Genomic DNA, 288,358 nt, shown 5'->3' with positions numbered 1-288,358 from the left:
TTGTGTGCCCAGCCTGCTCTGGTGTCTGGTTCCCAGGTTGACCCTTCCCCCTCATTTAATGTCCAGACATCCTTTCTCCTCCCTCCCCACAATGCCTAGCCCTCTGGATATTAAGCAATTCCAGCTAGAGATTAACTGGATGCCTAAGGGTTAAGGTACATGTACTTATGCAGTACAGAATTGCCAGAATTACTACACTATCAGCCTGTATCAATAACAGCTATATTTTATGCTGTATAATGTATTGAAAACAGATATTTAATTTGGTTTAAATTAACATTAGGTTATACTTGTTTGTTTCTGAGACAAATAAGTTATATTATACTGCTAAAAAATTATATCCTTATTGCCTTTGCCTGTAAAGGAATAATAAACTCAAATCCCACACGAACTTTGTGTCTATTAATTGTGCTGCCTCTGATGCTTGCAATTCACGTTACAGAGAAATTATTTTAGGTTATTTAACTGAAGGAATAATGATCACATCTGTAGAGATTGTATAAAGAGAGCTCTGAGAGAAATCATTAGCAGATTTGAGTGAAGTTAAGCCGATGTTTTTTGTTTCTTTAGAATCTACATTATAGTGTATGATAAAAATGAATACAATGAATAGATGTATGCTGTCGGGATTCTCTTACCCGTTGCAGATTGTAGTACCCTTTCTATGTTCAGTTACATGCAATGCTGAGAAGAAAGAATAACCATTTACTATCCTTAGGAAAAAGAAGACAGAGTAGAAAGGATTTATATGAATTTATATCAATTTCAGTAAAATTGGGGTATCTGAAATTTAAATGAAATGTTTCATGCTAAATTAAGTTATTTTACAGTAGCATTTTAGCAGAGCTCCCCAGGGAAGAGTGCAATTTTCTGTATTTTATATTACTTGAAAGATGAATGATCTAAAAAGCCTTGGGCCTGATTCTCATTTACTCTACATCCCCTTTGCGCTTGTCTCCCTTTATTAAAAAAAAAAGGGGGGTGGCCTTAATTTACTTTCTCTTGAAGGCCGCTTTAGGCTGTCTCAGTAGCCCAAAAGGGGCTTAGTGTACATGATGATTGGTCCAAAATGGGATTTTCGTGTGGGTGATTTCCCTTTTGTGCACAGAGACTTAGCATGGGAGTGTAAATCTACAGCACACTAGCCTGCTGCACACTAAATTGCCATGTCAGCCCTGCTACTGCTTCAAAAGGCAGTAGGTCAAAGCGCACTATGGAATTTTTAGTGTGTGGTAGCAGGGTTCACGCTGTGACTTAGTGCATAACAAGCTAGCAAGCGGTCCAGCCACACCATGGCTTGCTGCACTAGGTCACTGTGTGGACAAGCTCTGAAATATTGAGATTGGTTTAGTTTGGGATCCTTTCATAAAACACTAAAGCCTTATTTTCATTAACACTGCCTATTGTGTACATACTGTAGCTGTGATAATGTTAATTTAAAACACCAGAGGTGTGGGAGAAACTTTCCACCTCCATTTCTTGAACATTCATGTTAGTTACTTGCTTGCTTTTATTATTGGAAATTAGTGCAACTATTAATAATGCAAGTTCTTGGTTTAATGGGAATTAGAGTCCCTCTGACTTTTTTTTTCACCTGCATTATACTGATTGACTAGCAGCATACTAAGATGATAATAAACCATAAATACTGTATCAGAGATCAAATAAATACACATTACATGAAAGGGAGAAATGCAAACCTACCTGTATAGAATTTAGGGGAAACCTGCAGGTAGTTGAGGAATGTGTTGGCTGGGTGGTAGATGAGAAGAACTTTTACATCTGCCCTGACCTCTACCAATATTTGACAGGGAAATTTATTTGCCATTTTAGTGTTAGACTATAGAGTTAGACTGTACTGGCTGGAGCTTTAGTGCCAGCTCTGTATTTTTATTTAATGGTTTTATGTATTTAGCCTCTCAGGATAGTTTTAGCTTAATATGTTGGATTAAATATATGTCTTGCTGAAATGAAAGGTATTAAAGTAAGAGGACTGATTCTGCTGTCACTGAAACCAGAACAAAACATCAAACATTCACATCAAAATGGGAAGTCTATGGATGGGATTGTCAAAAGTATTTAAGTAAGGTAGTCCTATTGGTTTTCAATGAGACTTGCACTTCTAAGTTACATAAGTGATTTGAAAATTGAACCGTATGGTCATCACAGAATGAAGTAAAATTTTTAACTAGCCTTCCCAAAAGCTTTGTAAATAATTCCCATTAAGGGGACTCTTTGTTCCATTTAAATGTTGTTTTGTTAGTGGCATTCTGGTAGCAGCAGGGAGCGAATACATTTTGTCTGGACTTGGAGAACTAGATAGAATGGCAGTTATTTTGTGATCGTTTCTTTGCAACTGGATTGTCCATTGTAATCTGCCCTTGCATTGATAACCTGCTACCACTATATAACACTTCATAAAAAGAGGTTTTTTAAAAAATCTGGGCCTGAGCAGAGGTGCTGGAACAATTTGTGTAGCGGGGTGCGGAGAGCCATTGAACCAAACTGTAAATCCTGTATATAATGGAAGCCACTTCAAGCCAGGGGGTGCAGCAGCACCCCTAGTTCCAGCAGCTGTGGGCATGAGACTTGATAACTCAAGCACTTCAGACGACAAAATACATAAGATGGCTCTAAAAACAAAAGACTGCTATAAAATACAGTTGCTACATCTTTGTGGACCATCATCCTGGAATGTCTGCTTTTGGCTGCTCTCTCGCTGTCTTACACATGGATGTTACGCTATTCTAGCTTTTGCAGTAAAGCAGATATCCTAATGGTGACTATGATGCGATTTATCCTGTGCTTTAGGAGGGAATGAAGATGAATTGATGCGGAACTCATCTGAAGAGTAATAGTAGCCTCAAACTTGTACTGTACCAACACTGCTGCCGCAATGAGATGATGCCACTACGCTTAACAAATTCCTTGTTAAGCAGATCCTGACACCCTTTTTTCCCTTCCATTGAGTAATTTCCAAGCTCCAATCCTCCTGGTATTGGCTGCTGGACTGAGAGACATTAAAAGGCAGTTGGTCTCTCAGTAGCAACCCTATTCTCCCGCCAGTGTAGAGCTATTCAATCTTGATGGCAACTTGATGTCCCTGCTTCAGTTTCCCAGATTTAGTCTGTTCCTGCTACTAAATGGAGGTTCTAATCCACAATGGTTAGGATCAACCATAAATTGTATGGTTACTCCTGGCTGGTCCCAGGGATGAATGAGCAAGTGGCCCTCATGGCTGGTCCCTGTACCCAGAATGTCCTAGTGGATGCAAATACTGACTGTTTCTTTCTTCTTTGTGGGATGGAGTAAGCAGCTTGTTCTAGGAAAGTCCCTGGAGAAAGGGATATGTGGTTCACATAGTTGGTCCTTGCTTCCCCTAATGTTCTGGCACCTGTTGCTCCTGACCTCTTCTCTTCCCACATTCCTCCCTGAACTGGTACAGAAAGCCACTGCCCTCTCCTCACTTAAATACCTCTTGAAGACCCGCTTCTTCCATGGCACCTATAGAAAACTAGCTAACTCAGAAGCCGATTGAACTCCCATTGAAGTCAACAGAAATAAACTCACTGGTTTCAATGGAAGTTGGATTGGATCTTTAGTCATCTACTTATCTATTTCATTTATCTCATGAGTGAACTGCTCTTGTGTGTTGAAGGAGGGGACCATGGGCACTGGAATTGAAGCTGCAAATTGTTTACTGCATCCTGTATGATGCATAGCCATCTGAGAATTGGTTTTAGGCAATCAGCAAGAACAGAAAGAAGCAGAGCCAGAGACAGCATTGTCCCTTAAGAACAGGGCTGAAAATCACAATAACATAATTTCAGTTATAATAATCTCATTATGAAAAAGTATTGATGATGAATTGATATTCCTTTTAAATAAAAAATTGCCATTATTGCTCATCCCAATTTGTTTAACCCAGAAATAATTTCATTCTTTAAGAAATTGGATGTTTTCTGAAAAATTGGTCCCTAAATCCAAATATATCCTACCCTGTTTGCTCCTAAATGTATGTTCATATGGTGAGTTTTCACATACTCCATTCTAAAACTACTAATGGAAAAACTGAGACATTGTAACAAGTCTTTTAATTTCATTAAGAAAAGATAGGCAGGTAGGCCATCTTTGTGCCACTTCAGCTGGGAGCGCTTATTTTGCACTTGGGAAAACAGTGGGGTATTCAGGATATTCATTCTGAATCTGATCTATGATATAACCATTTACCATTGAGAATTTGCACTGAATGCTCTTTGGAAAGGATATGGAAGGTGGAGAGAAATAATATATCTAAAACAATATCTCACCAGTGATCCTATTTGACTCACTGCATTGCCAGACTTTGTGTCCACACGTTTAGATGTTTTATCAGTGCAAACACTAAAGAAAACAAACAATCATTGAATGTCTACATAGGAATAAAAGTCCTGGTGCATGGCTGTGGCTGGTCTCTGTAAGCTGACTTGGGCTCATGGGGCTCCAGCTGCAGGGCTAAAAATCACTGTGAAGACTTCTGGGTTTGGGCTGGAGCCTGAGCTCAAGGAGCCTCCCTCCACCATTGCTATTCATAAGCTTGAAATCTTGTTACCCTCACCAACAAACATTACCTCACCCATTACCTTTGTCTCTCTAATATTCAGGGACTAACACAGCTACAACAACACTACACAAAAGATGAAAGATTTTAGTCACAATCAACTTGGCTGTCATGGTATTTGTTTGGAACAAGGGAGAAAGTGGGGGCAAGGCCAGCAAACTGCATAGACTAGACATGAATTAGCAGAGTGCCAACTTTGTCGTGTTATACACAAATAAAGGAAAAAACAATGTGTTGCTTTATGGCTTTAGAAATTGTTTTGTGAGACCGGATATAAATAAGAGCCTAAATGAATAGATCATTTTTCCAGTAGGGCTTTTGAAAAGGGGGTCTGCAAATTAGTAAGTTTCCATTTAGAAAAATAAATTTTAAAATAGGCAAAATGGTTGTTTGCAAAGAATCAGGCTTGATTATTAAGGAGAGGACAAGCAACCACAAAGAATTTCCAAATCCTTTTTGAGTTCTAAAGAACTTTCTTTTTACTTCATTTGAGCCTAAGATCTCAGATGAAGAGGGTTGCCATGATACCACTTGGGGGAGCATTTTACCTAAAAAGATTAACTAGCATTGCTTACCCATAAAGTATGTGGTAGTCTAAAGAGCTGGATTTAGTTCCACTTGGCTCATTTTGCTGTGTTATAAAACCACTACACTGTGAAATCAAAGTAAAAAATTGACAGCATTCCAAAATTTGCCCCAAAATTAATCCTGTCTAGAAGTAAACAAGTTTGATCATGTATTTAACCGAGCTTAAAATATCCATGATTATAGTTGTGTAATGAACCATCATATACACTTACTTTAGAAGTACCTTTTTTAACAATAGAGATTTCAGTTTCACAAATTTTGTTTTGTTGCTGCATACAAATTGTGAAACACTTGATTGCACACATTTAATCACAGTATTGTATTATGTGTGGATGCATTTTCCTAGAGAATTTTTTGAGCTTGGTTTCAGGCTTGAAAATTGCAGCCTGAAGCTAGTCAGATATTCGTTATCTATCAAGTTTATTAATATCTAAGTGACAACATAGAATTAGAGATTTAAAATAGAAACACTCAGAGGTTGTAATGATATTGTCTTACATTTCTCGTATCCAGAGTACTTTGTGAGATATAGCTAAGCAAAATAACTATGATAAAATGTGGCTCTTTTGACTTAAAATCTTCCTGCTGGAAAATCATGATCATAACTAAATTTCAGAGAATAAAGAAAATTCTTGTGTATTCCTCCATACATGACAAATGCATCTTGAATTGTCCATCTCTACAACATCAAATAATATGATTCCGTCGCGATTTTCACCAATACAGATACCTTCAATTTTGCATGTTATAATGGATTAAGCTTGTAGGATGTTTTTAAGATGGTCTTTTGGCTATTTGCATGAAGGATAAAGCAGGGAAGATATGGTACTTTAAAGATACAGAACAATGCTTTGCGAGTGATTAGAATTGGTGCTAGTACTACTGGAAAAGAAGAAAAGGGAGAATTGGATTATCCAAAAATAAAAGGTTTCAGAGTAGCAGCCATGTTAGTCTGTATTCGCAAAAAGAAAAGGAGTACTTGTGGCACCTTAGAGACTAACCAATTTATTTGAGCATAAGCTTCCGTGAGCTGGCTGTAGCTCACGAAAGCTTATGTTCAAATAAATTGGTTAGTCTCTCTAAGGTGCCACTAGTACTCCTTTTCTTTTTTCCAAAAATAAAACTGGGCCTTAATTTAAAAAATAAAACAAAACAATAGGCAATCTTAAAGAGAGTCACTGTATTGTATTTTTATAGAGTCAAGGTTTTGAAATTTGCCTGACATCCACTAACTGGAGAACTAAACCTGCTGCTCAGGGGCACGTTGCGCAGAGGCAGGTACTGTAAATTGTCCAATGTAACAAAAGCCCAACTCAGCCAGTTACATAGGATTCTGTGTGAAAGTCAGCAAAAGTTGGAGAGAAATAGATGATTGGTACAAACTAGGTTGTGATAAGGGGTCTTCAGAGCTTCTGGTAAAGTCATGGGTTGGCATGACAATGAGCTGAAAGAGTCTAGAAATGGAAGGAAATGTTCATAGCTGTAATCACCAAACTGATGTAAAAAACTGTTTTGACTGGTTAACTTTAAAAGGATGAGGTTTCCACCACTTTTTTGGACATTGCTATCTGGGAGTCACTAAAAGGAACGAGGAGGATACATAGACTGGAAGAAGCTTTACCATCATGGCTACCACCCGCACTGTCTCCTGAGTATGGAGAAGAAATTCATGTTATTTGTCTAAAGATGAATGAAATCGTTTTTTGAAAAACCATGGGGGAATTGATTGTTGAGGCTAAGTAGAAACTACTTATCTGTGTTTCTGTGGGTGTTGCTAATGAATGTGTATTGGGAGTTAGACTTGATTTGGAAGGAGGAGGTGAGGAGAATTGATTTTGCCTACTGGTAAAAACTGATTGCATGTGGGTGGAGGTTTGATAATTGATTGTATGGGAAGAAAGGGGAAATGATTTCAAATGTGATCAGGAGGAGGAGAACTGATGGAGAGAGGTGGGGGAATATTTTGTGAGCAGAATAATTTTGAGCAGAAGAGATGAGAGAAAATTGTGCAGCATGTGCTGAAAAAGAGGAAAGGGAACAACAGATGGGAAGACAAAGTGAGATGAAAACTGTAACACAGAATAGACGTAATTTCATTTAACATTAATTGCAGTTGTGCATGTCTTAGATCAGAGGCTCTCAAAGTGCGGGAGAGGGTGCGGAATGTATTCTGGTGGGGAGGGCTGAGAAGCTTTGTGGGGGGGCGAAGCGTACTGCTCACATTTTATCCACAGCAATGAATAGCTAGCAAAGCTGATTCCTCCAGATGTATCAGATCCTCAGAAGGCGCTGTGCATTTGCCTTTAGCTGGCATTGTGCATTTTGATTGCTTTGATAAGCTTGCATAGTATTATACAAAATCATTGCCAGCTGTACGTTAATCCTTTTGCTACAATGCGGTGTGCACATTTAATTGTAAGCACTGACCACAATCTCAGTTTTGCTTTTGCTCTTATTACAATGGATCATTGGCTTTATTTGAAACAGTGCCTTACTGTTTTTAATATTTAGGGAGAGTTGCATGGTTGTTTTTTTAATTGGTATGTGTACTTGTGTGGTAGGGGTGAGGGATGTAAACTACTACAGACACAAAGAAGGGGGGTATAATCAAATATGTTTGAAAATCATAGTTTTAGATGATATATCTTTAATTTCCCAGGTATTTTAACCAAACATATACATAACAAAAGAGCTTTTGGAAAAATACTTAAAAAAAACAAACAAACTATTCAGAAGCCACTGACTATTTTTAGTTCAGCTTCCTATAACCAATACAAAAAGAGGAGAAATCAGTTACTATTTTAAGTCCATCTCTTTGAGGACTCCACTTTGCTACAACTCATTTGTGATTGGCTTCTATGTCCTGACATCAGAAACAAATCTGTTGACTATCCAAAGGTCTTTCTTTTTTTAATGACGAGTACTAGTGATAACTGTTTGGTTTTTTTATTTGTTAAGAAAATATGTGGTTTACAAATATTGAACTGTGCTATTGCTACCTGTAACTTGACTTAATTTGTATTCTACAGTAAAATTGGTACAACTAACAGAGGCATTGTCAGATGCAACTGAAAAGCAGGGCTGCTTGAAACTTTTCTGTCAAACCCTTTTTTGGACAGAAAACTGGGTTTTTGACTAAACAAAACCATTTTGTGGAAATTTTCTGTTTTCTTTGAACACTTGATTTTTCATTAGAAAACTGAATTTTTTACTGAAAATTTCATGATTTTCAACAAATTGTTTTCATAGAATCATAGAATATCAGGGTTGGAAGGGACCTCAGGAAGTCATCTAGTCCAACCCCCTGCTCAAAGCAGGACCAATCTACAACTAAATCATCCCAGCCAGGGCTTTGTCAAGCCTGACCTTAAAAACTTCAAAGGAAGGAGATTCCACCACCTCCCTAGGTAACCCATTCCAGTGCTTCATCACCCTCCTAGTGAAAAAGTTTTTCCTAATATCCAACCTAAACCTACCCCACTGCAACTTGAGACCATTACTCCTCGTTCTGTCATCTGCTACCACTGAGAACAGTCTAGATTCATCCTCTTTGGAACCCCCTTTCAGGTAGTTGAAAGCAGCTATCAAATCCCACCTCATTCTTCTTTTCTGCAGACTAAACAGTCCCAGTTCCCTCAGCCTCTCCTCATAAGTCATGTGTTCCAGTCCCCTAATCATTCTTGTTGCCCTCTGCTGGATGCTTTCCAATTTTTTCACATCCTTCTCGTAGTATGCTGGCCAAAACTGGACACAGTACTCCAGATGAGGCCTCACCAATGTCGTATAGAGGGGAATGATCATGTCTCTCGATCTTCTGGCAATGCCCCTACTTATACAGCCCAAAATGCCGTTAGCCTTCTTGGCAACAAGGGCACACTGTTGACTCATATCCAGCTTCTCATCCACTGTAACCCCCTAGGTCCTTTTCTGCAGAACTGCTGCCTAGCCACTCGGTCCCTAGTCTGTAGCGGTGCATGGGATTCTTCCGTCCTAAGTGCAGGACTCTGGACTTGTCTTTGTTGAACCTCATCAGATTTCTTTTGGCCCAATCCTCTAATTTGTCTAGGGCCCTCTATATCCTATCCCTACCCTCCAGCGTATCTACCTCTCCTCCCAGTTTAGTGTCATCTGTAAACTTGCTGAGGGTGCAATCCTCACCATCCTATAGATCATTAATGAAGATATTGAACAAAACTGACCTCAGGACCGACCTTGGGGCACTCCGCTTGATATCGGCTGCCAACTAGACATGGAGCCATTGATCACTACCTGTTGAGCCCGACAATCTAGCCAACTTTCTATCCACCTTATAGTCCATTCATCCAGCCCATACTTCTTTAACTTGCTGTGGGAGACCGTGTCAAAAGCTTTGCTAAAGTCAAGGAATAACACGTCCACTGTTTTCCCCTCATCCACAGAGCCAGTTATCTAGTCATAGAAGGCAATTAGATTAGTCAGGCATGACTTGCCCTTGGTGAATCCATGCTGACTGTTCCTGATCATTTTCCTCTTCTCTAAGTGCTTCAGAAATGATTCCTTGAGGACCTGCTCCATGATTTTTCCAGGGACTGAGGTGAGGCTGACTGGCCTGTAGTTCCCAGGATCCTCCTTCTTCCCTTTTTTAAAGATGGGCACTACAGTAGCCTTTTTCCAGTCATCTGGGACCTCCCCCGATCGCCATGAGTTTTCAAAGATAATGGCCAATGGCTCTGCAATCACATCCGCCAGCTCCTTTAGCGCTCTCGGATGCAGTGCATCCAGCCCCATGGACTTGTGCTTGTCCAGCTTTTCTAAATATTTCATTTTTTATTTATCAAAAAATAATTATGTATTAATTTGGGGAGAGGGTTGATGAAAAGTTGAAATTTTCCACAGGGGGAGGGAGCAGGGGAAAGAAAGAAACACAACAATCAACTCTACTGAAAAGCTTTCATAATGCTAATTGAATATGTTCTTTCTATGTACAGAAAAATAGATAATATATTTAAGAACTGGAAAAACACAGTATTAGAGTCTAGAGAATTATCACATATCTTCTATCTCCCAGGAACATGAAAAATATAATGTATTCAATAACTCCATTTATATTGATTTAAAAAATTCCAGGAAAAATATTTATATAAAGAAACTAAGAAAATCTTAATTTTCCACAGAAATATTTTCCAAAGATTGAGGCAGTGTCCTGTGAGGGAGAAGAGAGAGGGAAGTATTTTTAGTGCTAGCTTTGTCATCTTTCTTTTGTTTGTAATGGAACATGTTGGCAGAGATATCTAAAGGGAAGATTGATCTTGGACTTTTTCAAGTGTACAGGAGAGCTCAATGCTTGTAAAACACTTCCTTTTCCCCTTCATAGCTGCCATATGGTGAGTTTACCACTTGCCGCTAGAAGAGAGAGCCACAGACTGAAATGACAGCTTCTTTAGCATGGCAGTCTCTCTCTGTAGCTTCATTAATTTCCATCCGCTTCGCTGTTGAAACCGGGACATAGTGCAATGTGTTAGTGGTTTCACTGTCTTGATCCTCTTTCCCCCCAACTTGCTGATGTTGGGTATATGTTCCCTGCCCAGGGTGTCAGATAACACTAGTAATTGTCCTGGACAATATCTGATTTCTGTTGGGTCAGCACATGCTGCAATCTCTTTGGAGCACTAAAAAACGGCTTTGCCATGATTATATCTAGGGGTCCGTGGTCTGATTGAACTATTCAGTGTACCATAAGTGTACTGATGGAATCGCCGCACTCCAAATACCATAGCCAGAAACTTTTTTTTCTATTTGGTGTACCCATGTTCAGTCTCTGACAGGGCTCTACTGGCATAAGTGACCAGCTGCTCCTGCAAAAGAGCTATTCCCAATCCTTTCTCTGATGCATCATGCTGGAATGTCAGTGGCTGTCCTGGCTGGCAGTACTTCAGGACATGGGCATCTATTGTCCTTTGTCTGAGTGTGTCAAATGCTTGCTGTTGGGGACCTACCCAATACCACTCAACATCCTGTCTTGTGAGCTGATCTATGGGTTCCATTACAGCAGCTAGGTGCAGACAGAACTTGGACAGAAAATTTATCATTCCTATGAAGATCTGTACCCCTTTCATATCCACTGGAGCTGGCATGTCTCTGACTGCCTTCATCTTGTTGGAAACTGCTTTCAGTCCCTCTGTTAGGAGCAGATGTCCACCATATGTCACCTCATGCTGTTTGCATTGTTTCTAGGTTGAGTTTTATGCTCTTGTCCCTACATTACTGTAGAAAATCTTGTAGTTCTTGTTCAGCTTCTGTATCAATAGTCCCTTTACCTATCATGAGGACAGCATGTGCAGTTATTTTCATCCCAGGCAGCCCTTCCAGCACTTGGCTGAGTCTTCTCTGGAGCACCTCTGGTGCTGGGTTTATGCCCATTGGCCTGTGCAGCCACCTACAGTGACCAAATGGTGTTTCAAAGGCTGTCAGCATGCTGGGTGCTTAATCCAGGTTTATGTGCAAAAACCCATTCCTCACAGCACAGTAAAGAGTCTGGCTTTGGAGAGTCCTGGCAAGATGCCATCAATTTGAGCAGTGGATAGTGGCAATTTTCCAATGCCTGGTTCAGTGGCTTTAGGTCTGTGTGGATGCGTAATTTGCCTGGTGGCTTCTTTACCACCAGAATGCTGCTTAGTGGTCTCTGTACTGGTCTCTACAGGTGCTCTGCTGACTTTCAAACTCCTTGCATACTGGATTATGTAGTGCCACTGGAATTTCCCCACATGGGAAGCGCACAGATTCCACTGTGGCACCTACTTCCAGCCGCAGCTTTCTTTTGAGGCACCTGTCACCTTTTGAAAACATCCCCATATGCTTTTAAAATTCTCTCTCTTGTCCAGGAGACTCCTCCTTTTGCTTCTTGCACTACAGCTATAAAATTCTGATGCTTACACCCTGATCAGACCCATGCCTTGTGTGGCTGTATTCCCCAGGAGATGTCTGTGGTACCTACCACCCACCACCCCCACAAACTTTAGTTGGTACTGTCTATTATTTTTTGGGTTAGTTACTATGAGGTCACATTTCTCATGCCTGGCAATCAATAGGTTTGTGAAAAGAGGATTATATTCTCATTGAGAATGAAGTAATGCTGGGAATAGCTAGTGTCTGACCATATCTTTGTCCACTGTGGAAAGTTTCCCTGTGTTCAGGATACAAAAATGGAAAACATACAGCTAATTAATAGGAAAGTGATTTAGGCAACTAAGAACAAAGTGAAAAATGCATTACCTCTGTAAACACAATTTGTTAGCATTCTTATTGATCTGGACTTTTGTTTTCAAATGTTTTCTCTGTTTATATGAATATACCACTTTTATGAGACATAGGTAAGAAAATTGCAATGAAAAATGTGGGTTGGAAATTAATATAATCTCTACCACTGTGTCTGAATCAATAATAGGACTTGTACTTTTATAATATACTTCAGCATCTCAAAATACTTAGACATTCATTAATTAAACAGCACAAATCCCCTCTAGAAGCCTCATCCAGCTCCTACTGAAGTTAATGGAGAACTCCATTGATTTCAGTGGGAACAAAGTTGGGATTTCTGCTAAACGATAAAACATATGGTCTTGAAAAACTCACTCATCAGTGAAAGTAGCTAACAATCTCTGGCACAGGAGGGAGCAGTTAAGCCACCACCTTCTACAAAACAAAAAAAGTCATCAAAAAATAAAAAGCCCATTTGGTTGCAAAGGCCAATATTGTAGCCCTAGAATATGAAAACAAATGTAGTGCTGTCATCTTGAATCTGAAGATAATTTCTGAGCTTCTGCTCTCTCAGGGTACAGCAAGGAAATTGACAACAGTGGGAACTTTAGCTGCTGCTATTAAAAGCTATGTGGACAGCTGTGAAACCCACAAGAGACATAGCAACTTTCCGCTGCTTTGACTTGATCTAACTACAAGCAACATCAGAGGCAGATGGTGGTTGTTGCTCATTGTAATGGGGTGGCTGCCCCACTCCCATGCCAGATTGGGCTACAGCAGGCCAAAGCGGCTGCACAAGGCAGCAGCCAATAAAGGAGGGCCTGTTAGAGAGCCCATCAAGGCTGAGCAGGAGGCAGCCAATCAGGGCTGGGCTCAGCCCTATATAAAGGCTGCCCAGGCGAGAGGCAGTCAGTCTCTCCCAGACCTTCAAAGGGGAAGGTCTGTCTCCTGAGCGAGAAGCGCAGCGCAGCCTCGCCTCATGGGAGCAGAAGGGAACTCCAGCCCAGTACCTGCCAGGCTGCAGGCCCTGATAGAAGGGTCCACAGGGTGCAAAGGGGCCAAAGGGGAAGCGGCCCAGGGTGGAGAGGCGGACAAGGGGAGTGAAGGAGGGCAGGGAGGCTGCCGCCAGAGGGTCCCTGGGCCAGGACCCAGAGTAGAGGGAGGGCCTGGGTCCCCCCTTTGTATTACACCCGGCTGTTAAAAGTGGCCATAGCGGACTGCACCCGACTCCTGACAGAAGAGGTTAGACTTTAGGGGTGTGGTTGGCCACTGCGGCTGTGGTGAAGCAGAAAGACTGCTGTTAACCGCCCCCCCTCTCCCCCCCCGGAAGGGGGTGAGTGTGGACTAGGGGGCTCTGCCAGAGGGCAGTGTCCTGAAGAGGAAGCCGCGAGAAGGGAGCAACGTGGGTCCAGACGCCAACGGAGGGCGAGAGATGGACGGGACACCATCAGTGGAGGGTGCTCCACATGGACTGAGTTAATTCCCGGAGGTACCAACAGGAGGCACTGCGGTGGTGAATCCAAATCCCGTCACACTCACTATGAAGGAGGAGGAGTCAATTAAATAAAAAAGAGGAATTGTGGATGTGATGGGTTGTCCCCCACTCAGGGGTGCCACCTGATATACCAGGATCCCATTGAGCCCACCTGTTCCACCAGCCGGGGCTCCCTCACCCTGTCCTGCTGAGCCAGGCCCTCAAGCCTCCTCCAGCATTTACACACACACACGTACACACATGTTTGTACACATGTTTGCAACCCAGCTGCAGAAAGACACAGGCACTGAGATCAGCTCTGTGTGGGAAGACTCAGCTCGGTGATTGCCCAGCTGCAAATGCACACCCCCCTCTAGAGTGTAAACCTAAAATTTGTGTTGTCTTGCACTGCACAGAGATCTGTACAGCATAAGTGCATGAAATTCACTCCCTCCCTCAATGTGGAGGAAGATACGCACAGCTTTTTGTCCTGCCCCTCCACCCCCGTTATGAATTGTACAAACTGGGTTTTAGAAAAAAACAAGTTTATTAACTACAACCAATAGATTTTAAGTGATTCTAAGGGATAGCAAATGGATCAAAGTAGATTACTGAGCAAATAAATCAAACATGCAAACTAAGCTTAATACACTTAAAGAAACTGGCTACTAGTAGTAATTTCTCACCCTAAATGTTGTTTTAAGCAGGTTGCAGAGTTTCTTGAAGACAAACTTCTTTTGCTTGCAGTTCAGAATTCCAGATATTCCCTTCACAGGCCAGACACCTTCTAGCCTGGGTCCAGCTCTTCCCCAGTTCAGCCTTAAGGGTTTTTAGCAGTCATCTCGGGCAGGGATTCATTGAAAAACTGACCCTGATTAACTCACTTCCTAGCCTTAAATGGGATTTACATATGGTGGGAATCCTTTGTTTCCCAGCTTGATCCCCACCCCCTGCCAGTGGAAAAATACCAGCAGTCCAAGATGGTGTCCAGTACTAGGTTACACGATCACATGACCCTGCAGTGTCAAAGCTGCATCCCAAAAAGCTTCTCAGGAAAGTGGGAGATTAGCATCTTCAAAGTCCTATTGTCCTTCCTAATTGCCCTTCCAAGCTGATTGCCTACTGTCTGGTGGGCATTCCTGAGGTGTAAACCCTTTAGTAATTGATACATAGTCAATATTCCTAACTTTAGATACATAAATGATACATGCATACAAATAGGATAATCACATTCAGTAAATGATAACCTTTCCAATGATACCTCACGTGACCCGTCTTGCATAAAATGTATCTTAGTTATGCCATATTCACATCATAACAATATCTCTATGAAGAATATGGGGCATAGTGCCACAGCAGAGACTAGCTTCTGCATTAGCATTATTATACTCATTTCATAGAGAGGGAAACGGGATCAGAGAACATGCTATGGTCACACAGCAAATCAGCGACAGAGCTGGAAAGAAAACTCAATGATCCAGAAGCCCTGTTGCCTCCTCTAATTGCTAGACAACATTGTGCCTATCTACTATACAAAAGACCTGATTAGAAGTCCACAGGAGTCATTGGCTTTGCATCAGGTCCAATATTGTCATGTTGTAATTGGACCACATTTATCCCTGGTGTAATTTTATCATATTAAAATACTGATCAGTAATTTTAATAATTTGGTTTATTGATTTTATAATGTCCATAGATAGGAAAAATGTATACAAACCCCACATACATACTCCAAAAATGGGTAAATGCACAAGCCAAATATTACCTGCACATTTACTTGCTTTGTGAGCTCAAATGGCTACATCCACCAAATGTAATGGCACATCTTTATGGTCTACTGAAAATCTGGCCCCCCAACTTCAAGATCAGAGTATATTATTTGGGATATGTGGATTATAAATTTTCAGATGTACTGCCTATTGCTATTTTAAACTGAACATTTACATTATTTGCAACAGCAAGTAATCACAGTAATACAATAGAAAAATAGGGACAAAAGGAATGGCCATTGTAATATTTAAATAGTGTATAGCCTTTGGATCAGGAACTATCTTCATTTGTGTTTGGAAAGTGTCTGGCACACAGTAGTTGCTATTGCAATCTAAACAATTAATAATAATTAAAATGAATACAACATCCTCCTTTGATATACATGCACCTCGTCACTACATTTAACACTGATTCACAGAAGATTGATCTCCCTTTAGGTTTTAAATTTCTTCTATGAAAAAGTACAAGTCTGAAACTGATTTAAACTTGATTCTTTTACAGGAGACATTAAATCTAAAAGCAATTGCTCTTGTTATGGGAGGAAAGAAAGGAATGGAAAAGAGGATTAGAAAGGCAGGGGAAATTGTAAACACTTTGCTAAAAATGCCAATAGTATGTTAGCAAAAAAAAAACAAGGAGTCCTTGTGGCACCTTAGAGCCTAACAAATTTATTTGGGCATAAGCTTTCGTGAGCTAAAACCCACTTCATTGGATGCATGCAGTGGAAAATACAGTAGGAAGATAAATATACACAGAGAACATGAAAAAATGGGTGTTGCCATACCAACTGTAACAAGACCAATTAATTAAGGTGGGCTATTATCAGCAGGAGATGGGTCTCTAATAAAAATCAGTTAGCCCATTCAAGCCACACAGCTAATTGTACCCTTCAATTCCTTCTCCTATTTTCTGCTCCCACTTATACCCAGATGCCTGAATTAAACTTTTGACCTTCCAGAGATGTTGCAAGTGTTTGTATTAGAAATGAGCAGATTAAGAACACATTACAGAGCAAAACACTTCTGTTAACATGCATCAATTTTCTATTAATATTTTTATCTACCTTTTATAAATAGTGTATAGTATATGAAAATATTTTGCACTTGTAGGCCCCTATTCATCAAAGCACTTAAACGTGCAACATTTTAAGCATGTGTGTAGTCTCATTTAAGTCAATGGGAATACTCATGATTCAAGTTAAGCATGTGCTTTGCTGAATCAGAACCAAAGGGACTGATCCAAGGCCTATCAAAATAGTTGAAATACTTGCATTGACTTCAGTGGGCTTTGGATCAGACCCAATCGTTACATCCAAGAAACAAAGGGTTACATCCACAAGGGGATTTAAATGCTTAACTACCACTTTAGGTGACTAAGTCCAAAATTTAGATCCTCAAGATGCTCATCTTCTGCCTAGCCCTGTAGTGGTCTAAGCTGCTGCTGGCAAACTCTCCTAAATTTTCATGCAAAGCTGCCTAAGTCCTGATGCTGCCAAGCTGCTCATGCCTAACCCCTTGCAGGATTCTCAAACTAGGCATTCCCCTGCTTACCTTGCCTGCAGGGCCCGATCTGGTAGGCATTTATAGAGACCACTAAGAGCATACTTACCAGATCGAGCCCCGTGCAAAACACCACCCCAGGGCATCTACACCCAATGCCCACTGGTTTGAGCACTCACCCAGGATGCAGAAGCCCTGAGTTGAAGTGCCAACTTGGCCTGATTTAGAGCAGGAAGTTGAACCCAGCTCTCCCTCCTCCCAGGTGAGTGCCCTAACCACTGAGCTTTAGGGTATTGTGCATTGGGTCTGTCAAGGTTCCTTCCCCACTCTGAACTCTAGGGTACAGATGTGGGGACCCATGAAAGACCCCCTAAGCTTATTCTTACCAATTTAGGTTAAAAGCTGCCACCACCAAAGTGTTACACAAAAAACAGGGGAAGTGCCCACTTGGAAACGTCTCCCCCCACCCCCAAAATATCCCCCCAAGCCCTACACCCCCTTTCCTGGGGAAGGCTTGATAAAAAATCCTCACTAATTTGCATAGGTGAACACAGACCCAAACCCTTGGATCTTAAGAATAATGAAAAAAACCAATCAGGTTCTTAAAAGAAGAATTTTAATAAAAGAAAAAGTAAAAGAATTACCTCTGTAAAATCAGGACGATAAATACCTTACAGGGTAATCAGATTCAAAACATAGAGAATCCCTCTAGGCAAAACCTTAAGTTACAAAAAGACACAAAAACAGGAATATACATTCCATTCAGCACAACTTATTTTCTCAGCCATTTAAATAAAACAAAATCTAACGCATATCTAACTAGATTGCTTACCGAAGATATGTCTACACTACGAAATTAGGTCAAATTTATAGAAGTCGGTTTTGTAGAAACCATTTTTATACAGTTGATTGTGTGTGTCCCCACACAAATGCTCTAAGTGCATGTAGTCAGCAGAGTGTGTTCACAGTACTGAGGCAACCCTCGACTTCCGGAGCGTTGCACTGTGGGTGGCTATCCTGCAGTCTCCACCGCCCATTTGAATTCTGGGTAGAAATCCCAGTGCCTGATGGGGCTAAAACATTGTCACAGGTGGTTCTGGGTACATATCGTCAGGCCCGTCTTCCCTCCCTCCCTCCCTCCGTGAAAGCAAGGGCAGACAATCGTTTTGCGCCTTTTTTCTTGAGTTACCTGTGCAGATGCCATACCACGGCAAGCATGGAGCCCGCTCAGCTAACCGTCACCGTATGTCTCCTGGGTGCTGGCAGACGTGGTACTGCATTGCTACACAGCAGCAGTTTATTGCCTTTTGGCAGCAGACAGTGCAGTATGACTGGTAGCCGTCATTGACATAGTCCTGGGTGCTCTTTTAACCGGGTGCCTGGGCAAACATGGGAGTGACTCAGCCAGTCATTTCCCTTATTTCATCTTGTGGTGATTGAGTCCTACCGGCAGTGCGCTGTCTTTTAATCTGCAGCTATCAGAAGATGATGGCTAGTCGTCATACTGCACCGTCTTCTGCCGAGTACCCAGGTGTTGACGATGGCTAGCGGTCGTACTGCGCAGTCTGCTGCCGGCAAGATGTATAAAGACAGATGAAGTGGCTCAGAACAAGATATAGACCAGATTTGTTTTGTATTAATTTTCTCCTCCCTCCCTCTGTGAAATCAATGGCCTGCTAAACCCAGTTTTGAGCTCTATCCTTGAGGTTTTGAGTTCTATCCTTGAGGGGGCCATTCAGTTTCTCGCAAAGCCACCCCCTTTGTTGATTTTAATTCCCTGTAAGCCAACCCTGTAAGCCATGTCGTCAGTCGTCCCTCCCTCCATCAGGGCAATGGCAGACAATCGTTCTGCGCCTTTTTTCTGTGCAGACAACATACCACGGCAAGCATGGAGCCCACTCAGATCACTTTGGCAATTAGGAGCACATTAAACACCACACGCATTATCCAGCAGTATATGCAGGACCAGAAACTGGCAAAGCGATACCGGGCGAGTAGGCGACATCAGCGCGGTGACGTGAGTGATGAGGACATGGACACAGAGTTCTCTCAAAGCACAGGCCCTGGCAATGTGGGCATCATGGTGTTAATGGGGCAGGTTCATGCGGTGGAATGCCTATTCTGGGCTCGGGAAACAAGCACAGACTGGTGGGACGGCATAGTATTGCAGGTCTGGAACGATTCCCAGTGGCTGCGAAACTTTCGCATGCGTAAGGGCACTTTCATGGAACTTTGTGACTTTCTTTCCCCTGCCCTGAGGAGCAATAATACCAAGATGAGAGCAGCTCTCACAGTTGAGAAGTGAGTGGCAATAGCCCTGTGGAAGCTTGCAATGCCAGACAGCTACCGGTCAGTCGGGAATCAATTTGGAGTGGGGGCTGTGTGATGCAAGTAGCCAACACAATCAAAGATCAGCTGATATCAAGAGTAGTGACCCTGGGAAATGTGCAGGTCATAGTGGATGGCTTTGCTGCAGTGGGATTCCCTAACTGTGGTGGGGCCATAGACAGAACCTATATCCCTATCTTGGCACCGGAGCACCAAGCCGGCGAGTACATAAACCACAAGGGGTACTTTTCAATAGTGCTGCAAGCTCTGGTGGATCACAAGGGAGGTTTCACCAACATCAACGTGGGATGGCCAGGAAAGGTACATGATGCTCTCAACTTCAGGAACTCTGGTCTGTTTCAAAAGCTGCAGGAAGGGACTTTATTCCCAGACCAGAAAATAACCGTTGGGGATGTTGAAATGCCTATAGTTATCCTTGGGGACCCAGCCTACCTCTTAATGCCATGGTTTATGAAGCCATACACAGGCAGCCTGGACAGTAGTCAGGAGCTGTTCAACTACAGGCTAAGCAAGTGCAGAATGGTGGTAGAATGTGCATTTGGACATTTAAAAGCGCACTGGCACAGTTTACTGACTCGGTTAGACTTCAGCGAAACCAATATTCCCACTGTTATTACTGCTTGCTTTGCGCTCCACAATATCTGTGAGAGTAAGGGGGAGACGTTTATGGTGGGGTGGGAGGTTGAGGCAAATTGCTTGGCCGCTGGTTAGGCGCAGCCCGACACCAGGGTGGTTAGAAGAGCACAGGAGGGCGCGGTGCGCATCAGAGACCCTTTGAAAACCAGTTTCATGACTGGCCAGGCTACGGTGTGAAAGTTCTGTTTGTTTCTCCTTGATGAACCCCCCCGTCCCTTGGTTCACTCTACTTCCCTGTAAGCTAACCACCCTCCCCTCCTCCCTTCGATCACCACTTGCAGAGGCAATAAAGTCATTGTTGCTTCACATTCATGCATTCTTTATTAATTCATCACACAAATAGGGGGATAACTACCAAGGTAGCCCAGGAGGGGTGGTGGAGGAGAGAAGCACCAGGAGGGGTGGTGGAGGAGGGAAGGACAAGAAGCACTTTAAAAGTTTAAAACTTTTAAACTTATTGAATGCCAGCCTTCTGTTGCTTGGGCAATCCTCTGGGGTGGAGTGGCTGGGTGGCCGGAGGCCCCACCACCGAGTTCTTGGGCGTCTGGGTGAAGAGGCTATGGAACTTGGGGAGGAGGGTGGTTGGTTACACAGGGGCTGTAGCAGCGGTCTGTGCTCCTGCTGCCTTTCCTGTAGCTGAACCATACTCTGGAGCATACTGGTTTGATCCTCCAGCAGCCTCAGCATTGAATCCTTCCTCCTCTCATCATGCTGCCACCACCTTTCAGCTTCAGCCCTCTCTTCAGCCCGCCACTTACTCTCTTCAGCCCGCCACCTCTCCTCCCGGTCATTTTGTGCTTTCCTGCACTCTGACATTGTCTGCCTCAACGCATTCGTCTGTGCTCTGTCAGTGTGGGAGGACAGCTCAGAGCTCAGAGAACATTTCATCATGAGTGCGTTTTTTTCGACTTCTAATCTTTGCTAGCCTCTGGAAAGGAGAAGATCCTGTGATCCTTGAAACACATGCAGCTGGTGGAGAGAAAAAAAGGGACAGTGGTATTTAAAAAGACACATTTTATAGAACAATGGGTACGCTCTTTCACGGTAAACCTTACTGTTAACATTACATACATAGCACATGTGCTTTCGTTACAATGTCGCATTTTGCCTCCCCCACCACGTGGCTAGCCCCTCTCCCCTCCCTGTGGCTAACAGAGGGGAACATTTCTGTTCAGCCACAGGCAAACAGCCCAGCAGGAATGGGCACCTCTGAATGTCCCCTTAAGAAAAGCACCCTATTTCAACCAGGTGACCATGAATGATATCACTCTCCTGAGAATAACACAGAGAGATAAAGAACGGATGTTGTTTGAACGCCAGCAAACATACACTGCAATGCTTTGTTCTACAATGATTCCCGAGTACATGCTACTGGCCTGGAGTGGTAAAGTGTCCTACCACGGTGGATGGAATAAGGCTGCCCTCCCCAGAAACCTTTTGCAAAGGCTTTGGGAGTATATCCAGGAGAACCACGAATGCCAGGGCAAATTAATCATTAAACATGCTTGCTTTTAAACCATGTATAGTATTTTAAAAGGTATACTCACCAGAGGTCCCTTCTCCGCCTGGCAGGTCCAGGAGGCAGCCTTGGGTGGGTTCGAGGGGTACTGGCTCCAGGTCCAGGGTGAGAAACAGTTCCTGGCTGTCAGGAAAAATGGTTTCTCCGCTTGCTTGCTGTGAGTTATCTACAACCTCATCATCATCATCATCTTCCTCGTCCCCAAAACCTGCTTCCGTGTTGCCTTCATCTCCATTGAAGGAATCAAACAACATGGCTGGGGTAGTGGTGGCTGAACCCCCTAAAATGGCATGCAGCTCATCATAGAAGCGGCATGTTTGGGGCTCGGACCCGGAGCGGCCATTGGCCTCTCTGGTTTTCTGGTAGGCTTGCCTCAGCTCCTTAAGTTTCACTTGGCACTACTTCGGGTCCCTGTTATGGCCTCTGTCCTTCATGCCCTGGGAGATTTTGACAAATGTTTTGGCATTTCGAAAACTGGAACAGAGTTCTGATAGCACGGATTCCTCTCCCCATACAGCGATCAGATCCTGGACCTCCTGTTCAGTCCATGCTGGAGCTCTTTTGCGATTCTGGGACTCCATCATGGTCACCTCTGCTGATGAGCTCTGCATGGTCACCTGCAGCTTGCCATGGCTTGAAATTCAAAAGTTTGCTTGCCTTTTCCTGTCTACCTTGCCAGTGCATCTGAGTTGAGAGTCCTGTCCAGAGAGGTCACAATGGAGCACTGTGGAATAGCTCCCAGAGGCCAATACTGTCTAATTGCGTCCACAGTACCGCAAATTCGACCCAGCAAGGCCAATTTCAGCGCTAATCCCCTTGTTGGGGGTGGAGTAAGGAAATCGATTTTAAGAGCCCTTTAAGTCGAAAAAAGGGCTTCGTCGTGTGGACCGGTGCAGGGTTAAATCAATTCAGCACTGCTAAATTCGACCTCATCTTCTAGTGTAGACCAGGGCTAACTCTTTTTACAGGAGTTCTGACCTGCATTCCTGCTTTGGTCCCGGCAAAAGCATCACACAGACAGAGAGGACCCTTTGTCCCCCCCCCCCCAGCTTTGAAAGTATCTTGTCTTCTCATTGGTCATTTTGGTCAGGTGCCAGCGAAGTTATCTTAACTTCTTAACCCTTTATAGGTGAAAGGGTTTTTCCTCTGGCCAGGAGGGATTTAAAGGTGTTTACCCTTCCCTTTATATTTATGACAGGGTCTCTCTCAATCTTTTCAGCTGAAGCTGTTCTTCTTTATATGAAATACAATATTCACTGGAACTTCGGTCTCCCAGAAGAGTGCACTAAACACTAGGTTATAGGGACAGTCTCACTCTCTCTGACTCAATGTTTATTAAAATATTTTTCAGATGAGTAAACTCCATGCAGATGGATGGCCCTAGCATCTGTGGATCTTGGGAGATCTGTTGATTATGGAGCCTGAATCCCTTGTTTCTACATGAGGTAGGGGGAACCCGACACCTCTGCCCCAGGGGCAACTGCTGAATTTCTAATCTCCCACATGAGTAGTCTTTGGGACAGGGCCTGTGCCTTCCTACGTGTGCAGATAGTGTTTATGGGTGCTAATGGACACACATAAATAAGAGTAATGGTAACTCCTACTTAGGAAATGATTTCACTCTATAGGTCACCCATCAGCCATAATATAAGAATAGCCATACTGGGTCAGACCAAAGGTCCATCCAGCCGATTATCCTGTCTACCGACAGTGGCCAATGCCAGGTGCCCCAGAGGAAGTGAACCTAACCTATAATGATCTAGTGATCTCTCTCCTGCCATCCATCTCCACCATCTGACAAGCAGAGGCTAGGGACACCATTCCTTGCCCATCCTGGCTAATAGCCATTAATGGATGAATTTATCCAGTTCTCTTTTAAACCCTGTTATAGTCCTAGCCTTCACAACCTCCTCAGGCAAGGAGTTCCACAGGTTGACTGTGCGTTGAGTGAAGAAGAACTTCCTTTTATTTGTTTTAAAGCTGCTGCCCATTAATTTCATTTGGTGGCCCCACGTTCTTATATCATGGGAACAAGTAAATAACTTTTCCTTATTCACTTTCTACACACCAGTCATGATTTTATATACCTCTATCTCATCCCCCCTTAGTCTCCTCTTTTCCAAGCTGAAAAGACCTAGCCTCTTTAATCTCTCCTCATATGGGACCCATTCCAAACTCCTAATCCTTTTAGTTGCCCTTTTCTGAACCTTTTCCAATGCTAGTATATCTTTTCTGAGATGAGGGAGACCACATCTGTATGTAGTATTCAAGATGTGGGTGTACCATGGATTTATCTAAGGGCAATAAGATATTCTCCATCTTATTCTCTATCCCTTTTTAAATGATTCCTAACATCCCGTTTGCTTTTTTGACTGCTGCTGCACACTGCATGGACATCTTCAGAGAGCTATCCACAATGATCTTTCTCCTGATTAGTTGTAGTTAAATTAACCCCCATCATATTGTATGTATAGTTGGGGTTATTTTTCCAATGTGTATTACTTTACATTTATCCACATTAAATTTCATTTGCCATTTTGTTGCCCAATCACTTAATTTTGTGAGATCTTTTTGAAGTTCTTCACAGTCTGCTTTGGTCTTAACTATCTTGAGCAGTTTAGTATCATCTGCAAACTTTGACACCTCACTGTTTACCCCTTTCTCCAGATCATTTATGAATAAATTGAATAGGATTGGTCCTCGGACTGACCCTTGGGGAACACCACTAGTTACCTCTCTCCATTTTGAAAATTTACCATTTATTCCTACCCTTTGTTCCCTGTCTTTTAACCAGTTCTCAATCCATGAAAGGATCTTCCCTCTTATCCCATGACAACGTATGAGCCTTTGGTGAGGGACCTTGTCAAAGGCTTTCTGGAAATCTAAGTACACTATGTCCACTGGATCCCCCTTGTTCACATGTTTGTTGACTCCCTCAAAGAACTCTAATAGATTAGTAAGACATGATCTCCCTTTACAGAAACCATGTTGACTTTTGCGCAACAATTTATGTTCTTCTATGTGTCTGACAATTTTGTTCTTTACTATTGTTTCAACTAATTTGCCTGGTACTGATGTTAGACTTACTGGTCTGTAATTGCCAGTTTCACCTCTAGAGCCCTTTTTAAATATTGGCGTTACATTACATAACATAGCCATAACAACAGGAGTCAAATTGTGTTTATTAATCCTGAGATTAATATTCTAACAGGAGATTAACTGCCTGGAAGTACTATTTATTCCAGATTTTTCTTTTGAAACCAGCACATAATGAATAGAATACTTCTGCTAAGGTTTTTTTAGTACAATTCCAAAGAATGACTGCTTGCAGAAGGGTCTGAAACAAAGAGCTGACTGTTATTCATTAACTTTAATGATGCTGTCTTAAAGAGCTAGAACTATGCCAATGTGGTCAGCGAAGTGACCAGCATCTTTTCCCTTAACATAGCTGCTCCTTGTAGGTCCGTTATGTTTGATATTTTACTACTGTTACTGATGAAAAGGAAAGTTAGCACAGCAGTGCCAGGAAGATTGTGCTGGATTCTATCATGTCTAGCTTACTGTCAGCAAAACTGTCAACTAATTTCTGATGGCAAAATCTTTAAGTGTTACAAGGGATGATGTATGTGTCAGAAAACAGTCTGATGTTCAGATCACAGGGCGGGTTTGCGTGGCTGAAAGTTGGGAAAATCCTCTTTTGATTAGGGTATTTTGAGTAAATGTGGCATGGCTTTCACTGAGTGAAAATAAACATGGAACTCAACAATGCCCTTCTTACAGTCAGGTCTCTATCTGGAACTCCAGTTTTAAATCCAGACACTTGGTCCTTGTCTGTACTAGGATTCCCATGGCTGTTTCCGTACAAACCTCTAGTGCAGACACCGTCTGCCGCACAACATGCATTAGAATAACTTACTCTGGTTTGAAATTATGTCAACATTAAAGTTGTATACGGGTGTAGGTGCAGCCGAGGCTAAGATCTCCACGTAGATAAGGCTTATATTATTTATTTATTTATGGTAAGGTTTAGGTTATTTTAGACATTGATTACGAGGAAACAATATACAAAATATATTATTCAGTGGGGATGAAATTCACCCGTGGGCTGAGGGTCCACATTTAAATCCTGTTTTCTACTCCATTCATAATAGAATCGGAAATGTCACTGACTCCTCTTGAAAATCTCAAGCCTTGTTTTGTGTATTTTACATAAGTAGAGGACACTCCATCTGGTAGCTCTTCAATGAGGAGAGGCAACTCTTATATAAATTTCCATGACCTGATAGTAACAAATGAAGGTTTCACTTACTTGGGTGTACTTTTTTTTAAAAAAATCAATATTCTACTGAAAGGAAAAAAGGAGATGGGAAAGGGGGGTGAAGGAGAGAAGAACAGTGAGCCCCTCTCAGAAGATATTGAAAAAACAGGGCATTGGACTGTCTGGGTTCTGGGACCAGCGTTGAGATTCGTACAGGCAAATGCCTGTTTCACGCGGGAAAGGCGGTGCAGTTTGTGAAGTCCCAGCCCTGGGACTGCACTGGAGCACGGCACCACCCTGTGGAGGATCACTCTTTGTTGTCTTGAGTGCACTGCCCGGTGTTTCACAGACTTTAACCGCGGGGCTGTGCAGCGGTAATACAAACTTTGCCAACTCCCAGACGATGCTTTGAAGATCACTGTTAACCGACAACGAGGCAAAGAGTGAAGGCAGAAAACCAGCCCGGCTAACCCCAGGGGAGACTTCGCCGCCCCCTCCCCGCCAGGGTCTTGCCAAAGGAGCGAGCCGCTCGGCCCCGGGGCGGCCCCCCTCCCGGGAAGGCCGCAGACGCCGGCGACCCCAGCTGCTCTCGGGGGCTAGAAACTGCTGGGGGCTTAGGGGGGCGTTCAAGGGGAAGATTGCGCTGATTGGCTGATAGCCCAGATAAAGCCCCAGCCGGCGCCGCTCCCACTCCTCAGCTTGGCTGTAAACTTGCAGCCTTGAGCTGGTTTTTCTCCGCGCTCCCGGCCCGTTAACGGGGAACGGGTCCAGGTTGCCCCCCAGCCTGGGCTACGTTCAAACCAATGACCAGGCGCTAGCTTGTCAATTTCACTCCTCCGGTCTTTCCCCTCGTTCCTTCTTTCCCAGCAAATAGCAACCCAGCCCCCGACTAGTCTCCATTGTTCTCGGCCCTCTAAGGGGCATTTCCCCCGTGCCCCCGTGGCTGAGCGGCAAAGGCAGCCGCCCGAGCCTGCAGGCGCGCTGGCCATGCGGAGCCCTGCAGGTCAACAGCCCTAGTGCGCGCCCGCCCCGGCCCGGGCAGCTCCGCGCTCTGCCCCGCGGCCGGACTCTCGGCTGAGACGCCGGCCAGGGGGAGCGGCGCCCCGGAGGCCCCCGCCATGCGGTCGCTGAACATCACCCCGGAGCAGTTCGCCCGGCTGCTGCGGGAGAACAACGTGACGCGGGAGCAGTTCATCGCGCTCTACGGGCTGCAGCCGCTGGTCTACATCCCGGAGCTGCCCGGCCGCGCCAAGCTGGCCTTCGTGCTGGTCTGCGGGCTCATCTTCGCCCTGGCGCTCTTTGGCAACGGCCTGGTGCTCTACGTGGTGACCCGCAGGAAAGCCATGAGGACCGTCACCAACATCTTCATCTGCTCCCTGGCGCTCAGCGACCTGCTCATCGCCTTCTTCTGCGTCCCTTTCACCATGCTCCAGAACGTTTCCTCTAACTGGCTGGCGGGTGAGTAAGCCCCCCGCTCCCGCCTCTCGCCGGCCGGGGATGGCTGGAGGGACCCAGCCTCTCCTGCACCGGGAGCCCTGCCTCTGCCCCTCTCCCCCCGTCCCGTTCTTGCAGGGGGCGCCCGGGAGTTCGCATCTCTCTTTCCCCCCACTCCCTGCCGCCATCAAACACACCTGCCTGCAACAGATCTCTGCTGGAGGAACAGAGCGGGAGATGCGGGGGGGCAATGGCAGGTAGATCGCTTTGGTCCCACAGGACTAAGAAATGGGCTGTGTGTCCCCCGGGGAGATGAAGTGAGCTGTAGCTCAGGAAAGCTCATGCTCAAATAAATTGGTTAGTCTCTAAGGTGCCACAAGTACTCCTTTTCTTTTTGCGAACACAGACTAACACGGCTGCTACTCTGAAACCTGTTATTTCGCACTTCTCATCTTCAAAGCAACCTGCAAATGCCTTTTGTGTGTGGGATCCAGTCAAAAGGTGATGTGCGGTGTATTTGTAGAGGTTCGTCCGTCCCAGGGTATTGGAGAGACAAGGTGGGTGAGGTCATAACTTGTATTGGACCAGAGGGAGAGACAAGCTTTCCAGCGTACACAGAGCTCTTCTTCAGGTCTTTTTCTAAAGATAGGCTTTATCTCTCTCACCAAAAGGAAATTGGTCCAATAAAAGATACTACCTCATCCAGCTGTAGCTCACAAAAGCTTATGCTCAAATAAATTTGTTAGTCTCTAAGGTGCCACAAGTCCTCCTTTTCTTTTTACCTCATCCACCTTGTCTCTCCAAAGGAGGCAAGCATTTATTTAGCTGCCCCTCTACCTAGCTGCTGACAAAACACCTGGTTTTTAGGGTTTATATTTTCTTGGGAAATTGTTTTCCTCTTAGGACACATGGATTGTTTTGACTAGACAAGGCAGAGCGTAGCGATCTTCTTGTGAAAAGGCAGCCATTTTCTTTTCCTGAAACTCTTTTGTACTGGGGGGATCTGGCAACATTACTTCATAATGCTCCATTGGTAGGTATCACTACAAGGGTGAAAGCTCTCATACTTTCATATCTCAGAACTGATGCTTCAAACCTTTGAAAGTCTCTGTTCACAACAGGTAACTTTCCTGGTTCACTCTAGAGCTGTTGCTTTTGCCTACTCATTTGTAGTCTGTTATTGCATTTTAGGATTAGGGCTCTGAATCTACAAATCTGACCCATTAATCTAAATTTACAGTGTACTCCTTATTCTGCAGAGTTTCAAGAATGGCTAGATCACATCACCATTGGACTAAATTAACAGATTGTATTCAACTTGAAACAGCTGTGTCCTGAGTCCGGTGAAAGTTGCAATAAACAGAATTTTGGATGTAGTATGGTGGTGACCTAACACATGTATCCTATAGTTTTTTGTTCCAAGGATACATTCTTGCTGACAAGTGCAAAAGAAGGTCTGAGCCAAAACTTGTTGAAGTCAATTCCATTGATGTGAATACGCTTCAACTCAGGTCGTTTTTGCCTTTGTTAGCAAAAATGGGTCCTTTGGTTGATTGCATTACAGGGGGTCCCATTCATTTGGGGCTGGCCAAAGTCACTGACCAGACAGAATGAGGAGAGGAAAAGCCCCTCTTCAAAGTCAGCTCATTTATAGTTTAGGACAAAGTGTCTTTAGTTTTTAAAGGTGTTTCACAGACTAAATTTCTTTAATAAGTGGCTTTCCTTTTGTTTTATAGTGCATAGATAATATGATGAATGGATGAAATAGATAAATGTTCACGAACTGCAGGGCTTTGGAAGTTTTCATGTTATGATCTGAATGTGAAAGTTAAGAGCAGTGTATAAAGGCACTGTCTTTAGCATTTACTTGCCTCTTGTGGGTGATGGACCACTGGCCAGACTCCCATTGAATTCAGTGGAAGTTTAGAGTGTATATTGTCACAACATAGAGCTGCAGAGACGTGAAGTTAAAGAAAAGGACAGGCAGATGCAGTAGTGCTACTAAACAACAATTCTGAAGAGAGTGGCTCAACTCTGTCTCTGTTCTTTTGATCTTTGCACTCAATATGACAATTGCAAGTGAAGAAATAAAAGGGATGATTCCGCCATGCATAGCAGCCAGGAATGCTGATTATAGTGGAAATGCATGTTGGATTTCAGAGCCTATGCTCCAACCTGAGCGGGAATGTCTACACTGCTTTTTTAGCCCTATGGCACAAGCCCTTTAAGCCTGAGTCAATTGATCCAGGCTCTGAGACTCACAGTTGTGGTGTTTTTTTGTTTGTTTGTTGTTTTTTTGCAGTGTAGATACACCTTTAGACTTACTGTTGCAACAGCTAACTTTTAGGCCCCCTAATGCCTAGAGGAACCCACAGACCTGAGTTAGGCCCCTAGGCTCCTTATACAATGCATGTGAAGAAGTCCCTTAGAATGGGACTTACAAAAGCCAGCACAATGAATAGGGAGTTACCCAAGATAGCCAGTAGGAATTGCTGAGGAGAGGGGTGGGACTTATGCCCAGACCCTCAAATGGTACCTAGGATAGATAGGGTGACCAGATAGTAACTGTGAAAAATCGGGACACATTTTTCGCCGGGAAGGAGTATAGTGTGTCTTATATAGGAAAGCTCCTAATATTGGGATGGTCCCAATAATATCAGGACATCTGGTCACCCTCACTTAAGTGCCTAATGGGAGGTCACTCCTGCTGCTTGGGATTCATGGCTGTGAACCCTTTCTTGGAGGTAGAGGCCTAAGTTAGGTCAGTCCTTTCTCATGAAAAATGGTATTGGTGTTCCTTAAATGGCAGCAGAGGCAATGTGTGTGTGTGTGTGTTTGGGGGGGGCATTTAGGGTCACATGCACCCCCAGATTTCTGCTAGGGGTCACACTAAAATGTCAGAACCATCTGGTGAGGGCTGCTGCCCTCGTTCCCTTTGCCTTGCCCAGGAGCTGCCCTTGGCCCATGTCTTTGCGGAGCTCATCCTTTCTTTCTCCCCACCACCCCCCGCAGCTGGAAAGAGACATCCCTTCCTCTTTGCGCAGCACCAAAATGCAGCTAACACCTCCAGGCTGCTGCTGGCCACTGGCATAACCCCGCTGCCTCCTGTCCCCTGGCTGCAGCATGGGCAGGAAGGGGTGAAGGATGGATTGTGTCCTAGGGTCCCTGGGAACCTGAAGGGGTGGTTGGGCTCTCTCAGAGAGGAAGTGACACTGAATCCCAGCCCGCGGAGAGTGTGGTGAGGGGTCCGACCAGTGCAGCCTGGCTCCTTCCCTTCCCTGCCAGTGGCACCGATGCCATCCTGGGCTGGAGGTGCTTCCTGTCATGGCCTGTCCTTCCACACAGCCAGTAGCAGCTGCCAGATAGGGTGGCCTCCTGCATGTGCCCCTGACTGTGGGGGCTGAGGGTTACAGACAGGGCACAGGGGCACAGCATGCTCCAGACAGCCCAAGCTACCTGCTGAAGGTGGGGGAAGGATGGAGGGGCACTGCCCAATGAGCAAAGAGCATTCAGAGATACCCCAGGCTGGCAGAAATCTGGGAGTCTCAGTGCAGCGTGGATGGTCTCTGAGGCTGGCTGACCAGGCTTGTCTCCCTAGAGCAGCAATCGGATTGCCCTGCTCCAGCAGCATGTCTCTGGAGGTCTCAAAGTGCTTTACAAGCTGCAGTGTACCGCTGGGAGTGGGGTGGGGTTTGCCCATTATAGCAAGGGGGAGGCCTTGCATTTAACTTCACGCAGCTATGCGGGCGGTGTGTGTTCAGGGGCTGCACCTGCAACTCTGAGAACTTGGCTCAGCTGCCTTGTTCAGAGTCCATCACGGAACCAGGAATAGAGCTGGGGTGGGTGGAGGGAGGGCTCAGATCCTGTGGCCAAAGGCTGGCGGGACCGGGATCTTGTGGACAAAGGTGGGACAGGCCAGGAGCTGGCTCTGAGCTGGGAGGTGCTGGGAAGCTGCTCTGCATTGCACTGAAGAAAACTCAGCAAGTGACTGTGAGGCCAGGCTGCAGCCCATGGGGCAGTATGGCATACTTTACCCAGGCATCGCCTCTGCTGCCAGGTTCCCACCAGAACCTTTAAATTGTGCCCCACACTATCAACAGTTGTGCTTCGCCTCTGAGTGGAAGTTAGGTGCCTAAATCCCTTTGTGAATCTTGTCCAAGGTCAAGAAGAGGGGACATGAGCAGGTTAATCGGGTACCTCTATTTACGCGCTCTCACAGTACAAGAATAAGGAGATTGTTCAATGAAATCAAAAGGTTATTGTTTAAAACTGATAAGAGGAAATACTTTTTTCTCATTGCACAATTATTCTGTGGAGTTCATTGCCAAATGACATCACTGAAGTCAAGGCCTTAGCAAGATTCAAAAAAAGAGTTAAATGCTTAATTTTTTTGGTGTGGTTTTACAATGTTTTTTCTCTCCCCTGTTGTGAGTGAGTTTTCACATGTCAAACAAAAGGTGGTGACTTGGGCCCCTATCCAACAACTGGATCCACATGGGTGGATACCTGCATCCATGTGGAGCCCTATTGACTTTGACAGTGGTCTGCCTGGTTAGGTAGAATCAGTTATAGCATGGATCAGCGTTCATGTCACACTCCCTGTCAGCACCCGGACGCTAATGATCCAACCCCGGACCAAATTTGGTGATGAGTCCTGGCCATGTGCCATGTGACCCCCACGGGGGAACAGAACACTGGTGCAAATAGGCCAAAATCTCAACAAGATGCATGCCAGAGAGTTTGAACACTAGCTGACACCTATGCAGACTCAAAAGAGCCTTTGAAATGATCTGAGTTACATGAGAAGAGAATGAAAAATGAGATGATGGGGTCTGTCGATAAGAGAGGTTCCAAATATAAAGGGCATTGAAAGAGTCAGCAGAAACTGTGATAAGCTTATTCACAGATGCTGGATACTAGCAAATATCTTTGTCCATTGGCTAATATAAAACACAACTTCCTAGCTAAAATACTAACACATGCAGTACACACTTTCACATCCAAGTAACCAGAAGGTAAACCTGACTATTGGCCACCAGAAAACAGGCTGTGTGTAGGGGGTGGGAGGTCTTGACATAAGGGTGGGTGTCTGAGGCCTTGTCCACACTAGGAATGTGTACCCACCAGCAATAGTGAAGGAGTGTTTACCACCATATTATCTAATCCTGTTGGAAAAACGAAAGGAAGTTCCAAGTGCGGAGGCATACTGTGATGCAGTACTATGAACAGGGGTCTAAACATGCAGACTGTATTCCTTGACCTAACTGAACTGTTACCATAAGATTTTGATGTGCTGTGTTAGGCAATGCTGGGTGCAATCTTAGTCAAAGGGATGTCTTCTAACAATTAGCCTTGGTTAGCTTTAATTTTTCTTATGATTTTGTATTTATTTCTTTTAAAAAGCAGTGAGGGTGGGTGGCAGCAGTATCTGAGACTTTGTACATCCTTGATATAAGCACAAGAACAGACTTCACCCTTTCTTCCCTCCCCTGATATAAAACAGGTTACCTTGCTTTATCTGAGCTACTGTAGGTTTTATTTAGACCATTGTTGTAGCCTGTTCTCAAACAGAGAGAGAACTAACTTTGGTTTAACTTCTGACCTGTTTCATTCAGTCCAAAAGGCTCCCTCCCCAAAACATGCTGTTGCATACATTATGGTAAGGACCAAAGTGAGTGATGGGAATAGAGGACTGAACTGAAGATCAGTTTAACAGGAATTTAAATCGCCAAGTGTCTGCTTTCTCTACAACGCCTGACATGTTTTTTACATTCTACTATGTGCCTAAGAAGCTGTGGAAGAATTCTCACTTTAGCCCATTATCAGAGTGCAATTTAATCCTGGCAGAGATTGGAAGGATTCTGCCATTGTCACCTTACATTGCAGCTTCTTCAGCTTATTTGACATAGTGTAGGATTTCAGTTTCACATGCACTAGTTGTGGTCTGCAGGAAGCTGAATATTTGCCACCTTTTGTCATTGTGATGTGAAGTGGTCACAGAAAGCTATTAACTCCATGGAGTCAGTGACTGGGAACACCTCCATCTCTACCACAGGTAGGTGAGTCACAGTCACTTCTGAGCCTCTCGATGAACTTCTGCTGCTTCAGGAGTCTTGTAAAGCTGTGCAGGTCTGATAATGGGAGAGTAGATGCTGCAGTGAGTTTGATTTATACTTTGGAACTGCAAATTCAATTGCTCTGAGAAAACCTTTGCTCTTTAAACTAAAAGTACTTTATCAAAGGTAAATTTATCAAATTACCTTTACTCGCAAAACATTGTGGGCGATAGATTACAGTTGTGGCGTTGGTGTAAATGAGGGGTGTCCAACCTGTGGCCCCGGAGCCACATGCGGCTCTTCAGACGTTAATATACGGCTCCTTGTATAGGCACCGACTCCAGGGCTGGACCTATAGGCACCAACTTTCCAGTGTGCCGGGGGGTGCTCACTGCTCAACCCCTGGCTCTGCCACAGGCCCTGCCCCCACTCCACCCCTTCCCTCCCCTGAGCCTGCCATGTCCTTGCTCCTCCCTCTTCCCCCCCCCCCCCAACCCCAAGCCTCCTGCACACCACAAAACAGCTGATCAGGAGGTGTGGGGAGGGAGGGGGAGGCACTGATCAGCAGGGCTGCCGGTGGACAGGGGGTGGGGGGGAGCTCATGGGGGGCTGCTGATGTATTGCTGTGGCTCTTTGGCAATGTACATTGGTAAATTCTGGCTCCATAGGTGCCGACTCCGACAGGGGTGCTCTGGGGCTGGAACACCCACGGGGAAAAATTAGCAGGTGCGCCGCACCCACCAGCAGCCAAGCTGCCCCCTTCTTGCCTCCTTCTCCCCCCCATCCTGAGCGCACCGCGTCCCTGCTCCTCCCCCTCCCTCCCAGCACTTCCCACCCCCCCGCCGCCTAACAGCAGTTTGGTGGTGCTTAGGACTTTCCAGGAGGGAGGGGGTGGAGCAGGGATGGGGCATGCTCAGGGGAGGAGGTGGAGAAAAGGCGGGGCAGGGGTGAGGACTTGTGGGAAGGGGGTAGAATGGGGGCGGGAAGGGGGTGGGGACTTTGGGGAAGGGGTGGAATGGGGGTGGGGTGAGGGCAGTGCCGGGGCGGGAAGAGGTGGGCAGGACAGGAGCGGGGCCAGGGGTGTGAGGGGGTCGAGCCCCTCTGCCCGGTGGGTAAAGTCAGCACCTATGTCTGGCTCCTTCTCAGGCTCAGGTTGGCCACCCCGGTGTAAATGATTTCCTGGATTCAATTTAAATTAATGTCTGGTGCCTCCACCTTGTTTATTTCCTGGAAATTTCCAGATCTGCTTATTCCAGAGGTGACTACAGAACAACTAACATGCCACAGACTATTGGGCTGAGTTTCACAAACTCTCTGGCGGGATCACACAGGGTGGCATGTTTATTGGGGGAAGAAAAGGAAGTCAGAGAAGAGGTTAAGTGATATGTTTTGTTTTGCTTTGTCATTTACTGTACGTATCTCAGCATAAACTACAATAACTCAATACATTGCCTCCTCCCACATATCTAGTCAAAGTCCTCTGCACACTCAGCAAAGTAGAAGGAAAGGGGTGATTTACATTGTTCTTGATTGTGATGCTGTTTTATATCTGAATAAAAACAAAGATGAGTTCAGGTTCAACTCTATTATAAATGGGGATCCTCCTTTTTCCCCCCCAGTAGGGGCAAAGTCCACAAGACTTGCTCCTGTCTCAAATTGCTTAGGAACCCTCAGCAGTATCTTTGTGCTACTGCCTGGGGGAGCTGGTGGATGGAAAATTGCTTTAGATACTGTGGCTTGGTGGCACTGGCAAGGGGCCAGGGTGAAAGAGGCCCGGTTGTGCTGGAGTTGGTAGCCTGCAGGACTTCTCTCAGCATTTTCCCTCTCCCAGTCAAGATAGTCTCCTCAGGACAGATGCCAGGGACTCAGGGAGTGACACTGCTCCTCTGCCATGGACCTTCTCTTAGGGCTTGTTTACATGAGAAGCTGGTATTCCTAATCACCACCTTGTGTGGATGCTCTTATTCCAGAATAAGATGACCATACAGGGCATTAATCAGGAGTAACTACTCAGCTTTAAATTTGGATTAAGATTGGATGTGAATTTACTTTATAGACAAGACTTTAGAGAGAAGCAAGTTATCTGAGAGAGGCTCCCTAGGAGTTTCCACTGTCCTGATAGCATCAAAATGCTGGAATGACGCCAGGGTTATACATAGTAGCCAGGTCTGTGTTTAGGTTGGCTATAGGATGCTTTCTGCTCTTTAGTTTAACCGTTTGTATTAGACAACATGCCGTCCCACTTGCAGAGAGCTTTTGAAAATCTCACCTTTAGAATTTTATGGTTACTTTATGATGCCTTTTATTTAAAAGAAAAACTCTTTTGCCTTTTTCCCTAATTACCTTGCATCGTACAAATGAGTGCTTTCTTTTAAGCTTTGTAAATTACTCTTTTTCTTGTGAGCATTTGGAAATGAAACATTCACAGTTCTTTCACACTGCTTGGATATAAACAATGACATACATTGCTACAAACGAGAACAAAAAATTAGTACAATTGTTTAATATTTTCCAAAGTGTTGTGCATTTAAAATTAAATTTCAGTGGGGCCTCATGAGATATGCTTATGAAATTCACTTCTTGAATTTAAAGGCACAAAAGTCCTGAAGGACTTCTAAACAAGACACATTTTATGACTGTTTTAATATAAACTTTCTAAAGTTTTATGTTTATATTCATTTGAAAGAGCTCCGCGTGTTTTCTTAATCTTTTGTACAACTGAACAATTTCAGAGAATGGACTGAATAATAAAACAGGTTGTTAAGAAGAAACTTCAGACACTTTTTCAGAACAGTCTGTGCCAGGACTTTGATAACTAAGTTTGATCAGAATTTCCAACTTTTGCACATGTGCAAACTGCAGACTAATACCAGTTAAATTTATTTAAAAAGAAAAGTCAGGATTCACTCATTTTATAATTAACATTGCTCTCATAAACTCTCTGAATTATTTGTGTCTAGATATGCAGTTATTATTTCTGTTCCAGCTTACCTATAGAAGAGTGACCTCTGCACATGACAGGTGTCATTCCTAGGAAGTATAAGCTCTGGTCTACAATAGGAGTTGAGGTCAAATTTAGCAGCGTTAAATTGATTTAACCCTGCACCCGTCCACACAACGAAGCCCTTTTTTCCGACCGAAAGGGCTCTTAAAATCGATTTCCTTACTCCACCCTGACAAGGGGATTAGCGCTGAAATCGGCCTTGCTGGGTTGAATTTGGGGTACTGTGGACACAATTAGACGGTGTTGGCCTCTGTGAGCTATCCCAGAGTGCTCCATTGTGACCGCTCTGGACAGCACTCTCAACTCAGATGCACTGGCCAGGTAGACAGGAAAAGGCACGCAAACTTTTGAATTTCAAGTTCCTGTTTGCCCACCGTGGCAAGAGCTCATCAGCAGAGGTGACCATGATGGAGTCCCAGAATCGCAAAAGAGCTCCAGCATGGACCGAACGGGAGGTATGGGATCTGATCGCTGTATGGGGAGAGGAATCCGTGCTATCAGAACTACATTCCAGTTTTCGAAATGCCAAAACATTTGTCAAAATCTCCCAAGGCATGAAGGACAGAGGCCATAACAGGGACCTGAACCAGTGCTGCATGAAACTTAAGGAGCTGAGGCAAGCCTACCAGAAAACCAGCGAGGCGAACGGCCGCTCTGGGTCCGAGCCCCAAACATGCTGCTTCTATGATGAGCTGCATGCCATTTTAGGGGGTTCAGCCACCACTACCCCAGCCGTGTTGTTTGAGTCCTTCAATGGATGAGGAAGATGATGATGATGATGATGATGATGGGGTTGTAGATAGCTCACAGCAAGCAACCAGAGAAACCGGTTTTCCCGACAGTCAGGAACTGTTTCTGGACCTGGAGCCAGTACCCCCCGAACCCACCCAAGGCTGCCTCCCGGACCTGCCAGGTGGAGAAGGGACCTCTGGTGAGTGTACCTTTTAAAATACTATACATGGTTTAAAAGTAAGCATGTTTAATGATTAATTTGCCCTGGCATTCGTGGCTCTCCTGGATATATTCCCAAAGCCTTTGCAAAAGGTTTCTGGGGAGGGCAGCCTTATTCCATCCACCATGGTAGGACACTTTACCACTCCAGGCCAGTAGCACGTACTCGGGAATCATTGTAGAACAAAGCATTGCAGTATATGTCTGCTGGTGTTCAAACAACATCTGTTCTTTATCTCTCTGTATGGGGAGAGGAATCCGTGCTATCAGAACTACATTCCAGTTTTCGAAATGCCAAAACATTTGTCAAAATCTCCCAGGGCAATGCTTTGTTATCCTCAGGAGAGTGATATCATTCATGGTCACCTGGTTGAAATAGGGTGCTTTTCTTAAGGGGACATTCAGAGGTGCCCGTTCCTGCTGGGCTGTTTGCCTGTGGCTGAACAGAAATGTTCCCCGCTGTTAGCCACGGGGAGGGGGGAGAGGGGAGGGGCTAGCCACGTGGTGCGGGGAGGCAAAATGCGACCTTGGAATGAAAGCACATGTGCTATGTATGTAATGTTAACAGCAAGGTTTACCGTGAAAGAGTGTACCCATTGTTCTATAAAATGTGTCTTTTTAAATACCACTGTCCCTTTTTTTTCTCTCCACCAGCTGCATGTGTTTCAAGGATCACAGGATCTTCTCCTTCCCAGAAGCTAGCGAAGATCAGAAGGCGAAAAAAACACACTCGTGATGAAATGTTCTCTGAGCTCATGCTGTCCTCCCACACTGACAGAGCACAGACGAATGCATTGAGGCAGACAATGTCAGAGTGCAGGAAAGCACAAAATGATCGGGAGGAGAGGTGGCGAGCTGAAGAGAGTAAGTGGCGGGCTGAAGAGAGGGCTGAAGCTGAAAGGTGGTGGCAGCGTGAAGAGAGGAGGAAGGATTCAATGCTGAGGCTGCTGGAGGATCAAACTAATATGCTCCAGCATATGGTTGAGCTGCAGGAAAGGCAGCAGGAGCATAGACTGCCACTACAGCCCCTGTGTAACCAACTGCCCTCCTCCCCAAGTTCCGTAGGCTCCTCACCGAGATGCCCGAGAACGCGGTGGGGGGGCCTCCGGCTACCCAGCCACTCTACCCCAAAGGATTGCCCAAGCAACAGAAGGCTGGCATTCAATAAGTTTTAAAGTTTTAAACTTTTAAAGTGCTGCTTGTCCTTCCCTCCTCCACCACCCCTCCTGGTGCTTCTCTCCTCCACCACCCCTCCTGGGCTACCTTGGTAGTTATCCCCCTATTTGTGTGATGAATTAATAAAGAATGCATGAATGTGAAGCAACAATAACTTTATTGCCTCTGCAAGCAGTGATCAAAGGGAGGAGGGGAGGGTGGTTAGCTTACAGGGAAGTAGAGTGAACCAAGGGGCGGGGGGTTTCATCAAGGAGGAACAAACAGAACTTTCACACCGTAGCCTGGCCAGTCATGAAACTGGTTTTCAAAGCTTCTCTGATGCGTACCGCGCCCTCCTGTGCTCTTCTAACCGCCCTGGTGTCTGGCTGTGCATAACCAGCAGCCAGGCGATTTGCCTCAACCTCCCACCCCACCATAAACGTCTCCCCCTTGCTCTCACAGATATTGTGGAGCGCACAGCAAGCAGTAATTACAGTGGGAATATTGGTTTCGCTGAGGTCTAACCGAGTCAGTAAACTGCGCCAGTGCGCTTTTAAACATCTAAATGCACATTCTACCACCATTCTGCACTTGCTTAGCCTGTAGTTGAACAGCTCCTGACTACTGTCCAGGCTGCCTGTGTACGGCTTCATAAGCCATGGCATTAAGGGGTAGGCTGGGTCCCCAAGGACGACTATAGGCATTTCAACGTCCCAATGGTTATTTTCTGGTCTGGGAATAAAGTCCCTTCCTGCAGCTTTTGAAACAGACCAGAGTTCCTGAAGATGAGAGCATCATGTACCTTTCCTGGCCATCCCATGTTGATGTTGGTGAAACGTCCCTTGTGATCCACTAGTGCTTGCAGCACTATTGAAAAGTACCCCTTGCGGTTTACGTACTCGCCGGCTTGGTGCTCCGGTGCCAAGATAGGGATATGGGTTCCGTCTATGGCTCCACCACAGTTAGGGAATTCCATTGCAGCAAAGCCATCTACTATGACCTGCACATTTCCCAGGGTCACTACCCCTGATATCAGCAGATCTTTGATTGTGTTGGCTACTTGCATCACAGCAGCCCCCACAGTAGATTTGCCCACTCCAAATTGATTCCCGACTGACCTGTAGCTGTCTGGCCTTGCAAGCTTCCACAGGGCTATTGCCACTCACTTCTCAACTGTGAAGGTTGCTCTCATCTTGTTATTATTGCTCCTCAGGGCAGGGGAAAGCAAGTGACAAAGTTCCATGAAAGTGCCCTTACGCATGCGAAAGTTTGGCAGCCACTGGGAATCGTCCCAGACCTGCAATACTATGCCGTCCCACCAGTCTGTGCTTGTTTCCCGAGCCCAGAATCAGCATTCCACCGCATGAACCTGCCCCATTAGCACCATGATGCCCACATTGCCAGAGCCCGTGCTTTGAGAGAATTCTGTGTCCTTGTCCTCATCACTCTCGTCACCGCGCTGATGTCGCCTACTCGCCCGGGTTCGCTTTGCCAGGTTCTGGTGCTGCATATACTGCTGGATAATGCGTGTGGTGTTTAATGTGCTCCTAATTGCCAAAGTGATCTGAGCGGGCTCCATGCTTGCCGTGGTATGGCGTCTGCACAGAAAGAAGACGTGGAACGATTGTCTGCCGTTTCCCTGACAGAGGGAGGGGCGACTGACGACATGGCTTACAGGGTTGGCTTACAGGGAATTAAAATCAACAAAGGGGGTGGCTTTGCGAGAAACTGAATGGCCCCCTCAAGGATAGAACTCAAAACCTCAAGGATAGAATTAAAAACTGGGTTTAGCAGGCCATTGATTTCACAGAGGGAGGGAGGGAGGAGAAAATGAATACAAAACAAATCTGGTCTATTTCTTGTTTTGAGCCGCTTCATCTATCTTTATACATCTTGCTGGCAGCAGACTGTGCAGTACGACCGCTAGCCATCGTCATCTCCTGAGTGCTTGGCAGAAGACAGTGCAGTGTGACTACTGGCCATCATCTTCTGCTAGCTGCAGATTAAAAGACAGCGCACTGCCGGTAGGACTCAATCGCCATGAGACGAAACAAGGGAAATGACTGGCTGAGTCACTCCCATGTTTGCCCAGGTGCCCCGACCTCATCGAGGTCGGTTAAAAGAGCACCCAGGACTACGTCGATGACGGCTACCAGTCATACTGCACTGTCTGCTGCCAAAAGGCAATAAACTGCTGCTGTGCAGCAATGCAGTACCACGTCTGCCAGCACCCAGGAGACATACGGTGATGGTTAGCTGAGCAGCTTTCATGCTTGCCGTGGTATGGCGTCTGCACAGGTAACTCAAGAAAAAAGACGCAAAACGCTTGTCTGCCCTTGCTTTCACGGAAGGAGGGAGGGAAAGGGGGCCTGACGATATGTACCCAGAACCACCCACAACAATGTTTTAGCCCCATCAGGCACTGGGATTTCTACCCAGAATTCAAATGGGTGGTGGAGACTGCGGAAACTGTGGGATAGCTACCCACAGTCCAACGCTCCGGAAGTCGACGGTTGCCTCGGTACTGTGGACACACTCCGCCGACTACATGCACTTACAGCATTTGTGTGGGGGTACACACAATTGACTGTATAAAAATACTTTCTAGAAAACCGACTTCTATAAATTCGACCTCATTTCGTAGTGTATACATACCCTAATGTTTGCCTTGCTCCGACAAGGAAGATCTGGAAGCAAGAGAGTTCATAGCCCACTGCTAATCCCCCTCTGTCATCTTGTCCATTGCAAAAACATTGGCTGAACTGTGTTTCAACTATTAATCCCTAGACGCTACTGATTAATTTGTGTTTTTTTCTCAACTCTAACAAATAGGCAATCTTTAGACTTTGGTATATTTTGCTCGGTTGTAATTATTATCCCAAACAGTAAGCAATCCCAATCTATCTAATTATATTGGGACTATTCAGTGTTACGTAAAAGACGTGACAATTTTACAGTTCAGGAAAAGGTGTAATAATTATGAATCACACTAAATATTAAGATTTGGGGATCTCTCTGTTTCCAAACTTAAAGCATCTTATAGTTTTACTTTTAAGGCAACTATTATGGAGTATACTATACATAGCTCAGGGACTTAGTGATATAATGCTTTATAGTCTCTTCTTTGTATTCTCAAGATTGCTTAGCAGATCTTGGTCACTCAACCCCTCTTGATTCAAGTGGGCTAAAGCATAAACCACAACTGAACACTTTATTTTTGAGAAAATTAAAGAGCCTAACTCTTGTGTCTATCAAAATATACCAGAAAAAAAAAGAGAAAGACTCTGTTTCATTCCATCTTGTATGAGAAGCCTTTAAGGAAGCCGTCTACTGTGGGGATATCAGTGTGTCTTCTGCCCTAAAGTCAGATAGAAAAAGCATACTCTGTTTACACTTAATGAGTCAGAAAGAGCTCATCAATTACTATTAATTAATAATGAAAAGATCTTCTTTCACCAGGATAATGTCATAATTTCTAATATGCAAGAGTTCTAGTAATCTCTGTGTTGAGATTTCCAAAGTCCTAGCCTTTTGGAGTCTTCTGAATGTCAACATGAAGATTTTCAGAATCATTACAGGATTAATTTGAAAAGATTAAACTTTTTTCAAAAGGTAGTTTTGTTGAAATCCTATTCCTACATCGTGTAACAAATCAGCCCAATAATACACTTTGCCAAGAAACCCTTCCCCCCCCAACTTAAAACAGTTTAAATAAACTCAGGCCATCAAATTACAAAGCAGAGATGCTAAGAAATTAAATGATAAAATAAAAAGCACATCCCATATCACAATAAGTAGAACTGCATTGTGCATTATGAAACAAATCATACCGCTAAAAAGAATTCACCACTCTACGCCAGTGACACTTGAGGCTCAGAAGTCCCTTTGCTCTTTTCCAAATTTTAAAGTATTTTCCAGTGTGTGAAATCTCCAGTCTCAAACATGTTTCTATGATAGGTTAGATTACTTGCTATTTAGGCCACTTTTCCAATTATTTTATTTTAAGTTAGCTGGAGAAAAAATGTGTGTGTTCAGTAATCAGAGTAATTCGACTTTTTTCTCATTTTCTCTAAAAATTAAAATCTATTATCTTACTGTCATAATTACAGGAAGTTGTTTACGTGTTTCTACCTTACTTTTAGCTCATGGAAGAGCAGAAAAAGATTTTAAATTGGACAATCTGAATTCAGTGGGAAACCTTTTCCCTTCTTTACTAAGCCACAGTCATTCTGAAGGAAACTTCCCAATAAGATTGCTTGGGTCTCCCAGTCTCAGGGTATGTCTACACTACGGAATAAGGTCGAATTTATAGAAGTCGGTTTTTTAGAAATCGGTTTTATATATTCGAGTGTGTGTGTCCCCACAGAAGTGCATTAAGTGCATTAACTCGGCGGAGTGCTTCCACAGTACCGAGGCTAGAGTCGACTTCCGGAGCGTTGCACTGTGGGTAGCTATCCCACAGTTCCCGCAGTCTCCGCTGCCCATTGGAATTCTGGGTTGAGATCCCAATGCCTGATGGGGCTGAAACATTGTCGCGGGTGGTTCTGGGTACATATCGTCAGTCCCCCCTTCCCTCCCTCCCTCCGTGAAAGCAAGGGCAGACAATCGTTTCGCGCCTTTTTTCCTGAGTTACCTGTGCGGACGCCATACCACCGCAAGCATGGAGCCCGCTCAGGTAACCGTCACCGTATGTCTCCTGGGTGCTGGCAGACGCGGTATGGCATTGCTACACAGTAGCAGCAACCCCTTGCCTTCTGGCAGCAGACGGTACAGTACGACTGGTAGCCGTTCTCGTCATGTCTGAGGTGCTCCTGGCCACGTCGGCTGGGAGCGCCTGGGCAGACATGGGCTCAGGGACTAAATTTTTGGTGACTTGACCAGGTCATTCTCTTAAGTCCGGCAGTCAGTCCTATTGAACCATCTTATGGTGAGCAGGTAGGCAATATGTCCTTCTGCACTGTCTGCTGCCAGCCAAAGATGTAAAAGATAGATGGAGTGGATCAAAACAAGAAATAAACCGGATATGTTTTGTACTCATTTGCCTCTTCCCCTGTCTATGGGACTCATTCCTCTAGGTCACACTGCAGTCACTCACAGAGAAGGTGCAGCGAGGTAAATCTAGCCATGTATCAATCAGAGGCCAGGCTAACCTCCTTGTTCCAATAAGAACAATAACTTAGGTGCACCATTTCTTATTGGAACCCTCCGTGAAGTCAACCCTGTAACCCCTCCCTGCGTCAGAGCAACGGCAAACAATCGTGCATCTGAGTTGAGAGTGCTGTCCAGAGCAGTCACAATGGAGCACTCTGATTGGGCTAAAACATTGTCGCGGGTGGTTCTGGGTACATATTGTCCGGCCCCCGTTCCCTCCCTCCCTCCGTGAAGGCAAGGGCAGACAATCGTTTCGCGCCTTTTTTCCTGAGTTACCTGTGCGGACGCCATACCACCGCAAGCATGGAGCCCGCTCAGGTAACCGTCACCGTATGTCTCCTGGGTGCTGGAAGACGCGGTACGGCATTGCTACACAGTAGCAGCAACCCATTGCCTTCTGGCAGCAGACGGTGCAGTATGACTGTTACCCGTCCTCGTCGTGTCCGAGGTGCTCCTGGCCACGTCGGCTGGGAGCGCCTGGGCAGACATGGGCGCAGGGACTAAATTTTTGGTGACTTGACCAGGTCATTCTCTTTAGTCCTGCAGTCAGTCCTATTGAACCGTCTTATGGTGATCAGGCAGGCAATACGGATTGCTAGCAGTCGTATTGTACCGTCTTCTGCCGGGCAGGCAAGAGATGACGATGGCTAGCAATCGTACTGTACCATCTTCTGCCGGGCAGGCAAGAGATGACGATGGCTAGCAATCGTACTGTACCATCTTCTGCCGAGCAGCCATGAGATGTGGATGGCATGCAGTCCTTCTGCACCGTCTGCTGCCAGCCAAAGATGTAAAAGATAGATAGAGTGGATCAAAACAAGAAATAGACCAGATTTGTTTTGTACTCATTTGCCTCTTCCCCTGTCTAGGGGACTCATTCCTCTAGGTCACACTGCAGTCACTCACAGAGAAGGTGCAGCGAGGTAAATCTAGCCATGTATCAATCAGAGGCCAGGCTAACCTCCTTGTTCCAATAAGAACAGTAACTTAGGTGCACCATTTCTTATTGGAACCCTCCATGAACTCCTGCCTGAACTACTCCTTGATTTAAAGCCACCCCCTTTGTGGATTTTAGCTCCCTGAAGCCAACCCTGTAAGCCGTGTCGTCAGTCGCCCCTCCCTCCGTCAGAGCAACGGCAGACAATCATTCCGCGCCTTTTTTCTGTGCGGACGCCATACCAAGGCAAGCATGGAGTCCGCTCAGATCACTTTGGCAATTAGGAGCACATTAAACACCACACGCATTATCCAGCAGTATATGCAGCACCAGAACCTGGCAAAGCGCTACCGGGTGAGGAGGCGACGTCAGCGCGGTCACGTGAGTGATCAGGACATGGACACAGATTTCTCTGAAAGCATGGGCCCTGACAATGCATGCATCATGGTGCTAATGGGGCAGGTTCATGCTGTGGAACGCCGATTCTGGGCTCGGGAAACAAGCACAGACTGGTGGGACCGCATAGTGTTGCAGGTCTGGGACGATTCCCAGTGGCTGCGAAACTTTCGCATGCGTAAGGGCACTTTCATGGAACTCTGTGACTTGCTTTCCCCTGCCCTGAAGCGCATGAATACCAAGATTAGAGCAGCCCTCACAGTTGAGAAGCGAGTGGCGATAGCCCTGTGGAAGCTTGCAACGCCAGACAGCTACCGGTCAGTTGGGAATCAATTTGGAGTGGGCAAATCTACTGTTGGGGCTGCTGTGATGCAAGTAGCCCACGCAATCAAAGATCTGCTGATATCAAGGGTAGTGACCCTGGGAAATGTGCAGGTCATAGTGGATGGCTTTGCTGCAATGGGATTCCCTAACTGTGGTGGGGCCATAGACGGAACCCATATCCCTATCTTGGCACCGGAGCACCAAGCCGGCGAGTACATAAACCGCAAGGGGTACTTTTCAATAGTGCTGCAAGCTCTGATGGATCACAAGGGACGTTTCACCAACATCAACGTGGGATGGCCGGGAAAGGTACATGACGCTCGCATCTTCAGGAACTCTGGTCTGTTTCAAAAGCTGCAAGAAGGGACTTTATTCCCAGACCAGAAAATAACTGTTGGGGATGTTGAAATGCCTATATGTATCCTTGGGGACCTAGCCTACCCCTTAATGCCATGGCTCATGAAGCCATACACAGGCAGCCTGGACAGTAGTCAGGAGCTGTTCAACTACAGGCTGAGCAAGTGCAGAATGGTGGTAGAATGTGCATTTGGACGTTTAAAGGCGTGCTGGCGCAGTTTACTGACTCGCTTAGACCTCAGCGAAACCAATATTCCCACTGTTATTACTGCTTGCTGTGTGCTCCACAATATCTGTGAGAGTAAGGGGGAGACGTTTATGGCGGGGTGGGAGGTTGAGGCAAATCACCTGGCTGCTGGTTACGCGCAGCCAGACACCAGGGTGGTTAGAAGAGCACAGGAGGGCGCGGTACGCATCAGAGAGGCTTTGAAAACCAGTTTCGTGACTGGCCAGGCTACGGTGTGAAAGTTCTGTTTGTTTCTCCTTGATGAAACCCCCTGCCCCTTGGTTCACTCTACTTCCCTGTAAGCTAACCACCCTCCCCTCCTCCCTTCGATCACCGCTTGCAGAGGCAATAAAGTCATTGTTGCTTCACATTCATGCATTCTTCATTCATTCATCACACAAACAGGGGGATGACTACCAAGGTAGCCCAGGAGGGGTGGTGGAGGAGGGAAAGAAAATGCCACACAGCACTTTAAAAGTTTACAACTTTAAAATTTATTGAATGACAGCCTTCTTTTTTTTGGGCAATCCTCTGTGGTGGAGTGGCTGGTTGGCCGGAGGCCCCCCCACCGCGTTCTTGGGCGTCTGGGTGTGGAGGCTATGGAACTTGGGGAGGAGGGCGGTTGGTTACACAGGGGCTGTAGTGGCAGTCTGTTCTCCAGCTGCCTTTGCTGCAGCTCAACCATACACTGGAGCATACTGGTTTGGTCCTCCAGCAGCCTCAGCATTGAATCCTGCCTCCTCTCATCACACTGCCGCCACATTCGAGCTTCAGCCCTGTCTTCAGCCTGCCACTTACTCTCTTCAGCCCGCCACCTCTCCTCCCGGTCATTCTGTGCTTTCCTGCAGTCTGACATTATTTGCCTCCACGCATTCGTCTGTGCTCTGTCAGTGTGGGAGGACAGCATCAGCTCGGAGAACATTTCATCTCGAGTGCGTTTTTTTTTCTTTCTAATCTTCACTAGCCTCTGGGAAGGAGAAGATCCTGTGATCGTTGAAGCACATGCAGCTGGTGGAGAAAAAAAAAGGGACAGCGGTATTTAAAAAGACACATTTTATAAAACACTGGCTACACTCTTTCAGGGTAAACCTTGCTGTTAACATTACATACATAGCACATGTGCTTTCGTTACAAGGTCGCATTTTGCCTCCCCCCACCGCGTGGCTACCCCCTCCACCCTCCCCCCTCCCTGTGGCTAACAGCGGGGAACATTTCTGTTCAGCCGCAGGCAAACAGCCCAGCAGGAATGGGCTCCTCTGAGTGTCCCCTGAAGAAAAGCACCCTATTTCAACCAGGTGACCATGGATTATATCTCACTCTCCTGAGGATAACACAGAGAGATAAAGAACGGATGTTGCTTGAACGCCAGCAAACATACACTGCAATGCTTTGTTGTACAATGATTCCCGAGTACATGTTACTGGCCTGGAGTGGTAAAGTGTCCTACCATGAAGGACGCAATAAGGCTGCCCTCCCCAGAAACCTTTTGCAAAGGCTTTGGGAGTATATCCAGGAGAGCCGCGAATGCCAGGGCAAAGTAATCCTTTCACATGCTTGCTTTTACACTATGTATAGTATTTTAAAAGGTACACTCACCGGAGGTCCCTTCTCCGCCTGCTGGGTCCAGGAGGCAGCCTTGGGTGGGTTCGGGGGGTACTGGCTCCAGGTGCAGGGTGAGAAACAGTTCCTGGCTGTCGGGAAAACCGGTTTCTCCGCTTGCTTGCTGTGAGCTATCTACAACCTCCTCCTCCTCATCATCTTCTTCGTCCCCAAAACCTGCTTCCGTATTGCCTCCATCTCCATTGAAGGAGTCAAACAACACGGCTGGGGTAGTGGTGGCTGAACCCCCTAAAATGGCATGCAGCTCATCATAGAAGCGGCATGTTTGGGGCTCTGACCCGGAGCGGCCGTTCGCCTCTCTGGTTTTCTGGTAGGCTTGCCTCAGCTCCTTCAGTTTCATGCGGCACTGCTTCGGGTCCCTGTTATGGCCTCTGTCCTTCATGCCCTGGGAGATTTTGACAAAGGTTTTGGCATTTCGAAAACTGGAACGGAGTTCTGATAGCACAGATTCCTCTCCCCATACAGCGATCAGATCCCGTACCTCCCGTTCGGTCCATGCTGGAGCTCTTTTGCGATTCTGAGACTCCATCATGGTCACCTCTGCTGATGAGCTCTGCATGGTCACCTGCAGCTTGCCACACTGGCCAAACAGGAAATGAGATTCAAAAGTTCGCGGTTCTTTTCCTGTCTACCTTTCCAGTGCATCTGAGTTGAGAGTGCTGTCCAGAGCGGTCAAAATGGAGCACTCTGGGATAGCTCCCGGAGGCCAATACCGTCGAATTGTGTCCACAGTACCCCAAATTCGACCCGGCAAGGCCGATTTAAGCGCTAATCCACTTGTCAGGGGTGGAGTAAGGAAATCGATTTTAAGAGCCCTTTAAGTCGAAATAAATGGCTTCATCGTGTGGACAGGTACGGGCTTACATCGATTTAACGCTGCTAAATTCGACCTAAAGTCCTAGTGTAGACCAGGGCTCAGTCTCCTTGAGGCGAATGAGAATTTTGTTTTTTAACTCAATGGGTTTTAAATGCCAACAGAAAGCCAGTAGAAGTTTTTCTAATTTGTCAAAGAAAATCTTGGGTATTAAATTTACTCTGTGATGCATCTTTATGTCTATTTGAAACTAGAATTCTTCTGTCAATTTAGGGCAATACATAAGCAGGCTGTGTAGTCCTTGTAAATTGGTGCCTTGTGAGAATGGTTGCCATGGATAGTGATGACAGGAACACTAGGCTGCTAGGTAAGTTAGACATTTGAGTGCCCACTCCTCCTCAAATCAAAAGGCCTATTTTGCCTGCTGGAAACATGGTAGCAAAAGAAAAATAAAATCTGTCTCTGCCTTGTTCTCATCAAGAGCAAGAGGGAAGTAAAACACTAACCCTAAGGCTATGACTACACTAGAGAGTTTACAGCAGTGCAGCTGCAATGATGCAGCTGTGCCACTGTAAGTTCTCTCGTGTAACTGCTCTAATCCGACGGGAGAGAGCTCTTCCATTGGCTTAATTAATCCACCGTGAATGACTGATGGTAGCTATGTCGGCGGGAGATGCTCTCCCACCGACATAGCGCTGTCCACACCGGCGTTTAGGTCAGGGTAACTTACATCACTTGAGGGTGGGGGTGGCTTATTCACATCTTGATCGTCATAAATTATGCCGGCATAAATGGTAGTGTAGACATAGTCTAATTGTCCCCCACGGCTCTGGAGGCTATAAGGGGTCCGCCTGGGAAAACAAGTGTCAAGAAAAGCAGAATGCTCTGCCTTGAAGTTCAGCTGATTATGACACAGGTTTTCTTAAATGATTTCCCTTGAGACCAATACCCCTGCCCCACTTCATTTCCAAATGGAAAAGAGGAGAGAAGAGGAGGAAGAGGAGAAGTTCCTAAGGACCAACATGCTGCATGTTGCCAATCTGGGCTGAAGCAAAACCCAGGCTCAAGCCTATACCCACAGTCATGCCTACTAATCTGAGTTGAAAACAGCATTAATCTTGGGTTCCTTGTTTCTCTGTGTGGATGGAATGAGTGGAATTAGGGGAAACTCAGGCTATAACATGGGCTGACTCTCCAGTGAAGATGTACCTTCAGTGACTAATGCAGGGGTAGGCAAACTTTTTGGCCTGAGGGCCACATCGGCATTGCAAGACTGTATGGAGGGTCGGGTAGGGAAGGCTGTGCCTCCCCAAACAGACTGGCCCCCGCCCCCTATCTGCCCCCTCCCACCTCTTGCCCCCTGACTGACCCCCTTCAAAACCCCCATCCAACCCCACCCCTCCAACCCCACCTACTCCTTGTCTCCTGACCACCCCCTTCCGGGACCCCTGCCCCTAACTGCCCCCTGGGACCCCACCTCCTATCCAACCCCCCCTGTACCCTGACTGCCCTGATCCCATCCACACCCCCGCCCCATGACAGCCCCCCAGGGATCCCCACACCTATCCAATGCCCCCTGTTTCCCGTCCCCTGACTTCCCCCCACGCCCCAGAACCTCTGCCCCATCCAATCATGCCCTGGGACTCCTACACCTATCCAACCGCCCCCTGAGTGCCCCCCGGGACCCCCTGCCCCTTATCCAAAACCCCCTGCCCCACCCTCTTACTATGCTGCTCAGAGCAGCAGGAGCTCGCAGCCCCGCTTCCCGGCAGGAGCGGCGGGCCAGAACGCTGGTAGCGCAGCACGCTGAGGCTGCGGGAGAGGGGGGACAGAGGGGGAGGGGCTGGGGGCTAGCCTCCCTAGCCAGGAGCTCAGGATCCGGGCAGGATGGTCCTGTGGGCTGGACATGGCCTGCGGGCCGTAGTTTGCCCACCTCTGGACTAACAGCTATTCACCCCTCTAGAATGGTCAGTGTGGCAATCTTAGTTTAAAAGCACTGGACTGTAGTAAAACAAGATTTATCTGGAACATGACGAGATAATTAAAACAAAGAAATAGTATGTGTCAAATCTTTTGTGTCGTTAGAGGAAACCAAGAAACCTCTGACATTTCTCAAGTGTGCCTCCTTTCCCCTCAGCCTGTCTCTCTCTGTCTCTGTATCTCTCGCTGACCTTTTCATTTTGCTGGCAGTACATCAGAAGGGCCATCTCTGGTAAAGGTGTCTTGTTTCACTGTTCTCTTTCCTCCTTCCCTGATTCATAGACTGTTGTAGTTTCTCAGGTTTCTTTAGAACATCTGGCTTGGTGTACCAGATTCCCACCACATTATGGTGGACGCTGGTGCTGCCCAAAAGAACATCTATCCCTCATGGCATGTCTACTCAATGGTTTTCTTAAAATCATTCACAGTTGTAATCAGTGCTTGGGATAACAGGTTTAGTTCTTGCTTATCCTGTACCACTTTTAAAATGTAGGCCTCATCTACACTGAGGATTTGGGCCAGCTGTATAGTTGCACAGATGCAAACCCCTGTAAACAGGCAAAGCCACTATAAACCACAACTTGCATCAGTCCAGCTCTCCCCGGCTTAAAACCGGTGCAAATCACAGCTTATAGTAGTTTTGCCTGTCTATGCTAGGGATTTGCACTAGTGCAGCTATACCACTGGCTGACCAGTTCTAGCTTTTGCTGCGGCAAAGCTGCAGCATAGGAAGAGTCTTTTTGAAGGTGTATACAAAGGATAGTTGTTTCCTTTGCATTCTCTCCCATTCCACAGGTCATCTGCCCTTTGTTCTAGCCTGACTGCCATGCTTTAGCATGTTTGCAGTATTGTTGTAGTGAGGTAATATCTTTTGCTGGACCAACTTCTGTTGGTGAAAGAGGCAAGCTTTCAAGCTCGGACAGAAGTTGGTCCAGTAAAGATATTACCTCACCCACCTTGTCTCTCTCATGCTTTGATATGTTAACTTTGTCCTACCTGGAGTTGTCAGGCTGAGACTGACTATGTTAAGGGCAGCCTACAAAGAAGATTAAAAAAAAAAAAAAAAGTGGCGGGGGGAGGGGTGTCTTAAGCCCTTTTTGTTTCTGTATGGTATGTAAATAAGGCCAGAAAATAATTCTTTATTTTCCTGCTTGCTTCTTGCCTTACAAAAAACAAGGGAAATCTGTTGTTTCTCAGAGAAAGACATCCTTTATACAAAAGGTTAACTAGCTAAATGAAGTTAAAATGATACAAAGAAAAAGTTTAAAGCAATCTAATTAAAAATCTTCCCCGTTTAGTAGCTCTATTTTCACTCTCTTGGGCCTTGTGATGTCACTATTTTACTAGTTCTTCAGTTTTCCAGGGATGTAAAATGTAGATGTAAAAAACAAGCAGATTTTAAAAAACAAACACACACCATTCAGGTTGCCTTTATCTATCATAAGGAGACACAAAACAAACCATCACACAAAAGAAGATACAACCCCTTTTCCCCCTCTCCTCTTTCAGATCACCTTTAACTTCATTCTGTCCTAGACCAAATACAAACTGACAAATTAACATTTATGTCATTGTAACATTGATAGTATAAGTGTATCAGAATTGGATGCAAAAGAACTGCAATGTACACCAAAGCCACAACCATCTCCAGAAAGCTGGCTGAGCTATTCATGCTGTATGAACTCTGTATCCCTGCTGGTATTATGGGTTTCTAAGCGATCACTATTGGAAAAATATCTGTGGTAGATACAGTAATCTGGGAAAAACAAAATATCTGTGCTTCTGCAATAACATTGCAAAATAAGGAGGAACTCAGCAAGTGGTTTTAGTTAAAAAAACAATGAATATGTTGATGTAAATAAGCAAAGTTTTTAATGCATTGGATTTGCATCAATATCTGCCCCAAGAAGTATGCTAAATGGCTGGTATCGTGCTGGGAAACACAAACAGATAAAGCTGTCAGTTGATGAACTCAGAAAAAGACCTGAATGACATTAGTCTTAACTCCCATAAACATCAACATGTAATCATCACATCTGAGGAAAGAAGATACTCTGTGCTGTGCATAAGCATCAGCAACAGCAGGATGCTTTCCTTTAAGATTCTTCTGCTAGCTTTCCATAACCTGAATACAAACACATGAAAAGCACAGCCTGACAAATCTGACACAGCAATACTGTTTTTTTCCTGTCTGTCTTACTTTAATCACACTCAAATTATGACTTTTTTTAAAAAAATGTGATCTACTTATTTACAACTTCATAGGCCTTTTGATAACCCTGAAACTGGAATTCACCAGGGGGACTTAGGTGGTACAGCTCTTTGAAAGGTCTACCTTTTAGGCATCCTACTGTCTAGTGGAATTCACAACCCTGAGTTAGGCCCCCAGGCTCCCTATAGAACAGATGGGGAGAGTTAGTTACTGAGGAACAGGATTCACAAAAGCGAGCATGCTGAGCCGTCTAAATTAGCCTTTTAAAATTAGCCAGTAAGAAATGCTGAGGAGAAGGATGTGGTCTAAGCTGTGCCCCACAAAAGGATTTAGGGCCTAACTCCTGGCAGAATACGGACCCTGGACTTCAGAAAAGCAGACTTTGACTCCCTCAGGGAACTGATGGGCAGGATCCCCTGGGAGAATAACATGAGGGGGAAGGGAGTCCAGGAGAACTGGCTGTATTTTAAAGAATCCTTATTGAGGTTACAGGGACAAACCATCCCGATGTGTAGACAGAATAGTAAATATGGCAGGCGACCAGCTTGGCTTAACAGTGAAATCCTTGCTGATCTTAAACACAAAAAAGAAGCTTACAAGAAGTGGAAGATTGGACAAATGACCAGGGAAGAGTATAAAAATATTGCTCGGGCATGCAGGAGTGAAATCAGGAAGGCCAAATCATACCTGGAGTTGCAGCTAGCAAGAGATGTTAAGAGTAACAAGAAAAGTTTCTTCAGGTATGTTAGCAACAAGAAGAAAGTCAAGGAAAGTGTGGGCCCCTTACTGAATGAGGGAGGCAACCTAGTGACAGAGGATGTGGAAAAAGCTAATGTACTCAATGATTTTTTTGCCTCTGTTTTCACGAACAAGGTCAGCTCCCAGACTACTGCACTGGGCAGCACAGCATGGGGAGGAGGTGACCAGCCCTCTGTGGAGAAAGAAGTGGTTTGGGACTATTTAGAAAATCTGGACGAGCACAAGTCCATGGGGCCAGATGCACGGCATCCGAGAGTGCTAAAGGAGTTGGCAGATGTGATTGCAGAGCCATTGGCCATTATCTTTGAAAACTCATGGCGATCGGGGGAAGTCCCAGATGATTGGAAAAAGGCTAATGTAGTGCCCATCTTTAAAAAAGGGAAGAAGGAAGATCTGGGAAACTACAGGCCAGTCAGCCTCACCTGGAAAAAATCATGGAGCAGGTCCTCAAGGAATCAATTCTGAAGCACTCAGAGGAGAAGAAAGTGATCAGGAACAGTCAGCATGGATTCACCAAGCGCAAGTCATGCCTGACTAATCTTATTGCCTTCTATGACGAGATAACTGGCTCTGTGGATGAGGGGAAAGCAGTGGACGTGTTGTTCCTTGGCTTTAGCAAAGCTTTTAACACTGTCTCCCACAGTATTCTTGCCAGCAAGTTAAAGAAGTATGGGTTGGATGAATGGACTATAAGGTGGATAGAAAGTTGGCTAGATTGTCGGGCTCAACAGGTAGTGATCAATGGCTCCTTGTCTAGTTGGCAGCCGATATCAAGTGGAGTGCCCCAAGGGTTGGTCCTCGGGCCGGTTTTGTTCAATATCTTCATAAATGATCTGGAGGATGGTGTGGATTGCACCCTCAGCAAGTTTACAGATGACACTAAACTGGGAGGAGAGGTAGATACGCTGGAGGGTAGGGATAGGATACAGAGGGCCCTAGACAAATTAGAGGATTGGGCCAAAAGAAATCTGATGAGGTTCAACAAGGACAAGTGCAGAGTCCTGCACTTAGGACGGAAGACTCCCATGCACCGCTATCGACTAGGGACCGAATGGCTCGGCAGCAGTTCTGCAGAAAAGGACCTAGGGGGTTACAGTGGATGAGAAGCTGGATATGAGTCAACAGTGTGCCCTCGTTGCCAAGAAGGCCAATGGCATTTTGGGATGTATATGTAGGGGCATTGCCAGCAGATCGAGGGACGTGATCGTTCCCCTCTGTTCAACATTGATGAGGCCTCATCTGGAGTTCTGTGTCCAGTTTTGGGCCCCACGCAAGAAGGATGTGGAAAAATTGGAAAGAGTCCAGCGGAGGGCAACAAAAATGATTAGGGGACTGGAACACATGACTTATGAGGAGAGGCTGAGGGAACTGGGATTGTTTAGTCTGCGGAAGAGAAGAATGAGGGGGGATTTGATAGCTGCTTTCAACTACCTGAAAGGGGGTTCCAAAGAGGATGGATCTAGACTGTTCTCAGTGGTAGCTGATGACAGAACAAGGAGTAATGGTCTCAAGTTGCAGTGGGGGAGGTTTAGGTTGGATATTAGGAAAAACTTTTTCACTAGGAGGGTGGTGAAACACTGGAATGCGTTATATAGGGAGGTGGCGGAATCTCCTTCCTTTGAAGTTTTTAAGGTCAGGCTTGACAAAGCCCTGGCTGGGATGATTTAGTTGTAGATTGATCCTGCTTTGAGCAGGGGGTTGGACTAGATGACCTCCCTTCTAACCCTGATATTCTATGATTCTAAGTTAGGAGCCTAAATACCTTTGAGGTGCTGGGCCTAAGTGCAAACTCCCAGTTGGAAGAAGATACCTATCTGCACTCAGGATTCACAGCCATGAACTCTCTCCTGGAGTTATCCATCTAAGCCAAGACTGTCCTTAAAATAATGGAGGTCCTCCTCCTTTTGCCTTTAACCAAAGTTGTTCGAGTACTCACCTAGGAAGCGAGTGAATCAAGGTTGGTTCCCCCTCTCCCCCATGCAAAGCAAGGATTTGACCTTGGGTCTCTCGCTTCTTTGGAGAGTACCTGACCACAGGGTGTAGAATTATTCTCACACTCTCATTGGCCCAATGACTATTTATTTATTGTTAACAAATACACCCTACATGCTATTGTAGTAATCTTTGTGAAAAATATGCACCGGTCAAAAAAATATGCAAAATAACTCACCGGTCAAAAATATCATAGCAAAATGTGTGTAGCAACATTACATATAAAGTTATGAACATAAGCTGAAATTACGACTGAAATGTATTTACCACACAAGTCTGGGGAGGGGGGTAAACTTGTTTCTCAAAGACAAAGGGCAAGATGATGCCTCTAACCAGGTGTCTTCAAAGCTGATTGACAATCATCGGTCAAGTGGCAATTCTTGGGCAAAGGAGGGGGACAGAAACAGATTGACCTGCATTTTAACAAACAACAACATGGAACCGCTTTCACCATGAGACTCCATGTCTCTGTTCTCACACTGGGAAGGAACTTGAGCTAGAGGTAACCCTCAGGAAAATGCATTTCAAAGGGTGATTGGACTATAAAAGAGAGGGGGGGAAACAAACCAGTATTCTCTCTTTCTCTCCCTATCTCCTTCTCTCTCTCTCTCTTTCACCTAAGACAAAGGAACCAGCTTTTGGACCTTGTGTGAGATTTTGATATGAAAATTTGGTCAGCCCTGTTGCTGGGATCATGTGGTAAGGGTCTTACTTGAACCAAGTCTGGTTTCTTAAGTTTTAGCTACTAGAAAGCGTTTAATCTTTAAAAAGAAAAGGAGTACTTGTGGCACCTTAGAGACTAACCAATTTATTTGAGCATAAGCTTTCGTGAGCTACAGCTCACTTCATCGGATGCATTAAGTGGAAAATACAGTGAGGCATCCGATGAAGTGAGCTGTAGCTCACGAAAGCTTATGCTCAAATAAATTGGTTAATCTTTATTTCTCTTGTAGCCATTTCTGACTTTAATGCCTTATACTTGTACTCACTTAAAATCTATCTCTTTAGTAGTTAAATAAACTTGTTTTATTTTTTTAAATCAAAATTAATCCAGTGTTTGTGTTTCAACTGAGCTGTTTGGTAGCTCCATTTCAAGTAGCAAACTGATGGATATTGACCCCTTACAGGGGCAATGGACCTCTCATATCTGATCTGCTCAGGAGAGGGCTGGACAGTGCAGACCACGTTTCTGTGGAAAATTTGGGACTGGGAGTGTGTTGGGGTCACCCTGCAGGTAGTACCCAAGGCTGCTGGAAGCCAGAGTGTGGCTGGTATGTTGCTGACAGGCTGCTGGGGTCAGAGCTGCTGGATCAGGGCTGCAGCTATACTCAGATATTCAGAGTGTGACTTACACGTTGACAGGCTGTTTGTGAGTGGCCCAGCTTGGAGCTACAACAGCAAAGCATTGTGAGGCACCCCAGGTTGTAGGGCAGGCGGTGACACAGCCCCCATTGGTCTGGATTGCACCCTGGAATGTAACATTTATGTATACACAGAGGAAAAGCTTCAACAAGAGACACCCAGCCCAGAATACTCCAGTGGCTAGGACACTCTATTGGGAAGTGTGAGATCCAAGTTCATATCACTGCTTCATATTATTCAGAGGTTTGAATTGAACCTGGGTTTCCCACATCCTTGAACCTGGGTTAAAAGTTATAAGAGGGACGTCTCCAGTTTCTTTGTGTGGGGTTAGTGGATCATGTTTACCAAATTGGGTTCTGACGGCAACATATGTGGTGGAATGCCTTGTTTGTGAATCCTGCTGGGGCTTAGGTCTAGCTTCTGGTTCAAGTACGGTTACTCAGTGTTTAAGCCTTTCTTTTTATTCTGACTGCTGAACTGCAAGCAGAATGAATCTTCTTCTGCATTTGTAATAGCCACTGCCACAAAGAAGTGTTTTGCCAAGTGCACAGCTAGGTGGTCATCAGAACACAGTCAGATTTTGGTTAATTTCTGGTGTGAGGTGATCAAACAGTTCGACTTCAATAAGAGTTACAGGGATGACCACATATACAAAGAAATAGTGAAGAAGCTGGCAGAGTTGGGGATTCATTGGGCTGGTGGCCAGTACAGGGAGTGGATTAAGTTGCTCAAGAGTGGTTACTGGAAAGCCAGGGATGAGAACTGCACCTCTGGGAACCCCCCATCACCCTCTCTATTTTATGAGGAGTTTGATCAGGGGCTGGGTACTGAGCTAAGCACTGAGCCACCAGTGAATCACGACAGCCTGGTCAGCTGGGACAGTAACCTTCTGATCCTAGAATCCAGGATAGCACTGGAGGGGAACCGGGCTGGGAAATGCTGGATCAGGCTGTTGAAATGACACTGGTGCTTATGTGGGTCCCCAAAGAGGCTTTGCAGACGGAGCAGCTGCAGCACATCCTGGGTCCCTATTCGGAGAATCTTTTTCATGACTCCACAGAGGAGTAGCCTGCTATGGAACTGGCAGCAGAAACACAAGAAGCAAAAATAGCCCCTCAGCCTGGTAAGTTTCTGGCTCCATGTTTGTTTTTGTTATATGGGTGGGAGGGATTTCCAGTTTATGACAGGCCCAGTGCAACATTTATTACAAGCCATGGGCAGCAGTGTGTAATCACTAAAGGCAGACTGCATACTAGCACCTTGGTGTACCCTCCCTCTTCCCCCTCCCCCGCTCCTTCCCCCCAGATGTGGAATTCAAATGGAAACTGGGAAGAACAAACAACAGTCAAACAAGCATTTAAAATTAATTTTTTACAAGAAACTCCCACATTCTTACAGGGGAGCTGAAGTGTTAAAAGATGTTATGTTATGTTGCCTTCTCTTTTAGTATGCCATGCTACACAAATTGGCCATGCCACAATGTAATGAGCTGCATGTAAGTGCTGTCTGGGAGGCGGAGGGGAGGTTAAATGTAGTCCATAGCTGATGGAATCAATATCCGAAGTACAGCTGGGGGTTTGAATGTAGTCCAGAAATGTGCCTTTTGGGATAAGGAGAGGGAACGCCTATGTAATTCTTTGAGAATCCATATTATCGTGATGTGTTTGCATGTAGTCACTGGATAGATGCATTCAGAGCAGCCTGCACTGGGATCCTTAGGGAGGCAGTAACTCAAGTGGACACCAATATAGCATCCTGTCAATTTCCCCATGAATTTTGGCCCAATTCCGGGTGCTGATAGCCACGAATAGCTGATAGCCCATAGTAGGAACTCCAGATAGGTACTCACATTTTGGGGAAGTGTGTACTTTCCAGGATCTATAGGTCACCAGCCCCCTCCACTTGTATTTGTGCTGTTCAGTCACCATATGTCTGAAAACCTCTGTGGCATACACAGCTGGCTTGCCAGGGGCAGCTTGCAATAAAATATCCCTTTGCCATTCTGCAATCTCTAGAATTGTGATGCCTTCCAGAATGTGGAATGCCAGAAACATTAGAGAAAGCTAAATTTGTAAGCTGTGCCCCCTCCCCAAAGACAAATCTGATTTGCAATTTTTCAACAAAAAGCAAATTAAAATTTTAACTCACCATTGTTGGTGCACTCTTTTCACGGCAATTAACTCTGTTGTTTCTACGCAGCTTCTGGGAACTGAATATATTGAAGTTCAGTTTTATAAAATATCATTTTTTGGCTTTTGGATTCCAAAAAACACTTGTTCCTGCAGATTGCACTGAATCTGTTTTAAAGTACTTAAACGGTAGTGCACTGGTTGATGTCTGTTTTTAGGTTCTTCAAACTTTGCTGGTCCCTCTCCCACTACTGCTCCTCCCACCACTGCTTTTCTGTCCACCTCAGCAGTAAGGGCCTTGCAGCAGGTACCTGGGATGCAGAACTATCACAGACTGGTCCAAGCAAAAGTGTTTCCCTGATGAACTTATGGTGGACATTCTGGACAGGCTCAGCAAGCAGGTTAATACTAGAGGGAGAGGGATTCACAACAAGTGGAAAGGCACTGACAGGTCTGCAGAGAGAGAGGGCAAAATTGCAGTGCTCAAGGAGAGGCTTGCGACACAGTCTCTGGAGCAGGAATATCAACTGAAGAAGAAGATAGAGTGTAGCAGAAAGACCTGCTCAAGAGGCTGCTCGTGCTTATGGCCACAAGAGTGCTCCCGTACCATGGCCTGGATCCCTTTCACAATAACATGTGCTGCAGATCAGGAACACTCTGGAAATTCCATAGTTGGGTGGCCCGTGCAAATGGGATTTAGCAGCTGGACAGGGTAAATCTACCCTGTGCAGGCCTCCATCCTCGTGCAGACTCCCAGTAAGCCTCCACCCCCATGCAGTGGCACCAAGAGCACTCTCGAGGTAGAAGAAAATGCAAAGAGAAGTGGGGAAGAGGGTCAAGGGACATGCAATGGGAAGGGATTGATCTGTTGGCAATGAGTTCACTGTTTGCCCTATTCAGTGTTTGATGAATGGACTTTGTTTTATTAATGGTTTTGTGTGTGGGTATGCTAATGTTATCTGGCCTGCCTGGAGATAGCTTAATATTTTTTTAAAAATTGTATTCAGAATGTTTATTACCATCCTTGCATCACATCATACAATGTGTATTTCAAATAATAAAGATAAACACATGATAAGGGACAACTGGGAAGTTTTATCCAACATAATTTCTCAATATTTTTCTCTGCCTCAATTCATATTGTAAATCCACAGGTCTTGCCACTCACCTGCCTCCCCAGTTCATAATGAGTCATGTTGTCCATAAGTAGAACGCAAGGCAATCAGCCACGCCACACTTCATAATCAGTCATATCATCCGTAAGCACAATGCATAGCAATCAACCCCTCTCCCACCAGTTCATAGTCATGTCATCTGTAAGCACGATGTGTGGCAATCAACCCCACCCTCCATTTCATTGCATGATGTGACCATATCTCATTTACTGTAAATGTTGTACAAGCACTTTCATAAATATACTATTCTTCTTCCGTTGGCCCATGCAAGTCCATAATGTGGGTGCACAGAGCATCCCTGATTTGTGCTGTCTGGGTGCATCCTACCCAAGCTATGATCAGAGCCCTTTCTAGTTGAGTGTACCAGATTAGCAATCCATTACTGTAACAGGCCTATTTAGGGGCAAATGGCTCACCTTTGGCTTCACAAACATTGCCAAGAGCACAGCAGGCCACAATAATGCAGGCAGAATTGATGACCCTGGAATCCAAATTGGTCTGCAGACAGTGCCAGTGGGATTTCAAGCTGCGAAATGCACGTTCAGCACCTGCTGAGAGTGTAATTAAATCTTCCTTCGTAAGACCCTCTGAGATCAGGATATGGTTTCATGAGCCAACGCAAAAGTGGGTATGTCAGAATAACACTGGGGACAGTAGCTCCATTTATGACAATGTCATTTGATGACAATACTGTCCCAGCCTGTCCATGTATGTAGATTCCCGATCATCGGAAAACACTGGCATCATGAACTTTTCCAGTGCAGCCCACATTGGCATCCATAAATCAGCCTCTGTGGTCCACAGGGGCCTATATAATAATGGAGTGGTACCCTTTGCAGTTTATAAACTCAGATGCTGCTAGAGGAGGGCAGACTATGGGCACATACATCCCATCAGTAGCCCTGGTGCAGTTTAGAAACCCCATTCTCTCAAAAGCAGCAATTACTTCAGGGATATTTTGTTTATGCCAGCCACTTTTGGGTAAATCACATGACAGATTGCCTCAGAAACCTCTGCTAGCCCCTTGCTCACAGTTGACTTTCCAACACCAAACTGGTTAGCTATACACCCATAGCAGTCTGGAGTAGCCAGCTCCAGCTGGTTATAGCAACCCACTTCTTGATGGCCACCTGTGATGGGGTGTACAGCCTGAAGGGGTTAAGGTGGCTAGCTGAGCCAAATAATCACCTAATCTGCACCTGAATGGGGAGTCAGGAAGTAATGAAGGGAAATTAAAGAGGAAGCACAGCTGGACAGGAACAGGCAAGGCCTGTATAAAGTAGAGGGAGACTGCAGAGAAAAAGAAGCTCCGGTCATCATAGGCGCTAGCTTCCTTCGGGCCCTGGGGGTGCTCAACCCCCCCACTCTGCCCCAGGTCCCACCCTCACCTGCCCTTTTACCCCAGATCCCCACCCCCATCTCACCTATTCCCATCCCCGCTCTGCCCCAGGCCCCGCCCCCACCCCTTCTCCCAAGTCCCCATCCTTGTCCTACCTCTTCACACTCAGTTCCACCCCGTCCCCTGAGTGTGCCCTGTCCCCCCTCTTCCCCCGCCCTCCCAGAGCCTCCTGCATGCTGCGAAACAGCTGGGGAGGAGGGGGAGAAGGTGGCTGCCAGTGGGTGCTAAGCACCCACTGTAATGTTATTGACTTGAACTGTGACCGTATAGAACATTGTTGCAACCAAGGTCCTGTAGTGGCACCAAATCTTGTATAAAGGGGGTCAAATGAGGTGTCTAAGACAAGGTTATGGTTTGCTGATTATGATGTCTATATGTGTGTATCATTTTTGTAGTTAAAGTTATGAATATTGGCTCTCTACTGTCTGTATTTCAAACTTATGCTATGCTTCTGGGTGACACCCCAGACAAGTTAGTGTCAGCTCTGCCTAACCTGCTTGATGGCCCATTAAGGACCATTAATTGACCCATTGGGAGAAGGCAGACATGCCTTGGGACTCAGCAAGGTATGCAGGGACATGCCTATGGACAGAACTCTGAGGTTTTTCCAGGCCATGTGATGGTAAGCTTGTCTTTGGAACAAAGAAAGAAAGACCACATGGCAAGAGAATATAAAAAACTGCTGCAGCTCCTCCATCTTGTCTTCAGTTCTGCCTCTTAACTTTGGAGGGACTTTGCTACACTGAAAGCTTTGAACCAAGGACTGAAAGACCCATCCCAGCTGTGGATGTACTCCAGAGACTTGATTTGAACCTGCAGTTTATTCTACCACTGCTGCAAGCCTGAACCAAGAACTTTGCCATTACTGTGTGTAATTGATTCCATTTAACCAGTTCTAGCTCTCATCTGTATCTTTTTCCTTTTATGAATAAACCTTTAGATTGTAGATTCTAAAGGACTGACAACAGTGTGATTTGTGGGTAAGATCTGATTTATATATTGACCTGGGTCTGGGGCTTGATCCTTTGGGATCGAGAGAAACTTTTTTCTTTTCCTGGGGTATTGGTTTTCATAACCATCTGTCCCCATAATGAGTGGCACTGGTGGTGATACTGGGAAACTGGAGTGTCTAAGGGAATTGCTTGTGTGACTTGTGGTTAGCCAGTGGGGTAAAACCAAAGTCCTCTGTGTCTGGCTGGTTTGGTTTTCCTTAGAGGTGGAAAAACCCCAGCCTTGGGCTGTAACTGCCCTGCTTGAAGCAGTTTGTCCTGAATTGGCACTCTCCATTGGGTCCTGCCAGAACCAGCCTCGTTACACCCCCACATTTCCCTCCCCCCTCCCTGGTACTCCAGCCCTGGAGCACCGTGGAGTCGGTGCCTGTGCCTGTCACTGCCAGGGAGAGAAGGCAAGGTAGGAAGTAGCCCAGGGATACAGCAATAAGGGAGAGGACATGCCTGAAGTCAGTCAGGGAATGATTTAACTTCCATCAAAGAGAGCCAGGCAAAGGTCCTGCTCTGCTGTGCTCTGGAGAAGCTGCTCTGCTGCCAGCCAGAAGAAGATTCCCACCTGATATCAAGGCAGGTGTATAGACAGTAAAGGGACACCTTAGGGACTCTCTGAGAGAAAGAGGAAGCATTCTTCTTCTCCTTTCTCTGTTCAGGGAAATGATAGAACCAGGAGGCATGAATAGCCTAGAAACTGCGTGCTTAGTTACACCAGAGGAATGTGCTTCTTGCCAGAGACAGAGGGCCAGCCATGTTCTTCAGCCCTCTAAGTCTGCTTGTATAGCACAAAGTGAACTTAAACGAGCTGGAAAAACTCCCTGATGAAGCCCCCTATGTAGGAGGGCTGGTATAAAGCTGGTGGAGGTGGCTCTGTTGCCACCTCTGCCAGCTCCCCCACCTGCTGCTTTCTCTGCTGGAGCTGTGCCCCCCGGCATGAGATGTGTCAAGTGAGGGGAGGCAAGGGAGAGAAGGAAGTGATTCTCTGCATGTGGAAGGTCTTTTGCCAGCTGTGTCACTTAAAGCTGCCCCCCTGCAGGTTGGGCAGAGCAGAATCAGGGAGTGGTAATCAGGGTGTGGTGATCAGGTCTCTGTCAGTTCCCCGTTTCCACTGGGGTGGAGAGTTAACTGCTTATTTTGGGCCCTTTGGCTAAAGTGGGCCTGCATTTGGCAACTGTTCCCCTTGAACTAAGCTGAGGAAAGCTCTCACATTACCTTGCTGTAAACTGGCCAAAGGAGAGAAGCTCCATGATTAAATACAATGTTTTATCTCCCTCTGTTGTGTTTCCTCTTCTCTGCTAGTGGTTGGCACTACAGCCTCAGGCCAACCTTGTAGTGATGGGCTCTGTAAAGAGTGTTGGATGTATTTCCATAAAAGGACTCAAACTACCATGAGACAGACAAGCTGAGTGGGCAGGAGGCATAAATTATAAAAGATTGCTGAGGCAAAAGAGAACATCAATGTCTTATTGGCAAATATGTGATTTTCTTTTTTTCAAAAGAGAGCTGGATGGCAGCCAGCTGAGAAAAGAACTTCAGTCTTGTTAGATGGTCTTTTAATGTTCTCTACGGTTTTTTTTAATTCATTTTGTAAATCGATTTGTTTATATGAGAATGTGTGACAAAACTATATTGAATTGCTGCTCCCCTGGAGAAAAGATAGATTCTCTAGGTAGGTGTCTGTCTCGTACTCTAGGACCTATGGACCAAAGATAGCCTTTCATGTGTGGACCCCACTGATGTTATTGGCTCACTCCATGGTGGAACTTGGTCCCATATGTGAGTGCGTGCTCTCTGCTTGGCCACTGATGTCAGTTGAAAAACTGGGTTTTGGATCAAGCCCTTCCATTCTAAGCATTTTGTATTTCCAAAAGATGTTGCCTCATAGTGCAGAGTGCTCCTGTACAAATTAAAGATTATTCACTTACTAAAAAGTCACTGAAATGTGCTACCGTATCTCCCAAATGGCACACAAGAGCACTCAATAATTTCAAAAGTAGACAAGTATGGTGCCTTTTATACAGGGTCATCATTTAAAAATTCAATAAGTAACAGTAAGGAGACCAGACCTAATGCAATACAATAACATTAATACAAAAGAAATGTTGGTATTGGGAGAGCCCTTGGCCAAGGTGACCACATGGACTGCAGGGAGATTGGAATAGTTCAATTTTTAAAGAACTTTTTATGGTAGCTCCTAGAAACTTGCCAAAAATGCATCTCCTAACTTTTTTCTTATAACAAGAGTGAGAACGGCTTTTGTTACATTTTCAACCACTCAGGTAATCAGAATGCATGCCATGTGATTCCAATCATCTGTTGCCATTCCAATCAACTTGGTATTCAAATTAAATTCAGAAGAGGGCTTAAACCTTTTGTTTCAAGTTTCTGTAGGAAAGTGGAGATGCCTTATTTAGCTCACGAGAAGTATCAGTCTAGAGATGTTATGTTTTCCTTGACCGCCATTTTCTCTCCAGTTTCTTTTTAAGTCTTGTTTTTAACACAATTATTTGGCTCATGGACTGTTAGTTGGGTAATTTCATGCAGATGGCCCCAAAGAGACAAGGACTCCATTATCTGTAAGTGTCAGGTGACCAAGACAAGGGCAGAGAAGGCGCCAGGTCTAGGGGTCAGAGCAGACACCAGGAACCAAGGCCTAGGGTCAGAGCCAGAGTCAGTAGTTGGAAGCTGGAGCCAAGAGTCAAGCTAATACCAAAGCCAAACCAGGGTCAAGACAGAGGACAGGAACTGGGTACCAGAGCCATGGGTCAATTCAGAGTCTGCAGTCAGAAGCCAGAGCCAAGGGACAAACTGGAAGTAAGGAACTGGAGCAAGCAGGGTAGCAGGCAAGGAGGGACTCAAGGCAAGGGCAGGACAGAGGGAAGGTTGGATGCAAGGCAGGAGCAGCAGGAACCAGGTAACACAGGAGCAGGTGCAGTGGTCAGCTTGAGCATTGAGCCCCTCCAGCTAATCAGGTGGCATGCCTAATCAGGCAGCTGACTGAGGCCTGCTGTATGATGAAACTGGCCTGGAGACTAGCTCTGCTGCAGGCCCAGATTCCTGACCCTAAGGAGAGGTGAAGGGTCAAGAATTTCTGGAGCCTCATTCCCTACTCCAGGTCTCAGTTAAAGGGGCATGGACAGAGGTGCCCTCTCCTAGTAAGGCATGTTGGAAACTGCTGTAGGTAGGCAAAAACCAAAAGAGATGGGAGTTGGAGGGGGTGTGGATGACAATTATCTAAATTATTTTTCCCACTCTTGGCCAGGTTGGACTGGTTGTCAAATAAACATGAAACTTCCAGTAGAGTATTTACAGTATCACTAAAAATCATAGACTCACTACTCATATTACACTTTCCCTTTATTACCTTAAAAAAGCATAGTACATTGATATCTCTAGAAATCTTGAGTATTATAATGTTTGTTCAAGTGGACTTATTAAAAACTGCATGATTTAAACGGTAACATTATATGCCTTAAGTCTGTTTTATAGACTATGAGGAGCAACATATGACAGTGTTTTGTTTTTTGCTACAAGTGAAATAGAACAATTTGGGCTTTTCTGTTGTGAATTATTAACATACTAGTTTTCACTCCATTGGCTTCAATGGAATTAATTTTTGCTTTATCCATGTATATCCCCTCCTCGCCCTCTTTGGTAGTCTGATCCAAAGCCCATTGAAGTCAATGAAAACATTCCCTTTGATTCACTGGGATTTGAATCAGGCCCTACATCATTTTGCCTTTAGCTTTCTGACACTAAGATGCTGATTTTTCAAAGACAACCCAGGTTTATGTGGTATAATTTTTACCTGCTTATTTTTTCACTTAGCAACGGTGTTAGGGGTTATTTTTTATTACTTTACTGAGGAGGTAAATATACCAACTTTGCAGAGCAAATATAATGCAACTACAGGAGCGCATGTTATCTCCCATGCTGCACTGGACATAAAGAGGTATTGTTTAGTGAGCTATTGGATCAATCTCGTTAAGGATTTTCGGTAGACATTCAAGAAAGTGTAGGAAGAAGTGGTTGATATTTTATTATGAGTCATGGTTGTCATCAGGTTGTCCTTATGTTTCACAGGGGCCTTATCCTGCTGTTTGTAGCCATTCAGTAAAATATCTAGTAGTACAAATCCTTCCCTGCCCAGCAGAACAATGGATAGATGCAACCCAGTGGATCTTCTTCCACATGTGGTTCCTGCTGGCCAGGCTAAGACTGCATGTGGATATCTGGGTATTGTACTGTGAGGTACATTTTGCTACTCCTCTGAGCTGTCCCTGATGTACTTGCCATCTGCCTACAGTGGGAATTAGGTGCTTTAATAACCTTTGAGGATTATTTGGGCCATATACCCTAACTGTTGACCAACATGCCTTTGGAGCTTACTCCCACAACACTTTACTCAAAGGAATTTGTGCCAGTTGAAATTAATGAGCAGTAGCAAGCCCATGGTGTACAGGCTGGTGCTTAAACTGGGCTTCCATCCTTCCTCATTCCTATGTGCTGTGATGGCAGCATATCCTGCTGGTCACATTCAGGTAAGTTTCCCCATACCTGTTCCCATCACCACTTTGTACAGCAGAGGGCAGGATTGAGCCTTGGTTTGATTTCTTGGGTTCCCCCCCTTGTTTTCTGCATTTCATTGTTTGTGTAATGTGTGCCTAAACACTTTTTAAACTTAATTTTCAAACAAATCGACTATATAGGGAAAGAAATAATGTTCTCAGTTTCACCCATACAACTTTTTGGCTTTATTGGGACTGCCTCTGGGTTAGGGTTGCAAACTTTCTAATTGCACAAAACTGAACACCCTAGCCGCTCCCCTTTACTGAGGCCCTGCCCCCTATTCCATCCCTTCCCCAAGGCCCTGCCCCCAGCTCACTACATTCTCCCTCCCTCACTGGCTTGCTCTCCCCCACCCGCACTCTTTCACTGGGCTTGGGCAGGGCAGGGCAGGGCTGGGGTGTGGGAGGGGTGAGGGTTCCGGCTGGGGGTGTGGGCTCTGGCCTGGGGCTGGGTGGTTTGGGATGCAGGAGAAGGCTCCAGGCGGGAGGGTGGGAGCGGGGGTTGGGATGCAGCAGGGAGTGAGGGCTCTGGGGTGGGGCCAGGGATGAGGTGTTCAGGGTGTGGGAGGGGACTCTGGGCTGGTGCAGGGGGGTGAGGGCTCTGGGGTGGGGCTGGGGATGAGGGCTTTGGGGTGCAGGAAGGGACTCTGGGTTGAGGGGGGGCTCAGGGCTGGGGCAGCGGGTTGGGGTGCGGGCTTACCTCGGTCAGCTCCCGGTCAGCGGTGCAGCGGGGCTAAGGCAGGCTGCCTACCAGTCCTGGCACTGTGCTGTGCCCTGGAAGCGACCAGCTGGTCCAGCACTAGTAGGTGGCGGTGGAGGGCAGGAGGCTCCGTGTGCTGCTCTTGCCCACAGGCACTGGCCCCCTCCACCTCCCATTGGCTGGGAACCACCCAATGGAGAGCAGAGTTGGTGCTTGGGGCCCCCGCTCCTAGGAGCTGGACATGCTGGCTGCTTCGGGGGCGCAGCGCATTGCCAGGACACATAGGGACTAGCCTGCCTTAGCACCGTTGACTAGACCTTTAATGGCGTGGTCGGCGGTGCTGACCGGAGCCGCCAGGGTCCCTTTTCCACCGGTGTTCCCGTCGAAAACCGGACACCTGCTCACTCTACTCTGGGTACAGTTCGCAAAAAATCTTTATTAATAATCTAGTAAAGAAAATAGGGCAATTATTGATTAAATTCACACATTATTCTAAACATGGAAGAATCTAAAATGACATCAGGATTAGAAATATTGGACAGAAAATGACAAGATTCAGTTTGGAAACAGGTTAATATAAGAGAATACATTTGGGAAAGAATAATCCAAACTACACCTATTATCTTGGGAGATACTTAAAAATCAATACTTGAGAATGACTAAATAATACTAGGCTGCAAATTAAATATACATTTGCGATGAGTTAGAGCAGCAATAAAAAAACAAAGTACGATTGTTTGGGACCAACTCTGCAGAAGCATAATGTCTTGTGGCAGGAATCTCCATGTGAACGTTTTGGAATTGGAATATTGCTGACAGTCTTGCTAACAAAATATCTTGACAAATAGGAATAAGGTTAGAAAAGTGCAAAATAGTTAAGGTGTTGATTTATGAGAGAACTTTTAAAAGAGTGAAAAGTGCACAGATTGGATAAATGGTGCCTAAGAGGAGCACCTAAGGCTATGAATATTTTGGAGGATATAAACACTTAGGAGGGAAGAGAATAACTGGGGATATAACTAGAAGTAATGAGATGATCAAGAAAAGGAAAAATTCAGATGAATACCAGGAAAAACTACCTGATAGATAGATGAGACTGCAAAACAACCTCCCAAGGGAAATGATTATATCATGTAACATGGGGCATTTAAAAGTAGACTGAACAAAACCCTAATAAAATAGTAGGGAAGAGTCTTAAATTGTTATGGAGCTGGGCAAGATGACATAAGAGGTCTTTTTCATCTTTAAATTGTACGAAAGGGGAGAATCTTGAATAGTTCTAAATACAGTATTATAGAAATACAAGGGGCCACATGTGACAAGCTTGAAAGGAGCTTCCTAGAAGTCTAGGTATTGAAATAAATGTATCCGAGGAAGACAGGTTAGTTTGTTCTTGATATCACTTTATTGACGCCCTGAGCTTATTATTTTAACTAACCTCAATGATTACATACTTTACTTTTTAATCATTACAGGTGCATTTGCTTGCAAGATGGTACCATTTGTTCAATCTGCTGCTATTGTTGCGGAGATTCTCACGATGACCTTCATTGCTGTGGAAAGGCATCAGGGAATTGTGCATCCGTTAAAAATGAAATGGCAGTACACCAACAGAAGAGCTTTCACGATGCTGGGTAAGATCATAGGCAACTCCAGTATTCATACAACACACATCATTGGCAGGTTGAATGATTCTGTTGTGTGTAACTGGTGTGGGAGGTTTGCATAGTAGAGAAGGTATTGATCTGTGCAATGGTACAGAGTTACAGCTGAGTCTAGCCATATTACATGAAGCAGCTCAGAAATACTGTCCATGCAAGACTGGGACAATCCCTTGCCTTTCTACTTCACCTCTATCCCCTTTTTTAAAATTAACACCATCCACAACTTTCTCAATCTGCTTGCCTCAAAAGCCTGATTTTGTTTTTTCACAAACTAACAGGCTAATGTAAATCAAAGTTAAGTTCCCTGTTCTGCTGAGCATTAAAAAGATGTTTGTTTGTTTGTTTTCAGGAATAGTCTGGTTGCTGGCAGTTATTGTTGGGTCACCTATGTGGCATGTACAGCGACTGGAGGTATGGTATGATATATAATGTAATCACCACTCTCAGAGGGAGCCCTTGTTTCAGACTTCGCTCTTGCAGGGTCTCAGCAACAAGGCTGAATAAACTCCAAATATTTATGAGAGGTGATAAAGCAGAATGTGGTCACAAGCTACTGTAAAAGTTGAGTCAGTGTTTCTTACATAGAGTAATTGATTTTGTAATCTGACTTTCTGGGCCCGCATTGTAAAAAGAGAAAATGGAGACACACTTTTAATATTGTCACTGGCAAAGGATTGTGTGCAATTTTGGAAAGCCTTTACTTCAGGGTGTGGGCTGAATTTGGCACCTGGGGCATTTGGATTGCCTCCCTGTAACCTTGTGATGGCTTTCCATACTATAGTGCCTACTTGTAGTTGTGCTTCTCTCCCTATCTTGAAGATGAAGAGTGGCATCTGTGCCTTGCACTGCACCTTCCCATTGCTTTTTATCAGCAATGACACACAATAGCTTGGGACTTTGAAAATGAATATCGTTATGTGACATGGCATGTTCCTATAAATATTTCTCCACAGCTATTACATTTTAAGCAACAGTTACTCCATTCAAAACCTTCATTAACTGTTAGAAGCAGCTATTCGGGAGTCTGGATTTTTAAAAAATCCTTTAAAAAGTGTAACTTGGCATATTGGTGTTGGAGAAAGGGTCACAGTAGTCTATACAGCTGAGCTATGTACTCTTGGTTACAAGCTGTGTGTGTGTGGACAGTTATTTTTTCGGAAATCCTTGTTTGTTGGCTGACAAGACAAATTTGTTCTGAAAACTGATTTAAGTTTGAGAAGTTTTCAGTCAGCCTCCATAATTACAACTGTACAACTGTGTACAGATACCTGCATTTATGCATGCAAACCAAAGCCCTGACCCTGCAGTCTGATCCACCTGGGCAGATGCCCTGCACCAGTGCAGGGTCAGGCTGACTTCAGTAGGATTCTGTGTGCGTGGCAGGGGGAGCGGGCTGCTTATGTGGATTTAGTTGCAGGATCAGGGCCCAGATCACATGGTTAGATATGCAGCTGTACCTTTTGTTCACATGAAAATGGATGTGCCGACCAAATTGGCATTTAAATTATATATATATTAAAAAATGCCAGGGTTAAACAATGTTTTTAGATATGTTTGGCTTTTTTTAGCCTTCCAAGAAGCTTTTGATAAATTACCTCAAATGAGGTTATTTATCAAAAGTCTCTTGGAAGGCTAAATAAATTGGCTGCACTGTTTCTCTTTCATCCATTATTTAGTTCTGTGTTTTATATTTGTCATTAACTTATTGATTTGTATTAACTATTAATATTACTACTACTTATTAATGTTACTTTAGCCACTTTAAAAGTGTGATAGGTGCTATTGAAAAACAGTCCTTGCCCCAACCCCAGTTGTAGAGAAAAATTAAAATAATACATTTGCGGCAGGCTGATGCTTCCTTTGTGGTAATGTAAATCAACCTGACTTTGACCAGTGGTACACAGAGCGCCAGTGTACCTGATCCACAGAAAACATGAGCCCACTACAGCCCTAGCTAGAAAACACTGTATCTGTTTAGCTCAAGCTGTACAGACTCATGTTTGGCTCTGGAGGACCCCAGTTCAATTCCTGTTGTATTGGCCAAGATGGCCAGCACAACCTTAAAACAGCCCAAACAGCACATTGTTTCAGCACATCTTAGCAGCTGCCTCCAGGAGAAACTGACACTTCCCTCCCCAGCATAAACCCTGAATGAGGGTGTCAGTTAAAACACCTCTTGCTCTTCTTGGAGGGCAATCCCTTTGCTGCAGAGAGGAAGTACAGTTTTTACCCTGCATAAACTATGGTGAATGCTACCCTTTACATGGAAAATGCATTAGAAGAATAGTCTCACTAGAAAGGTGTCTCTACTGAATTCCTGCTATAAAGCAAGGGGCTTTAGAACATGTGACACTCTTCATAGTTAGGGTCCTTATTAAAATGACTCATTTCTATTTCATTTGTTATAGATTAAATATGATTTTCTGTATGAAAAAGAGTATGTTTGCTGCTTGGAAGAGTGGACCAGTGCTGTTCACCAAAAGATATATACCACCTTCATTCTTGTCATACTCTTCCTTCTTCCACTGATGCTGATGCTTCTGTTGTACAGTAAGATTGGTTATGAACTCTGGATTAAGAAACGAGTGGGAGATGCTTCAGTTCTTCAAACCATCCATGGGAATGAAATGTCTAAAATATCAAGGTTTGTAAAGTAAAACCAAAGAATTAGAACTTTCAGTCTTAAAAAGCAAATCTGGGGCCTGGAAAGAAGAAAAGTTACGGACAAGATTTTCAAAAGTGACTAATGACTAGGGCCCTACCAAATTCACCGTCCATTTTGGTCAATTTCACAGTCATAGGATTTTTAAAATTGTACATTTCATGATTTCAGCTATTTAAATCTCAAATTTCTCTGTGTTACAATTGTAGGGGTCCTGACCCAAAAAGGAGTTGTGGGGGGTAACAAGGTTATTGTAGGGAGAGGTTGCGGTACTGCTACCCTTACTTCTGTGCTGCTGGCAGTGGTGCTGCCTTCAGAGCTGGGCGGCTGGAAAGCGGCAGCTGCTGGCTGGGAGCCCAGCTCTGAAGGCAGAGCCACTGCCAGCAGCAGCACAGAAGTAAGGTGGCATGGTACGGTATTGCCACCCTTCTGCGCTGCTTCTGCTGGGGCGCTGCAACGCAGAAGTAAGAGTCGCAATACCGTGATGCCCCTAACATAACCTTGCGATCCCCTTGCAACTCCCTTTTGGGTCAGGACTCCCAATTTAAGAAACACTGGTCTCCCCCTTGAAATCTGTATTGTATAGAGTAAAAGCACACAATAGACCAGATTCCATGGGGGGAGACCAGATTTCATGGTCTGTGATGTTTTTTTCATGGCTCTGAATTTGGTAGGGCCCTACTAATGACTTGATATTTGGTGCCCAATTTGAGACAAAGGGCCTGATTTTCAAATAGTGCTAAGCACTCAATCTGAAAATTGAACCCTTTTCAGGTGTGCCACATTGTGCACCTAAAATTTACACTTTTAAAAATGCAGGTCATGAGTTGGGAGGAAGAAGCAGTTCCTGAGGCAGATTGGGAGTGATCAAATGCAGTTCCTTTTAGAATCCACCTGGAATAAGATCAATAATATCAAAAGTTTTCTAAGGTGAGTTCATTATTTGTGTGTCTATAACCACTGTTCTATCAGCCTTTTAAAAATGAAAGTAGTATATTAAAAAAGAATCGGAACTTACCTGAAAACTAATTTGATACATTTTAATTGGGTAGTTTCTAAAGAGATCTAAATGCCTTCAGTCTTTTTCTGCCTCATGAGACCATCCAGATGGGAACTTTGTGTTTGAAATGCAATTTAAAAAATAAATAATTAAGAAGTAGGCAACAAAATGGTATAGCTATTTACACTTCTTTGTAATTTAGTGTAGCAATTACCCTACTTTATATATTACACTGTAGTTTTTCTTTAATTTGGCAAGTTTGTTTCCTGGTGTGATGGCAACTTCTAGCAATGCATGCACAGAAAACAGGATAGTACCACATTAAATACTGAATCCAAGGAGAATAATAAGTAGCGGCTTAAAGAGAAAAGATTGCTCAGTCAAGTGGCTAACATCAATCAAAATGAGGATGAGGATGACAATGAAGTTGCAAAACTGAACGAAATAGTAATGTACCATGCTTGTAAAGTGTGTGCCAATCCCCAGCTAGTGACTCCTCCACGTAGAGGATAAGGTTCTACTACTTCTGTCCGCCAATAGAGTTGCTACTTTAGCTCAAGTGATAGAAATTTATATTGGGTTCGTAACACCTGGCGGTAATAATGTTTTATGGGAGTTCATGAATAATGATGATTCCAGGCATACTCTGAGCCTGCAAAGTGTTTTGGTGAAAGCAGGGCATGTACCCCTAACAGATGGTGCAGACCCCATTCCTCCAAACACTATCCTATAGGAGCAAAAATTATTAGGCAATGAGGTTCCATCCAGCTCCTTATCCATGTTGGACACTGACAGAGTAATGAGACATTACAGACACAGTCAATATTCCAGGTCCCAGGAAAAGATCCTTGCTTTTTGTTATATCATGGATTTTTGAGACGTTTCTCCATCTCTAGGTATCAGAATTAGACTTGCTTGAACAGCTATAACAACAAAATTGATTTTTAAAATACAATATTCTCTACACTGCTTACCATAACTTAAATACTTATCTTTTACATTAAAAGTGTTAAGTAAAAGCTGTTAAATTATTAAATACCACATACTTACATATATGTCTGAAACAGCTACATAGAATGATCCATCCATATTTTTAATATATCATGTGGTGTCTGGGCACCTTAACTTCAGCCCCAAACAGAAACTTTGGTCCAAGATTTTCAACAGTGACTCATGTTTTGGGTACCTGTGACCCAGGAGCCCTTCTATCACCAAAATATATTTTGTTTTCCTCTGGGCTGGCTGGGGCATAGGACCCACAGTATCCATTGCCACCCTAAGAAATGCCTCCTTGATCACAGGTAAGGGCTGTATGGGAGTTTTTTGAGACCCTGCAGGTCCTTGAACTTTGGACATAAATCACAAGACCTGCAATAGTCTCCCATCTCATATCTGGCCAATAAAAGTTCCTTTTCAACCTTTCATAAGTCTTCCGAGTCCCCAAGTGACCTGCAAAAGGACAGTTGTGGGGTAATGTCATTAGCTTCCTGCAATGCTTAACAGGCACAATCAGCTGCTTGTAAAGCTTTCCAGGATTTTTAATTTTCCCCATAGGACTTTCTCTATACATCCTTCCCTCCTCTTCAAAAAACCTTTCCTTGTTTCCCCTAACCGGGGTTCCCCCAAGGATAGGTCTCATGCTATCTAGGGGCGGGTCTGCTCTCTACTCTGGTGCAAATTCCTGCTGTCAGCTCTGATCGGAGCCTACTCCACTGGGACTGAGAGTGGCTCTGTCCCACTTGTCCTTGGAGAGTCACTGTGTCTGTCTGATAAGTCAGGCCAAGGATGTCCCTTTCCCCTGAGCTGTTTCTCTGTCTTTACAATTCCTTTCTGGAACTACAGAGCAACATTCACTTTTACTGCAGGTTACTATTTTAAGAGCTTTAGACATAGTTAGTACATTACTTCCCACAAGAATTTCTGCTGGAATGCAATTCAATACACCAAATTTTAAAATGCCTTCCAGACCTTCGCACTCTAAGTACACTTTAGGTAAAGGTACAGTGGGTTTAAAACTTCCCAAAGCCAGGAGTTCTACCCTTTTTCCATACAGCATGCCAATCTCCCTAACAATGCCTTCTCTGAATCACTTACAAATCTAAGTTACCAGTGCTTGAAGTGTGAACCTTAGTCAACCAGCATGTTGTGTGAAAATCCTGTCCAGAGTACGCTACCTATGACTTCTAGCTCAGGACACACACAACTGTGGTATTGCTCTGCCTCAGTTCCCTGACACAATAGCTTGTCTGTCTTGCCAGAGAACACTTTTGGACTCTGCCAGTCCAAATCTTGCTTTCCAAACCCCATTTCCTGAGGTCCACAGAGACATCACCCTGTAGTGTCCAGTCCCTCTTACTGGACACTCACCGAAGTTATTGAGTTCACTACCACCAAAGAGACAGTGCATGCACCAGCATGTTAGGTTAGCTGAGGTCTTGCCTTCCACTGTTAATACACAGCACTGAGATGGTTTTGTAATAAAAACAAATTAGTTTAATAACAAAGAATAGATATTTAAGTGATAGGTATGGTTAGAAATAAAACAAAACACTCTTTCTAGTGACTGACACTCAATTTTAGCAAGTTACAATCTTTGTCTAAGCAGGTTTTGCACTTACATCAAGTTTCCAGCAGCTCTTGTCTTTCAGGCCAAGATGACCCAGCTTTCATAGGCTCAAAGGGTGCTGTCCCCTATCATCCTCTCAGTTATGGAAAACTAAACGGTCTTTTTGCTCCCCTTGTCTTACTCAAAGTCCATTGTCTCTTCCTCTAGAGCCAGAAAGGCTTCCTGGGGTGCTGTTTCTATCCCTCACTGTGATTGTGTTTTCCTACCCAGCTTGTTTAGCTTGACGGGTTTGTTTACCTTATATGTAAAAGTACTTTCATTGTTTGTTGCCTGTAACCAAGACATACAGACAGGAAAATACATATTCTTTGTTTAGAACAGGCTGGTTTTATGTTCTGCCTCCCAAACACATTTTAAGACCATATTTCCAGCACATATCTATAACTCATTATGCACAACCCAGACATACATCACACAATTATTTTCAGGACTAGTGTGTCACCAGTTTATGTAGGATACCTTACATGGCACCCTTGGGATATATATTGTGATAACAGTGTGCTGTGGCAATGAATGTGTCAGGCCTGATGTGAGTTACAGTATGGGGGGAAGGGAGCCCTCTGCCAGTTGGCATTGAGGGTTTCTTGGGGTCACAGTACCTCAGTTTATGAGTGCCCAACTTCAGACCCCCAGAAGAGACCTGATTTTTCAGAAAGTACTGAGCCTCCACCTTTTGAAAGTCAGACCCATTTAAGGTGTTGCAAATTGGGCACCCAAAAATTGAGACACTCAATGACTAGTCACTTTTGAAAATCTTTCAAAGTCTGTGTGTGCTCATAAGTATCTGCTTGGGAAAAAACTGCATTTCAATGCACCAACAAATACTTGCCTGTCCAAATATTTAGAGCTGAATAAGTAAATGACAGAGTTTATTAGTGCAATTGCATGAAGGTAAGTAGATTTTGCATTTCAAATTGGATCCTGAGTTAGGAAAATATGACATTGCTGTTGTTATTTATTACTTATTTGATATGGTTCAGTGATTTCAAGGAGGCTTAAGCAAGTGGGCACTTTTGAAAATCCCATTAAGTGCCTATCTGCATCTTTGGGCACCTAAATACCTTTAGAAGCAGACCCTGAGTCACTTATACTAATCAACAGTTTACTCAAAGTTATTCTGTAAAAACTACCTTAGTGTAATTTCAGGAAGAAGAAGCGAGCGATCATTATGATGGTGATGGTGGTGGTTTTATTTACAGTCTGCTGGGCCCCTTTCCATGTGATTCACATGATGATAGAATACAGTGAGTACCTACCACACTTCTTAAATTAAAGCATTTCCTTTTGAGTGTCTTTTTCTTTTTAGTAATGGAATCACTGATATTGTATCAAACTCTAGTGCTACTGCAGCATTAAATTGTTTAAAGCACCCGTTGCCAGCTAAGGTGAATATGTGCTTTTAAATCTGGAATAATAAACACTCTCTTGTGAAGAACAGTGGTTTTCAACTTATTTATCGTTGTGGGCCACATATGCAGCCTACAATGTGCTATGTGGGCTGCAGGTTGAGAACCACAGCGCCCCTCACCTGCCACAGACCATTATGCCCAGCACCCCCCACCCAGAGACCCCTCCACAGAGTGGGGACAGGAGTAGAGCCCTGGGCATGGGGCCGGGCAACCAGGACCCAAGTCCCGGACCCCGCTGTGTGGGCCCAGGCAGCTGGGAACCGGATTTTTTTTAGCACATAGCTGGGCTGCAGTTGTGTGCTAATTGGGCCACATGAGGCCCACAGGCTGTGAGAACCAATGTGATAGATGTACATGCTCATAATCAACAGATTATTTGACCAGGGTGGGAGGGGTGTCTGAGTGGCAGAGAGACATAGCTGCAGCTTACACTGTAAATATAATTATCTAGCAGAAACCTCTTTTCAGGTATAGTATGAGCGACCCATCTTGTAGCTGAGAGATACAGAGTAGACCTGTATGGTTTATTTTTTTATTTTTTTCATAGATAGTAAATTTGCTGGAAAATGCTTCTTTGGGGGCACCAAATCTATTCGTGAATTTAAGTGGAATACAGCAAATAGTTTCATCTGGGGGGAAAAAAGATTTTTTTCCCCCAAAAAGTTGAAATAGTTCATTTTGCCCATTGTTTCAAAACAATCATTTAGAAATTTAGCTATATTTATTAAAAAAAACAACCAAACAAACTAAAAAAGGGTAAAACCCCCACCCATAAATGAACTGAAAAACTGACTCAAAGGAAAAATAAATCTGTGTTGAAGAAAACATACCTTTTTGGAAGATATACTTTTAGCCCTAAGATGTGACCAGGAAAAGCTGACTTGTGTTATAAATGATGATGAAAGTACACAGACCATGCCTAGTAGATCAAACAAAACAATTTTTTTTTCTTTAAAAAAATATTATGGACTATCGTTCCAGGAAACTGTACCATGTCTGATGTAGGATATAACTCTCCTCTAAGATTCACTGTGAATCTCTTTGGCAAGTTCATGCATGCAGTCAAAACCAGTTCAGCTGGGTTGGGGGGGAGTGGAAGGCTTCAGCCAACCTTTAACAACTTTGTCATCTTCTTCTTGTGTTTTATGGTGAAGCAGACTTACTTGCTGAGTCTATGATCCCCAAGCACTGGACACCATAGGTAATTAAAAATTAAAGGCTTTCACTTTTAATTCATAGCATTCTGAAAGAATTTCAGTATTCTTTTTAATAGGGCCTCATTTCTTGATGCTCTTACTAGATGTTTCCATGAAAAAATTTGAACTTTAAGGCCTCTATTTTTTTTCCCTATATAAAATACCTCTTTCAATGGTGCACTCTTTGCACTCCCAAAGGAGATGATCATCCGTTTCCTGGACCTTGCACATCCCACATAATCTGTCTTTGTTTGTTTGTTAGAAATAAATTACTATTTAATCTACAATGGCCAGTTACAATTCTAAATAGTCACTACACTCTATCTCTCAGGGCCTTGGGAGTATATCAGCATATTTTACTCTTGGGCATATTTCATATTCTCCTTTGTTTCTTTTGCCCATAGTTCTTGCCATTCTTCTCAACTCATTTTGATTAGATTTTTAACCTCTAGTTTATTTAAAGGGCTCTCTAAATCAATTTGCTCATTTTCAACAGCAATTTTTTTGCTATTTTGTCAGCCCGGTAATTGCCCACTACCCTGTGTGCACTGGGATCCATGCTATTACTATGATTACACCCAACTACATCAAATCTATTGTTAACAGTAATATTTCATTCAGAATATCATTTCTGCTCTCTGAAGAGCCATTGCTGATTGCCAGTAGTCCAGAAAAGGAATCAGAGAAGATGACTGTAGCACCTGGGTGCACATCTATGAACCAATTTAATGCCAGCATTATCCCTGCCAATGCAGCTGTCAAAACAGCTACAAAATTTTATAGTTGTGCAGTTTGCTTGACTCTGAGTGCAGGAATACAGAAAGCTGTTTCCATTTTTCCTGTTCTTACACCTTTGTAGCAATGAGTATATATTGGACAGTAGCATTCCCATTTATCACCAATGTATTCATTTGCTATAGCTTGCACATGTAACGCTCCTTTTCCAATCGTAATATATTTTCCCAAAGCTATAGATTTTAATCTCTTTTAGGTTTTTGCTTGCACCAAGATCTTTTGTCCACACTTTAACCTTGCTTACATGAGGCATTCTGAGTTTTTGCCCTACACACTGCCCACTTAATTCCCAGCATTCATCCTATATTAGTTTGGCGTTTTCATCTCCACAGTTTCCAATGACTTTAACCCAAAAGGTTAAGCCTAAAAGCTTTATTCTTAAAGCAATGGACAGTTCACCGGCAGCTATCTGCATTCCACACAGCGGTGCTGTGAGGAAGGCACCACGAGCAATTTGCAACCCCAGAGCTTGGACTGAGTCAAGCTTTCTCAAATTCATTTTTGAGGCTGAACCAAAAGCCTGGTACCTGTGCTGAACAATTGGTCTTATTGGAGTTCTATATAACATCACAAATACTCTCTTATCCACCCACCAGGAGGTTTGAGAAGTATTTCCAATATGATTCTTCCAAAAATCTGTAGCTTTTAACTGTACTTATTTGCTATCGATATAGATATGATTTAAAATCTTTAAAAATTTTACTTTTAGTGAATATCATTCCCTTAGTTTTGTCAATTTAGAATTTAAAGCCTCATGTTTTTCCATTCTGCACCTGTCCTTAGTGCTTCATTTACTCTTTTAGCAGCCCTTTCCGGGTGTCTGTTTGTGACGCCTGTGGCAAAATCATCAGCAAATAAAGTGATGCCTATTCCTGCACTTACCTCTTTTGGAAGATCATTCATCCTGATCACCCTGTGGAGTGCCGTTTGTTAATGTACATATACTGGAGTAGGCTTTTCCTACTCACACCTGCATCATTTTCTTACTTAAGAAATCCCTTAGCCACCTAGACTTCCTTCCTTTTATACCCATGGCAGCCACTTTATGAAGTAAACCCTCTCTCCAGAATATTCCATAAACTGTTTCAATATCCAGAAAAGTTACTATCGTAAATTTAGGTTTCAGAGTAACAGCCGTGTTAGTCTGTATTCGCAAAAAGAAAAGGCTTACTTGTGGCATCTTAGAGACTAACCAATTTATTTGAGCATAAGCTTTCGTGAGCTACAGCTCACTTCATCGGATGCATTTAGTGGAAATTTAGTTTTCATACTTTTTTGTTTCCGCTTCTAGCCTTACAGTGTGGTCAATCACACTCCTTCCCCTCCTAAACCCACTTTATGAGCTACTTATGAGTTTACTTCTCTCTACGTCTCGCACCAACCTCTCAGTTACCACTGTTTCCATGCTTTTACCCAAGCATGCTGCAAGGGCAATTGGCCTGTGTGCATCAGATCAAGATCTCAGCTTGCCTGGTTTCCTTGCTGTAACAGTAACTGCATGCTTCCACTCGACTGACATATCACCTTTCCCCCATATGCTATTGCCCAATTTTAGTATCATCCTCAGACTTCTTTCAGACAGTTGTTTAAGCATTTCAAAGCTCATACCATCTGGCTTGGAGCAGTATTTTTGCTCTTTTTTATAGCTTTTGGAAGTTCCCTCATACTGAAGTTTTCATTTAAAATTAATGAGGAGTCCTTGTGGCACCTTAGAGACTAACAAATTTATTTTGGCATAAGCTTTCGTGGGTTAGAACCCACTTGATCAGATGCATGGAGTGAAAATACAGGAGCAGGTATAAATACATGAAAGGATGGGGGTTGCTTTACCAAGTGTGAGGTCAGTTTAACAAGATAAATCAATTAACAGCAGGATACCAACGGAGGAAAGATAACTTTTGAAGTGGTAAGAGAGTGGCCCATTACAGACAGTTGACAAGAAGATGTGAGTAACAGTAGGGAGAAATTAGTATTGGGGAAATTAAGTTTAGGTTTTGTAATGACCCAACCACTGCCAGTCTCTGTTCAGGCCTAATCTGATGGTATCCAGTTTGCAAATTAATTCCAATTCTGCAGCTTCACATTGGAGTCTGTTTTTGAAGTTTTTTGTTGAAGAATTGCCACTTTTAGGTCCATTATTGAGTGACCAAAGAGATTGAAGTGTTCTCCTACTGGTTTTTGAACGTTATGATTCCTGATGTCAGATTTGTGTCCATTTATTCTTTTGCACAGAGACTGACTGGTTTGGCCAATGTACATGGCAGAGGGGCATTGCTGGCACATGATGGCATATATCACATTGGTAGATATGCAGGTGAACGAGCCCTTGATGGTGTGGCTGATGTGGTTAGGTCCTATGATGGTGTCCCTTGAATAGATATGTGGACAGAGTTGGCATCAGGGTTTGTAGCAGGGTTAGGTTCCTGGGTTGGTGTTTGTGTTGTGTGGTGTGTAGTTGCTGGCGAGTATTTGCTTCAGGTTGGGGGGGCTGTCTGTAAGCAAGGACTGGCCTGTCTCCCAAGGTCTGTGAGAGTGAGGGATCGTCCTTCAGGATAGGTTGTAGATCCTTGATGATGTGCTGGAGAGGTTTTTGTTGGGGGCTGAAGGTGATGGCTAGTGGTGTTCTGTTACTTTCTTTGTTGGGCCTCTCTTGTAGCAGGTGACTTCTTGGTACCTGTTTCATCTTCCTCCCACCTGTTCAATATCCCATTGTTTTCTTCAATGTATTTTCTTTTCCTCTCACAGATATCTATACTCTCATTCTCATCATTACTAGCTCTTTCAGCCCTGAACTGAGTCAGCCTCTCTCCTTTATTCCCTCTCCAGGTTTGGCATTGGCTGCAGGTATAGTGAGGTGAGGCTACCTGGGCCCATAGACTCTCCTTTACCCCTTTTCTGTGAATGTGGGGCCTCTTTGCCCCATCACAGTCCCCAATTGGGGACAGCAATTAAGACAACTGGTATCAAATGAGGAAGACACTGACACCCGCTCCCAAATCTGAATTTAAAATGTCTCCTTCCTACTGTTGCTTCTTCTCAAGCCCGAGTCAAATCTCACAAGACAGGGAGTTGGCACCCGCAAATCTATTCTTGTGCCCGGGGTCTAGGAGGCCCCTCTTAGGCTTGCCTTTCTCACACTCTCTCCTTTTATGGTGTGTGGAGGAGGAGCAAAGAACAAGCACTCATAGTCAGCATGTGAGTGCTGTGCTCAAGAAGTGGCAGAATGCAAGTACTGGAAATACTGGAAGCGCCATAGCACCTTCCAGCTCCCCCAAACAGTGCCAGAACAATGACCCTGAATATTCCAGCAGGACTCAAGCACTGCTCATGGTACTCTGTCTCCCTGTGGGGACTCCTCTCACCCTGGACATGAAGGGTCTGCAGCTGTGAGAACTGGCTCTGCAGACAGTGCAATATCAGAGTATACTACAGAGCTGCTTTGCAGGTAAGACATCCTCAGTGCAAATCAGAGACTATCTGTGGGTTTTGTCCTAAGTTATTTTTGGCTGCTGCCACAGCTGTCTCATAGAAATTTCAAACCAAATTGTGGATCCTGACTACTGCAGTCCTTCTTTGCTTCTACGTGCTTCAGACACCAAGGGTCTCCTTTAAAACACTAGCAACTAAGTATCAGCGCAGAGCAAAGGGGCTGATGCATTTCTCTTCCTCACTACATTGATTAATCGGTTGAAAACACACAATTCACTACAACCAAAGCCATTCATCCATTATATAAAATCACTTTTTTTGGAACTATTAGCCTGTACCTTAAGTGAGCTGTAGCTCACGAAAGCTTATGCTCAAATAAATTGGTTAGTCTCTTAGGTGCCACAAGTACTCCTTTTCTTTTTACTTCTCTCCATGTCACTAATCACTCTCTGCTACTTGGACACCTCTCTGATCAAACTGCTTTATTGTTGAACAAAACAAAGCAACAAACAAAAAACCCCCACCTGTCACCTTCCATTGTAAACTTGTAGTACGTGGACCCTATTTCTAGAATTGAAAGAGGAAAATCACTTTTTAATATTTTCTGACACTGAATATTCAGAAATTGGGGTGAGAGCCAGATGAGAAATAATAGGTAAGAAAAGAGTTTATAGGGGCGTGTACACTTGCATGTTCTTACAAATGTGTATGAATGGAGAGAGAGAGAAACAGAAAAAATTACGTTGGGCCAATGTTTCCACTTCACGGAGGAAGCTGGTTTCCTGTGCTCTGTAACTGTCATCAAACACCAGTCTGATTACATCCATTTCAGTGTGAACTGTACTTATATACTTCCTGAATTTCTGCATTGATGCAGCATGTGACTGACTGAGATTATCAGTAAATACTGTGTTTTAAAGCTGTATCCTGATTTGACCAATGTGGTTAGTTACAGCCAGACAGTAATCCATTCCTTAAGGAGATTTTGTGCATGCAACAGGACATGCATGTTTATATAAAGTACAGGTCACCCATTCCTTGAAGCCGAAACCCTGCTTCTACACTGACCAGAGATGAGACTCTGAAATGAATTCAATTCCTGGTGGACAAAAGTGAGGCTTGGTGAGTTAAGCACAGGATTGTGAGTTGGTTTCAAGTTGTAATCCCAGCTCTGCTACTGACTCATTGCATGGCTTGTCACTTCCCCTTTCTTCCTTTCCCCTGTCTGTAAAATGGGGCTAATATTTACTCAGCTAATGATAACTTGCTTTTATAGTGCTTTTCATCTGTTGATCTCAAAGCACTTTACAAAGGAGTCAGTATCATTATCTCCATTTTACAAAGGGGGAAACTGAAGTACAGAGATTTACCCAGCAGGCCAGTGGCAGAGCTGGGAATAGGACCCAGCTCTTGTTAGTCCCAATACAGTGCACTCTCTATTAGGCCACACTGCCAGCGACTATGTCAAGTGCTTTAAAAATGTGAAGTTCTCTATAAATACTCATGTTGATTGCTATTTATTTTAAATGGCTAGAGCATTACCTGCTTATATGTAGTCTGGATTGGACCCGAAGTGTGTGAGTACAGAGAAGAGAGCTAGTTTCCCACTGTGTGAGCTGTAAAAAAGGCAGAGGACAGTGTTTGTGACAAAAACAGTGTTTACAAATCTGAAGTGAAGATAGAACATGGGGGATAATGGGGTTTAAATAAACAATGTATGTAACTGACTGGTAGCTTTGTGTCACTCAGCTTTCTGTTAATTTTACAATTCATAAATTGTAATTTTCAGACTATCTTTATACGATTGTATTTTGTTTTGCTTTCTGGTCAAAACCCATTATTAAAATGGATAAAAACATCTAAGAACTTTTTCTTGAAGCTGAACAAGAACTTCTGACTTGCAAGGGTGGGTGGGTATAGTGTGTGGGTATCTATATAATTATATTTCCTTTTTCCCAGGTAATTTTGAAAGTGTGTATGATGATGTCACAATCAAGATGATCTTTGCTATTGTTCAGATCATTGGGTTTTTCAATTCCATTTGTAACCCTATGGTATATGCCTTTATGAACGAGAACTTCAAGAAAAATTTCCTCTCTGCAATTTGCTTTTGTATTGTCAAGGAAAACCCATCCCCTTCCAGGCGACTTGGAAACTCAGGGATTAACATGATGCAGCAAAAGGCAAGTCTTTCTCAAAGAGAGCCCACTGCTTTAGACGAGGCCAGGAGAGAAGCATTCAGTGATGGCAACATTGAAGTCAAATTCTGTGATCAGCCAGCTGCAAAAAAGAATACAAAAAGGCACCTTGCTTTGTTTGCTTCTGAACTCACTGTGCACTCTGCATTAGAGAATGGACACTAGCATCATGAACCGTGGTTGGGGTTTTTTTTTTTCAGTATTAGAGAATTGCTTCCTATATTTGATATCTTTCAACAAACCATTTTATTTTATTTTCTACTTTGCACATTGAAGTGAGAAAAGAGAATATATTTTATGGTTTATGGCAATGCTAGAATATGTTTTCAAAACAGTAATATATTTTACAGGGGTTAAGAATAAAACTTTGGAAAACAAGTTCCGTTATGATTACTAGAAATATTTTTCTTATGCCAAATTCTGGCTCTGTGGGGTTTACCCCCAAATGCGGGCAAACTAACATTGTTTTTCTATTAGCAACTCTGTTTACTTTGTGCCTGTGTTCTGGCTGGCCATGGGAATGTATACAGCTGACTGTGCAAATTGCCTGAAGGTATAATCAATGGGGTGAGCACATACAACCTCTGGGAAGGTCTGGATTCCGTATGGACTATGCTACTTCTACCAAGGCTTGCCCTCTGCAGCTCAGTGGACAAAGGGACTGCAGATTAGTCTGGGAGGAGGCAAGATTGAGACACATCAGGTATATTATGCATTTTTCTTGTGCTATGTCTGTGAAAGGCCAGCCAGAATTCGTCTGTATGGAATAAGACTTAAATACTGTATGCATACTAAGGCTTTTGTTAAGGGAAGTCAATTTGATATCAACAGTGTACTACTTGTGTGTGTCTAACTGATGTGCTGTCATCACAGGATAATTATCTGAATACAAATATAAATGTTACAGTGGACTGGCCTGTAAACTGCATCACTTTCATTGAAAAATGCACAGAAGTGCAGTAAAGTCATCAATACAATGTAGAAGTTGGAGGATGTGCTCCCTAAAATATAGTTGTTAGTTTAAGGTCCCAATTTAGATACATTGCCTGATTAACTGCAGCAATGCCATCACTATAGAGCATGGGTGGGCCCACGAGCTCCCGCTGGGGAGCGGGGTCTGGAGCTTGCCCCGCTTCAGCGCTCCAGCTGGGCCACTGGGTCGGGGGGCGGGGGGCACCATGCGGCTCGGCCCTGCTGCGGCGCTCGAGCAGGGCCACTGAGTCGGGAGGGCTGCACCATGTAGCTTGGCCCGCTCTGGTGCTCCAGGTGGGCTACTGGGTCGGGGGCTGCTCTGGTGCTCCAGCTGGGGTGCTGGGTTCGGGGCCGTACCATGCGGCTTGGCTCTGCTCCGCCGCTCCAGCCGGGGCGCAGGGTCGGGGGCCACACCACGCAGCTCCCAGAAGCAGCGGCATGGCCCCGCTCCGGCTCCTATGCGCTCCAGTGGCCTCCTCCAGTGCTCCAATGGGAGCTGCAGGGGCGGTACCTGCGTAGGAGCTGGAGAAGGGACATACCACTGCTTCCGGGAGACGCTTGAGGTAAGCGCTGCTTGGAGCCTGCACCATACCCCAACCCCCAGCTCCAGCCCTGATCCCCCTCCCACTCTCCAAACCCCTCGATCTCAGCTCAAAGCATGCTCCTGCACCCCAAACGTCTCATCCTCAGCCCCACCCCAGAGCCCACACCCACAGCTGGAACCCGCAGTACTTCCCGCACCCCTGCCCCAACCCTGATCCCCCTCCCACCCTCCGAAACCCTCGGTCCCAGCCCAGAGCACCCTCCTTCACCCCAAACTCCTCATCCCCAGCCCCACCCCAGAGCCCACACCCCCAACCAGAGCCTTCACCCCCACCCCAATTTTGTGAGCATTCATGGCCCGCCATACAATTTCTATTCCCTGATGTGGCTCTCAGGCCAAAAAGTTTGCCCACCCCTGCTATAGGGCCTGTATAGAGTACAGGGCCTGATCCAATACCCACTGAAGTCAATAGGAGTCTTTCCATTCCTTTCAGTGGGCTTTGGATCATGCCCCTTCTCAGTAAAATCTTAAGTAGAATCTTCTAGTTTTATTTTTCTGTGTAGCATTTCCTTACTCCCTAAATGGATTGCTTTCTCTCCAGGGATAGCCCAGTACTCACCCACTCCGAGTTTTTCGCAAACTACAAGGTTGAAGTGGCACACAGTGAAAATGTGAAGTCAGTACAAATGTGAACTACTAGAAGTGGGCGAAAACTAGAACTTTGAATTTGAACTTATTTGCATTTCTGGGCCAGGGAGAAGAAGCATGTTTAGATTCTTATCCTCTGATATGATTACACCAGAATTGATTCAAAATTGGATCCAAAACCAAAACTTGCTTATTTTTTTGTTTCAGTTTAGATGCAGCTGGAATCCCTGAACAAGAGGTCGAGATTTCAGTGCCCTTTGATCGTCACCTCATACCTCACCCTAACTGTGATTGGCTGAATTCAAATCTGAGAGATGACCCTTCCCACTGCTCTGGCATTGTAATTTACACCTATCTTAAGGCTCCTTTACAGTGCCAGTGTTGTTAAGGGAACTTAAATATAAATGAGAATCTGACCCTAAATCTGTTTCACATCAGAATACTTCCACATTTTCACATCTGAAAAGAAATTTCAGTGCTGGTTTGAGAGCCTATTTTAAAAGGCTATTTATTATTTATAGGGCACAAAATTGTCAAAAATGATAAAATGATAGTTTCAAGTTACAGACTTACTCATAAATGGAAGCCAGATTTGAAGACAGGTGACTCTGATCTTATTTACACCAGTGTATGAGTTCGATAAAATAGTGATTTCAGCAGAGCTCCAACTGTGTAAATCAGTGTAACAGAGATCAGAATCAGGCTCAGAGACAAACACAGTAGTAGAGAACGTTACTGGCAAACTTTGGGGACAATTTCTGCCCCTGGCTATACATGCCCAACTTCCTCTGAAGTCTGTTGGATTTGTGCATCTGTCTGAGGAGATTATCTGATCCTAGCTTTTGGTTTTCATGTTTCCAACCGGCAGGAAATCGCTCTGTAAGGCTTTTGTACATTTATATTGTGATTGGAGAATGCAGCTTAGTGATGTTAGTTTGTTCTCATATACTGTACATTAACTGGGGGAAATTGTCTGGTCAGTGATATGAGAGTCTGTTCTTTGACAGATTCTGTAACTGAAAAGCACCCTGTTATTTGTAGCTTTGCTTGAGTCTTTTTGTTTACTTGCACTGATAAATTCAAGGACAGACTTTGACCAAAAATATTCGTAGTTATATTGTCAAATTTTCAAGTGAACGCTGCTTTGTGTACTGCTTATTCTCTTATCATAAAGCATAGTGTATAAAGAACTGAATATGTGGCACTGTTTAAATTTTACAGTAAAAATGATCTGCTGTAGCATTGTTCACATTGTGATGCTCCTAATGGTGGTGCAAGAGCGTAAATACCAACCTCAGGGCAGACTGTTAAGAAAACAGGGCACAAAACCCAAATTGTTTGAGTTCTTAACTTATATTTCACCAACACAACTGCACCAAGTGCAAACTCCTCAGGCACTTCAACAGCTTTAACAGAGTCTTAGACAGTTCCCTTGGGTGCTCTGGTCTGTCTTGCCACCCAGGTGAGTGCATTGCTGTGATAGATGGCCCTTTAAACCAAGAATCACAGCAATATTCAGATTACTCCCAGTCCCAAAGGACCAGTCATTTACCCCAGATCAATTGCGCTTTAGGTCTCACACCAAGGATAATGCTTGTAGCCAATCCTATAGTAAAGGATTTACTAAATATTTATTAAATAGGAAAAGGATATTAGACACTTATTTACAAGATTAAGGCAAGCAAATATAGACACACTGAGTTACAGCCTTAGGTTATAAAGGTAATTGAGGCTTCTATAATCAGCAAGATTTGTCCTTTGGGGTAACCTAGGCTAAGCAGCTGGGGATCTCTTGCTTATGCCTCGAAACCCCTTGCTTCCCAGAGTCCCAGCAACATAGAGAATATTAGTTCCTTTTGTTTGAGGTTTTTATCTTCCTCCGGCCACGTGCTCTCTGCTTATGGGAGTATGGGTGAACCACTGGCTTGGGGAGGCTAGCGCCCAGCCCCGCCTCATCTGCCTGAAGCGCTGCCCCTTCTATGCCCTCCCCCAGCCCCCCGCCGGAGCCCAGAGCCTGGAGCTCCAGGAGGGCAGGCAGTGTGGCCCAAGCCCCCTTCCCTCCTGCAGTGCTGGCAGGGTGGGTGGCATAGCCCCAGCCCCAGGCCACCAGCTCCAGCACATGGGAAGAGCTGACTCGCAGTAGAGCGAGAAGCAGGAGTGGGACTGGGGGTGGAGCATAGGTGGGGCCATGCCTGGCTGTTTGGGGAGGCTCAGCCTCCCCCAGCCTATGATAGCCCCACCCCATGTATGGGAGGAGTCCACTAGCAAGATTCATCTTCATGGGGAGGAGAGCAGAACAAGAATAAGAGTTTTTTGGCCTTTGGTTGACAATTCTTCAATACAGATGTAGGGAGTTTCTAGGTGTTACATCCAACCACAGCCTGTCTGATATGAATGGGTCTCCTCTTTTGGGAGGGGCATAATAATTTCTGAGAAGAGCAGCTCTTCACCTCTCCTGTACAGTGATTCATAGAGTCACAGAGGCTCACATTAGAACCACTCACTCTACACTCACTTATTTGCAATATCTGCATTCCATATTGTAATGTAATAGCATTACAGTATGGGATACAGATATTACAAGTAAGAGTAATGCATGCAGCAACTCACAAGCATTTAATAGAGCCCAAACACGAAACACTTTCTTGTAATTCTAATATCTATCCTATCAATACTAACATGGGTGGTGGGTGGAGCCCCCCCTTTGGAGAGGCTAGCCCCTGGCCCCGCCCCTTTCACCTGCACCCTCCCTGTGGCTGAGGAGCCCTTACCCCCGTGGCTGGAGCCACAAGCCCCTGCCCGGAGACCCCCCTCCCCAGTCACAGAAGCCCCAGGCCAGTGGAAACCCTGGCCTCTCCCCATCACCCATGAACACTAACCCACAAGTGAATGAGATAGATTCTAGCTATGTATCTGTCAGTGTCCATCTGAGACATGGGGACCTGGGCATGATCTACCAGTGTCACACACATCGGTAATATTAGTACCAGACATATTCCAGAACTGCTTTGTGTTAAAGATTCTCAGCATCAACTGGCCTGACTTTCTCCAGGACCGAAGTTCTGTTAAAAGTACTAGTTGCTGCTGTTATCCTGAAAGATGTGATTTGGATGAGACCCTATATAAAAAAAAAAAGAAAAGAAAGGGAGACCACAAAGCTCTAATGACTTTTGAAAGCTGGCAGATTATGTAGGACAGTGATATGTGGTTAACAAATTTAGATTAACTGCAATACAAACAATGACAGATTTTGTCAGATTTAATATCCCAAAAAGTCAGTGTATGTCTGATACCTCGTTCTGAGAAAACCAGTGTAATCAGTTTGAGGACATGGGGTGGAATCCTGGCCTCACTGAATTCAGTGGCCAAACTTCTATAGACTTCTATGGGGCTTGAATTTCACCTATGGATTTTAAGATAATTGGACCAAGGGTATTAAGGACACAGGAATTGCTATATTGGATGGTCTAGCTAGTCATGTACCCTGTCCCTCACAATGGCTAGTACCATAGGCATTGATCCGTAGGTGCTCAAGGAGTCAAGCACCCACCAAAAAAAAATAGGGGGTGCTCAGCACCGGCAGGGCCGGATTAATCTTTTGTGGGCTCCTACACCTGGAACATGGCCTTACCTCCTGCTCCGCCCACATGCTGCCCCCAAAGCCCCCCCTCAGCTTCTTTGCCCCAAGGCCCCACCTGCTGCTCCGCCCCAAGGCCCTGCCCCCACTAGACCACTTCCCCCTAGGCCCTGCCCACAGGGCTGGATTAATTTTTGTGGGCCCCAACACCCTGACCGTGGCCCTGCTCCCCATTCCATGCATGCTCTGCCCAAGGCCCTGCCCCCAACTGGCCTCTTCCCCCTGAAGCTCTGCCTGCAGCTTGCACGGGGGAGGAGGAATGGAGGGGAGCCCCCTCTGGCAAAACAAAAGTCAACACCTGTGGCCAGTACCAAATAGTTCCAGGGAAAGTTCAAGAAACACCTGCCCCAGGGTGATAGGGTGTCCACCCCAGCCCCTGAAGGGGTTAAGGTGGTGAGCTGGGCCAATAAACCACCTAGGCTACACCTGGAGGAGGAGCCCAGGTGCAATGAGGGCTAATTAAAGGATGAAGCTCACCTGAACAGCAGCAGGTAGGGCTTGGATAAAACCAGGTAGCTGAGGGCAGAAATAGGTTCTAGAGAGGCAGTCTGTAGTTACTCTCTCTGAGGCTAGGAAGTAAGAGTATGCTCAGAGGTGAATAGAGCAGCAACCTGATAGAGGTAATGTAGGAAGTAGTTTGGGGAAACAGCAGCAAGCTGTGGGGCAGTGCAGACCTTAACTGCTGGTTGTAGGGTACCTGGGCTGGAACCTGGAGAAGAGAGTGGGCCTAGGTTCCCCTACCAGCAGTACTACTGAGGGGGAGTGAATTGACAAACTGCCTGAGATGGCTGGTATAGAGAGACTTTGGTACATGAACCCTCTTGGAGGGGAAAACTACAGTGATCTGGCTAGAGGACCAAGCCACAAAGAGGAGGTAGTTGAGTTGTATGTGAGAAAGAGAGACACACACACACGTAGTGAACGCAGGCAGAAAAGGGTGTCACACTAACAGAACTAATCCCCAGTTGTAGCCACAAGGAGGTGCTCCAGGGGTGAATAGAGCACCCTGTGACACCAGGGGAAGTTTCTTTCTAACCCCTGTTAATTAGAAACTGGCTTATGCTTTTAACCTGGAAGCGTTATATACTTCTAAAGGTCTTGGGTTTTTTATCCTACTATTATAACTACTTATAGTTTTGTTCATAAAAATGTCCAGTTTTTATCTGAATCCTGATTAAAAATGAAGTCAGGAACTTACCTTGTGACCATGAATTCCATAGGCTAATTGTGTGGCATGCAGAAGTACATCTAGTGCTATCCCACTGATGCAATTACCAACGGTTTAATTCTTTGGTATAGAGGACTGATTGATTTTTATGCAGTCAATCTGGGCATTACTAATCACCACTTACCTTTCTGACTAATGTACAACATGACTAGAAGCTAATTTTGTGCTTATTAAGAGTTTTTAATAAGGCAGGAATATCTTAAAAGTTCCATTATTGAAAATGTTTAACTCTTAATAGGTTAGTAATCCTATTGATTTAAATCAAACTACTTATATGCATAAAGTTACTCCATGTAGGATGGAATTCACAAAATATTTAGGTACCTAAACATCAGACAGTGCTAAACCTGAAGTTTTAGATGCCTAAGTCCTGGTGTTAGGCTCTACTGTGATCCAGGAATCTCCCACAGAATATTTTAGGTGCCTAAACTCACTTAAATCTTCAATTTTCAGGGTAAAAGTGGCCTAGGTTTCCACTCTGAGCATGTGCACTGGTGCCTCAATACAGCCATCTAGATGTCCTATCACCTGCCTAAGCCCCAGAGCAATTCACAAATGGAGGGAAGATAGGTGTCAACCTGCCTAACTTGCATGCAGGGCCTGATCTGGTAGGCAACCCCTAAGCACACCTATCAGAGTGAGTCCCATTCAAAATCTGAATGCTGCAGGAGAATAGGCATTACCACTCACTTTATAACTTGCAATTCAGTGGTTAGAGCATGTACCTGGAATGTGGGAGGCCTAGGTTCAATCCCCCCACTGTCTAGGTGGAGAAAGGATTTGAACAGGTGTCTCCTACTTCTTAAAGTGCTGTCACTGTGACCTATTGTGAGGTGGGGCTCTCCATCTTTCCTGTTAAAGTTGTTTTGCTTTGGATTAAATATTTAGTCAGTGGGCTAGAGAGAGTTGCTGTACCCTAGTGGTTAGGGCACCCGCCTTGGGGAGACGGGGTCCAGATCCCTGTGTTCCAATGACTCTTGAATTATTTATCCAAACTGGAACAGCTTCAACAGCATTGATTGTGAGGGAGCCACATCAGAATATCCCAGGGATTAGAGCACCCACCCGAGAGATGGGACACTTGGTGAAATCCCTTCCCCTCAGGCAGGGGTGGGACCTGAACCTGCATCCCCCACATCCCGGGTAAATGGTCTAACTACTAGGCTACAAGTTATAAGCAGCAGCTCCTCCTCTGGCTGTTTTGCGTGGCAGCAGGCACCTTTCTAACTCATTATCACATGAAATACCTTAGATGCCTAAGCGGCCTGACTCCAGGAGGGGGGTCCTGGTTGTGGATCACTAACAGAGACAGTATCAGGGGTAGCCGTGTTAGTCTGTATCCACAAAAAAAACAAGGAGTCCGGTGGCACCTTAAAGACTAACAAATTTATTTGGGCATAAGCTTTCGTGGGTAAAAAACCCACTTCTTCAGATGCATGGAGTGAAAATTACAGATGCAGACATTATTATACTGTCACATGAAGGGAAGGGAGAACCAGTGTTGACAGGGCCAATTCGATCAGGGTGGATGTAGTCCACTCCCAATAATTGAGGGGGAGGTGTCAATTCCAGGAGAGGCAAAGCTGCTTTTGTAGTGAGCCAGCCACTCTCAGTCCCTATTCAAGCCAAAATTAATGTTGTTAAATTTGCAAATGAATTTTAGTTCTGCAGTTTCTCTTTGAAGTCTGTTTTTTGAAGCTTTTTTGTTTAAGTATGGCTACTTTTAAATCTGTTATAGAATGTCCAGGAAGATTGAAGTGTTCTCTTACTGGCTTTTGTATGTTACCATTCCTGATGTCCGATTTGTGTCCCTTTATTCTTTGGCCAAACCGGACAGTCTCTACGTAAAAGAATAAAGGGACACAAATCGGACATCAGAGAGAGGTGCTTAAATCCAGGTTACAGGAAGATGCCTATCTCAGTCAGTGTGGCAAGATTTAGCATACATGCCTGTCATTGGCATCTCCCATTGACCAGTTTAGGTAGCATTCTGGCTTTTGTGGGCTGCAGTCTAAGGCCCCTATCTCTCCCCATTCACTGTATAGGCTTTGTGAATCAGTCTTTTTTTTTTTTCCAGTGATTTTTCTAAGTGCCTGAAAGTTAGGTACTGACACTGAGCATCAAATGTCCTAAGATCATTTGTGAATCTAGCTTGTAGATAAGTGTTTACAGGAGTGGGTCATCTGTTTCACTTTGTAAAAACCATAGCAAATTGACTAATTTCATTTCAAGTTTTTCAGTGTTGGGTGACTGGGCAACTTAATTTGGATGAGTGAAATGTGTGATGGGGTAGAGGTAGCTAACAGCTGGTCAGGTAAGGTTAGATAGTGCTTGGGCTCCCAATAAACTCCAGCTGAGGCTCATAAGGCAGTAGACTGAAGACAGACATAAGTGGTAAGTTGGAATGAGTTGAGTTTTTCTGTGGCAGGAATAGCTTCCTTTTCCCTGACTTGTAAAAATAAGAAACCCTACAAGAGCAGGCAGACTATTTTGGAACAAGATCAAATCAACTGAAACTGCTCTTTATGCATGCTTGGGGAGTGCAGGGTTTGTTAAGCCCCAAAGACGATAACCAAATCTGGACATATGTTGTATGAAAAGATGGAAGAAAATATGTGCTGCTAGCATAGACAAATTGGAAGTGGAAGTAAGCTGGGAGAAGACCACATCTCCTGTAATTGCACTGAAGAGAACATATACAGGATGGTGAAAGTTGTAGGGGGAAATGGACATGCTACCTAATTTCCCCTGCACTGGCTGTGTTTGTCAGCAATCAAACGTAACCTGTAAGGATACTTTTTTCTTTTTTTAAAGCCTGTTAGTCTCAAGCCTGAATAGGCCCTGAAACTTGATAGAGAAGGAATCCCTGAGATCAGTACCGGGAAGGAGGAAATTCTTGTGTCGTGTCCAAGATGCATAGATTTTTGTTTGTTAAATACTAAAGCAAAGTACTAAGGCAATTACTCCGAAACTATAAAGTTCCTTCTCATTGGGAAGGAAGGATATAATGTTGGCTCATTTCACAGTAGGAGAGTATTAAAGCACTCCAAATGGTTACTGAAGACTGAATAGGGGCTTAGTGATTTTTGAAGACTCAGCTGGCTGAAATATGCTGCTGCCTGACAAAGTTCTAACATAAGGTAACTGTCTAAAATTTTCACATAATGGGATGGGCACTGAATTTGAGGAAAGATGAGAGCATTACTGGGTAGCATGGTAAAGATAAGAGCATGATAGACGTCTGCCCAGTATGCCAGAACAGGTAAAACAAGCTAATAGAATTTTGAGCTGTATTAAAAGGGGATCGAAAAATACCCTAATCCAGAATACATTTCAGTGACTTTGGGTATATGTAAAAACTGAACACTCTTATATGGAGTCTTTTATTCTATCATGGTTAGCTTCTGTAGCAGCCGTACCCTTTAAAGGAAGAAAGCAGTTAACCACACTTAACTCGTGATAGTTAAGTGTGGTTGCTCTTAATTCTTACACTTAAAAATCACTTCCCCAGTGCTTCACCAACACATAGCCCGTAGGTGCTTCAGAGCAGGGAATGCATCCAAGGGCAAGATCCTACAAGAAGCCCTGTGTATGAGACACCTACTTCTGTGTGAAACCCCACTGACATCAGAGAGGCTCCACAAGGGGGCAAAGTTCCATCTTTGTGGATCCATTTGCAAGGCCAGGGCTGAAAACAAGACACAATGCAATCATTCAGGTAAAAGAGGCCATGGGAAGCAATAATTGATGACTGGGATTCATGTAAGAAAGGTTTGCAGCAATGACTTGAATGCTTAGTGTGTGAGACTGCAAAACCCACAATTATTTAGCTCTGAAAAGGAAAGAGCTAGAAGTATTATTTATACTATACCCTTCATAATCTTACATCCTAGTTAAATCCCTATCTTCTTTCCTGTTGGGTCCACCAAAGCTATTGGCAGGTAAAATAAATAAGAAGAAATGCTACTTAACACAATGCATTACTAGCCTGTGGAACTCAAACAAATGTTGTAGGTGGCAATAAAAAAAAAGGTTGATAATGCTATGACTGTAGGGATGTTTTGAACCACCTTAAGCGGTGGGAAGTCTTATGTAAACTGCCTTCCCTGGATCCCACCATGCTGGCTTGTAGATCCTTGAATCTTTAATGGGCTAGAGCTTGATCCACAAAGGTTACAACACTTAGGTGCCTGCTGTCTATTGAAATCCTCCACCCTGAGTTAGGCATTCAGGCTCCCTGTACAAAGCAAGGTAAGAGTTAGGCACCTAGGAAAGGGATTCACAGATGCCAGCAAGCTGAGTAGGGAGTAGCCCAAGGGTATGTCTCCACTTCAAGTTGGGGGTGTGATTACCAGCTCAGAGATGTGCTCGTGGTAGCTCTGACTGGGCTAAATATAACATGTAGCCACCCTGACAGTAGGCGCTAGCCATCCCAATATATGCCTCTTGTCTCATAGACATAGACCCTAAGCTAGTCAAGAGGAAATGCCAGGGAGAGGGCTCTGACATAAGCATTGCCCCTCAAAGGGAGGAAGGAATCTAATTCTGGGTGGGAGGGAAGTACCTTTCTCTGCTTAGGATTCACATCCATGAACCCTCTCCTGGTGTCAGACATTTAAGCCAGGTCATGCTGCTCTCATGAAACATCAGAACGAGAGAGAGACCCCCCACACATTATAGCACTGTAGTTAGGGAATTCACCTGGCATGTGAGCCCCCAAGTTAGAGTCCCTGCTCTAAATCAGGAAGAGTGGAGATTTGAAGACCGGACCCGCCACATCCCAGGTGAATGGCCTAACCACTGGGCTACTGGGTATTCAAGAACACAGCCCCAGCCCACAAAAATCCCCAATCTGGCTGCCTCCAGCTATCCTTTGGGCAGGTTAGGCATGCTCTGAACACACCTACTAGACAGGGCTCTGCAGGGGAGAGAGGCAGGGGAACACCTGGTTTGAAAATACCACTGGGATTTAGGCATGCATGAGGGCTCTGAGCAGTTTAGTGACATTAGGACTTAGGTTTCAGAGTGGTAGCCGTGTTAGTCTGTATCATCAGAAAGAATGAGGAGTACTTGTGGCACCTTAAAGACTAACACATTTATTTGAGCATCAGCTTTCGTGGGCTAAAGCCCACTTCATCAGATGTATGCCGTGGAAAATACAGTAGGAAGGTACACACACACACACACACACAGAGAACATGAAAAAATGGGGGTTACCATACCAACTCTTAACGAGAACAATCAATTAAGGTGGGCTATTATCAGCAGGAGAAAAAAACCCCCACCTTTTGTAGTGATAATCAGGATGACCCATTTCAAACAGTTGACAAGAAGGTGTGAGTAACAGTAGGAGGAAAATTAGCATGGGGAAATAGTTTTTAGTTTGTGTAATGACTCATCCACTCCCAGTCTTTATTCAAGCCTAATTTAATGGTGTCCAGTTTGCAGATTAATTCCAGTTCTGCTGTTTCTCGTTGGAGTCTGTTTTTGAAGTTTTTTTTTGTTGAGTAATTGCGACTTTTAGGTCTGTAATTGAGTGTCCATGGAGGTTGAAGTGTTCTCCTACTGGTTTTTGAATGTTATAATTCTTGACATCTGATTTGTGTCCATTTAGTCTTTTGCATTGAGACTGTCCGGTTTGGCCACTGTACATGGCAGAGGGGCATTTCTGGTGACTTTTGTGCATGCCCACCAGCAGAATCTTAAGTGCCAGGGGAATTTATGCACCTATAGGATTAGTTGACAAGTGAGTGGGGGTTTTGAGGATCTCAGTGGTCTCTAACTGCTGGACTTGAGTGCCTAAGTGCCTTTGTGGATCCTAGCCCATATTCTGAGGCCATGCAGTAGCTTTCCATTTGTTGGTTTGTTTTCTTTTGTCTGGACAGAGTTGCCTGCCAGTTCTTTTTGAAGCTGAAAGTGGCTTTTTAAAAATCTAAATCAAAATACATTTCCTGAAGTGTTTTGAATGGCAGCATGTTAATCTGTTTCAAATACCCTGTAGTTTCACTGTCAGTTCAGAAATACAGCACTTGGCAGTTTAGCGACATATCCCCAAGAAGCAGAATCTTATAAAAATGGAAATTGCAATAGGTTTTATTCATCTGCTTCAGTATTTTTCCAATAGATTTTCAGATTATGTGGTTTAAACTAAATTCTTGACTTCTTCTAACCACAACTTCTACTGAAGGCTAGGAGGGTTATAATAATTACCTAGTGTTACCCATAATGTTCTACCTGGCCAAATGCAGATAGTTAAAACACTTGATGGCATTGTGATGATTCTTGGGGTCCCCAGGACTGAGTCACTTTGTTACGCCGCCTCTACCCCCAGTGAGAAGACTTGTTTGAGCTTACATGGATGCCAGCTCCCTAACACCTCCAGTCTATTAGCCACCCATTCTCTTCTGAGCAATCCCAGACCTTCTCAGCTGGCATTGAGGGTGTGGCACTGTGGGCTTTCACCTGCCTGCCCTGTAACCCTGGGTGCTTCTGTGCTACGCAGCTTTGGTTCAGTGCCCTGACAGGCTGCTCCCAGCAAAATGGCCTCACCCTGTTTTCCACTAGCCTGGTTACTCCTTGCAGGGCATCCTCCAGTCTGGAGTCTCCCCTGCAGTGTCCAGTCTCTCTCACCGGGCCCTCTCAGAAGTTAAGTTGGCTGCCTCTGCAGAGACAGAATGCACACCAGCCTGCTAGGTTACCTAAGGACTTTACATTTCAGTTTAATACACAGCACTGAGATGGTTCTACAATAAAACTCAAATCCGTTTATTAACAAAGAACAGATATTTAAGTGACACAAATAGACGAGACAGATATGCTTACAAGTAAAACAAAATACACTTTCTAGTGACAAACTTAATTTTAGCAAGTTACAATCTTTATCTACACCTGTAGTCTGTTTTCATCTCTTGCCTCCTGGGCGAAAAGGATCCATTTGTCATGAACTCTAGGAGACAAAGGAGAGCAGCACCCTCTGGTGATGGATACCGCTGAAGTCTTCCAGCAGTTCATCTTTCTTTTCAAAGTCAGGAAGACTTCGTGGGGGGCTGAACTTTGTGTCCACCAGGGAGCTGACACCATGTTAATTTTGACAGTCTCCTGTGAATATTTTTTTTGCAGTGCAAATGATCTTTCTATGATCCTCAGTGCAAATATATTCCATTGTTCTTGGCCACAGCTGGCTTTGTTTGTGATTCAGTCCAAAACTCAATGTGTTGGCTGTTCTTCTTTGTCTTGAAAAAACCTGTTTTGCCTTCTCTGTCTGTTTATAGACTCCAAAACATAATATCAGAGAGTAGCCATAATTTCACATGTTGCATAAGTGTCACACTGATACTAATGATAAGCTTGTTGTTAGCTTTCAAATGATATTACAAGACACTATGTTTACAAGGTGAGTAACTGGTTGGAGGGGATGTTGTATTGAGTATGAATGTTAAGTAGAGCATTATAGCTGGCTCTGCTTTTGGGATGGAGAAAGATTGTCTGTCTGTCATTGCATTCTAGATAATATAGACTATGGACAGAAAAGGGACCCTCTGTACATGGATAATGTAAACAAGAAAACATTGTATGAAACACCTTTCGCAGTGTTCATTCCGTGAGAGAGTCTGTCATATCAAAGTAAGCAGGAAGAATACACTGAGGCCCAGTGATGGTCATGAGAGGTGGTTGATTTTATAGCTCTTTTTTAATTCTTTTTACAACCTTCATAGGTTATTTACATTCAGTAAAGATTGCTTATATTGGCCCACAGGAAATTAGACTGAAAGCCGACCTTTTGGTTAAGGCTAACCTCCATGTCAATCCCAGTGACCTGTCAGGAAGGTTAACTGAGCAGCTACATTTTGTACAGATTGGTGAGAGTAATCAGCAAGGCCTGAGAGGAGGAGGCTATTGTAATCAAGAAAGGAGATAGCTAGAGCTATCATTCAGGCTCTCTTTGAGTGGCCAGAATGAAAGGATCAGACTTTAGAAATATTATGGAGGAAGGAATGGCAAGATTTGGACAAAGCCCAGATGTGCCAGATGAGGGACTGGGAAGATTCAAAGATAATCCCCATGTTATGGGTATGAGTGCCCCAGAAAAGGGTGGGGGAATGTGGGACAAATTGGGAGCCTAGTTTTGCCTGTGTGAAGTTTAAAGCTGATTAAACATCTCCTCTTGATGCCTCAGAGACAGGAGGAATTGTTAATTTCTTTAATGTACTAGGCCAATGCCTGCTAGAGTGACTGGTATGAGGATCTGTCAGGGGCCTTTTTTTAAAACTATTTTACTGGCTGGATCAGAGTGCAGTTAAAGTGTAGTCTTGCCAAGAAACCAAATGAAATTGTTTCTGATGCACTGGACTGACCAACCATCATCATCATGGGACCAGATCAGTGAGTCAAGGAGAAAGGGCAAGTCCTATGATATATCCGCAGTGGTGCAAGTAAACCAGTTCGGTCAGGTATGCTATACAATTAAGACATTTATTGCTGGTACACCATACTGGAAAAAGACACTTTCAAGAATGAATTGTAGAGCCATCCATGGATACAAATGTCTATTGGTGGACGCAGATATCTGTGGAAAGAAATCAGTATCCACTAAACTGCAGGGCTCTCCTGCTCCTTTTGTCACTGCAGTTCCGAGAACCTGGGGCTGCCACTCCCAGGAGCCAGTCCCCCGTGCCCGCAGCTCCTCCTACTGCCCCCAGCACTTCCACGCAGCTGCATCTCCTGTCTGGGATCTGTGCAGCCCCGCTGGAGGACAGGGCTGGGGGCAGGGCTGAGGGCGGTACTGCAATGCCAGAGGAGCTGCCGGCACAGGGCACTGGCTCCTGGGAGCAGTGGCTCCACATTCTGCTTCTTTTGCAGCTGTGGTTCCTGGGACAGCTCTGTGGTTCAGCGGATACCAATTTAGATTCATAGATATTAAGGTTAGAAGGGACCATTATGATCATCTAGTCTGACCTCCTGCACAATACAGGCCACAAATCTCACCCACCCACTCCTGCGACAAACCTCTTGCCCATGTCTGAGCTATTGAAGTCCTCAAATCATGGTTTAAAGACTTCAAGGAGCAGAGAATCCTCCAGCAAGTGACCCGTGCCCCATGCTACAGAGGAAGGCAAAAAACTCCAGGGCCTCTTCCAATCTGTCCTGGAGGAAAATTTCTTCCCGACCCCAAATATGGTGATCAGCTGAACCCTGAGCATGTGGGCAAGATTCACCAGCCAGATACCCAGGAAAGAATTCTCTGCAGTAACTCAGATCCCACCCCATCTAACATCCCATCACAGGCCATTGGGCCTATTTACCATGAATATTTGAAGATCAATTAATTGCCAAAATCATGTTATCCCATCATACCATCTCCTCCATAAAGTTATCAAGTTTAATCTTAAAGCCAGATAGGTCTTTTGCCCCCACTGCTTCCCTCGGAAGGCTATTCCAAAATTTCACTCCTCTGATGGTTAGAAACCTTCGTCTAATTTCAAGTCTTAACTTCCCAATGACCAGTTTATATCCATTTGTTCTTGTGTCCACATTGGTACTGAGCTTAAATAATTCCTCTCCCTCTCCGGTATTTATTCCTCTGATATATTTATAGACAGCAATCACATCTCCCCTCAACCTTCTTTTGATTAGGCTAAACAAGCCAAGCTCCTTGAGTCTCCTTTCATAAGACAGGTTTTCCATTCCTCGGATCATCCTAGTAACCCTTCTCTGTACCTGTTCCAGTTTGAATTCGTCCTTCTTAAACCTGGGAGACCAGAACTGCACACAGTAGTCCAGGTGAGGTCTCACCAGTGCCTTGTATAACGGTACTAACACCTCCTTATCTCTACTGGAAAAACCTTGCCTGATGCATCCCAAGACCGCATTAGCTTTTTTTCACGGCCATATCACATTGGCGGCTCATAGTCATCCTGTGGTCAACCAATACTCCAAGGTCCTTCTCTGTTACTTCTAATTGATGCGTCCCCAGCTCATAACTAAAATTCTTGTTATTAATTCCTAAATGCATGACCTTGCACTTCTCACTATTAAATTTCATCCTATTACTATTACTCCAATTTACAAGGTCATCCGGATCTTCCTGTAGGATATCCCGGTCTCTCTCTAAATTGGCAATACCTCCCAGATTGGATCATCCGCAAACTTTATTAGCACACTCCCACTTTTTGTGCTGAGGTCAGTAATAAAAAGATTAAATAAGATTGGTCCCAAAACTGATCCCTGAGGAACTCCACTGGTAACCTCCCTCCAGCCTGACCGTTCACCTTTCAGTATGACCCGCTGTAGTCTCCCTGTTAACCAATTCCTTATCCATCTTTCAATTTTCATATTGATCCCCATCTTTTCCAATTTAACTAACAATTCCCCATGTGGCACCGTATCAAATGCCTTACTGAAATCAAGGTAAATTAGATCCACTGCGCTTCCTTTGTCTAAAAAAATCTGTTCCTTTCTCAAAGGAGGAGATCAGGTTGGTTTGGCTAGATTAAGTAGATTAAGATGTTTGTACACCAATGCGAGGAGCCTAGGTAACAAAATGGAGGAACCAGAGCTACTGGTGCAGGAAGTGAAACCAGATATTATAGGGATAACAGAAACATGGTGGAATAGTAGTCATGACTGGACTACAGGTATTGAAGGGTATGTGCTGTTTAGGAGAGACAAATAAAGGTAAAGGTGGTAGAGTAGCATTGTATATCAATGATGAGGTAGAATGTAAAGAAATAAGAAGCGATGGAATGGATAAGAGAGTCCATCTGGGCATAAATCACATTGGGGAAGAAAACTACTAGAGCCTCCCCTGTGATAGTGCTTGGGGTGTGCTATAGATCGCTGGGATCTAATTTGGACATGGATAGAGCCCTCTTTAATGTTTTTTATGAAGTAAATAGTAATGGAAACTGCGTGATCATGGGAGACTAACTTCCCAGGTATAGACTGGAGGACAAGTGCTAGTAATAATAACAGGGCTCAGATTTTCCTAGATGCGATAGCTGATGGATTCCTTCAACAAGTAGTTGCTGAACCGACTAGAGGGGATGCCATTTTAGATTTGGTTTTGGTGAGCAGTGAGGACCTCATAGAAGAAATGGCTGTAGGGGACAATCTTGGTTCAAGTGATTATGAGCTAATTCAGTTCAAACTGAATGGAAGGACAAACAAATCTGCGAGTAGGATTTTTGATTTCAAAAGGGCTGACTTTCAAAAATTAAGGAAATTAGTTAGGGAAGTGGATTGGACTGAAGAACTTATGGATCTAAAAGGCAGAGGAGGCCTGGGATTACTTTAAGTCAAAGCTGCAGAAGCTATCGGAAGCCTGCATCCCAAGAAAGGGAAAAAAATTCATAGGCAGGAGTTGTAGACCAAGATGGATGAGCAAGCATCTCAGAGAGGTGATTAAGAAAAAGCAGAAAGCATACAGGGAGTGGAAGATGGGAGGGATCAGCAAGGAAAGCTACATTATTGAAGTCAAAACATGTAGGGAAAAAGTGAGAAAGGCCAAAAGCCATGTAGAGTTTGACCTTGCAAAGGGAATTAAAAGCAATAGTAAAAGGTTCTATAGCCATATAAATAAGAAGAAAACAAAGAAAGGAGTGGGACCGCTAAACACTGAGGATGGAGTAGAGGCTAAGGATAATCTAGGCATGGCCCAATATCTAAACAAATACTTTGCCTCAGTCTTTAATAAGGCTAATGAGGATCTTAGGGATAATAGTAGCATGACAAATGGGAATGAGGATATGGAGGTAGATATTACCACATCCGAGGTAAAATCAAAACTCGAACAGCTTAATGGGACTAAATCGGGGGGCCCAGATAATCTTCATCCAAGAATATTAAAGGAATTGGCACATGAAATTGCAAGCCCATTAGCAAGAATTTTTAATGAATCTGTGAACTCAGGGGTTGTACCATATGGTTGGAGAATTGCTAACATAGTTCCTTTTTTTCCTTTCTTAAAAATAACGTGATCCGGGTAACTACAGGCCTGTTAGTTTGACATCTGTAGTATGCAAGGTCTTGGAAAAATTTTTGAAGGAGAAAGTAGTTAAGGACATTGAGGTCAATGATAAATGGGACAAAATACAACATGGTTTTACAAATAGTAGATGTACAAACATCTTAATTTTTGGTGTTTGGCCTCGCTCACATTCTGTACCTAATTAGGCACAGTCATTCTACAGCCAGTATGACCTATTAGATTGGTATCCACACTGCCCTTCCTCCTCCTGTCCATTCTCCTACCCACGGCTGTATCTTTTCTTACTTTTTCTTCCCTCTCAATGCTAAAATCCATCTTGGAGATTACCTGGATATCTCCCAACCATCTCCCCCAGATTCCTAGTTTAAAGCTCTCTTAATCAGTTGTGCCAGCCTCCATCCTAGAAGTCTATTTCCTTCCCTACTCAGATGAAGTTCATCCCGAGAGAACTGTCCTCTGTTCACGAATGCCTCCCAGTGGCCATACATCCCAAAGCCCTCCTTATAGCACCACTGCCTAAGCCATCTGTTGATAGTCAGTCATAATCTTGTCACACCTTTGTTGCCCTTCTCTAGGAACAGGCAGAATCCCACTAAAGATCACCTGAGCCTCTATTTCCTTAAGCGTCTTCCCCAGCCTAGTATAGTCTCCCTTGATACATTCCAGCGAGAATCTACTGGTATCGTTTGTTCCCACATGAAGGATAATTAGGGGATTCTTTCCTGCTCCCTTTAGGATCCTTTTCAACCTCAGGTCTACATCCCATATCTTAGCACCTGGAAAACAGCACACCCTTCTATTCTCTGGATCAGCTCTGGTTACAGGCCTGTCTATTCTTCTCAGTAAAGAGTCCCCGATCACGTAGACCTGCCTTTTTCTGGTGACTGTGCTATTCTCCAGTCTATCCCCTGTTCCCTCTGGGTGCAAGTTCTTTCTATTCCTATTCTCCCTTGTAATTCTCTTCAACCCATCCTGTATCCTCCTGGGACTCATATTTGGTGTAGTCTCCATTGACTCTTCCCCTTTTCCTATAGGACTAGCTGCTCTTCTCTTCTTCCTTGCCCTTCCACTTTCAGTGACCACCAGCTGAGCCCCTTCTTCATTTTCAAACTCTGCAAACCTATTCTTGAGCTCTATTTCTCCTTCACTAGCCCGTCTTTTCCTCTGCCTGGTTCTTTTAGTCACATGCTTCCACTGTCCACTTTCCTCACCCAGCAGTCTCCCCTCAGAATTCCTCAGTCCTGCTTCCATCTGCAAGTCTGAGCTTTTCCCTTCAGCCTCCTCATATCTTTGCTCCATCATCCACTCAAAACCCCTTCAAAACTCAACCAGACTTTCCACCTGCATCTCCAATCCTTGGATCTTTTCCTCCACCAGCTCTATCAGATGGCATTTCAGGCAGACAAAACTCTTACCAGATACCCCCTCCAGGATCATGTACATACCACAGCTTCCACATCCAGTCATCTTCATTGTGTCTTCCACTACATGGGTCACTCCCACTGCTGCCTCTGTATCTGTCATTGCCTTCCTACCTAAATCCTGTTAATCTGGGAAACGCAAACCACACCAAAACACCACCACCCACAACAAAACCAAACCCCAAACAAGCACCACAAGACAAACTCCCCACTGAAACTCCCCTGTTTACACCTCTGTTTACTAGCTCCTGTGCCGCTGCCTGACTGGCTGGCTACCTTTATAGGACCCCTAGTCAGAGAAGCCCCGCCCCCTAATCAGGGCTCAGCTTCCCTCCCAGCACAAAGCCCCTGCAAGCCTCTACACATACAAATACAAAACCAAATACAAATACCTTCTCCTCCAACAGAACTCCCACTCAAACTCCCCTGTTTCCAGCTCTGTTTGCTGGCTCCTGTGCTGCTGCAGCTGTCTGGATTTCTACCCATGGATATCCGCGGATATCCACCTCCGTGGGTATAAATTTGTGTCCGTGCAGGACTCTAGTCACGAACACTTTTTGTGAGGGGGAGGCAGGGTCGTGGGGTCAGTATCATACTGGTAATAGTTAAAATCTACTTGCACCACTGTATATCAACCTTATTCTACTGTCAGAATGCACCATAAAAGCAGCCTGATAAAGCATGAGGGCATCTACATAGAACAAGTAAGTTAACAAATAGTTTCAACAAATATTTTGTTGGCATAAGCAAAATCTGAACAAGCAGTTAAATCTCAGAAGACCAATGGGAGTACTTTGCTGGCTGGAATATTCTGCTTGTAACTTTCTTTGACAAATTTACCTTTCCTAGAAACCAAAAACGTTTGTGAAAAGCTCTACATTTTCCAGTTCTTTGTCAACTGAAAATGTCTAATTCCCCTTGCAAAAAACCCCTAAACTATAAATAAGCAAACATTTCCTGTGAGAGGAAATAACCTTTTTTTTTTTGTTGGGGGGTTTTTGTTTTTGTGTGTGCCATTTTTGACAAGCCCTAGTAGAGGGAGAGAAAAGAAATACTGAACATATTGGGGACCCATTTCCTTGCTGCTGCTTTGTATTCTTTTTCTCTGTACACTGCCTCTATCTGCAAGTGCATCCCTGCTTATCCAAGACTGATTCCTAGATTACTTTGTAAATCCAGCTCCCATTTCAAGATCCATCTCTTCTCCCTTTCCTACCCTCTCTAGTACACAAATCTTCTGTGTATCTACTTTTCTCAATATTCATTAACCCATTCTCCTAACTCTTCTAATTAGTTAGGAACACTAGCTTCACATTTTAAATGCTGTAAATGTCTGTCAGTCTATTTTTCATGTTAACAACACATCTGCCTTGTTTTGCTAAATGCTGTTGGAATCTTTCATAGATTTTTTTTTTAATTAAACACTTGGAGACTTTCTTTTTATTAAGATCAAAAGCTAAAGACCATTTCCAACTTCAAATTGTTTGCATTAAGAAAGCCCTTATCCATTTTTCTCACAACAACTTGACCCAATATTCTTTATACTCCCTCCAGAATTCATCTATGCGGCTGCAGGTGGTATTGGCATAAATCTGTCTATTGTCATTCCACAATCACCGACTTACATGGCTTTACTAAACATTCATGTTTAACATTGTTTAAATCCAATTGGCATTAGAAATTTGACTTTGGTTAGTCACCTGAGTTGTAATCCATGAAGGCACTAAATCACTTTTAGGCACCACTACAAACCACAACTTCTGCTCTGCTGTTGTCTAATTCTGTAGGCACTTAAACTCACTCAGTGCCTAAGTTTTTCCACTCTGGGCATATGAACTGCAACCTCATGATAGGTGTCTGGCTGCCTATCTCTTGCCTAAACCTCAGAGCAATTCACAAACTGGGCAAATACGCATTTGGCTGCCTAAATTGTGTGTGTGTCAGTGTCTGGATCCAGTTTGTGGCCTGTAGGTGGAAGAATGGAGGGAGAGGGAGCCCAGAACATGGAGGACAACCTCTGGTTAAAGTCCACCTCCTTCTGAGGGGGAGAATGGATTTGAAGAGGGATCAGCCAGCTCTCAGGTGAATGCCCTAAACACTGGGCTACAGAATCATTCTAACTGTCACTGGTCCAATTAGTGTTTGTTTAAAGTGGAATAACTTCAACAGAAGAGACTGAGGGAGACCCATACCAGGATATTCCATAGCTCAGTGGTTAGGATATTCCCCTGTGAGGTGGCCCATTCCTTTTCAAATCCATTCTCCCCCCTCAGGAGGCGGGGGAACTCACTGGCAGTCACCTACTCCCACCTCCATCTGCTAGGCTGAAAGTTTTATAAGGGAAGTCTTCTGCCTTCCTGTGCCTCCAGCTGGTTTGTATCAGGCCCTGAATGCAACTTAGGCAGCCAAACACCCATCTTCCCCTGGTTCATGGATTGTTGGCAGAGAGAGAGAGAGGTGCCTCCCTGCAGAACAGACTTGCGCATCAATCTCTGTGAGAGGGATGGGGCTTACCATGCACACCTTTGGTAGCATCTCCCATTGATGAGTTTAGACAGCTCCCTGCCTACCTGCTGGTTTTGTGGATCGCACTCTAAGGTGTCTATCTCTCCCCATTCATTGTAAAGGGATCCTCGTCACCTAACTCAAGCTTTGTAGATTGCAGTGTTCCTTCTGTGATTTTTTTTTTCTAGGTGCCTGAAAGTTGGGCACTGCAATGCTTAGTGGCAACTCCTATGTCCCTTTGTGGAAATGACCCCCTGAATCCCACTCCTGCTTCACTAGATTGATGGATTCCAAGGCCAGAAGGGACTATTATGGTCATGTAGTCTGACCACCTGTAATAACGCAGGCCATATCATTTCCTCCCAAAAATTCCTAGAGCAGAGCTATGCTCTCAGGCATGTTATAGGATATAATAGTGCATCTCATTTCCAAAGACCCTTTAGAAAGTGCTTTGTAAAAATTCTGAAACACCAATATTTCCTTAAGAAAACTTGAACATGGTTTAAAATGATCTTGCCTAGTCTCCTCACTGTAGTCACAATTCCTGTGAAAGCTTCATTATGTGTACTATAAAATCGCTCTAAACTGTTCTTGACTACCTTAAGGATAATTTGCTAGATTATTTTAGTTGCCTAACTGCCATCAGGGATGCGAACAGTCTATATATCAGATTGAACATCTAGATTATAAATCACTCCCTGAAAACCCTCAGATATCCCTGTTTTTTTTCTTGTATATATGCAAATATTCTGAGACCCCAAAACCCCCAAAGTACAAAAAGTGTTCACTGTATTTTCAGCCACTATGGCTTCAGTTTATTTTGTTTGAAGCAGGAAGTTATATTACATTTTACATGAAGCAACTTCAGAGATTTGCAAACAGGACTAATCAAGGTTTCTACTTACCATTTGGTATGAGATCTTATCATGCTTTCCCTCTTCAATAGCGTTATGAGGCTTTGTAATGCAGCAGATAGAGTAGATCATCCCCATGAAAGGACCTGATTTCCCTGGAACAAGGCTTTCCCAAGCAGGGGCGGCGAGTTGTATGGGCCTGTGTTGCCCAGGCTCCAGCAAATTCAGGGCCTGGCTTCACCAATGTTCAGGGCTGGGTTTCTTCCCCCGGCCTCACCTGCCGCCCCCACATGCCTCTTCCTGCCCCCCACCCCCGAGCGTCCCTGCCTTCCCTGTGCAGCGGGTGGCTGCCCCCTGCAGCTCTATACTGCCCTCCCTTGCAGGCCACTACCGTGGCCGGCTACAAGGGAGTGGCACTGGAGGTAGTCTGAGGCGGCTGCTGCAACTGCAGAGGAAGGAGGTGCTTGGCAGCCCCCCTGGCAGGTGACTCCGAGTTGACTTTGGTGGGAGGTGGCTTATCCTGGCTGGACCACTTGAGCAGCAGCCTGGGGGGCTTGGGTGAGTGTTGTTCCAGAAGGGCCCCTTCTCCCCTCTCCCTTGGAGCTCGCTGCTGCCGGCAGGGAGAGGGCTGGGATGAGTCCTCCTCTCTGGCCCCTAGCCCTGGGGCAGCCTGCCTGCACCCCAACCCTCTGTCCTAGCCCAGAGCCATCACCCAGCACCCAAACTCCCTCCCAGAGCCCACATCCCCTTCTGCACTTCAACCCCCAGCCCAGAGCCTGTACCCAGCACCCAAACTCCATCCCAGAGCCCGCACCCCTCCTGCACACACACTCCCTCCCAGAGCCTTAGGCGGGGGCAGGGGACTTGGACCTGTTGTGAGCACCACCAAAAATTATATAAACCTGCCACCCCTGTTCCCAAGCATAACTTCCATGGGTCCTAAAAAGAGAGTTCTCAATGTATACCTTCCAAAAGGCCACAACAGCTGTAAGCTACAGTTTTCAAATGTTCTTTGTAAATCTAACCACTTGTCCCTATAATTTTTTCAACCAATGTCTGAAATTCCTTGTCTCCTTGTGATTTTTCTTTCATTCCTGATGATCACCTAAAAAAAAACGCTACTTGACTTCAAAACCCCACCTCTTCCTTCTGCTGAGAATCTGATCTGTTCTGAAATTGTTCCTGAAAACAGTTTAAGAAAAAGTGCTACAAGATTTAACTAAATATTGTCCTACACTGAATAGGTAATGCCTGGATAAATGCATTGAAATGTGTCTACTTTATGAGAAACTCTTCCCCCGGTGATATTTGATCAACTGGATTTTAATATCATACAACCATTTGTCTCCATGTTTGTGTTTTAGAAATCCATTACCATAGTTGTTATGAGGAAACAGCAGCTCTCTGACTCTTGCAAAATGAGATGAAGTTCCTTATGCCAGAAAGGCTGGAGGTATTCTTTACCTGTTACAAAAAAAATCACTGACTTAATTCTCCAATACAGTGCTGCAATATATAAGAAGCCATTGCTCCAGAGCTCGGTAAGGGAGAGCAAGAAAGGGACCTGCAGACTTTTTAAACTATATTACAAAAAGGCAATTGGGAAAGGTTTCAGAGTAGCAGCTGTGTTAGTCTGTATATGCAAAAAGAAAAGGAGTACTTGTGGCACCTTAGAGACTAACATTTATTTGAGCATAAGCTTTCGTGAGCTAGAGCTCACTTCATCGGATGCATGCAGTGGAAAATACAGTGGGGAGATTTTATATACACCACTGTTTCATGTTCTCCGTGTATATAAAATCTCCCCACTGTATTTTCCACTGCATGCATCCGATGAAATGAGCTCTAGCTCACTAAAGCTTATGCTCAAACAAATTTGTTAGTCTCTAACATGCCACAAGTACTTTTTTTCTTTTTGTGGATACAGACTAATACGGCTGCTACTCTGAAACCTAAAATTCTTGATGTGTCTCTGGTGACATCATGTGGCATATCTGAGCGTGGTGTTTTTTGTTTTGTGTGTTAGGGGAACAGTTCTGTCTCAAATAAAAATGACCTCGTAGAAGAAACCTACTCAGTGGTTTATTTGAGCAGCAGTATATTTTAGCTAACTCAGTCCTCTAAATCACCAAAGTTTTTATTTCACAGAGGAAATGCTTTCCAGGCTTGATCTCACTTTAAAAACAAACAGTTTGAGTTACTAGAAGTGAGGAATAAAATATGTTGAGTTTGAGGTGCTTTTTAGCATCCATTGAATAAAAACAGGATTGAAAGATGACAATGCACTTCTTCATAGTGACTTAAATGGAGCCAGAAGAGTACCCAGAAGTTACCTACTCCAGTACAGGCTGAACAGAGAAAATAACAGACCGCCACTAGCCGTCAACTTCAGCCCCTAACTAAAACCTCTCCAACGCACCATCAAGGATCTACAACCTATCCTGAAGGACGACCCATCACTCTCAGATCTTGAGAGACAGGCTCGTCCTTGCTTATAGACAGACCCCCAACCTGAAGCAAATACTCACCAGCAACCACACAACAAAAACACTAACCCAGGAACGTAACGTTGCAACAAAGCCCATTGCCAACTGTGTCCCCATATCTATTCAGGGGACACCATCATAGGGCCTAATCACATCAGCCACACTATCAGAGGCTTGTTCACCTGCACATCTACCAATGTGATATATGCCATCATGTGCCAGCAATGCCCCTCTGCCATGTACATTGGCCAAACTGGACAATCTCGGTGTAAAAGAATAAATGGACACAAATTAGATGTCAAGAATTATAACATCCAAAAACGAGTTGGAGAACACTTCAATTTGTCTGGTCACTTGATTACAGACCTAAAAGTCGCAATATTACAACAAAAAAACTTCAGAAACCGACTCCAACAAGAGACTACTGAATTGGAATTAATTTTCAAACTGAACACCATTAAATTAGGCTTGAATAAAGACTGGGAGTGAATGGGACATTACACAAAGTAAAACTATTTCCCCATGTTTATTTTTCCCCCTACTGTTCCTCTATTGCTGGAAATGGCCCACCTTGATTATCACTACAAAAGGTTTTCTTCTCTCCTGCTGGTAATAGCTCACCTCACCTGATCACTTGTTACAGTGTGTATGGTAACACCCATTGTTTCATGTTCTCTTTGTATATAAAATCCCCCTACTGTATTTTCCACTGTATGCATCCGATTAAGTGAGCTGTAGCTCATGAAAGCTTATGCTCAAATAAATTTGTTAGTCTCTGAGGTGCCACAAGTACTCCTTTTCTTTAAATGGAAAAAGGCTTTCTGTTTTTATTTACACTTTCAGGTTCTTTCAGCAAAACTTGTAGAATGATCACTTTAGGAGACAAAATATCCATATACAGGATTCAGGTTTAATTATTAACAAATACAAAATAATATCAAATGATCTAAACACATTCTCTTAAAAGAAAACACCTTACATTTTCTATTGCAGTAAAAAGTCTATTGCCTTGCACATTATGCTCCAATAATACTGGACAATATGCCATCCCAATCTATTTGAGTGTCGGTTTGTCACTGATGTATCTGTGTTTTTTGACCAACACATGATATATGCCCCTGCACCCAACATAAAACCTCTCTTGACAGTTTACCATTGAGAATATTGAAGAGGCAATGAATAAGGATATTGAAGGGGCAATTGGATTCTCTCCTGCTCAGTCTTTTGGGTATAGAGGTGGTCTATTTTTTTTTTCTAGTGTTTTCCCCACTGGAAATGGCCTTGCTCTTAAATAGAAAATCTTGAAGGGAAAAAACTGCATGTTATATTGTTTGCAATGGTGTTGTAGAAATGTTGGTCCCAGGACACCTGAAGACAAGCTCCATATAGTTTGAAAATTTGTCTCTTCCCAACAGAAGTTGATCCAAAAAAAAAAAAAAGATATAAAACGAGAGATTGGGTGGGTGAGGTAACATTTGTAATATTTTTTTTAAAATATATGTATGTATATTAAATTTTATTTTTTTAAAGCTTCCTTTCCTCCCCCCCGCCACACCTTTTTCAGCCATTTTTGAAAATCATTTTTTTCCCCAAAGTGACTGGTGCCTTAAGAAAAGGAAAAGTAGGAGGGAAGGAGGTGAAGTGCAGTGGGGGGGAGGGGGGGGACTAAAATGTGATCAGTGAGAACTTGTTTTCATCCAGCAGGGTTAAAACAACTTTTTGACCTAGCTCTTTTTAAAGGCTTTCCTTACATTCTTTAAAAAGAACAGGAGGACTTGTGGCACCTTAGAGACTAACACATTTATTAGAGCATAAGCTTTCCGGGGCTACAGCCCATTTCATTGGATGCACAGAAAGGAACATATAGTAAGAACATTTATATACGCACAAGAAAGTGTGAGGGATACTTAACATGGGGAAATAGATTCAATATGTGTAATGACCCAGCCACTCATAATTAACTTGGGTTTGAACAGAGACTGGGACTGGCTGGGTCATTACACATATTGAATCTATTTCCCCATCTTAAGTATCCTCACACCTTCTTGTCAACTGTCTAAATGGGCCATCTTGATTATCACTACAAAAGTTTTTTTCTCCTGCTGATAATAGCTCATCTTAACTAATTAGCCTCTCACAGTTTGTACGGCAACTTCTAACTTACCTGTGTGTGCGAGTGGGTGTATATAAATCTTCTTACTATATGTTCCATTCTGTGCATCCAATGAAATGGCTGTAGCCCACGAAAGCTTATGCTCTAATAAATGTGTTAGTCTCTAAGATGCCACAAGTACTCCTTTTCTTTTTGCAGATACAGACTAATACGGCTGCTACTCTGAAACCTACATCCTTTAGACACCTTAATCTGTACCAGAACTGTTCTCCATATTTCTTAAATGGTACTTTCTGCTTTTAGTCAATGCTACAAAAGAGTTACTGAAGTGAAATAACTTTGATACAATAAACTAGATATGGGTACAAGCTGTAGAAAATGAATTCTGACTTAGAACTAAGCTTGGCCAAAGTGCAGACCCATTAATGGCATATATGGTGAAGTGCATGTGCTGTATACTCTCAGAAAACAGGAAAATATTTGAGTATGAATCACTTTCAATATAAAAACACTGAGTCAGACAATTTACTAAATGAATAAACTTGAGAGTTTGGTTTCTGTGGACATGACTTCCACCTTTCAGTACCATTTTCTTCATTCATGTTAACAAAATTGCTTTTGGGCTTTGATCATGAAAATAAAAATTAGCTTAATGCTACATTATCCCCCAACTAAAACTCATGGGCCAGATTCTCCACTGGTGCAACTAAACCTTGTTTTACTGACTGCAATGGAGTTGGGCTGGTTTGCATAACACAGCATCTGGTCCGCTGTTCGTACTAAAATTAACTTATTGACGTAATTCAGTCCTGGCATGGATGAATTTGACCCATTATATGTCTTTTTAAAAAAACAAAACACATTCTTAGTTAATAAAGGCTGGCTAGCTTCAAAATAAACTTGTTTTCCTGATGTACTTTTGAAGAACCCCTAATGCAGTGGTACCCACATTTTTTACCTCATCCCCCCCCACCCCCCCAGCTATGGCCAGGAGAGGGGATGCAGCTCTTGGCGCAGGGGAGGTGGATAGGGGTAAGGGGGCCCTGGGTGCGGGGCTGGGAGCCGGGGCCCCGGGTGGAGCTGGGTGGTGCTCCCTCCCTGACCCTTGTGGGGGCTGGCCCAGACCCCATCCATGCCCCCTCCCAATATTCAGCATGCCCCACAGTTTGGGGACCTCTGCCCTAATGCTTTCTTTAACATAATTATAGAAATCACTACCTGAAAAACATGTATCTCAACCTTTTTGAGACTTGAAGGCCTAGTCCTTCTAGTTACTCAACTGTTATCCCCTAAACACAGGAATAATGCCTTTTGGCCACTACTTCAAATGACTCAAATCTTGTCCTTTGTTATTTTTCTTGTATAAAGAGCAGAGAGTTTTTTCTAACACTATTAAAATTTTAACTTCTCTGCCCTGAGTCATTTGACAGATCACTAATTTTCCGGAAGTAAATGAGACAGGTTTGTGTAGGACCAAAATAATACTGGTTCTAAAAGATTGGGTGTCTCTCCAACAGAAGTTGGTCTAATAAAAGATATTAACTCACCCACCTTGTCTCTCTAGACTTCGTAATCAGAATGTAAGAGGTATGCTAGAAATAATAGTCATAGACTTAGTAGATTTAGTTTATAAAACTGACTTCAGCATTGCTTATGTCCAATAACATATAACATACGTGATAATGTACCCAGTAAGAGCTTAGTATGTAAATAGTAAACTTAATCAGTAAAAAGCTCAGGCATGCAAACAACTGTTTCCTTTCTGTGTCCTTTCTGATGTGATAAGTGGGCTGAAAAACTTATTCTCATTGAAAGCTCAACTGTAAAAAGTATGTAAAAATGCAAAAGATGTCACAATAACCTATAAAATCAAATGTTGATGGGGAAAAGGTGTGAAAGTGAGACAGGCTAAATTAGTCTAAACAAAAAGGCCTGCAGCTATAACTCAAGGACTGTTATGATCATGGTTTGTATAATAAGAAAAATGTGGGTCCAAAAATTAATGAACCAGAATTGGTGGACAAAAATGAGGGGATGGGATATTCTACTCATCCCTCCCTTGTTTTGGGTCCATAGACTTTTTTTTTGTTTTTGTTTTTTGAAAGGGGAAGAACCAGATGAAGGCTACTGAAGCGAGCTTCACCATCATGCCCACCATATCCTGGGACCATGGATCTTCTTCATTCTGATCCTAAGAGAAACTAATACAACGGTCCTCAAAGGTGTCAGGTACTCTGCCATGAGCAGGCAAAAGGTAGGGGCAATGGCCCTGTCTGTCATCCCAACCCCACCTGGCTCGTGGTACTGGCTGGTTACAGGTAAGGTAACAGTATGCCCCATCTTGAGGTTCAGTGCAGTATGAACACATCCCTTTGTTCAGGGATGGTCCAGCAGTAGCTGTGCTTCTAGAAGCACGATCCCTACCAAAGCTATGTGGCTTTATATTGCTCCCTATTTGTGGCTGTGCCTAAATGGCATCAACTAACTCATAGTCATTTGGGTAAGTCAGGTACAGTGAGAGACAGAATGCTTTTCAGAAGCACTATCAGTGCAGCTAGGTAACTGGGAGGGAGATCAAAACTCCATAATCCATGTAGCTGTAACAGTAGATTCAGGATGTAGCAACCTGGAGTTTGGAGGAGCTACCAAGAAGTCAGTCTGTGTGCACATGGCTGGAATGCCAGCTGCAGCATCTCAGTAAATAGTTTTTAATAAAGAGCCAGTTTAGTTTAAGGAACGTGGAGCCCTCACATTATTGTTTAGCACATGGTATATGAACCATGGTGACAGCAGTCATTTTAGTGAGGCCCACAGCAAGGGAAGAGAGTATGATTAACAGGCATGGAGGGACACTCACCACCAGGAATGCTGGATTTCCAGTTGAAAAACCTTGCACCAGCAGGGAAACGGTGGAAGCAAGAATTAAGTCTGTATATGTATCTGTCCATGGGGGGGGATAAAGATGTGAAAATGAAAGTAATGCTTTTTTTTATTCATCACATTGTGGGGGGAAAAGATGAGAGATGAGTTAGACACTGTTGCCTGGAGTAATAAAGGTGTTTGAGTATTGTGATCCCAGGCAGAAAGAGATTGTAGATGGATACTGTTACTTCATCCAAATCCAAGAATCAGAAGAGGGAATAGATACTTAAATTACAGAGCTGAGAACTGACATCCACATGTAACTTTGGAGACATTAAAGATGGGATTGTTTGTGCACCATGTCATTCCAGTTCACAGGAGAGACTGTTAGAAACAAAACTACCCCTAGAGAGATGCTGCCAAATAGCCAGGGCAGCTCAACTGTCTTGAAGAAAGGATCAAAATAACAGCCACTAGTGTAGAACACACACACAGGCTCAAACTAATTAATTTGAAATATCTTCATGTATTACTACTACTCTAAAGTCAGCTGCTCACCTCTGGATACCCCAGCTCTACCACTCAGCAGTGATCTATCCAAATTATTTCATTCTGCCAACTCAATAGAAGAGGAATGGCAGGCTGACTTACTGATACCTGTGATCTCACCCTCCCATCTTTCCACAATGAGCTATTTATGGAGGAAGTAGAAGGCTGGGGAGGAAGAAAAGAGGGAATGGAGAGGAGAGAGTGGTAGGTAAACTCCATCTTGCTGAATCTACTGATTTTCCCTCTTCCCCAGCCCCACCCCCGTAGAACTAGTACGATGTAAAAATCACTAATTTTCTTTACTAGTCTATATCTAAATTCAGTATAAATCTCAAACCTAATATGCTAGTACTCCACCTTCTATAGTATAGTTTCGTGTGAGGCTCTCAAAGGACTTTGCAAATAGAAAGGAACATAATATCCTTGTGCAGTCTCATATTGTATTTGAGGTACAGAAAGGTCACACTACACTTGCCCAAGGTGGCGAGTGGCAGAACAAGGAACTGATCTTGAAACTCCCAATTCTGTGCTCTGACCACTAGAGTGTTCCCTATCAATAGTACAAAATAACTTTTTGCAGTTGTTCAGATGTTTCCTAACCCAATACTCTGGAAACATCACCCAGCTGTGTGTTGGAAGCGAAAAGTAGTTACCTAATTACTAATATACTTACAGAAGCTCATTCTTAAACCATAAAGAGTCCCACATTGACACAGCCTACAGCTGAAGCTTCCCACGTAGATCGTAACCTCCCTCCCACCTTCACTGTACGTGGGAGTGCATCTTTACTAGAAACAGTAATTACAAAAATGACCTTCATACTTACTGAAATTTGTGGATGGTGTCACTGACTCATGGATTTGAGCCCAAATATTGGGTAATGGCAAGGTTCTTTAGTATGGCCTTCTCTACCACCTTATGCAACTGCTGCAATGAAAGCCATTTTCATGTCAGAACATCTTTTGTGAAATACCTGCCTGGTTAATCTAGGATATCTTCTATGCCAGAACCTAGGGAGCTCCAAAGACTGTGGAGAATCCCTGCCCTAGCTCTCCCCTGGCAAAGGCTGCCACAGCTCAGTTAAGTTAGGCATTAGAATGATGGCCAGCTTTATGGGGATGCTTTTGGTTTTAGAATAGCAGAGCTCGTATCTGTTTGAAATAGAAGTTGCCACCTATGTTCTGTAAAGATTTTTGCCTCCACAAAGAATATTAAGGATCTTTTCTAGCCTTTTTTTTATTAGCTGTAAATGCTTTACTTTTATTGTTCATCTGTGTTGTACTTAAATAGGAAATCCCCTTCTCTAACCCACTTGTGATGAGTCAGTGATGCTGCTCAGTTTGAACTAAAGTTTGAACTATCTCCTAAATTGCAATAATTGCTAAATATAATCCTGTTTCTTTGCTTTGGGTGTGTGCCGCAACTGGAAAGAGACTTTAGCATTTGTCGGGTAAGTAATCAGTGTTCTCACTAGATTTGTATATTAAGTCTGGGATATTGATTATTGCCTCAAGGCGTTAACAGCTTTATAAGGGTTAAAATAATAATTGGGATTAAAATATTACTCTGAATGTATGTAGCACTTGAATATAAATTTCTGTATAAACATGAATTGTTAATGTATTCCTAGTAATGGTCATCATTATAAGCCAACAAAAGGCACATTTAAAAGCCAACTATTTTTAAAATATCTAATATTGGCATGGAGCAACTTGCATATTTTTAGTCTCTCCCCACGTTTCTCTTGTCCATAAATATGCCTATCATCACCTCTGCAGAACTGCTCCTACAAGCCACCACCTCTTCTCAGAGCTTCCTGCATCATTTTTCCTCCACCTTGATTGCTAATTGCGACTCCCTTCCCTACAAACTCCCAAATTCACACTCTCCAGCATGTGCAGAAAATCAGTGCTTGCTAGAGCTGGTCAGGAATTTTTTGATTAAATGTTTTTTGACTAAATACCAATTCATCAAAGCCAAAACTTTTTGCAGAACTGTATCTGTTTCGATTAAACTTTTGTTGGGAATCTCAGTTGCAGGATGGGGGAAAAGAAAGAAACTCCCACCCTAGAATAATCAATATTGTAGTGGTTAGGACACTCACAAGGGATGTGGGATATCTAAGTTCAAGGCCCTGCCATGCCTGATTTGGAGCAGGGTTTAAATCTTAGTCTCCTACATCTGAAGCCAGTGTCTTAACCACCAGGCTACTGGCTATTCTGGGGTGTCTCTGGCCCAATGTGTCCTAAACCAGCAGGCTGCAGAGTCAGTCCTAGTCTCTCTCTCTTTGGCCAAATTAACATTTAAATAGTATATAAATTGGAATAGAGGCAAGAGTGAGAGACCCCCACTGCAGGTCAGTGTGTTGACCACTGGGCTACTGGCTATTCTGGGACAAGGAACTCTCTAGCTGTATGTTTTCAAGTTTTCAACATCTGGTTCCAATGCAAGTTTTTCACTAAATGGAAAATCCATTTTTAACAGGCTCTAGTTCAAGCCTTCTCTCACCCATGGAGAAGTATAGACACTTCACTGCGATCATTAAACAGCTTCACATGCTCATTGATTTCAAGATTTTTCCCTTCTCATTTGCAAAATTCTCCATGGACCTGCTTGTGACTCTCATCCTCATTTCCTCCATTCATCTACCACCCGCTTCATTTTGTATCATCGGCAGACTTTGCCACCTCACTGTTTACACCTTTTTCTAGATCATTTAGGAATATGTTGAACAGCGCTGGTTCCAATATAGATCTGTGGGGGATCCCGCTACTCATAGGTGCTGACTTTCCCTCTGTTCGGTGGGTGCTCGATCCATGCCCCTGCCCCATCCTCACCCCACCCCCTTTCCGCCCTCTTTCCTCAAGTCCTTGCCCCTGCCCTGCCTCTTCTTCACCTCCTCCCCTGAGCGCGCCATGTCCCCGCTCCTCCCCCTCCCTCCTGGAAAGTCCTAAGTGCCACCAAACAGCTGTTGGGCAGCAGGGGAGCAGGAAGCGCTGGGAGGGTGGGAGAGGAGCGGAGATGCGGCACACTTGGGGTGGGCGGAGGGGGAGAGCTTGGCTGCCAGTGGGTGTGGAGCACCCGCTAATTTTTCCCCGTGGGTGAGCCAGCCCCAGAGAACCCACGGAGTTGGCGCCTATGCTGCTGTTACTTCTCTCTATTGTGAAAACTGAAAGTTTATTCCAGTCCTTTGTTTCCTATCTTTTAACCAATTACTGATTCATGAGAGAATGTACCCTCTTATCCCACGACTGCTTACTTTGCTTAAGAGCCTTTGGTGAGAGATCTTGTCAAAAGCTTTCGGCAAGTAAAAAATACAATATATGCAGTGAGTCACCCTTATCCACCTGTTTTAGACCCTCTCAAGGAATTCTAATAGATTAGTGATGCATTATTTCCTTCTACAAAAGTTTTGTTGGCTCTTCCCCAGCAAATCATGTTCATCTGTGTCTGGTCAATCTGTTCTTTACTATAGTTTCAACCAATATTCCTAGTACTGAAGTTAGGCAAACTGCCCTGTAATTGCCAGGATTGCCTCCGGAGCCTCTTTTTTTTTTTTTTTTTAAATCAGTATTACAGTCATCTAATACAGAGGCTGATTTAAGCAATAGGTTACATACCACAGTTAGTAGTTGTGCAACTTAATATTTGAGTTCCTTCAGAACTCTTGGGTGACTTTGTCTTGGTGATTTTATTACTGTTTAATTTATCAATTTGTTTTAAAACCTCCTCTGACACATCAGTCTGGGACAGTTCCTTGGATCTGTAAACTGTTAAAGAATGGCTCAGGTGTAGGAATCTCCATCCCATTCTCCTCACTGATTGTTTGGCAGGGTTTCTGCTTCTGATGTACTAACAAAGCTAACGGCTTTTTTTTTTTTTTTTTGGCCTTTTGTTAGTTGCTCTTCAAATTTCTTTTTTAGGCAGCCTAATTATACCTTTACACCTGACTGGTCAGAGTTTGGTCCTTTCTATTTTCCTCAGTAGAATTTGATTTCCAATGTCTAAAAGATGCTTTTTTTGCTTCTAACTGACTCTTTTACACTGTTTAGCCATGGTAGCATGTTTCTGGTCCTCTTACTGATGTTGTTTTGTTTTTATTTGGGGTATATATTTCATTTGAATTTCTATTATGGTGTTTTTAAAAGGTTTGCATGCGGCTTTCAGGTATTTCACTCTTGTGACTGTTTCTTTTCATTTCCATTTAACTAGCTTCCTCACTTTTGTGTAGTTCCCCTTTTTGAAGTTAAATGCGACTATGGTGGGCTTCTTTTGGCTTTTTCCTCAACAATGTTAAATTTAATTACAGTATGGTTGCTATTACCAAGCAGTTCAGCTATAATCATCTCTTGGACCAGATCCTGTAAGCCACTTAAGACAAAATCAGGAATTGCGTCTCTCCTTGTGTGTTCCAGGACTAGCTGCACCAGAAGCAGTCATTTGAAAATTCAGCAGCAGACTAAATTATTTTGCATTTACTCTGTAAGGTATATTGGGGTGCAATGTATGTGAAAGACACTGTAGTAAAGCAAGTTGTATCTGCATTCTTTTCCTTGTTGAGTTGTGGCAGTGGGAACCGGTGGAACTCAAGTCTACTTAGGTAGGATCCTGGGGTTTAGAACACCCCAAAGTTAGGGCCTGAGTTTAAAAAGAATCCCACTACTGATTTTACAAGCGTATTGCTGCAAAGGAAGTTGTCATTAAAAGCCACAGAGATGTACAACTTCCCATACTCTTTGACTAATCCTTTTTTCTAAAAGAGCGTTTTTAAAAAAAAATCTGTGACTGCACAGGGGATTTCCTTAGAGAGAGAGAGAGAGAGATACATATATATATATATATATATTTTTTTAAGGAGCCTATTATGAACCATAGAAGTCAATGGGTGTTTTGCTTCTAAAGACTTTGCGCTGATAAACACACAATCAATATTGGTTGTCAACATGAGAGGCTACAGGACAGTATTACAACAATCCAGATACATGGCACAGCATCTGCATTTGTTTATTTGTAAAGAACCCACTTAATATTTTAAAAACAATTCTAAAGGCATCATCCTGTATGTAGAATGAGCCTGTAACAAGCTAACTTTAAATGCTGTGGATCATTTATTAAGAGAAGCTACACCCAGGCTGCTCATGACCCTGATATTCTGTAACCTACACTTGCTGCTTATCAGCTACTGCATTATTGAGGGGAATTGGTGCCCTCAAGAAAGGAAGCTGCTAAGGATAGGAGCTTCCAGGAAATCTCACCAGATCAAGGAAGCTGGAAGGTATGCTCCTGTGGGGAGGAGCTCCCAGAGATAGCAGCAGGACAGAAGCCTGGGGAGCTTCAGCTGCCTGGAGGAAGTGGCTGCAGGAAATAAAGTCAGGGCAAGTCTACACAATGGCGCTACATCGGTACAGCTGTGCTGCTGTAGTGCGTCTGCAGGCTTCAAGCCGAAGTCTGAGAAATTTGTGTATAGACAGAAGTGGGGTGGAGGGTTGGGCTCAAGCATGAGTCAGAGTCTGGGCTTATGTTGCAGCGTGAACATACTCTGAAACCCTGCAAGGTGGGAAGGTCTCAGGGCCAGGTTCCAGCCTAAGCCTAAGTCTACACTGCTATTTTTAGCCCACAGCCTTAGTCTCATGGGCCCGAGTCAATTGACCCTAGGCTCTGAGACTCGGTTCTATGGATTTTTTTTATTGTCGCGTAGACATACCCTCTGAGGCAGCTGGGTGGGAGTGGGTCTCAACCCCCTGACAATTGGTCTTTATGGTTTTATTTAGTCTGAATAGTCACATGGACATTTCATTTGGGTTCAATCTGTTATCACTTTTGTGTGTTTCATTTTTACAACGCCCTGAGAGATGCCCTATAAATCAAAATAATTAAATTATGCTGAACAAAATTAAGAAGGTTGTTACCAGATGCTGTTGAGAAGAATTCTGGGTTCTAAGGGAAAGATTACCAGACTACTGTATTTCCTAGTGTAGTTAAATACTGCCTTATAAATAAAATGGATGGATAGATAGAGTAATCATTTAAGAGCCTAATTGAGAGAGACTTATTCCTAGTGTGTAAAATAACTTGCAGTACTTAAAAAATATTTTTGTGGTTTTTAAAGGTCGTGGAAGTATAAAAATCTTTGCTATGCTTTTTAGTACTCCAACCACTAGTAAAGAAATGGGAGCCTCCTATCCAAAACTCAGTGAATGGTTTTTCCTTACAATGTGCATAAAAATTAATCATTTTACAGTTCTAAGTATTTATACATTTTTCCTAATTGTTCCCCAGTGCTTAAACACTGCCCCCTGTAGATTTTTTTATTCGTAAAATCTGAAGTTCACATGGGTGCTATTCCCATTAAATGAGGGTCATGTGAGGTGGAAATAACAGCCAAAGATCAGGAGTTATTTCACTTTTATAGTTCTTTCTAGAGGAAACAGGAGCTTTAAGGCAGTTCTGTCAAATGTACATAGACATTTGAATTTTAGACCAGTTTTCTAGTGAAGAGGAGGAGCTATATTGGAAATACTGCATCTTTTAAATTATTTAACAGCCAGATCCAATGATTGAGAGTTTTCTTATGATGTGGTTTTTAACATTACCACACAGATCTTGTGCAGATATACTGTAATGTTGTAAACTGGTATTATCCTTGATTCAGAAAGAAGGAAAAATAGATTCATATGTATTACCAACGGGGTGGAAACACTGCTTATTATGGTAATATTAGTGGCTAAGAAGGGAAAGTCTCTAAAGGTTCCACAAAGTCATCTGGCAAAGTCTTAGAGATTACTGTTCTCATCTGAACTTTTGTGGAGAAGCCTGTTTTTTCAGTTTCCTTCCTTCCTTTTCTCTGCTCACAAATGGCTCCTTTCTTGTTGCTATCCAGCCAACTGCTTCACCAGCAGTCACACAACCTTCCCCAAGTGCTTTCTCCATTCCCATTCCTCTTCTTCAGTCAACTTTACATCCTGTTCAGTGTACTGTCTTCCTACTTCATCCCACTGTCTGCGCCTTCATCAGACACCAGACCCTACCTCTTTTCTGCTTTGAGCCTAGGCTCCTGCATTCTGAATTCTGCAGTATTTCCTTTCTCCATTATTGGGTGTGTATACACAGGATGATAGTGATAGCAATAGCAGACTGGAGCAACAGCTGGTTCAACCACTTATAACAAGGATATTCCATGTAATGACACTCAGCATGACATCGTTTGGGCTGCTTTAATGATCTGCCCGTAATAGAACAGGTTCAAAAGCAAGGGATCTCTCAAACAAAATAGTACTTTTCTTCTAATACAGACTATTTTGGTAAGGAGTCCCCTGAATTCTTTGTACAGAAATGTTATAGTACTAGTAAGTGCATAAGGCGCAAGAGCAGGTAAAGTGAAATGTGAATGTTTACACTAAGGAAACAATGAGTAGCTGGATTTGGGAGACAAATTATTTCTTTTGGAATTTACTTCCATTTTCTCCTCACCTTTTGTCAATACACTCTAATTTTGGTATGTATTTCTGGCCCCATGTGGATTCATGAGTCTGGACTTGTGTGTTGCCAGGAAAATCTCTGAAAATTACTTAAAATACCTTTTCTTATTGCTAAAGATTTTAAAGTTGCAGACTCGGGGCTTCCCAAGGCTAGAAGCAATGCTGTATCCTGCTGGAAATCTAGCATTCTTGTTTCTTGCTCTGCAGAGACACTAGATAACACTTTAATATGTCAGCAATTTAAAGTGCAGAAAAGTAGTCATGGATACAAGACTGATTTATTTCTCCATCCTGGGTGTAATGTATGTATGTTTGTTTATTGGCAGGAGGTAATTCTATATTTGGGGGTACGAAGAAACATTCTAAAGCTGTGTGGAGAAAGGGAATTCATTTTATGAAGGATTTTGATATTTCAAAATTTGATTTCATTCTGATTTGAAATGAAAACTGAAAATTTCAAAATTCTCAGTGAAAGAGAGTGGAGTCCTAGCTCCTGGGCAATTCGTCTGGCAGGAAGTTCCAGAACCACAGATCCTGAGAACCAAGGGGTTGCCAACTCTGAGGGAGTCTTGCAGGCAGGCTGCTTAGGAGCTAGGCAGGGTCACATTGACCCCATATGCAGTGTTTTCCCCAGGAATTGAAATTAAGGGGGGTGTTCAAATTTACAGGGGAGGAGTCAGGGCCGATGGGAGGTGAAGGTGGGCTGTATGGCACCATAGTAAAAACTGAAAAATGTTTCATGACCATTTTATTAGATTTTAAAATCATCACACAAATTAAAGTTGGCTACTCAAGCCTTCTATGAAGTGCTACATCTACATCCTTCTTGGTTTCTTGTTATAATTTTGCACAGCTCTGTTAATGAACTTCTTGAATGCAATGCGTTCATCTTTGGTGGCTTCTCTTGTGTCCGGTATTTCCATTCCTTCAACTGATATGCTCATTAGTTCATTCACATGATCAGGCAGAAGGCGACTTCTTTCAAAACACAAAATTCTATTCAATGATGAAAAAGAATGTTCAACTGTAGCTGTTGTGACTGGGAGTAGCAAGAGATGAATTCCTACTTCTTTCAGCCCAGGAAACATAGCACAAAGATGTGGTCGAGCCACTAGTGATGATAAAAAAGAAGTTGAAGTCAAATCTTCATTCATTCATCGTATGATATGCCACTCTGTGTTCAAATTCTCTATTCTGTCCTGTTTAATGACCCAAGTGGTTTCAACAGTAGACTTATGAGAGAATGGCAATAGTCTTCTCTGAATGTAGTAGCAAAAGTAATCCACCAGCCTCGCTGCTTAGATCCATCCCATCTTGGTAGATACTTTCCAAAGCCAGTAATAATGGCTCGAGTAATTTTAAGACAATAGCCAAGGATTGCTCATGAGAAAGCCAGAGGGTTTTCCCAGGTTGGACTAATTTGAACGTCAGTCCCAGTATATCTTCTATATTTTCCAAGATATTCAGTCTTTTTGGACTCTTGCTGAAAAAAGAATATAATGAAGACATTAAATTTATAGCTTTTGTAATGTCTTTTGAAGAGTCTGCAGCTCGTACTAGCGCTAGTTGGAGTAGATGGCCTCTGCAGTGTGTATAGGAGAGACTAGGATTACGCTTTTTTTTCTGAGCAAAGCTTGTGGTCTACCATGTCTTCCAGAGAAGTTTGCAGCTCCATCAAATGCACAAGCAGCCATCTGTTTGGGGTCCCACTGACAACCATTTAACTCTTCTAAGATGTGGGTTGTCACAGATGCAGCCGATGTGTCTTCTATAACTTGAACATCTAGAAATGCATCTACTGGCCTATCACTGACATCAAGATAATGTACACAATGATTTAATACTTGATGACCATTTGCATTGGTGCATTCATCAGCCATGTATGCAAATTTTTTTAATGTGGGTGAGAGAGTTCTTCACTTTTTCAACTGTTGAGTCTTTCACTGTTGTACCACATACCTCTAGCCAGTCAGTTGAATTTCTTGCAGAAAGATAGTGACCATTTGCTGGTCTTGTCCAGAACCAGTGTTCAGCTTCAGGATAAACAAGTGACAATGCACTTAACATTGGCCTCCAGTTTGTAGTGTGTGGTATCTCTTGCTTAAATAGAAAGTATGATGCCACGGCCATGTTTGTTCACATGAACTGTGTTGTGTAACAGCCTCATTAACACTCACTGGTGTTGTCCTTGGTCAGTGGAGACTCAGAGTTCAGAGGTGCTTTCACATGAGTTCATCTCCCAGGTGGGGGGTAAGAAGACACCTTGCTCGTTCCTCCAGCTGCTCACTGTTCGCTCTGGCCACTGGTGTTCATTGTGCCACTGTTCACTCCATTGCTCTGTTGCCGATGGCCCTGTGCTGTCACCTTCTGCTGCCACTTGCCACTGTGACCTCTGCAAGTTGGTCTCTTGAGGTTCCACCCAGCTCTCAGTGATTTTAGCTGAGCTCTCAGTGGGGGAACCTCAATGCTAGTGCAGACTGGGCCATCTCTTCCACAGAAACACTGTCCCACAGCAGGTCTAAGCACAGTGATTTCAGCTGTAGTGGTCACTTAACAAAACAAAGACTGACTATGGAGCCTAATCAGCTCTGTCTTTAAACAGTGGAGAGGGGCAGATCTAATAGTACTTGTGACTCAGGCAGACCATCAAGCAAAACACCTGTCCCTACCCTCTCTCTTGATGCCCTCAATCAGCCCAGGCTAAGTACAGTTCTACTGCCCTTTACTCATACAATAAGAATAACAACATTTCACTACACCTTCCCCCCCACACCCCGCATTCAAGTGATTTGTAACCCAACCTCAGCCAAAATCTATCACTTGAGCAACGCAGCTCTGTTTGCTGGATACCTAGGTAGATTAGGTGTGAATGTAAATACAATCTGGTCCTGAAGCCTTTCCCCCCCAACCCCCAGCTCATCACTAGCTGTCAGGGAGAGCTAATTTAGACTTTGCTTACAAATCATAATTTGAAATTATTAGGTTGGCCAACATTACTGAAATGAATGCACTGACACTGTCATAAACAGCTGTACAAGGAAGCTAGTCTATGTTCATACTTTTCAAATCTATTATACTTTTTCAGATACATGTATTTTATCATACACTTTGTATGCTTTTAAAGTATGTATTAATGTTTCAATTTCAATTCAAATTTCCAAACAATCACTAAATTGGCAACACTGCATGTAACTAGTTCACAAAACTGGGGGCGGGGCGGGCGTTGGAGAAATTCAGGAGGGGTAAACATCCCCATGGGGGGGAGGGTGTAGGGAAATCCCCACCCCATAGCCGGCGAATTATATGAGCCTGTGGTGCCCATGCTCCATCAACATTCATGAAGGTGGGCCCAGCTCCACCAGTGTTTGGGCTCCAGGCCCCGTGCTTTCGGGGGCCCCGCACTATGGGTCAGCAATGTGGGTGGCTCTCACCTCGAGGGTGGCTCCCCCGCCTCCCCACAAGCAGCTCCCCCAGTCCCTGGAGTCGCTGTGTGCTGCAGAGAGACACCCCCCCCAGCACTGACCCAGCTCCCAGCCCATTGGCTGGGAACCCCGGCCAATGGGAGCTGCAGGGGCTGGTGCCAGAGCTGCTGGGCCATGCCTCCACAGCAGGGAGCGGGAGGGAGCCACAGGCAGAGAGAGCAGCCGGAATCTGTCACTGTCAGACACACAGACACAGCCGGGGGGTTGTGGGGACAGACAGATGGAGCTGTGGGCAAGGGAAAGGAGCCGCGATGGGCACTCTGGGGCTGGCATAAAATATACAGTACATAGGGGGCTTCCTGAGGGGGGTATAGCAATACCCCCTGCAGAGCAGACCCGGGCTGTGGCTGGCTCCGTCCATCATTTCCCCCCGCCCCACAGAGACCCACACAACCCTCTGGCCCTTCCCGAGAAACCGCCAACGGCCCTTGTGCCCCTGTCACCCCTCTCAAGTAATTCAATCTACTCTTCCTTTCCAAGCAGTTTGTGGCTTTTCTTGTAAGAAAACTTACAATTTCTTTGCAAAGAAGTCCATTTATAGTTTTTTCACTTAAGAAGTATATTTTCTGGTTGTTCGTAAGTTCATTTATTTTGTTAACTTGGTTTCATAGGCAATTTAAAAAGTCACTTGAATTGTACCTGCTTTTTTCCATTGGTCCAAAAACACATGGAAGATGTGCAGATTTTTATTTCTGTGGGCCAAACCACTCTGTGTAGAAATGTAAATGTCAGAGCTAGAAAAGCTCTGCAAGGGTAAGGGTCCCTTCAGGAAATTGTCCTCAAGTGATTCATTCTTCTGGGCATTCCATTCTGTTGTTCCCTCCTATAGTGATAGTGATCAGTGTTTCCACCCATGGCGGGGGAGGCAGAAGACTGGGTCAATCCTGCAGTGACTCTGCCTCTCCCATTGTTCTCTGTCTGCTCCCTCTACCAGCCCCTTTGGTCTCCCTAGGATTGCCCCTACCATTACTCCCTCTGGGTCTTCTTTCTCTGGAGCTTCTCATGAAGTAAAGTCTGTCATTACAGGTTCTTATCTCTGTAATGTATTTAATTTTGATGTATTGTTAATTAATGCACTATGGGACTCCCCTGTAGTCCTCTGTATAAATTGATCCTCTTCTTTCCATATGTTTTGCCTGTAGGGTTTTCTGCAGCCCTAGGGCAGCCAGCAATAACCCCTGTGCCTTTGCAATGGGGTGAGGGAAGGGGACCATGGGTTCCCTATTTATGTGATTTGCAAGAACTGTTATCATTACTCAAGGTACCAAATGTGTTTAAATGATAATTGCCTTGTAAAATCCCAAAGCAAGCTCATTTTCATTTCTCATATCATCTCATATACAGTACACACATTTTTCATTAATTATGAGTTGAATTTATTATTATTATTTGATTTATTAGCTAGGTTACAGGGGTTTTTTTTTCAATGTGACAAAATGTGTGCTATTTTATGGGTTGAATGATTGAATGACATAATACCCCCCACCCACCCCCAATGTCCATCACTAAGTCCGGTAATTTTGTCAAGTGTTCGTCGCACAACATGGTGGTGCCTACCCCTGCCTTGTGCTTCAGGGGGTCATGGGGTCCAGGGCGGCCTGGGGAGTTAGTGGGGGGCTTGGCACTGGCAGCAGCAAGTGACCTGGCCCCAGCCCACTCCACTCCACCTCGCTGGCTCCCAGCATTGCTCAGGGGCGAGGGCTTCAGGGAAGAGGTGGAGTGGGGGCGGGGTGGGAAGAGGCGAGGCGGAGCAGCAGCTCACTGCTGACGGCACCAGGCACCACGCTAACCCCGCAGGCCACCCTGGACCCCGCGTCCCCCTGAAGTGCAGGGACCAGGGCGATTGCCCCGGTCCATTCTATGGATGGGACAATCCACTTGGGCACCACCAAAAATTATACAAACCTGCCACCCATGATTGACCCCTGGGTTCCATCGCAACTTTATAGAAGTGAACAGTCTCCACAAAGCTGTTTAAATTTCAACAAATCAGTAGTTGTTTTGTTGGAAGTTTTCTGGCCAGCTCTAAAACAAATTTTGACAGGCTGACTTGAGTTTTTAAATAACAAGTTCCTGAAGCTGCTGATTTTTTGGTGTCCTAGACAAGGCTCAGAGATTTTTTTCCACCTTCCTTTTGGCAGAACCAACTTCATCACACTACGTCCTCCCAACATGATTAGTTGTGGTTGAAGTCCACGGCAAAACTCCTAATGATTTCCAATCGGGCTAGGATTTCATTCTTAGTATACAAGTTTGGTGAGTTTGGAGGATGTAGTATGGGAAAGTGGATGCCTGAAGGCTGGAATCCTTAGGTGGGGCAGAGTTAAGGTTGCAATGCATGGTCTCTGTTTCAGTAATTGAATTAATGGTGAGATCTGTAGGTCGAGGACTAGAAGGTATCCTAATTTTTCTTTCCCTTCCTTTTGTGTCATGTTTGTTACATGTGTAGCAATCTTAAATTATTTCACGACGTATTTGTATATTAAGAGTTGTTATAAACTGAAATGTCTGAAGATCTGGGGGGAGAAAATAAGAACTGAATGGAACCTTCATCCACATTTCAAGTAAGTAGTTATAGCCTTTAACTTGCTAGTTTTAAGTAAGGGACAGAACTTCTGATGTGGGTGGGGGCTGCAGAGGAAGTCACCAACAACCTCTCCCCTTCATGTATGGGCCCAGAATAAGCCAGTGCAGCCCACAAAAAGATTGGCTGGGAGATGCATTGGTTTTAGCACAACTCATAGCAGCCTCTTTTGAGGGGCCTTTATGGAGCCCAAACTGTGGCTTAACATTGTCCTCTTATGGTGGAACTGTGGGTGAAGTCGAAAAGTGGAATCGCCTATCTTCCCTCCCTTGAGGGTGAATCACCATTCTAGTACAGCTGCCCACGCAAGGACAGCAGATGCTATTTGCACTCCCTTTTGTCTGGCCCCTGTTCTTTAAAGACCCCAAAATGCTACCATCCGTTTGGTAACTTATGTGAAATATGTTTGTCCCATTCCTAGTGAGCTTGTGTCCATACCACAATTTACACCCTTATGAGCAGTTGCTGTCTCAACATAGTCTGTCGTAGGGGTTGTATACTTCTATTTATCAGTGTTGTATCTGAGTGCCTTCACTGCACTATTTGAGCACTTGAGGTCAATAAGAGGATGGCCAGAGAGATTGATGCACTCTCTAGGGCAAGACTAGGGCATATTGGAGAGGCAGTGTAGAGAGGCTTCTGCTGTGACTCTTGTGTGGATGGATACAATAGAGGCCTCAGTCCTGCAACAAAGTCTACAAACAGAGACTCTTGCACCCACAGTTATGTCTGTCGAACTCCTTGTAGGCGCCAGGGTCTTCTTTCAGATCCTATTGCAGAATTGGGTCCTAAGACATCAATCTTCAGTACTATTATAAATATTTATATTCAATAATAAAAGTTAAAAACCAAACACATAATTATGCCAACAAATTAAAGTCCATATACTGCATGTACCTGTAATTGTTAAAAGTGCATATGCCAAGGATTATAGAGGGGCAGGGTTTCAGAGGCATGGCAGCTGGACTGGCTGTTGCCCACCATTACTTCTTGATTTGGGGCATGTGAATTTGTAAAAAGAGCCAACCTATCTATGATAGAGGCAAGCAGTTCTTTGCAGCATGACAAAAATGGAAGTGTGTGGGAGTAGTTCTCCTCAACCCACTGAAAATGGGACAGCTGTCGACAGCTTGTATATAACAGTTATGCTGGAGAATGGGAAGCAACAGGCGTCCTTGTTACCGAAGAAAGAATTTTTGATACAAAAAGTGCAGGATCAAAGTTTTAACTTTCCCAGAGCTAAACTGGAAACTTCCTGAGCTGCAAATCCTTCTCCTTCAGCTTCTTTTCCAGAATGCATGGGTCCCAATCTGTTTTTAAACACAGTTTCTGACTTGTTCTGTTTTTCTTCCCAATTTCTTTTCCTCATAGTGGTCTCTTCTCCCTACTCTAATACTTAAATTGCAATTAAGTCATTTGCAAGCCACTCAGGATCAAGTATTTAAGCTGTTATCTTCAAGCTGTATTAAATTTTCTCTAACTCGTTTCCTTATTTTTCCCTGATGGAAAATCTCTAAACAAAAAGCTCTTCAGTGAGCAGTAAAATAATTTAGATGGCAGACATCCAGTCTGTGCTTTCTGAAGATAAGTGGCTTGGCTATGTCCAAAAAACCATGAAATGTTTTATTGTCCAATTATAGTTTACAGTGGTGTAGCCAAAGGGGTTTTCCTTTTTTAACTATATGGATGGGAGACCCAGGATAGCAAGATGCATATGTGAATTCTGATGGATCCCCACAACTATTCCCCTTTAAGTCAGGAGAAAGGGTTCCTCCTTCAGTTTCATGAGTTACTATTCTCTACCTCTGCAAAATGTTTTGCTCTGCCTTCTTTTCTGTGATGAAAATGTTATTACTTTCCTATTACCAATGTTTAGAGAAGCTTACAATGAAATAAAGTAATTGTTTGAATCAGGATGGCTGTTAAAACTCAATTTTAATCAGAAGGAAGGGGAATACATTTTCACTTTCTCTTCATAGGACTTAACAAGGCCCATGTTCTGTATTGGAAATTTTAGGGAGAAACTGCTGTTCATGACTGATGCTCAGTGGACGGAATATCTGCGCCTCAGGGCAACCCTTTGTGCATGCATTGTGAAGTGCCTTAGGGTGTGTCTACACTGCGGTGGTAAGCCCAGAGTTCAAACTCAGGCACAAATCTAACCCCCCTTCTGTATACGCACAAATCGTGCTTACCCAGGGTGCCAGGACCCCATGGGAGTGAAGGGTCAAATCCTGAGTTAAGCTGGGACTCAGGGTTCAAGCCCACACTGGATTCATGCTCTGGGAGTCCACCAAAAGTATTCCACAATCCCACGGGATGACTTCCTTTGTCCTCTGGACAGTCAGATTTTGTTGGGAACCAGGTTTCAACAATTCCTAACCTGGACTTACAAATGAGTGTAGACACTCAAGTCCTAGGTTAACAAACCCAGGGTCTGCTAACTCAAGTTCTACTAACCCTGGGCTTACATTGCTGTGTAGACATACCATTAGGTAGCTGGCAGTAGTTGGTTCTGTAGCCTGCAATGTGCAGGAGGTCAGACTAGATGATCACAATGGTCCCTTCTGACCTTAAAGACTATGAGAAGATGTATATTGCAAAAACGGTTTCTGCATATTTGTTCAGATTCCAAATGGTTGTTCAGTTCAGACATTTTGGTGGTGATTTAGCTGTGCTCTGCCAATATTTTCTAGCAGAAACTGGAACATTGATTCATTTCTAGTCATGGAGAAAAAATCTATTGTTCTAATAGGAACAGTAACTAAAATTTGTCAGCAATCCCCATTTCTTTACTTGCTAGCTGGACCTCCTTTCACACAAACACTCAGACACAGAGATGACATTCTGGCCTTGTTGAACTCAATGGCCAAACTCCCATTGATTTTTAGGGTCAGGATTTCATGCACTGTACATCTCAATTAAGTAATAAGGGGTCTAACTCAGAAGCATGTATGGGTAGCAACCGCTACTCTCAAGTTTACAAACTAGTTTCCATCCTTGCACACTGTTTTCACAGGCACATAACTTTCCAAACTATTTGCCTTCCTTGCTTTGCATTTGTCTTAAAAATGAAGTTTATTTTTAATTCATCTTTTGTGAAGGCTTGAACACAATCCTTGTACCTATTTTAAAGTTAGGGAAGGAGAAACACACTTAGACTAGGTCCTCTGAGGCAGTCCCTTTTTTCATTATATGTTTTACACAGTGCTTAGACTAAAGCACCAGGTCCTCAAGGAACTATAGCAAAGAAATGATATGGGAAAATAATACATTCCTTATTGTAAAACCTGACCTTTTTATTTAAAGTGAATAACTCCTGAAATGACTGACTTTTGAAATGTTTAAGTCTGTTTATATAGGCCTTTCTAGTTATAAAATAACACAATTATGGTCACTTGCAAATACAGGATTGAGCAGCTGTAAGGGGTTTTTGTGGGGGGGGGGGCAGGAGGGGGAAGAGAGGAGGGTGAAAATCTTATTAGAACAGTGAGGTCAATAATAATCACACTATTAAAGATGGCAAAAATCTCCTCAAAGGTCAGGATAATTTATCCCATTTGGAGCTAAATTGTAAAAACTTGTTTGTGAGATTTTGGTGTCATCGAAACTGAAACCTGTGCCTGAAACAGGCTTAACCCTGAACCTCAACCTAATTCAGGGGTTACTATCTCCTTAACCCATCTCTAGTTAACAGCATGACTGTGCTACCTTTCATCAGCAGCTGAGAGACTTATTAACCAGCCCGTGTTCAGGGAGTTATATCCTAAAATGAATTACTATAACTGAAAAGAATATCACATCACTTCCTGTCAAGCGTAATGAACCTGTGCAATGGCTGCCTTTTCACACCCATCTTCCCCTCAGAAATAAAGGAATAAATCAGCAGCTTTAAAGTGCCATTTATTCATCAACGAGTGGGTGTTGTATATCCTTTTTGATAGAGACCATATGAATGATAGAATCTAGCTCTATCTCTTTAGAGAAACCAATAATGAGATGAAACCAAAGTAAAGTGCATTCTTAGAAATGGTTCGATGACCTATGTGGTCCTTACAGTAAATCGTACCACTTCTAGATTAATATTTGTGTTTATACCTTTAATGGGCTGATATAACTTTTCCACTGTGTAGGCTGTTGCCTTTCCCACAGAGCTCCCTCCGGCTGAGTAGGTGTATTATTGTGTCACTGTTCCATGGTACCCTGAAGAACGAGGGAATCCTCTGTGGTCTTTCATCAGCACTGCTTTCAAGTAGATCTACGTGGGTTGTATTTATATGAGAGAGATTGTGTTCTCAGTGGGAGAATGACTTTAAGAAAGGGGTTTCCCTGAGCATGGGTGGATTCAATGTTGAGATATATATGTGTCTCCAAACCACTTACTTATCATTTGATTCAGAGAGTATTCTTGAGCCTTTGAGACTATAGCATTCTAACTTAGCAGCACCCAGAGGCAACTCGCATAAAGAATGGTGAGTAATCAGTGCTTTATTTTTAATCGTATACATGTCTAGCCTCCAAAAGAAATCAGCCAGATTTATCCCGTTTCCTTTCCCTCCCCTCCCCCACCCCAAAAGTCTCACTTTGTATTTAACACTTTCAAGAAAATTTATAACTTTTTCGTTTCTTAGTAATTTGCAGATCACCTTTCTCCACACAGGGCTGCATAGCAAAAAGATATAGTTAGGTGTGTTGCCAGCTAAAGCATTTATTCAATATCCAGCAATATAAGATGCCACAATCTGTATAATGTATCCATTCTGGGTCCCATCATATACTCCTTAACAGGGTAGAACTCTTATTGAAGTAAATGAGCTGGATGGTGCTCATGCTTTTGGCCCCTTTGGATTCAATTGTAAAAGTTCATTGACTTTAACAGGAGCAGAAACCGTGTCTTTGTGTTTAACTATGGTCTACCATTACTATCAAGTGGGGCTTTTTATCCTTGTCTGCTGGTGTTTATGGCATTTGAGGATGTACCAGGACTTTGGGGCTCATTATTTCACTGCAGTGATAATGCTGAATTCATTTTATTCATATTATTTAAAGATGTTATGCCTGGTGGTGGTAAGAAATGTACAATCAGGTTATGTACACCTCACCTCTGAATATGGGAACATTTCAGAGCCATAATGTCTTTAATTCACAGTGATACATACAGTGTTAGTAGTATAAACACAACCAGCTGTGAGTAATGTTGAGTTACACTGTGTAGGGGGGAAAGGAAATAATCCACCAAATACTTTTTCTGACTGTTTTTCTTTTGAATAACTACTAATTTGATTAAATTGTTAAGTTGCCCCAGTTAATACAGTTTATGTGCTACAGTATTTGTAATATTACCCCCATTGACTCTGAGAACTAGTATTTCCTGATGTGAGGTGAAAATGCTTTTTGCATTAGGGTTAACGGTAGGAACTCCAGACCCAACTAGCTCCATGTTGTTAAAATTAAGTAATAGCCACCAAGACACCTGTGAGGGTTAACAAGCAAACAGGCTAGATGCAGTGGGTGGCAGACATTCCTCAAAGGTCATCCTTTCTCTTATTCCCAGACCTGGCTGCACCCTGGGGTCCTGATTAGTATGCAGCTTGGTTCTGGCAGAATTCAAATCTTTAGCAACAGTGGTCAAACATCATATATAATCCCGGTGTGTCTGTTTATATTCCTATATATTCTTATATATGGAAAGTAACAGTTTTCAATCTAGTTGAGAGAGATTTAAAATTGGAGCTCCTCCCTGCAGCCATGCAATAGGATCTGTGCTAAGCTTATCTCAAATGATCATGTCAGCCATGCCCTCTGCCCCCTCTCACCCCGCCTGTCTGCAGTCTTGCCATTGCTTCCTCAGCCTACACTCGGATATCAAGGTGTTAGATATAGTGCACTAAAAACAAATGAAAGAGAACTGAGTTCCTCATCAAACTCAGGCTCTTCAGCCTTGCCTTTAAGGCTCTGCACAGTGCTGAGCTTGTCTACATCTTACCCCTTATCTCCGACTGTACCCTCTTTTGTGCATTACTCTTTGCAAAGTATGCCCAACTTTTTTCTCCTCTCCCAAATCCAGTGTGTGTGTTTTGTTTTTTGTTTTACTTGTATCCCTCCCAGTCCCTATACCTGGAACAACCTCCTTTCCCCTCATGTGCTGAACAAACTCCTTATGCCCCAAGTGTCTGCTCCAAAACTCCTTGAAGTCAATGGGCTCCAAGTCCCCTCTAAAAACTTGCTCTATTTTGACTAGCATTCCACCAGCCACTTCCCATTTCTGCTCTCTCCCGTCACATCATGGCTCTTTTAATGTAGCTCTCCTTATAATTTGCAAAAGTAAAACCACCTTGTGCTAAAACGGCATCTACCAAACTTGACTGACCACCTTGCTTCTACATTGCTTCTCTTTCCCTTTCCACTGTCTGTCTTTTATTACTGACATTGTAAAGAGCTATGCTGCCCGTTGACCTTGTGGTGCTTTATAAATAATAAAGCACAAGTTGTTCATTGCATAACCTGAAGTTTACAAAGCACTAAACAGTTACTTCCTCCTTCCCTCCACTCCACCCTAAAAAAAAAGCCCTAACGGTTTTTTACATGCTAATGAATATTAAATATAAATTATCTTGGCAATGCCGTTGGAAAGATTGTTCTCACAGTACTAATCCAACTGGAAATACAGAATACGCTCAGAGTAAGGTCCAGTAGAATTCTTAGGCAACATCACCAGAACTGGAATGTTTGTGGTTGCAAAAAAGAAACAGTTTGTATAGTCCGAAAATAGAGTGTGTATTCATGTTTTTAGAGGTTTATTGAACTTTATTAAACAAGTTAACCAAATTATGTGCTCGAACATTGTTCCAGTCTCATAAAAAACAGTATGAAATGCATGGGCCTAAAGTGCTGCTGGCTCAGCCCCCAAATCTGCACATCAGCATTGGCTTAATTAAAACATAGCATGCTCCAGTAAACAAGTGAGCTCTTGTAAAACTATTAAGCACGAGAGGATTTCGCTATAATATATAAAATGGACTGGTAAAATGATTGGTTTGGGGAGTCGCCTCAGGGAAGGATTATTAGCAGACATGCATGCAATATTTGCAGAGAAAGGGGGGACTCATCTAAATTTGAGGATATTTGTAATTTGTTTCTAACTTAATGGGATCTATGACTTCTGTTTTATTTTGGCTTCTGAATTTTAAAAAAGTTTCCTGTGACTGTCGTATTTTTATGGAGAGATGAAAAGTTGGGGTACTTGTTTGAAGGTGAAAGGAAAGGGCTGGGTGCTCTTGTCAGAGGGGCATTGTAAGTGGGTTAGACAGCTTGGCGATACTTGTTGCTTTCCTGTGGTTTGTACCTTTTTTTCAGTCGAACCGAAAGTATAGGGCTGATACTTCTTGCACTGGACTCATATTTTAACCCCACAAATTAAAGGCCTGATGCTGCATTAGGATTCACTCATACAAACCTCCATCCAAATATGGAATCCCACTGACTTCAGAGGAGTTTTGCACGGGCATCGTGGTCTGTGTGAGCAGATCCCTATGTGGGCCTGGAGCCTACGTTTGGTGACACTTCTACTGTAACCCCTTGTTTATTTCTGAGGAAGAGGGTTTGTAATCACACATCTAGAAATAGTTGTTGTAAGTTTAAATTTGGCTCTCCAGGAGAGCCAGGCAAATAACTGATTTTTTTTTTTTTGATTTTTTTTCATGGGGTGTGGGAGCTGTGGGAAAGAAAATTCAGATCAACCTCAAATGACTTTTTATATTTTTTCCCCCACAGAACTGCAGAAGTGGAAGATAAATGTGATTTGGGTTGAACACATTTTGTTTGGTTTTTTAGTTTAATTTTTTTAATGAAAAGTAATTTTGACCCAAACTTATGAAATGTTTCAGTCAACCTGAAACTGTATTTTTTCTGCCAAAAGAAGTTTTCCCTGAATAATTTCGCCCACCGCTACTCTTGAGAACTCAGATGTGAAACAAATGAAAAACAAATCAGTTAAATTAATTCAATTTTTAAACAAATTATGTATGTGCCTAAAAACTCCATTTTGGTTCCCCCCCGCTTTATTATAGTCTATTTCTAATGAGATTCTTTGATTTTAAAATATAGTTACACCGATAATGCTACCCGGACAAAGTATATAACAGTATTAAGAGTAAATGCTGAATAAATGCAAGCTTTAAGTTCCATTATTAAACATTCCCAGACAACCTACTACTGGGCTTAAAGGCCCCAATCCTGCAAAGAAGACCATGCAGTGGCCTCCTTGTGTCCATCCAAACCCCAGTGCCTTCAGTGGGTTAGGATGCCCAGAAATCGTGTGAAAAATTGGGACAGGGAGTGTGCTGTATAGGCACCTATACAAGACACAGCCCCAAATACAAGGACTGTCCCTATAAAATCGAGACATCTGGTTACCCTAGTGCAGTGCTACTCAAAGTGGTGGTCTGCAGACCGGTGCTGGTCCGCGAGCCATCAGCTGCCGGTCTGCACGCACATTGGAAAAAAAAATGCCAGTCCTTCACATCAGATAGCTTGAGAAGCACTGCCCTAATGGGTATCTGTGCGAGTGTTGAGAGGATTAGTGTATTTCCTTTTGCTGGATTAGAGTCAAAGGACTTGTATAGTACAAAACCGCAGCTTCTGCTCCTCATCCTATGTGCTATAAACCTTCCACACTATTCCAAGTGGGGACTGCAGGGATTGGGGCTTTAATTAACCTTCTGTCTGGTGTCCGAACAAGTGGGTTTCTTTTCTGCATGGTCTGCTGAAAAGGTTTGTGTCTCTCTAAACAGCTCATCTATTCGCTTTTAGATTCAAGTGCTCTGTGATTGCAGGATCTTCAAGGAGGGATTTTTGTATTTTGGTTTTTTTTTTCTTGTACATCTTTCAATGCACTGTTACCATAACAAATGATAAAGAATCATACTCTATATAAGATTAATAGTGAGATCAGTTAAATTTTATTCCAGTACCTTAACACCATTCAGGTAAAAGAAAAGGAGTACTTGTGGCACCTTAGAGACTAACAAATTTATTTGAGCATAAGCTTTTGTGAGCTACAGCTCACTTCAGCTGTAGCTCACGAAAGTTTATGCTCAAATAAGTTTGTTAGTCTCTAAGGTGCCACAAGTACTCCTTTTCTTTTTGTGGATACAGACTAACACGGCTGCTACTCTGAAACCATACAGGAAGTGTATCAAATATCTTTTTACATGTATCAAGTTGGGTAACAAAATGTTCAGGTGTCTATAATCACTATTCACTTCTGAAAATCTTGACCTCAAGTTTTAAAATGCTAATCAAGGACTCTATATAATATAGCATTTTGAGCACTGGATCAGGAAGAAACAAAAGCAGATCCAGAAGAGTGCCAAGATTTGGTAATTTGTGTGCATTTCGGTGTGATCTTTCTACTGCATTTAAATGACTATGCTGAGTCTTCAGTGAAGAGAGGCTGATATAAGAGCAGACAGACACTAATGGCTAGTTCAAGGCTAGTCTTGTAAAACACTTGTGGAAATATTACTATGATGAAAAAGCCAAACCTGGAAATGACTTTCTAGATGGAAACAGATCACTGAAGTATTAGTCTTTAAAATATGACTTCCCCTGAAACATGACGGGGAAAGAGTCTTGAAGGCTTTATTTCCCCATCAATTAGTTTCGGTATGTGTAGCTTAGAACTTTTTTCTCACAATACGCTCTACTCTATTGCTTTTATATTTTGATCACATTTACAGTAACAGCCTATCTCTTCCTCCCTCTCCTCCAACTCCTCCCACAGAACACCCACACACCACTTACACTTACCATGACCTACAGGCTTGTTTACCAATGGCATTCGTGACTACAAGAGTTCCACTAAGTTTGGGGCTGTGTTGTAATATGTGTACTACTTAGACATGTGTCTCTCTTATCTCATCATTATATGAATCTGTGTTGTTTAACACCTGTGTCTAGGCTGAAAAATGTGCGACATTGAATAGCTTCTTTCTGAGTTAATACATTTTGCATAATTTGGTAACCTTATATTCAAGTTTCACTCACTCACATATTTTCTCCCTAAAAAAAGCCACAATGTCCCTTCTATTACCCCGTGCTTTTTCTCAGTTTTGTTGGTGAAACGTGGTAGTAATTTCATATTAACTTCCTTAACTTGGTAACTGAGTTAAACAGCTAGGTGACTGAGAGGAAGAGTACAGTTTCTCCTGTCTTTTTTTGTAATGGTGGGTTGCCTGATCTTTACAATAACAACTACCTGTTTAATGATGAGAATACATAGTTTAAGGCAGTGGCTCTCAAACTGCTATAAACTGTAAACCTCTGGTGATCTGCAGAATAAAACATTTGGGAAAAGAAATGGTTTGAGGGTGTTTGGGTAGAATGTGTCCTATGAGAGAATCTCTATCGTCACATGGTATGTAGTTTGGAAAAGCTGGAGTATCGTTGATCTAGGGTCTAAATCTGCATTTTATGTTAACTCTAGCATTAATAAATTAGTCTGGAAACATCTGCTTTAAAAAAGAAAAAACCTCCCTGTCTTAATAATGCAACATATCACCCCTTGTGTCGCTGCCAGTACAGACACTTACTGCAAGCATTATATTTCTGTAACCTTTCTATTGGGGATCAGACTCTTCTGGTAGGCTAGATTCAGTGTGGTATCCAGAGTCCCTTGTTAAAATTTGTTTGCCTTGAGCCCCCACCAAGAGCTGTACTCAAACTAAGCCCCTTTAAATCGAAATGGCCCCTCAATATTTTTCCCCTCACAAACATGTGCAGGGGTCTTGGTAACCTAGGGTCATAGCCAAATTGATTTAGAAACCAGAATAAACAAGTTGCCTGTTGATTAGAACCCACCCACTCCAAACTGGGCATCTCAGGAGAAGCCTCACCAATTGCATTCACAAATACAGTCCCATCCCAACTCAGTCACTAGGCAATTTATGCCTACTAAATTCTAGATCAGAGTGGCCCACTCTCCCCACACTGAATAACCCCCATGAATTCTCACACACGCACGTTCTTTCACATATCCGTAGTTACACAGCACATTTAATGGAGTATATGAGTTTGGAATATGGGGAAACCTCAAATGGTATAGCTCTCAGCACCTTTTGAAACTCTTCTAAGTTGTATGCAAGTTATATCTGTCAGCAGATAGGGAGCACCCTCCGTTTTCCCTTTTTGCCCACAGGAGAAGCCAGAAAGCAGCATATGCAAATTCCTTCCCCCCACAGTTATCTCATTTACCTACAGAGAGAGAGAGACAAAGAGCTTCTATTCCCATAAGCCTGAAAGCCCTGTGGCTTTCATTTCTGTATGATTACCTGTTTCTGTTCTTGTGACTTTTATGTGTATGCAGTAGGGGCAAATGCAGGATTTGCATTAGAAAGATGCACATACATAGAAATTTGGTAGCGGAAATAGTAAGAAGGAAGAACTAACATTTTTGATCTTCTAAAATTGCACTGCACATTCCTAATCCAATTTCTAGATTTTACCACTATGGCACTAAACAATACCATTTTTTATGGATTGTTGCAGAGCAGTATTTTGTCTGAAGGAAATAAAATGAAAACTTCACAGGAATTAATTTACATAATATAGAAACTTGCTAACAATTTAAGAACTTTTCTGGGCTTCTTAACTTGATGAATACAGGGCTGGCTAGTGTCATTCAACTTTCTGAATGACAATTTATTAGAGATGGTCAAATTTAGTCAGCATCTTTTCAATGAAAAATGCCTCTTTAACCAAAATGAAATCTTCTGAGAAAAATTCTCATGTTTGGTCAATTTTCTAGCTTTTTCAATAATTAAAACAAGGAAAAACTGTTTTTTTTTTCTGAAAACATCTTTCAAAAACTGAAATATTTTTGGTCATTTATTGGAAAAATAGATTTTTTTTTTTGTATGTGAGAAATTCTGGAAAAAATTGAAAAATGCTAATTTATGGGAATTTTTTTCTTTTAACTGGCTCTACACTTTATAAATATTTGTCAAATTCATCACTGTAACTCTGTTGCTGTCTTTAAAAGCCCTGGAAATAGCCAGACACTTTCTGTAACTCTCAGTAGTTTTCTACCTGAACATTACAAACCCGTATCCTTCAGAGACTCCATGACTTTTTTTTTATTTAAAGTAGCTGATTTCTCCAGTATCTTAAGTTTAATTTTCACAATTAATAATGAAAAGCCCTGTAAATAAATGATATTGTGCTTAAAAATCAGTTAATACTAGAAAAATATTAGTACCGTGCACAAATACCATAAACATATTTGTCATAATTGGCTTAATCATTTAGATTCGAACTTAGCACTCTGTTGGGCTGTTTGTGTGAATGAGACTCAATGTGGCAATTTCCTTGAAATGATGCCTTAAAATAGCTTCTCACTTGCTGTATCCAGAAAGTGAAGATCTGAAAAATAAGGCTGCCACTGCTACTCTCTACAACATCCCCCGATACCGAAGAGTTGAAGTTGGTTTAACGTTTACCTCCTTCCAGAATGCCCTCAACATGTGTGGCTTTAGTGCACTCACCAATGTGTAATGTAGAACACATCTCTCATACACATCATTCTGAATTTGGCTCACTGAGTCTGTGAAACAGCTAACAGGCATGTATAAAAAGGTGTCAAACTTTATTTCCCAGTTCCTCAGTATCTAGAGTACATCCACTTTGACTCCTTTACATGTGAATAAGTAAATGTAATGAGGTTGAATGAATTTAACAGGTACCATCTACATTTGGCCCATTATGTCTAAATATTTTGACACATGCCATAATACACACCATTGCAGTAGTCTCAGCTCAACATGCCGTACCTAGGTCCAGCAGGATGAATTAGAGTTGGAGTGGCAATCTGAACTCTGGATTTTCTTTTACTTGAACCACTAAGGCCAGTTTCTTTAATTTCATGGATTTTTGTTTTTGTTACATCTGGGTCCAAATTTTCAATCTTGATATCTAAAATTAGGCACCTTAACATAAATTCAGGCACCTACGTAAGTGGCCTAATTTTCAGAGATACTGAGCACCCACAGCTCCCATTGAAGTCAAACTACTACAACTTTAAGCATTTCAACACATTTTTGTTACAATTAAAGACATTTGTAAAACTCAGGAAAGCTGGAATCAAGTTTCACCTGAAACTGAATTGCCATTCTTTTCTAATGGGATCCTTGTAATTAGTGATTACCAGATGCATTTAAAATGTGTGAAGTGCCTGAGGATATGGGAATTTAAGGGAAAAAAAGCCGAACACCTCAGATCTTACCCTGGTAACCTTTTATTTTAAGATTTTTGTGTGCACAGGTGTCTCTTAAATGTTTTGCTGTGGTTTGAATTTGTTGATGTTACTAATATATATAGTTACCGCTAATTGAAAACTCATTTGGTTTCTAACAATCTTTTTTTGGTCGTGATGAATTCCCACTTTATTTCATTGTTCACACTGTTATCCTTCCATTTGATATTCTGAAATCACATAAGTCACAATAGGTAGGTGGAGATAAAACTAGTGTTCTAAAAGCAGCAATTACAGTGATGCAATTGTTCTCCAGTAGTTAGATCAAAGTAGTGAGAATGAGGATTTCTGGGTTTCATTCCTGAATGAACCAGTGACTCCCCACAGGGCATGGAACCTGAGCCAACACACAATGCCATCAATAGAAAGAATCTCATGAATTTCAATGGGCATGGGATCAGGCTCTTAACAGTTTAGTGTCTTAGTTTCCCCATGTGTGTAATGGGAATAATACTTCATACGGGTGTTGTGAGACTTAATAAATGTATGTTTGTTGAGGTTTTTTTAGTTCTTTGGCTGGATCTATTTAAATATAATTTTCCCCCCAGGTAGTAGTGGTTGTTGTTCTTGATGGAATCTTTGCTTGAGAAGGTTTTTCTTGGGTTCCACTCCATTTAGTTTCTTCTTTTCTGCTTTTGCACATTGGAGACACACGGCCATATGGTGGCTGACCCATACGCAGTGAAAGGGAAGAGTATAAGGAGGCTGCCCCATCCTTGCATCTCCTACACATCTCCTGTTGGAACTGCACTTGTTCAGCACCAGTGAAGGCAGGAACTGTTGACTCTCTCTATCCTGTGATTGCCCAACCCCTCTCCTCTGAGCCACCTTGCCCAGACATGCAACCCCTATTCATTTAGAAGCCTGAGGGGAGCAGACTTGGTCCTTCAGAAAGAATCTCTCACAAGCCACTCTTCCACTCCTGCCACCATCCTGCATTCAGAGTTCTGTCGCAAGGAACAATTCCTATAGAATATAATAGAAAATAGTTTTTGAACTATGCTATGGAATTTACTAGGGATTTCTAGTCCTGAAACAGAATTCTGTAGAATGGTACAATAAACCTATAGACTGTCATTCTGTGTAAACTTCTGTAGTACTTTTTTAGAGTAACTCTGTCAAACATTAGTGCATTTCTAGAGACCCTTAATGAATGATTTAGGTCATAGCAGTTTGATGTTCTAAATTACTTCCACTTGTCTTATTAAAGAATACAAATAATCTCCAAATATATCTTCAGTGTGTCAAATTCAGTTCTCCTGCTCTGGGCACAAACACTGCTTTGTGCTTGGACTCAGCTCTAAACACATGAGATAATATTTGGATCCTTGAGGGAGGCCTGGGATTGCTGGAGCTCTGCTACTGCCCCCTCTCACCACCAAATCTGGGGCTATTTATGGCGCGGGGGGTGGGGGTGGGGCATGGGATGGAGGTAGTGTCATCCTTATGTCTCTGCATATAGAATATCTGTATTTAGGGTCCAAATTTCTGCATAAACTGTGGTGGTCTTACAGTCCACCAGCCAGCTGCAGCTAATGATAGAGGAAAAGAAGCAAGATAGAGAACCAAGTGCTGAAAAGTATCTTTCAAACATGATTATTTCTTTCCAGGAATTCACTAAAAACATCAAAAAGGCCTGGTCCCCGCTCAAACTGTTCTTTTCCTCAGTGTAACTTTTTTCCTTCCATTTCTGACAGATTCATTGTGGACTGCTCAAAAAGAAGAAGGAAGATGCAGAGAATGCTCTAGAGCTGTGCACCAATGAATCTGCTGAGAATGAAAGGTATTAATTAATTCATCACAGAAAATTTCTCCTTTTTAAGGCATCAGACACATTCTGTAAATACTGAAAACTTACTTATAGACAGCACTTTCCATGCCATAGAACTGAACACCACTCTTTCTCTTGTTGTTCAATCAAAATTTTGTATGCCAATCTGTTCCCCAAAGTTGGAATTTATCCTTCTCCATAGCTCTCATTCCTAACTTCCAGCCATCCCTCTGAAAAACCATATCTGCAAATTTGATCAACAAAAATAGGTTAAATTACTGAGGGTACATATAGACCTTGCTCACACTAGAGGGAAAGATTTATAACTGACTACCATTGCAGCTCTACTAATGGTAGAGCTTATAGTGCAGGTTGGACTCAAGTATTTCCCTCCTCCCCTCCCCCATCTGACTCTGCTCGGTGTAAAACAGGGTGAGTAGCAGCTCCTAAAGTTCCTAGATTTGCCAGTACAGCTATAAAGTGCCATAAAGAACCATGCTGCATGTTCCAGTGAATCCTGTAATAATACCTAATCAACATGTTAAACTTTTGACAAATGTATCTCTCTAGCTAGAGGTTAACTAATTAAAAGTGGCTTTAAAAAGAACCGAGTGTGCTATCTTTGTCGGAGAGAGAATGCAAGGAGACAACATTCAAAAGCTAATTGTTGGTTGGATTTCTGAGAGGATTTAAAAAAAAAATAAAAAGGCATTTTTCTCCTTAGTGACTTTAATCCTTGTGAATTGCTGGGTTGGATATCCCTGGAAATGGGAGTTCGCTGTTTATCCAAAATGTAGCTACAGCACGGGCAGCCAAATTCCAAGCTTGCCCATATCATCCTGCTAATGTAGCTCAACTGTGACCTGGAAGAACTACTTCTATGGATCTGAAAGGAGTTCAGCTTCCATGACATATGCTGATGATGGCACCCCTTTTGAGACAAGAAGCCAGTTAATGGCAGTATGTGGTGGTGGTTCTGTGATGTGAAATCCTGATCAACAAGATTCCAACTTGTCTTGTGCAGGCACTGAAATATAATAACTTGACCAGCCACGACTGAGCTGGATTTGAATTGGTAGCATAAGGTGAAAGAGTGTATTGCATTGCCAGACTTCCCTTTACCAACCACTCTAAATTTCCTAGACTAACTCTAAATTGTCTCTTCTTTGTTGTATTTTATTTATATTAGAGATGGCTAAATCTGAACTTGTCTGGTTCATATGGGAAAAACGGACCAAGACATTTTGGGCTAGATCATTAGTTGGTGTAAAGCAGCATAATCACACTTACTTCCATGGAGCTACACCAATTTACACTAGCTGAGGTGCTGGAGCACTGTTCAGAAGGCACCAATAAGGGTTAAAGCTGGTAATAAATCTAAATATTGTCTTGGAGTGACCTAACATGTAAAAGGGAGAATAAATATTCATTGTGTGTTTCTTATTTCATTTATTATGCTAATTCAGAAAAAGAGAGAATGCCAACTGGCGTTATCAAGTTGAAAAAGGAAAGCTGTCAATTCCCAGTTGGGTGCTTTCAAAATTATGCAGGCAACTAATTTAAACGTTCAGACAGTTGAGCACAGGTAGAGCAGCAATTTTAAGAGCAGTTGGGTAGTGTCTGAGCATTTTTGAGGCTTTCAGAATGCTATTTTTGTGCTTTCAAACATAGATTTCTAGCCTATCAGAAAGCGATTTTATATTCTTACTGTATTGTACTATGAACTCCTCCTTTCCTTGTCCCACATAACCATTTCATTTCTCTCCCTTGATTCTTCCTGCTTGGGTGGCATATAAGAAGAGATCACACTTTGTGCATTCCTTGCCCATCAGGATTAATTATAAATATCCAGCCATACTTCTTTTGATGGCTGGTAAGACTGCTGAAATGCAAGTACCAAAGTTTATCTTTTGATAGAAATGTGTATACATATATATGTGTGTGAGCGCATGCTCACGCTCTCTCTCTCTCGGGCCATCACAGCCCCACCCAGCAGTGAGAATACAACATCTTCTAGAAGGATGCCGAGTGAAATGACAGGTTATTCCACCTATGTTTTCAGCTACCCTACTGGTAATAGAGTGTTTAGGAGTTACTCATGTGGCTGTGGTGTCTGAGAGAATACCTTATGTTTTACTGGTGCAAATTGGTTTCTGCAAATGGGTCAATCGTGCCACACTTGTTTGAAAAGGAAGTCATTCTTGGTCTGGTTTGAATTTCTGTATCTCTTTTACTGTCTCCAGTTTCACTTCCATTTTCACTGTGTCCTGCCCCCTCCCCTCTCATTAGCTTTCTGCATTTGGATTTTTAAGGAGACCATAATTTGCCGATTCCGAAACTTGCATGCTGTTTGAGGGTTCCATTTGGTTGAGCTTTCCGGTCAATTGAGTAATCATTGATTTGCATGGCAAAATGTCGACCCTCTTTCAACCAGTAATCAACATGCAGATAAAAGATTGCTGAGTCATGGTTCTGGGTGAGTGCTCTGTTCACTTTTTCCCATATGGGTAGCATTCATAATTCTCGCTCTGACTGTTCCAAAGTCCAGTGTGGTTAGTGAGTCCATTGACTTCACTGGATCCAGTCTCATTCTTGCTCAACAGGAATGTTGGATCAGGCTCTTTCTGCGTTATTCAGGCAACTATGTCAAGTAAACAAAGGAGACATTTTATTGTACTATCTGCAGGTGATATGATATAGAGGTAGGCAGGAGCTATATGTCACTACAGAGATTCAAGAGAAAAGGAACCCTGAGAAAAAGGAAAAGCAGAACATAATGGGCCCTGGGCACTTGACATGTATTGGCAGTCTTCTTTTTTCTTCTTCTTTCACACATATGCTATAAGGCTAATGTAAGGACTGTATGTGATATTGAATATTCCTAAATGCCACCAGGCTGATAGGCTTACTCATGTATCATTTAGCAAAATGCAATGGATTATAGGTGTGGCTTCAGTTAATTATTGGGATCTTTTTAGATGTGTTTCTATCAAGAACATGCATCTCTCATTGTTATGATTTGTATAATTCTGAAAATTAAGCAAAAGTATTAAAGAGCAATTGTTTCTGTTCACGTTAGCAGCACACTGCTTCTCCAGATGTGGCATTTGACAGCCAAACAGCTGCTGGCCATTAAATGTGCCTTAAAAGTTCCACTCCTTTGTCATAAAGGGAACAGAAATATAGTGACATTTATGGGGTGACAGGCAGATGTTTTGGCTGGAACAATATAGAGCGAAAGTTGAAGTGATTTCTCTATTAGTCTCAGTACACACACATTTTAACCCCCATCATCTACTTTGCACTGTGAAGCCCTCTTCTCAAGAAGGAAAAAGGATTATTTCAAAACATTTTACCTAGAGACCTTAGGCATCCAAGTTGAAAGACTCTGCATTTGTTTGGATTTCATTTTTGAATGGATCTTACTTAACTTCTGTGAATTTAGGCTGGATCTTCCAGCAATGTTTTCAAAACAACTTTGGTAAATTTCTATTGTTTTTCTTTGTACTTCTGAATTTGCAAAGCTTAATGAAGTAAAGTGAATTACGTTGGAAGTCATTTACAATATTTATTCTTTTCAAATGAAAAATATTGGGGGTGAAAAAGGGTTATTTTTTTATGTCAAACTATAGATTTAATCTACCAGATAGGCTGGTTATTTATGTGTAATAGAGTGTATTGCGTAGACATATGTACGGTAGAACAGACGTGAATTAGTGGAGCTGAAGTTCAAAACATTCAACCAAGAATCTCATGAGGGCCAAATACCCATGTGCTGTAATCTTGTACAGCTTCATTGACTTCACTGGAGCTGCACTCTAGAAGAGTTGCACAGCTCAGGATCTGGCCACTGATATTAATTAAAACTATCAGAACCTCTTAAGGCTGCAAAATTAGACTGGAAATTCATGCAAAAACAGGTTTTCTTGCAAGATTCCTGGTTCTTCCTGCTTCCAGTTGGGTTGGAAATTCCCCATGTAAAGCCTTTGTCATGGTATTTTGTCAGTTTCACGTCTGGTCTTGGTTGGATCAACCTGAAGACAAAGGTCCTAATATCAGACAGTGAAATCAAAGTTTTTATAGAAATTAAACAGTATTTGATCAGATTCCTGTAGAACCCTATGGAATTTAAGAGAATAATATAGTTTCTTCTACAGAATTAAATAGAGGATATTGTTTTTGTATATATATTTTTAAACAACATGTAGCATTTAGTCACCACTACAAATTTATTCCTGCTGCAGATAGGATTAAAAGTTCTGGAGAAAGATCCTATTCTCTATCAAATTATATAGACCATTTCCATAAGGGAAGGAAGCACTGAGGCACATAGAGTGATAAATAATAGGAGGAAATGTTAACTAACCTTTTCAAATATATAAAATGGTTTGTTTTGGGATGTGGCAGTTTTCATTTTATCTGAGACACTGCATCCATCCCTAATACAATACATAAATCTATTTCTTTATATGGCTCTTTCCTCCACAGCAGATGTAGCCAAGCAGGATTCTCATGTCCAAAATGGCCACCCATGGGGAAGAAGCATGTGATTTAACCCCTAGACTCTTGGATTCATTTCCATTCAGAATATGGATCTGTGCTGGGATCTGGCTATAAATCCTCTCTATAAAGCCCCTTGTTTACAATTGCTTATGGTGTATTTCATAGTTTCAGTAATCATACCTATGACACAAGCATGGTTGACATGTTAAAATTACACTGAATAGCATCATGTGCATTAGAGATGAAATTAATCATTTAGAGACAGTTAATGCACTGAGAAACATAGAGAACAGCCCCCAAAGACCTGTGACTATGCTAATTTCTCTGAGTCCCATATTCCACTTACATAGAAAACCGCTTATAGGGAGCCAAGAGCTGGCAAATGGTGTGCCAGGATGGCCAAGAGGAAGAAGCAGTGTGCCCTCCCATCTCATAATCACATAACCCCAGACTTCAATGGAGCTATGACCATTTTCAATTATAGATGACCTGCCCCCAGTCTCTGTTTCCTTTCAATGTCCAGCAGAAGCTTGGTTGTGAAGTTGTCCTTGAGACTTTACTGCTAGTTTCAGAGTTTCCATGTCTCGTATGTCCATTCTGGCTTTCCTCACAGGCACAGGATTTGCCCAATAGCACCAATCCTCCCACAAGGTGATTTCACACTAGCTTGCTAGTTGTTTGTCCAGAACTCTCTCTTTATAAAATTCAGCTTGCTTTATTGGATACAGTAGTGGAACTCCAGAATAACCATATGAAGAGGAAGCAATGTGCTGTGTAACCAAAGTAAGCTTTGGTTAATCCTGGCTCATTGATTTGCACAGCTGTTTATAAAAGAAAAGAGGGACTGGATGTCATTACATTCTGTCTCCCAGTTAGAACAACATAATTTAATTGGAAAAATTGGCAAAGATTAGGCAACAATGTGTAAATAAAGAGCATCAAAGGGCCATTTAACCCTATAGTTTCTTAACAGTTTGGGCGTTAAAGCCAAGTGCTTAGAGAAAAATGTGAAAATAATTTTTTGAAGAAGCCTATCTGCAGTTTACGTTTTTATAACTTGACCATACATGAGCAGATGGGAGAAAGTGATATGATCTTTATCCAGGCACGTAGTTAACCATTAGAATTGAAAAGAACAAATGACGTGGCTACATGCAGCAGTGAATGTAGAGATACAAGCAGTTTTCTTGATATTAAGGATGATATGACTGAGTCAGAATTACTCTGATAGCTAGCTTTAAGTTCTCAAATGTATTCTTTTTGTCCTCAACCGGGTACAGCTCTGGATAAATGGCTAACTTCTTTTCCACGTTTGTACGTGTATGTGATTAGTTTTGTTTTGTTATTTATTTCCACAATAAAAAAGCATTTAAAATGCTAGGCACAATTCAAAGTCTTACCCTTATGCAGGTGGGAGGGGAGATTGATTGAGCTCTCTTCATCCTGATGGTTCCCTAAGCCCCATACTGTCTCTGGGCTGCTACATGGACTTGTCCCTTCACAGTACAGCTGGAAAAAGTTAAGAAATGTCTTTTTTTTTTCCCCCCATTTTGGTGAGGGGAAAATGGAAATACTCAATTTTGCTTCAAACCAAACCGATCTTTTTTGTTGTATTTTTCTTGTTCAGCCTCGAACTGAAAAATGAATTATTTTCTCAACTCTTCTTTACAGCAGGGTCTGGGTAGCCCCTAGGGCCAGTATAGAATTTGCAGGCTGTGACAGAGTAGTGGGGTGTTTATCTTAGGACTTTAAAATTCTTCCTTTTGTATTCTACCTCTCGCTAACCTTTTCCAAGGACCAGAGTCCTGACAGTCTTTCCATTTAATTCAACAGACTGTGGATCAGGAATCATTCTTGCTCAGCAGGAATATTGTCCACCCATCACAAGATCCTGTGCTGTAAAAGTATTAAGTGTAGCCCACTGCTTATAAAAACAAAAAAGGGTTTGCCAAACCTTTCTTCCAGAGACTTGTAAGAATTACATCCATGATTCTCCTGTTACATGCTGGCTTGGAAATCAAGAGACCAAAAGTAAATCAAACTCAGATCTCACCCCTCATAATACTCATGATGTGCTACTATTAGGCTATTGCACAAAACCAGTGGAAGACTTGTGCAAATACATTTAAACCTATAGCATGTTGTGGTGGGGATGTGAGGGTGGGTATAATGTGATAAAATTTTCTAAATTTGTGTTCATCTTCCACTTTTACTTAGCAAGCAGAATTGCTCAGGCAGCATAGCTCTAGCCCAGAATTTCCTCTGTGATTCAGTTTTATGACTCCCCAGCTGGGGTAAGTAGTCTTCTAATTGCATCTAGACTGTTTGGTGAAGAGATGTTCTTGCACACATCACTGATTTACCTCACCCACCTTGTCTTTGTCACTAAATATAGCTTGTCAATCTCCTTCATATATTTGGTGATATGTGTATATATACTATGGCAGTGTTGCCTGGTGAATACAGCACTGGACTAAAACTCAGACGACCTGAATTCTGTTCCTGGCTCTGTCACAGGCCTGCTGGGTGACCTTGAGCAAGTCATTTCACCGTTCTGTGCTCCAGTTTCCCCATCTGTAAAATGGGGTTAATGATACCCACCTCCTTTACACAGTGCGTTAGGATCTACTGATGAAAAGCACTATATAAGAGCTAGGTCTTCTTATTTGTTGGGTGTGTACGTACACACATAACCTCTGAGGTTATACATGTGTAACTAAACCTCTAAAGCAGCACCACATTAGAGTAGCATTGGGCCATTCCAAGTCATAGGATATTACAGTATGAAAATTGGTCACCGTTTCTAGAAAAGAGCAATATGGGTCTAGCACTGTGCATTAACTAAATCTCAGCATTAAGTTTATCTGGTGCCTAGGTTGTATTTGAGACGATGACAAGGGATGTATTATATCTCAAGATAGAGCTGACAACCTAATTAATGTAAATATCCCACTGATGCTCTGTGTGCTTTCTTGTTTATCATGGAAAAATCAGATGGGTCAGGGTTGTGGAGCATAGAACTTTTCACCTCTAGGCCACCTAGGATCAATCATGATTGGAAGTTAGCATCTGTTGGATGTTCACTATCCTATATGAAATAAATTGGTGGTCTTAGTCCGTTTTCAAGATGACAGATATCAGATATCACTGGAGCAATAGGGCACTTATGTGGGAAGCCTCAAAAAAAAAAGAGGAAGAACAGAATAGCCATGGAGACTAAGCTGCTTTCTCACCCCTACCCTGATTCAGGATGAAACACTGGCAGAGAGGTTTGGGGGAAAATATTGCTGCCTTTGGTGTACCTGGTCAGTGGATAATTTGAGTCTCCAGGTCTGCCCTTCTTCTAGAGCAGTTACATGATCACTAAACTCACTCTGGAAAAAATGGACTGAGAGTCAAGCAGCAATCTGAGTCAGAACTATAAAAGCCTAACTCAAAGTGAAAGTACTCAAATCATTCTCTTTCACACACCATTTTTTTTTTTATTTTATTTTTTTTTTTTTGTCGTTGTTAATGCTCCAGCTCTCATGTGATCTCTGGACATGAATTATTTGCACTGTATGGGGCCCTACAAAAAAACTGATATTTTCAAGCTTTTTGCGATGCATGTTGAGATTCAAGCTGGGTTGGCTGGTGGTATTCCTCACATGGCCAATGTCACATCACACTTCTCCTGGTTTCTTGATTAGCTGAATCTACTCTTTGTGTTCACAAAAGCGCATAGAAGCCATTTTCAGTATGTCTTCATTACAGAGTTAACATGAGTGATCTGCACCCACGTTAGCCTAGCCTGGGTGTGAGCAGCCACACTGCAAAGCTGTACCTGAGTTATTGTGTCCTTGCTAGTGCTGTCACTATGACCTGTGGGGGCATATCCCATGGTTCTTTGTGCTGCAGTAAAGTTGAGACACTCTGATTCTTTCCAGTTAATTGTGAGAAGGCATTGGAGAGCTACTAGTGCTCAAGTGATTTATACTGCAAAGTGCATGTGCGAAAGCAGCACCTGGGCTTTAGGCTTTATTCCAGGATGGGCTAGTTATCTTGGAGTGAAAGCATCACTAAACTGGGGTCAGAAGTTTTTGTGTGTGGATAGGAGGAGGTTTGGGGAAACATCTGCATAATAAACTGGGTGAACTGTGAAGTAAAGACATACCCTTTGACAGGGGGAGAGACTGTATTTTGGGGGTTTTCTTAAAACCAGTCCAAAAAACCTAGTGTCTGTCTATCTGATACAGGTCTCCACAAGCCTATGCTGCTAATTCCTGTAATTCCATCACTGCATAGGCTATGAAGAGATTCATTTTTTAGACAGTTGAGAATTTTCAAATATTGATTCCATTTTAACAAGGGCACTGCCGTATGAGACACATAAAAATTCTGTTCTGTTGTTGCATCAGAGGGCAAGTAGCTCCATGTGTTTGGAGCCTGACCTCCTGTAGATTACTATCCCTAAATATTTCTTCATATATTAGGCCTGGGAACTGGTTTGTTTGTTTTTCTTCATTATTTGAGATTCTTTATAAATACCTCATTAATATACTGTTCTATAAAGACTTGATGCTATATCCGTGGAAGTCTATGGCAAAGAGCCTCTTGACTTCAGTGATACAGGATCAGGCTCCAAGTGAACAAAGTAGACAGACAATTGCTAGGCTGGATAAGTGAGGGAATATCAAAGGCAGTGTGCAGACCTAGGCAAACGGGCACTAGATGCAACAAAAGAACAGTCTTGATCTTTCTCAGAGGACTGTTGCCTTGCAAAACAAAGTCATGATGATAATAAAATGGTGATTATTTGGAATCCCATATCTCTCCCTCCCCCACTTTTTATAAGGTAAGGCTGGCTTTTGATAAAAAAAAAACGGAAAAAAACATTTTTCTTCTAAAAAATATTTCCCAATATAGGAATTTCAGCAAAATTTCAAACTAAAGTGACATTTAAGAACACAGTTTCCTGCAGGTAAGTGATGAAATTTTAACAAGCACCACCTCAAAATGTACAAGAGAATTGTCCATTTTTGGACAGCTCTAATCAGATTTTTTTGCTTATAAAAGTAACACTTAAATTACAAGAAGGAAGTACTATGCTCATCTTACCTTTGTTTGCTTCTGCGTTCAGCCTGCTATATATTCATAATCTGGATGTCTTTCTCACATCACAGATGTTGATATGCTTGCATTGTGAAGATATGGAAAGCAAAGAATTTGTCCCATTTAAAAAAATACAAGCACTTCCAATTTTTTCTTATCAATTTTTACAAAAAGGAAAAGCATAATATGAACTATCAGAACCTCTAATAGAAACTTGCCACTTCAGTAAATGTAGATGTCATCTTTTCATTGTAGATCCAATACAGTGATATCTGACAGTTATTTTAGTAACAAAAGCACAGCTTAAATAGTCCAGAACACGATGCCTTAATTTATTAACGTTTTTCCTTCAGTACAACTTTTAAGTTAAGATTGTACAAAATGCACCTTTAAACTTTGTAAAACCTAATGTAGTTTGTGTGTTTGGGAACATTACTTTGTATGACAGCTAAATTCTGAGTGCCGTCCAGAGGTCAATAGGAAGAACTGCTTCATTAGGGTTGTCTAAAATTACAAGAAACTTGTCGCACAGAAACCTTCTGCACTCTTTAACAGAGCAGAACATTACATTTGCTTATTTTCATGCCAAATGCAATGAATTTCTATGGTTTAATGTTTTATATACTTCACAGTAAGTTCCATACACTGAATTAACAAAACTTGACTTCACTTCTTTAATGAACAGGAGCATAACATAATGAAATGGGTCAAGAACAAGCAATCCAAGGCAATGTATTATAAGACTGTGATTGGCTAAAGTTCAGTAAAAGGGAGGCTTAGGAAATGGACTGAAGTCCAAACCTGTATTAGTTCTTTCTGAAGGGTAGGAAATACTGTACTGAACGTCAATTAGTTTTATACTATCCACATTCAAAATAATATGTTAGTAGAATGAAATGAGCAGTTAAGTTTGTCCTCATGAAAGTCACCCCCCTCCCCTCCAATTTCCCATATGAATCCTCTGGGAAATCAGTTAGGAAATGCACCCAGAGTATTTGTATAAAAAGGAGGGAAGGCACTAGGAAGCTTTTAAATATATTTAATGGGATTTCCAGTGAGAATCTATGTGTTATCCCAGTGCCTGCCTGCCAGCCTGCTATCTTGTTATGTAAATAACCTGTACAGTGCAACCTGCATTGTCTAAATCTCATTTATGCAAAGCTCTGTATCTGAACCAGAGTCATGCCTAATTTTACTCCCTTCCCATCAGTGCAGTAGTCCTTCCTATGGCTGGTTCAGGTCCTATAGGCTGGAGTCTCTGGCATTTACATTAGTTATGTGAATCATGACATTTACATTAATTATGAAAATAATATTCAGTATACCTTTCCCTAACTGTGCCAAAATGACTGCTTTGATGTTGTAATTTCTGAATACTTCCAGATGTTATCAAATGCATTTAATTTTACTGCATAATGTGTAATAAATTTTGTCATGTGGTATAAATATATTTCATACAGTAGGCATATTTGCAGGCCATCTGGAGGAGCTGAAACAAATGTTTTTTGGAGGGATGTGGATAAGAGAGCATGGGTATGTAATAATGCATGTTACAGAGTCATTAAAAAGTCCTAATTATGTGTTTGTTTAAAAACAGAGCATACAAATTAATGCACTCATGAATAATGCTGTGCAACAACACACATTTCAAGTATCTTACAAACATATGTTGCTAACGTGCAGCTTGTAATGTCTACAGTGTTTTTGAAGTTTTATAATAAGAAAAGTTAAGGAAAAGGTAGAATTTCTTTTTTCCTTTTTAAATTTTTTCTTTGTGTATAACTTAACAATGTTAAAGGGATCAGGGTAGTCTAGTGACATTGTTTACTACCCTTATTCCATTTGCCCGTCATAGCTGAAGGTACTGTATTTTGTCTAGTTAGCATATAATCCTCGCTTTGCATTCATATTTGTTGAAATGGCTTGCTTCTGCTCATTTTAGGTGAAACTCACCCTGTACAGAAGGCCAGCCCATGCATCACTTAATTCCTATTTATAGTCTGAAAATAGGGCTTAAATGGAAGTTAAGAAGCATAGGTCTTTATGCTGGCACTGTGCACAGGGTTAAATTTCATTTTGAATCCAATCCAGCAAGGGGCCAAGTACTTCCCCAAACTGGGCCCTTTGTGATTAAATTCAACCACACACCAACTCATGTACATCCTAAATTGTCACTGGAATGCCTGTTGCCATTATTTGTGGCACCTTCAGTGTTGTTAGGGTATCTGCAGTGGCATAATTTAGTGCAGAGTCTTTGTCGGGAGGCATTGCGATTTGGATTGTTTCATTAGGAGATCTGGAGCTCCATAGTGCAACAAGCCATGTTGTATAATTTTGATAGTCAGCTTTTTAACCTAATTGGTGAGTGATAAGTTACCATACCATGTTAGTAGCAGTTCCCTACTCAGTTTTCAATAACCCACCTTCGCGCCAATCTTTGTTATGCGGTGCCATGTAATCACTCTGGGCTTAGATGCCTAACTAAACCAGTACTGTTTCTCATTCTGGAGCACTGTATAACTTGAACTTTATCCAAAGTGGCAAGGGATTTAAACATTGTCTATAACATCATTTCACTGTCCAAAGCATCAAAGAGAATGAACATTTCTAGTTGAAAGTTACAGTAATTTATATAAAACCTCCCCCAGTTCATACATTTTGTGAATGACATACAGTTAGTGTTAGCTCCAGAATTCGTGGTGGCTCTGGGATCAGAACTCAAGAAAGTCTGTCTCATAATCACGGGATCTGACTACTGGACAATAAACCAAATAAAAAACTTTACCCTTCCTTATTGCCAACTCTTTTATTTAGTACACAGGGGAAAGAACTAATGCTGATGGAAAGAGAAATACACACAGTCCCCGTCTGTAAAAGCACAGAATAGAATGAACTGTTCTGTTGTCTGCCAAATATCCGCTTGCCTAATTATAGCCTTTATTTTTATGGGGGAGACTGATGGTTTGCTATATGGATGAACTATGTTCTTAAATACATTTTTAAATTGCCTGGAATAGGCCCCTTTCTGGATTGTTTATATAAACTGAAATAAGTAAAGCTCATAGATAAAATATTCTCACTGCCTATGATTTTCCTGATAGCTTCAAATGGAGAAATTATTAACTAGATCTAGAGGAAAAATGAACACCTATTGTGGTTTAAAATAAATAAATAAGTTCAAACAGACCTTTTTTTAAAAAAGTGTTTTTAAAAAAATCTGATTTTAGTGATCAGAAATGTTATTGTAAATATTACCGGAGCCAGGTTTTCAGTCAACAGTTTTGATAAAATTTTTGTTCATGTTTGATATAAAATTTCTGAAAAAAATGGGAAAAGGCACATTTTTCACAAACCCCCAAAAATGACTCATGATTTTTATGCAAAAAAATCTTCATTTTAAGGAAAAAAGCCATTTTACAAAAAAAACTTCTTGTTAGAAAAATCTTATACCAACTCTAACACAAACTCTTTATTGTTCCGTTTTGGGGATTCTGAAATTCTGTGATTCTGCTTTACTCTTTTGTGCCTGTGTGCAAGGGTGAAGCCTGTGATAGGTACAGAATTAGCTCTTCCACATATTGTGCCACATAAGGAAATGGTTGACCAGAAAAACAGCTCCCTAAATTCTTTCCTGTATGCTTTGGCAATATAACCCTACCATTTCCTTCTAAGCAGGTGTGAAAGCATAGAGCTTGATGATGAAATAAGAAATCTGATAGAGAAGAACAGTATTTCACAGTGCCATGAAAACTCTGAGTTCATTGCCCAAGAACTTGTGCTCAAACAGATGACTTCGTGTTCCCTGAAGGTAAGCAAATGTTTCTTTTGCAACAGTTTGTCTGCAAGGGAAGAAAATTGAGGGGATATCTCCTGTTGTATTAACAACTGTGCACAAACTTCCTTGATTGATGAACACATCATATGCTGAACACACTGTAAATTCTCTCACAAAGCCACTTCCTGTGACTAGGGAAACTGTTTAAGTGAGGTTTCAGAGTCAAAGCCGTGTTAGTCTGTATCCGCGAAAAGAACAGGAGTACTTGTGGCACCTTAGAGACTAACAAATTTATTTGAGCATAAGCTTTCGTGGGCTACAGCCCACTTCATCGGATGCATAGAATGGAACATATAGGAAGAAGATATATATATAGATATACACACATACAGAGAACATGAAAAGGTGGAAGTAGCCTTACCAGTACCTCTTACTGTAAGAGGCTAATTAATTAAGATGAGCTATTATCAGCAGGAGGAAAAAAAACTTTTGTAGGGATAATCAAGATGGCCCATTTGGACAGTTGACAAGAAGGTGTGAGGATACTTAAGATGGGGAAATAGATTCAATATGTGTAATGACCCAGCCACTCCCAGTCTCTATTCAAACCCAAGTTAATGGTATCGAGTTTGCATATTAATTCAAGCTCCGCAGTTTCTCGTTGGAGTCTGTTTTTGAAGCTTTTCTGTTGCAAAATTGCCACCTTTAAGTCTGTTACTGAGTGACCAGACAGGTTGAAGTGTTCTATTATTCTAAATGGACACAAATCTGACATCAGGAATCATAACATTCAAAAACCGGTAGGAGAACACTATATGTATTATATATATTATATATATATAATCTTCTTCCTATATGTTCCATTCTATGCATCTGATGAAATGGGCTGTAGCCCACAAAAGCTTATGCTCAAATAAATTTGTTAGTCTCTAAGGTGCCACAGGTACACCTGTTTTTTGTTTGTTTTGTTTAAGTGAGAAGACACTTTACTTCAGCAGTTTCCAAAGCCCAGCTAGAGACACTGAGAGTACATCTATACAGGGATAAAAAACCATCAGCTGGCCTGGGTCAGCTGACTCAGGCTCATGGGGCTCAAGCTCCAGATCTGAAAAATTGCTGTGTAGATGTCTGGACTGGAGCTCAAGCTCTGGGAATCTGCGAAAGTGGAAGGTCCCAGAGCTCGGGCTCCAGCTCAAGCCAGAATGTCTACACAATTTTTAGCCCCGCAGCCTATGCCTTTTGATCCAGGCCAGCTGCAGTGGCTCCCCTTTTATCTCTGTGTAGACATAGCTGTATTGTCCAAAGCAGCATTCTGATTGGCCAGTTGGACCTTTTGGATAGTGATATCTAGAGATGCATGGCTGTGACCTCACATGGCTGTGACCTTAAACAAACACAAACATCTCTAGACCCATTGTGTTCAACAGTTTAACGGTGAAAGGGGAAGAAGGGAAACAAAAATAAGGCCCCTTGTGCAGATGGGAGGGGAAGTTGGTGGAGTGGGAATGAGGGTCTGAAGAAGAAAAAGTGATGGTTTAGATGCAACTCTCCGTCTGGTAGTGAGATGAGAGGAAATTCCTCTTTCCTGCAATGAGGAAAGGAAGGGGAAACAGAATAGTGCACCCAGGCTGGGCAGAGATACTGTTAAATTATTCATTCCACCACCTAAAAGGAACAAAGTGGAGACCCAATTCCTTTCCTTTATGACATCATCATGAGGAAAAGGATGTGGCTGAAAAGCACAACTCTAAGTATGTTTCAAGGAATTACCAGGAAAATGAAAGAAGATGTTACTATGATGAATCAATTTACAGGTATTTCACAAGTAAACCATCACCTCCAGAATGACTTGCTGCTACAACTGCTAAGGAATTTTTCAATGAAATGTTTTTTGTCAGAAAATTCCTATTTGTTGAAACTGAAACTTCTTCGAGAGTTCCACACCTGGGCAGAAAAAACCAGTTATCCCCAGAGACAGCTGATAGTCTAGAAAAGCAGGAATACCAGAACATGTTGGGCCTGTCTATTAGCTCACTGCAGATTCACCTAGCAGCAATCACTGCCTTCCACCCTTGGGTAGAGAGCTATTCTATTTTTACACACCCAATAATAATCAAATTCCTGAAGGGTCTCACTCGGACATTCCCACCAGTAGTGAAGCCAACACCTCAATGAAACCTCAGTCTTGCACTGTCAATACTTATCAGGCCACCCTTTGAACATCTAACCATGTGCTCAATGTCCCTCCTGTCTATGAAGGTCACCATCACATTGGTCAGGAGGTTGAGCAAGCTGAGGCCACTCATGGCCAACCTGCTATATATGCTAGTTTTCAAAAAGAAAAGGTATCCCTTTGCTTCCACCCAAAATTCATTCCCAAGGTAATTTTTGAATTCCACATAGATCAATTAATTCACATACTGGTATTCTTTCTAAAACATCATGCCTCTAGTGAAAAGCAGAGGCTTTGCTCTCTTGACATCAGAGGAGCTTTGGTGTTCTACCCACAAAGAATGAAACCAATTTGAAAAATGTCTACACTATGTGTTGCTACAGCAGAATGAACATGGGGTTAAGCAATATCTATGCAGATCCTCTCCAAAAGAATTCCTGGCTGCTGTCAGTTACCACACATCACTCCTTGGACAGGATGAGGGCCCATCCACTGGAACACAGGCAACCTCAGTAAGCATCTCTCCAAGAAGTACCTGTGTGGGATATTTGTAAGGCATCAACCTAGAGTTCCATCCACACCTTCATGAAGCATTAAGCTTTAATCTAAGCCTCTTCTGCAGACACAGCCTTTGAACAACATCAGTACTGCCTGCAGCCTCATACCACCCTCTTCTCTGACTACTGTTTACCAGTCACCCCCATTTGGAATATATATAGGGACCAGCACTTGAAGAGGAAATGGAGTTTACTTATCTGTAATGTGACAGGTCCTGAGATGTGTGATCCCTATCTGCATTCCTCTACCTGCCTTCCTTCCCTCTGCCATGGATCATGACACTATTAGTGGTAGAAAACAGCCTGCACCTCCCCATATACCGTGGTGCTGAGCACGACAGGCTTCAGGGCACAGGCATGGACCAATGGACACCACTTGAAAGATTTTTCCATTCTCCCGCATGTAGTGTGCGTGCGTATCCATGCATGGAATGCACATAGCGACCACACATCTCAGAGTAAGCTGTTTTGTGTGCGTGTGTGGAAATGCATCTGTTTTGATCAAAGCTTCGCTGGAAAAAATGTCAGATCCCAGATGGAATTTCCGGGGGGAGAGGAAGAGATCCCAGAATAGCCCATCAGTATCCCAGTGATTTGGACACTGGGCAATGCAGGAGAGCCAGGATTAAATCTCTTCTCTGACTCAGGCAGAGCAGGAACTTGAACCTGGGTCTCCTACTGTGTACCACGTGAGTGTCCTAATAGCATTACTCTCTCTCCCTTTCCTGTTGGAGCTATTCCACTTTTGTATAAATAATTAAATATTCACTGAAGCAGAAAGAGAGAGACTGACTCTGTAGCCCTGTGGTTAGGTGTGAGTCCAGACCATTTGAACCTGGGTCTCCCATATCTCAGGTGAGTGCCCTAATCACAGGGGTATTGGCTATTTTAAGGTGGATCTCTCGCTCTCTTTATAAAAATATTCAAATAGTCTAGTTTTCATTCTGATGCAGACTGAACACAAATGTCAAAACCTTGGATATTTTTCAAGGAATTCTTGTTTTTTATCCAGCCTTATTTGCTGCCTACAATAAGATTACAAAACAATAAGATTAAGGGAAAATGTCACAATTAGAACAATGGGATCAGATCTGTCACAAAAGGGAAAAAATTCTAGATGGATTTCACATTATCATTGAAATCCACAAAAATCTCTCCCTCTCCTCCTCTCCCAAAAGTGGCGAAACAAAAGCGGCATCAAGACCACAAAAGCAAGTAGCATTAAACTTCTCACTTAATACACAAATCAGCAAAACAAAAGTTGGTGATTGTTTCAGTCAGCCACTAGATGTGATCTTCTTTCCAACAGAAAGTTGGGAATGTAGACAGGGATTCCTAGGGAAGAGAACAGAGAGAGGGTTCACTCCCCCTCCTTTGTTATATAGTTCAGTGTTTCACTTGAACTGTGCAAATCTGTAGTATTTTCCCCCTCTTCGTATGCACTAGCACATATTCCAGTTACTTGCCCTTTGGATGTGTGTGAGGGTTTTTCATACAGTTGAGAGGGCGGTACAGTGTTTCAAGTGTAAAAAAGTGTGTGGTTTTAAGATTGTTTTTAAAAGGAGTGGCTCTTTTACTTGGTCAACTATTTACCTGGATTTTCAGTAAGTGCCAGCTGTGATAAAATCCAACAATTTTCAGTGCAGGTGGCTTAAAATTAATGTGTTGGGTTGTATAAGTTGAATATCATCAGGATATCATTGCTATTTAAAGAATATTCTTCAGATGTAAGTGATTTACAATGGTAAAGAAAACAGCCACGAATGTCGGTTTGAGTAGACTCAGAAGCTGGTTTGAGGGGAAATCTTTTACTTAGTTTACACCTCTTCCTCTATCCCTATCTTATGCTTCCTCCGTGGCTTTGTGCGTCCTTTCAGACAAGTCAGGCACAGACTTGTTCAGGTACAGAATGTTTGTCAGATTTTTACAATGTTTGAGGTAGCAGTATGACAACCCCAGATGTTCAAAAATCCTGTCAGACACCAAAAATCATGAGATTATGTAAAAATAATAGATTTGGTATTCTTTTTATTTGCCTTCTGCTGTTTGAGCCTTTAGAGTGCCCTGGGGTCACATTTTGAAGCTTTCTCCACAGCCACAAGGGCTAGAAACTTAAAGAAACGGTAAGAATGAAGGCTGAAATCATCATATATCCATTTGACTCCAGGGGCTTTAAGAAAAACAGTCATAATCATGAGACCAATAACAAAATCATGAGAGGTTTCAGAGTAACAGCCGTGTTAGTCTGTATTCGCAAAAAGAAAAGGAGTAAATGTGGCACCTTAGAGACTAACCAATTTATTTGAGCATGAGCTTTCGTGAGCTTGCATCCGATGAAGTGAGCTGTAGCTCACGAAAGCTCATGCTCAAATAAATTGGTTAGTCTCTAAGGTGCCACAAGTACTCCTTTTCTTTTTGCAAAATCATAAGAGTTGGCCACACACAATATCACCAACAGCAAACTGGCATATTCTAACTACAAGGCTCTAGTAAGACTGTGTTTCTGGAATATTAATGTAAACAAATTCCCCTTGCTTCCTTCCCTTTTTTTCTTTATGTAAGCTAAGTTCTTAATAAATTAAAAAACATCTAAGGGCTGAAAGAGGCCATTTGAGAGAGGTAACCTGGATATCCAGAGTGAATAGACTGGACTCCAAGCATCAACTTCATGCCCTGATCACTGCACGTATTATAGTTTTTAAATTATGGAATGTCATCATGCTGTGTTACCCACAGTCCTGGGGCATCTTGGTACTAAACCATGGTGGCCCTGCATGGAAAGTCTCATTTTTAATCTTCACCATGTTGTGTGAGAAGAACATAGTGCTTGACTGGCTTCAAAGAGAGTTTGAAGGCACAAGAAATGCATGAAATGGACTTATTTCCATCTGACCATCTGATCAGTCCATATATGGGCAAATGGAAAGGGTTGAGTCCTTGTATTTGAATTGCACAAGTGAACTAAATACACATTTCATCTGTACATACAAAGGGCCAAACTCAGAAGTGTCATGTGGTGTGAATTAGACTTCTTGCCCTAGCTCAGACTCCTTTCCATTTACTGTAATGGAAACTTTTCCATTGGACTAGAGCTGGCCAAATAATTTTCACTAACAAAAAATGGGAAACATATTATAAAAGTGGTTTCAAATTTAATCAAGTTTTTCAACCATCTTTAACTCAGACCTTTGTTATTCTTCAAAAGGGTCAGAAGTCTAATTTGTGTAAGTTTCATATACTGAGGTATTCTAGCTAACACTTTCTTCCCCATCGTTGCAGTGTGTATAAAAAGTCTAAATGAGTCTAACATGCACTCCCCTACACACCACCTTTGAGTCTGGCACAATCTCAATAAATTAGCATAATCCTCAATGTGTCCCCGGAGAGGTATCCCCTATTTTATAGAGGAGGAAACTGAGGCACAAGTCACTTGGCCGAAGTGACGCAGGAAGTCAAAGCAGCAAATAGAACCGATCTCCTAAATCCCAGTCCCCTACTAGAACCACTATCACAGCCTCTGTTCCCAAAAATTACATAAAAAATTATTAAACATTCCTATTGTAACAAACTAGGCCAAATATTATTTCTCAAAATGATATATTTTCCACATTAAATAATTTTTTATATACAGAGTATTTTAAATATATCATATCCATGACATTCATATGAAATCTGATTCATTTATATTTTACATGCAAGTAGAAGGCAACTTTTCCATATAGGGAAGAATAGGACCAAATAGGAAGGGACGAACAACAACTTAAAAATATTATTTACATTCCAGCAAAAAGGAAGAGCAAGGAAAACATTTGGTTCATGGACTATCACTCGTTCGACATATAGATCAAGAGTTACAATAACTGTTCTGTACATGAAAATATATTCCTGAGCAAACGGATCATAGCAGTTCTGGCACTGGATATAATTACAAGAAGATCATGATTCATCAGTGGGTACAGTGTGATATACACATACTAAGTTTCACAGTATCCTTGAATTTCCTCATTCCTACATTATTTTTCTTAGTGTTTCTTTCTAGTGCCTCCTTGCTCTCTCTTATTCCAGTTTAACTGTAGATTCATGAAGTAGGTATTTAAGTCCTGACGGCAACAGTTTGTAAACACTTACCCATGTAAGCAACTTTGCTCACGTGATTAGTCCTGCTGAAGTCAACAAAGAACAATAGAAGGAAAGCTTGAAGCAGAATATGTGTGTACAATATTGTTTACTCTGATGAAAATACATCTTATTTTATTCAGTGCCTAAGCTGCTATGGTTCAAATACTGAGGAACATACTCTCATCTGAACACATGTACATACAAGAATATTGCAAGTGTCTAGATGAACATTAATACATATGTCAAAAAGGTGTGTGACATACTCATTTTTTCAGGAAAATCCCCTCCTTACACATTTTTCTGTCTGGGTGAAGCTTCTATGCACAAAGATCAAATGTAGACAGGAAATAACACACTCTCTTTCCTGTTTAAAGACTGACTGTATTTCCCAGCTGGAATTACCTTGCTGTTCACTATTTTACTGCACCAGACTGGGAACAGGAAATAGCTGCCACTCTGTACCCCACATGTCTCTTGCTATCATCACTCTTTTCATTATTTTGAAATGATCTTTTAAATTAAGACTAAAACAAGCCCTACTGGTACAATAACAGTTGGAGAAAAACATTCATATTATAGGTTTCAGAGTAGCAGCCGTGTTAGTCTGTATCCGCAAAAGAAAAGGAGGACTTGTGGCACCTTAGAGACTAACAAATTTATTTGAGCATAAGCTTTCGATGCACCCAATGAAGTGAGCTGTAGAAAAGTCCTCCTTTTCTTTTTATTCATATTATAAAATCCTCTTCAAAGTGTTTGGGTGGAGAAAGTCTTCAGAGAGTCCGAGAGAGACAGAGAGAGGTGTGTGCGCACATACACACTTATGCTACACACAAACCAGCAAATTCTTAGCCTAAATAATCTTATAGTGAATATGGCTTATACTATTCTGCCACTGAATAGTATAAATTTATAAGGCAATCTAACTGGAAACACCGGCTAAGTTAGGAGTCATATAATGAAGTGATTCTATATTTTACCTGGTTTCAGAGTAGCAGCCATGTTAGTCTGTATTCGCAAAAAGAAAAGGAGTACTTGTGGCACCTTAGAGAAATTTGTTAGTCTCTGAGGTGCCACAAGTACTCCTTATATTTTACCTGTTATCTGCATCATCAAAAAGAGATTGTTATCCAGCTCAGCATTTTAAAAGTCTTTAGTTTCATTAGAATTAAGGAAGATATAATGACCAAGATTTCCAAAAGTGATTGAGTACCTTAATTTCTGAGTGCCCAATTTACAATACATAAAGGGGCCTGTCTTTCAAAGGAAGGGTGCTTAGAAGGGTGCTTAGGTGGTTTCTAAAAATCAAACCATTTAAGATATCTCGAGTTGGGCACCAAAAAAAACCAGACATCCAAAATCACTATATGTGTTTGAAAAATTTGCCAGTTTTGTTAGATATTCACTAAAGCATAATTTCTGAAGTTACTGTAATTTTTATAATTTTAATATGGAAACTCATGAAAGAAAAGAATGATTTTATACCATCTAGCCACATATGAGGGTACATAGGGAACAAAGAAGATGCAAAGTGGGGAAGGAAAGGAATAAGGCATACTAGAGTAGATCTTGGTAATGAGTAAGTCTAAGATTTTGTCATGGAATTTGTGACTTCCAGAGACCTTTGTGACATTTTCTGCTTCAGCCCCAGGGCAGCAGGGCTGGAGCTGTCAGTTGGTGGGGGCCCTGGAGTTCTGAGCCGCCGTTGGGGGAGCCCTGCAGCTCTCGGCTACCGTGGGCAGTAGGTGCTGGACCCCTCCTTCCCCCTTCCTTTCCTGAAGCAGAGCTCAAGCTCTCATCTCCCCCCGGCCCCATCAGTCCCATTTTGTCACAGTTCTTTTGAATAAAAGTCACGGACAGGTCACGGGCTTCTGTGAATTTTTGTGTATTGCCCGTGACCTGTCCGTGACTTTTACTAAAAATAACTGTGACAAAATCTTAACTTTAGTAATGAGATATCATAAATGGTAACTGTGAATCTTAAAAAGAAAAGGAGTACTTGTGGCACCTTAGAGACTAACAAATTTATTTGAGCATAAGCTTTCATGAGCTACAGCTCACTTCATCAAAAGCTTATGCTCAAATAAATTTGTTAGTCTCTAAGGTGCCACAAGTACTCCTTTTCTTTTTGCGAATACAGACTAACATGGCTGCTACTCTGAAACCTGTGAATCTTAGAAATTAGAAATGAAAAAGACCTACAATATTAAGTACACTAAACTATCTCTCTTCTGGTGCAGGATACTATCTTTTAATACACCTTTTCATACTTTTGGGCAGTCTTTTTAAAAGGTCACACTGCAGCTGAATATTAAAAATGTTACAGCGGGAGAGAAGCAACAAAATAGTTTGTGTCAAACAAAGACAGAATACTGTGTGTGTGTGTAATATATATATATAAATTAAACAATAATGACCCAGCAGGGAACTCCTTTAGCAAATTTCCTGAAAAGAAATATCCAAAGTCCACCATTGCTCCAAAAAGAGAGTAAATGCTCTTGGTGATTATGTTGTGGCTCAAACTGAGAAGGAAGTCTTCCCTTAAAGTAGAAAGCTCTACTTAAGTCAGGACTGATTCCACATGGAGTTTGTCTGGTCAGTTTCCCATTGCTGCCACTATTGTGTTAAAATGAACAGAGAAATTAAATTATATTTAGGCTTGGCAGAAATAGACTTTTATTTTATCATTTTGACAGATACCCATATTTATTTTAAGCATTTTGAAGATATTGATTTTACATTTTCACGTGCAAAATTATGGGGTTTAAGCAATTTTAAAAAATAGTTATCAATGTAAAATGTTGACAGTTAAGGGAAATTAGGAGGCAGCACACAATGGGGTTAGGGGTCAGACAAGGATTTGACAGTAGCTGTTGAGATTCAAAAAGTTAAAGCTTTATGACCATTAAAATATAACTTGCCAACTTCTTGTGCCAAAATAAATAAATATCCTTAAATCAAACACTAATAAGTTCCCAAGTAGTACTTTTCTTACTTAGCCTACCTATAAACTTTGATTATTATCAATGGAAATATTGTTTCATCAGTTTGTGTGTACAATGAAATCGCTTACCTGCATTTACCAATCAAATCAAATCCTTCCAAGCCTAATCACAGTCAATGTTGGTTTAGTGCCACAATTGCATGTCAGAATCCAATACTAGGAGATGCAGCCTAAAGAGCAAAACGGGGTCCTACTCTCATTGGAGGAAAGAGGGCACATGCATGGCAAGGGCAGGTCTGAAAATATGCTGGAAATAGAAGGAAGGGGTGTAATAATGAAAAGTAGGGCTTAGACGAATGAAGAAAAGGAATGTTTGGGGGCATGTCCTACACAGTATTAGGAGCACTGGTGCTATTTGGAAGACAGTTTGTTTTTATTTAAATAGATATTAAAAGAGAATATAAAACACATGAGTTCACTGTACACTTTGATATGGCTGTGTGTGTTCGTGTGAATGGCAGAAGTTAGTGGTGAAGCCCTGTAAGGTCATCAAGTCTGCATCCTCCCAGTGCAAGATTGTTCCCTGAGGTATATTTTTCTGGTGACTTATACAAGCGCACCCAATAATGCAGAGCCTGTCATTGCACATATTTGTCCATTTAAAGAAAAAGAGAGAAATAAAATAAAGATGTGAGATCCTATGCAAGTTAGACAGCAATTTACAGCTCTTGCTGTGCTCGGCATTACTTTTTTTGGCCTTAGCAAAAAATGTTTTTGAAAATTTTGAAACAATAATTTCAGAGACAAATTAATCAACATCCAAATAGGCAGGGAAAGAGTTGGAGGGGGGAGGTCTGTGTTTTTTGTGTTGGGTTTTGGTTTTTTGTCTGAAGAGCAAAGCGATATGCTTCACTCCCCCTTTAGTAAAGGAGGCAAAATAAATAAAATACTAGTGTAATGATGGAGAATTCCTTGAAGAATGGACTGAGGATTGCTCATTGTGTCCCAATGTGCTGAGGCTGCATTAGCATTATCCACTGAAGCTCCAGGCCTATGAGAGCTAGAGAGGGACTAGTGCCCAAAGTGGTTACTACGCTGTCATATCTTGGTAAAACCCCTGTAGAGAAGAGTGAAATTTAAGGTCAAGAAAGTGAAAGGAAAAGCTTGGTGTGGTCTGTCCTGTGTGTCATGACACTGACTGCATTCTGAGTCTTGGTACAGAGATCCCTCTTTGAATGTTCTTCTTTGATAGCAGAGCTGGCTGAATGCTAGAACAAAATAGAAGAATAATTATTCAATAAGTAATGGCAATATTAGTCAAATGTTGTATCTGATTAATAATATGAAACCAATATGAATTACAGAAATTGATATTGGGAAACAATGCACAGAAACATTATTCTAGAACTTTTCTTCACGTTTTAATTATGAATTTAAGTTGCCATATTTAACAAGATCACAGTTTTAGCCCTTCAGCTGCTAAAATAGCCCTATGTGTATATGGAAATAACCCTCAGAATAACAATACTAATTCTGAGGTCTCTGAACTGAGGAACAGGTACCCAGTAAACATAGCTCCTATCATTCTCTTCTGCTCCACTCTGAGCCTCACCTTCTTCCAGATTCCTTCCCCTCTCTTTAATAAGACCCTTCTATGACATTCTGGGATGTAATCCAGAACAGTGAGGGGCTGTGTCACCCTGGCCTGTAACCTCGGATGCCTCACAATGCTTTGCTGCTGTAGCTCCCACCTGGATCACCCATAAACAGCCTGTGAGCAGGCAGGTCACACACACATGCTTAGTGTCTGTGTGTAGCCACAGCTCTGGGCCAGCACTTCTCATCCCAGCAGCCTATCATCAAACACCAGCCACACACTTACTTCCAGAAGCCTTGGTTACCACTTGCAGGGTGACCCAAATATGGTCCCAGTCTCAATTTCCCCTCCAAAATGTGTGTGCTGCACTATCCAGCCCTCTCCTGGACAATTCAGACATATTAGGTCCATTATGCCTCTAAGGGAACCAATATACAACAGTTTGACACCCTAAATGAGTTACCCACACAGTTCACAACACTGGATTAGTTTCGATTAAAGAATAAAACAAGTTTATTTAACGACAAAGAGGTTTTAAGTGAGTACAAGTACGGGGCATGAAAGTCAGAAATGGTTACAAGAGAAATAAAGTTCCTAGGACTAAAACTTAACAATCTAGGCTTGGTTCAAGATAAAATTCTTATCAATGCTCCCAGCAACAGGGCTGGGCAAATTTCAGGTCAGAATCTCTCTCAAAGTCAAATGGGCTGGTCTCTTTTGTCTTCGTAGGTTAAAGAGCAAGAAATGGATAGGGAGATATAACTTGGGGTGTTTTTGCTCCTCACTTTTATAGTTCAGTCACCCTTTGAAATTCATTTCCTGGCAGTTTACCCCTAAAGTAAATTCCTGCTGTGAGGTTGGAGTCAAGGAGTCTGGTGGTGAAAGAGGTTCCAGACTGACTAGTGAGTTATTAGTTTTTAAATGATACCTCACAAGGCTTATTTTCACAAGGCATAGCTGATACCTCACAAGGCATATTTTGTACAAAGATTGTTACAATAGTGTGTAGAGTGTGAATGCCGAGATTCATTCGGTCTCGCTTTCCTACCTCTGTGATCTGCCAAATGTGGCTAGACCTCCCATCCCCACCCCATGAGGCCTGCTTTATTTTAGGTCAGGGATTTGAATTACCTTAAAGAACTGTCATGCTTGCCATTACCTGATGATGGAATTTCATGCAACTCATATCTGTTTATCTATTCCTCTCCCCTGCCCCCCAACTGCAGACTTACCTCAGAGCCACCTTGGCAATTTCTCTCCTTTGACTGAGACAGTTGGTGGCTAACTTTACATGATGCCACTCTGCACTATATGCCAGTTCCTGCTTGCCCTAGCCTGTCTCCTTGACACGCTATCTGCCACTTCCCCTGCTGGTTCCCAGACTGAAGAACTCACAGAACATAGAACTGGTTTAAATTAAAATAAGTTTGTTTTGTTTTTTAAGACAAGAACTTCACAAGAATTTTTTCAAATTTGAAATACTTAATATTGCACAAAAGTTGAAATCTGAAAGACTTTGACCAGTTTTAGCAGAAGAGGGAGTGGGGCATATCTGCAGGGTGCTGCTCTGAGCAGAGGGGGAAGAGGTAGGGTCTATTGAAACTCACTGCAGCCTCATCTTCCAGCTATGAGATAACACACCTACAGTACAGTGTACCCTAGAAGTCTCCCCAAAGCCCTAATTAAAATCCTCCAAAATGAGATTGACACAAATGTATTAAATACTAGGGGCTTAGTCAGCATCCTAAAGTTAACCCAACTTTCCTGGAAACTGGTTTCAGCGAAATGATGGTAACAATTGTATGAACGCCAGCATGTTAATTTCATTTCCTAGCTGAGTTTATTTCAGTGCTAATAGCATTAACATTGAGCTGGGGATTTTCCAGTTGCACTATTATCACTATTAACATGCACTACCAGTGTGCTTAGCATTATATAACAGATAAAGACACCCCTATTTCCATGAACTTATAGTCCATAACAGGTATGAGAAGACACACTGGGAGACGATAAGATGATCTTATTAAGGGACTTTCCCAGTTATTTGTGTGTAGGGAGACTAGAGCTAGTTGGAAGAAAAATTCCAGTTAAATGACTACTTGTTTTGAAACTTAAGCTAACTAGACTGAAAAAGGCTCACGAAAAGATGGGGAAAAAAAACAAACCCCAAAAAGTTTTGATTAGTCCAAAATAAATATTTTATTCCCTTTTTTGGTTTGTGAAAATTTGAGATTTTGACCTTTTGTCGTGATTTGGGATTTTAACAACATTTGTGAGGCAGGAAAACAGTTTCCCACATAGCTCTGGTGGGACCTTCTCCCTACTCCTTGTCCCTTTCTTTCATCAAGAGATCTGTTTCTTGACTCTTTTTTTAAAAACTTTTCCATCAGGAAAACTACTACTTCCTTTCTACAGGAAGCCATCATGATTAATGCGTCAATGCCATGGTAAGCATTCTGATGCCTTCTAACTATCTATGATAGATAGACAGGCAGACCACAGGTCTACGGGACATGAGATTTATTCAGTAATATACTGTGTGACCTTAGATATTCAATCACTCTGTTGCTCTATGTGTAAAGAGGGGATATTACCTACTTTTGTAAAGAGCTTTGAGACCCTCAGATAAAAGAAGCCACAGAGGTACAAAGTCTGTGATTTACCTGGTGATTTACCATTTGATATATGTCATCTTCATTTTGAGACCTGTGGGGGGTGTTTCCTTTTCACCACCACAGGAATCTCACAGTTAAATCATTGCTGTCATCTTCTGTCCAACTTCAAACTGGTGTGAAATATTTTTGTGGAAAACCAATTGCATTTATGCATACTGCAATCCTGTAACTTCCTGTGATATATCTGCAGGAATGTCAAAAACAGTGGCACATATTGCCAATTTTGTGTGGTTTTCCAATTTCCCTGGTATTACAGCTACTGACAATACAAGGCCAAATCCTGCTAGTCTTACTCATAGAAGTAATATTGTTGATTTCAATGGGACTACTTATGTGAGTAAACTGATCAGGATTTGAGCAAGCTGGGAATCTTCTTTGCTTCCTCCCTCTCCTCCTCATTTAGTCTGTGGCTGAATCCTATTTCTTCTTCCTCCACAACATCTCAAAAATCCACCCCTTCCTTTGTAGCCTGATGGCCAAATCCATAACCTAGTCATTTTCTGCCTTACCTACTGTAATCTCTACTAAGGTTCTGTTGTAGTTAAAATTAGAAATTGACCTAAAGCTGGCCAAGTGCGGTGGCTGGTGGAACAAATAATGTACTAATATCCTGGGATGCTAGGCTTAGAAACAATATGATTTTCACACTTGAACATAGGTGAAGTCTGAAGGTACTAACACAGAGTTAGGAGGCTAAATTAGTTCTTCACTATAGCATCACCAAAAAGTTGTAATTGTAATCCTAAGAACTGATCTTTGCCCAAAAGATTAAGTAAAAACGGCTCAGAATGAAGGAGGTCATCCCAATGTTAGCCTTTGATTGAGTCAATATTTCAAGTACCTTCTCCATCAAAGAGCTCTCAGGCCCCTTGAAATATTCTGTTCACGGGTCATAACCAGATGTCTAAAGCTCCACGCTACAAACAACAACATAATCCTGAGACAAAATTATTCTAAAATTGTGATCATTAATAGTGTGCGCTCTGTAGCTCTAAGAGAATTACTCACTGACTTGAATTTTAAGCAAAAAAATATACTTTCACTGCTCCTCATTTTACAAAGTCCTTTTTGTCATTCTTGTCATTTCTATAAACCTTTAAATATTTATTTATTTAATTTGGTGGTCAGAATAACTTCTGTGTACAATCCAAAATGTCCTTATCAAAATAAAATCTTTTTCCTAATACCTTGGTTGTACCCTAATGGATCCCTGACCACTTTAACAAAGTTGAAAAACTAACCTGTTCAAATGGGCAAAAGAAGGAAACAAACGAAGATTTCAGGAAAAATTGTTTTGCAGTTTCCTAGAAAGTCATTTTATTAATGAAGATTTTAATCAAGAAACTTTGGTTAGCATGCAGAATTTTGTACATGGTTCAACATGTGCCAAGAAAAACTAGAGGGGGAAAAAAAGCCCTTGAGACATATTCCAGAGAATATAAAGTTTAATCCTGATGATTGGATCGTAACTGAAGTGCAGTTATTGTTTGTGGGAAGTTCCAAATGGAGCTTGAGATTCTACAATACAGAAATTGTTTCATCATAAATTACCAAGCAGATGTCTGGAGCTTAGCTGTAAAAAGTCCACTGTTTCACCAAAAGTCTATAGTTCGTGTAAATCTTTTTTTTAGTTGCAGGTTTTTACAAGGAACTATGTTGTCTTAAATCAATTTTCATATGATTACATTTGTTCCTTTCCCTGAGAAAAACCTATTATCTTCCCACAAAAGGGAAAAGGGTTTTTTTTCTTTTAAATTTTCCCTCCAACACCATCATCGTTCAGAATTTTTAGAAGAAAAAAAATTGTACATTGTATTTGTCTAGTGCTTTCTATCTAAAAAACTCAAAATGCCACAGAAACACTTAATTGTGTGTCTCATTTGTGAGGTTAGTTATGTATAGTTATCCCCATTTGCAGATGGGAAACTAGACACAGAAGTTAACACTAAAATGATTAAACTTGTGTACCTTAAGCTAGGCATCTAAATCTATATTGAGACAACCTGATACATGACAAGAACTGGAAGGATCAGACCCTTAAAGATAATAAGAAAAACAGCGTGTTGTAGCTCTGTACTTTGCACAATTATAGAACTATTTCAAGGGGAAAAAACCTCACCCTCCGGCTGTAAAAGAGTGAAATGCTGTGAGTATATTTCACTGTACTTATTGTTCTTTTTGAGGGTGTTTTCTTCCCTATAGTTTTTACAGGCATTATTGGTATTCTCCATTAAGTGACTCACCAATTTCTCTCTTACAAGGAAATACAGTAAGTCTTAATGTCACGTCAGAAAATGTTTATATTCAGGCAAGGCAAAGGGCTTGGTTCCACTTGGAAACAGATATCTCTGGTACTGGGGAAAAGAAAGCCATGTCCCTAGAGCTATTCACTGAAAGTTTATTTTTCCTTCCCTTATCTTTGCTAGTTCCTCACCCAGAGGAGAATCAACCAGTAAAGGAAGGGATTGCAATTTACATAACACACTAAACAAAGCCTTATCCTGTCTCATACATTAGTCACAGACAGCATGCTTGAGACATTCTGGGAAGCCCCTGTATAGAAGGCAAAAAAGGTTTAAATCAGAGTTCCATCACCTATATCTTACTCTGTGATGCTTCCACACACGCACAACTAGTTGGGAACATTTTCTGTGAAGTTCTTGAGACACATGTTTTAATAGAACTTTTTCCTTCCTTCTCCTTCGGACAAACCCACCTGCTTAAAGTACGTATTTTATTTGTTTGCCTTCTTTTAAAGACCTGCAGTAAAACAGACATCCAAAGCCACTGTCAACTGCCACAGACAGGCATGAATGGCCCGGAAACTTCAGCAAACCAGTCACAGGTAAGTGAGCATTTCTGATGGGGAGCAGTATCAGTGGCATGTTGTTTAATTAATGGAAATGTGCAAACTAATTAGACATTTAGAGCTATCATTTTGTGGATGGATCATTATAGGCTTGTGCATTAAAATAGTCTTGTCAGAATGAATGTATTCTGTTTTAATGTACGAAGGTGATACTGGAATGCTATAGATCTTTAGATCCTTTTTTTAATCTTTAATATTTTTCTTTAAGGGGCTGATCTTGGGCGTTGCCAATTGCCATGGTAACAAGGCAGCTTCTTGAGGCACTGTTAGCTATTCCAAGATTTGAGCCACAGGCACCGGGGTGTTCTTTGAATTTACTAGCATTGTGTTTCTCGACTGGAAAGTGTGAGCTGTGACATTGAAAGCCAATCACAATTTGTCCTTAAAGCTGTCTATATGTATCTATTGAATAAAAAAGAATTTGCAAACTATATTTGATAGCTTTTGAGAATTCTGCGTTCGGCTGTGCTTTCCTTACCTGGGCTGACAAGCTGTGCCAGCTCAGTAGCGCATGCAGTACCGCGGGGCCGTAGCCGCTGGCAGGAGTGGAAAACTCCACCGGCGGGTCAACTCCATGGGCAGGAGGCAGCCAGAGACAGATTGCGGGCATGGGGAGTGGGAAGCTGCCCCAGGCCAACCTCCAAGGATGAGGCAGTGGCAGTGAGACACGGGTTAGGGAGGAGTGGCAAGGGATTGGGTCACAGAAGGGTGAGCAGGATTGGGGGGTAATTAGTCCTGGCAGCTCCACAGAGGAAACAAGGTAAAGAAAATGGAATCTGGGCCAGCAACTAGACCTTTGCAATCCAACTGGAACTTGACAGGGTCCGACTACAAGTGTTGGGATTGGGTCAGGAATGAAAACAACGTGATATGCCTGGACTTGAGTTCAGGTTTGCTGTGGTCTAGTCAGATTCAGATCAGGCTTTAAAATTAGGTCCTAGCAGACCTCTAATTGACAGTACAGTTTTAGTCTGAAAACCAGGCTACTGACTGGATATTTGGTGGGGATAGGGTGACCAGATACAACTGTGCAAAAACAGAACTGGGGTGGGGGCAGGGGTAATAGGCACCTATATAAGAAAAAGCTCCGAATATTGACACTGTCCCTATAAAAATGGGACATCTGGTCACCCTAGGTGGGGGAGGAATTAAAAACAACACTTTCAATTACCAAGCATTTGACATAGCCAATGTGCTTTTCTGTGTTATGTATATTTATTCCAATTACAATTCTGTTTCTACATACAGCTAGTGTGCATCATGGTTTGTTATGAGAACCTGTGATAGCTTCTTGGAAATTATGATCTATTGGGCTAATAATATAAAAATGAGGATTTGCCTGAAACTATACTGGCTACAAATTACCTATGAAGTATATTTGAACCCATTATGGGTCTAATTATGGGCCCACTCCTGAAAACACTTACTGCTGGAAATAATGCTTACTGTACTAGTGCCCATGAATGAATGGGACTATTCATGCCTGCTAGCATGCCTAGTGGTCAGTGTTTGAAGCACAGGACCTTTATTAGTTGTGAGGCAGGCAAACAATACTTTAATACACAGTATCTTTAAAATAAAAAGCAAAATATGAATGTAGAAAGCTGAAGAAAATCATTAGGCTTTTGCTGACTTTGCAAACTGCTTTTTTAAACAGTTGCACCCATAACACAATATGATACACAATGGGCTAAAATCTCAGCTGGTGTAAATTGGCATATTTCCATTGACTTCAGTTGGCCACAATTCTCATTTTCGCCACAGAGTAAGCAAACGTTAAATTGAGTGTAAATTACATTTTTGTTCAATTTAAGGTCTTTTTGCCTTACCAGGGAAAGTTCAAGGGACAGTAATATAAATATAGCACTTAAATAGAAATTTCCCTCTTCAAATTGCTTTATAAATATTAATATAATAGACATGTAGGGTAGATAAGTGCTCTATAGGATAATATTGAATTTGGGGGTATTAATTAGAAGGATTTATTTTAAATATTGTTTTTTTCTCTCCTTTGAAAGTGTACGTTACTGACAAAAAAGAACAACATACCAACAGATACCCTTGAACAACAGATCAGAATATTGGAAAGACAGAGACAAGAGGTAACTGATAATAGTATTATGTAATTATAAATTTTGGTCTCCCAAAGCAGGAAATCATAGGGTTCAAATTGTTACTGTTGCTCACACTGATTAATATTTACTTCTCTAGCAGTTCCTCTGCAGTCAGTGACAGAATCAGGGCCATAATTTTCTTGTGGAATGCTAGTCCTACATTCTGGAACCAAAATACTCTTGCCTCACAGTTTGTCACAAACAAAGGTCCCAATCCTTCACACACTTATGTGTATGCTTAACTTTATGCATGTGACTAAAGCCATTGGCACGTTTCACATACATAAAGTTAAGCAAGAACATACATGTTTGCAGAATTGGGGCTGAAAACACAGTAATAATGTGTTGATATAAGGTGGTGTAGCCAAGCTGAAGGTTAATGATTTCTTGAACCCTGAGTAGGGATTTATAAGACATTAATGCAAACTTTATTAATGCTCATAGTAATTCCAAGGGGTAATGTTGAGCAGCAACAGATTGCTTATTGCGGGGGCTGACTCCTAGCAAATTGGGAATGTTTCTTTTTGTGACCATCCTAAACAGTGATCCATGTGTGCCGGATGGTTGCAGTATTGCCACCCGTACTTCTGCCTTCGGAGCTGGGCAGCCGGAGAGTGGCAGCTGCTGGCTGAGGGCCCAGCTCTGAAGGCAGCAGTGCAGAAGTGAGGGTGGCAAACCCATACCATGCCCTCCTTACTTCTGCGCTGCTGCTGGCAGCGGCGCTGCCTTCAGAGCTGGGCTCCTGGTCAGCACTGCCGCTCTCCGGCTGCCCAGCTCCGAAGACAGCACTGCCACCACCAGCAGCGCAGAAGTAAGGGTGGCAATACTGCGACATCCCTACAAGAACCTTGTGACACCCCCCTAGAATCCTTTTGGGTCAGGACCCCTACACTTACAACATTGTGAAATTTCAGATTTAGATATCTGAAATCATGAATATGATTTTTAAAATCCTAGGACCATAAAATTGACCAAAATGGACCATGAATTTGGTAGGACCCTATTTTGATAAAAGCCAATCCCTTTTCACTTTATATATGGAAATAGTCTTGCTAAACTCAATGGCACTTTCATATGAGTTAGGCAAGTGGGGTTTGCAACATCTAAAACACCTATCGTATGTACCTGGCAAGATACAGTGAACTATAAACAAGGAAAAAAGTGTGTGTAACTTCAGAAGGGAATTGGGAGTGGTAGTTTATTTGCATTGCTACTGTGTTTAACATGAGTCACCTGCAATTTACTGCATATCAGAGAGATGTAAATGTCGCTCCCTGCCCAACTATTTTGTTGTGGATGGGGAAAGCTCAGTTTATATCTCCACCGCTACTGTATTCCGGAATGCAAATAGCAAAGAAATGAAAGACATGCCACAAAGGTCGACAACCTTTGGACTTTCTCTTCTTGAATGTAAATCGGCCATAGATAATGAGGAGAGTCTGAACACCTTTGTTACCTTCAGGATTAAAAAATTAGTCAGTTTAAACTATCTAATAATGCACTTCAGGCAAGTGTTGCTCACTGAGACTTACTGGTTGATAATTGCAGCTGCTGGAGGTGAACAAGCAATGGGATCAACAATTTCGAAGTATGAAACAGCACTATGAAAAAAAGGTAGGTTTGACTGTTTCTATCTGGCTCTAAAAGTGCCACCAGCTGACAGCAGCCCCATCCTTAAATACAAACTAGACTGCAGGTATAACTTGAAAAATAACATTAAAACATTTGCATTCTATGTCCACCCCCACCCCTCACGTAAAGGAAAAATTGAATGTTTGAACATAAAATAGCAAGTAACGTGCATATGGGTTTTCTGGCAATCAGTTACTGGAGCTGAGGTTCAAAGTGGTCTTTGAAGTCCTGTGGGGATTGTTGTGGTCATCAAAACAAGGGTCCTCACACCCTCCACAAGATCATGAAAACTGTGCCCACTTTAAGCCATGCTTCCCTGAGAATTAATCTACAGGTGTGCAGTATGTGCCAAAGCCACTGGGACTGCACAACCACAGCCCCAAATGCCCCTGTGCCATCCCCTATGCTCTGTTCTAGGTTGGTTTATGAATGACCAGCATGGAGATCCCCTTTTTGGTATGCAGGTAGGGGAAGCTGAAGTTGCTCCACTAGCCCTAATACGTGGGTGGATTTTACCCCATGAGAGGCTATACGGTATAAGGAGCTCCTGTTCTTTTATTTTAAATATATACTGTTACTTCTTTTATTAAGAATTTTGTTAAAACAAGTGGTAGTCTCTTCCTCCCTCCTTTCACATTTCTTTTGAAAACACCATAATTAGTTAGTTAGCAAACTCAGCTGCCTGAGTGTGGTTTCTTCTTTTAAGAAAATAATCATAATTTCCATCAGTGTCTGCCTCTAACTGCCTTATAGGAAAAAGAAATTCCCATTTGTCTTTGGTAGAAAACAAAAATAAAATGTTGATTCCCCCCCCCACCCCCAACCAGCTCTATTAATAGACCACACGGTTCTTTTCTGAATTGCTTATACACAGAGAGAATACCCCCAGTTGGATTATGAGGCACATCTTTGCAGAAGGAGCCCATGATAGGGAAGAAAAAAGAGCATTAAATGTGGGAAATCTTTAGAGGGACTGCTCCTTAACGGATGTAAATTGGCAGCTAAATCATTGGAGCTAATTGGATTTACAGTAGCTGAGGATCTGGCCCAGGGCCAGAGTGCTTAAAAATTTCCATTAGAGAGAGACAAGTATGATTTAGGAGGGGGGGGGGGGTCTTATTTACGTACAAACGGTTCTGGCTCCTTCTCTGTGTCTAGCTGCGTGCTGAGAGCAGGAAGGTTTTGAAGGAGCCTTAGGGATACTACTCCATTCAAGTGTCCTCTGGCTCAATCACGCCCCTGCTGTGAGTGTGTGTGATCATTTTACAGCTTGCAGAAGTGAAAGCGAAACTGGGTGCATCACAGAGGAGTGTCAGCGAGCTGGAGAAAGAAAGACAGCAGAATCAGCAACAGTGTGAGAGGCTGCAAGCCCTGGCCAGAGATGGACTGCTTCAGGAAGCGGTAGGAGGATTGCACTTTACCTACTTGATTGTATGTGTCCATAGAGTTGCATGGGGTTTGCTCTAGTAAGAGATACAGCGTAGGATGAATTACACCAGTGAGATAAGAATAGAGTATCGGGGTTCCTTGTCTGGTGGTGTTATGCTTCTGAGGAGGCGGTAGATCGGAGATCCATCTCTAGAAATGCAAGTGACTCCCAGTGGCTGTGTCACTCCAAAAGTTGGCAGAGGCTTATGAATAGAGCAATAGAGCGGGGCGGGGGGAAGCATACTGATATGATTGTACACCTGTCCCCTCTCAAACAGATCTGTAAGTGGGTGAATTTTCTTTATGCTTAATAAAAGAAAATGCTGAAAATATTCTCTCCAAACTGGGTGACTGGGCAACAAAATGGCAGATGAAATTCAGTGTTGATAAATGCAAAGTAATGCACACTGGAAAACATAATCCCAACTATACATACAAAATGATGGGGTCTAAATTGATTTTTACCACTCAAGAAAGAGATTCTGGAGTCATTGTGGATAGTTCTCTGAAAACATCCATGCAAAGTGCATCGGAAATCAAAAAAGCAAACAGAATGTTGGGAATCATTAAGAAAGGGATAGATAATAAGCTGGAAAATATCATATTGCCTCTATATAAATCCATGGTATGCCCCCATCTTGAATACTGCCTGCAGATGTGGTCGTCCCATCTCAAAAAAGATATATTGGAATTGGAAAAGGTTCAGAAAAGGGCAACAAAAATGATTAGGGGTATGGAATGGCTGCATATGAGGAGAGATTAATAAGACTGGGACTTTTCAGCTTGGAAAAGACACGACTAAGGGGCGATATGATAGAGGTCTATAAAAATCATGATTGGTGTGGAGAAGGTAAATAGGAAGTGTTATTTACTCCTTCTAATAACACAAGAACTAGGGGTCACCAAATGAAATTAATAGGCAGCAGGTTTAAAACAAACAAAAGGAAATATTTTTTCACACAATGCACAGTCAACCTGTGGAACTCCTGGCCAGAAGCTGTTGTGAAGGCCAAGACTATAACAGAGTTCAAAAAAGAACTAGATAAGTTCATGGAGGTTAGGTCCATCAATGGCTATTAGCCAGTGTGGACAGGAATGGTGTCCCTAGCCTCTATTTTCCAGAAGCTGGGAATGGGCATCAGGGGATGGATCACTTGATGATTACCTGTTCTGTTCATTCCCTCTGGGACACCTGCCAGTGGCCACTGTCAGAAGACAGGATACTGGGCTAGATGGACCATTGGTCTGACCCAGTATGGCCATTCTTATGTTCTTACTGTAGGAATTTAAAGGGGAGCCTTAACTGCTAGATACATACACAAAGTGCTTAAGGATAATTTAGGGTAGTAAATATATGTGTGTGTTTAACAGAGCACATGTTGTCAAATACATATACAAATATTTAAAGAGCTCTTTAACTTACTACTGTTAGGCCCAGTCCTGCAAACACTATCTGGTATAGTGCTGACTACTCTGAGTAGTTCAATAGTAAACACACTATGTCCTGTAATATGTGTTTCCTAGCTCAGGTTCTAAGGGTATGTCTACACTGGAAACTTCCAAGTGCTTCCGCGGCAGCGCTTTGAAGTATGAGTGTGGTCACGCGCGAACGCTGGGAGAGAGCTTTCTCAGTGCTCCTGGTAATCCACCTCAATGAGGAGCCTGTTTACACTAGCACTTTAAAGCACTCAGACTTGCTGCGCTCAGGGTGGTGATTTTTCATGCCCCTGAGCCAGCACGTTAGAGCGCTATAAAATGTAAGTGTAGACATACCCTTAGACTCGAAGTCAGGTCACGGTTCTGTGTTTTTCATGCAAAACATGATGACATGAGACACTGACGCAGTTGGAGGAATGCATCGCTTCCACTTTACCTGTATTAATGTTTGCTATTGGCTGCCATAAGATAAACTCACATCTTTGTATGTAAAGCTTTTCATCTCCTCTTTTAACGTTTCATTGGTAGTCTGTAGTCTTAGGCCCTGATTCAGCAAGGTCCATGAGAGAATCCTTCTGTGATGAAGTGGTCCAAAGAATGAAAGAGCTGGAGAACCATTGGATTAAAGGATGTACAACACAGTATGACAACTTGGCAGCATCCTTCATACAAACCTCAGATAGTCTGCAGAATTAAAATAAAACATACATAAAGTTTTAAATAGATAGTAGAAGGAGAGTAGCATTAAAAGGGTGTTATCCAGGGACAAAAAGATATATTTTTCCAGTGGGATCTGAAAATGGATAGTTCAATAAGGCCAAGAGATGAAAGGCTTTCCTAGATAACCAACCGCTGCAGAAAAGGTTCTCAGAGCAACAGTGGTGAGGGTGAGTGAAGGGACAGAAAGGAGTTCTGTGTTTACATGAGAGAGAATGTGAGGAGAAGAGCAGGGAGAGGGGTAGGGGACAAAGAGTTGTTCTGGAGCAAGTCTATGGAGGGTTTTAAAACAAGGATGGCAATTTTGAACTGGAATCTGAACTGACTAGAGAACTAGAGGAGGTTGGTTAAATGAGGTAGTGAGATGGTTGTGTTCTTTTGTATGTATCAGAAGGGGAGACCCAGCATTTTGCATTTGTTGGGATTTAGGAATGGGTGAAGCCTTAGAAATAATAGTAATTGTCGAGGTAAGAAGAGATGAAAACATTTATAAGGATTTTTAGGAGTTTTATAACTTAAAAAAACCCAAACTCCAAGTTTACTCATGTATCTGTAATCAGGAGATGCTCTGCTAAAATTTACACACTTTTTTGACGAAATTAAATGTTCCAACTAATTTGGAGTATGGTGATGGAATGTAGCCTCGTTATCAGGAAATGTAAGCCTACAAAGTGCTTTTTCAGTGGGTGGATGTGCACTTTAAGATTTATCCTTTTTTTGTGGGCATTTTAATACCATATAAAACACAGCAGCTGACTGCACTGAGGCACACCTGTTGTACATAAGAATGGGTTTTATGGCCACCAGTGTGCTTGAACACACTGGGTTTAGGTTTGTTGTAGTTTGTTTCATTATTGCCCAAAGCAGCAGACTTCAGAAAATCTCTTAATTTTATTTCTCCTTTTGTACAAGAAGCCCCAAGTTTTAAAATTAAATTAGAAAAATGTCAAAATGAATCTGATCTAACTCAGTCTGACAAAAGCAGCTAGTGAGGAAAGTTTTAACCCTTCAGAGCAATGTGGAGAAGCTTGTCCAGTACTGTCACTCTGGGAGTTGGATACTGATCTCACCTCCATTTAGCTGTAAATCCACACAGTAACTGCATTGAAGCCAGTGGTGTTTTACGGTCAGACATCAGTAAGACTGCAGATGTAATGTGAAAACAGAATTGGACTGTATATTTAATGTGCCAGTCATGTTAATCCCTACAATGCTACCTTAAAAATAACATGGTAAAAGTGCTGTCTTAATTAGGGATACTTTCCTTAATTGGGTAATAGTTAAGTGTGGTCATGCTCCACTCTGCACAGCTGGGTTGGGGGTAAAGGTAACTTTAAGCTACTTTGATGGCTCCCTGATCCTGGAGCAGGCTGGGTGCTGATTCAGCCTCTCTTGCAATGTAGAGCAACCTCAAGTCTGCTCTTAATTGTCACCTGCTACAGGAACCATTTCATTAGCCAGGGATTGCTGGAGCACTACTGCCCTCCAGCCTGTGCTGGGGATAGGGTTGCCAGCTTTCTTCTTTGCACAGAACTGAACACCCTTGCCCGGCCCACTTCCCTGCCCCTTCCCTGAGGCCCTGCCCCTTCCTCACCCAGTCTCTGAGGCCTGGCCCCCCACTCTCTCCAGCTCCCTTCCCTCCATCGCTTGCTCTCCCCCACCCTCACTCACTTTCACTGGGCTGGGGCAGGGGGTTGGGATGTGGGAGGGGATGAGGGCTCCAGCTGGGGGTGCTGGCTCCAGGGTGGGGCCAGAAATGAGGAGTTCAGGGTATGGGAGGGGCTCCGGGTTGGGGTAGAGGGTTGGGGTGTGGGAGGGGGTGTGGGGTCTGGGAGGGTGTTTGGGTGCTGGAGGGGGTTCCAACCTGGGGCAGGATGTTGGGGTGCGGGGTCTGGGAGGGAGTGAGGGTGCAGGGGGGGGTTCCAACCTGGGGAGGGGGTTCAGGGTGTGGGCTCCGGCCGGGCAGCGCTTACCTCAGGCAGCACAGTGAGGCTAAGGCAGGCTCCCTGCCTGCCCTGGCTCCACACCGCTCCTGGAAGCGGCCGCCATGTCCGGCCCCTAGGCGGAGGAACATCCAGAAGGCTCTGTATGGTACGTGCTGCCCATGCCTACAGGCGCTTCCCCCCCGCAGCTCCCATTGGCCATAGTTCCCATCCAATGAGAGCTGCGGGGGCAGCATGTGGAGCTTCCTTGATCGCACCTGTGCCTAGGGGCTGCAGGGACATGCCGGTTGCGTAGCCAGGTCAGGCAGGGAGCCTGCCTTAGCCCCACTGCGCCGCCAACAGGACTTTTAATGGCCCAGTCAGTGGTGCTGACAGGAGCCACCAGGGTCCCTTTTCGACCAGGCGTTTGGATGCCTGGCAAACCTAGCTGGGGACACCGCCTGGGCTGGGGACTATTATGGGGGACTATTATAATGTAGAGCTGGAGTAATAATCTCTCTGCAAACTCATCTGTTTTGATGCCTGGCTTCAAGGCCCCTTTGTGCAACCCGACTACATGAAGGGGTCAGGATCTGGGCTGGTATGTTGTCTTTTTTTCTCATCATGTGAGTAGGCAGCGCAGCGCAATCTCAGCACATTTTATAGCATCAGGCTCCAGCAACCCATTGTTTTTCCTGCTGCTTCTCCTTCCAGTAGTTTGGCACAATTGCTTTGGATAACAAAAGTGCAACACATCTGCCAGACAGCAGATAGTCTGAAAACATACTTGAAATTTTTTTTCGTCTGAACCTTATCAACATTTCTCTCTGTTTTTACATTTCAGAATGAAAAAGAAGTCCTAAATGAAGCATTGAATGAACTGAAGGAAGAGAACAAGCTTCTGAAGGAACAAAAAGCTTCAGTGACCAAAAAGAAAGAGTACTATGAATGTGAAATAAGTCGCCTCAACAAGGTATAGACAGAGACAGGTGTCAGATGGGAAACATTGCTTTAATATTTTTTGTATCTTTGACCTGAATTTATTTCAAGGGACTTTGCTGTTGGATAATGCCAAAGTGGAAGACCCTGAATGTTGAAAATAGGGCGCTCTTCTCTCCTCCCATATTGCTCATCTGCTGCGTTGCTGTGGGTGCACAGTAGTGGAACGCTTATCACTACTGTGGGGAGCTATGGTTAGTGGAGACAGGAAAGGGATTATCTAAGCCCACCCTTACAGCCAGCTGCTATTGACAGACAGTTGCACTAAGAAGGGGAATGTAAATTTCCTATAGGCCAGCTTTGGAGGAAGCTTTGGCTTCTCACACACAATCTTCTGTGCTTCAAATTCCAAACCTGACTCAAGCACATTGTGGGTTCCTAGTCATCCTCTTGCCTCAGCAATGTTCATTTCTCAAATTCTTCTATCTGACATCGGCAGTCTCTTCCCTCCGCTCTCTCCTCTGATCCCTAACCCATGTCGCCCCAGACATAATCCCATTCTCCCCCTTGCAACATTACTCCCTTCCCTGCTCAGCTTTATAGGGTAAAATCCTGGCTCCAGTTGAAGTCAATGGCAAAGCTCTTTTTTACTTTATTTCACCACAATCTTTCTGTCCTGGCACCCAACCACCTTCCTTCTCTTGCCTTACAGCTCAGAATCCAAATCCTTTACACCAGACAGCGCCCAGTGAAATGCTGTTTTTAAAAAGGGGGGAATGTAGTAAATGTTGAATTAAGAGATCACAGAAAGGCAAGATGTGTTTTCTAACAATGTACCTCTTGGTAAACCACAAAAGCTTCCTGAGGAAATATACTGCTCTTAAAAATTACTGTGACGTAACTTTGAGTGATGCATAGGCTAAATTCAAAGCAAGGAAAATGCATGTTGCCTTGTAAAAGAATTTGACTGAATTTGTGGTCTCTCTAGCTGTCTCCGAAATGCATTGACCGGACTCACACAGGAACTTTGTGTGACTTCAGCTCCGAAGGTCTATTCATAAAATAATTTACTGGAACATATTGTTCTGTTTTGCTAGGGTCTTGTAGTGTGGTTGGGACTGAGGAGGAGGGTGGGAAATATACTCATTTGGGAAGAGCTGTGCTGCCAGTGAGATACCTGTTGCTCTATAATACAGAACTCACTGAGTGAAAGAGAGAATTGTTCTTTCTGGCTTACCTTATATTTGGATTCTTCTATAACTGTTTCACTAATGTACATAGAAACTGTTGTCCACAGTATTACCAGCCCGATGGATTCAAAAATTGAGTTAGACTGCGCCAAAATCATGAGATTTAAAAAATAAATGTTCTTTTTATTCGCTTTATGTTTTTTCAAGCCTTCAGAGTTCACATTTTCCAGCTTTTTCTCCACACAATGATGTCTAGAGACTTTGGGGAGGGGGGGGAAGCTGAGATTCTCACATCATCTCGTGACTCCAGGAGCTGGGCCTTTAAGAAAAGCACCCAATATCATGAGATTTGTTCTAAAATCACAAGAATTGGCAACTGTTCATAATTAGAAATAAAGAAATTAATTGATAAATAGAGAAGCAGAGACTTGTGTTGCAGACAGCATAAAAACAATCCTTCCAGATGGCTTGAGAAGCAGTGTTGCCGCATATTTTAGATTGTAGCTTAATACATAAACAGTAGATTTCTTCCACCCTCCTTTTCCTCCTCCTCCTCCAGGTACTATAAAAATGAGAACTGTTGAGGGCCACAGAATAATCTGTGAATTCTCCTAGTGGATCAGCACAAAATTATTTACAGCACACATGTATAATTCTGATATACTAGGAAAATTCACAATGTTCTTCCAGTTCATCTCCTCCACTTCCACCTGTATTTGTGGTGAGCTGATCTGGAGCTAGCACAGATCTGTGACATAAAGTATGTTGGAATTGTTGCCACCTAAAAAACTAATCGAAGTTTTTATTTTAAAGGTGTATATAAAGTCAGCAGAGTTAAAATGGATATGACAAATAAGCTTTATAAGCTAGGTGACTGATTTATAAAAGGAGACAGAAGGCATAAAATTCAGTGCAAAAAAATCAGAGAAATGGGGAAACAATACCTCATCAAGGAACAATGAAATAAGGTCATCTTTGAATCAGAGAGCCTGAACCATTGTGTGCAACAAGGCACAGGTGGATACCACATGCGTAGGGGGGGGAAATAAAACCAGATTTCATTCACATTCATCCCAAGCATCTATACTTAACAAATCATACGTAAAAGAACGGGTTTGACTGGGCACAGACCAGGAGAGTGTTTTAGCTTTCAAATGTGTTGTGATCCCATTAAGCTTTACAGAGTCTCTTCCCTGCCTCCCTCTATCCCACCCCCAACTTGTAATTAAATTTTATTTTAACAGGAGTATATCTTGCAGAGAATTAGGACATACTGCTCTGCTCAGGCTGGGGGTTGCCATAGATATTTGGCTCTCCATTAATTTTATTACTTGTACACAGTAGCGAAATATCATTGCAGAAATAGAATGGTCCAGAATAACACTAACTCAGAGGGGCAGGCTGCCCCATGAAGTGTGATACAATATAGAGAATCTACAAGTTGACCAGCTGCATATATTTTTATACTATCTCATCTTTACATCCAACCTTATTCACACAACCGTGCACATATATTGTAATGTGCTCCTCTCAAACGCCACAACTATTAGGACAGTACTCAAGGTAGCTCAGCAGTTTGGATTAGATTAAAAGTCCTCTCTCCTCTTTCAGTTTCCTCCTTGGGAGGCTATAGGTTATAACTATAGTTATACTCTCACTATTTCATGGAAGACAAGGCACATAATATTAACCTTTGGGTTACTATGGCCATATGTGCTTTTGGAATTCCTTGTAACTCCTGCTCTGCCCACCCTCTGTCTCTCTAAATTGGTCTTCCCTCCCTTATGACCTTGGATGGGAGCTGCCCAACAGGAGGTCACTTCAGATGGACTCTACTGAGCATTCTGAGAAAATTCAGAGACATCCACATTAGGGAGTGGTTCCTCTGTGGACTCCTGGGGAGCCTTTTGATAGTTGTCTGTTTGATGGTCACTCTAAACAGTTCAGACAAGGAGAGAAGTCTGAAACAATTACCAGGAATTATATATTTTAAAAATGCATAATGTTGAGCATGGGGGGTCTCCTCGGCAGAGGTTGAGATGGGCCGACACCAAATGGCAAATGGCCATGTCAGCATAATAAAGCAACCTGACATTTGTTAGCTGGTGATAAGTCATAGAGAGTGAGGAGAAACAATAGTTTTAAGATGATTCCAAACCCATGAATAATTTGAATACAGTAATCTCAAAAAAACAATGTAAGGGAAGTAATGCAAAGTATCATAGCAGGGTTGGACTGAAAAGCAGAGCAGCAGTAATATACTGGTGTAGTGTGTGTAATCATGACTCCCTCTAGTGGCTGGCCATAGGGACTATGCAACCTCCTGCATGCCAAGAGATAAAGGAGTTGGAACTCATGCCGTACAAATGTGTACTTTTCGTGCTTAAAGGTCTTTGGTTCAGTCCATGCTGTAGCCATTATTTGCTAAATACTGTAATGGCTAAATGTTTTTTAAAAAATGTTTAGTTTTGGGAACCCATCTTTAGGAACCTACATTTTTTTCCCCAAAATTTTCTCTAGGCTTTCCAAAACTCTGATTTTCACAGGCAAAGGCACTGGTAAATGTAAATTGGATGGACCTCCAATGGCTCGATTTGAAAGTGCAAATGCTACTTATGAATGCAATCTAAGCACCGAGTCTCCCAGAATGATAGTGTCCCAAACCTAGAAGCTGGAATGTAGTCGCTTTGAAAATTTGGGTAATTAAATATTAGTCGCACAGTTTATATACCACATGAACTCTGTGACAATTATAAATGCAGTCAAAAGCAATTCATGACTTGCTTGAATCTGTTCAGTCAGAGATGCCAACACTGTAATGATTAAAAAGGAATTAATCTGATGTGGTGAATCCAAGTCTGCAGTTACATGTTGTTGCAGGCCCTCCTGGATGCATTGCAAAAGCAGTGCCCGTCCTTTCTTGTGCCTCATTTGGATAAGGCTGACAGGAACTGCACCCATGAAGAAATGAGGACCCAATTGGAAGTGCTCAGACAGCAGGTGAGAATGCCTGGAAGTCAGTCTGACCGAGTTTAACACTGTACTATTTTCCCCCCTTTCTCCTAAGAACTGTGTTCTGGTTAACTTGTTATCCTGATTTTGAAAGGAGGAAGCAGTCTGGCTTTAGTCCAGATAAAATGATGCTTTTAAGATCCTGTTATCACAGTGGTATGCATTGTCATTGGATGAAATTCAGTCCTGAGGACCAGCACAAGGTCTGTGACCATGTGGGGACGGGGATGTGGGCAGTTAGACCTACTGGTCAGAGCCAGGGTCAGAAGCCAGAAACGAAAGCCAGAGTCAGAGCTGGGATTTGGATCACGCCAAAAGTGGAGCCAGAATCAGTGTCAGGAGTCACACTGAGGGTTGTGACTGGAGTCATAGTCAGAGAGCTGTGCTAAGGGTCAAGCTGAAGCCAAAATCAGAGCGTAGTATCGAGGATCAAACCAGAGTCAGGGAACAATGCCAGGGTCATACCAGAGTCAAGAGTTAGGATCCAGTTCAGCAGCAGATCAGGAGTTTTTTCAGTTGCTCAGACAACTTCCTGTGCTCCTTCTGGCTTAAGTCATGTGTTTGGGCCAATTGCTGGAGCTGGACATCTGTTCCAATCAGGAGCTTCATGAGCAGAGCCTCTAGTGGTCCAGGGTCCTGTTAGCCCCCATCCCTACTAGTTCTGGAGTGCTGTCAGTTAGCGGCGGCTGTCTGGGCAGTGCTTGGGGACCTGCAGGCCCAGGTTTGAGATATGCAATCCCTCACATTATCACTTAAAACATCACATAAGGCTTATGTCAGATATAAGAAGGTCATAGGCATTGTGCTACTATCTGTACAGGACTGAATTTTACCATAATGAATTATATATGTCAAGAGTTATTGATTAGTCTGATATTGATCTCTTGCATTCTGCCTGTGCTCATTTCTTGTGAGCTGGCACTGTATTGAATTATATAAGAATCCTGTTCTTGGAAAACCAGGATGTCGCACATCTCGGTATTCTAGTCTCTCAGAAGAATGGTGCAGCACAAGCAGACATAAATCACAACCTGCATATTGGCTGCAGAGAAAACTCTGCTGTTAGAGAATCTGGAGGTTATCAGTATTACAATCATCATTTTGAGAAATGGATATGATTTTCTTTGGTTTGTTTTCTCTCTATCTAGGAATAGAGAGGGATAGGTCAGTTTAAACTCACCTGAAAAGTACCTAAATTTTTAAATTTTAGGTCTGTCATCCTGTACAGTGTTAGGCAAAGTTATTGAAACACAAATAGACATGATCAGAAGATACATGGGATAAAATACTTGTTTCTGTCACGTATGACCAGTTGAGCCAGACTTGACTCTCTAATATAATGTATGCCACATGCTGGGGAGCAGAATCTTGTACTTCATTGTGCTGTAATGGGTTACTTCATTCTGCTAGACAATAAAATAGTGTACACCATTTCTCAAAATCCTCCTGTGGGAACTGAAATGTAGCCGGTCAGTTTTATTAATGTATGTTTCTAGTTGTAGATGTCAGTATAGTCATTCTGGACCTTACACAACATGAAGGGGGACAGAAGAGTTGTGTGGAGGAGGATCAGGGATAGGCATCTATATGATATCATATCTCCATTGCTTAGCCATCTTTGGCCCATCCCTGGCTGGGACAGAAGGGCTAAGCTCTGAACAAGAAGAGGGGAGGGGCAAAGGAAAAGGGAGAAGTGGGGTGTGGTGGGAATACACAGTCTATGTAACACCCCCTCTTCAGGGCATCAGAACTTATAATGCAAAGGGGTATCATAAGTCACTCCACCGTGAACTGTAGCACAATCTGCTCTCCCAGAGTTTTAACAGATCATGTGGTTACCTGGCTGTCAGGGTGAAGATGACAGGACCGATTGCTATACAGCTGGTGCTGTGGAGGGGTGATGGTTGATCGTAGATGGGCTGAAACATATAGGACATGGTTCTCTGCAGGAATGCCTGCTGTGCTCCCTCCCAAGGTGCTACAAGCTGACACTGGGCATGCCTCCTTGAGGGGACAATATGGTAGAGCTGATACTCTGAAAAGGCCTTTTATGCACAGCTTTATGCAGGAAGAGAACCGATAGGCTTACATGCACTGGCAGAAGTGTCTAAAGAGCATTGCTGGTGTTGCCAGCTATATGTAGGTAATGCAGGTAGTGATTTACAAGTTATCTTGTTTCATTTTCTCTGGTTCAGTTGATGGCATTTCTTCACTGAACCAGAGAAACAGCAGTAATATTAACTTGTGACTTAAGTGCTGCATGTATAAAAATGCTGGCTGGTTCATAGCAAAAACATTTTTAATTCATGGTGCATCAGGTGAGGGATCATTGAGATGCTTCATGGGTCCCAGCTTACCTCTGGCCTATCATTCTGTTCGAGTAGTAAGCTCAGTTTTATATATCCTCATGTTAGCATTTCAGGGACTATCCCTTGCAAGGTCCTGAATACCGCCTGCATAGTAAGAACCAGCAGATTCAGCAGTGGAAATTGAAGATGCTAATCATTAGAGGTCGTTGGAAAATGGGGAAACTTAAAATATTTGTCTCTTAAACCGGCATTTGAATCATCTTGAAGAATCCACGCCCTTAATATTTGGAATCTTAGTGCTAATCACGTCTAAGGCAGTCCCCAAGCAAGCCATTCAAATATAGCAATATTCCACAAATACTGAGATTCTGAATTATTTTTGAGTGGGATCACATGCCGATAAACAGAGTAAGCAAGTGTGACTAAAGCTAGGAAAAGCATGGAAAAAATGTTGAAGGTAGATATATAATAGAAGGGATCAGTCTAAAAAGTGCTCTGTAAATTAGCAGTTACTTGTCGCTTAGTTTGTAAAAATGACACAGGAAATGTAGAATACCAGTGAGAGTTCCCTCTTAGGATGAATTCTGTATGTGTTTGGAATGTGTTTTTAAAAAACAAAAAAGAGTAATGGAAACCTTGGATCACTGTAGTGCTATCACAACACATTTCATAAATAACATTAATAATTTCAGGTACAGATATATGAAGAAGACTTTAAAAAGGAGAGATCTGACCGAGAAAGACTTAATGAAGAGAAGGAAGCACTGCAAAAACTTAATGAAAGATCACAGTCCCAACTGAACAAGCTGAATTCTCAGGTATGATTGAAAGAAAGTTGCCATTGCCAGCACATGTGCATTTTATTTTTATTTTCTCACTCTCCATTCAACCCAAGACTTTTTGACTTCCTTTAATTGACATTGGATTTTATTTGAGGTCACCACGTGGGATGAAATCATTCTGAAGCAATGTTGTAAAGAGATGAGAAATGATGAGAGACTTCTTCCAAATTAAGTAGATGGAGTGTCTTATTAAAAAGGGTGTTCAGTATCGCTTAAACCACAGTCCTTTTGTCTCTCTCTTTTTATTTGTTTTGTTGGCATGCACTTGATATAAGAAATGCAGCCTCGTTCCCAAACTTTGAAATAAAAAATGTGTGGCCCCAAGTCCTGCTCTATTACAGAGACCTGAGTGTCGAGACAGTGGTGTTACTCCAGAGGAACCGAGAGCAGAATTTGTCCTCGTTCCGATTAATAGAGCAGTCTGAACTGAGTCGTTCCGTTTGTTGGGAAATCCTTTTTTATCTCCAGTGTGATGTCAGTGTTCTGAGACGGGAGAAGCTGAAACGAAATCATGGCACGTACAAAATACTGAGCTTTCACAATCTCCTCTAAAAATAATGAAACCGCAAGGCTTCTCTGTGACAGAAGTTGAGCAACATTTTGCAATAAGTGGCAAGTCATTATGGAATGTACTCTGCTGTTCTATCATCCCTCTGGACTTCCTTATTCAACCACAGAAGTATTAGCTGATTCTTAACCAACCCACGTAGCAGTACTGTAGACACTGGATTTTACTGGAGCATAAGAAGCAAGGGATTGATACCCGATAAGGTACTTGAGTGCCTACTGGAGAGGTGTTGAGTGCCCATGGCTCCCATTAACTTCACTGGGAGTTGAGGGCATTTAGCCCTCCCAGCAAGTGTTCAGCATAGCACAGAATAAGGCCCCAAATGAGAGAATATTATTAAAGATGTATGGCACAGAAGGCAGCATTTCATTTTAATGCAAAATTGTTAATGATGCTACAAGTAGTTTCAGAGTAGCAGCCGTGTTAGTCTGTATTCGCAAAAAGAAAAGGAGTACTTGTGGCACCTTAGAGATGTATATAAATCTCCCTGCTGTATTTTCCACTGAATGCATCCGATGAAGTGAGCTGTAGCTCACGAAAGCTTATGCTCAAATAAATTTGTTAGTCTCTAAGGTGCCACAAGTCCTCCTCTTGCTACAAGTAGTGCCATCCGGGGCATTCAAGCACATGGGAATAGCATGGACATCCTTAGTATGCTACCCACGCAGTAGACGTTGGGTATTTCTGTGGAGGAATGACATTTTAATCAGCTTGGGAATGTTTTAAAGAGTTCAGGTGGTTTTAAAGCCATTTCTCTCATTGATATTTGTGCTATGGTAAATCCCAGCCGGGAGTAGAAATGGCTGCATAGAGCTTCCTTCCAATGGTCATAGGAGGGTATGACAGCCCTTCACTTCAGTGTTGGGAGATCACTCTAAAACACCAATATGTGGGGGAGGGGGAACCACCTACTCCTCTCCAGTGATGTGATCAGGGATAGCAGAGGCATTCTGTGTCATGCACACACAAAGTAGTTTCTTGTAGATGGCTCATGAGCCAGTGAGGATCTCATCATAACATGCACATACTTGGGAGTTGTTCCAGCCCCAGTGCTGTAGAAGCTCCAGTGTATGTGTAATGCGTGGTGTCTTCTGTGATTAACTGACAGTTGTGTTGGAAGCAGCTTTGGGACAGGCAGTCAAGATGGTTTATCAAAGTGAAAATTGTATTTCTCCACAGATAAAAGCATGTTGGCGAGAAAAAGAACTTCTAGAGAAGCAATTAAAGCAACAGGTGTGTGTGTGCCTCTTCAGTACTTTGTGTTTTGCATTTACATTAAATGTTTCAAGGCTTCTGTGAGCTAGTAGAGTAAATCCCTACTTCTAAACTACTCATCTTTCCTCCTTAAGGGCCAGATCCTTCAGCTTTTATCTGTCTTGTACCACCAAAGTCACTGGGACGATACATGAGAGTAAAGGCTGCAGGATCAGCTCTGAAAGCATTCCATAATAATAAACTCTTTGCTCCCCATAGAAAACTTTCTCTACATATATGGCGGTTGCTACAGGCATGCTATCCAATGAGCAAGTTTCACTACATCAGAGTTCACTAGGGATTAAATTCACCCATTTGCAGAGGCTCAGCACAATGCCTGTGTACTCTGAAAGCACCCTTTATAAGCATGTTTCACTGTATTAACTCTGGCCCAAATTCACTCAATAAAGGGTCTGTGATTGATTTGATAATATTTGTGAGGGTGCGTGACAAGTGATAGGTATATCAGTGCAAAGTACTTATTTGATTGGGCCAATTTGTGAGGTGCTGACTCCAGCTTTTACTTTTTTTTTTTTTTTGGCTCAGTCTTTACCAAAGCATATTTCCATTGACTTCATTGGGCTTCAGTAAAGCCTGAGCACCAACAGAGCAAAAACTGTGAGGACCTCAGGATTTGGCTCATTACTATCTATATTATTTATTAACCAGGTTCCATGTTAAGCAAGTCTGCATGTGGTTAGTATTGGTTGAACAGTGAGTGCTACTACAAGAGATAAAAATGTCAGTGTTTGCAAGGTAGGTATCAAATACTTGATGCAACAGAAAAATTTCAGTGGTGCTTGGCAGGGTGTGCGGAAGATGCTGTATCAAGAGAGATTTATTTGTTCATCAACATTCAGAATAGGTTAAATTAGAAGTCTTGTAGCCAGTTATGGGTCTGGACCCTTCTTCACTATTAGTGTTCAGTGGTTAATTTGTATTGGCATTCTGTTTGATCCACATGTGCGGCTAGTAGCATGGTTTAAAAAAAATGTTTTTCCTACAGACAAAAGACCTCCCTGTGCCATCTGAGAGGTGCTGCTTCCCACCTCAGATGTTCCTTCCATCTTGTGTTAATTATGGAAACTGTGGATTAGTTCTCCACTACCAAGACCCTCGAGTACACATGGCATCAAGGGGCATGTATGATCAGCAACAGCACCCTGTGAGTAGGACTTCTGTCAATTATCATTTTGCAGATCTTAAAACATGGCAACCTTACATGAGTACTGTGATCCTTTCAGTGATTCATTCTACCCTCTTCTTCAATGAGCTTGATTGTCTCTCAATCCATTTCAGGATCCAGATGAAATTTTTCCTCTGTGTTTTCAAAGCTGTCCATGGACTTGAACCAGCCTTGTGCCTGATCTCTGCTCAGTCTCTCTCCCTGCCTCTCTCCACACAAATCCCCAGTCTTCATTTAATAAGTCCTGCTCTGTCACCTCTCGTGAAATCTAGACTGGCCTTTGATTCCACACTTCTTTTCAAGCCTCATCTGAAAAAGTCTTTTCTCTCTCTTTGATGTTTCTGTTTTCTCCTATAATTTTTCATGTTAAATTTGTAACTCTGGTCCCACTTTCCTGCCTCCTTGGGAAAATCTGCAGAAGTGGGCTAAAGGGGAGGGAAAGTCCTTGCAGGGATTTCTCTCCATTTCTTGAGTGTGCTCTGAATGGTGCTGAGGGCGAGATCAGTCTCTGCAGGGCCCAAAGGCTAAAAGACATCTTTTCTCCCCTGCTTCTGCTTCGTCTCAAGTGCTTCCTGAGTAGATCTCTGACATACTTACATATCTCACCAACTTGATTTCAGTCTGAATTTTACCATTTAAAACTGTCCCTTGTAGGTTTTGTACAATTTATGCTTTCTCTGAATAGAGAGAAATAATTAAAACCTTTATAAATGCATTTTATATATAATGTTCCTAAGGGGAAAGGAGGTTATTTTACATTTGATTTAATTAGAAAATATCTAATATTATTGAAAATAAATTTTACGCAGGAAGTTTGATTAGAATTTCACTATCATTTAGATCAACTCAGAATCCCATCACAAGTCATGTCTCATTTCTGCAGTGCAGCATGGTTTACCTGTATTCATAAACATGAATTTGTTCTGTGAGATACGTAGCATGTCTTTGGGCATTCAAAATAAATAATAGTGACAACAAAAGTTCAGACGCTAGTCCTGTTGAAATCAATGTGATTATTTTCTTGACTTGTGTGAAAGCAAGAGTTGGCCTAAATAAATATTTGTTGAATACAATGTCAAATTTTCCTGTCGTATGTAGTGAATCACCATATTTATTTGGACAACCTGCTTGACTCTTGTATGGTTTTGTCATTCAAGAGTAATGTAGCCATCCCATAATTGGGATGACTTTATACAGCACTGCACTATCATATCCTCTCTATATAGCATGCAAACATTTCTGTGCAAAGAGATGAACTAGTAGCAAGATACATAACTCTGCTATAAAGCCCTAAGGGCCAAATGCTGACATCTTGATGCATATTTAGTTATATCTTGCTCCAGGATAGCTGTGTTTAAATGGGACTACCTGAGGACTAAGGTACTGCTCAACATGAGTAAGGGTAGTAGAAGGTGGCCCTAAATGACTTTTGAAATATGTCATTTTTCAGGCAAGCTTATTTTATTGTAAAACAATATTACATTACACTTCAAACAAAGTAAAATAAGAGCCTACTAATTTTAAAATCCTATATTTATGCATATAATGTTACATATTAAATGTATTAATTATTCCGGCAATTCTAGCTTAACTTTGCAAAATGTGTTTTTTATGCTTTCAGACTTCAGAAATCTGAGGAAAATTGTGGGCAAGCAGGTCATTTTTGTGTTAGAAATACACTAATCTTTGTGTTTATCAGAGTTTGAAATATTGTAAAATGTTTCTCACTGCAGTTTGGACTCGATCCCAGATTATTTTGGCTTTCCTCCTTGAGCTTTCATCATCTGTGTTTCTAATTGTACCAGAAGGACTCTCTGGGTTTATAAATTTTGCCATTCCTAAAGGAGTGCTGAGAAGGTGCAGTCCATTTCTGATTGTTGCTTTGAAGTTCCCATCCTTTATTTTTTGAGGTTTCTATGAAATATTTTTCTTATGTGAGCATAGTGTTGCTTTTTGCTATTTAGCTCCCTGAGAAATTTTCAGTAAAGAAGAAATGTGAGAGGATTTAATGAGCGTCTTGATTTAACAAATGTAATACTGTGCATTTACTCTGTGTGCTTCTGAATGTTAACCTTTTCTGCATCTCATTTTTTGTTTCTATTGAAAATTTTTAAGGAAACTTTTATATTTAGTCTGACTCAGAATATCTCTCTCTTCTGTCCTTGGATTTCTTTCAAGACTGTAATATGAGAGAGAAAAGAAGAAGTAGTGAATTAGAGAACTGCATGTGCATTATGCACTGAATAGAGCAAAGCACTTAAGCACAAGCTTAACTTCTTGAAGTCGATGGCACTGTTCGTGTGCTTAAAGTTAAGTGTGTACATATGTGCTTTGGCTCAAATTAGTAATTCTTGTGTAAAGTATAGAACTTCCAATTGTAGTAAAACTTCATTTTCCTTAGGCTTATGGTCACTTCTTGAATAATGTTACATAATTGCAAAAGGATTTAGGTTTTACTGACCTTAGCCATCGTCCATAACAAGAGTCCAATCTTGCAGCTCTAACTTAGGCAAAACTCCTACTAAAATCAGTGAAGTGTCTTCCCAGTGAGGATGGATAAATTGGAATTCTTTAAGGGATAATGTGAATTTTGCCAGAGGTATTTCTGCAAAACAGGGACCATAGAATTTTCCCATCCAATTAATTAATTGAGGGTTGTGATGTATGGCATTTCACAGGCTTCCTTAGCTATCTGAAACTAGATAGAAAGCCTGACACTACTCCAACTGAGGTTAAAAGGTTTTTTGAAAGTGCTCAGATGTATATAAGGGCTGAGTCCTAATGTAATTAGAAAACAAACAATTTTATAAAATGGTCTTTAAGACTCAAATAGACTGGTAGTTATTTACCACATTTTGCAATGTAAAATAGAGAAATAAATTTCCCTCTCCTATGAAAAATGTGAAGGAATTTCCAGGCAATATCACCATTGTCTTGTTTGTTTGTATTACCATAATGACTAGGAGCCCAAGTTATGGACCAGGACCCCATCTTGGTATTGTCCTCTTGTAGAAAGAAGAAAAAGTCTTTAAAAAAAAATCCTGTCCTACAGCATATTCAAGATGGCACATGATGCTATCTAATGCAATTGATACAGTCATCTAAGTCTATGGGAGGACAGGGGAATACACCTTTGAGATGAAGAGTGTTGAAAACGAATGCTGACAAACTGCACACTTCACATTGGAACAGCTTCACCTGCTATGTCCAATGATACCATTCTCTTAGCTTCTCAACTGCTTGCATTGGTCCTAGTTAAAAATGGAAATGTTTATAATGTCTTCAGATCCATTTCGTTTGTCTCTGTCTTCTCACTCCCTATCTACAGTGTTCATAAGATTGTTGAAGATCTGATTGATGTTACTAATGTTGGCTTTGATTTGTGGCATTTAGAAAGGTTTTTACTGTGCACAGCATTCAAACACATGTTAGAAAAAGAAAAGCTGAAAAGCTCAATCAATAGAAATTTAGAGTCAAATCTACGTTTTTTATTTTTTATTTTTTTTTTGGTTTTTGGTAAATTACTTTTGTATGACTAATAAAAAGCTTCACAGCGTAATTATATTTTTAACATAGCACTATTCTTTTGTTTGAAGTGTCTATGAAGTCCATATTGCTGTAATAATGTTTTATTGTTCTGTGCAGCCAGAGTATCAGTGGTATGTTCCGGACCAGTTTCCGCCAGATGTGCAGCACAAGGCAAATGGTAAGACAACAGCTGTACTGAACATACTGTGAATTCACTTTTTTAATGAGGCCTTTTTAGTAAACTTTCATATGTAGATAGTGCATGCTTTAGTTTAAGGCTCTACTTTATCAGGCTGCAATTGACACACAAGACCAAAGTTGTAGGTTCTACTGGGGTCCCATCTATGGTATAAGTTTCAACTTCATTTTGATCCTTAAAAGATCTCTTTTTTTATAATGTATGTTACAGAATTGTATAAATGCCTCATTGAACTCCCAGTAATAATCTTTAAAGAAAGGCTATCCTCAGAGTTGGCCTTTAGAGCTTCGGGTGCCCCCGTTGAGACTAAATAAGAATAATGCTGAACAACAGGGTAAGAAATGGAACAGGTTTTAGCAGTTATCCCTGTTAACAAAATTTTTTCCCCACTCCATAGAATTTTTTCCCCACTCCATAGAAAAGATGCAAATTGAAATACTTCTTCCCGTTGGACTGAGTGACAGAGACAGTGTTAACATCAACTGATGCACAAAATCAGGAATCTAGAGGCCTAGAACTGTGGCCTGAATGGTTAAAGATGCTAGGTACTAAGGCAGTATCAATTATTAATGACTCTTGGAGACAAATGAGCATACAAATTATTTACAAAAGATTAGGCTTTCTATGCAAAATTAGGATCCAGATTTGAAATCACACAAAGTTGTGGGTGTATGAATTTTGGTTCCGACCACTATAGATACTAGGCTGGGGGAGCAGGGGAAAGGATATTGTTTTGAATTCCAAGTCCCTTTTCCTTCCCCTTCTCTTTGGAAACTTCTCCTCCTCTCCAATTTGGGGATTTTGGTGTCATCCAGGGTTTTGGGTCTTGCTGTACTCTAATCCCCCATTCTTCTAGATGACCTCTCAAGTGACTTAAGCTATCCTGAATTGTGAAGTTAAATTTATAAGTTAATGGTACTTATTGCATGGTATCACCATATGTATCATTTTGTAGTGTGTATGAATACTGTATATGATGATAAGGAGTCGTTATTGAGGCTATCTTGCAACATTCAAATGGGAAGCTATATAGCCATTTCTTCTCCAGCAGTTATATGTAGGAGATGCAGTACATGAAAATAGTACTATCCTTTAAAATGTATGGACTAGTCTCCTAAAGATGAGGCAGCCTGAGGTTCTGGTGGGGTGGGGTGGGAGAGAATGGAATGCTGGGCCCAGGGCAGACACCAGGAAGATGGAGTTATTTTATGGCTTCTTCCCTTTAAACCCATGGGAATTAACTGCACAAAAGAATGCTGACGGTATCATACCCATGCCCTCCATGTTGTGAACACATGAGAGTGGAGGTTGGGAGTAACTGCAGATGCGGTTCTGTGGTAGTATGTCTCTATTAAAGGGTCTGAGGAATACCCCTCTTGTGCCTACCTATTTCTCCTTTTATATGTCTTTGAGTTTGCTGCTGACTTTCCCATGTCTAAAATGTTCTTTTAAAGTCACGCTCCCTGTATGTTCCACCACTGGTGGTGGACAGAGGCCAACGACATCCCCTTCAACAGGCAGTCGGAAACTCAATGAGTTGAAACGTACAAAGAGTTTTCACTTTCCCTCCTTTTCTACCCCCAGCTAAAGGAACACGTGCTACATCATTTTGGCCCATAGTATATAATTAATCTGTAACATAGAGAAATTATGTTGAGTTTAGAAAGGGCCACACTGAGCCTCTGAGGGTTATATTTTGTTTTTCCTAGTCAAAAATTAGCCATTAATCTTAAGGAAGTCCCAAATTTTGAGTGCACTTAAGTAAAATCAGTTTTTAATAATAACAAGAGTGACTAAAGTTAAAGCTAATTGACTTTTTTTGAGTTTTGGCAAGACTTTGAATTTTGAAATTCCAAAAGTAAATGGGGGTGGCGGGGAGAAGAAACCTGAGGAAACTAGGAAATGTTCACAACTTTCCCCCTCTGTCTTCTCCCCTTTTGGATCAGCTCTAATTACAATAATGTTTGTACAGTCAGTCATAGTGTAGTTAGCAGAATTTGAGAAGGATCAATTATCTTAGCTTGAATATATGCCCAGTTAGGTAATAACCTGGCTATTAAATGTTAATGATTTTCTCCTGAATTAGTGCTTAAGCATGGCGCCATAAAAAAAAAAAAATTAAACAAGACAACAAATCAGTCTGTGATATCACAAGGCAGGTTTTTTGTTTGTTTGTTTTGTTTCATAAAGAATCTATCACTGGATTGAAGTTACACAGCCAAATCCTCTAGTCTTCCTTACTGAAGCAATATTCCCATTGTCACTAAGGGGAAGTTTATTCAAGCAACAACTACAGGATGTGGCCCAGATATTTTAATGTCATGACTTTCACACAAGTAAAATGAATCTGTGAATGAGTATTTATTGTAGCTACTGCTTCGATATCTGCACATAATTTGTACCTTACATGTGTTTGTTTGATAAAGAAACTAAGGATTTCTGTCATATAGGTGTGTACTCTGTATAAATATGACTATAGGCAGTGTGATATGAAACAGACTATAAGATTCTGATCCACAAACCACCGAAGTAGAGCTACATGAAGAATGGATTTTTTCATTCAGTGATGGTTCTGAAAAATTGAAAATAGAATAAGTTACAGGTTGATCCAAAACCAACATTTTTCATAATGTTTGGAAAATTGAAAAGTCTAAAAAATTTTACTTTGGGTCAACCAAAAAGTTTTATTTAGATTTCGAGCTTGTTTTGGTTTTGTGTTTGTGGGGTTTTTTTAAATAAAATTGAAGGAAATGTCTAATCGAAAGGTGGTTTTGACCTGAAAAATCAAAACATTTCATTTTGAAAATGTTGACGTTTCTACTCTTTGGGATTTTTTTTTTCTTTTCTTAAAACCATCAGCTTGGTGAAAGCAACATGAAACTATAAAATGTTTTGATGTCGCCAAATCTCAATTTTTTTTAACTCGCCCCCCTCCCCCCCCACCCGCAAAAAAATTCAGCTGAAAAAGTTTGCCCAGCTCTGATGGGAGTTTTTATATTGACTTCAGTGGAGCATCCCAATCTGACCCTCATTTTCCTGTTTTTTTGTTTGTTTTCCACCTTATCCCCAGACACCTTGACCCTCTTTTTGTGCAGTTGGCAGAGGATCACTTACATATAGATCTAGTCTGCAACATTTGGCTCCAGAGCTGAACTTTCCCAAGGACTGTGGTGGTTTGGATCTGGGGTTTTGATTTGGACCCTTTCTCATTTTAATGGTAATGAATACCTTTCTCAGAGCAAAGGCGGGGTGGGAGGAACAATGAAAACAAGAGAAGAGGGGAAATGCAAAGGGAATAGGAAAACAAGGAGTTAAAGAGGAAAAAAATTATCCTACCTACTTCTCCTTGAAAAAGCTTTCCCTCCAAAACCAGACTTAAACAAACAATGGTAATGTTCAAGACAAACAATGTTCACATCTCTGTTTAACTAGAAAGTCTTACTTTTTTTGTTGCTAAACCTGAGTTGTAACACTAAAGGCAGTGGCATTTTAAAAAGCACAACAGCCCCAATGTCAGTTGTATTTCAAATTTCTGCAGAGATTACAGCAGTGAAATATGACTTTATGGTTGGGGATTTACAAACAGACAGAGCTTTGATTATTGAACCTCACTTATCGTTAACGTCCTGTTTATTTAATCAGATTGTATTCCCCAACTGTTTCACATAACAAGGTGTTTCACATAAGTGAGATTTGGCAATACTGTAAAGTGCCTGTTTCTCCTTAATGCTACTGCAGTCTGCAGAACTAGTTGGTTTTGGGTAAGCTGTCAGTCCGTCTGTATGCTCTGCAGTCCTTAAGGACTTCAGTACAGAAAGCTTAGTCCTACTGAGCCAGCTGGCCTGGAGGAAGTTGGTTGGCTGGCTGTATATGCCTTAGTCCTTAAATGCTTAAGAGCTTCAGTGCATGAAGCTGTCTTGTCTAGCCAGTTGTCCCCAGAGCAGCCCCAAGCTGGCTGGCCATGATTGGGAGAGCTGTCGTCAGCCTTAGAAAGCTGAACTTAGTTGGGAGAACCTGAATGCAGATTTTGAAGTCTGCAGCAGCATACCTGATTATCTCCACCCTCAGTTATTCAAAGGACTTCACTTGTCTCATGAAAATTTGATCTGGACTAGAGTGCTGCAGATTCCCAAAACAGTGACTGTGTGTTTATAAGGCGTATTTATGTGTAACCATGTATGGTCAGTTTGTATTTTTTTTACTTCAGTCTACTTAATACTGAACATTCCAGTTACTTTATAAAATTGTGTCTGTAGCTTTAGGGAATTTAACTTAGATATTAACAAATAGTCACTCACCCAGAAATTGTTTTAATAGGCCCCTAGAGGTTAGGAAAAATGTATCCTCCAGAAAAGCTTAGGAGCCAGGAGACCGCATAGGCTGCCTCTAGCTGCAGGCTATGGGAACAATTTAACCACTTGAAGCCTAATTTTAAAAATGTACATTAAATGTGTTTCCCCTTTTATGGTGTGTTTAATGACTCAGTGTATTCCAAGCCCTTGCACATTTGCAGGGTAGCATTTCTTAAAGGCACCCCTTATTGCTGCTAGTGGTCTGGTAAGAAACATCAGGCTGTACCCCAGGGTAAAGTCATGCGGCCATGCATGTGCCCTTTGGGAGGAAACATGCTCTATGTCCACAGGAACCTACGTGATTAACCTCCAAGGGTCTTACCAGTGGGATCCAAACTGAATCCAGGAGTATTAAAACAGCTCGTTGCAAGTGGAAAGGTGTGGGCTGCACTCATGTTTATTGGTTCTAAGACCGTAAGATTTTCTTCCCATTCATAGCCATAAAGGTGCACATTGTATCTTATTAAAACACCTTAGTGCAGCTCATTTTGTCTGAGGGCATAAATAAATGTGGGGGATTGCAGAGCACAGCTCTTCCTCTTTTGTGTGCTGTGTTCTGTGCCTGCAGAGACATGCCTTTAGCAGCCTATGCCCAGAAAGTGGGCAATATGAGATTAGGCTGCCAGGAAGAGGCCATTTAATAAGAGCCTCTGATCCAAAAGCCAGTCTCCAGAGCAGAGTAAGAAAAGCAGGGTGACTCGACGAAAGTGGAAAGGATGGGTACTGGGAGTACTGGTAGGAAGAGAGAGCTGGCCTGCTCTGCAACTTACCTCCTCTTTAGGCCTGTGCATCTTTCTCCTCCTGATAATGCAGATGCCATAGATGGGGAAAAACTGGAGGGGAAATAAATTAGTTGGTTGAAAGAGGTAAAAGGGCAATATATAAAGGTGGAGGAGGGGACAGCTTTGAGTACAGGGAAGGACAGTGTGCAGGGGAGATGGAAGGGAGCAGAAACAACACCCAATATTCGTAGAATCATAGAATATCAGGGTTAGAAGGGACCTCAGGAGGTCATCTAGTCCAATCCCCAACTAAATCATCCCAGCCAGGGCTTTATCAAGCCTGACCTTAAAAACCTCAAAGGAAGGAGATTCCACCACCTCCCTAGGTAACGCATTCCAGTGATTCACCACCCTCCTAGTGAAAACATTTTTTCCTAATATCCAACCTAAACCTCCCCCACTGCAACTTGAGACCATTACTCCTCGTTCTGTCATCTGCTACCACTGAGAACAGTCTAGATCCATCACCTTGGAACCCCCTTTCAGGTAGTTGAAAGCAGCTGTCAAATCTCTCCTCATTCTTCTCTTCTGCAAACTAAACAATCCCAGTTCCCTCAGCCTCTCCTCATAAGTCATGGTGTTCCAGTCCCCTAATCATTTTTGTTGCCCTCCGCTGGAAGCTTTCCAATTTTTCCACATCCTTTTTGTAGTGGGGGGCCCAAAACTGGACACAGTACTCCAGATGAGGCCTCACCAATGTCAAATAGAGGGGAACGATCACGTCCCTCGATCTGCTGGCAGTGCCCCTACTTATACAGCCCAAAATGCCATTAGCCTTCTTGGCAACAAGGGCACACTGTTGACTTATATCCAGCTTCTCGTCCACTGTAACCCCTAGGTCCTTGTCTGCAGAATTGCTGCCTAGCCATTTGGTCCCTAGTCTGTAGCAGTGCATGAGATTCTTCTGTCCTAAGTGCAGGACTCTGCACTTGTCTTTGTTGAACCTCATCAGATTTCTTTTGACCCAATCCTCGAATTTATCTAGGTCCCTCTGTATCCTATCCCAACCCTGCAGCATATCTACCACTCCTCTCAGTTTAGTGTCATCTGCAGACCTGCTGAGGATGCAGTCCACGCCGTCCTCCAGATCATTAATGAAGATACTGAACAAAACCGGCCCCAGGACCGACCCTTGGGGCACTCCGCTTGATACCGGCTGCCAACTAGACATGAAGCCGTTGATCACTACCCGTTGAGCCTGACGATCTAGCCAGCTTTCTATCCACCTTATAGTCCATTCATCCAGCCCATACTTCTTTAACTTCCTGGCAAGAATACTGTGGGAGACCGTATCAAAACTTTGCTAAAGTCAAGGAATAACACATCCACTGTTTTCCCCTCATCCACAGAGCCAGTTATCTCGTCATAGAAGGCAATTAGATTAGTCAGACATGAGTTGCCCTTGGTGAATCCATGCTGACTCTTCCTGATCACTTTCCTCTCCTCTAAGTACTTCAGAGTTGATTCCTTGAGGACGTGCTCCATGATTTTTTCAGGGATTGAGGTGAGGCTGACTGATCTGTAGTTCCCCAGATCCTCCTCCTCCCCTTTTTTAAAGATGGGCACTACATTAGCCTTTTTCCAGTCGTCCGGGACTTCCCCCGATCGCCATGAGTTTTCAAAGATAATGGCCAATGGCTCTGCAATCACATCCGCCAACTCCTTTAGCACTCTTGGATACAGCGCATCCGGCCTCATGGACTTGTGCTCAGCCAGCTTTTCTAAATAGTCCCGAATCACTTCTTTCTCCACAGAGGGCTGGTCGTCACCTCCCCATGCTGTGCTGCCCAGTGCAGTAGTCTGGGAGCTGACCTTGATCGTGAAGACAGAGGCAAAAAAATCATTGAGTACATTAGCTTTTTCCACATCCTCTGTCACTAAGTTGCCTCCCTTATTCAGTAAGGGGCCCACACTTTCCTTGACTTTCTTCTTGTTGCTAACATACCTGAAGAAACCCTTCTTGTTACTCTTAACATCTCTTGCTAGCTGCAACTCCAGGTGTGATTTGGCCTTCCTGATTTCACTCCTGCATGCCTGAGCAATATTTTTATACTCCTCCCTGGTCATTTGTCCAATCTTCCACTTCTTGTAAGCTTCTTTTTTGTGTTTAAGGTCAGCAAGGATTTCACTGTTAAGCCAAGCTGGTCGCCTGCCATATTTACTATTCTTTCTACACATCGGGATGGTTTGTCCCTGTAACCTCAATAAGGATTCTTTAAAATACAGCCAGCTCTCCTGAACTCATTTCCCCCTCTTGTTATTCTCCCAGGGGATCCTGCTCATTAGTTCCCCGAGGGAGTCAAAGTCTGCTTTTCTGAAGTCCAGCGTCCGTATTCTGCGGCTCTCCTTTCTTCCCTGTGTCAGGATCCTGAACTCGACCATCTCATGGTCACTGCCTCCCAGGTTCCCCTCCACTTTTGCGTCCCCAGCTAATTCTTCCCTGTTTGTGAGCAGCAGGTCAAGAGGAGCTCTGCCCTTAGTTGGTTCCTCCAGCACTTGCACCAGGAAATTGTCCCTACACTTTCCAAAAACTTCTTGGATTGTCTGTGCACCGCTATATTGCTCTCCCAGCAGGTATCAGGGTGATTGACGTCTCCCATGAGAACAAGGGCCTGCAAGCGTAGCAGTGGCTTGACTCTAATGGAGCTGCACCTGCTTTCTGCAGGGCTGAACCTGGCCCCTCCTCTTTTACTTTGTGCCTGGATTTTTGCTAGATCTCAAGTCTGAGGCTTTCCTCACTTTCTTGCAATCTAGCCTTGCTCTCATGTTCATGCTTCCCTTGTGGGGCACCAGTTCCTAAACCTACTTTACGTGCTATAACACTCAGTGTTCTTGGAATTTGTTTTTATTTGCTTTAGGGGCAAAGGATAAAAAATTCCAGCAAGCGTACTTAATTCAGTTTATTTAGCAGGTGGGGCTGGCTTTTTTCCTCATCTAATTGTGCAAAATTGAAAAGATGGTTTGGAAAAAAAATGGTTTTGGAGACTTTCCCTAAACCCTCTTTTCATAAAGATTTCTCTGGAAAAGAGGTTTTATTGCTCGGAGCTCACATGTCCTTGCTGTTGGCATGTGTTGTCTCTTTTGCTCCCAAGATGCATCTTGGGTTTGTTTTGATTTTGGCAGAAATAACTAGTGGTCCCCCAGTAGATATATTCAAGAAGCACACTTATCCCTTCAAAACCCCTGATCTAAGTACTGGAGCTCTTAGTTCTAATGTTTATATATTCATTATATATTTTAATTTGGGGTCAGATGATGCCTGACTTACTGCACAGGAAGAGGATAAAACAGTCCTTCCTCATCTAACTCCCTGCTCAACGGGCAGTACTGATTTAGTTGCAAGATCCTAGGAAGAATGGGAATGGTTAGCTAATGCTGCTAAGTAGGCCAAGATGGGGTAAGCAGAGCTCAGCCTGTGGAACCATTTCACAAATGTGGCAGGACACCTGAACATCTCTAGAGGCAAGATGTGTCCAGGTACCCCTAGTGTAGTGCCACCTCTCGTTCTCAGGAGCCAATTTTGCCTTTAACATACACATTCTTCTGCAACTAATATTATAATTAGAGCTGGTGGGAGAATGGATTTTTTTTTCTGTTGAAAATTACAACTTTTCAGAGAAAAAATGAAAACCTGAAAACTTAACACTTTCCATGGAAAGTGCTGAAAACAGTTTTGATGGGAAATTATTGATGGGCCCAAGGTGTGCTTACATGCATGCATATTTGAAACTGCACAAGTATTTCAAAGTTGGCCTTTATAAAGCTTGAAGCTTTTTCAGCAAACCAGGATGTATTCATGAGCTGGTCTTCGCATGGGAAACTAAGAATTTGACAATTTACCCCATGTTTAGCTCTTTCAAACATTTTTAGAAATTATGCTCAAATAATCCTTTCTCCCACTATAATGCAAACCATCAACACACTCAGGATGACCTACAATTTCTGTTCCCTGAAACAGCAGAAGTTTTCATTTTCTAATTTTGGTTTCAAAATCCACCTTCAACTTAAGATCATAGAAAATGCCATATTGTTTCAGCTGAATACCAGTTGGAGATGACCGCTGAGAAAATATGAGATGAAATTTAAACAGTAGTATGGCTTTAAACGCTAACAGCCCACCTCCGCAATAGGATGTTCCAGTATGTATTCATTTCCTGCTTTTGCTGTCAATAAATGGTCCCAGCTATTTTAAATAGCTTCAGATGCATTGATAAGCTAATATTAAATTAGATTGAAGACATTGGGAAGATATCAAGGCATTTTATAGTAACGTGGTTTTCTCTGGTTTACATTGTGAGTTCATATGGCAGTGGTAATACTGGTACTGTCAATACACAGATGTTAATTAATTAGATTCTTTCCTGTTGGTTTCATGAAGCATTCATTTGCCATGGGGAAATTCCTTCTTTCTCATACATTATCTGAAGGAGATGCAAAATTAGTTCCATGGTATTTGTTCACTAATGTAGATGCAACAACTTTGAAAGTACTGTGTTTATTACTTGAGTCTATCAAAAATACGCTATTCGTGCTTAAGTGAGGGCCCAGTTCCCTTTGTCTGTTTTCACTGCAGTGCATTTTTGAAACGCAAACTACTGTGGGCCAGATTTAGACTCCGATGCCAATTGCTTTGCACTGCTGCAAAGCAGCCAGAAAGCCAAATTAACCAGTTTATCAAGGGATTCTTCTTGTTTAAAGGTAATTCTTAAATTGTGGCAGCTGAATATCACCCCATCCCTGACCATCTGTGGAGGGAACATACCTGGAATGCCCTTGCACTTGGCTGATTCTCAACTGCTGGACTGTCCCTTTTGGGGGACACCTCTATGCTTTTCTAATTTATGGCAGGAACTGAAGTGGTCCCCAACAGTTATTAGGATCTGGAGAGACCAAAGGTGGATTGAGGCCATCACCACCTCAGTTCTGCATGAAGCACAGAGAATCTAGCTCTCCCACTGTAATTTTTTCAATAACGTTTTAAAAAGTTACAGATACTGACACTTGACAGGCACCTTTGAAAAATCTTTTTTTAGAAATAATTCTGCTTATAACATTATCTTGGTTTTTTACCCTTTCCTTTTTTATTACTGAGGATATTAACATGAAAACAGTGGACTGAACTCCCCATTGCCTTGTACCTTGTATAGTTATTTATACCTGTGCAAAATAGGTGTAAAATGCTACCAGTTCCGATTTGGTAGGGTTTTCCGTTCATTTGAATGGGTGTAAATGACTACAAAAGACCCCGGGCCATGGAGAATCTTACCTGAAATTATCATTCCTTCTTGTGACACATTCATTTCTATAACAGTCAGTGCTGATGCTACAATGTTATGCCTTGGGATTCAGCTATCTGTACAAATACAGATTTGGAGTAACACTGATTTACATCAGTGTAACTGAGATCAGAATCTAGCCACAGGATTGTATGTTTAGGCAAATGTCCGCAGTAAGAAAAAATAAGGGAAGAAAATATCTCTCTGGTCTTGATCTTGCATTGTCAGGTGTGAGGAGGCCCCAGGCCAGCACAGCAGTCTACCTTCTAGACAATGTAGAATTAGGCCTAAATAGACCTTTTTCAGAAACTTACCATGAGTCATTGATTGCGTTGTTAATTCTGCTGCTATTTCTAATTGTGTGGGTGTGCCATTGTAATAGTACTATGATCAAAGGTGAGGTGATCCTTCCAGGTGTGAGGATGTGTAACCCACGTGGCATGTCAGCTGAATAGACACTACATATATACCTTCACAAATGGAGAAATATTCATCATCTAATTGTTATCCATCTTATACTCATCACTCACTTTATGTCTCTGTGATAAATTGGCTTCTAGCTGTAGATGTTACAGACAAAGTTCTATTATGAAAACCTGGCATTCCAGCAATGTTATCTCTTCATCTCCTGCCCACAGATATGGACCTTTGGATTTAATTTCCTCTTCTCAGCATGTTCATCCAAATTCTTCCCTCAGTTGGGAACCAAAGGGCTGGTAGGTTTTGTGATTGGCTTCTGAGTACAGGACTAACTGCATTTGGATGTCATTAGTACTGTAAATTTCAGAAGTAAACGACAGATGTAACATGTTGGAGCAGTACATTATTCCCTCTGATATAGTCAGAATGCAGACTACTCTTGGAAGTATTTCCTATTGTTGTTTTAATTATTTTCTTGTAAGTGATGTACTGCATGCTTTTTCACGGTCTTCCTAGCAACATGTTACAACATTTCAGGAACTTCTGCTGAAACTTCTTCAGAAAGGATGTATGTGTTTATAGTGGCAATCGTGTATTTTCCTTTCTGTGGTGACATTTTGTCCACTTTCATTTGCGTTACTATCATAGACATATGCTTGAACCACAGATGTGCTAAGAGTTAATACTACTAGATTTGTCACTGCCTTGTACCTTGTGTAGTCTTTTACACTTCTGCAAAGTGGACGTAAACCTCTGCCGAATGAGAATTGACACATTTTATTCCCACTTTGCAGAAGTGTTAATGACTACACTAGGTGCAAGGCTGTGGCATATAGGTCCTAACATATACTTTTGCAGCTGGTATTTGAGAGAGGTTACAATTGACTATGAGATGGTAACCACTGACCACTGTTTAAAATAATGGCATTCCTAACCCATCTTGTTTCTCTTTTGGTTTATTGTATACTTGTGGGGACTGTAAGCTTTTGATTATATGGAACTTCAATTCTTCAAGGAAAAAATCAAGTAAGAAAAAGGGAAATTAATCACAAGCGGGTTAATATTTTTAATTTTAAAACATTTTGTATTCATTTACTTGCAGATACTTCCTCAGAGAAAGAAGTCCATCACTGAAAGCATACGACCTAGAGAAGTGCAGATGAATTACACATGCTCCCATACTGTGAAAGACTGGGAGCTAGCCTGATGTTTCCTTGTAACTTTATTGTTCATTGTTTTTTGCCTATAACTCCTTATGTCTCCAGTGCATGTTATTTGTACCTGGTGAAATCCCCGTGGGGATGAGGGTGGGAGTGATGATGGAGACACAGATAGATCCTTCACAGATGTGATCTTCAAGAACTGGTTAAATTATCTGGGGAAACACCACTCCCTTCTCTTCCTTTTGTGGAAGATGCTGCACATACTGGCTACAGGGATCTATAGAAACATCTTATGATACAACATTTAACTACTGCTGTGGATTAAGAGGATGCTGCATCCGATTTGAATATAAAATGTTTAAGCACATTAATATTGTGATCTTGTGTAAGAATCACAATCCATTTTATTTAATTTCTGAAAATTATTTGTTGTGCCATTTTGAATTCTGCACTCATTTCGCTGCATATATATATTTATTGGAATGATAGCTCTTCAGAGAAGCGGCTGTCTGCTACTCTGTGTTTATACAGTGCCTAGTAGGAAGGAGCCGCATTTTTAGTGCACTTCTGTAATAAACATGATTATTATTAATAATAGGTTGATGCAAATGGCAACCCTACTTTTTAACATCATTTGCATAATAACTAATTGTGTCATATGTTGTTCAGTTTTCCATGGTAGACACTGAACCTGCTCCCATTTAAGTTATGGCCAATTCTTCCATTTATTTCTATAGCAGAAAGCTTGGGCCTAAAGCCTGCAAAGGATATGATCATAATTCTGTGTTTGTGCATATATTTGTGTAAATGGAATATTAATGGAAATATTCCACTGATTTATACTGATCGTGAAAACAAGTTTCTACTTATAGAGGATTTTAGTAATTAATAATGCTAAACATAATTGTCCGACCTTTAATTTGAGAACACAATTACATTTTAGATAGAATAGTTCTATTTAAACCATGAAACTTTATAGGAAATCAGCATGACAGATGTTTGGCAAATACTGCATGATGTAATCTGCTCACAGTATTACTGCTCTTTCCCTTCATATATTTAGTCGGACAGTTCTTGTAGGGATTCTGCCACAGTCTGTTGGGGCTCTGCTTTACATAGGGGTAAGTCTTGTGCCTTAAACATTAGGTCACATGAAAAGTCTAATGGATGTTCTTGCTAAATCAGTAGACATTTCTTAGTGTGAGTCTAATTTCACACCACACTTTCCTAAATTGTACCAAGGCAGAGTTTTCAAGTGGACCTACCAGCCCTCATAGCCATATGCAGGATAATTCCCACATTAATAACAATCCATTTTTATTCCCATTAATGTACAAAGACTTTTGCATTAAAATGATAACCTTCCCGGATTAAATGTTTTCAGCATTTGAATTCAGACCCAATGGAAAACAATCCCTGGGAAAGGATTTCTCTGCAATTAAATTAATTCCTCCAACCGCTTCGTTTTTTGCATTCAAGGAGACGAATCCCGCCCTTCTTGGTCACGCAGACCAAGAGGGACATGACCAAAATCCTAAATTAACCATTCTCTGGAGAATAACTATTTTTTCATGATTTTTTAGAAACCTGTGGCATAAAAGCCCAAGTGTCCATTGAAGCTGCTATCTCTGCATGGGTATGAAGCTGGCTTACAGACACTGTAGCAGCAGATAATTTAACTAGCAGACAACTCCTGATTAATGATTTGGCTAATAAGGGTGAGATCATGGAAAATGCTAATGCAGTGCCTTAGGAAAATCCAATTATAATGTAACCTAATTCAATTCAGACTCTCAGCAGGTGACCAGTGTTGTGGGAAGAATACCCAACGCTCAGCTGTAGTGAATGTTCAAAACAGACAAGCTTCTGTATATCTGGTGTTACAGCCAACAAACCCCCATTTGATTCACTTCAGCCCTTCTGCTCAACTAACTATGAAGGTTGCGCCTTCTGTTTGTGAAGCTTAACTCATTATATAGTTTGAGGAACCATTATCTGGCCTAAGCAGAGATGACTCAACATGAGTCATTCATGCTAAGAAAACAGAGTTTGCATTGCTAACTTTTTTTTTTTCTTGGTATGGACACAGTGTTTTTAATGGTGAGTTGGCTAGAGCCTGATTCTGTAAATATTTACTTGCACAAATCTCAGTGACGCTAATTGTGAGGCTTTGCTTCTAATATGGTGGGAGTGGAAGGAAGAGGTCTGTTTACGTTTTATGTGATGCTACATTCCCCAAATCCAGGCACTGTCTTCTCTCTGAATTAGTGTTGTCACATTAGAACAGCACACACCAAAGAACTGGTTTATCTGTTTGACAGACAACTGGGGAGGGGTGGGGAAATCAATTAGATTAAACTTACTGTGATTCATTTCTACGGAATTGTTATCTCCAGTTCCAGTGCTTTGTCCAATCTGAATAATGGAGCTTCTTTCACATTCTTTGGAAGATTATTCCACCTTTTATAAGATCTCCTGTTACTCCCCTATCTTCAGTCAATATTTTTCTTTCCCAAATATCATCCCATTTCTCTTTTTTAACCTTCCCATTTAGCTTTCTCCAATTTATTTGTATTGCAGCAGTGGATAAGGGGGACCAAATATGCAATCAAGGATGTGGCATACTTTCGTGGCAGGCTGGCTTTTTCATAAAGGTGTCTGTTGGAAGCTGTTTAAAGTTTGGGAGTGTTAAAATAAATTCTAGAGAACGGAGATTAATGGGCAGCATAAATCAAGCAGTCAGTGTTGACATATGACCATGATAAAGAATTGCTGAGTCATTTTTTAAAATACTGAAAATGGAACTTTATTAGAATAAGGAAAAGAGCTCCTTGGGGGATTGGGGCCTTAGACTGTAACCTCTTTGCAGAAGAGAATTGGGTGGTATTCTCCATTGTGTAAAGTGTTATGTTGCTATGTAAATGGTCATTAATTATAGCAAGAATGCTTTCAAGCAGCTCAGCAACGAAGACCTTATTTTCTGTGAAAACAGTAATTTATTATACCCAATTAATTAAAAAAGTGTTTAAACATGAGTTGTAGAGGTGAAATAGACTATTCTATTTGATGGCCCATGTTGTACGCCAGCCATGAGTCTGGGGTCCTCTTGATGATAAAATGCCTTGAGGTTCTAGGAGCATGAAAGGCCATGTAAAAGCCTTAGTCTAGTCTAAGCATTAGCAAGAGTTTGGCATCACATGACTACAATTTATGATAAGCTAAAGCTCAGCCTCCCTAGCTCCAGTTTGTTTGTCTTGTCTTACCTTGATAAACTGCAAGTTACATTGGCAACCCCACCCCTCGCATCACCTTTGCACTGCGTTTACAATATACCTTTACTTTGGTTGAAATAATCCCCAAAATTCAAAAATACCTGTGAGATTTATTTAAACCTGATCTTAGTATTTTAACTTTACATAAGAGATTTTTTTTTCTTCCCTTGCTGTAAATGGTAGACAGTGTCTCTGATTTTGTAGATGCAAGTTGAAAGGTGTATAAGCACCATGGGAAAGTAATGTATTTTCTTGATTAATAAAACACACTCCCACCATAAACCTGGGTGCTGGTTAATTCTGTATTTTCACTTACAGCAGCCACTTACTCTGTTTCTTCTCCACCTGCCCCATAAATAGAGAACACCCAGGTGCTTCCTGTTTTGAGGATTGCTTCTGGGAGAGCAATGGGCCTATGCTAGTTACAGATCATGCAATAAGCTCGTGGGGAAAGTTGTGTCTATGGAGACGGAGAGGTCAGACAAATGAAGGCAAACAAGTCAGGTATGTGGTGAAGCACATTTATTAAAGCAATCTGTCAATCACTATGTGACACAAGACCTATGGGCTTGAAAATGTGGATCAGAACTGTGTTGGCCCAATAAAAGGCAAGAGAACAGATTAACTATCCAGCTTTTCCAGGACTGAAATGACTGATGGCATTTCCCACTGCTGATGGAAATGCACTTGGGCAGGGAGAAGGGTGATGTCATGGAGTGGAAAGCAGGCTTCAGGGTAACCTGATAAAAGGAGAGGTGACATCTCCGGGGGAAGAATAAATCTGCTTTTTGGCACCTCTCTCCCCAGTCCATGATGTCACTCAGTTACTGGTATGGGTTAGCTGGGCTAGGAAAGGAGATGTCAGGGAAATGTATTGGGGGTGGGGTGGGGGGGGAGAAGTTTCTGTTCCAGCCTACAGGCGGTGTTCCTTCTGCGCAAACGATGGGCCTGATTATCTGCTCACAGGGGTGTAAACCGAGTTAATCCATTCAAGTCAACAGCATTACACTGCTGTAACTGGTAACAGCACAATGCTTCTGCTGAGAGCTGTTGCCGGTGCCCACCCCGCTCCCACTTACCCCCACTAACTGTGGCAGGGGCTTAAAGCCAGAGTGTAGCCCTAAGAATAGGCAAACTGGCATGGATTTCATAAACACCAACCTGACCGTTTCCCTAAGACTAGAACTTGCCCTGAAATGAATGCTTTTGGAGTCTAGAAAAAGTTCAGGTAACATCTTACAAAAGTATTCATATTTGCTGGTTCTCATCCAGCCTGGAAGCTGCAACCCAGACCAGAAACTGGAGGTACTAGAAATATTGCTAGAAAGCATGTCCTAATATTCAGATAAAGCTCAGATGAGTTTCTGAACTTTTAGGTGGTATCCAAACTTAACCTGAGATTTACCTAGGGGGTTTATTGATCAGGTGCTGGCTGGGTCACAAATACCAACACTACTTCTTTGCTGACCCATCTAAAACTGAAGGTACGTACTTGGGTTGCTAGTCTACACACACACACAGTCTGCTTGAGCTGGAAATTACATCTCCAGCTCCAGTGTAGATATACCCTGAATCTGCAGATCAAAATAATGGGCCAAATTTATCCCCGGTGTAACTCCACTGAGGACATGGTCACACTGACTAGGATGCTACGGGGATGCACATGGTATATGAATCTATATGGAAGAGCATAGAACAGACATTCAAATAGAGATGTTAATTCCACAGAAGTCAGTTGATTTATACCAGGAATGAATGTGGTCCAAGTGTGCAAGAGATGTGACTTGCCCAACCATATTCTCTCCAGTGCTTAATGTCAACAATTTCAATAGCAGCATTGTTAAATATTTCCCTATGGATAATTTCAGCAGACACAGCCGGGTATTTTGGGACCATGGGTGAGGCTGAGTATTAGTGCTGTGTATCTATTTTAGCCTGATAGAGAATTGATTTAGGACATGTCTTTGACCCGAAAAAAAAAAAAAGTCTCCAGTATAGGAATATCCCTGTTAACCAGGGTTTTGTATTAACATATACCTGTCGAGCCATAAAAAATATATTGCCAGAAAAGTGCCAGTTAATCTGAATGTGCTATTAATTTAATAGTGCTCCCATGGAGAGGCTTTGATAGGGCTACTACTGACAAACTTTCCATAAATTCCCACTGTTCCACAGATGCTTATGACAGTGTCCAGTTTTCTCACTCCTTTCTCCAAAGTCTTTTACTTTGTAGTCACAGCAAACCATGCCTTTACATTTTATGAGCCAGTCGAGAGTTGTGAGAAGTAGAATTCCCATGTGCAGGGGGCTTGGAATGCTATTACTGTGCTGACAGAAATCTTTCTCCTCCCCACCCCCCACCCCCCAAAATAACTGAACCCTGATTAATAAAAGTTTTCTCTTTAGCGAGTGCAAACTTTGAAGCCCTAAAGCACTTGCAACCCATTTGTAGTCAAGTGTTACCATTAAAGCATAGATAAAAGACACATAGGAAAAGCAACCAAAAAACTTTCTGTGGTGGAGGGGGTCAAGGGTGCTGGTAGGAAGTGAACTTCCTTACAGCTTTCAAGTTTAGTGTGAACCAAATCCATGTTATGAAAATCTAATTAGCTCAGCAGCTCTAGTTAGTTTCTCCCCATCATTGTGGGTCTGGGTATTTTTAATAGCCTGCCTAACTTTTGAACATGCTGGGTCTTTCCATCATCATTTTAAAAGAAATGACAAATATATAATGTACATTGATTCATACAAATTAGATGATACGGCAATGCTATGCGTTGTATTTATAATACTGAGGACCTTCAGGACCACTAAATAAATGCTATTCATTCTGGCTAACCTTTGTTTAGAATATTTGACCAAGTCTATACATTTCTATTGAAGGGATATTCATTTCTATTAAATTCCATAGGCTGTTTAAAATAATTTATCACTTATTCTCTTAAATTCTGTGGTCTTTTAGAATACATTCTATAGACACCTATTGAAGTTCTATATCGTTCTCTTGGTTTTGTCACTATTAAATTCTACCTGACTTCTCTGTAGTCATATGCAAAAAATACATGCACATAGCTCAAGTACTCAGATAGCACTGTGCGTGTATGCAAGTTGTGGGTTGCATACACATGTGAGCGAAATCCCCATTTGTGCACACACTGGATACTTGCATGTCTAAATTATGTCCATTCAAGTGTATATATACCCTTACGAAGATTTGAGCCTTACAGACAAACACAAAGTATAACACATGCTCTTTTCCCAATGTATGTGTTGTATTTCCTTAACACACAACTTTTCATGGTCCTTAATTTGAGTAGACGCAACTGTCCTGGAGTGCACCATGGAATAAGACTAACACATAGGAATGTGTTGGTAAGAGGTTTACTGGCCCCCGTCACAGCACGTGGTTACTAAAAGTTTTAACTGTCATATGTCAAGGGTCAGTGTCCACTGCCTCCAGGGGCTAGTGTAATACAGAAAGTGAATAAGATTTGTTTAACGACATTGAACTCCAGCTTCATCAGGCCTCACCCAAAGCAGTGCCAGTCCAAAAACTCCCCCCCCTCAGAATATTTTCTTTTCTAGGCTAATAGTGTCTCCATAGCCAGAACTTCAAAGTACTGGCCATGAGCTTTTCTTTTTCAGCTGCTGTTTGCTTTACAATAGTTATACATCAGTGAAGGGGAAGGACTCAGCCACAAACTGGTGTCCACATTAGGGTACATCAGTCTCACTTCCATGACTGATTAGCCCCAGGAGGCCTACTGCAAGCATAATGCTAACAGACCCCAGTCATTGGCAGGCAGTATGGAACCAGGGACCTCTGGAGCTTAGTGCATGAGCTAAAAGCCAACTGGCTGTTAGCAGACTCATTTTATATATCTCTCTCAATGATCTCGGTGCCACTAGATGGAAGAGAACACCACACCCAGAAGGTGTGTGGGTTACATACTTCCCCTAGCTGAGGAAGCACGTCCGGAGCTTCAGAGTCTTCCCAGTTGAAACCCCGGAGGAGTCCCCACTTGTAACACCGCTGACAACCACCCTCGTCGGTGAGCGGGATTGAACCGGGGACCTCAGGAGCTTAGTGCATGAGTCTCTACTGCATGAGCTAAAAGCCAACTGCCTGTTACCTAAGGCTGTAGAGCAGATTCATTTAATTTTCTCTCTTTAAGTGGTCCCGGTGCCACCAGGTAGGACAGAACACCACACCCAGACGGTATGTGGGTTACACAAGCTTTGTCTGATGACTTCTTTCCAGCACCCTTTTGCTGCTCAGATCCAAAGTTATAGAACGTCTCCTATGGATAACAGGAGATTCTTATATTCTATGTTTATTTGACCCTGCCTTGTCTCAGGTTTGATCTTGTAGACCAGAAGAGTTCCTTATGTTTCCACTATCAGAAGGCCTTGTCTCATCTCATCGGGTCCCAAAGGATTTCCAGGGCTCATAATGTTTCTGTTCAAGAAATAGGGTTGCCAGGTATCCAGTTTTCAACCGAACACCTGGTCGAAAAGGGACCCTCCCCAGCCCGGTGAAAATGAAGGAATGAGGGAGGGAGGGTGGGGAGGGATTGGGGGTAGTGTGAGCGGGACCTCAGAGAAGGTTTGGGGCAAGGGTGTTCGGTTTTGTTCAGTCAGAAAGTTGGCAACCCTATCAAGAAGCTTTGTGGACTTCTTAGTTTTTGACTTGCATTTCCTTTTCTCTGTACTGCACTGGTATTGCCTGGTATTCATTCAATGGCTTTACACTAATAGCATAATTCTTCACAGATCTGCAGAAGTAGCCACTAAATCATAGAAAGGTCTTGAGGTCTATGTAATGTTGTGGGCATGGCCATATAAGTGTGTGCCTCTATTTTATCAGGATCTGTACCTTCACCTTTTTAAGACACAATATGACCCATCTATTTGACTGATCTCTGGCAGAACTGGCATTTATCAATTAATAGCTTCAGTCTATAGGCTTCTAACCAGACTAATGCTTTTAGAAATCTTTCTTCAACTTTCTCCAGAGTTCTTCCAAACACAATCAGGATATCCAAATAAAATGATACTTGTAGCAAATTCCGGTCTTCCACAACTTTCTTTGTGAACGGTTAAACATGGCAGGAAAGAAGTAAACTTCAGATCCTACCTTTGCTGGGAAGAAAGCTCTCATTCTTGTATTACATTGATTCAGTTAGTGTCAGAATCAGAGCCAGCCCCTACCACCCAACTTGATTTACAATAGAACCTCAGAGTTACAAACCTCAGGAATGGGGATTGTTCGTAACTATGAACAAAACATTATGGTTGTTCCAAAAGTTTATGACTGAAAGTTGACTTAATGCAGTTTTGAAACTTTACTATGCAGAAGAAAAATGCTGTTTTTACCATGTTAATTTAAATGAAACAAGCATGGAAAGTTTCCTTACCTTGTCAAATATTTTTTTAAACTTTCCCTTTATTTTTTAGTACTTTACATTTGACACAGTACTGTACTGTATTTTTATTTTATTTGTCTCTGCTGTTGCCTGATTGTATATTTGCAGTTCCAAATGAGGTGTGTGGTTGACCAGTTAGCTCATAATTCTGAGCTTCTGCTGTACCTGGAAATGTTAGAGCCACTCTCAGTTTTCCATTATTTTTACTTTAAAGGATACTTGTTGCAGGCAGAAGGTGAGAAGCTCTCAAAGCTCCTTGAAAATGTAACCAGTGCAAACCTTTAGCTGAGGATGAAAGCTGGTTGCTGATTTTTGAGATATAAAGACCTTGTTTTAATTCACGATCCCTCTTACAGCCTGTGATGCGGTGCGCACCCCACACTTGCCCTGACAGGGTTAAGGCAGGCCAAAGGGGCCAATTAGCCTATTAGGCAGCAAGCTGGGGGGAATTAAGACTGCAAGAGAAGACTTAATTAGAAGAAAGTCATCTGGGCAGGAACATTTGGGACCTATATAAGCCAGGAAGCTGGTAACAGATGGAAGTGCTGGGAAAGGCTGTATTCGCTCCCTAGAAAGAGGGAGGAGTGTTTGGGAGGCTGCGGAAATGTGCAGGCTGCAGTTGCTCCCTGGGAGGAGGGAGCAGTGAAGCTGGCAGACCCAGAGAAGGAAAGGAGAGCAGGTAGGTTAGGAAAGGGTTCGGAGAAATACAGCAAGGTACAGGGTGGAACAGACCTTGACTGCTGACTAGAAGATCCCTGAGCTGGAACCTGAAGTAGAGGGCAGGCAGGCCTGGGTTCCCCAACCACCCGTGGGGCAGTGCATAGGCAGGCTGAGTCACAAAGAGGCCGCAGCAGCTCCTGGAGCAAGAGAGGGGCTGAAGACAAAGAGACCGAGGTGGAGGGATGGCTTTCAGCCATGGGGACAGGTGTTATCCTGGTGAGCTATTCTCCAGAATGCCCAGGAGGAGGTGCCATAACTGTGGTGAGTACAGCACTCCATCATACAGCCCCGCAGGGCTGCCCCTTGGGGACTGTTGAATCTATGGACGTGAGTCCCTTGATTTGGGTGAAGAACCTCACTCCTGTGAGGAGCAGTGCTGCCCAGGCTGCCATCAGTGAGACTAAGGTCACTAAAAGCCTGTTACAAGAAGGGCAGCTCAACAACATGAGGGTTGGTGTGGTCTCCTGAACAGAGCACGAGCCGAAAAACAAAAGGATGCCTGCATTTTCATCCCTCCCAGCTTTGACATGTACTCTATCTACAGTCTTGTTCATGGAGTTTAATCTTTCCTACACTATAAAATGGGTACTATAATAATAATGCTTCCTCACTGCCTAGTTTTAGCAATGTATGTTTGCATACAGCTGTATAAGTGGTCATAGTCCCCACAAGGCACGCACACACCTGCAGTGGCCTCCCAGACTCGGCTTATTTGGATAGTTCTCCCTTGCAAAAATTCTTAAAAGACAGGCATATTTGTGTGGACCCTAGCCCTAGCTGCCTGGACTCCAATTCTCCTGCATTAGGCAATTTGGGGCTTATGAAAATTCTTGCATGCATATTTTTATATTAACATAGATTAAGTGTTGGGGTGTCCCAAAGAATCTTGATAACCATCTTCAAAATCCTCAGGCCTAGTGGTGCTTACAATGGACGAATGTTGGTTATGTTTTCTGGGTGTGAAAATCGGGAGGCAAACTGATCAGGTATGAAAAATTGCTTCACTGGCCTGTCTAAAAATGCTTACAGTGACTCTACATAGAGTAACCTGTCTTTAAGTAGATGACTCCAGTTTTCCAGGCTTTTAGTTTAAGGATGCTCTTTCCATCCCATATATCTGGTTTACCTGATTTTCAGTGCTTCTGCAATCGGTATTATAAAAATGAGGGGAAGGATTTAATAAGTTTATCCTATCTGTTCCTTGCTGGTCTTTAGGACTTTGATTGTGAGCGTGTCTACACAGATTTCCTAATATCTTTAGGAATATCCATGGGTTCTCCATAAGACCATGCACAGACACGTCTTCAGTTCCTTCTCCAGTTCTCTTTGCAACTGACCATTTTCTAGAAATCCTCACTTGTTAGGATTTCCAAATAAATCTGTTTTGAATATCCTCCGGTGTGCTGCCGCGCTTTGCCCAGGGAAGTGTAAATAGAATTTTTCTCTGTTGTCTTTTGTTCTTTATGAAACATTAATATGGGAAAAACCCATTAATAATGTTTACTAACTATACATTAACATGCAACGCTTAGCTATATGCATCTTGTTGCTCTGGATGATTTCTGGTGGCTCCCATAACATAGAACACAGTGAACTCCACTAGAGGGCTCAGGAAACTCTTTGAAGGGCTACTGCTCTATTCCTATACACTACACTCTTTTTAACCAAGAAAAGATTGCTGGTGTGGTGGGTATCCACAGAGTCAAACTTTTCCAGTTGTTACATGATTGTTTGTTCTTTGGATTTGCACATGTACTCAGATACACTGTATTGGGCAAAAATAGGGTAAAAAATATTACAAGATCAAATATTAGTTATTGATTCCCTGGCCAATTAAATCAGTGAAGTGTTTTTTTCAATGTAGAATTCATTTGTAATCTTCTGCATTGGCTTTTAACTTCCATTCATTTAAGACAGGAAGCACAGATCCTTGAAGTAGCTTTTGTAAGTAGACTCAGTAAAATATCCGTAATAGTAACTAAACACTGACTCAATGTCCCATCACAGAATTCACAACTATAAGAACAGTCTTAAGAACAAATTTGGAAATTCTCTCTGGAATATCTGAGTTGCCTGTTTGTCCCATTAGGTGATTCTTAGTTATACAAAGAGGCCAAATTTCTAGGCGCTAGAGTAGGCAACTGGGAATGGTTTCCACTCCTGATTCTGTCATTGACTTGTGTTACCTGAAGCAAGTCACTTAATCTCTCTGTGCCTCATTTTCCGCATCAGTAAAATGATGTAAAGTGTATTTAATATTTGCAAAATGCTTTAAGATCATTGCATAAGTTATTTTCATGTTGCATAAAGAGGGAGACTTTCTCACCGAAGCCTATTTGTGACTTTGTCTTGTGAGACCTAAATGTTTAGGTGGTGGGATAATATCTATATCTATTATACACAGACAGCACAATCTCTGAAAAGAATACTTTAGTGTATGAAAATATAGTGAACAATTAAAATACGACTTAAAAATTGAAGATAGAGAGCTGTTTGTTAGAATTGTTCTCATCACAAAATCCTGCTCCCAACAAATCAGATAGTAAAATAATCATCAACTGCATTGTGGCCCTTAGAAAAAAAGTGCTACTCTGTGCTATTTTGACCTTTTTATGATAACCCACTAGATGGAGCTGTTGTTTTGATGGATAAAGCTCTTCCGAAGAGCTTGCTGGAAAAGCTGATAAAATAGGATGTAGAACAGATCTGCACTGAATTTTTCATGTCACAGAGCTAAGCTGAATGGCAGTTCTGACTTTTAGAGATGCTTGCCTTTAATGGAAAACGCCATTGGTGTTAAACTTTCATAATTGAAAAAGAAATGCTTTTTTGCAGCCATCCTTATTTGTCTGCTTCAACCCTCTTTGATTTTTTTTAATCTCTAGTTTGGGGCTGCTGAAAAGTTTCTGTGTTCATTCTTTCTCAAACCTTCCCTTTCCCCTCCACCTCCGTTTCATGGGTTTAATGACAACAGTTTAAAACAACTTAAAACACCTCAGTTATAAAACATGTCTAAAATCAGTGCACTGAGAAGCTTGCTTAATGGGTTAGAGAGAAAAATATACCGTTGGGAAGGGGGAGAAGGAACCAACCCTAAGCTTACCGTGCTTAACAAAAAAGCTATTCAAACCTTTAAGTGTGGAAAAGAAAACAAGGATTAAGTGTGATTGTCTATTAAGCATGTTTGTCAACTTTTTCTAAAAGAATAATATTATTGCGTATTCAGAAACCACAGATATATTCGCACACCACTGCCACCGTGTACCTCCGCATATGCTATGCGGGTACCCGTGGCAGCTCACAGAACTGTCTCAAACCTTTTCAGGAGCACATTTGTTCTCCAGATAACCAAACAACTAACTTAATACATTACTGAACAGTGTGAACAGTTTGCCTGCGAAGGCGTTATGCTTATCTTCAACATGGGTGGCGCAGGCAACAATGAGATTTTCCCCCCCAGAGTATAATGTGTAGTGACCTGTCCTAAGAATACTTCACCCTCTTCAGATAAGAGGGAATAAGTGTGCAACAGTTATACAACATTCTAATAGGATAGTCCAGAAATACTGGCTAAATTCTGTTCTATTACCCTTATGTAACCCTTCGAACATCAGTGGAGTTGCTCTAAGTACCTGAGAGCAGAATTTGGCCCATTAGTTCTTAGGTTCATTTTAGGCTTAGAGTTTAAGCAAGCAAACAATGTTTAATCTTTCTGTTTAACTATCTGATTCCATGGCAACAAATTTCCCTGGGACCTTGAACAGACCCAGTGCCATTCAGATTGGGATTGCAGCACGGGGAGTGTTTTATGGGAGAATTATTTGGTACCTATAAGTAGCTTCTGCCTCATTTGAAGCTATCTAGAATGAGTTTGCTAAAACTGAAAGCTGTTAGACACAAATTCCAAAGTTCAAAAGTATCTTTCTGCAGCCCAAACTTCCAAAAGAGGCTTTCCAGAATCTGGAAACATCCAGAGCAGGCTTTGCATGAATCACCCAGGTTCTCTCAACAGTTCCAAGACACTCTTATAAACTATACAGCAGCACTCCTTAGTTTATAACATTTGTCTCTGCTTAGTTTTCCTTTTTTAAATGTTGGATGTCAGAAAGGAACTAATATGCAATGTTTCAAAAGGAAAAATTGTAAATCCCTGTTTTTATAGGGACAGTCCCGATATTTGGAGCTTTTTCTTATATAGGCACCTATTACCCTCCACCCCTGTCCCGATTGGTCACCCTATCCCTATTCTATGGGGAAAGTGTGATGCAAACCAACACCTCAGAGAGAAATGAAAAGTTTCAACCGTATGGTGAACTCTGTACAAAGCACCATGGTTTCCAAGGTACTTAGGGCCAGATTTTTAAAGGTATTTAGGTACCTAGTGGGATTTTCAAAAGCACCTAGGCACTCAAACTCATTGATTTCTTTGAGTGCTAGGCAACTAGATGCTTTTGAGAATAGGATCTAAATATCTTTAAAAAACAGGCCCTTGCTGATCATCTACTATATTTGTGTGTCAAGTATCAGGGGGTAGCATGTTAGTCTATGCACAAAAACAACAAGGAGTCCGGTGGCACTTTAAAGACTAACAGATTTATTTGGGCATAAGCTTTTGTGGGTAAAAAACCCACTTCTTCAGATGCATCAAATCAGATACATTTGTGTGTAATGCTTTTCATTCTTATGTTTACTTCAGTTTGTCGAGATGTTAGTCAGATGCTGCTCATAACCACCAGAAGAAGTATGTTCGTTTGGCTCTGTATTTGTACCTCTGAATTCAATCTTAAAGCAATAGCCTCTCTCTTCAACAATGCCTTCGCTGTAATTTGCTAACTGGTGTGTCGTACCTTTCTGTCCTTTTCTGCATAAATGAATGTCTAGCACACATGAAATGTTGCAATTAGTTGTTACACCCACTGGGAGCGCTTGGGTGAGAAAAAAGAAGTAGGACATCTAAGTTAATATAGATGGATACACTCTTTGATCTAAGTGCTTTCTAGCTGCTAGTTATTATTTTATAGAAGCCACATGCTCTATCATGCCTCATTTAGTTGTGTTTTGTAGTTGCTAAAGTCAATAATGCAGAATTTGAATTAAAACAAATAAGGCTGAAGCCCAGGGGTCATTTTCTTTTATTTTCAGTCACTAGGATAACACCTAGTCATGATACCAGCTTGTCGTCTTCTATTGCTCCATGTCAATTAGGGAGAATCAAATATAATTTGAACTCTTCCAGACAAAGAAAATAACGTATCTTATTTTCCAGGATCCAGCCAATACTACTTTCCTTTAAGTTCTTTTTTTTTTTTTTTTTTTTTTTTTTTGGTGTTCCCCATAAAATAAGCTGTTCCTATTCTGCGTGTTCAGATTTTCTCAAACATTGTTGCTCATGAATTAAATAATCCTGCCATGTGAGCTTGATCAGTGTAGTTTCAGTGTTCTCTTATATAGTGCTATATACAGTTATGGTGATATTATATACAAATGTTAATCCTCCGAATAATTCTGAATTTCATTAACAGGTACCAGATTGATATTTCTTGGCCTTGAGAGTGTCACAAATGCCTTTGCGGTGTCATAGGTTCTGTACAACAGCTATTCCTTCTGAGTCATAAAATATAAAATAAAACCAAATCCCCAGTAGTTTAAGACTATTCTGATTTTATGTTTGTTTTTTACCTATACATGTTAAGTTAAAACCATATATAGAGAGGGAGGGAAATGTTTAAGGGGGCCTTAGGCTGGGCCTCAGAACTGTAGATGTCATTTTAACATTTAGGATTTTTCATATGCAAAAAGTCAGACTTGTGTGTGCAAGATGCATTTGCATGTCAGGTAACAAGTTTTGTGTACGAGTTCATAACTTGGGTTTTGGGTACACAAAAATTAGACAAAACAACTTAGGATACAATTTTAGAGGCCACGTCTGGCCCTTAGTGTCAAGAAATCAACTCGTTGGCCACTGCAAGAAAACATGATCCAAAAACTTCAAATAATAACCTGCATAAACAGCTTCTGACAAAGGGCTTAAGAAGAAAATTAACGAAGGAGAAAGTGCACTAGGAATCTTGGCCTGGAGTAGCTCTATGGGGAAACCTAGTTCCATCAAAACTAAAGAACAAGCGCTCAGGATCAAAGTGGCCTACACCTATTATTTAGAGCACTGAATTCTCACACCTTCTCACCGTTAACAAATTCACATGTTTTAACTAGAGCAATACACATTCTTACATCAAATTTTAATGGGGCCATCGTGTACTTGAAATCTTTTAAATGATTCATAGACAATTTATTATCCAGAAAACCGTTTAATCTTTTTTAAATAGCTTGATATAATGCAGTTCTTCCCCCCCTCCTTCCCCCCCTCCCCCACCGAGTGTAATTAAGATTGAGAAACTGTGCTTGGAACATGCGGGAGCCCTGTTTCTCATTACCTTGCACATGCAGATTTTGGATTTTACAGTGAAGCCACTCATCTTTGATCTGGTTTTATACTATTATTCAGATTTGGCAAGCTAAAACAAATACCCACACTTTTTTCACAATAGATGTTTTTCAGCTGAGATGTGGCAGCCCTCTGTTAACTAGTCTGATTCAATAAACCATATTTTAGTGTTTATATTAATCCGTTCATAATACAGTAGGATTTTTGGGTGAAAACACTGTAGATATAAAACTAGCTGTATTAAGAGACTTTAAAAGGTGTCCCAAATAAATAAAACATTTTGTGTGTGAGATATATAGTCCACATTTTATTAACAGATTGGATAATGAGTCCAAAATCAGCCCCAGATAAAGAATCAAAAACAGCCCTCGTGTAAAGTGGTATAACTCCATTGATTTAAATGTTAATATGCCAGTTTAAACCACAGCTGGATGTGGCTTATTGGGTGTGTCTTAAATTTACATAAATCACTGTTTACTGCTGAATCTTCTCATTTCATCCTGACCTTCACTCACACCAATGCATTTAAGTAATGCAGTATAAATATTCTGTTAAATCACAAGCTGTGCTCAAACTGCTGCATATGCTTTTGATTTGTTTTCTTGCTCTTGTGAGAGAAAATAAAATGTCTCTCATTAAAATCTATAAGAAACCATAATTGAAATGACAGTAGATCCAAAACAACATCTATAGAATTATTATAGTCCTGCCATTGATTGTAGTGGTTGCTGTGAAGCATTATGATCTGAGTGGAAGGGTGAGACACACTGCTTTATGCTTTTTGAGGATTTGAGTTGTCAAAGTGACAGTGCAACTAATGCAAAGATCCAAATAACTCAACAAATTTACAAATCTGATTAAAACTTATTCAGTGTATACAGAGGCCATCATTTCATCCATCTCTGAAATGCAACCACCTGTCAGGTGCATGCAAATCATCATACTTCAAGCCACACCTGCTTCAAGCCACACAACAGTTGAGAAAAGAAAGCTGATGTCTTGTGCAATTGAAACTACAGGACAGCCTTAAGTAAGCCAAATATAATTACCAAAGTAGAATGTATTTAGGACACTACCATTAACACTTCCACTCTAGTGAAAAGTGCCATCACAAGGTCTTTCAGCTTATGACTCATGTGAAAGACCCCAGTAGCCAGAAGGATGGTCCCACTAAGACATATTGAGGCACTAGTTCTCTGCTGAGTTAGAAAAGTGACAACTAGAGAATCTCAAACTCCACTTCCTAGATTTCTATGGAGGCCTCCACTTGGACCTGCTTTGCTCATGTGATTGGGTGATCACAGCCTGAGGTGGTATGGCTGCAAACCTTGATGGTCCATGAAGCATTCCCAAAGCACCTCATAATGGACTGACAGGTACAGTTAAAATTCCTCTAATTGCCCATCATGCTCAGAATTTGTTAGTCTGCCAGCCCAATGGTTACTTGGGGAATCCTTAATTTGCTCAATATTGGCACACCAGGCTAACTGCTTCTGTTTTGTCAACATATATTTAGAAAATTTTAATCTATGGGTAATTGACATAATAGACCTTCAGTAGCTACTTAACTTTCATTTAGATGCTAAGCGACATATTTTTTGGGGAAAAGTATTGTCGTCTGTACTGTTATGCGTGCACTGCAAGCATGGGTGTTAAATTTCTTTTGGAAAATGCCTTTAAGGTAAATTAGCACTGAGAAAACAATTTGCAATGAACTATTTAATGGATGAATTCAGCCTCTTTTTCTGCTTTTGGAATTGTCAAATGCTGATTTACATTTTCTCAAAGGTATTCAATAGATGTATTTTCGAACTCTTACTCCCCTTCTTTCGATGATTAATACATTTTTATGATGGCAGCATCTAAGAACTCTAGTAAAGTATCATGACCTAACTTAATAATAATAACAATAAAAAGCCAGGTTTCAGAGTAGCAGCCGTGTTAGTCTGTATTCGCAAAAAGAAAAGGAGTACTAGTGGCACCTTAGAGACTAACCAATTTATTTGAGCATAAGCTTTCGTGAGCTACAGCTCACTTCATTGGATGCATAAAAAAGCCAGCTCCTGTTTCAGAGAGCTTGCAGTCTACTCCATGGACTTACTGCAAATATTCAAGATTTGAGATGTTTGTTTGCAGTTGGTCAGATAAGTCACATAGTATTTATTTTTCTGTTCCCTGGTTGAATGAATGCTCAACAGCTTCTAATGGCAGTAAATGTACATGTGAATGCCTCATTTGATTTCCATGAATACTTGCATGTACAACTTTGACACTTCTACTGGCAAAAATACTCACAAAAACTTGATTGCTTTAAAATTCATAGTGAATACAAACAGGGAAGAAGAAACCTGGCCAAAGTAAATTAATTTAAAAGTTCAAAAAATATTCACAGAAAATGTTTTGCATTTACTCAGCTCTACTGCACATACATAAATAACTGCCTTTCAAACCTGCATTGCATTGCATACCATTAGATGCCATACTCTGACTTCAATCTTGCAAAGACTGTACCTGGTGAGTCTTTGCAAGATCCAGGTGAATAACTGCCATGGTCACAGGTGCTTTAAAAGTCCCTAAAATCAACAGATGTTTGAAAATCTTTGTCCAATAGAAATATTCCTTATTGTGGATTTTAAAAAAAAATCAAAAGTGGGTATTCTTAATGGTAGATGTCAAAACCCAAAATGTGTCTTTAGACTACAATTCTATATTTCTGCTTTCTTGTAAATTTAGGAAGCATAAACCTTTTTTTTTTTTTTAAAGTATAATTGTTCTTTTGGCTGAGAAACTTCATGCCATCCTTTCAAACCCAGCAAATCTAAATAGCATTGTACATGTCTAAAAATTGGAAACCTTGTTCTTTCCAGGAAATCATATCCCTTGTGTGTTATCTTGCTTCCACTGAAATCACAAATAGTCATACACTCAAAGAACAATAGCACTAAAAATTGTCCTCAGGTTAAAAATAGTCTGCTTGTTTGTGCATAAACATAATCTCATTAATTGTGGTGGTTGTCCCCCCCTCCGGTCCCCGTCCCCCCCCAGCAATATTTTACTACTATTGACCTCGGAGAGGCAAAATCATAGCCAGCTTGAGCATTTTGGGTAGGCTCTAAAAATACGTTGCTGCTATCTTCCCAAATGTAACTGCTGCCCCTACTCTGATCACAGCTCACTCCCATATGCTCAGGGCTGGCCTGACGGTCTATGAGAGGGTGAGTCAGATCATTCTTTATACACACTCCAAATTTACTGACTCATTTTACATAAAAAGTAAGTGTGCACACACACGTCCATAAGTGAGAGAGTGTTAGGTCACCTGAATCCCTGAGGCAGAAGTAAAGTCTGTCTGATTGAGCTGAGATTCTGGCAGAAAATACCATTATTTGAAAAGAGTTTTTTATTTTTTTTATTTTTCAAGAGTAATTGTCAAAATAAGAGGGGGGTCTTAGAGTCCCTGCAGGGCTGTGTATGAAGTCTGGTGACTTTTTTAACTTTTCTACAGTCACAAATTAATTATGAATGCCTATTGCCACCCATCATGTGAATCAGATAAATATTATCCCAGTTTTTAAAATAGGGAAACTAAGGGAGAAAAGGTCAATGATTTGACCAAAGCTCTCAGATGGGCTTTTTTCTTAATTCCGTGTTTTGTATTTTTGAGTTAGCCCTTACTCGTAGAATTCTTGCAGTAGAAGAATTGTCACCTTCAGGTAGCCAGGTGAATAGAAGCTTGCAGCATTCCTAGTGTCATTAGCAATTATCTGGTAGAATTGGCCCCCGGAGCATTGAATTTTCTGTTTTTATTTAAATATATATTCCCAGGGAGGTGAGCTGGTGTAAATAATTTACACTCTGATGTGCTCCTAGATTTATATTCCAATCCTCCCCGCAAAAATCCATGGCTTATGTACTCCAACAGCCAAAATGTGGGAGGGCATAGGAACGAGATTGAATAAACTGATTTTTAGGAAAAATCAGTAGCAGATTTTTATTACTAGTGACTAGTTTAAATGTTTGCAGCAGTTCATGTGTTCAAGAATAAATTACCAAGAAAAAGCAATATGGATTCTCTTTCACATTACTGCCTCCTCTAAATAATAGTGCGCCATGTCCTTCCTTTCACAAACCCCAAAGCTGTCTCTAGTTGTGACATCCATGTGAAAAATTCCATTTATCATGAACCCTTGACTACTTCACCTGTTCTTTTCTAACTCATCCATCTCTTCTGGGATGTTTCCTAACATTCCAACAACCTGAGAAGCTTCAAACCGATCTCACTTTGTAAAAAAAAAAAAAAAAAAAAAACTAGAGCAATGTTTCCTCTTTTACCCCAATTTGCAATTTACTCCCCAAGCAACACTGGCCTGAGTTTCAGGATGAATAATGGTCCTTTTCAAGTCTAACATCTTGATATATAACAGGGATAGAAATGAGTTATATATAAGGCCCTACTTTTAAAGCATGGGATGACTGTCAAAAAATTGTGGCTGAATTGTGGACAAGCCATGGAAAATTGCAGAAAAATAATTATGGACCTTATTGTTTGCAGTAATAAATTCCATTATTATTTTTCTGAGATTTTTTCTACTGTTGGCCACCCGGGGCTGAAAGTAGAGGCTCCCACTGTCAAAATGGAGATGGAAGCCTAATAAATCTGCAATATTGCAAGTTAAGTAGGGGCTTAGTTATATACCATTGGAGAGTAGAGATTCATATTTCTAAAAGAGCTCTTGGGTTTTTTCCTCTGGCATATGCAGAACCCATGACAGTGTCATGTGGTATAATTTTTTTTTGGCACTCATTTGGGATAACCTGCATACCATTCATTGTTTTGCCACTCTTGAGTAATGTTGCCATCCCAAGCTTTCATATCGATCTAGATCAATACAGCTCTTCAAGAGATGGGCCTGAGCCAAACCCCCAAACTGATCAACCCAGAATATTGGGAAGGGGATAAAAGAACTCAGATCAGAACCAAGGTCAACTTCACTGCTGGCCTCCATTGTCTTTAGTAGACTGAAGCAAAAGCATGTCTCCAAACGCCCACAAACTTTGATAGAGTTGAATCCGCTCCTCTTTTTCACAAATGAGGGCCTCCTTCAATCATTATTTATACAGTGCTATAAATGAAACATGCCTCCATCAATGACTTACAGTGTGACCTTGGGCAAATCACTTAACCTCTCTGTGCCTCAGTTCCCCATCTGTACAGTGGGGATCCTATTAATCACAACAGCTCATCATAATCTTTTACCAGCCTGGGAGAGGTGCAGCAAGGACACATTTAACTATATATTAGTGAGACAGTGGGCTGCTCTATGGACAGGGAGCCTGGTCCTGCAAAGCTCTACTCCTACGAGCAGGCCTGTTGAAGCCAGTGGAACTATTCTTGCCCGTGGGCATTGAACCTAGGAGCAGTGGCCTGGAGGCTCAGCTCCGAGCTCAAATAGGTTCCCTGCCCTGCTCCTGTTGTTCTGCATGCCAAGTGCGCGGCTCTCGCCGGAAAAGCGCGCACTCCCTAGACGAGTGAGGGCGACCGGGCTCCTCGCAGAGAAACGCGGGGGTGGGGCGGTGGTCTCTAGCCCCGGGCTCTCCAGCGGGGGGAAGCCCTGGCAGAGCCCCCACCCTTGTTCTCCAGACGGGTGGGCTGCGTTCCCTTCGGGCCGGGGCGGTGATAGGCTTTGCCTAGCGTTGGCGGAGCTCGGTGTCCCCGCGCTGTGTGTGTGGCAGGGAAGGGAGGGGGGAGGGGAGCGGGCTGGCTGGCTGGGGGAGCGGCTCTGCGCTGCACCAGCGACACTCGGTGCGAACACACTCCTCACCCAGCAGCCGGGGCGCCGCGCCGCGCCGAGAGCCTCACCCAGCGCTTCGCCCACCGCATCTGCCGGCCGGCGGCCGAAGGACCCCGCTCGCCCAGCCTCCGCTGCCTCTGCCCGCGCCGCAGCATCCTCAGCCCCGCGCCGCCGCCCGGCGCTGCCCCTCTCCGCCTCCGGCTGATGCTGCTCCAGCCGGGGGCTCGCCAGGAGTTGCAAAGACCCGAAAAAACACCTGGTCGCCGGCTGGGGCGATCCCGCCCGGGCCACTTGCGCACTTCTGCAAACTTTGTCCGCCCGCCTGCCCCCGCTGCTCTCTCCTGGGGGCCGCGCTTCCCTGCCCGGCTCGCTGAAAGGCAGAGCGGGGACTCGCCTTCTCTTGCGGCCGGGATCCTGGCTGTGCTCGGGGGGAGGGAGGCCCGCAAGCAAGAGGGACGTTCCCCGAGTGCTGGAACCGGCACCTGCGAGCCCGGGGCTTTTGCACATCTCCCCGGGAGGAGCGAGACTTTTAAAGGTAAGCAAAGCGGAGCGACGTGGAGTTCCTCTTGTGTGTGTGTCCCGGGGGGAGCTGAGACCAGACCCGGGGAGAGGGGGCTCATCGGGGGCGTGAGAGAGGAGGGTCCCGCGTGGAGTGGGGTGCGGGTCGTGCAGCGCAGGGCTATGAAGAGAGGGGGACCAGGCACTGGGCGCCAGGAGCATTAGGAGAGGTCCGATGCGTTTTAGGCGGTCGCCCATCTCTCCCCAGCACTGCCTCCGGGTCCGTGCGCAGGGCTGACGACTCTGGGGAGCGGGATGAGCTCTTGGGCACCAGTGCAATGGGGAGCGGGGCCCCGACTCCTGGGAATCCCGGGGCTGAGCAGCAGCGCCCCGACAGTTGGTGTTGCCTGAGAGTTACCTGGGTTTGGGGGTAGGAGAACGGGGCGATTGGGTACCAGGAGCGTTCCCGCTTCGTCAGGCGCCGGTGCTGATTTACTCCAGATTTGGAATGAGCTTTGGAAAACAGGTTGGTGGATGGGAGCTGGTTGTTTAACCTTGTGTGCGCCCCCCTCCCCCTTCCAGCTGCGGGACGCTTCACATAACACACCAACCCAGCCCACGGGGATCCAGTGGCAGAAAACCTTTGCTTTATGCATAGATTGAAGCAAAGCCCCCTTTAATGAGCAAAACCTTGTGTCTGTCTGCCCTGAACCTGCGTCTGATCTTTTGCGTCTTCACCCACCGTGGCTTCTTCCCTGCAGGGGCGGAGGGGTGAGAATTAGTCCAGCCACAGTTCAAACCCCTTTGACTATTCAGGGTGCCTGCTGCCATTCTGGAAACTCTTTGTAAGGTGCTGTTGTGTTGTGGGTACTTCTTACTAAGGGAGAGCGATGATACGGGTGATGAGATGCAGACAGCTCAGCTGAAGGGATCAACACAAGTTCAACCACTGGAGGCCTCTATATACCAGCTGCAGATACTTGTCTAAACGGGATGCCATCCGCTCCCCCACGGGATTGGTTTCCCCCCCCCCCCCCCCCCATCCTCGATCCAATCCCGTCCTGTCCTTCTCTTTCTTCCCATCCTATGCAGGGTCAAATTCCTGGGGCCGCAGGTGGGGCTGTGAACCAAGCGGTCACACAACTTCGGTTGTGGAAGGCTGCCTCGTGAGAGTAAAGTCACCAGGAGCGTGCGGCTCTGATCAGATTTCCTCTTTTCTGTGACGTTCCGTGGTCTTGTTTTGTGTCTTCTCCTACTTTCTCTAAACTCCCAGTGGCTCGCCCTGCATTTCTCTGCCCGCATCCCAACACCTCCACTTGAGAAAAAAACGTTTGGCTCCCTATATTCTCTTTCTCTCCCCTAAAGTGGAGCAGTTGTTGAGGACTTGCTGGGGTTGCCCTTTTTGTTATGATTATTATCCCGAAGAATAGGATGGATGGAAAGGTGAGAAGAAAATAGGCAGGGATATAGGCCAGGGAAGGTCATGCTTTTAAATGTAATTTAATGCCCCCCCCCCCTTCTGTCAAGCTCTGATCAAACAGTGCTAAAAGCTCTCTGTTTGGGGGAGTCCTGTGGGTATGACACTTTCCCGCAGCTCACCGCATGCTGCTCAGAATACATCTCCGAAAAACTGCATCTTAACGCTGAAGTTGGAGTGATTACTTGAAATGCTGGGCTAAGGTTTTCAGTGGGATCTAAATGTCCTTATTTTTCTCCTTCCTTTGGTGTTTTTTTTCCTTTTCTTTTCTTTTTAACCCTAAAAGGGACAACTAAATTATTTACATTTCCATTTTCAATGTCAGTGTGTTTTAGGGATTATTGTGAAATTCTTCCAATACATTTTTATTTTGAGAGGATGAGAGAAGATGGTTTAGATAAAGTTATATTCACTCCTTCTGGGAAACACTCCTATTCAAGGGAAAGAAAGCTGGCTGCTGACACCCCCCTCCCCCAACTCTTAACTATGAATCCTTACCAAACACTCTATAAACAAACATTGTTTTCAGACAGCCTGTGTTGGTTTTAGTTTTGTCTGCACTTTTTTAAATAGAGTGAACGGGGTACATCAACTAAGCAAGCAAGTCAGGCAATCACACTATTTGAATTAGTAACTATAATTCAAAAATAAGGTGGTAGCAAGATGAATTTGCTACGAATTATGTGTAGTTTAGGTTACACATTTATTTCAAAAGAACAGAGACAAAGACTATAAGTATCTTTTAATCACTTGCAGATACAGCTGTTATCTCTTTAAAATAGTATTTAATTGAAGGGTGACCCTACTCTAAAAAAGTCAGTTCCACAAGTTTATTTGTTCTGGACCATTTTAACATTCAAGTGGTAAAGCATCGTGCTTTTCCCAAAAGCTGGTTCGCTTATTGTTATTGATAAATGTAATATCCTTGCCAGTGGCATAAAGACAGAATGCTGCATTAGAAATAGCCACAGCGGGTCACTCTAGGGCAGTGATTCTTAACCTTTACTGCAGCCTGCACCCCTTTGGTTCTCAAAATATGTTCTTGCACCCCTTATCAAAAATCGTTGAAGTAGGTCAGTTCTTTAAACCTAGATATATTTTTTGTTTGTATATTACAGTAATCATTAAAAAATGTATAATGTTAATAAATACCTAGGTTTGATGAAACAAAGTAGTTGTACTTACATGCCTGTGCTTAATTTGTTTTTTCAATGATTTACCTTCTAAAAAAAATCTGGCATGTCTCACAGCCCCAGAAAGGGCATCTTGCACCCCCAGGGGGTGCGTTCACCCAAGGTTAAGAACCACTGATCTAGGGATAAGGTAGTTTCTCTGGTGCAGTTTTCAGTGCCTTCTTCCCCAACCAAAGAGTGGGGAAGAGTGTCTTCTTCCCCATACTCACAGAATTATATCATTATAATTGCTTTTTTATTGATGTCTTTTAGTGTGCTGGACAAAACCTAGAAGAAGACAGGGGCCCTAATAGGGAATATATTCTGTTTGTTTTCAGTCAATATCAGACAAGGTTTTATGACTCAAATGAAGAATCCGTTCTCAATCCTGGGGTCTATGCCAGGGCCCTTATACTGCAGTGGTTACTCCAATTTTGCACAAGTGTAATTCTGCTGATTTTTAAATCTGCTGAAATTTAAATCAATAGTTATATCTGTGTAACACTGGTGTCCTATCACAGTGAATCAGATACAAGATATCCAATAGTAGGTTAATATTGAGCTATTGTATATGATAGCAGTCGCTGACAGGTAATGCTGATTTAGTCATAGTCTACCTTGCATAAAATAGCACTTAGATCTGTGGTGATGAGTGCTATCAGCATGTGGAATTAGAGATTTCCAGATCCACTTTAAGCCCCATGTTCCCATTTTATCCATCCCAATTGCTACGCCTTACCTATTTTAAGAATGGCAAGTTTCAATCGATTCTTGCCAGGAATAACTGATCCTCCCCACGCCTTTCTCATACTTAGTCAGGAGATATGTACATGCAGAAGTAGATCTGCTGAGGTCAAGCTCACAGTACCACTGAAAAAGCCCTTTTTATGTATTTGGAACAATGTCAAGAATTTGTTAATGTTTGAGGGTGGAGGGATTTTTGACTGATTTTTGCCTCCTCTTTCTCCTACAGTTTTGACCTTGTTCTTAAACAGATCTTGACACTACAGAATATATGCGCAATCTTGCTTTTACATTTTATGCTATTTAAAGGGGAACTGTAACAACTTTTCTTAGACCTACATTCTGATATGTCAAAAGATGACTTGAATAAACTCTAAAATGTGCCAGAAATGTTGTTTGTTGTTTGTTTGGGGGGGGGGGGGTTTAGTGTCATCTTTAGGCATGTCATATTTCCAAGAAGGGAACTAAATGGTAGAGCTCACAGCAAAATAAAAATTGTTTCTCTAATTTTAGGGTGGGGAATTCAGCTTTTTGTCACATGCATGTAAATGAAATGAAAGATATGCCACACATCTGTGTATAGACTGCTACATGCTATCTAAACTGTATCAGTCTTATACCAAATTAGCAGTGACATTTCAGGGCATACGTGACATGTCAGAGCCAACAGCATGTGTATGACATGTTTTTCATTTCATGGAAATATACCTCATGCTACATAATGCTGCAACCACCTTTCTTTCTTTTGGAAGCTTAGCACAATGATTATAAGTACTATTTAATTGAGAACAGAAAAGTTACGCAGTCCAGGGTTGAACAGCATCTATGTTGTGGAGCAGTTACTCATGCGAGTAGTTCTGTTGAAATTCGTAGGGCTGCTCACCAATATCAGGAAGAGTTCCATAATCTATTTAGTTTTGGCTGACTGCTTTGGAAAACATTATCTGAGAAAATACAGTATGGAACAACATTTAGATTTCCACAACAACATTTAGGTTGCAAACAGCCAAGCAAGCTGTTTAAAATCATGTAATGCCTGCAACTATCCACCATATATTCGATGTTCGGCTGACGATTGAAGATCCCAGGATAAGACTGTGGGACCATCTGCCCTATTTCCAGTGTCTTACAAGGTGCTTCCGATTCTCATATCGGCTCCATTGGAGGTTCAGGATTAGACAGAGTCAGATCTCCGAGTATTAATTTACTGAAGGGTCTAATCCTGCAAGGTGCTGAGCAGCAACTCCCATTTAGGGCAGTAGGAGTAGAGGATGCCTAAAGTCTTTCAGGTTCAAGCTCCAAAATTATAAAGGCAGAGTAGTGTGTTTAAGCTCAATTTGTCTCCCACTATGTCCTTAGTCTTTTTTGTTTTGTTTAGTTTGAATTAAATTTATTACACTCAGAGCTATGCTTTTTCTTCTGTACTTTGTTTTTAAAGGACCTTAATAATAGTTTACTAAATGAAATCCCAGTTCATTTCTGCAAGTGGTTACATTTCAAGATGGCATCATACAGATCTGTAAGAGACCACCTTTTATGCCTCTCATGTCAATTTAAAAGATTGCTAGAAAAACAATCCAAAAATCTGACCAGATTTGGATAAAGGAGAGCCAGTAATGTGTTTCACTGTATGTGGTACTTTTTATGCAATGAAGCGACAGATTTAACCACAGAACATCTGGGTACTGGCTTCTGTTACAGTAAAGATTTTTAGGGGAATAACAAGCCTTGTTTGACTTTGCATTCATTTTGAAGTCATTAAACTTTACATTAATAATAAAAGCATAAAACCATTACATCACTGTTTTCAAGGGCCAATGTCAGTCTTCCCTCAATATCTTATTTTTCAGAATCTGCGTTTGTTTTGCTATGCATGTATTTATCTTTTCACTCATTCTCCAAATTTCTTTTCAGGAGGTAATTTATGCCAGTGGATACAGTATAGATTTAGTGTTTCCACACATTTTTGCTAACTTGGCACCTTTTCTCCATTATGGGTCATCTAATGGAAAAAGCACATTTAACATTGTTCAATACATAGAAAACTTAATTAATGCGGAACAGTAGGTAGGTTCTTTGGACTGCCTTTTCAAACACTAATATTTAAAATAAAAGAAAGTATTTGCATATTTTTTTTTTTAGCTTTCACGGCTTGATTAACAGAGAGAGCAGAGTGGGATTGAAATAAAGGATAGAGCGTGTGCATTTTATGAACAGATATGCTTGTAAACAGCAGAAATGCCTAAGAATACTCTTGAGATGTATAGTTTTTATTTAATTACACAAAAGTAATATGCAGTTGGAATAAGGGGTGTATAATATAATGCATGCACTATACATATGACGTAATGCTTACAAACGAGGCGAAGCTGATACTTTAAGTCAAAGTACTTTTAAATTGTACATTTCAATATCTTTTAGTGTGCCTTCTTTTAAATGAAAAAAGAAAATATTCTCCTTTCTCTTACATCAGTGTAAATCAGGAGTAACTCCATTCAAGTCCATAGAGTTACTTTATTTTTACATCTATGTAAGTAAGACTAGAAGAGAATCAAGTCCTGTGTATTTAATGTTTATAAATGCTATATTTCCCCAAATGCACTTTTCTTTGTAACTGGAAATAAACTCCCTGACAACAATGTTTAGCTCTTACAAAACAGAAATATCTTCTATATGCAGATCCTTTACAAGGTGAAATAAATAATGCTCGTCTCAGAAAGAAACTATCAGAATAAACTAACGATGTTAGAAAGAACTGTGAAGGCTGAGGAGATGTTTTATTTTTGAAAACTTGAATGAGGGGGAAGTATTTGCCCCTTAATTTGGGGAATGAGTTAGAGAAACAAATCAAAACTCAATAAGAACATTTTAAAAGATGAAAATAAATGAAACTCTAGGAGGTATGCAGTTACTCTGAAATCTGTAAAGAACAAGAGTAAATACAAAAATAATTTGGTTATTTTAGGATTAATTACTTAACCGTAGCTTTGTTAGTTCACCCACTGGACTGTAGAAGAATCAATGTTTTAGCACACTGTAGTGAAATGTAACCAAAAGAAATTAATATGAGCTACATAGATGGCTTTGATTGTACTCTTGCGGGCAGGTCATGTGTGAGGTATGTCAAAAGCACAAAGTTCTTGCCAGGGACAACATCGTATTTTTCAGAGTAACTTTCTGAGCTTCAAAATGCATGTTTAAGGAAACAGGTGTGAAATCCGATACTTCTTTTTTGAGAGAGAACTGAAGTGTTTTATGGGATGGATCCTCAGTGTGTATAAATCAGCATAGCTCCATTAAAGTCAATAGATATATACCAATTTACACTAGCTAAGAATCTGGACCTCTATTAAGTATTCTAATAAAACAAAAATGTGTTAATATGTAATACAAATCCAGTATTAGCTAATAGCTTGAAAACATCATTTGTATTGTCTAACACTATATGTTACTGTAGACTATACTTAACAGATACCCACTATGACTTTCATTTTCTGCAGCTCATGGGTACACTGAATACATTCAGATAATTGAGATAATTTTCAGTGTAATTAATAGTCTGTTGAAGGATACATGAGATTGTGATAACTGAGGTTCTGGTAATCAAAGTTTTACTGTATGACAAATTATACCACCCTGTTTTTTGGATAATGGAATCCAGTAATTGAGGAGACGTATGTTTGTTTGTTTGTTTGTCTGCATTATGGCAGAGATCAGAAGCAGTAGTGCTAGCCCACAACACCTGGAAATCTGAAAAACAGAAGGCAATAATTTATTTCTTCCACTTCATTCCCCTCACCACTGGTCCCGGATATGAGTGCCCTTCTAAGTATGACCCTCAGACACTTACAATGTGACACACTAATGAAACTGACACTTCTACCATGAATCGTTGTCTTCTTAATTAAGTATATTATTACTTCTTTCAAAAAAATAACTTTAAAGAATGTTATAATTTTATTAGGCTCAAAGTTTGATACTCTTAATCTCCTTCCATTTTAAACTCATCGCTGCCAAAAGAACAGTGTTAAAGAAACTGTTTCCTCTTCTATAACTTTAATAGTTAAATGAGTCACACTTACTAATAGGGTGTAACAGATTCCCAGGTTCTTTGCACAGATCAACAAGAATTAAATAGACTGCCTGATTTTCCAAAAATAGAGGAAATTTCCATGATGGCGTGAGGTTGAGAGCACTTTGCTTTTTTGTTTAGATCAAGTATATTTACTACTAATTTGTTTATATTCAGCCGTTCTAAATTTAATTTGCATCAGGTTCCTGGATTTCAAAATACTGAGAGAAACTGTTTACAGATTTGGGTGATGATGGTTGTTTAAGAAAGCCAAGTATCTTAGAACTGCCAGCGGGGGTTAGGATGCAAAGGGAAACAAAAGGAAACAGACATAAAGGTTCCTATTCTACACTAGTTCTGTTCCTCTAACAAAACATAGGGTAAAAGAAAATAATTATCCCTGAAATGGGGAATTGGCTCCTAAAACTCGGCTCAATTCTCATGGGATTATGCTGTTGAGTAGAAATTATGTGCGTGAGTATAGGTTTTAGGACTAACAGTGACTTGTATTTATTTGGGGAAGAACTCTCTCTGTCTGCTTTTTCACCAGTGGGATATAATGAATAAAAAATTTATAAGCACATGGGATATTGAACTTCTAATTTCATAAGAAAGATTTTATGTTAGTCAATTAAAACATTTATTCTAAAGTTAAGGAGGATTTGTTGTTAAGAAGTTTTTAAAAATTACAGTATTAAAAATAAGTATATTTCACCTTGCATGAATAAAACAAACAGAATTTGGCACTATACTTTGGTGGGGTTTTTTTTTTGTTTTTTTGTTTTGTTTTTTTACTTAATTTAACATATGGAATAATCAGGCATTTTAATCCAAAATATCAAATGTTCCTTGAAAACATGGAATATTTGAGATGGAATGTCTGAGAGCAGACTATGTAAAAGAAGCATATCAGTTTAAGAAAAAGAAGCATTTTCAAACTTTCAGTCAAAAATAACAAAGCAGTACAATAACATTTCCAAAAAAATTCGGACAACTGCCTGTTTCGTTAGAAAGCTCTCAAAGTTCCTAACTCCCTGTATTACAGCATGTGTATACAGTGGGCAGTAAATATGCTTTCATGGAAACTTATTCTCACTCAGTCGTTAAATTTTATTCTCACTCAGTGATTCAGAATTGTGTATGATATTGTTAAACCTCTAAGGGTATGTGTACTCTGCACACTGTGCCTGGGGCCTGTGAGACCTGGGCTTGTGAAGTCGGTGTTTCCAGGCCCGTGCTTGAGTGTCCACACTGAATTATAAATCTAAGTTTACAATTGCTTCATCTGGGTTCCATAGTCATGCTGATATGTCCATAGTGCATGAGGCAGACCTTCTGATTCTCGTCTGTAGCTCGAGCTGCATCTACACTGCAAAATGACAGGGCTTGGACCCAAGTCACAGCAGGATCCAGGCTCTAACCTACCTGCTCACAAAGTGCTAGGACCCAGGCCTGAGAGCTTGCCGACCTGAGTGAGACTCATATGTGTATAGATAGAAGGAGGGGCTTGGGCTCAAAATGTACAACAGTCATCTCAGGAACAAAAATTGACTTGAAGTTCTTGGAGATATTTGGGGTCTGATTCTGACCTTATTATCATCAGTGTAAATTAACAGTAATCCACTGAAGTCACATTATGGTAACGCATTCATATGATAACTGAGACCAGAATCAGGTTCTTTTCTAGTTAGGTTTTTAGTCCTAAATTAAAAAATAACAAACAGACCATTTATTAAATCTTTCTCTATTTGGAAGGATGGACTTTACATTCTGACAAATGTAACTTTAATAGATCCTGAAATCCTATCATCGGCAGCCTGATAGTGGTAAAACTATCACCAAGCCTTTTCCTGATAGTGAAAAAACATTTAGGCAGGTTTCTGAATCTTCGTGTCTGGTTACAATAACAGACAACAGTAACTAGGTCCCCTCTTTAATTTTACAATACCCACATTAACGATAAAACAATAATTTGTGTTGATTAGTAACTTTCATCCAAGGATTTCAAAGTGCTTCACAAACATTAGCTAAGCCTCATAACATCCTTCTGAGGCAGGCCTTTGGCCCTCATCACAGCTCTCATCACATCTTCTGCTTCTGGAAATTTGAAATTCCCTTGACACACATACCAACCATATCTTAATCCGGAAATAATAATGCAAGACAAGAAAGAACTGAGGCAGATCTCCCACTGCCTAGTCTCTACATATGTCCTCAAAATCCCCTGTCTTTGCTAGAAGCATGAACATCCTGAACTTTGAACTAATTAAAGCCTCTCTTCCAGAAACTATTTTCATTCTCTCTCTCTCTCTCTCTCTCTCTTTTTTTAAAGCAGTGTTAAAGCTCACAGATGAGGAGGTGGTATGGTGAACATATAGAAGGTCTGAAGATTTCCAAATTATTTCCATTGCCATTCACACAGAACAGTCTGACCTATCTATCTGCCTGTATGTGTTCCTTCTGCTTTTGTTTAGAGTAATCACATAAAGAACTAACCTTTCACCTGCAAAGCTGGACAAATAAACACTAGACCAGCAGCAGAGTGAAGCTGATATCTATCCCCTTGATAATCTGATTTTGAAACCCACTATCACATCTCTGTATTTGACCATGACAGTTTTGAATACCCCTTAGCACTCATGTTTAGACCAGAAGTCTTTTCAGTCTCAGCAGAGTTTTTGCAGCTTGATCTCACAGTAAGTACATGACTAGAGCTGTTTCGAAAACAGACACCAATAAATCAAAAAGCATCACAGTGACTCGGTCAATGTACTCAAGCCTCAAATATGTCCCCATCCCATGTCACTCTTATATGGTTCTAGTCCCAAAATGACTCTGGAAGGAAAGTTACAGCATCTTAAAGTCAAAGGACATAATTGCCCCTACTTATACTTCTACCTAGGAAGGAGCACAGAGGAAAGGATGTTATTCCACCAAAACAGTGTGTGCAGCCCCTGAAATCGTCATGGGCAGGTCTGGGCTTGACAGCGGTGGTTCAAACTTCAGAAGGGGCCACAGATGCTTACATAGGAAATTTCCCTCCAGCTACTCACTATATCAAAATTGTGCTGATAATGAAGGAGCTCACGGGGAAAATAGGATGGGTTCAAAAGATGTAAAACTAAACTAAGCAACCTAAGAAAGGAAAAGAGCACAATGGCATATGCAGGGTTAATATGAATATCACACTGTTTGGTCTAAGCACTCTCAGCTGTGTTCTTCCACTCACACCCCACATATACCACTTAAGGCTCACCCTCAAGTTAAAACTCTGAATGCAGACTGACCTATGTGGGTGGAGTTTCAGGGTTTGCTCTTTGGGCACAGTTTCACCATATGGAGACTAGTACCTTCTCTGCTGCCTGGATTCTTGGTCCTGGAAGCATGGAATGAAGCTGCCTCCTTCTAGCTACTTAAGAGCACACTCCATTGCCAGACATACTACCTCTGGGAGTGTGGTGTGCAGGTCATTGTCTTGTGGCTCCTCTGGGAAGTGAGCACATCTGTTTTTCCTGATAACACACTGACTTTTCGGACAGTACAGGAGCTTGGAATACTCCATGTCTGGGGAGTAGCTGTGGGAATAATATCACTGCACTCTTTTGGGGGCTGAGCTCCCCCTTTAGATGACCAAGAGGTGCGTGTTGCTTGTTGTTTTTCTCTCCCCTGTACAGAGTGACTAGGCAGTGAGCACCAGTTCCATACATTTTAGGATTCACAACCCACACATAACATGGCCAAGACTTTGAATGTCTAATGTTTCAACATTTCCCTACTCTGAAAACAAGAGAACCTCAGAAACATTAGAAGTTGAACATTCCGAAGGTGGAGTAGGGTGGTCTGTTCCCACAGCTAAAATGCTTTGTTTCTAGTATTATTTTGTAATGCTGCTGATGCATCGTTAATAGAATGATATAAAATTACTGTAGACGCAGATAATTTGCATTTCCAAAGAGGACATTAATGTTCATAGCTACTGCAAGCTCTTTTGTCCTGTGGCAAAGCAATTATAGCAGAAAACATGACAACTGGGTTCCTAGGTGTTTGGGTAATACAAATAATAATTGCCAGGGAAAACATAATTGTCAGCACAACTGGGGAAAAAAACCTAAAAACAAAACAATCATCCCCATCTGGACTCAAAAGAGGCACTTATAGGAAAAAAGTCATCAATGGTGAAACAGAAAGTAGGTCCAAACCTGCAAGGTTCACTCATGTGACTAGCCCTATTGACATCAGAGAGACTATGCATGTGAAGGGAGCCCTGTGTGAGTAATGCTGAAGACGATGAGCAAGGGCTATGAGCGCAAGTAAAGCTATGCAACACCTTCTCTCTCTCTCTCTCTCTCTAGTCCAGATGGGGATGCATGTTTCGGTTTTGGGGTGGGGTTTTTTTTCCAGATGTACATGTCAATGAACAAAACAAATAATGCAAAGAATCTCCCAGCGAAGCTATAGAGAACTTAATCTACAACAAACATTCAGAGAAGAAATTGCAGGGCTAACAGTTTAATTTATATTATGGGCATAATTGTAAGTTAAGGACCATGCTGTGCTCTTGTTCCATGTTCATCAGCATGCATCTGATGAAGTGGGTTTTAGCCCACGAAAGCTTATGCCCAAATAAATTTGTTAGTCTCTAAGGTGCCACAAGTACTCCTGTTCTTTTTAGAACTCGCAATGATTTCAGTTGCAGCTGCACCTAAGGACGAAAAGCTGTATGGCCAAGAGTGTGATATTTTTCAGGAGTGATGGGAATCAATTTAGGATTTATTGACCTTGACAGAGTCATGAAAATTCTTTGTTTCTGTAACTTTGGATGATGTCTGAGTGTATAAAGAAGGGACCATTCCATCTCTTCAGTGCTGAAAGCATTGGTAGAGATATGTAAATAGTTGTTAATATTCTTAGCACTTACATAACACTTTCCCATTTCATAATGCTCTAATACAGTCCTCCTAACAACACTCCATTTTATAGCTAGGGAAAATTAGAGACAGAATTTGTAACTAATAACAATAAGAAGCAAATAATTAAACCATCAGGCATAGCATTTGGTCCCATATTACTTCAGTAAGGACTAGTAGAGATACTCTCATGCCTGTGGAGTTCAAGGTATATAATGTTAGAGATGAGCCAAAATTAGGCATATAAATTCAAATTCAGATTAGACTTTGTAATTTTGGATTCTGGTAAATGGCTGAATTAGAAATACAAAACTTCTGTAATCCAGCTGTATAATTTATATTAATGTGCCCAGTAAAGAGAGGTCCTGACTCTCAGCTAATGTAAATTGGCATAGATGAGGATCTGGCTCATACAATTCAGATATATCCAAAAATAAGGCAGGTGCAATGCAGAAAACAGTAAAACAGGCAAAATTACAAATTTAAATATTTTTTCCAAAATTAAATAATCTCCCCTTGCGCCCAACTACTTAATAAACTACTGAGCCTTCCAGAATTAACAGAAAGCCAGTAGCTCCACTTTACAGATGTATTTGGAGAGGGTTGTCTGTTAAAGTTTTTCCATTGTGCTCCATGGCTAGTTCACTATTCCAAAGGACAAGAGTTCATGTGAGAGCCATAAACAAGCCACCCATACAGGACACTGCTTCACTTGCATTTCAGTCACTGGGTTAATTACCATGGAAGCAGGGAGTAGCCTACTGGATTCGTGTAATGTGGTATGGGCCATTACAAAGGCTACTGCCCTACTGCTTTGCTCTTACAGCTGAGAGATGGCTATTAAGTGAGCTGTTGTTGTTACCACGCTGGGTGTTCTGGACGTGTGTCCTAGTTGTTGTTATCTCTTAGACAGGAGCCACTTGTCAACCACTGAGAAACAATAACCACAAATGCAAGGTACTGTAAAATTACAAATAAGAAATTTGAGTAGCTATTCAAGGAAAACAAGAAAGGAGGGAGAAATAGCCTTTGTGTGCTTTGCAGACTGTTCATAAAATAGTGGAACAACCTCTCCCTACCTCTGTAACCCACCAAAAAGTAATATAAAAATGTGAGGAGTTTCACTGCACTCACAACTACTATGCACAAGACAAGCACTCCTGATGTTACTCACACCTTTGTAGACTCAGCCTCTTTTGCAACAGGATGAGATGCAGAGGTAATTCACATCCAGATTGGCCCTGCCCTCCCCTGCCTTTGTGCCCTGCTCCTGCTTTGGGCCCTGTAAATCACAGAGTTAACTTGGTTTCAGAAAGAAAAGGAGTACTTGTGGCACCTTAGAGACAAACAAATTTATTTGAGCATAAGCTTTCGTGAGCTACAGCTCACTTCATCGGATGCATTCAGTGGAAAATACAGTGGGGAGATTTATATACACAGAGAACATGAAACAATGTGTGTTACCATACACACTGTAAGGAGAGTGATCACTTAAGATGAGCTAGTACCAGCAGGAGAGCAGGGGGATGTGGCGGGGGAAGAAAACATTTTGTAGTGATAATCAAGGTGGGTCATTTCCAGCAGTTGACAAGAACGTCTGAGGAACCGTGGGTGGGGGAGTGGTCGCCGTGTTAGTCTGTAGCAGCAAAAAAAACGAGGAGTACTTGTGGCACCTTAGAGACTAACAAATTTATTTGGGCATAAGCTTTCATGGGCTAAAACCCACTTCACTGGATGCATGCAGTGGAAAATACAGTAGGAAAAATATATATACACAGAGAATGTGAAAAAATGGGTGCTTCCATACCAATTGTAACCGGACCAATTAATGAAGGTGGGCTACTATCAGCAGGAGAAAAAAATGCATTTGGTCCAATCCCTCAGACAGAGACAAACACCTAAAAGACCTCTATCAAGCATTCTTAAAACTACAATACCTACTTGCTGAAGTGAAGAAACAGTTTGACAGAGCCAGAAGAATACCCAGAAGTCACCTACTCCAGGACAGGCCCAACAAGAAAAGTAACAGAACGCCACTAGCCATCACCTTCAGCCCCCAACTAAAACCTCTCCAGTGCATCATCAAGGATCTACAACCTATCCTGAAGGACGATCCCTCACTCTCACAGATCTTGGGAGACAGGCCAGTCCTCGCTTACAGACAGCCCCCCCCCCCACAACCTGAAGCAAATACTCACCAGCAACCGCACAACAAAAACACTAACCCAGGAACCTATCCTTGCAACAAAGCCCATTGCCAACTCTGTCCCCATATCTATTCAAGGGACACCATCATAGGGCCTAATCACATCAGCCACACTATCAGAGGCTCGTTCACTTGCACATCTACCAATGTGATATATGCCATCATGTGCCAGCAATGCCCCTCTGCCATGTACATTGGCCAAACCGGACAATCTGTATGCAAAAGAATAAATGGACACAAATCAGAGATCAAGAATTATAATATTCAAAAACCAGTCGGAGAACACTTCAGCCTCCCTGGTCGCTCAATTTCAGACCTAAAAGTGGCAATTCTCCAAACAAAAAAACTTCAAAAACAGACTCCAACGAGAAACTGCAGAATTGGAATTGATTTGCAAACTGGACACCATTAAATTAGGCTTGAATAAAGACTGGGAATGGATGGGGCATTACACAAAGTAAAAACAATTTGCCCATGCTCATTCCCCTCCCACCCACCCCCCCATGTTACTCCCACCTTCTTGTCAACTGTTTGGAATGGGCCATCCTGATTATCACTACAAAAGGTGGTGGGGGGGTTTCTCCTGCTGATAATAGCCCACCTTAATTAATTGGTCTGGTTACAATTGGTATGGCAACACCCATTTTTTCATGTTCTCTGTGTATATATATCTTCCTACTGTATTTTCCTCTGCATGCATCCGATGAAGTGAGCTGTAGCTCACGAAAGCTTATGCCCAAATACATTTGTTAGAGTTAACCTGGAGTCACTCTCAGTGCTTCAGTGCGCTCTCTCTCTCTCTCATAACTCCCTGTGGTACTCAGTCCTTTTATTTTCTCCCTCTTCTATAAACAACCTCCTCAGCTGCTGGCAGCTGCCAAGGCTCAGCAAGCAAGTGCTCCAAGGCTACTAAACATGGTTCAAGTAACTATAGTTGCTAGTTTACACAGGTTGTTGCTTGTTTCTTTATGTGGAGCACTTTCTGAAGGTCCCTCTTACCTCCAGTCACAAATCCCAAAAGACTGATAATGGCATCCAACAAGAAGTGTCAGTCCTGTTAACTCCCCCAAATCTCTGTTTGGCTTTTCATGCTAACTTCAGACCATTCTAAACATAGTCACCATTGACAGTCCAGGTTTTCTGCAAAGGCATTTGGTCCCATCATCATTCAGAACTGCCCATATCTGTGCTTCTATAAGAATAGTGACAAACTTGGTACTAAAAACAATAATATTTGTGCTATTTGTAACTTGTAATCATGTATCCATAGCTCTAACCTGTTATTACTGTTGCTGAAAAATCTATCTAGAGAGTAACATAAACTGTGCTAAAGTAATGCTTAAGGTCTAACTAACTTGGGCTAGGGAACAGTAATATCTAATGATTACAGAAAAGGATTGGGTGCCAGAAGACTTAGATTCTATTCCTGATGTGCAGTGTGTCCTTGGCCAAGTTTCTATACCGTGTGCCCCAGTTTGCCTATTTGTATAATGGGGATAATATTTCCTCCCCTTTGTAAAACACCTTGAGATCTTCCAATGAAAGATGTGATGTAGAAATGTAGCAACAGTATTTTATTATCTAGTTAGCTTACTCCCATAATACATAAGTAGTTTAGGGTTTGATCCAAAGCCCATTTAAGTCAATGGAAAGACCCCCATTAACTTCAGTGGGCTTTGGATCAGACCTCTAAGAAGCATTGTGAGATCAGTATTTGACATGGAAGAGGGAGGTAATGAAGGAGGTCAGGGGAGGTAATGAGCTTTGATTTTTTTTTTAATTGTTTTAAAAAGATGTTGAGGACTTTTGTAAGGTTTTCGCAGGGTGAGTGAATATGATGGTAACAGTTGGACCAACTTTTATCTAGTCTGCAAAGTGAAATCCTAGGCTGCATTGGAGACTAGCAATGAGCAGGTGCTCATCATTTTTGCTACAGTGACATGAAACACAACTCTCAAGAGGTGCTCTAATTCCTCCAGGGAATTAGATTCTCTCCACAGAAAGCTATACAAAAAAGCCAATTCATAATTGCAGTGCTGTGTGGGTTTGCAAAGGGATTATTGCTAAACAGGAGGCCAGATTCTCCTTTCACTTTCACCAGTGTAAACCAGAAGTGACTCCACTGAGTCACACCACCGTAAAATTAGTGTGAATGAGAGGAGAATCAGGAACTGTGTGTGTGTGTGTGTGTAATGTCTTTCCTCACAATTTACCTTCCCAGAGCTCTAGCCTTTCTCTTTTGATGGCAGTATGTAGAGGCCGAAATGTGCGGGTTCATCTCTCTCTGTAGCGTCAGACTAGCTGGACCAGTGGTCTGCTCCAGAATGGCAACTCCACAGCAGTCATGAGCTATTGTAATCACATGAAAAGTGGAAATATAAATCTTCGTTTAGAAAACGAAATACTCCTTATAATGTTTGATATTTTCGATTCTATATTTCCATGAGTATTTTTATTTTCCTTTTCACCATGCCTACACTGAGACGTTTCCTGAATATTACTATAACAAAATCTCATCACTTTGCAGGTAACATACCCTATTTGTTGCAATTCAAGTCTCTAGTGGTGTTCAATCAATTGAAAATATAAACCTGACCTTTATTGTATTTTTATTTTTCTACAGATTTTTCTTTTGTATGCTACTGTGATTCCCTTTGTTAAAACAACACTTACAGCAAAAGAAAAACAAGGTTTAAATTTGAACTGCCAGAGAAGGTTTCTTAATCCACAGATGGTTGACATGATGGACCCTAAAAGCTTCAAAGGGGCCATTATGGTCCATTTTGTCAATCTGGATTTAGGGAGTTTTAAACCACGGATTATGGAAACAATAGTGCATAAATGCTCTTTCCCCCACAGTTATAATTTGTCACACCAATGAAAGATCGGATGTTAATCTGGACACTGTGCTGCACAAGCACACTCACTATGTGTATTAAAAATCTTCTGAGAAAAGTAAATAGTGTGCATGCCCTCATAGCTGGTTTCCTTTGTTTCTCTTTCTAATCTATATTTCTGAACAAAGGGACAGATTCTGAAAGGTGCCAAGCACTTTCTTCAATAGTCCATGTGAATGGAGTGCGGGGGGAGGAGGGAGAGGGAGTTTGCTGAGCACCTTTCACAAGACCCTGAGCACTAGGAGGATCAGACCTAAATATGCAAAGTTCAACTTTAAAAAAAGACAGATACTTGCTGGAGAAGCAAGTAACCCTTCCTCAAGTAATTTGAAAATACAAACTGTCCATTTTTCCCCCTTATATACTAATAGCCAAATACATTTCAACCAAATTTGATAAATAATTTTTAAAAAATGCTCTGTAGCTGAGACTTTGTATTGTTCGCTGGAAATTTTTTGCTGATGAGTTATAAAACCCTGAAAAATAGGGGTTTATAATGGAAAAGCTTGAAAACCTTAACACTAGCGTTCCTATAATAAGTCAGAGCAGACATAGCATGTCCTTCTATTTTCCAAGGCTACGTTCTCTTCACAGTTAAATCTGATTCTACAGATTTATTGTCAGACGTGGCATGGTTAACACAAAGGAAAAATGAATGCCCTCAATTTTAAAAATAGGACATAGATTAAAAAAAAGTTAAGCATTCATACAATAAAAAGAAAAGAAACTCAACACAGGAACCTCTGTGGCAATCTGTGCCTTGAAATTATCCTCACTAAATTACAATCATGCACTTTCCACTCCTTGTAATTAAACATTAGGTTTTATTTATTCCAGATGCATTTGCTTCAAGTAAACCCAGATCCTTTTTTGTTATTGTAAATCCCTTACAGGACTCTGTGACCTGCAGACAGTTGGGGAATAAAGGAAATATTTTCCATAGATAAGGCATTTGTTGATGGTTTTGTGAATAATTTGTGTATTACAATTTATGATCAATGCAATTTGTTTGGCAAATCTCTATGGTCAATCTAATATTCGTGTTATCTTGTAGGAGAATAGTGTGTATATTTGTCTATATACAGACCTGTGTGTGTATGCAGTAGATGTGCAAGGAAATCTTTTTAAAAGTATTTATTTTCACCTTTGCTCTCACCACAAACAGCAAAGCAAAATGGAATCACAGGCAAGCAAGTTTCGTAAGAGACTTGTGAAAATCCAGAACGCTAAGGATAATATAATTAATATCACATCTCTTACCATCCTCGGTAGATCAATGAGTTTTAATAAGTTCTTTTTAATTCATTCTGCTCAGTGAATGATGTTTTATTTGCAGATAAGCATGTAGTTTAGATCTGTCTGAAAATGTTTGAAACTCAAAATTTTTAGATGAAAAAAGGGACAATTTGTTCACATATTACAGTGCAAAATGTGTTCCTTTTTTCAACCAGCTCTAATCTAAATCAATATGTGTGTTGTCAGGAAAGACAATGTGATGCTGTAACTAATTTAGGGATAACCCCTGGCTTTCACAAAAGAAATTCCATAGACCTGAAAGCTGGATGGGCTCAAGCTGGAAGCTAAAATATGAAACATGCACCCTGAATTTTGGGAGAAGTCTCCATATACTGGAAACTACTACCCCTAAGGTTTTGTTTCCAGGTTTGACCAAAACCAGGAGGAGTCTATTTTTGGATTCGGTTCAGATGCAGCCCAACATGTAGACATTTCTTACTACCTGCTGATCCTGCAAGAATACTACCATTTTGGCTCAATATTTTGTGAGAATATCTTGTATGGTTTTGTTGCTGTTGGACCTAAACTCTAATCTAGTTTGGCCTCAAACACAAATTCAAAACACAGGCTAAACAAACCTAAATCTAATCCAGATCCAAACACAGAGACTGATTTCTCCCATCATTCTTCCCTTCCCGCTCTACTTTAAAAATACAAATTATCCAGATGTTTGTATTCACTTTTTGAGCCCTAAATATATAGGTAAATTGCAATTATATAAATGTTTTGAAGACCATCCAAAATATTTATGTAATTGGAGTTTTGGATAAATGAGATTGTTTGCGTATGAATTTTGCATTCAGGAGACAGACATGAGTTATGGATAATCACAAACTGGATGATCAGGTTTAACCTATATAATTTTCATATGTGTGTGTTTTTGTTCATAATAATACACAATGTGTCATACAATATTCATTTATTATGGTATTTTTGAAGGAACAGTATTCTATCTGTCTATCCATCCCTGCCATTGTGGCCTGTAAGCTGTTTTGTTTGCTATGTTGAATTCACAAATTAATAGTATGCATCTATTGGTATATTTAGGTAACTGTTCAGAAGCATATTCGTTTAGCCCATTACATTGTGTAGCCAGGTGTTGTATATCTATTAGAATGAGTGAATATTCAAACTGTTTTAAAAGCTGTTAATTTTTTCAGTGGTAGTGCTCTTTTTAGCCTGTGTGTTCTTTCTGTATATCTGTCTCTGTCATTCAAATGGTGACTTCTTTTTCTTGTCCTTCAGTGAGCTACTTGTGCTTGCTTCGCCATATTTTTCTTCTTTGCTTTGTAAATTAGGAAGATTGGAGTTATGGCATTGTAAGAGTGACAAGTGGTCCCCTTTCTTTTTTGAAGTTAGCGGAAAACACCACATCAGTATTTGCCCTGCTGAGGATCAGCAGCACAAGCCATGTATCCTAATCTCCTGTCTTCCAGTTCTAAATATCCAGAATTAGAGATCAGAGTCACAGAGGCAACCAAGCATCACATTCACATCCAGATTCAGGCTCTCAGCTGAAGAGAGAGCTGGGGAGGAGGGTGGGGAGAAGAGAGGTAAAGATGGGCCATTAGAGGGCACTTTTGCAATCCTAGAGAAGGAAAACTGTGTTTATTATTTTACTTAGGACTGTCTACTCTAGCTTTTGCTTAAAATCAGTGATAAACAACATGCAAATCCTTCCAGTCATCAGGAATATATCAATAAAATATTGACTCTTGCTTTAAAAACCAACTAACCAAAAAGTAACCAAGATAAACCTGCAGAAAAGGGAATAAAAGGTATTTAGGTGGTGGCACAGCCAGGAGAACAAGAAGTCACACAACATATTTCAGGTAGTTGTACGGTTTCAGAGTAGCAAAGTTTAGGCCTCTTCTGGTATATGTGTTCTAAAAATAAACCAGACTCTGACCTGGTTACACAGAACAAATAAAAACATTCTTGGTTGAATGTTTCCAAGAAGTGGGGGTGAGGTGGTTTGGCAATAATTATGCACTCTCAAGCAGTAAATGAATTTTAAGAGAGATGTCATCAAAATCAATGGAGTTTCACCTACCCTATGCCAGTGATGAATCTGACCAAAAATGTATTTATAAGGGGATAAAATTAGAAGGATTTACTGTCACAATGCATATGTTGTGTGAGTAATCTGTACACGGTGTAACTCAGCCTATGCCAAAATGTAACTGCTCTGTTGTAGAAAATTCTGTTAATTAGGTTTAGTATGAAAGGATTGTGCAAAACTAGCGGCTTAAATTTTCAAAACCAAATAGTGATTTTGGATGCCTCCATTTTTCCGTGTCCTGTTTCAGAAAGTGTTGTCCATGAAAATTAATCCCCTTTAAAGTACCTCCGGTTGGGTATTTGAAAATGAAGGTACCTAAAATCACTACTCACCTTTAAGTATCAAGGCAAGGGAATTCATTTTTCATTTACAATTTTAAAAGATGTGGAGCAGGCCAGTGCTGTCTTCCTCACTCAGGTAAAATTCCCATTGACTTCATTAGGTGTCATGACTGAATAAGCACTACAGAACTGAACCCAACATATCTCTAGTGTTGTTTTTAATCCAAGGAATACTTTGATAATTAGATACAGAAAATGAAGGTAAAACTGGATCTTTTCTACCTCTCCAGTTGTTAATGTTGACAACCCATCCACAAAGGTCTTCAAAGTGGATTATCTGGTGAAATAATTTAAGAAGTGAAGCTTAGTCTAGCTAATCCTATAATCAAAAGTAGTTTATTTTAATAAAGGTTAAATTGCATTGGAGCTGACACTGAGAATATACAGTATTGGGAGATCAGGGGGGTTCATTTAGAGGACGCTGTATTCAGAAAATGTCAGCATTTCTTACCTTACCATCATCTGCTGAAATTGTTCTGGTTAAGACAGAATTCTTCTCCCCATTGGTTGAGGATAGTACTTGAAACATCAATAAACAAAGTGTTTTGTTACACCCAGAACTCATCCTACATGATATAAGGAAGGAGTTTTCTGCTGACTTTGGTGATTCGAGTCTGCAAATATTTTGATTCACGATCTTTGCTTCCAATGTGTCAAATGTCATTAGCTTTGCTGATAAGTATAAATGATTCAATCTGAATTCAAGGAAATAGGAGCAAGTTAGGATGAAAGCTGACAAATTTTGGAGAGACTGAATCATGATTTGTCTATAAACAAGGCTAAGATTTTGTCCCAGAGGTCATGGAAGTCATGGAATTTGTGACTTCCAGAGACCTCCATGATATTTTCGCGTCAGCCCCGGGGCAGTAGGGCTGCAGCTGTCAGCAGGCAGGGCCCTCTGCAACTCCCAGCTGCTGTGGGGGGTAGGGGGGACCCTGCAGCCCCGAGCCGCCACCGCGGAGGGTGGCGGCTCCCTGCAGCTCCCAGCTGCCATGTGCAGCAGAGACTCCCACAGCTCCAAGCTACTGCCAACAGGGGGATCCTGCAGCTCCCAGCCAGCGCGGGTGGCAGGTGAAGGACCCCGCAGCTCCCATCCACCATGGACAGACCCCACAGCTCCAAGCTGCTGCTGATGGCAGGGGGGACCCCATGCTCTCAGTCACCATGGGGTGGGGAACCCTGGAGCCCCAGCAGCAGTGGGTGCTGGACCTTCCTCCCTCCCTATTTTCTCATACTTATTTTTAATTAAAGTCAGGGACAGGTCACAGACTTCCGTGAATTTTTGCTTATTGTCCATGAACTGTCCCTGACTTTTACTAAAAATAACTGTGACAAAAATCTTAGCCTTAACTGTAAACAGTAATGACATTTTCTTAAATAAAGCACCCATGTCTTTTCCCTACCAAAGTGCTTAGCACACTGCAGCACAATAACAATGCAATTAAAAATCCATGAAGAAGAAGAAAACATGCATTGTAAAATACTACAAGTGATACATACGCTGTATTGTAAGCTCTGCGAGGGAATTGTGGTCCCAGAACCCCACCGTCGTGAGGGCATGTTACTATTGTGAGGCTATCACAGAATAAATAAGGGGGCAACCTACCCAGAGTGTGCAGCTGAAAAATAACCATGCCTAATACAGTGACGGCTTTCCATAGAAAGGGTGTGGTGAGAGTAATGTGCAGCTTCTTAAACGTGCTTTGGTGGATTCCAACCTTTTTTCTGGGTGCTCTGAACGGGGCCTTGAGACCATACAAGATGAACCGTCCTTCTGAAGGAAGAATATGCAACTCTGTGAGATGAACCTCACTCCATTTTCTTTCCTTCAAGTCTCTTTCCTATGGATTTTCCCACGGGTGGTGGAGTGTTCTGGCCCTAGCTTTAGGGAAAAAGAACATGCAGAGGGAAGACAACACAATGAGGAGTAGAGGACTTATTTGCAAGGGATGACAAGACTAAAATTCATCAGATGATGATGGGATTGGTTGGGTTTGCTATGGAGGCATCTGGATGTGTCTGATCTTTTTATAAATTTGGGTTTTATTCTATAATATTTTCTCCCTCCCCTTAACTTCCTTTCTATCCAGGCCTTCCACTTGTGGCGAAGTGCAGCGATAAGGGTAAGGAGTTGAACTGGAATGTAGGAGTGGGAGAGGATGGTAGGCAGGAGAGTTGGAGTGAAACCCAGGGAACGGAAGAGGAAAGGAAGATGCAAAGAACAGGAGGGTACATGAAGTTAGAAAGTTTAAAAGAACAATGTGGATGGAAGGAGCAATTAAATGGCAATGATATTATAGGCAGATGTGGCAATTTAATGGGAACAAGAATAGTATCAGATTCTGTGAGAACTGAAGCAATCTATAGTTCTTGCTGTGTATGAAAGGGGAGCTGACTATATCCCAGAGAGAAGATCTCTGAAGCTGTTCTCAGGGCAGCATTGGAGAAGGTGAAGATCGAAAAGAGGATGAGGCCTTGCTTGTGCTCAATGTGGTGGGAGTAGAGAGGAGAGAGCTGTTGGGACCCAATGTCCCTAAGCAAGTTCTACCAAAGGTCTGTGTGGAGGGAGATGAGGGAGGCTGGCAGTTGCCTCCTCTGTTGCCTGCTACCACTCTTCAGAGGGAAATGGAGCCTTTGGTAGACTGGCCCCCAGAAGAGAGAAGACAGAGGCCCTGCTGGGGCTCCATAATGTGGAAGGGAGTGAGGGGGAACCCTCGGGATCTTGTGTCTTTGGTAGTCTCTGCTGAGGGTCCAATGGAAGAGAACAGGGAATGGGGGGTGAGAGAAGGGGGTACACTGGCTGGCAGGGACCTGCATTCAGCTCCTTGCTGGCTGCTGCTGTTCTTTGGGAGCTTGCAGTAGGCCATCCCCTGGAGTGGGAAGGAGGAGGCTTGCTGGTGCTCCCATTGGGGCTGGGTGTTTATATTTTCATAAAGAAGTTGAAGGGGAAGAGCAGTTTCTTATGACTGAAAAGACACATGCTGCTTCTCAAGGAACCATGGGTTTGATATTTCACACAAGCTGTCAGAGAATGGTCAAGTAGGGGTAAAAAAACTTTGTAAGATTTGATCTAAAGAAGAAAGTGTGTGTTATAAAGATATAATCAACCTACCCTGTAGAATAGAAGAATATTATAAACCCATATACATAGCCCTAGTAATAGCAAGGAAAGTAAGATAAAAATGACAGTACAAACTGGTTTCCCAAACTCACTGAAATACACATGGTTTAGGCAGCAGCCTAGAAATCTCTCAACTAATTTTGTAACTTTTATCAAAATATAATTTAAATGCCCTCTACTATTCTTGTAATCGGGCTGTTCTTCTTTTTTTATTTTTCTGTACCAAATCTATTGCATATTAGATCATGTACTGTACTGAATGGAGAATTTAATTCTATCCCACTGTATATCTAGGGATAGTCATTACTGACCTAGTTATAGACATAATAATGAAAGTCTGGTGTTATGAATTATTGTGCCTAATTTGTAAAGGATTCTTTGCCTTTGTGTTTTGGAATTCCCATCAGGCCCAAGAATTAAGCACAGCTGAATTGCATGCTAATATCAATGTGCTTTGAATGTATATGGGATAATATTTCATATTTTCCTAATATACTATTTTTATAAAGGGTAATTTGACTGGAAATACTTACTTGTCAAAAGGATTGCTGGGAGTCCAACCAAAATCTAAGGAAAGTGAAGTCGACATAACGTCTATCTGCCATGTGTTAGTGCTCGCTCCCAGGTCCAGCAAGTTATATTTCATTGTGGCAAAACGTCAAATTATAAATCTACAAAAATATGTGGAAGGCTTTGCTCACTGTTAACGAGTAGAAAGAGAGAAAAATACCAGACAATGGACTCATTTTGAAATCAGTGGGTGGGCTTAATTTCATAGAAGTTGGAGATGGAAAAAAATTCTGTGTAGATACTTTTAGTCAGCCCCTCTCGTAAGAGTGTTCCTTACCATATATATTACTAATGCTTGTATAGTTATCCACATGAACTGAAGGCTCCTCTGAAATATAAAGCACATGTGTAACTACTACCATTGGTGTTGTATGTGCATATCAGGAATAGACTAGACCCTTCCGTTTGTATCCTCGCTAAAAATAAATATTTTTTTTTACAGCTTTGGAAAACATCTACATATTCTGGTACCATTTATTTTAAATATGATTTGCTTAAGAACACAGTAGGTCTAAAGGGCCAGGTCCTCAGCTGGGACAAATTGGTGTAAAGTGCAACACCAGCTTACACGGCCTAAGAATCTGACCCAAAGTCATGAGAAAAATATTGCTTTATCAAAATCTCATCTTTTCTGATTAGATATATACGCATAATAATAAAGCCATACAATTAAAACGAAACAATAATACTGTGTATCAAAAAGTAGCAGTTACTAGTGTACTTGTCATTTAGAATTCATCAGACATGAATCCCTTTCGTTGCTGTAGGATGCTCTTGCTCCATTGGTTTGTGTTCTTGCTGCTGCTCCCGCTCTACTCCAGGACACAGAAGTTGCCTACCAGAGATGAGGAACTTTTCCAGATGCAGATACGGGACAAAGCATTTTTCCATGATTCATCAGTAATCCCAGATGGAGCAGAAATTAGCAGCTTTCTGTTCAGAGATACACCTAAAAGGTATGTTGACTAGTATAATGTATAGGGTTGTATGTGGAACTTAATATTTATATTTGTTTTGGATTTGTTAGAATCGATTTTTAGATCCAAATATGAAAAATACAAATATTTGCTTCTTGCCTCAAAATATAACTGTGTTTCAGTCTCAGTAGGTCACACTGACCCAGGCTGAACCCCAACCCCATTCAGTTTATTTTCACTTTCTGTGGGAGTCCAGAGGCCACACAAACCACAAAATTTTCCTGAAGTGAAGCCACAAACCAAGTCGGGCGGGGGGGAGTAAAAGGAAACCAATTCTGTAGGAAGTCTTCCACCACCCCTGAGACCCAAATACACACAAAACAACCCCAATCGCCCCACCAAAAATAAAACAAAAATAACAACGATCGCTAATGGAATTCTCTCTCTGATCTATTGAAATCAGAGTATTAATTTTACTTTACAGTACTGAATGGATTAAACAAGCAATGTGATAAATTGAAGAGAACTAGTCATATCCAACTGAAAAACAACAAAAACCAACCAAACAATAAACCCCAACAACCAACCAAACAATAAACCCCAAATAAGTCCAGGAATATACATAATATTTAACCAACCACAAATAAAGGGTTGAGTGAACACTTTTTGATATTTTGACACCCCTCTTTGAATTAAGTATGGAGAAAATAAATTTTCAGTTGGTCTGAAAGGACATTGAAGGAACACATCAAGTGTGAAATCAAATCTATAGGAGTTTTGTCAGTGACTTGAGTGAGGGCTGGATTTCACCTCCAAGTAAAAATTGTTGTAGTGTAAAACCATCAGAGTCTAGAGCTGATAATATACAAAACAGAAAACATTGCTTTTCAAGGATTTGTGTTTTCCAGTTTGCCTTTTTTCTTATGTAATAATATCTATGAAAAGCAGTATAAAATAAAAGCAAAATTTGATTGTTCATTTGAAAGCACAAAGTATTTTCACTCACTCTGGGGGTAAAGCAAGGACTGTTTACATGGACTTCATGGTATTTGGTATACCTCAAACAGTTAATAATAGCACTTTAATATGCCAGAAAGAAAGAGGCAGGGTGTGTGTATGTGTGTGTGTGTGTGTGTGTGTGTGTGTGTGATTTTATATATGTCTAGAGGCTCCCATTGTGCTAGACCTGTACAAGCACATGACAAAGAGAGGGTCTTTGCCTCAAAGAGCTTTCATCTTAAGTGGTAGGTAACATCATATTTGTCCTCATTTACACCTTTTTTGTCTCATGGTTCATGGTTACCCCATGAACACCAGTCCAGAAAATTTAACGTCAACTGCTATTTCTTGACATTATAGTTTATTAATGTTATACTTTTGTTAATCTTTCATAGGTATTTCTTTGTGGTTGAAGAAGACAACACTCCCTTAGCAGTTACTGTAACACCATGTGATGCTCCTTTGGAATGGAAGCTGAGCCTGCAGGAACTTCCAGAAGAGGCCAGTGGAGAAGGTTCAGGTAATAAACCAGTGAAAACTATAATTCTGGGACTTTATGGGTCAGAGAATTGATAATGGGAGACTTTCATCTCTACCTGATTCAAGTCTGCCCGAATCAGTAGTGATGTGATACACCCAGTTGTGTGGTGTGTGTAACATTTAAGAGGATGTCTGAGCTCTTACTGTTTGAATATGAATCCCAACCTTGTATTAGTTTAGAAGGCAGGCAACAGTTAGTGACATGGAGAGTGAAAGAGAGGAATACACTCCCCTAGGGTTAAGTAAAGGAAAAGGTGACTCTGTCAGTCCTCCAGGTGAGTTTGACACATTGGGATACACTAGTCTCATCTAAAGGGAGCTTCAAGAGAAAGAACTAGGAATAAACAATCAGAAAGTATGTTATAAATCTAAGCAGAGAAACGACCAGGGAATCTAATGGAGAGCAGAAGGAGGGAGTATGCATATTTGAAAATAAAACATCTCATTATATATGGAAGTATGATAAAGTAAAACTTTGCTTATTGATACCATATCGATTTCTTTTGTTAACAAATTGCATCATTCTGAACACTCACCCTGACCTTCTGTGTAGCACTGGCCATAAAAGTTCCCCCAAATTATTCCTAGAGCATACCTTTTGGAAAAACATCCAATCTTCATTTAAAAATTGTTAGTGATGGAGAATCTACCGGAATCCTTGGTAAATTGTTCCAATGATTACTTACTGTCACTGTTAAAGATAATTTATTTCCAGTCTGAAATTGTCTAGCTTCAACTTCTAGCCATTGGATTGTGTTACAACTTTATCTGCTAGACTGAAAAGCCCATTATCAAATATTTGTTCCTCATATAGGCACTTATAGACTGTAATCAAGTCACCCCTTAACCATCTCTTTGTTAAGCTAAATAGATTGAGCTCCTTAAGTCTATTACTTTAATCATTCTTGTGGCTCTTCTCTGAACTCTCTCCAGTTTATCAACATTCTTCCTGAATTGCGGGCACCAGAACTGGACACAGTATTCCATCAGCTGTTTCACCAGTGCCAAATGGATTTGAGTTCTCTCACTTCCCTCTCACCCCTAGTGGTGTTCCTTTGAGAACATACCTGTTGTGGGCTAATAATATGGGGAAGCTTGCATATGGGGCTTCTCTCCAGGCGGTAGCTGTTCTATAGAGAAAGGCTGTGATTTTTAGTTTCCAGAACCTTTTGTAGACGCATTAGATACTAAATACCTGTCTTTAAATACAAAGTGAATCAGTCTTCAAAAATTATCACATACCATACAATTTCTGTTGTACTTGTAAATAATAGGATCTCTAAATCAGTTTCACTGTGTAATAAGACTCAAGTACTACTTGCTCAAAAGTGGATTGATTTCACCTATGCCTGATCATTATTTATGATTGGAGTATCCTCTGCTCCAGAAACTGTTTCATCTGGCTCTGACATTTTACTTACAAGTAGTTATTAGAGTTTAATTTTCCTATATTGTCATATATTGACACATTTTCTAACAAACATTTGTCTATGTTCATATTCTAGGTGAACCAGAACCACTTGAGCAGCAGAAACAACAGATTATTAATGAAGAAGGCACAGAGCTGTTCTCTTACAAAGGCAATGATGTTGAATATTTTGTCTCTCCTAGTTCCCCATCTGGTTTGTACCAATTAGAACTGCTGTCAACTGAGAAGGATACACATTTTAAAGTATATGCCACGACAACTCCAGAGTCAGACCAGCCTTATCCCGAATTACCTTATGATCCAAGAGTTGATGTCACCTCTCTTGGACGCACAACCGTCACATTGGCGTGGAAACCAAGCCCTACAGCATCTTTACTGAAACAGCCAATTCAGTATTGCGTAGTCATCAATAAAGAACACAACTTCAAAAGCCTCTGTGCTGTTGAAGCCAAGCTCAGTTCTGATGATGCCTTCATGATGGCTCCAAAACCAGGCCTGGATTTCAGCCTCTTTGACTTTGCTCATTTTGGCTTCCCTTCAGACAACAATTCTGGCAAAGAACGTAGCTTCTTAAAATCATCATCAAAGCTTAGTCGCCAAATGTCTTCGAAGCCAAGAGTTGACCTGCAGAAGATTTGCATTGGGAACAAGAACATTTTCACAGTGTCTGATCTGAAACCTGATACACAGTACTACTTTGACATGTTTGCAGTAAATGTTAACACAAATATGAGCACTGCCTACGTTGGCACCTTTGCCAGAACTAAAGAGGAAGCCAAACAGAAGACAGTTGAACTGAAAGATGGGAAAGTTACAGATGTGTTTATCAAGAGAAAGGGGGCCAAATTTCTACGGTTTGCTCCTGTTTCGTCACACCAAAAAGTCACCTTCTTTGTTCATTCATGCCTGGATGCTGTTCAGATCCAAATTAGAAGAGATGGCAAACTTCTCTTGTCTCAAAATATTGAGGAGGTCCGTCAGTTCCAACTTAGAGGAAAACCAAAAGCTAAATATCTAATTAGGCTGAAAGGAAGTAAGAAAGGTGCTTCCATGTTGAAGATCTTAGCTACTACAAGACCTAATAAGCAGTCATTTCCTTCTCTTCCTGAAGACACAAGAATCAAAGCCTTCGATAAACTTCGCACATGTTCTTCAGCCACAGTGGCCTGGCTAGGCACACAAGAAAGAAACAAATTTTGCATCTACAAAAAGGAAGTGGACGGCAATTATAGTGAAGAGCAAAAGAAAAGAGAACAGAACCAGTGCTTGGGTCCAGACACAAGGAAGAAATCAGAAAAAGTCCTCTGTAAATATTTTCATAGCCAGAATCTACAGAAAGCAGTTACCACAGAGACAATTAAAGGCCTGCAGCCTGGCAAGTCCTACTTGCTGGATGTCTATGTCATAGGGCATGGAGGACACTCAGTCAAATATCAGAGCAAACTGGTGAAAACAAGGAAGTTCTGTTAGTGACCTTGTGTATAGAAATATATGGAACTCCAGTCTGAACATTATCCTACTTTCAGTAAACAGATTGACTACTTTCACAGCTGAGAAGTTGTGACCTGTATTTGTACTGTGTAGAAAAATATCAACTTGTATATTTATGTTTACCATAAGTAAATGTCTGGAGACACTGAGCCTGGTGCTTTCTGACAGCATCTGGCAGTTGTATTATCATGTGTTCGATGGTCCACATTTGATGCTCAGTAGATGTCCAAGGTAGCAGGAAACCTTGAAGGAACTTCCATTCTTTTGCTTCCATATTGCATGAACTGCTTCTAAATTATTTTATTACTTAAAAGGCTGAGACAAGTCATTCAACTGCCTTGTTATTCACACACACAACACACACAAACACTTCCGCTTTATGTAGATGGTAGGATTTCTGTAAATTATTTTATAAAGTTTCTTTTTAAATGTTTATATGATTGTAAACTATTAAAATCATTCCCCATTAAAATACAGATTTAAACTAAGTATTAACTGGGCTGCACATGAGTCTGTTTCATTGCTAATGTAAATTCTTATCTGGTTGATTTTAATGTTTAAATACTGTATGTATTTCATGTACAAAGTTGTCATACATTATATTCCTGTATATAAAATTAAAAATATTAGCTTATACATTGCTTCTCTTCTTGTCTCTTGGAATTTTAAGGGAGAACCTAAGCACTCTGATACATAAAAGTGTGACCATGAATGCAGTTAGGGCTTGTGTGTTGTTGAGTTTTTAATGTGTTTAGAAAAGGGTGTCTGAAGATCTCTAGAATTACTAATGCTACTGAGGAAGTTTGTTAACATTTGTAATTGAATAAAGGACATTGAAAGAAGGGCAGCTGTTGCAACATTGAGATTACCATGATATAAGTATTAAAAGAACAGGACAGCATAGAAAGTCTTTAAAATATACTTTGTGATTGAAAATAGATTCCATTTTTTGAGTACTGACCGTGTGCTTGGCACTTTACGTTGTCTCACAATCTAAATTGAACAGACAGTACAGTTCAAAGATATAACATACCAGATGACCTAATGATCTGAAAATGGTTTACATATGTATTTTTAAAATATTTTTGGCAGATTATCATTAAAAGCTTTTGTCTTTTGGACATATAACACCTTCTGTTTTAAACTGCAGAAGTAAGAAACTCAGAGAATTTTTTCCATTGATTCAATCGATGTTGCTAAAGTATTACATTTAAATGAAAATATTCTTCAGTTCATACCATGATCAGCCATGATTGCTAATAGAAGAATTATCTAAAACTTTCTACCACACATATTAAACTCCTAGCTTTAACTTGTTTCCAACCTTTTTCATTCCTTTGGTTTTAAGGTTTCACTTGTTTCAACTCAAATCTTTAGGCTTGTTATTAGGAAAATTTCTTAACAGTAATAAGAACACATGGCTAGTGAAAAGCACGCCTAAGAGAGGCAGATAACACACTGTCACTGTAGAGGTCTAAGAGCAGGTTAGATACAGCATTGGTGGGAATACAACAATAAGATTCAGGGTGTCAGAAAAAGATGTCCCAAGTGGTCATTGTGTTATTTTCTGGTCCTATATTATGTATGGGTGCAAATTGTCATGCAAGTAAGGTCCCTAGACCCTTTCATCTCAAATGGTTCTCCACAAATTGTGTTCCCCATCTCAGTGCAGGGAATATGGATTTTACTGAACCTTTGGGGCTCTAATAATATATATGGAGCAACCATGGGAGGAAAGAGAGGACCAAATCCATAGTTCCTCAGAAAATTAAAACACATATTAACTTGAGGGTAGGAGGCATGTTGTGTCATCATCCCTCCCCTTTTAATCACTCAATAGAGAAGGAAAAGTCTTCACCAGCATGGACTGCCAGCCTTTCCCTGTCTGATAACTTCACTTCAGAGCTGAAAATCATGTGTCTTTGGCTTTCCATTCTATTTCTTCCTGAATTCTCCCCAGCTGCAACCAGGCTTTGGGTCATGCATGTATTAGAATCAGGATTTGATGCTATGATTCTATGAATAATACACTGGGCATTTCTTACAGACAAACAAAAATGGCTGTAGTCTTTAATGTGGTTATATAGCAGCTATAGTTACTGAAGTTCCGAGTTTCAGAGTAACAGCCGTGTTAGTCTGTATTCGCAAAAAGAAAAGGAATACTTGTGGCACCTTAGAGACTAACCAATTTATTTGAGCATAAGCTTTCGTGAGCTACAGCTCACTTCATTGGATGCATACTGTGGAAAGTGTAGAAGATCTTTTTATACACACAAAGCATGAAAAAATACCTCCCCACACCCCACTCTCCTGCTGGTAATAGCTTATCTAAAGTGATCACTCTCCTTACAATGTGTATGATAATCAAGTTGGGCCATTTCCAGCACAAATCCAGGTTTTCTCCCCCTCCCCCCCCCACACACAAACCCACTCTCCTGTTGGTAATAGCTTATCTAAAGTGACCACTCTCCTTACAATGTGTATGATAATCAAGTCGAAGTTCCGAGGCCTATGCAGGTTATAGGGCCTCATGTAGTATGAGACCTAAAAGTTGCAATTCTACAACAAAAAAACTTCAAAAACAGACTCCAACGAGAGACTGCTGAATTGGAATTAATTTGCAAACTGGATACAATTAACTTAGGCTTGAATAGAGTTTGGGAGTGGATGGGTCATTACACAAAGTAAAACTATTTCCCCATGTTTATTCCCCCCCTCCACCTCCCACTGTTCCTCAGATGTTCTTGTCAACTGCTGGAAATGGCCCACCTTGATTATCACTACAAAAGGTTTCCCCCCCCCCCGCTCTCCTGCTGGTAATAGCTCACCTTAAGTGATCACTCTCTTGTTACAGTGTGTACGGTAACACCCATTGTTTCATGTTTTCTGTGTATATAAATCTCCTCCCTTGTATTTTCCACTGAATGCAGCCGATGAAGTGAGCTGTAGCTCATGAAAGCTTATGCTCAAATAAATTTGTTAGCCTCTAAGGTGCCACAAGTACTCCTTTTCTTTTTATGAAATCTCAGTTATTAATTGCTTCACTTAAAAAGTTGGCTGCCAGTTGTCCATTAAAAGATATAGTACTTGTAAGGAATAGGGTCTACAGACAGAAGTCCAAATGTGGGACTGGGATAACAGAGCTAGCAAATGCCAACTCAGTTTTTCCCAGGTGAAGCAGAATCTTTCCTATGTTCCACTGCCCAAAGAGTTTTGTGAGGGTTACACCTGCAAGGAGAATTCACCTTTCCGCAGTTCATTAAACATTCCCTTTGATCTTATAGTGGCACTGCTATTAACAACAGTACACGCAGCATTGACATATTACAATGTATATTTGAAAAGGCATTTTCATGACCATTTTAGGTCATATAGGTACACTTGAGCCTTCTTTCTCTATTTGGACTTGCATCCAATTCACCTTACTCTTCCATGCTCCAAGCATTTCTTTAGCTAGTCAGAAAGTGGAAATTTTCACACACAAAAAAGTGTCCCTCTTTTTTTACTGAAAAATTTCAAGAGTGAATTTTTCATGAAAATGCTCACCAAAAAATTGTCCCTTTTTGTTGGAAGAAATTGGATTTTGGGGAGGGGGGGACCAGCTCTATTTATTTTTTCTACGGGGTGCAGCAGAAAGAATGCTTACATTGTTACTCTAGTATTGTATAATGCAGTCAGGTAAAGTAGGCATGAAGGCAGGCTGGGTCTCACTTTGGAGGATGGATTGGAAGAAGAGTATGGATGTTTATATGAAAATATATCCATAAACTGGACATGGAAACAGAGTGGAGATCATTTTAATGTGAAGTAAGTGCTGATGGAAAGGTCCACTTTGGCAGTGCTGGAAAGCAAAGCCCTCAGATGTACTGTAATGGGCATCAGAACAAACTTCCTTACCATCAGTACACCTCAACTTTGATCTGAACTGATTACTACTGATCCACAGTTCAGGCTATGTGTTTGTCCAGTCTTTGGGTTTTTTTGCTGATCTCTGTTCACTGAGAGCTAAAAATGAACCTATTAACTCATTTCACACAGTCCACAAAATAGTTGTTAGATGGCAGTACCTTTTAATCTGGTGTCATGGATGGGATTTGATGCAGTCACCATTCTGGATCCTATTACTAATTCCCTGAAATATCTGGTATCCCAATTTTTATATCAAAACCTGAATATGAATCACCTCAAAGGTATCACAGACGAGGATCTGTCATGGGAGAAGGAGATTTTTAAAAAAATCTATATCTTTTAAATCATATGGTTCAAGAGGGAATAAAAAAAAACCAGGACTCTGAACCTGGAAACAAGAAGGTCCAAGGAAAATCAGCAGTCTTACTAATAATGCATGCCTTAGGGGGGAAACCAATATCACGTGCTGGAATCTGCTGGTGGGGAAAGAGCCAGGCTATGGGAAAATAGCATATTTTAGTCAATGTGGGTGACAGACTCTCATCCAGAAATATGTATGGCAGGAATGTGTAATAGAGAAGATCTACTGTGCCTTTTTTTCATCTCAAGACCAGTGAAGAGTCACAGAACCATTTCACACCACATCAAGATAATCTTTAACATCTTCATCAATCAAAGCCTACCTACTTTGACTGATTTACTTACTGACAGCAGCCTTACGTTTACAAGCTTCAAACAGCCCATGAGACAAAATGGTTTATGAATTACAAAACTCAAATGAAGTTTTTGGTTGTAGTAGCAGTGGGAGAATAAATCAGTGAGCTATACACTGCTTTATAATTATACTTTAAGAACAGCAGCTATAAAATTTATCTCTTTTCCTCAAAGCAACAGTTGCTTGTATAGTATTTTTTATGACCTGAAGCATGCAAGGGAAAAATTCCCCCTTCAGAGCAACAAACAGTTCCCTGCCATAACACTTGGCAGAAAGCATAATCTTTGTGGTTGACAACTGTTCATCGACTATCTAGCACAAAGGCCTTTTTTTCTCTCTCTCTCTCCATATTTCTAGTTATTCAATGATGTGGATGTGAAAGTGAGTATGTGCTTTTTGATTGTCTAGTCCAACGCATAGGTAACTGTGTAGGGTGAAGCATAGGGTCCAATCTCTCACTCTGAGCCTACATGGAATCCTGGCCCCCATTTGTGGCACCAGAGAATGCAGATCATCCCAAGAGCCTTTTCATGACTTTGCATATCTTTGGTCCAACAAACCTCATCTGTTTGCTCTTCCTTCTCATATCATTTAATCAGGAACCTGCATGCCAATACGGAGTCAAGTTCAAATTACTGTTACGCCAAATGTGTACTACATTAGAACAAGGAAAAGCATTTAAACTTACTCTCACTGAATGGTGGGGTCCAGGTAGCATGCATATTTAGTACTGGCTGTAAGACCTGTTGCAAAGATTAAAGGTTAGTAGTCATGAGCTTTACTGATTTACTTGCATATTAGTAGAGCTCTTGCTCTCTGAGGTGCCCATAACCAAGTCCAACCTTCACCTACCCCTAATTCCATTGGGTCACCTAGAACTGGGTGAACAAGTTATTCTGCAAATCTCACAAAACTCATCATATCCATTATTTGATGAACAACTTTATCCATTATTAAATTAGTTTACAGAGATATGTGAATAATTTGTGAATATCTTAATCAGACCAATGTTTTGAAAATTATAGAACAAAGTATTCAATTATTCATTTTATTACTGACATTGCTCTAGGCCTGGGCAAACTACATAAACAGTGTGCTCCCAAAGTCCAACATTTTCTTCTGAATCCATGGAGATCTTATGCAACAAGGCTTTGTTCTTGGGGAATTTTTCACTAGCATTTTGGGAAACAAATTCATCACAATGTCATGGCACTTTGGCTAGTTCATAAAATATCAATTTCTGTCTACCTATTTGAAAGGACGTTCCATCACTTCAGAAGGTACTGCTGAAGCTGCATAAAGTGTAAGATTTATGACAGAATAGCTTTCTCCCCAGCCCCAGAAGACGTCCAGACATCTTTGCTGAAACACATTTGTTTAGCATGCTAATTGCTACTGCTCCCCAGAAATTTCTGAATGTATTCCCCCACCCACAAAATTACATTTTAACAGATCTCCTCATATTGATGAAAAAGTACAGAGGTAATGTAACTTATCAAACAGTGACAGTATGGTTATCTGTCACAACATAAGTTAGAACACAATGGATAATTGGGGAAATCCACTCTCCAATGCATGGGCAGGTTATGAAAAAGCTCCATGGCCCTGCCCCTCCCACTATTCCAGTGCTTGTGTGTTCCACAAAATGTCATGATATGTGTTGTTTGCATCAAACGTGTACAAATAATAATAATGATACAAAGAAAAGAACAAACACAACCAAACAATAACTTTGCACTTGTGATTGTAATTTTTGGCCTAAAATTTGAACTGCCAACAATTATTATAATCTGGTAATGCAAATCCAAAAGCCTCTTTTTAGGTAATGCATACATATTTTGTCATCACACCCATGCAAGTCCAGTGATTTCATTAGTATGTCAGAGATGTATAAAGTCACAGTGTCTTTTGTCTGCTTCTGCAGTGCCAGCCCATTCACCAGAGGAGTCAAACACACCTCCTCAGAGCTGTGCTGGAATCATGGATGAATATAGCATGCAAACAAGACAATATGCAAGGAAGAGCCATATTGCTAAGAGCTCTGGAGATTGGTTTGTACCTAAACTGTTTTGTCTGTGTATTTTAGGCCCGACAATGGGATCCCTATACATTGACTGGGACTCCACATAGGTGCAGGGGTCTCTCCAGGCAGATCCAGTTACAGGATTTGGGTTTTAGATTGTAAACAGGAGAGGGACTCTGGTCCAGATCCTGAGGAGCTGGGCCTATGTCTTCCTCTATGGATTGTACAGGACCATGCAAATTGAGAGCACTCAATAAATAATAAAAGGTGTGAGATAAATTATATGAAAATAATGTTGCATTTTCCAAGACTATATTTGACTGGGACTTTCTGCAGTAGTAAAGTTTACTCTTCTTAACCCCAAAGTAATTGCTTTCTGTGGACTATAATTGACCATGTCATTGTATTTTTCTATTCTATTTCCTTGCTCCAATTTTACCGTGCAAGCGTTCCTGCAGGTCTAAGTTAATATACACAGTTAAATTCCTGGGCTATGCAAAGAAAATATTTGATAAAGTTTTGGGTGCCAAAGTATACAGGAGGCTCATGCACCACTCTGGAAAGTTAGAAAGGGAAGGAGCACCTCTGAGACATTAATATTTTCTTTTATGTCCTATTCTGTTTCACAATGTTAGCTATCACTTTAAAAGTCTTCTGGCATTCAATGATATTATAAAGGGAATGGAAAGTGTGAACATTCTTTCTTGCCTCTTGTGCAATTCTAGCCCTCTGATTCTAAATCAAATACATCTGCTTAAAAGGAGGAAGTAGCATTAGAAGGGGATGTATCAATATATCCAAACAAACTCAGAATCATTTCACCAGTGGCAAAGCAAACACCCAGCATCTTGGTGAAAGATGAGAGGCCATATAAAGGCTGTTGGTGGTGGCCTGTGAAACCAGTTACTGTTCACAGAAAATTCAAAGACACATATGGCCTGATTCTCTATTGTCCTGCAATTTGTATAGTCGTGTACAACAATGCAAGGTGAGGGCAAAATAGGTGTAAAATGCTACCAGATCAGAGTGGTGATATTTCACTTTACACTGGTGTAAAGGACTATGCAAGGTGCAAGGCAATGGAGAAGGAGAATTAGGCCCCTCGGGCCAGATTCAAAAAAGGACTTAGATGCCTAAAGCCCAGATTTAAGCACCTAAGTCTCACTTTTATGCAATTCACAAAACCTCTGCTGGGCTGCACCTAAACTCACTCAGTGCCACTGTAAAAGTTTCCTAGCTGCCTAAGTTTCTGCCTCTGGGCACGTGCACCCAGGGAATATAGACATTTCTCTTCCAGTCTTGCCTGAGGATTTCCTGCATCTCAGGTGAGTGGACTGTAGGATATTGTGATATGGGTCTCTCTCAGTTTCTCTTGTTGAAGTCATTTCGTGTTAGTGAAATATTAAGTGGGCCAGAGAGAGACTCTAGAGGCCAGTGGTTAGGGCATTCACTCACCTAAGAGGCGAGAAACCCCTCTTCAAACCCCTCTTCTCCTTATCAGGCAGAGGGGGGAACTGAACCAGGGTCTTTTACATCCTAGGTCAGTACCTGCACCAGTGGGGTGAAGGGATGTCTTCTCCCCTAGCCAATTTGTGTGGAGGTAGGCAAGTACCTAAGCCATTTCTCACAATAAACAGCTCAGCCTAAGCCTAGCCTAACAGGAGCCTAAACCGTCTCCAGAAGAGGGATTCCTAGTTTTGGATCCCAAGCACAGAGAGGTACCTTCTTCCATCCCAGACTTGGCACTGAACTTTGTGGGAGGGGCAGAGCTAAGGACACACCCTTTTCATCAGCCTCTCCCATTGGCTAGTTTAGGGAGCTCCCTGCCTAGCATGCTGGCTTTTGTGGATCCCATTCTCAGCATCTATGTCTCCCCCTCTGTCCATTGTATAGAAGCCTTGGCACCTAAATAAGGCTTTTTAGATCCCTATGATTTTCTAGCTGCCTAAGTCCCTTTGTGGAGCCTGGGCCCTAGGGATCAGGATTCTGCTGAAGTCTCATGGGTCTCTGGTAGTGGAACTCTTGAAGATTAGCTGGGTTTGAGTTCTTCCCTCTACAGTTTGTCTAGGGCTAAGTGGAAGCAAATGTGCCTCATTACTAACTCAGAAAGTAAGGCCAGGTGACCTTGTTTCCTCAAACAAGCCTTTTAAGGTGGAATATAAAAGGTGCTTGTCCTGGTTTAGAAAAGTTGGGAGGCTGGAGAGTAGTGTTAGGTTTTGCTCTGTAGGGAGTGTTGGACTACAGAAGTTGTGTTCTAGTTTTTGTTTGTTATTAGTTTTGTTGGGGGGAGTATAGCCTAACAGTAATAATGTTATTTCAGCTGGGTGTTTATATACACACTGTAAATATAACACTATTTGTTTGTTTGTTTTTTCTTTCTTTTACCTGAAAACCTGTATCTGTGTCACCTTGTCTTTTTATCCCTATCTGATCTCACAAGCTAGTCTGGGTCTCTGCTTAACAGTTCCTAGGAGAGGACTCCTCAATGTGGCAAGTGCTGCAAAAAGTCTTTATTTCTGGAAGTGATTCTCTTTCCTCTGAGTGAGTAGTGACTTAATGTCTGTGGAACGGTATACCTGTCTCCAAAACTATTGTACACCTGTTACAGAAAAATAATTCCAACAATACACTACTCCCTAGCAGCAGGCTAGGATGCTGACTCAAAGGGTAGAATGTTATCTAATGTATATTACAATACCTCCTATAACATCTGAGATCTATATATCTTTGTAGGTTCTTATACTGTACCCATATCTGAGTGCTGAATTCAGATGTCTCCCAACCACATACTGATGAGCAACCCAGATCCTTCTTAGCTGAGGGGATCACAGATCTAGGTAGCAGTGCTCAGGTCAGACATTGATTTATTTCTGGCTACTAAATGTTGTTTGCTTTCTTGCCTCTTCTATTTTGTTTAATTACAGTTAAGTCAACTGTAAGTGCTGGCTGTACTATTAGCTTTATATCTATTAATCTGTTTCTCAGGATTATAAACCTTAAAATGCTTTCTCAGGAAGGTATATAATTTATCTTTGTTAGCAACAGGTATGCCAATATGTTCCTTGGTGTCATTATAACCTATAAATATCTGCAGGAAACAATTTCTTGTTTCATACAGCTGGGGTGAAATTTGGTCCCAGTGAAGTCAATGGATTTTATCTCTGTTCTTTACCAATCATGTATTTGTCCAATAATAAATCTTACCAGCATAGGCAATTCTGAAAGTAACCTCTTAGATTCAACACCAGACATTAACTTATTTTTTCCATTGTAAAGCAAATGGGATTTGGGAAGTAGTAGGTAGTCGTAGTAATTAGAGGAGGGGTTTTCAGAAGCAGTGAATCCCTTATCCCATTATTTTCAGTGGTGACAGAGTTTGGCAAATACTGAGACGTAGATCTGAAAAGGTATTGAGGTACCAACTTACACTGATGTCAATGGAAGTTGGGAACAAAAATGCCTTTGTGAATCTGGGCCTGAGCTCTTTTGAAAATCACATTTGCAGTGTCCAAGTCAAGAGTGGAGAAGTATCTGGAGACTACAGCGCTTGTGCAGTGATTTGGCCTGACTTGGCCTATTTATCCTGTTGCACGCATCTGAATCTCCTCTCAGATATAAGGAAGGTGTAGGAGGACATCCTCCCAACAGAAACAGATATGTGCAACTGGGTTAAATCTATGTTCATCGGCAATTGAGGTAAGTGAAAACTTCTGCTTTTATGGTTTAACTTAAATAAATTTGCTGTAACACAATTATTAACTATTAATTTTAATAAAGTTGTTACATGTACTTTTCTGAATTTGGTTAATCTGTACGTTAAGTGTGGCAAGAGTGTGTCTCTGACTCTAATGACTAAGGCTTCTGTCCTGTAGTCTCCAAGAGTCTGGCCTCACAGACCCAACTGTAGGACAGGGCCCAAGGTGACTCCTGCTGTAAAAATCTCTTTGTTAGATGATTCAGGAAGCCTCTTTATACCCTGTTATCTGTGAATTTAATTAACCTGCTTTGTTTCCTCACATGTGAGTGGGACTATAAACACAAGAGAAATAAGCTCTGCTTGTTTTAAAAACAAAATGTACTTTTCAGACAGCACAAGAGCTCGAGGACCTGAATTAGAACATGCAATATGATTAAATAGTGATTCAACACCTGTTACTCATTGGTCCCATGTAAATCCTGAAGCTCATAACAATTTTGATATCTGTGCTCTTGTAAAGCGTGGGATTGCTTTAAATGTAACTGAACTTCATGAATACAGAGTTAAAGCTAACTGAAGTACAAAGTATCATGGACAAAAGAGCATCTATTATTTTGAGGTTACAATGCTTTGCTAAAGGAAAGGTTTTCACATTTTCCAACAGCTTATTTTTCAGTTGCTCTAAATGTTTCCAGCATGCTTATTTCTATTTGTTTTGTTCACTCAAAGCTGCTGTTTTGCATATGTAGCCTTCTTCTGCTGAGCCCTAGCAGCAGCCGCTGTTGAGGGCTATGTAATTTAAGCCCACGTGTAGTACAGGCGGTTCAGTTTTCACATAATTTTCTTATTAATTTTTTTCCCCACGGTTGTTCCATGTTTATGCCTGTCATTGGGGAAAGCCTTTGATTAGTCTCCTTTGGCTACAATATGGATTTACAACACATTTAATAGCTTTGGAGTAAAGCAGATATATGCTACTATTAGCAATTGGTACAATAAAGAGAAGATTTAGCCTACTAAACAAAATAGTGTTTAAAGTGCTTTACAGACATGCAGTATTAATTCAGCTGGTGATGGTACAAACTCTTATTTGATTTCAATTATTAAACAGTTTCAGAGCAAGCGTTCCAGATTCTACTATCCTGCATCATGGTTTTTCTCTTTCATCTGCCTTCCACCTAAATCGTTATGGCTATTGGCTGCCCTCAGCCTGCGCAAGCAACAACTTTAAATGTCCATGTGAGTTGCGCGTATGGACTCTATTTCAACGAATTTTTTGCTGGCCTTAAAGGAAAAATGCATCTTTAAAGTTAAATAAACTAATAATGGTGATCACTTCCTAAATACAGATGACTGTAACTCCAGTACAAATAACCTTTTAATAACAGATTTCCTATCTGTAAAATGGGGACAACACTTATTTACCTGACAGGATTGTCATGATTGATTACAGTCCTAGAGTTTAAAGGAACAAGGGATCACCAGATCATTTAGTCTGACCACTTGTATATCACAGGCCACTAAGTGCAACCCCACACAAATCCCAACCACCAGAATTAGACGAAAATTTTACAGCCTTTGTGTCACAGACAGAGAACGGGAAGTGCACCAATGCCCACGGCCCCTGCAATGGCAGGGAATTGATTAAGTGAGAGAGATCCAGCTGATCCTAGCGAGAGTCTTTCACTCCCTGTTGCAGGAAAAAATGTAAAACAAAACACCAAGGTCCCTGCCAATCTAACCTGGGGGGAAATTCCTTCCTGACCCTGCATATGGCAATCAGTTAGACCCTGGGCATGTGAGCAAGACCCACCAGCATCTGAGAGAGAATTCTCAGTGCCACCTGAGAATTCATTTTGATGTGGCTGATCTTGCATTCCTTACACACCCAGCACTCCCACTGACTACAAATGGATTTCTGGCTGCTCATAGAAATGCAGAATTGGGGTCCTTCTTTGTGAAGAGCTAAATAAATACTCATGATTCTTATCAATTCTCTCTTTCTCCTAGAGAGATTCCATCAGTGATATTATCTGACATAAGAAATGTATGGAAAAGGGGGGAAATGTTCATACTTAAAATGCTCTATGCTTATAAACAAAAATAAGCATTATTCACGGCATGGATCCTGTGAACACTTATTACTAGGTGAAGTGCTTAATACTTGTATTTAATTAATTTATTTGTGCAAATTGCTCACAGGCCTGAGTAAAGGGCCATGTGGTGCCACGGTGCCCCCTGGGGGAGTTCTGACTAGGAGGCAGAATTTCTCTCCCAGCTCAGCGGGCATTTCTTTGCTGCTGCATCCTTTCAGATGGTGCAGCACAATCCCACGTGTGGCTGCTGTTTGCTAGCGCAGTTGTGGCCTCTCTGCGCCCCTTAGGGATGGATTGAATCACTTGGGGCATAGGGCTAGAACGCTCCTTGGGCTTCCTCAAGAATAGGATCGGCGATTATGGCAAGCCCTTATAAAAGACACAGATCTCTGTGCTCTTCTCCCCCCCTACGTTCTCCCCCCTCCGCCCATGCACTTGTTTGTGTGCCAGCCAGTCTGGTTCTTCCCCCACTACCCCCACCATTACTGTGTTTAATTTTGGTTCAGCTTCCCAGATGCTCATGATGGGCAATTTATTAAACAATAAAATAAACATAAATACCATCTGCTTCAAGCTATCTTGTATAGCGTTATAATTAGAAGCAAAGAAGCCAGGACAACGCTCTCCCTGGAATGTTTTTGGTGAGACATTGTTTTCTCCTCTGTTCTTGCTCTCTCTGTTATGCTTAATGGTTTCAAGTAGTGATCTTTTTATAAAGATCTTTAATGGTTAATGAACTATGCTAATGCATATATGTTACTTGCACACTAATTTTATTTTGCACTCTATATAAAACTGTAGTATAATCAGTTTTAGTACCATTCACAATGAGTTTTTGTTGACTATCCTGCAGATGCTGACTGAGTGCATTTGCGTCCATTTATTCTTTTACGTAGAGACTGTCCAGCAATGCCCCTCTGCCATGTACATTGGTCAAACTGGACAGTCTCTACGTAAAAGAATAAATGGACACAAATCAGATGTCAAGAATTACAACATTCATAAACTAGTCGGAGAACACTTCAATCTCTCTGGTCACGCGATTACAGACATGAAAGTTGCGATATTACAACAAAAAAAACTTCAAATCCAGTCTCAAGCGAGAGACTGTTGAATTGGAATTCATTTGCAAATTGGATACAATTAACTTAGGCTTGAATAGAGACTGGGAGTGGCTAAGTCATTATGCAAGGTAACCTATTTCCCCTTGTTTTTTCCTACCCCCCCAAACCCCTCCTCAGACGTTCTTGTTAAACCCTGGATTTGTGCTGGAAATGGCCCACCTTGATTATCATACACATTGTAATGAGAGTGGTCATTTTAGATAAGCTATTACCAACAGGAGAGTGGGTTTGTGGGTGGGGGGAACCTGGATTTGTGCTGGAAATGGCCCACCTTGATTATCATACACATTGTAATGAGAGTGGTCACTTTAGATAAGCTATTACCAGCAGGAGAGTGGGGTGGGGGGAGGTATTTTTTCATGCTTTGTGTGTATAAAAAGATCTTCTACACTTTCCACAGTATGCATCCGATGAAGTGAGCTGTAGCTCACGAAAGCTTATGCTCAAATTAATTGGTTAGTCTCTAAGGTGCCACAAGTACTCCTTTTCTTTTTGCGAATACAGACTAACACGGCTGTTACTCTGAAACCTTATTTATTCTTGTGAGCATTTTTGTGTCCTTCTCATCGGTTAGAACTCTGGGAGAGGAGGGCTCCTGAACGCACAGTACCTTCTTCATGGGTGGAGGGGGCCATCAACAAAGCTTTTGTCCTATATGGCCCATTAAGTCTTGATAGCTCTTCTTGATGGGGAGTGGGAGGTGGGAAGCACTCTACCCAAGTTTACAAGTTCAGAGCAGGCATATTTACAATTATAAAATACTTATATTTTTACCTTGTAGCATGAAATACAGACATTGCAAATGAAATGAATGCATTGAGCAACTTATAAGCATTTCATTGAATCTAAACACAAAATAGATTCTTATAAGACTAATACCTGTTTTGAACAAAACTAACATATGGGTGAGCTAGTTTGATTTCCAGCCAGGAGTTTCAGTTCTTAGCTAATGCCTATGGCTTTGGCCAGAGCTGATACTTGATTTACCAGCATTACAGATACATGTGTAAGTGAAATCAGTTTGTAAATAAACCAACATAATGAAAAAATTATAAAAATATACAGCATTTACAACAGTTCCCACCGAGAAATAACAAAATTGTTTAAAAATGTAATGGTAAAGATATTAAGGAGTGGAAAATACAGGAAAGGAATAACCAAAAACAACAATAAAACTACTAAAGACCGAGGCTCATTAAATGAAACTATCTTAAGCAGTGACCTTTATGACAAACCACAAAAGTACCAAACATGCAGCCATTAGTAAGGCTTTCCTTTTGGATTTTTTGCACTCCTATCCCCAGGAAGCTTAATTCAGTAGAAATGTGTTTGCTGTTGCTGTGGTTGTGCATTTCATCTTTGCCACATCTGTTCAGATGAACAAGGGGAGGGTTGCAGGTGACCCAGACAATACAAGACGATTGCTTGAAGCCCCCTTCCCACCACTCCCTTTTTCACTCAGACATGGATTTCTGTTGTTTTACAGCACCAATATTCTCTGCCCACAGAATTTTTGGTGAAACTGTCTGTAGATGACCTATCCTCAAGAGGTGAGTTTAGCTGTGACAAGGTTGTTTTACCCAGAATTTTGGGCCTACAGTTTGGAGCTGTTTTGTAGTGAGAGCTATGTTGTAATACATTTTAGTAGTATAGTATAGTGGAAATAGATCTCTTGATTTTATGATGCCTAGAATTTTTTGTTACTTTTAACTTGCATATATTTTCAAAATTTTTAGTGGTCAAAGTTAAAAGTGGGTGGGTGGTATAAATTAGATGGGTTGACAGTGAGTGAGTGCCATCTAAAGCAGGGGTGGGCAAATTTTTTGGCCCAAGGGCCACATCAGGATTGCAAAACAGTATGGAGGGCTGGGTAGGGAAGGCTGTGCCTCCCCAAACAGCCTGGCCTCCACCCCCTCCCATTTCCCGGCCCCTGACTGCCCCCCTCAGAACTCCCAACCCATCCAAGCCCCCCACCCACTCCTTGTCCCCTGTCGGCCCCCTCCAGGGGTCCCCTGCCCCTAACCCCCCGGGACCCACCCCCTATTCAACCCCCCTGATCCCTGTTCCCCCCCCCCCCCGACCCTCTGGGACCCCACCCCCTATCTAACCCCCCCTGTCTCCTGACCACACCCCCCTCCCCCGAACCTCTGCCCCATCCAACCACCCACATCCCCTGACTGCCCTCCGGGGCCTCCTGCCCCTTATCTAACCCCCCCCCCACACACACACACACACCTTTACCTTGCTGCTCAGAGCGGCAGGACAGGTTTATTTGAAAGCCTGGGAGGTGGGTGGATGCAAGCCGTGCTGCCCGCGCGGCGGCATTCCTGTGGGGTAGGGGGACAGCAGGGAAAGGGCCGGGGGTGAGCCTTCCCAGCCGGGAGCTCAGGGGCCGGGCAGGACGGTCCCGTGGGCCGTAGTTTGCCCACCCCGATCTAAAGGGTTCACTCCCAGATTTTCTAATATATTTTTTTAAGGGTGTAGAATTTTTGTGAAGAAAATCTTTTTTTAAAAAAAGGGTGTTAATTGGACTCTGTTGAAACACTTTTAGTCTGACTTTTCACTAGCAAAGGGGTGTTTGTTTTGTTAGAATGGTCTATCAGATCCAGTAACTGTTTAGTTCTTATGTCAGAAGGCTCTTGTGTGACTTTTACCTGTTAGAACGATGTGCATGTTAATAACACAAACTGTAAAATGGCAAAACCCAAACCTAGAACAGTATGTGAAGATGAATTGCATTCATCTCAAATAGATTATTAAGGAGGAAAATGCCTCCAATATAAGATAAACATACCTCCACTATGTCTGTTTAACACTATGTTCCTCACTTCTATAATTTTTTTTAAAAGCTCTTACACAAACTATGCTGCTCCTGAGTGGTGTGTAGCTGTTAAACTTCAGCTATTAAAAAGTCTATGGCCTTTAAACATTTTCATTAGAAATAATCTTATACCTAATGGCTGCAAATCTGTGATATGATTAAACCCATGGGTTTAGAGGACCAGGAATTATCACCACTCAAATTTAATGTCCTTATTTCAGAAAGGAAACTCCTTTCTTCCCCTTCCACCTAGTACATTTGCTTACTACCAATGGAAAATAATTTTTTAAGTACATTTTTAAAACCATAGGGCAAAATCCAGTGACTCCAAATTCAGAGAAAGCAGCATGTTTCCACTACAGAGAAAGGTTTAAGGAACTGGAGACTCTATAGAAGTTCTTCGCTTTGTGCTGGTGGCTCTCCCTTTTGGAGGGAGGACTGTGTGTGATGGGACTGTTGGAGGTGTGACCAGTGGACTCAGTAATTCTGTTCCAGAATCAGGTTGCAGATTTAGTAGCAGCTCTGTAGTGGTTGCTCAGTATTCTACTCTTCTCTTCCTCCACACCTCATTTAGGCTCTGTCTACCCTACAAGAATAACACATTTGAGGCCAATCCATGTTAGTCATGTCATAGCCTTGGTAGCAACAGAAGTTATAAAGGTTTCCTTAATATATTGTTTTTCTGTCAACACACAAAAGAATAAACCATATTCATAATAGAATTTGGCCCCAACCATGTTTAGCCAAGGGTGTGTAACATGTTTAGTTCTGAAGCGTAGATGGCTTTATTCAGGCTTTTTGTGGTAAGTTATTAAAGCTTAATAACAGACACAGACTTTAATGTAAAACCACTTCAAAACAGGGGCTCGTCTTCAATTCTTTGGAAGGCTCCCTTTTAAATAAGATACAGATATGTTATATTTGCAATCGATTTTCCCCTCTTTTTTCTTTAAGAGAAGAGATGACTAATCCTTATTTAAGGCAGTACCAAATAGTAGTAGTTTTTCAAATTTATGTGGAAACCCAGTGACTGAATGCCTCTGGGCACCTGACAGACTAACTAAAAACATCATGTTAAAAAGCAATGTGTCCTAACACACAACAGAGCTGATGGAGAAACAGAAACCTAATTGCACAATAAATAAAACAGCATCCCACAGACAATATAATTTGCAGCCTGCCCAGAAGGGAACATAGTTGTTCTCTGAGAAATGTGAAGGAGAAGACTCTAGAGTCAAGAATAAGCAGGAATTTAGGTCTTCTCATGTGATGCAGTAGAGTCAGCCATAGCTGTAGAATTTGCTACTGCAGGTTGTTTCCCTTCTTAAAGATACAAACCTATATTTGTAAGTATTTTATAAAACCCCTTCCTGGGATACCATATTGTTTTTTGTGTCCCCTTTTTCATAATAGATGCACAAATTGTATTTCTTTAATTCCCACAGAGCTCTTTCTCAACAAACATATTTGGAACAATATGTTTTAACACTTTCAAAATTACTCTAGTTACTTTCCCTCCTCTTTCTCCTGTTTGTTTAATTTATAATGGACACCAACCATGATCTAGTCAGTACATAGATTGTTATTGCTGCTAATGCCTGTAAATGCAGAGCTGTACACTTGTTACTCTTGTTTAAGATTTCTAAAGCCAGAAGGGACCATGAAGATTGTCTAGTCTGACCACCTACATAACACAGACCCTGCAATCTAAATCACCTCTCTGTAGTGGGAAAGAACAATTTCCTCCCCTACAGGAAGATATTGTGAAAGATTGATCGTGTGCAACTCTTCTCTCTCATAATAATAGCCCTATGTTTATAGCTTTTAGTAGTTGTAGCTTTTGTTCTTGTATCTGGAAGTAAAATAGCCTACTGAGTCTTATGCACAAACAGGACTATTTGCAAACAAAAACCAACCAAACAAAAAAGCATGTTTCAAAATCAAATATTGACCTTGTGGCATCTTAATTAAATGGCTCTGATAAACACAATACAGTGCCCCCAAAGTTCTTTATTCATCCTGTGTGTGTGTGTGTGTGTGTATGATGGTATTGGAATATGAATGGTTTGCCCAATGGACAGGTTTACAACTCACTTCATTTTGCATCAGTGTTATTCAGTGGATGGCCATGAATCAAACTGCAGATTTTTACTTAAATAAGTTCCCCCAAAATGTTATGAAGTTGCTTTAAATGTTGCCAGACTATAATCTCCTTTTGTGTATGTTCTGTACACAGTGTATTTAGTGTTCTGTACAAGTTCTAGGCCATATAGCTTCATGTATTATTAAATATGAAGACAACAGTGCCCATTATCAAATGCTAGATTCAAGCCAGGTACCTGGATGTAGCATACACCCTAAAAAGGTAAGTGAAATATTAATAACCGTAGCAGACACTTGGTTATGTTTGGCACAATAATTTTTACTCTTGCAAAAGACAGCAATCTATGCCACAGAGTATAAAAATTCACACACAGTTCTGCATCTGTCTCTGGGAGTCTGCAGTTTCAAAAGGTGGCTTGTGAGTCCCAGTGTCTCTAATTTGTAGCATACCTAGGCCACAGCCTTCAGAGCTGCTAACCACCCACAAGTTCAACTGAAATAAATGGGAGCTGTAGCTGCTCAAGCGTTCACAAGTTAAAGTACCTAAAATTGGAAGCCATTTTTGACATGTTGGTCTTAAATGCTTATTAAACACCTAAAAATCATACCAAATACTGTTTTGCTGTGTGAGATATATATATATATATGGATGTAGATCTCAGTGGTAGCTGTGTTTGTCTGTATCAAAAAAAAGAGGAGTCCTTGTGGCACCTTAGAGACTAACAAATTTATTTGGGCATAAGGTTTCGTGGGCTAGAACCCACTTCATCAGATGTATGAAGTAAAAGATGCAGGAGTAGGTATATAGGGATGTGTGCATGTATGTAAAATAGAGAGAATATACATGTCGGGGTGTGTGTGTGTGTGTGTATATATATATATATATAAGCTATATCATTCAGGTCCTTGAACTGAACAGAGGAGTTCATACCCACAGGTACCATACCCAGTTAGTTCTACTGAGATACATTTCTTAAATAGTTACAAAAGTCTTTATTTTAAGTTGGGGTATACAGCACTGTGCAGCTAACCAGCCTAATTTTCCCCTTTTGGAAACATGCATGTGCAGCTGGAATTGGGGTGGTCATAGAGTGTTGTTTTGTTATGTACATCTATCCTGTAACATTCCTTTAAAGAGGCCCCAGAAGTCACTATTTAAGACTATCCCATTATAGCATCAGTAGTGTCAGAAACACAGTCAGTATGTACTGAGAGAGTTATTAATTCTCTACCTACCATCCTCCACTAAAAGCAGTATTGCTGTGAATTAAAAATTATCCGTGCAGAAGCACCATAACGGGGGTACTCCCAATTGGCAAAACAACTTCTGCCCATCCCTAAACTGGTAGCTCTTGCTTGGGGTATGTCTACACTACGAAATTAGGTTGATATTATATAAGTCGATTTTTAGAAATCGATTTTATACAGTCGATTGCGTATGTCCACATGAAACGCATTAAGTTGGTGGAGTGCGTCCTCACTACCGTGGCTAGCATCGACTTACGGAGCAGTGCACTGTGGGTAGCTATCCCACATTCCCGCAGTCTCTGCTGCCCATTGGAATTCTGGGTTAAGCTCCCAATGCCTGATGGGGCAAAAACATTGTCACGGGTAGTTTTGGGTACAAGTCATCAGTCGCCCCTCCCTCCGTGAAAGCAACAGCAGACAATCGTTTCACGCCTTTTTTCCGCGCAGACGCCATACCACAGCAAGCATGCAGCCCGCTCAGCTCAGCTCACCGACACCGCCGCTGTTGTGTCCTGGGTGCTGCTGGCAGCAGACGGTGCAGTAGGACTGCTAACCGTCATCATACACCGCTTCTGCTGCAACTCTGCTCTGCTGCTATTGTCTCAATAGCAAATTTCTCCATGTTGTCTGTCATGGGCTCCTGGGTTCTTTCTCGGGAAATGTGCGCGGTGCTAACCGTCGTCATCCATTGCTTCCGCTGCAACTCTGCTCTCATGAATCCACCTCACAGGTCCTCTCGTCATTCTCTATAAATATCTATTATCGTGGCACCCGTCGTCAGCCACCGCTTCCGCTGCAACTCTGCTCTCTTGCAGACGCCATACCATGGCAAGCATGGAGCCCACTCAGATCACCGCGGCAGTTATGAGCATTGTAAACACCTCGCTCATTATCCTGCAGTATGTGCAGAACCAGAACCTGCAAAAGCAGGTGAGGAGGTGACGGCAGCGCGGTGACGAGAGTGATGAGGATATGGACACAGACTTCTCGCAAAGCACGGGCCCTGGCAATTTGGACATCCTGGTGGCAATGGGGCAGGCTCATGTCGTGGAACGCCAATTCTGGGTCCGTGAAACAAGCACAGACTGGTGGGACCACATAGTGTTGCAGGTCTGGGATGATTCCCAGTGGCTGCGAAACTTTTGCGTGCATAAGGGCACTTTCATGGAACTTTGAGACTTGCTTTCCCCTGCCCTGAAGCACAAGAATACCAAGATGAGAGCAGCCCTCACAGTTCAGAAGTGAGTGGTGATAGCCCTGTGGAAGCTTGCAATGCCAGACAGCTACAAGTCAGTCGGGAATCAATTTGGATTGGGCAAATCTACTGTGGGGGCTGCTGTGATCCAAGTAGCCAACGCAAACACTGAGCTGCTGCTATCAAGGGTACTGACTCTGGAAAATGTGCAGGTCATAGTGGATGGCTTTGCTGCAATGGGATTCCCTAACTGTGGTGGGCGACAGACGGAACGCATATCCCTATCTTGGGACTGGATCACCTTGGCAGCCAGTACGTAAACCGCAAGGGGTACTTTTCAATGGTGCTGCAAGCACTGGTGGATCACAAGGGACGTTTCACCAACATCAGTGTGGGATGGCCAGGAAAGGTGCATGACACTTGCATCTTCAGGAACTCTGGTGTGTTTGAACAGCTGCAGGAAGGGACTTACTTCTCAGACCAGAAAATAACGGTTGGGGATGTTGAAATGCCTATCCTAGGGAACCCAGCCTACCCCTTAATGCCATGGCTCATGAAGCCACACACAGGCAGCCTGGACAGTAGTCAGGAGCTGTTCAACTACTGGCTGAGCAAGTGCGGAATGGTGGTAGAATGTGCATTTGGATATTTAAAAGTGCGCTGGTGCAGTTTACTGACTCGCTTAGACCTCAGAGAAACCAATATTCCCATTGGACTTACTGCTTGCTGTGTGCTCCATAATATCTGTGAGAGTAAGGGGGAGACGTTTATGGTGTGGTGGTAGGTTGAGGCAAATCGCCTGGCTGCTGATTACACGCAGCCAGATACCAGGGCGATTAGAAGAGCACAGCAGGGTGTGCTGCGCATCAGAGAAGCTTTGAAAACCAGTCTCATGGCTGACCAGGTTACGGTGTGACAGTTCTGTTTGTTTCTCCTTGACGAAAACCCGCCCCCTTGGTTCACTCTACTTCCCTGTAAGCCAACCGCCCTCCCCTCCCCCCTTTGATCACCGCTTGCAGAGGCAATAAAGTCATTGTTGTTTCAAATTCATGCATTCTTTATTAATTCATCACACAAATAGGGGGATAACTGCCAAGGTAGCCTGGGGGGTGGGGGAGAAGGGAAGCACCGGGTGGGGTGGGGGAGGAGGGAAGGACCAGGCCACACTGCACTTCAAAACTTATTGAATGCCAGCCTTCTGTTGCTTGGGCAGTCCTCTGGGATGGAGTGGTTGGGTGCCCGGATCCCTCCCCTTCCCCACACATTCTTGGGCATCTGGGTGAGGAGGCTATGGAACTTGGGGAGGAGGGCGGGTGGTTACACAGGGGCTGCAGTGGCGGTTTGTGCTCCTGTTGCCTTTCCTGCAGCTCCACCAGACGCCGCAGCATATCAGTTTGATCCCCCAGTAGCCTCAGCATTCCATCCTGCTTCCTTTCATCGTGCTGCTGCCAACTCTCATATTGCTTGTCCCTCCTGTCCTCGTGTTCATTTTCTGCTTTCCTGGACTCTGACATTGTTTGCCTCCACACATTCTGCTGAGCTCTTTCAGTGTGGGAGGACTGCATGAGCTCAGAGAACATTTCATCGCAAGTGTGTTTTTTTCACCTTCTTATCTGCGCTAGCCTCTGGGATGAAGATGATGGGGGAGAGTTGAAACATTTGCAGCTGCGGGAGGAAGAAAGGGAGAATAGTATTTAAAAAGACACATTTTAGAGAACAATGGGTAGACTCTTTCACGGTGAACCAAGCTGTTAACATTACATAGGACATGTGCTTTCAGTAAAAGGTCACATTTTGCCTCTTATATTGAGGGCCTGCCAGTTTGGTGTCAGAGATCACACACGTAGGGCCGGGCAACAGATTTCGGCTTGTAGGCAGCCACAGTCTTTCGGCTTCTTCAACCTTCATAACATGTGGAAATGGTTTCAAACAGCAGCGCCCTCCTTTCCCATACCAAGCACCCATTGGGTTGGCCCCTTAAAAGGAGGGGCTATACTGGCTGTGAATGCATCCCAAGACTTCAGTGCAAATTAATCATTAAACATGCTTGCTTTTAAACCATGTATTATATTTACAAAGGTACACTCACCAGAGGTGCCTTCTCTGGCTTCATGGTCCGGGAGCTTGCCTTGGGAGGGTTGGGAGGGTATTGTCTCCAGGGTGATAAACAGTTCCTGGCTGTCGGGGAGAATGGTTTCTCCACTTGCCTGCTGTGCGCTATCCTCTTTCTCCTCCTCCTCTTCATCTTCCTCATCCCCAAAATCCTCATCCCTATTGCATGAGACTCCCCTCTTGCAGGTGTCCACGGACAGGGATGGGGTAGTGGTAGGGCTGCCCCCTAGAATTGCATGCAGCTCATCAAAGAAGTGGCGTGTCTGGGGCTCTGACCTGGAGTGGCCGTTTGCCTCTTTGGTTTTTCGGTAGGCTTGAGCTCCTTAATTTTCACACAGCACGGCTGCGGGTCCCTGTTGTAGCCTCCGTCCATCATGCCCTTGGAGATTTTTTCAAATATTTTGGCATTTCGTCTTTTGGAACAGAGTTCTGATAGCACAAATTCATCTCCCCACACAGCGACCAGATCCAGTACCTCCCGTTCTGTCCATGCTGGAGCTCTTTTGTGATTCTGGGACTGCACGGTCACCTGTGCTGATGAGCTCACCACACTAGCCAAACAGGAAATGAAATTCAAAAGTTCCTGGGGCTTTTCCTGTGTACCTGGCTAGTGCATCTGAGTTGAAAGTGCTGTCCAGAGCGGTCACAGTGGAGCACTCTGGGATAGCTCCCAGAGGCCAATACCATCAAATTGCATCCACACTACCCCAAATTCGACCCGGCGATGCTGATTTCAGCACTAATCCCCTCGTCGGGAAGGAGTACAGAAATCGATTTTAAGAGCCCTTTAAGTTGACAAAAATGGCTTCATTGTGTGGACGGGTGCAGGGTTAAATTGATCTAACGCTGCTAAATTCGACCTAAACTTGCAGTATAGACCAGGGCTTAGAAATTAATAAAATGCTCCAGTAACATCCAGAGCGGGTACGTCTACACTGTGATAAAAGACGCCATGGATGACTTGGGATAGCAGGGTGTGGGCTGCAGGTCTATAAAATCGCAGTGTAGATGCTCAGGCTGGAGCCTAGGCTCTGAGCCCCTCCCTTCTTGGGGCTGGGGGGGGGGCATGTCTCAGAGTCCAGGCTCCACCCCAAGCCCGAATATCTATATTGCAATTTTTAGCCCTTCTGATCCCAAGTCTGCTGACCCAATCTCCCCCATCACCAGGCCAGTGGCTGAACCTGGAGCCCTGAACCCCCCTCATTGGGCCCTGGAGTTTTTATAGAATGTTGGGGGTGGGGCTTAGGGAAATAATCTATGAGAATTTAAGACCTACAATAATAGATTTAGCAAAATAAAGTTGCTTCAA

The 288,358-nt window shown here is 42.0% G+C and overlaps 3 protein-coding genes across 6 annotated transcripts; all 3 read left to right on the top strand.

Moving 5' to 3' along the window:
• The first annotated feature begins 26,624 nt into the window (after nucleotides 1–26,624).
• Nucleotides 26,625–85,757, top strand: QRFPR (pyroglutamylated RFamide peptide receptor). Of its 2 annotated transcripts, XR_006290412.1 has the most exons (7): nucleotides 26,971–27,387; nucleotides 69,110–69,268; nucleotides 69,648–69,709; nucleotides 71,707–71,942; nucleotides 72,780–72,890; nucleotides 76,733–76,830; nucleotides 84,375–84,391. XR_006290412.1 is itself a non-coding variant. In XM_007056818.3 (6 exons), exons 1-6 carry the CDS (start codon nucleotides 27,048–27,050, stop codon nucleotides 84,776–84,778), a joined length of 1,299 nt encoding a protein of 432 aa, XP_007056880.1. In that variant the 5' UTR covers nucleotides 26,625–27,047; the 3' UTR covers nucleotides 84,779–85,757. The 2 variants fall into 2 exon arrangements, 1 of the variants encoding a protein (XP_007056880.1); XM_007056818.3 differs by lacking the exon at nucleotides 72,780–72,890 and having other exon boundaries at nucleotides 26,625–27,387; nucleotides 84,375–85,757.
• Nucleotides 85,758–105,702: 19,945 nt separating this feature from the next.
• On the top strand, nucleotides 105,703–215,166 carry TNIP3 (TNFAIP3 interacting protein 3). The gene is made up of 14 exons (XM_043545299.1): nucleotides 105,703–105,753; nucleotides 144,969–145,054; nucleotides 158,312–158,444; nucleotides 175,232–175,318; nucleotides 177,361–177,444; nucleotides 179,005–179,070; nucleotides 180,358–180,489; nucleotides 185,437–185,565; nucleotides 189,602–189,721; nucleotides 192,735–192,860; nucleotides 194,632–194,685; nucleotides 195,713–195,871; nucleotides 199,538–199,598; nucleotides 211,552–215,166. The coding sequence occupies exons 1-14, from the start codon at nucleotides 105,703–105,705 to the stop codon at nucleotides 211,581–211,583; spliced, it is 1,320 nt and encodes a 439-aa protein (XP_043401234.1). The 3' UTR covers nucleotides 211,584–215,166.
• A 5,687-nt stretch (nucleotides 215,167–220,853) lies between these two features.
• Nucleotides 220,854–264,847, top strand: NDNF (neuron derived neurotrophic factor). Of its 3 annotated transcripts, none has more exons than XM_043545645.1 (4): nucleotides 220,854–221,291; nucleotides 259,398–259,586; nucleotides 260,942–261,066; nucleotides 262,592–264,847. In XM_043545645.1, exons 2-4 carry the CDS (start codon nucleotides 259,399–259,401, stop codon nucleotides 263,983–263,985), a joined length of 1,707 nt encoding a protein of 568 aa, XP_043401580.1. In that variant the 5' UTR covers nucleotides 220,854–221,291; nucleotide 259,398; the 3' UTR covers nucleotides 263,986–264,847. The 3 variants fall into 3 exon arrangements, with proteins under 3 accessions (XP_043401580.1, XP_007056879.1, XP_043401579.1); XM_007056817.4 differs by lacking the exon at nucleotides 220,854–221,291 and adding an exon at nucleotides 232,779–233,802; XM_043545644.1 differs by lacking the exon at nucleotides 220,854–221,291 and adding an exon at nucleotides 234,041–234,291.
• The last annotated feature ends 23,511 nt before the right edge of the window (nucleotides 264,848–288,358 follow it).

The sequence above is a fragment of the Chelonia mydas genome, chromosome 4, assembly GCF_015237465.2.
Source record: "Chelonia mydas isolate rCheMyd1 chromosome 4, rCheMyd1.pri.v2, whole genome shotgun sequence".
Classification (NCBI taxonomy): domain Eukaryota; kingdom Metazoa; phylum Chordata; order Testudines; family Cheloniidae; genus Chelonia; species Chelonia mydas.
Note: the sequence above shows the minus strand (reverse complement) of the source record. Positions and strands in the feature narration are given on the sequence as shown.

What these genes read in the sequence shown, in the direction of transcription:
- TNIP3 (XM_043545299.1), top strand. Translation starts at nt 105,703, where the DNA reads ATGCACCATAAAAGCAGCCTGATAAAGCATGAGGGCATCTACATAGAA. An exon ending in AACAGCACTATGAAAAAAAG is followed by an intron (nt 179,071 to 180,357) that starts GTAGGTTTGACT and finishes ATCATTTTACAG; the next exon opens with CTTGCAGAAGTGAAAGCGAA. An exon ending in ATGATCAGCAACAGCACCCT is followed by an intron (nt 195,872 to 199,537) that starts GTGAGTAGGACT and finishes TGTTCTGTGCAG; the next exon opens with CCAGAGTATCAGTGGTATGT.
- NDNF (XM_043545645.1), top strand. Translation starts at nt 259,399, where the DNA reads ATGCTCTTGCTCCATTGGTTTGTGTTCTTGCTGCTGCTCCCGCTCTAC. An exon ending in TTCAGAGATACACCTAAAAG is followed by an intron (nt 259,587 to 260,941) that starts GTATGTTGACTA and finishes AATCTTTCATAG; the next exon opens with GTATTTCTTTGTGGTTGAAG. An exon ending in GGCCAGTGGAGAAGGTTCAG is followed by an intron (nt 261,067 to 262,591) that starts GTAATAAACCAG and finishes TTCATATTCTAG; the next exon opens with GTGAACCAGAACCACTTGAG.
- QRFPR (XM_007056818.3), top strand. Translation starts at nt 27,048, where the DNA reads ATGCGGTCGCTGAACATCACCCCGGAGCAGTTCGCCCGGCTGCTGCGG. An exon ending in GAAATGTCTAAAATATCAAG is followed by an intron (nt 71,943 to 76,732) that starts GTTTGTAAAGTA and finishes GTGTAATTTCAG; the next exon opens with GAAGAAGAAGCGAGCGATCA. An exon ending in TCACATGATGATAGAATACA is followed by an intron (nt 76,831 to 84,374) that starts GTGAGTACCTAC and finishes CCTTTTTCCCAG; the next exon opens with GTAATTTTGAAAGTGTGTAT.